Source organism: Leuciscus leuciscus, assembly GCF_965113295.1.
Source record: "Leuciscus leuciscus genome assembly, chromosome: 7".
In the NCBI taxonomy this organism is placed as follows: domain Eukaryota; kingdom Metazoa; phylum Chordata; class Actinopteri; order Cypriniformes; family Leuciscidae; genus Leuciscus; species Leuciscus leuciscus.
This window is the reverse complement of record NC_138731.1, coordinates 30,281,460-30,518,618: the sequence shown is the minus strand read 5'-3', so window position 1 is coordinate 30,518,618 and position 237,159 is coordinate 30,281,460. Positions and strand designations below refer to the sequence as shown.

General features: G+C 36.8%; 18 protein-coding genes and 2 long non-coding RNA genes across 31 annotated transcripts; 12 read left to right on the top strand and 8 right to left on the bottom strand.

Moving 5' to 3' along the window:
• Window positions 1-1,954: 1,954 nt before the first annotated feature.
• On the bottom strand, window positions 1,955-14,460 carry gja5a (gap junction protein, alpha 5a). Of its 2 annotated transcripts, none has more exons than XM_082176563.1 (2): window positions 14,178-14,460; window positions 1,955-3,886 (listed from the first exon to the last, which is right to left on the bottom strand). In XM_082176563.1, exon 2 carries the CDS (start codon window positions 3,866-3,868, stop codon window positions 2,663-2,665), a length of 1,206 nt encoding a protein of 401 aa, XP_082032689.1. In that variant the 5' UTR covers window positions 3,869-3,886; window positions 14,178-14,460; the 3' UTR covers window positions 1,955-2,662. The 2 variants fall into 2 exon arrangements, with proteins under 2 accessions (XP_082032689.1, XP_082032690.1); XM_082176564.1 differs by having other exon boundaries at window positions 1,955-3,883.
• A 15,829-nt stretch (window positions 14,461-30,289) lies between these two features.
• Window positions 30,290-35,382, top strand: gja8a (gap junction protein alpha 8 paralog a). Its single transcript, XM_082175925.1, has 2 exons — window positions 30,290-31,211; window positions 31,862-35,382. The coding sequence occupies exon 2, from the start codon at window positions 31,875-31,877 to the stop codon at window positions 34,038-34,040; it is 2,166 nt and encodes a 721-aa protein (XP_082032051.1). The 5' UTR covers window positions 30,290-31,211; window positions 31,862-31,874; the 3' UTR covers window positions 34,041-35,382.
• Window positions 35,383-35,445: 63 nt separating this feature from the next.
• On the bottom strand, window positions 35,446-40,439 carry LOC309503229 (uncharacterized protein). Its single transcript, XM_082175926.1, has 9 exons — window positions 40,310-40,439; window positions 40,002-40,099; window positions 39,838-39,885; window positions 39,604-39,681; window positions 39,115-39,243; window positions 38,218-38,346; window positions 37,979-38,107; window positions 36,093-36,144; window positions 35,446-35,882 (listed from the first exon to the last, which is right to left on the bottom strand). The coding sequence occupies exons 1-9, from the start codon at window positions 40,359-40,361 to the stop codon at window positions 35,815-35,817; spliced, it is 783 nt and encodes a 260-aa protein (XP_082032052.1). The 5' UTR covers window positions 40,362-40,439; the 3' UTR covers window positions 35,446-35,814.
• Window positions 40,440-41,248: 809 nt separating this feature from the next.
• LOC309502760 lies at window positions 41,249-42,471 on the top strand. Its single transcript, XR_014207391.1, has 2 exons — window positions 41,249-41,355; window positions 41,569-42,471. It is a non-coding gene; the product is annotated as an uncharacterized lncRNA (long non-coding RNA).
• LOC309502758 (uncharacterized protein) lies at window positions 42,455-46,037 on the bottom strand. Its single transcript, XM_082175267.1, has 11 exons — window positions 45,899-46,037; window positions 45,254-45,372; window positions 45,063-45,107; window positions 44,860-44,973; window positions 44,645-44,782; window positions 44,274-44,378; window positions 44,034-44,168; window positions 43,638-43,689; window positions 43,472-43,495; window positions 43,286-43,312; window positions 42,455-43,168 (listed from the first exon to the last, which is right to left on the bottom strand). Exons 1-11 carry the CDS (start codon window positions 45,915-45,917, stop codon window positions 42,642-42,644), a joined length of 1,305 nt encoding a protein of 434 aa, XP_082031393.1. The 5' UTR covers window positions 45,918-46,037; the 3' UTR covers window positions 42,455-42,641.
• A 12,094-nt stretch (window positions 46,038-58,131) lies between these two features.
• On the top strand, window positions 58,132-63,097 carry piga (phosphatidylinositol glycan anchor biosynthesis, class A). Its single transcript, XM_082175141.1, has 7 exons — window positions 58,132-58,530; window positions 58,780-59,084; window positions 59,945-60,377; window positions 60,787-60,919; window positions 61,012-61,144; window positions 61,444-61,650; window positions 62,096-63,097. Exons 2-7 carry the CDS (start codon window positions 58,803-58,805, stop codon window positions 62,351-62,353), a joined length of 1,446 nt encoding a protein of 481 aa, XP_082031267.1. The 5' UTR covers window positions 58,132-58,530; window positions 58,780-58,802; the 3' UTR covers window positions 62,354-63,097.
• A 788-nt stretch (window positions 63,098-63,885) lies between these two features.
• Window positions 63,886-67,483, top strand: asb11 (ankyrin repeat and SOCS box containing 11). Its single transcript, XM_082175143.1, has 7 exons — window positions 63,886-64,141; window positions 64,988-65,067; window positions 65,311-65,418; window positions 65,519-65,669; window positions 65,756-65,890; window positions 66,928-67,113; window positions 67,213-67,483. The coding sequence occupies exons 1-7, from the start codon at window positions 64,045-64,047 to the stop codon at window positions 67,335-67,337; spliced, it is 882 nt and encodes a 293-aa protein (XP_082031269.1). The 5' UTR covers window positions 63,886-64,044; the 3' UTR covers window positions 67,338-67,483.
• A 716-nt stretch (window positions 67,484-68,199) lies between these two features.
• sytl5 (synaptotagmin-like 5) lies at window positions 68,200-91,738 on the top strand. Of its 3 annotated transcripts, none has more exons than XM_082175106.1 (17): window positions 68,200-68,372; window positions 76,805-77,168; window positions 77,610-77,816; window positions 78,049-78,164; window positions 78,872-78,980; window positions 79,440-79,530; window positions 79,642-79,771; window positions 80,700-80,800; window positions 81,019-81,096; window positions 83,939-84,004; window positions 84,177-84,355; window positions 85,243-85,345; window positions 85,454-85,615; window positions 85,717-85,825; window positions 87,908-88,040; window positions 88,116-88,324; window positions 89,890-91,738. In XM_082175106.1, the coding sequence occupies exons 2-17, from the start codon at window positions 77,044-77,046 to the stop codon at window positions 90,030-90,032; spliced, it is 2,061 nt and encodes a 686-aa protein (XP_082031232.1). In that variant the 5' UTR covers window positions 68,200-68,372; window positions 76,805-77,043; the 3' UTR covers window positions 90,033-91,738. The 3 variants fall into 3 exon arrangements, with proteins under 3 accessions (XP_082031232.1, XP_082031231.1, XP_082031233.1); XM_082175105.1 differs by having other exon boundaries at window positions 68,203-68,372; window positions 79,440-79,542; XM_082175107.1 differs by lacking the exon at window positions 83,939-84,004 and having other exon boundaries at window positions 68,207-68,372; window positions 79,440-79,542.
• Window positions 91,739-92,470: 732 nt separating this feature from the next.
• srpx (sushi-repeat containing protein X-linked) lies at window positions 92,471-106,000 on the bottom strand. 2 transcript variants are annotated; one of them, XM_082175108.1, is made up of 10 exons: window positions 105,838-105,999; window positions 101,191-101,238; window positions 100,647-100,838; window positions 98,571-98,747; window positions 98,334-98,460; window positions 98,046-98,167; window positions 95,164-95,343; window positions 94,721-94,854; window positions 93,197-93,318; window positions 92,471-93,030 (listed from the first exon to the last, which is right to left on the bottom strand). In XM_082175108.1, exons 1-10 carry the CDS (start codon window positions 105,902-105,904, stop codon window positions 92,853-92,855), a joined length of 1,347 nt encoding a protein of 448 aa, XP_082031234.1. In that variant the 5' UTR covers window positions 105,905-105,999; the 3' UTR covers window positions 92,471-92,852. The 2 variants fall into 2 exon arrangements, with proteins under 2 accessions (XP_082031234.1, XP_082031235.1); XM_082175109.1 differs by lacking the exon at window positions 101,191-101,238 and having other exon boundaries at window positions 105,838-106,000.
• An 877-nt stretch (window positions 106,001-106,877) lies between these two features.
• rpgra (retinitis pigmentosa GTPase regulator a) lies at window positions 106,878-118,471 on the bottom strand (the record flags this gene model as incomplete). Its single annotated transcript, XM_082175776.1, has 13 exons — window positions 106,878-112,082; window positions 112,177-112,247; window positions 112,453-112,645; window positions 113,545-113,799; window positions 113,903-114,027; window positions 114,821-114,976; window positions 116,209-116,364; window positions 116,472-116,621; window positions 116,726-116,884; window positions 117,627-117,689; window positions 117,787-117,879; window positions 117,981-118,142; window positions 118,441-118,471. 13 exons carry the CDS (start codon window positions 118,469-118,471, stop codon window positions 107,268-107,270), a joined length of 6,429 nt encoding a protein of 2,142 aa, XP_082031902.1. The 3' UTR covers window positions 106,878-107,267.
• A 440-nt stretch (window positions 118,472-118,911) lies between these two features.
• Window positions 118,912-123,085, top strand: otc (ornithine transcarbamylase; the record flags this gene model as incomplete). The annotated part of the gene is made up of 10 exons (XM_082175528.1): window positions 118,912-118,982; window positions 119,595-119,733; window positions 119,825-119,906; window positions 120,039-120,126; window positions 120,213-120,366; window positions 120,436-120,558; window positions 121,788-121,841; window positions 122,094-122,243; window positions 122,424-122,561; window positions 122,645-123,085. The coding sequence occupies 10 exons, from the start codon at window positions 118,912-118,914 to the stop codon at window positions 122,702-122,704; spliced, it is 1,059 nt and encodes a 352-aa protein (XP_082031654.1). The 3' UTR covers window positions 122,705-123,085.
• A 2,838-nt stretch (window positions 123,086-125,923) lies between these two features.
• Window positions 125,924-127,144, top strand: mid1ip1a (MID1 interacting protein 1a). The gene has a single exon (XM_082175266.1). The coding sequence runs from the start codon at window positions 125,990-125,992 to the stop codon at window positions 126,446-126,448; it is 459 nt and encodes a 152-aa protein (XP_082031392.1). The 5' UTR covers window positions 125,924-125,989; the 3' UTR covers window positions 126,449-127,144.
• Window positions 127,145-128,027: 883 nt separating this feature from the next.
• Window positions 128,028-133,819, top strand: LOC309502745 (cyclic AMP receptor-like protein A). Its single transcript, XM_082175247.1, has 13 exons — window positions 128,028-128,186; window positions 129,008-129,060; window positions 129,147-129,201; window positions 130,062-130,118; window positions 130,235-130,295; window positions 130,988-131,075; window positions 131,167-131,256; window positions 131,348-131,386; window positions 132,059-132,137; window positions 132,513-132,560; window positions 132,652-132,734; window positions 132,915-133,056; window positions 133,235-133,819. The coding sequence occupies exons 1-13, from the start codon at window positions 128,112-128,114 to the stop codon at window positions 133,409-133,411; spliced, it is 1,047 nt and encodes a 348-aa protein (XP_082031373.1). The 5' UTR covers window positions 128,028-128,111; the 3' UTR covers window positions 133,412-133,819.
• A 510-nt stretch (window positions 133,820-134,329) lies between these two features.
• On the top strand, window positions 134,330-134,891 carry LOC309502759. The gene is made up of 2 exons (XR_014207390.1): window positions 134,330-134,571; window positions 134,797-134,891. It is a non-coding gene; the product is annotated as an uncharacterized lncRNA (long non-coding RNA).
• A 3,145-nt stretch (window positions 134,892-138,036) lies between these two features.
• On the top strand, window positions 138,037-152,151 carry LOC309502750 (sentrin-specific protease 7). Of its 2 annotated transcripts, none has more exons than XM_082175256.1 (21): window positions 138,037-138,190; window positions 138,589-138,700; window positions 139,512-139,610; window positions 140,784-140,887; window positions 141,984-142,539; window positions 142,968-143,262; window positions 145,072-145,250; window positions 145,406-145,483; window positions 145,652-145,685; window positions 145,881-146,078; window positions 146,175-146,422; window positions 146,669-146,805; window positions 147,400-147,516; window positions 149,463-149,582; window positions 149,710-149,802; window positions 150,076-150,221; window positions 150,320-150,357; window positions 150,489-150,532; window positions 151,389-151,457; window positions 151,570-151,720; window positions 151,825-152,151. In XM_082175256.1, the coding sequence occupies exons 2-21, from the start codon at window positions 138,590-138,592 to the stop codon at window positions 152,002-152,004; spliced, it is 2,997 nt and encodes a 998-aa protein (XP_082031382.1). In that variant the 5' UTR covers window positions 138,037-138,190; window position 138,589; the 3' UTR covers window positions 152,005-152,151. The 2 variants fall into 2 exon arrangements, with proteins under 2 accessions (XP_082031382.1, XP_082031383.1); XM_082175257.1 differs by having other exon boundaries at window positions 138,054-138,190; window positions 138,565-138,700.
• A 65-nt stretch (window positions 152,152-152,216) lies between these two features.
• On the top strand, window positions 152,217-170,018 carry impg2a (interphotoreceptor matrix proteoglycan 2a). The gene is made up of 21 exons (XM_082175255.1): window positions 152,217-154,667; window positions 154,758-154,961; window positions 157,426-157,592; window positions 157,744-157,769; window positions 157,929-157,955; window positions 158,108-158,148; window positions 158,702-158,832; window positions 159,012-159,176; window positions 159,290-159,348; window positions 160,504-160,524; window positions 160,988-161,178; window positions 161,263-161,321; window positions 161,848-162,034; window positions 162,266-163,197; window positions 165,032-165,251; window positions 165,378-165,588; window positions 166,034-166,222; window positions 168,026-168,227; window positions 168,336-168,415; window positions 168,505-168,586; window positions 168,755-170,018. The coding sequence occupies exons 1-20, from the start codon at window positions 154,589-154,591 to the stop codon at window positions 168,539-168,541; spliced, it is 3,228 nt and encodes a 1,075-aa protein (XP_082031381.1). The 5' UTR covers window positions 152,217-154,588; the 3' UTR covers window positions 168,542-168,586; window positions 168,755-170,018.
• A 12,975-nt stretch (window positions 170,019-182,993) lies between these two features.
• On the top strand, window positions 182,994-206,340 carry abi3bpa (ABI family, member 3 (NESH) binding protein a). 6 transcript variants are annotated; one of them, XM_082175251.1, is made up of 22 exons: window positions 182,994-183,274; window positions 188,962-189,141; window positions 189,215-189,283; window positions 190,373-190,505; window positions 191,392-191,573; window positions 192,410-192,456; window positions 192,545-192,590; window positions 192,677-192,754; window positions 193,927-195,546; window positions 196,025-196,099; window positions 196,578-196,733; window positions 197,413-197,481; window positions 198,719-198,760; window positions 198,874-198,999; window positions 199,167-199,256; window positions 199,351-199,560; window positions 201,977-202,082; window positions 202,968-203,047; window positions 204,410-204,439; window positions 204,537-204,695; window positions 204,766-204,888; window positions 204,974-206,340. In XM_082175251.1, the coding sequence occupies exons 1-22, from the start codon at window positions 183,202-183,204 to the stop codon at window positions 205,087-205,089; spliced, it is 3,810 nt and encodes a 1,269-aa protein (XP_082031377.1). In that variant the 5' UTR covers window positions 182,994-183,201; the 3' UTR covers window positions 205,090-206,340. The 6 variants fall into 6 exon arrangements, 4 of the variants coding, with proteins under 4 accessions (XP_082031377.1, XP_082031380.1, XP_082031378.1 ...); XM_082175254.1 differs by lacking the exon at window positions 196,025-196,099 and having other exon boundaries at window positions 193,927-194,488; window positions 196,582-196,733; XM_082175252.1 differs by lacking the exon at window positions 196,025-196,099.
• On the bottom strand, window positions 206,337-218,246 carry tfg (trafficking from ER to golgi regulator). Of its 2 annotated transcripts, none has more exons than XM_082175261.1 (8): window positions 218,129-218,246; window positions 216,362-216,549; window positions 213,906-213,989; window positions 210,938-211,084; window positions 210,388-210,537; window positions 209,838-209,993; window positions 207,766-207,849; window positions 206,337-207,199 (listed from the first exon to the last, which is right to left on the bottom strand). In XM_082175261.1, exons 2-8 carry the CDS (start codon window positions 216,543-216,545, stop codon window positions 206,814-206,816), a joined length of 1,191 nt encoding a protein of 396 aa, XP_082031387.1. In that variant the 5' UTR covers window positions 216,546-216,549; window positions 218,129-218,246; the 3' UTR covers window positions 206,337-206,813. The 2 variants fall into 2 exon arrangements, with proteins under 2 accessions (XP_082031387.1, XP_082031388.1); XM_082175262.1 differs by having other exon boundaries at window positions 216,362-216,546; window positions 218,129-218,240.
• A 330-nt stretch (window positions 218,247-218,576) lies between these two features.
• jagn1a (jagunal homolog 1a) lies at window positions 218,577-220,314 on the bottom strand. Its single transcript, XM_082175902.1, has 3 exons — window positions 220,073-220,314; window positions 219,367-219,472; window positions 218,577-219,266 (listed from the first exon to the last, which is right to left on the bottom strand). Exons 2-3 carry the CDS (start codon window positions 219,453-219,455, stop codon window positions 218,804-218,806), a joined length of 552 nt encoding a protein of 183 aa, XP_082032028.1. The 5' UTR covers window positions 219,456-219,472; window positions 220,073-220,314; the 3' UTR covers window positions 218,577-218,803.
• Window positions 220,315-222,409: 2,095 nt separating this feature from the next.
• Window positions 222,410-231,688, bottom strand: col8a1a (collagen, type VIII, alpha 1a). The gene is made up of 3 exons (XM_082175352.1): window positions 231,594-231,688; window positions 225,656-225,875; window positions 222,410-225,353 (listed from the first exon to the last, which is right to left on the bottom strand). The coding sequence occupies exons 2-3, from the start codon at window positions 225,870-225,872 to the stop codon at window positions 223,429-223,431; spliced, it is 2,142 nt and encodes a 713-aa protein (XP_082031478.1). The 5' UTR covers window positions 225,873-225,875; window positions 231,594-231,688; the 3' UTR covers window positions 222,410-223,428.
• Window positions 231,689-237,159: the final 5,471 nt, after the last annotated feature.

The window sequence follows — 237,159 nt, the reverse complement described above, 5'->3', positions numbered from 1 at the left end:
AAGTGATAAAAACAAACCCATTTGAAGAATAAAAATGATTGTCTGTGGGCTAGTAATGCCATTGCATATGCCAAATTAAAATGATTAATCTTTAAAGCTCTGTTTGCCCTATAGCCTTCTTTCTCTTTTCTTTTTGATCTAAAGATTTGATTTTCCAAGGCACTTTCATAGCAATCAATATTTGAGGATTTTGGCATTGAGGTTAATAAGGTTAATATATAATGCCTAACGTCAGTCACTAGTGTGCCTCTTGACATCAGGGGAGTGAGGTTTTACCTGCACAGCTCTCATTAGCTGGTCTCTGTTACACTCACCCCCTAAACCTCACTCCCATCTGGGTCATGGCACCAGTGTAATCCCTCCAATCCTACTTGCCCCCTCTCCGAGTAGGACTCGAACCAGCATCGAACTCGAGGCAGGCACACTAACAAGGACATTAAAGCATCTCCAGCATAGAGGGTGGGAGCGCAAGGACACTAAATACAGCAGTCTCTAACATCAGTTGCTAGTGTAGCTCTTGAGATCAGGAGGGTGAGGTTTTACCTTGAATAATAATAATTTACCTCTCACTAGCTGCCTCTGTTGCATATCCATATCCATTGCTATCTTGTAAATGTATATATATATATATTAACCTTAAAGGTAGGGTAGGTAGGATTTTTCTAAAAAAAACTTTTTTTCAAATTTGTTTAAACTGTCTTTATATACCAATACATAATTAAAATGTAAGTGCTCTTAAAAAGAGAGTATAAAAATCGAGTGACTGTAGACCTTTTAATCTGCAATAAACACAGCTCATTATTTCCATCCGGGACGAAACAATTGATTGGTTTGGGCGACTGTCACTCTCTCTCGCAACCATGGCTACCACCCCTGTTGCTACAAGATCTGCCCATATGCGCGCGCACCCGTTTGATTTGAGGAGTGCAAGAGAGGCCCAAAATTATTGCAGAGAAAGAGCATTCCAAATTCAAAGCACCTGCATATGCAGGCAGCGAAGGCAAACAAGGCAAAAAAAGAAAGACAGTTCTAGAAAAGGCAATGAACAAAACCCTGGTTGCCCGCACTCTTGAATGACTTCCTCTGCTTCGCCCTCGACCCCGGACCTGTCCTCGAACCGACGATGCGGTATTGTCTCCGGAGTGAAGTCCTCATCAGAGTCAACAATGTTTTCATCATGGAAACTCTTACATGCAAAACACAGTATATGTTATTAATCTTACACGAAATTCACCTTCATCACAGTGTAACTGATGGTAATGGAAAAACGTGTATCAATGCAACCTGTTTTTAGCTTTGCCTTATAAATATAGCTCGTTACCTATAAATATAGCTCGTTACCGAATCAAACAAAATATATTTTAAACTTTACCAGTATTGATATGCTAGCTTGATAGTGAGTACTAAAAGCCATCTTATTTGTTTATATTTATAGTGATAAAGTTAGGAATTTTATTACATGTGATTCTGACATGATGTCACTACATGCACTGCTCTCCTTCCTCTTCACTCGTCTCAGGTAAATAAATGCGTCTTCCAGCTGAGCCAGAGAGTTTGGCGTCGCACGTTCATGTGTTTTGGGGGCGTGGCTTTGGAAGGAGCTCAGAAGGGAGGGGGTGGAGTGAATGGAAATAATTAGCTGTGTTTACAACAGTCGTGAGAGGTCTACAGACACTCGATTTGTATACTCTCTTTTTCAGAGTACTTACATTTTAATTATGTATTGGTATATAAAGACAGTTTAAACAAATTTGGAATGTTTTTTTTTTTTTTTTTTAAATCCTACCTACCCTGCCTTTAATACCAAACTCCTAATCAAAATCATTGGAGAGTTATTTTGATATTAAATCTAAGTACAGCCTCATTACTATAACAAATAACTCATATGTTAATAATTCATACATATTTTCATCCCTGGTTGATTGCAATAAAATATATAAAATAAGACACTTCATACAATTCAGTGTTATTTATTTCACATATATTTCAGTAAATATGTAGCATACTCACATAATCTCTGTTCTGTAGTCATGTTATTGCTAATAAAATGTATAAACCTTAAAAAAAAATCACACAACATGTTTTTTATTCTTTAAAGTGGCCAGTACAAAGTGTTGTTTTTCTCCTTTTTTATTAAGATATGTTTTTAAGATATGTTTTTTTGGCTCAAAAACCATGCTTGATTGGAGTGTATTGAATTACAGACCACAAAAACATTAATCATAAAATATGAACCTTATCACTGTGCAAAACTATCCAGTGCTATCTTGTAAATGTCACCAATTTATTTCAGTAGTCCTCTCATCTTCCATTCATCCATCCATCCATTCATTCATCCGGTTATATCAACAGGCTTTCATTCAGGATCACTTGATCCCACCCTATAAAAATCTACATACATTTTAGCAATTACGACAACAGTTTCAATGAAACCATATTAAATTCTCTGATACAGATTCTCTCTCTGTCTTCCTCTCATTATCCATTATCCTCTTATTCATAGTGTTATTTAAGCCCAAATGAATGAAATATTCCATCTCATAGTACCAACACACAAGCATACTTATACGCACATAAACATACACACCCCTCACATCCATATCTCTCATCTTAAGGCTAGTTCACCCAGCTTCTCTTCCTCTGGGACATCCTGTAACCCAACCTACACGGCCAGATCACTTTGTTTGACCCGGTTACTACTAGTACCACTGGTCTTGCTAAACCGGCGCTTGTCTCTGGAGAATCCTGGTTGGGAGGATGGCGTGGAGGGGGCGCTAGGTGTCATCTCACCCGGGGCTCGAGCATCAGGGCTTCCGTAGCTCATCTGCAGGAAGTCCTCAGCAGGATCCAGGTCATCGTGGCTCTGATGATGCCGCTCGGTGGCCATGTTGACGGAGTTCTGCTGGTGGGCCAGGTGGTTTGTGAAAGGCTGGCAGGTTTGATGGATGTGATGAAGATGGTGAGAATGAAGATGTGGGGGTGATGTTGGACGTTGGCTTGATGCTAGGCACTGGTTGAAATCTGGGGGTGGGGTGCAGGTTTGGGAGGGACGTGGCTGAGCAGTCTCAGGCAGTTCCATCGGAATACTTGTCTTGCCAGGCTGGACAACAGAAACAACTTTGCTGTTTTTGCTTTTGACGTCATTAGCATGTTTGACAGCGTATTTTCTAAAACATTGCTTGCACTGTTTCCATCCGAGGTAATACAGCTCTAGCACACTGAGGAACAGTGAAACTGCTGCCACCACCAGCATGAACACAATGAAGACATTTTTCTCTGTTGGACGGGACATGTAACAGTTCACAGGGTTGGGGCAAGGTGACATGTTACAAGGATAAAGAGCATTCAGGAAGATGCCGTACATCATATACTGGATCACAATGAAGGTCACTTCCATGACCAAGCGTATTATAATACTTATGACGTATGTCTGCAGCAGCGCTCCCTTCAGGCGGAACATTGTCTTTGTATTTTCGACTTTCTCTTTGTGTTCCAAATACTCCTTCTCTCCTCTTCCCTCCTCACCCTTCTCCTCCATCTCCCTCTGCTTCCGCTTCTCCTCCATGCGAACGATGTGCATGGCATGGCCCATGTAGATGAGGGATGGTGTTGATACGAAGACAATCTGCAGCACCCAGTAGCGGATATGGGCAATAGGGAAAGCTCGGTCATAACAGACATTCGTGCAACCGGGTTGTAATGTGTCGCACATGAAGTCGGACTGCTCATCGCCCCATGATGACTCTGCGGCCGTGCCCAGAACAAGGATACGAAAGATGAACAGCACAGTTAACCAGACCTTCCCCACTGATGTGGAGTGCTCCTGCACCTCCTCCAGAAAATTACCCAAGAGACTCCAGTCCCCCATCACTCCACGGCAGCACTACTGAGGCAGAGAGAGAAAAGAGAGAGAGCAAATAAATACAAAAAATGAGATTGGCATTAAGATCAGTTTTAGCATGTTGTCAAAAGTCATGCATTTTCAGCTGTTTTGAAATGTATGGATGATTATTACTGCTGAATATAATGAAAGTGGAGACTGAAGCTGCGTCCCAATTCAGAGGCTGCATCCTTCAAAGGCCACGTTCGAAGGCCGATTGCGTCACAATGGTGCGACGAAAGCTGTCCAAATTTGAAGGCCTCCAAATGTGTCCTTCGTTTCCCGTGCAATGAAGGATACAACACCAACAGATGGATCCTTCCCCAGAATTCATTCAGGATTTTTTTAGAGAGAAATTTTCGAATTACACTTTTAAATGTATAAGTATTGGGTTTCCAGCTAAAATATCTAATGATACAAATGTAAAAAAAAAAAAAAAATTTTTTTTAAGCAGTTCAAATGTTGTCTTATATCTAACAAAGATGTATTATATAAAGTCTTTATTATATAAAGAAATGGACCATGGTGAACATATTTAGACTTTAGTTTGTGAACCCTGTTTTGTTTAATATAACTTTTTTAAAAGTCCAATACAAACGTTACTGCCACTCATCAACGGCAGCTGTCACAGTTGCTACTGGGTGACAAGAACAGTACTCTGTAGGCTAGACCGTCCCATTTAACAACGCTCGTTCCGACCTTCATAGCCTTCAGACACAGCCTCTGAATTGGGACACAGCTAATGTCTCCTCAAAATGCATTTAGAAGGGTCATAACAAGTTGATCAAGTTTACTTTTGTTTAAATCAATTTGCCAACTAATGTGCATAATTCAGATCCATATTGTAAAATATGTATTGTTGTTGTTGTTCACGCGGTAGCCCAGTCTAGTTTTAATCACTGTACAAATCACAACTGACATGAATTAGAAGAGGCTCACAGCATAAAGGCAGCAAAAGTACTAAACTGACCAATCAGAATGCATTTTCAAATGACGCAAGGTCGTTTACTTATTCTAAAATGATGAAGTCCAGCTTCCCATATCTGAATGTAATTTGGGCCTAATGGGTGGAGCTGGAATATCCCAGCACACCCTAACCCTGCCCATAACTCTATTCCTCCACCCATTAGACGTCTAGAGAGGTGGCGCTGGACGTCATTTGACTCTGCAGTGAGCACCACTTGGAAAAAGACACATACTTTTTAGTATTTAAAAATAAGTTTAATTATATTGAATCAGTCTTGCCCTCAAAAACACAATTTTATCATATTGTACAGCCAGTACAGGCATCTCATATAATGTTTTTGTGTAGGCGAATATAGTTTTTTTTCCGTTAGCAAAAGTATTTAGTTAGTTAGTTAGTTAGTTAGTTAGTTAGTTAGTTAGTTAGTTAGTTAGTTAAAAACGGTTTATACATGGTGATATATTGTTCATGTACATACTTGTTATTCAATAACTAAATAAATGTGTCTCGTGCATATAACCAATCATTGTGAGAGAGGTAACCACAAGCCAATCAGCTTTTAGAATCATCGTAGTCCGTCATCAAGCCTGCTTGTTGTTAACAAGATGAAGAGAAAAACTTTCGACTAGTCGATATATCGATGAAATCCAGATTATCGAAGAATCTCAGTACAAGTGAGAATGAACGACACATTTCCATGATTTCCAACAGTGAAGGAGTGGAGGGATGGAGGATGGACGCATGTGAGTAGATGATAGAATGTGGCTCTCGTCTGCAGATGGCGCTACTCTGTTGGTTATTCCCTGATCCAAAAATATTTTTTTTTATTAAAATAAACCGCTAATAAACAGATACTAGGCTACATTTGATCTTAATCAAGACTTTTTAATAGGCTATAGCAAGGGGATATCACTATTTGGGTGCATTATTATCAATAAATAGATCAAATCAAACTGGAGCTGCAATCTTATACTGTTTCGATCTTCACATGCCTCTCCATAAATTCCCTCACAGCTCTACAAGTGATCCCAACTAATTTCGAAACACAAAACTGACGTCTTTTTTTTTTTTTTTTTTGTGACGCACTTACATTTTTCCCAGAGGTTTCCCGTTCTGTGTGTCATGTTATATTGTATATTTACAGTAGGGCCTGAGAGGGGAGCACTATGAACTTAAACACAGGGGTGACAGTTCTAATTTTAGTCTGGCCTGTCCCATTTTTTGAGTGGGATGGGAACAGTGGTCTTGGCAGGGTATAGGGCAATGTGATGCCAAGGGCCCTGAGAACTGCCCCTTTGAATGACCCTGTAGATAGGGTGATAATTTTACCACTCTGCAGATGTCTCCCAACTACATCACATATGCCAGCCTTTGTGCTTCTGTTTTATCCCTGTGTGAGTGATGTGTCTTTCAGGACACTGCAGGGACTAACTGAACTTCTCATCACAGAGACAAATCAAACGAGATGACAGGGGTCACTGTTCCTCTATGTGTAGTTTGACAAATACTAAAGTCATTTAAAGTCGACATGACATCAAAATGGACCCTATTTACTTTGTTAGCGCATATTACTAGTCTTGTGGTGAACAATTAATCTGTGCAAGTTAATACACAGAAAAAAACAGTTTGCCGTGGTAATCTTTAATCAAAATCTGAAAAGTTACTTCCGGTCTGGAATGGCGTTCCTTTTCTGATGACGGCTTGGTTTGAAAACGCTTAACCACTCGCCTCAAACCGTTAGTCTGCTATGAGCAGAGATGGAGAGGAGGAGCGCTAAAGTAAAACACTGCCCTCTGTTCAATATTCCGTTTCACTTGGAAATACGTCACAACACTGGAGAAAAGTCGTTTGCAACTTCCAGTTCACGGGGACTTTAAACAACATAACAACAAGATATCCAGACAAATGCGACCAGCCGAGAAACCAGACTATTTTTTTATTTTTTTTATTTAGTACTTTTTAAAGGTGACATATTGTGCCCCTTTTCACAAGATGTGATATAAATCTATGGTGTCCCCAGAATGTGTCTGTGAAATTTCAGCTCAAAATACCCCCCAGACCATTTATTATAGCTTGTCAAATTTGCCCCTTTTTGGGTGTGAGCAAAAAACGCTCAGTTTTTGTGTGTCTCAGAAATAGTGGAGTGCAGCCTAACAGAGAGACTCAGGAAGAGGTTGCAACTTTTAGACTGCACCTGGACGTTTCTGAATGGTTAGTGGATACATTTATGTAGTTTCTGGGCGAATTCCGTTGAAAATAAAATGAATCCACTGCTCTATTGTCTCCTCTGAGGCTGGGACTCTAAATAGTGTTCTGTTCTCTTCTGTGCAGCCAACGACAAAATGGTTTGCATGCTTTGCTCAAACTTTTGCCATTGGGTTAGAACTGGTTACACTGTTGTTGCTTGCGAAAACCAAATGGCAGCATCCGTGAGTGGAAACGTGCAGATTAAGGGGCGGTAATATTATAATAAGATCCTCTTCCTACGTCAGAAGGGAAGACAAAGTTACTGGGTTGGTAGATGCACCGGGAACCCAATTATAGCACACGGAAAAAGTCTGATTTTCATGATATGTCCCCTTTAAGACTTTTTTCTTTATTTTTTATATTATTTAGGTACAAGGCCCGTTCACACCAAGGTCGATATCTATGACGATAAAGATTTTCTAAAAATCTTTTTAAATATAAAAGAATAGCAGAGTCCAAACCAGAACTATAATGATAACGGCACAGAGAAACGATATCGTTGGAATCACTTTCAGAACAGATTTTTCACAGATAATGAATGATAAGAATGTTGACACCCAATCAGATTCCTTCTTTCTTTAAAGAGCTCGAGCATTTAAAGCAGCAGACGACAAAACTGCAGTGCACGCCTAAAATAAACAGAACGATATCCTCCGCTGGTGTGAACGCTAATATAGTTATCAAAAGTATTTGGTATAAAAGCCACCATGTTATTGTTAGGGCCAAAAAGGGCTAAAAAAATGTTATCTAGAAAGCTAAAATCTTAATCAAAACAACTTCTTTGACCATTTATTTCCTCTTAAACTAAGTCGTTCCATCAGTTTTTAATGAAAATAATATTTATTTTAGATATTTTGAGAGCAAAAACAAACACTTTCAAGAGATGCTTTTTATACTGTAGCCTATATTCTATATTATTTAAATGAAGTAAATACTAGTAAAGAGTGAACTCCTTCAAAAGTTTCTTCCCTGTTCTTCTCAAAGGTGTCAAATATAAATTCAGGTATCAGGCAATATATGAATCTTAGACATTAACATTAACACTGTCCAGTGTTGCTCTGTTTCCCAAAATAACATCAGTGAGCGCTGCCTCATTTCCGTAAATGCCACTCCAGTCCAGCCGCGTCAATCCGCCCTTAAATAAATCACTCTTACATTCCAGTCATTCCGTAAAGCATCTTGTATGTCTCTAAATTGATTTTGATTGATCTTGTATGTCTGTCTCAGTCTAAATCCTAAATGAAATTCTAACAGCTTAAAAGTCGTTAAAGCAATGCAACAAGTGTGTTATTGTGTCTTTTGCTGTGACACACACATTGATCTTTTATCAGGTTCTCCACATGCCAGTTTTAGTTGTTTCTTTAGCGCCAGTTAAGGGTTCCTCTGAAAGGGGTTTCAGTTTAATGCTATTTACAGGATGTTGTCACTCGAATACCCATTAAACCTCAAATGTTTTATAAAGCACTATCTGCAGCCACACTAGAGAGTTACCTTTAAAGTTTATGTGTGTGTGGGTTAGTATCTGACTGCCCTCTCACACCCATCCTGTACCAAACCCTGGTACCGGTCCTGCTGATCGCCTGTAGAATGGCCAAATATGGACTGACAGTTTGAATGGAGGCCCTCCTACTTTTTTAGCAGATGTAAAATAATCAAAATGTCTGATCTCCCATTAATGTTTAGTGAAAGTTAATCCAGAAACAATAAATAGGGCACTAATAAAAACATAACAGGACTTTATATAAAGAAGCTTATTTAGTTGTACTCTCTTTTGTTGTATATTTATTGTATTAAATGGGCTTTATTATCATTCTTTATCTTTATGCATATTATTTATGCTATTTATTTTGTGAAATGTGAATCATGTAGTTCATATTCCCGAATATTTTTTTTGTGTGAGATTGACCTAAATGTACTTAAGACGATGAATTTTAACATCATTAATGTCCTGTGCCAGTCAGGTTCTGGTCTTTACTGAAGGGAAAGAGCAGTGGGAAGTTCACTGAACAATGAAACCTTAGTATATAGTGTCAAATCTAATAATGAAAATGCAATGATCTGTCTTAACTTTGTGCAGCAAGCACCGAGCTCTATCCAGTTTTTGCATTTATTCGTTTGTTTAAAAATCTAAAGTCTTTTCACATAAGATGCTTTGGAAATTACTGTCATTCAGTGACGTGTCGTGAACTCAGCAAACCCGTGTGCTATGTTGTGTTGGCGAAAGCCTTTCGGAATGGCATCGGTGGGAACGGAATCTTAGACATTAAAAAAAAAATGAAGAAAAAAACAGGAGGACGGAAATATCCATCTGATTCACACTGACTGGGCGATCTCTGTTGCCAGTGTGTGCTCTCTCTCCTTCTGTCTCTACATTTTCCTTTTTTTCCATCTTCCTTTTCTTCTTCTCTTAGGAAGCAATTTCAAACAATATGATTTCCTTTAGACTTGCTACTTTAAAGGAAACAAGTCTCTTAGGGTCTCCGAGTGCAAGGGTGTTTACTTTCCCAAAGAGAGCAAGAGAACGACACAAGATAAGAGTTCATTTGTGCTGATTATTTTTCATCTGGTTAATGCAAAAAATCGTAAAACCCCTAAAGCTCTTATCATGAGGTATTATGAGAGGTCAAAGACTGCTGTATTTCTTGAAGGTATAGCAAACAATGGGACTTCAGTCCACACACACAAATTGGTGAGATGAATGACAGACAGGAAGAACTTTCACCTGCTCTCATATGATTTTTTATTTGTAAAAGGAAAGACTTGACATTGGTCACTGACCTCAAAGGGCATATATATATATATACAGTGCCGGTCAAAAGTCTGGAAACATTACTATGTTTAATGCTTTTGAAAGAAGTCTCTTATTTGATCAAATGTATGTAATATTTTGAAATATTATTACAATTTAAAATAATGGTTTTCTATTTTAATATACTTTAAAATATGATTTATTTCTGTGATGCAAACCTGAATTTTCAGCATCATTACTCCAGTCCAGTGTCACATGATCCTTCAGAAATCATTCTAATATGCTGATTTGATACTCAGTTATTATCAGTGTTAGAAACAGTTGATGCTTAATATATTTTGGAACCTGAATACTTTTTTCAGGATTAATTTATTCAAAATAGAAATATTTTCTAACAATATAAATCTATTTTATATATCTATAAATTAATCAATTTAACACATTTTTGCTGTATGAAAGTATTAATTTCTTAAAATAAAAAAAAGAATGACAAAAATGACTGAACCCAAACTTTTGAACGATAGTGGATTTGGTTACAAAAGATTTCTATTTTAAATAAATGCTTTTCTTTTTTTTTAAACTTCTTATTCATCAAAGAATTGTGAAAAAAAGGTATCGCAGGTTATATAAAAAAACTGTTTCCAACATTGATAATAAATCAGCATATTACAGTAATTTCTGAAGGATCATGTGACACTGAAGACTGGAGTAATGATGCTGAAAATTCAGCTTTGCATCAAAGAAATAAATGATATTTTAAAGTATATTAAAATAGAAAACAATTGTGTTAAATTGTAACAATATTTCACAATATTACTGTTTTTCTGTATTTCTGATCAAATAAATAAAGGCTTGGTGAGCACAAGAGACTTCTTTCAAAAACATGAAAAATAAAAATAGTGTTTCCAAATGTATATACTGCATATATGTATAAACATTACATAAGTTATGACTTGCATTAAACATCCATTTTCTGGCATTTTTTAACTATTTGATTTGGGAAAGGTGCTAATGAATCAGGATCTGAGAAGCTTTTCAAAAGTATTCCTGAGAATTGTTTGTTAGGAATCATCAGAGCTTCCCTTAACCCTCAAGGATTCTTTTGCTGTTCTTTATGACTCTAAGGCAATGTCAAACATTCAATAACAAAAATAAACTTAGAATAACATGCAGCCGCGCGCTTCCATTTGCATCAGTTTAACAAGCTGGGAACATTGCCACGACACCTTTGAAACATTCTAGTAGCACTTCACAGAGGTGCCAGGCACTGTTGGCAAGTGATGGCATGCTGGTTTTTCTCACAGTGATCATGTCACTGCGGGCACACGGATACTCACACCATAAGAGGCTCTACAATGCCCACGCATGAGACCGACCCCTTAACTCGGAATAAATATTTATTCAAGCCCTTTCCCCTTAACCTGATGTTAGGGACTACCAGAATCAGCATGACACCACAGACTCTAGTCACATCTTTATCCCAATATAACCAGAGTTGTAAACTAGCCAAGACACAAAGACAAACACTGTGGCTTATATAGATCTGATTATAAGTTTGCATGATGTGTATCTTTTTCTTTCTTTTTTTTTATTAGATGGATCATAAAAATGGCTTTTGTGGATGAATAAATGCAGTTATTGCCACAGAAATGTACTGTTTAAAAGTTTGGGGTCAGTAACTTTTTGTTGTCGTTTTGTTTTTGAAAGTTTTATTTGGCAAGGAAACATTAAATAGATTTTTAACAAAGGGACAGTAAAAAACATTTATAATGTTAGATAAGATACAAGACCTTTCTGCTCATCAAAAGATCCTGAAAAAAGCAGCACAACTGTTTTAACGTTTCACAATAATAATAATAATATTTCTTGAGCACCAAATCAGAATATTAGAATGATTTCTGAAGGATCATGTGACACACTGAAGACTAATAACTGCTGAAAATTCAGCTTTGACAACACAGCTTTGGAATAAATTACATTTTAAAATATATTAAAATAGAAAATAGAACAGTTACTTTAAATTGTAATAACATTTCACAATATTGACAATATTATTAAAATGATTTACTGTTTTGTCATGATAAATATATGTAAACATCTGTTATGAAGCTTATTTGGCACAGTACTAAAATAATAATAACTAATATATATATATATATATATATATATATATATATATATATATATATATATATATATATATATATATACACATACAGTATTTACAATATATAATTCTTTTAAGCAAAAATGCTAAACCTTACAAATTATCTGAGGGGAATTTAAAGTAATGCGAGTAGAGGTGTATGTAAACTGGGCATACTTGTATATTATCTCAGTACAATCAATAAAACTTAATGCTTGAATGTCATAAACATCCATTTATATGAAAACTATTAAACACCATGGGGTAGTTGACTGCATATCTCTGTGAAAGAGAAGGGCTGTGACTGCAATTAACATCTTTTTAATCCCTGTTTAAGGGCCATTATTAACCATATAGTAAAACACTACTTTTGTAGTGTTACCTATAAAATTTGCAGTGTCAAATGAATACAATATGAATCAAGGTAGTGCTTGGATGGATCTTACAAAGAGCCAATCATAAGTTAAGTGTACTTGCTTAACTAATTAAATATTCATACACGTTGTAGAGTCACAGATACATATTTCACGCTGTTTAGTTCCAGTGTCCGAGGAAAGCAGTTAAAATGTCGAATGGAGACATTACATAAATATGCGTTAACCTGCAGTTTACATGTGTGGAGTGTGAAATTAAAAGGGCAATGGCACTTGCACAGAAGTACAGGGGAAAATACAGTGAAAGAAGAATTGTGTGAAGGAAATTGAATCAGTTATTAATGGAGGAAGCAAACTATCATCACTTCCAATTGAAGTCTAAACATGCATGCACTTGTGTTGCTGGACTTGAACTTGCATACCAATGCTAAACGTGTGCTTTTAAAAACAAAGGACAGAACTACTGTTTAAGCCAGACATTCCCGGACTGACACAGGCCGCTTTAATCAATGGAGAGTTCAAGGATGAGATGCTGATTTTATCCATGTGAAGTGAATCCCCCTCGCCCAACGCTGCCCACTGCAGAACCCCCATTATACACACACTGACACCTGCACATATCAACACGTCACTTGCCATCCAGTGGGATTCCTCATATGGACCATGAAGACAATCCTTCTCTGCTTGTCAGGTGCTAACTGGGTGATGTGTTTCCTTACATGGCAGTTTTGTTTTTCTCTTCACTGTCAAAGCAACTGTATTGATCAGCCAATGTCTTATTATTCAAGCCAGGCACCACTTGACATGTACAGGGCTTTTGCACTTTGTAAATATGACTTGTGAGTGGGATATGAGAGATATAATATATTTAACATATAGTGACCCTTAACATGTTTTTGGACACTTAAGCAGTGCATAAAAATGTGTTCGACAAGTTTAACACAGAAACATGGCTCACAAATGTAGAGTTGTCTCTGCAAAACGTTCTAACATAATTTAAATGCAGTTGCAACTTTTATATATTGGATACTTAATTAAATGACATTCTGTGTATAATTGGGACCACTGTATCTAATTATATAAGTATAAAACTGCTTATACATTAATCACAGGTCAGGTGATCTTAAGGCCAATTCACACTGAATGTTCAATCGATGAAAACAAGCTCCGACAGACCCCAACTGACCCCGACAGGGTAACACACTGATCCGACAAAACCCCACGAAGCGTCTGTGGCCGTCTGTCGGTGCCGTCTGAATTGACTTTAATTCACATTTCTACTTAAAATAGACCAGACAGACAGTTTGTCGCTAAAGTACAATCAAAATCACAATCCTTTATGATGACAAAAGCATCTGTTGGATAAGTGCTAATCAGAAATTATCATTCCATTAGAATGGCTGCAGATTCTCAAGCAACAATGATGTCATAATGTGCATTGTAATTATTGAGGACTTAATTTGAAACTCTTATGAATTATTTATGACCATGTAAAAAATGTATGTAGCAAAGTCTACAAGCAAAATCTTGTAAACAATTTACAAAAAAAAAGATTTATACTTAACAATATTTAATTAGTACATTAATAAAGTCAGCGGTATTTTAATATTTGTTATAAATCATTTAAAATATAAATATTTAAATATTAAAAAGATAATAAAAACCAATAATCTATTGTTTTAAAAAAAACAAAAATACAGCATTCTGCACAGTACCTCAAAATTATGACGCAAATAAAACCATAAAATAAAACAATAAAATCTTACTTGACCCATAGATCTCTTAAACAATTAATGTTATGTATAAAACTGAATTACCTGTCTGACTGCTGACTTATGAGATCGTCTTTGGTTGAGTGTGCTGTGGTCTTGTCCTCTTCAGATGAATGTGTGGGCTCTTATTCTGTGGCCCGGGGTCCTGTTGACGTAGCCCAGCTCTGATGTCTGTATGACAGTGGGGAAATACTGAGTGATGGAGAAAAATGGCAGTGTATCTCTATAGAAAACACTCCAGCAATACTGTAGTTCAAATACAGCACAGGCCCCCTCGTGCCTGTCCCACTGTGGGAATAAAGCACAAGTGTGGGACGCTGAGAATACTGGGCCATCTCAGGGAGTGTTTAAATCCCCCCCACACACACACAGTCTTCCTTTTCCTCCTCCCCCTCTCTTCCTCCTTCCCTCCCTCTCTCTTTCTAGTTGCCCCCACCCCAATCTACCCCCCCCCACACCACCACCACCACCACCTACAGAATGCACTTTGGTGTATAAGAATACCACCGTGTAAAGAGAGGAAGTGAGATTGTAATAGAACACAATGGTTGTTCTTCTCAGGCTGTTCACTTGTGCTATGATGCGTTGTGCTTGTCACTATATGTGATTGTTGAAGTTTTACCCCTACCCTGATCAATAAACCTTTTCATGCGATAACCACACAAACATGTCTTCACCATACATGCACTTCCACACGTACACACATGACCTCAATTTTAACTGCATTATGTATATATTTATATAATTGTACGATAAAATAGTGCAGATTTGTTTTGCACGCAAAGGCACACTGGTTTAAATCCTGATGTGATTTAACTAAAATTATTTCTTAATAAACCAAAAATGTTTAACTGAATGTGACAGCCAGTGATCACCGTGGAAGAGCAGCTTTAATATTTTGATCATTTATTTTTGCACTATTTAAATTGCCGTGAGGGTACGTAAGTAACGACTACTTTGCAAGATAAATGCAAATGATCGATTGGATGCACTAAAATCATTCATTTACATGGTTATTTGTAAATGGATCACAGCATGATAGATGCAAATACTTTTTCTAAACCAAAATAATTGTACAGGATACAACCCAGGCTCATTGGAAAAACTTTCCTATGCTGGCATTTCTGTAAAATGATATTACATTGCTTCTTGCATGTTTTGCAACCCTTTTAAAGTAAAATGTCCAGTGAGTGGCTGTAAAAGCATGAACAAATTGTGAAAAACACTTTATTTTATGAATTATCACTATTAACTAGTTGCTGAATAGCATGCATATTACTGGGATATTGGCTGTTTATTAGTACTTATAAAGCACATATTAATGCCTTATTCTGTATGACCATAATCTACAACCCAATACCTTAACAACTTAATAACTACCTTACAAACTATTAATAAGTAGTAATTAGGAGTTTATTGAGGCAAAAGTAATAATTAATAGTTAATAGTGAGAATTAGAACCTAAACTAAAGTGTGACCAATTATTCAAACTATCGAAAACATTTGAAAGAGAATCTGGCAACATTTTATTATGTTAGTAGTTTTACTGCCCCTGTAATCATAATTTGAGTGAAAAATAATAAAGTTGTTGGTGTTTTACGGCTACAAGTGCTCATTTCAGCAGGAAACTGGTATGTTTTCGGAGTTTTGCAAAAATGTAGGTAGAGGGACATTTTTCCAATATGGCTTGGTTGGCAAAGTTATAGCTAGCTAAAGCTAAAACTAATCCTTGAGACAAAACTCATATAGACTCATATTTCTTTATCAGCTGAACAATATGATGCATCAGTGTAGCAAAAATGGTTGTACCAGTGTTTATAGGATATTAAAATATTGTACCTGATCACATGATCCCTTTTTTCTTCTTTGTTCAGGTGTCCTTCTTTCTGTCCTTCATACAGTCTTGTTAGGCTACTGTATTCCAGTGAGGAAGCAACTGTAAGAAATTCAGCCAACTTCACAGAGACTAATTTAAACAGAAGCCTGAGCTGTAAGCCCTCTCTCTCGTCACATCTCTTTCATTGCTTATTCTGCTCATCAGAGCCGGAAGATATATGTCAGCTTTATATAATGGCAATATTTTAGGTTTCATTCCTCCTTGCTCAAGGGTCTGTGTGTGTTTGTGTGTGTGTGTGGTGGGAATTCTGTAGATTTGAGTACTGCTTGCTGCTGGGTCCATAGGATAATGTGCACAAAGCGACATGATGCTAATTTTGGTGTAAGGGACACCAGAGGTTACTAAGGGCTGTTAATGACATTGTGTTATAGTGCACTCGCTCATTTAGAGCCAAAGAGAAATGGAATGTAAGGAAATGGACATTTTGAGCCCTAAAAGAAACTTTAACCCCTGTTTTAAGAACCACTTACTTTAATCATGTGCTTCTACCAAGGTAACCATAGTTTAAATTAAAACTGAAAATGAATGAGAATTCCCATCAGCTATCTGTTTTAATATTGAATGTACCTATCATTTCTTATTTGGGCTCATCTAACACATCACAGGAAAGCCCTCAGTGAGTTATTCAGTTTGTTTCCCCGTCTCTTCACATGCATAAAAACGGGATAATTTTTTTTCTAATTTAGTCAAAAAGATAAAAGTCAAGAGATGAAAAATGGCTCTGGGATTTAAACATAGGGCATTGAAGGCATCCTTGGCTCTCTCTTTTCCTCAAAATTCTGTATGAACATGTTTCATTTTTGTTTCAAATTAAGGTGGCCATTTTCCCCCCAAACCTATAAAATAGTTTTTAGCTCCAAATCAAGTGGAAATGATAAAGGAAATATTTTAGTATCACAGAGTTTATAACGTTGATGCTGACATGGTCAGAAATACATGATGATTTGTTTTAGTATGAACTATTAGGTCAGAAATTTGAGTCTAAATAAAGATTTTGGACTCTGTTTGGAGTCTTTGCTAGTACGTCACTAAGCAAATCCTCATTGTCATTAACTGTTGAACATATCGTACTGTTGTCTGGAGAGTTTCTGTGAGCATTATTAAAATGGGTCACACGACTATATGACGTAGATTGTGCTTTGTTCCACTCGCCAGCACCCACCAATCATTTTTTCTACAAACAGGGTGACTGAGACAAATGTAATGAGCAGTATTTGGGTGTGTACTAACCGGTATAAAGTTGTTATAATTCACAAATATGCTGATTTATTATTTTTCGGAAGAACAAAGTATGTTCAATATGCATCTAATGCTTCTGTTTTATGAGTCTGTCCACATAACTTATGTACCCTTATAATAATTTAGTTAACTCTCACTCTTTCCTTTTGGAGTTGTTACTGTAAAGGGATAGTGAAAATATTAACCCTTTCGCACGTACGATCACACCGGTGTGATCAGTCTAAGCTGGTCCCTGGAGCGTACGATCACACCGGTGTGATTAGAACGGTCAGTGCATGACGTGATCAACTGCTAAATTCAAATGTGCTTTCGCGCGTTGGCTGGCGCTGAGCCAGAGACAGGCGCGCTCAGAGCTGTCATATATCACAACTTTTCAGTGTTTTCAACCACATAATGTTTATTTTAGGTTCCAGACATATAAGTACTTAAAAAACAATACATTACAGTTCGTAAAATACACACTGATGTCAAAGGAAGAGGCAATAATAATCCTTTCCATTATAATTCGTTTTATTCATATCAGATACACATTGTGTAAGTAACTTTAAAGTTTACTCTATTCTTCTCCCAGTTGATCTGCCACTTACTTGTATGTATTTCGGGAGAAGTGGATGAATTAACGTGTTGTAAATCCAACAGATCCGATTCTCTGAACTGCGCGTCTGCGGCACAAACTAAGATGGCGGCGCCCATCGCGAATACAGCTGAACTAACGCGATCGTTATAAATGTGTTTAAACAACAAAACACTTCCACTTGCATATATTTGACAACCGGAATATCAGATATTTCATGCCATATCTAACAAATTTGTGAATATTTTGAATAAAAAAGGAAAAATGACATAAAAGCAGATCATCATTCATTCAGCTCTGTTGTTGCTGCGGTGTGTCACGTGACAATCAATGACGCGTCACCACGGAAACCATAAAGTGACACATTCTAAAAAACGGTCGCCTTGAAAAACTCACGCTGGGGGGTCAGTCAGAATATTTTAAACTTACGTGTGAAAGGGTTAAATTCTGTCATAATTTACTCACCGTCATGTCTTTCCAAACCTGTATGTTTCTTCTTCTATGCAGAAAATATATTTAATATATTTTAAAAGGTTTTTTTTGGTCCATACAATAGAATTCTCCAAATCTATAATTTCTCCAATGTTGATTGGTTCATTACATTCTTGGGAACAAGAAAGAAGAAAGAATGTTCAGATTTAGAACGACATGAGGTGAGTAAATGATGACGAGAGTTTTCCTTTTGGGGTGAACTATCCCTTTAAGTTACATGTAATATCCAAACATAATATTTGCTATTAAAAAGGAATTCTTTTGCCCTTTTAAAAATGTTGATTTCGCCTTTGCGGTCTATTAGAGGGTTTAAAGCTTGAATGTTAAAAAAAAACATAAATTTTCACATATTTGACTTTTTAAAAAAATATTGCAGCACCTCTCTTCCCAGTCTGTCAGTAACGCTCTGTTTAGTTCCTGTCTCTATTAGGCCCTCCTTCCGAAAATCTCAATGTACTCTGATTGGCCAGCTGGACCAGTGTGTTGTGATTGGTCAATTGCTTCAAGCATGTTTTGGAAATGTCACCTCCCTACCATAACTGTAAGTTTCAACTTACTAACGCAACTCAACGAGGCCTCTGCCCCTTTTTTTTCCTTTTTCTTTTTTTGTGCGTATGCCTTGGGAAGGAATTATTAAATGAAGAATATTGTGACATATGATACCGGGAGAAAACTCAAGACTTCAATGGAGGCATTTCAGGGGGCATCCTTTGAAATGGACTTTGTGCTTTAACTTTGCAGACCTTTTTCATGCTCAAACAGCAACATTACACACTAAAGAAAGTTGAAAATGTAAAAAAAAAAAAAAAGCATAATAAGCCCTCTTTAAAGTAATTGATATTTTTATTGTTCAATTATTTTATGTGTATTCTATATTATTTGTCTGAAATAACTGAAAACTGCGCAACTACTGTGGAATTAGGTCTACAAAATTTCCAAAGTCAAGATATGCATCAAATAATTTTAGAACAATTTCCAATCATTTCAGTTTTTCTTTTTGACAGTTTTCATCACCCTTTACTATTCTGAATATGCTGTTATATGAGAAGGCAAAACAAGCAGAGATGTACAAAGCGTTTTTAAAAGCACACTCCACCCCTACAGAAACATAGCAATCAACACTTTCAAAACTGGCCCAGGAAAGAAGGAGACTGGCAGACGTTATTCTAAGAGAAAGGAGGAAGCAGGACGGGTAGATGTTCTGTTTTTCTGCACTGAAGCTGAAACATGGATTTCAGTGGTTGACACGACCACTCAGACAAACACAGGAAAAGGAGTCACCCTGAGACATCGATCCCAGACATGTATAAAATGTGTGTCTATGTATGCTGCTAATTTCATAATCAGTTCAGCTAATTTTATCAGATTCTCAACAACCAAAGGCTGTTACAAACAATGACAAGGTCATGAGTTCGATGCCTAGGGAGCAAACAAACAGACACAATGTATACCCAGAATGCACTGTAAGTCACATTGGATAAAAGCGTCTGCCAAATGCGTAAATGTCAAATGAACAGCCCATGCAGTCTAATTCATTCTAACAATATACACTTTCATTTACAAGCCAATTAAGTATACAGGGTTTTACCTGATAGAAAGTGTGGCATGGTAAATTACTGAAATTAATTTGTGAATTGTATTATTTATTTATTTTTTTATTGTATTATTTCTGTGAAACTGAGGCATGGTATAAACAAGTTGCAAAGACGAAGACGTACGATGAAAGACGTACAAGAATGACAGAGAGAGAATGAAAGGAAGATTGAGAAAAGACGTGTAGAGAGAGGGGGAGAGAGAGAGAGAGCGGGAAATTGAGAGAAAGATGGAGAGCGTTTCTCCTGCCGTTAGTTTGTCACATCCTCTGATAACATTGTTTTCTGCATTGGTCTAATGGTGGGATGAAAATAAATTTTGAAGATCAGCATCCAAATGGCAATCAGCCTGTTTTCCTTGTTACCAACTCCTCTACTTTAACCCTCCTCCATCCATCCTTTATTCTCTTTATTAATGTTGCATGCTGAGGCAGACATCACTATTATTATTATTATTATTAAGTCAAGTCAAGTCAAGTTTATTTGTATAGCGCTTTTCACAATACAGATTGTATCAAAGCAGCTTCACAGTATTAAATTTAAATAATACAACAAAGTTTGTTTCAAGAGGAATTTATTGATTGATAAAATTAAATTAAATATCCCCAAAATATCCCCAACTGAGCAAGCCAAAGGCAACAGTGGCAAGGAACCGAAAAACTCCATCAAGTGACCTAATGGTGTCCTAAAACTCCATCAGGTGACCTAATGGAGAAAAAAAAACCTTGGGAGAACCCAGGCTTAGTCGGGGGCCAGTTCTCCTCTGGCATTTATGAGCTAGAGGCCGGATTGTAGTTTGAACTGTGGGATTATATGAATGCCTGGCTGAAGAGATGCGACTTTAATCTAGTTTTAAACTGGGAGAGCGAGTCTGAGCAACGAACAGTATCAGGAAGACTATTCCAGAGTTTTGGAGCCAAATGTGAAAATGCTCTCCCTCCTTTGGTGGTTCTGAATATCCTAGGTATGACCAAAAGCCTTGAATTTAGTGATCTTAAAGAGCGCGATGGATTATAGGGCGATAGAAGATCCGTTAAATAGACTGGAGCTAAGCCGTTTAGGGCTTTATAAGTCAGTAGCAATACCTTGTAATTAATACGGAACTTTATAGGTAACCAATGCAGTGATGATAAAATCGGTGTTATATGATCATATTTTCTTGATCTCATAAGAACTCTAGCGGCGGCATTTTGGACTAACTGTAGCTTGTTTATTGAGGATGCAGGACAACCAGCTAATAAGGCATTACAGTAATCCAGTCTCGAGGTCATGAATGCATGAACTAACTTTTCTGCATCAGAAACTGATAGCATATTACGTAGCTTAGCAATGTTTCTAAGGTGGAAAAAGGCTGTTTTTGTAACATATGAAATATGATTTTCAAAAGACAGGTTGCAATCGAGTATAACACCCAGGTCTTTTACTGTAGCGGATAAAGTAACAGGAGATCCTATGATGTTAAAGTTGTATTGTGCGAGGTTTTGTGGGCGGTTTTTTGAACCGATAAGTATTACCTCTGTCTTGTCTGGATTTAATAAAAGAAAATTACGCGTCATCCAATCTTTTATATCTTTAACACACTCTGTCAATTTGGAAAATTTAGCGTTTTCATCCGGCCTTGATGAAATATATATTTGAGTGTCATCAGCATAACAATGGAAACTAATTCCATGTTTCCTTATAATATTTCCAAGTGGCATCATATATATTGAAAATAACAGAGGGCCTAACACAGATCCCTGCGGCACTCCATAGTTTACTGGAGTTATGATCGATATTTCTCCATTTAAATAGACAAAATGGTAGCGGTCAGATAGGTATGATTTGAACCAGCTTAGTGCTTGTCCTTGAACACCAGTATAATTTTGTAGTCGATCTAAGAGTATTGTGTGATCTATAGTATCGAACGCAGCACTAAGATCAAGTAAAACTAGTATTGAGATACAGCCTTGGTCAGAAGCTAAAAGTAAATCATTTGTGATTTTAACGAGCGCAGTTTCAGTGCTATGATGCGGTCTGAATCCAGACTGAAACTTTTCATAGATATCATTTTGTTGCAAGAAAGAGCCCAGTTGAGCGGACACCACTTTTTCTAATATTTTAGACATAAATGGAAGATTTGAAATGGGTCTATAATTTGCTAGATTATAATGATCTAATTGTGGTTTCTTAATGAGAGGTTTTATAACTGCCAGTTTAAATGTTCTTGGAACATGACCTAGAGATAAAGACGAGTTAATAATATTGAGGAGAGGCTCTTCCACTACAGGTAACACTTCTTTCAGTAGTTTAGTTGGTATAGGATCTAATAAACATGTTGTTGTTTTAGATGAAGTGATAAGTTTATTTAACTCTTTTTGTTCTATAGTTGTAAAGCACTGTAATTGTTCTTGCGGGGTGATAATTGAAGCTGAATTATAAGGCGCGATTGAAGATTGAACGTTTACAATTGTGGTTCTGATGCTTTCTATTTTCTCAGTGAAGAAGTTCATGAAATCATTACTACTGAACTGTAACGGGATATTTTGTTCGGGTGACGTCTGTTTATTTGTTAGTCTAGCCACGGTGTTAAATAAAAACCTTGGATTATTTTGGTTGTTTTCTATTAGTTTGCGGAGGTGCTCAGCCCTGGCCGCTTTTAGGGCCTTTTTATAACGTGACATACTGTCTTTCCACGCGATTCTAAAGACCTCTAAATTAGTTTGTTTCCATTTACGCTCTAAAATACGGGTTTCTCTCTTTAAAACATGCGTAGTATTGTTATACCATGGTGCTTTATTTTTCTCTCTGACCTTTTTTTATTTAATAGGTGCAACCACATCCAATGTTCTAGAGAGAATGGTGCTCATAGTGCTAGTTAGTTCTTCTAGTTCATCTGTTTGTTTGGGTTCAGGCAGCAGCTGAGACAAATTAGATAAGCAATTTGAGAAATTATCTATGGTGGATGGAAGGATTGTTCTGCCTGGTCGATAACGCGACGCCGCATGACATATTACAGCAGTACGTAATATGCAAGTTACCATGTAGTGATCAGTGACTTCATCACTTTGTGGAATGATATCTATATCGGTTGGATCGGTTTCATGTGATATAATTAAATCGAGTGTATGATTAAGACGATGTGTTGGTCCGATGACGTTTTGCTTGACCCCAAATGAATTTAATAAATCTGTAAACGCAGCTCCTAACGCATCATTTGGATTATATACGTGTATGTTAAAATCTCCAACAATTAATGCTTTATCGACATTGACTAATAGGTCTGAGAGAAAATCTGCAAACTCTTTTAGGAAATCAGCGTAAGGCCCTGGCGGTCTATATACGGTAGCCAAGGCTAGAGATAATAGTGATGTTTTTCTAACATCTAAGAGCGTAACATTTAGTACAAGTACTTCAAATGAAATAAACTTATAACCCGTTTTCTGAGTAACATTTAGAATATCTCTATAAATGGTTGCAACACCTCCGCCACGACCAATCAGACGGGGCTAATGCTTATAACAGTATCCAGGAGGAGTATTATTACTCATATGATTGGGAATTTGTTCTTAATGATAATACTTAATGATAATTCTTGCAAAAGCTGTATTTGTAGGCTATTTATGTTATAAGCTACTGAAAAAACTGTGTATCTTTACACGTTGAACAACCAGTCAGTAATTATTATGAATTAAATCTCACAGTCAGTTGAAGGTTGTATGTGTTTGAAACACTAAAATAAACCGACTCATAAGAGTCATTCGTTCGAGAGTCAAACTACATTAGATGCACTGTATGGTTTTGATTCTCTATAAAGAGCTGGTTCATTAATTCGTTCTATGGCATTATTCTAGTCGCTCACTCTGTTTTGCGCGGTAAATGCAGGGACGTTGCGGAAAAATTCATTCAAGAACTGGAAACTCTTAAAGGGCACATATTATGACTCTTTTCACATGATGTAACATAAGTCTCTGATGTCCCCAGAGTATGTATGTATGTGAAGTTTTAGCTCAAAATACCCAACAGATCATTTTTTACAGCATGTTTAAATTGTCATTTTTTGGGGCTCAGAAAAACGCGCTGTTTTAGTGTGTGCCCTTTAAATGCAAATGAACTGCTGCTGCCGGCCCAGGGGGCGGAGCCTCACGAGGACACCAGAACCAGGACAATCTCATCTGATAATATCAGAACAGAAACTCTAAGTTGCGGTGTTCATTTCGACTCGGAGTCAGACAATAATGCCCACAGAGCCAGAGAATATATGCTGTATGGAGATAGAACAGGTATAGTTTAGTTTACATTTACATTTATTCATTTAGCTGACGCTTTTATCCAAAGCGACTTACAATTGCTATATATGTCAGAGGTCGCACGCCTCTGGAGCAACTAGGGGTTAAGTGTCTTGCTCAGGGGACACATTGGTGTCTCACAATGGATTCGAACCCGGGTCTCTCACACCAAAGGCATGTGTCTTATCCATTGCGCCACTACCACTTAATTATGGTTATAATTTACTTGTCATCTGCTTTTATCCACTATTAATACAAGCCTGCTGTAGCAGACCCTGTCCGAATGATGACCAAAATATACTGATGAGTTCAGTGAAGTTTATTGTACATCACACAAAAGATGAAGCGTTAGTTTTACTCCAGAGAATCACAGTAAGAGCTGAACAAACAAAGAGTTTTTCCAACTCGTAACTGGGAGTACATCGTTCCAGGCAACCTGTAACCCGTGTTTTTCCAACCTTATACCCGTGAAAGTGCACTGGAACGGCAGTCAAACCCGTGACTTCCCACCCGTGAACTCGTACTAGATCGATGTACTCCCAGTCTATGACTCAGTGCTATACTAAAAAATATAGTTTTTGCTGCTGCTGCTTTGGTCTCATACATTCTGTGTCTAATGTGACTGACAGTCCACAGCCTTTTCCCACAAAGCCTGACTTATGCATTTCTTTCTCCTGTTTATTTGGTTCCTTTCCCATTTTCTCTAAAATTTTTTCCCTCCCTCATCTTCTGCATCATCCATTGTTTCAGCAGCATCTCAGCATTGGCCCCCTAGTGTGACCAGTGCTACGCTTACAGGAAGTCCACGGGCTGCTTCCTGTCAGGTTGAAGAGAACAATCAATCATTTCCTCCTTTGACCTTAACAAATATAGTTTGCCAGTTTATATGCTTGCTTGTTTATGGTAGGTTGTACATAACAGGGTTAGAGAACATTTACACGTGTGAACAAGACTTCTTAACCTTTTACAAATGACTCTTGATTCCTTTATTCTGTTGAACAGCAGTCAACACAGATTTGCAAGTGCACCTCAATAACTAACATATAGCTGGGTGATCTGTTATGTAATAATCTTTGATTTGAGGAAAAGCTAATCACTTGGTTTGCCAAGTTTGCAAGATTCGCTGGATTAAATCTTAAAATGATTTTTAGAGTTGTGTTTTAGGTATTATTATAATATAATTAAAATTAATATACTAAATATTATAATTTGTATTAATGAATGTATAAATATTTATTTATTTTTGTGTTTGTGAAGAAAAATGTGTACTTCAAAATCAGTAGCACCACAAACAATAAAAATGACATGAAGTTTCCTGAATTTCAGACAGAATTAAGAACAAATATGAGAGATGTCAGACTAACCAATCGCTTTCAAGGTTGACACCCATATAACTGCTAACAATAAATAATTCAAAAGCACCTCACAGACGTTTAATATTTAGATGACATATATTATTCGAAAATAGTTGAAAACATACTTTCATTGTATGAAAAGTGTGACTTAAGTGATTGTTTTATGATCTGTTGACATCAGATTTATTTTATTAAAATGGTTAAAGGAATAGTTTCACTTATAAATGAAAATGATGTCATCATTTACTCTTCCTCACCCTTTACTTGTTTCAAACCTGTATGAATTTCTTTCTTCTGCTGAACACAAAAGAAGATATTTTGAAGAATGTTGGTAACCAAACCGTCGATGTACCCCATTGACTTCCATAGTATTTTTTTCCTACAATGGATGTCAGCGTGGTACATCAACTAGGCCAAATAGCTGTTGAATATGAGAGGACATTTCTCTTTTTTTCTGAGTTTATATTATGTATGACATTTTGATTGCTTGACATTTTTTTGTAAAAGTTATAGTACAAAGACCAAATACAATAACCTAATAAGGAAAATGTCTGAATGCCCATTGTGTGTCTCGTTACTTATTGGTTATCCAAATCAAATTAACTAAAACAATGAAGTAAATACTTGGTGTTGTGAGTCATAACTTTCTCAAGAGAACTTTCAAAGAATGGTTTCTCTTGCCTTTAAAAAAAAAAACGGACTCATCTGCACTGGCCAATATAAATTAGTGATATTAATGAAACATGAATGACTCAAACAACAAAACTTTGAAGCACTGATTTTAAAATTCGGCTCCCACACTACTGGCAGTCCGTCCTTTTGAACCCTTTGTGGCGATAACTTCCACAGGAAATCACTTGTTCATTAGAAGTATTGAATTTGAGGAAAAGGAAGCTTGTATCTTCTGGTACGTATGCCTGCTGCCACTCTGGTTCCCTGTCTGTCATTCTTCTCATGCGTGGAGTCTGTTTCCCCAATGGAGGCTTATCACATGTTTATGAGATTTGTCTCTTGTACACAGAGTGAAATAATCAGTGATGGAGGGCTTTTTTATGTTTCAAAATTTTATTTTATTATTTTGATATGTTTTGTATTTATGTTACAATATTACACAATGTTGTTTCAAATATCAGCGAGCTGTGACCAACAATACCAACAGCACGATTGCAAGTGTCATATTGTTTTTATTCAACAGTAAAATCATTTTGTACGTTTTTGATCAGCCAGCAAAAATATTTCCCAAAAAAGTCAAAGCAGAATCGACCATTTCTGTAGTTCAGTGGTAAGGGCTTTGATCAGGGAGTCGGACATTTTAAGGGTTGTTTCAGTTGCAAAATGCTTTCAGTTCACTGAAATATTAGCTATTTAAAAAGTCTCACAATGCACCATGAAAACCAGGGAGCATGGATGCTCACTATGTTCCTAGTTCTCAAGAATGAAACATAAATTGTATTAGTAGATAATAAATAATAAAATATATAAACAGTTACTTGATTAGTTCCTCAAGAATCCTTTTTTGTTGTTGTAGAAAGAGACTGTTGAGTGAATGATTCAACGACAGTCACTTTTTTAGTTTCTGAATGAATTTTGATTTTGAGAAAATGTTAGTGCTTAGTTTGGTCATCATTTAATGTTCAATATAAGCAAAACCATTTGAGAACCACTGCATTATTTTTAGTGGACAGCTATATTATTGTCATGTTTCACATTCAGGTCAGTCAAGCACTCTGCAGACCTGATGATATCAACAGGTCAGTAGAGGTGAGGGTGTGTTTGGTCTGTCTAGAGGAACAACAGAGAAGGCCAGGTCTTTCACCTCTGTCCAAAATCAACATTTGTTCCTCTCGCAAACACAATTGCAGCGGGGCAGCGCCGGCCGTCGCACCCATCGAGGTGTTCTTTATGACCACAACCGGTCGACCGGCACAATGACCTCAGCACAGTTACCTGCTCCATACACCCATGAACACGGCCCACGTAATCGTTCAAACGCACACTCTAATCAAGAGTTTAGGTTGGCATGGGCTGATGTCCGCTTGGGGTGACTGAAAAACTCAGTGTGTATAAACTGTGCTCGGTGAGAATAGTTTTTGTGTACATGGGGGAAGTGAAGAGAATGCTTTTGTATATACTGTTAAATTAATTAAACAATCATTGGAAAGGTCTGAAAATATAGTTCCCACAGGAAGTGAGGCTCAGTTCAGGAAAAATGGGGAGAAATGAAGAGACACACTGGAGGTGTGAACAGGGTTGAGATTGAATGAAGGTGCATTATTTCACACCAACTTTAAAGGGATAGTTTACCCAAAATTGCTGTTATCATTTACTCTCCCTGAAGCTGTTCCAAACCTGTATGAATTTCTTCTGCTAAACACAAAAGAAGATATTTAGAAGAAATGCATTAATGGGCAGAAAATAATACTATGGAAGTCAATGACCCATCAACTGTTTGGTTACTGACATTCTTCAAAATATCTTCTTTTATGTTCAGCAGAAGAAAGAAATGTACACAGGTTTGGAACAACTTGAGGGTGAGTGAATGATGACAGAATTTTCATTTTTGGGTGAACTATCCCTTTAAGTTTAACAGTTTATAAAATGTTATAGGCACCCTTTTTCTGTCCAGACACATGCAGGACAAACATGACTCCTTATTTGAAGACTTAATATGTTTTTTTTTTACTTTCTTGGTCCTTTGATCCATCAGTGCCTTTTTTAAATGATGATTCTATTTGAATCAACCCTCCTTAGCATCTTCATCCTCTTTTCAGCAATGAAGAACTGCTGAAGTCTGCATTTATTCATCTATAGGAAATTTGTAATGTAGACACAGTGAGAAATTGCTTTGACTTGAATTTAAATGGTTGTATCTCTGAATGACGCATGAAGCTTGTTATAGAAATGTAAATTTCAAGGATACTTAATTTTCCTCAAGGCAGGACGGTGAATTACTGATATACACAAAGGTCATTGGTTTCGAAATACTTCAAAAAGCATTTAGCACCTAAGTCTCATTTGTCAAAAATGTATGAATGTATTAGATAAGACATCCAACAAAGTGAAAATTGCAAACAAATGATGCAAACATTTTTAATGAACGGATGTTAGGGTAATTTTAGTGAGCATGTAATACTAACTTCACTAAATGTCAGCGTTAAGAATTTATATAAAAGCTGATTTTAAAATAAATCAATAAATCAGATTTCATTATAGGAAATGTATTGTGAGCAGCATTTGATAGCTGTGCTATAGCTTCATGAGTGTCTGCTGCATTGGCACGATGTGGGCTCATGCCTGACTGCACATGCTCCATAGGCTCAATGCTCTAGAATGACATCATGTCTTTCTGTGTCATCCTATCACTATTCACTGGCAGTCCTGTGTGGCTTATCCTGCTAGTGTCCACTATATCAACACACAAACCCCTCTAGAGAACAATTACTAGGGTCTAAATTGCAGGGAATACCATGAAGTCATTACACAGCATTAACTATTAAATTTAGATTTTTTTTTCTTTACTGTTATTTACAATTTTTTACGCATTATTAATATTTCTGTATTGACATAATTCTAGTTCCAATTTTATTGTTTCCCTTTTATTGTTTCCCTATATCAGATATGATGTGCAACCTACTATATCAATGGCAGGTTTATGATTAATGGTGAGGGGGCAACATGTTATAGGACAAAAGTAAAAAGACACATTTGGCATCATAGTTTCATTAAATTATGACAAATGTAAAGTGTTTGTCCGCTATGTTTGTTTTCAATATAGCCTTTAGCACACACAGTTTAAGCAGTTAGTTAATTGTGCTCTTCTCTTTATCTTGATGTTTGGTCCTTATGTACACAACAACCAGTCAAATGTTATGAGAGATACTGTGCAGTATGGGGAAATGAATTGTGTATCTTGGAATAAACTCTCCGTCTATGTAGCATAAAACATTGCCCATTGACTGTCAGTCATGTTGTTTTCCCTCTGAAACTTGTAGCACAAACTGTTTCCCCTGACAACAATAATTCAACAGTTTAGATAAGTGCTAAACAATCCCAAACTTTAAATAAACCATTCCCAAGTATAGGATTTTGCCAACTGTTTCATGTGCTCTCTTGATCAGGACTGCCACAGTAAGAGAAACAGTCAAAACACATAAACCCAAAAATGCCAAAATATCTCAGACTATACACATTTCCCGACTTTTAAACATTGGTGCTTTGCGTACTGTTTAAAATCTTGGTGTGAACCAACACTGACAAGAATGTGTCTGGCCAATGATTCAGCTGCGCAGGAAGTTTTTTAACAGGGTATTGTTGAAGTTTATCCATGTGTGTATGTGTGCTTGAGCTTCCTGGCCGATATCATAAATTTGCCATTGCGCTTCACTGTTGCCCCGTTATCACAAAACCATTAAACCTTATACCTCCAACACCCAGCTTTCCTGCATGTGTGTGCCCAAATGCTTTATTATCACCATTTCCTAAGGCTGTCTGTTTGTGAAATATCTCTGTTGTCGTAAGGTCTTTTGGCTTAGAGTGCAGCAACATTTTGTTGAAGATTTGTGGGTGGATAATTTACTGTGTGTACCCCACTCATACAGTGAAATACAAACACTGTAATACCAAAATGCTGCTCCGCCTAACACGAGCAACCATGTCATGGAGTTTGTGGCACAGTTTCCCAGTTCTCATTGCTGTACATTCATCATAAAACAGATTAAATTTTTCACTTTCTCTGTTTTCTGCCAGCATTCAAAAACTGTTTTTAAAGAAATCTCTCCTTGGTCACCAAGGCTGCATTTATTTGGTCAAAAATACAGTAAAATAATAATAATAATAATAGTAATATTGTGAAATATTATTACAATTTAAAATAATTTTAATTAATTAATTAAAATGTATTCCTGTGATTGCAAAGCTGAATCTTTCAGCAGCTCTTACCTACTCCTGTCTTCAGTGTCACATGATCCTTCAGAAATTATTCTGATATGCTAATTTGGTAAGCAAGAAATGTTTCTTATTATTATCGATGTTGAAAGCAGTTCTACTGCTTAATATCTTTTTGTAAATTTTTCTGTGTAAATCAATCTCTGTGTTCTGAATTCTTTGAAATAGAAGGCTAAAAAACAGCATTTATTTGACAGCAAAATCTTTAGTAACAATGCTAATGTTTTTACTGGCACTTTTACTATGCATTTTATATTATTTAAAGTAAACGGAACAGGAAGTTTGAACACAGATTTTTCTGTTTTCAGTTTTCATCATCTGATACATCCTTACAGCATTTATATCATGATGAAGTTGGCCATTGCTGTGGACCTCATGCCCCAGTTTTATTTTATTTATTTTTTAGCGTGTGCTCTTGGTTTGGGCCTATGGATGGTGTTCTGTCCCTCTGGCCCCTCTGGCTGCGGGTCTGTTGATCCTATTGTCTTCTGCATCAACACTCGTGGTCTGGTGCATAAAGGGCATCTAGTTAGCAGCTTAAACTCTACGGCAGGCATGAAAAGCAGCCATCATAGCCCATTCACTCACATCTGCTCAGTGGTGCGACAAGGACGAGGACTGAGTTTGGGTGACTGGGGGACAGGAGTTCAATTCGCCCCGTAGGGCACCAGGAGCAACGGACAGAACTGAACTGCATTGAATCCACCACTGTGCAAAGGTGACCGTTTGAGCAAAGTTCACATTAGCTCTCCTTTTAATGCAATAGCTTGTATATGTATATTTTTTGTCTTTTAAAATTGTTTTCTTATATGTCTAAGATGTGCAGATGGCTTAGATTGTTGACTGTGAGCCCATTGGTGATGTGTTTTGGCAATGGCATATCTGAGTCTTACAGTTGTTTCCTGGTCCTGTTTTTAAATGGTCAGTTCAGTCTAGTTTTGTTTAAAAATAAGGTTTTCAGATTAGTGAGAAGGTATACTTGGAAAGTATTTTTTGTGATATCACTAACTATATTTTGAAAACGCTGTATAAAAAACAACAAGTGTTTATTATGTATGTATTATGTATGTGTCAGGCTTATTATGCATCACTGGATAATGTAAAAGACACTTGGGTTGCCCTTTATTTTAACAGTATGTGCACTCACGTGTACTTTCCTAGGAGAGTGCTGGGTAATATAAGGTTACTAGATGGGTTAAGGTTAGGTTTATGGGTAGGTTCAGGGTTAGCACTTAGTAATTACCCAGTTATTCCAATTACTATAATAAGTACATAGTATGTATGGGAACAAGACTGTAAAATAAAGTGCTACCGACACTTGTGTCATCTAGTTTCTCCCTAATTCCTATTTGTCTTTCTTGTACACAGCTAATATACAACCATGGGAGACTGGAGCTTCTTGGGTAATATTTTGGAGGAAGTAAACGAGCACTCCACTGTGATTGGCCGTGTTTGGCTCACGGTGCTGTTCATTTTCCGCATCTTAATTCTGGGCACGGCTGCCGAGTTTGTCTGGGGAGACGAGCAGTCTGATTACATATGTAACACTAAGCAGCCAGGTTGTGAGAACGTGTGTTACGACGAGGCCTTTCCGATCTCTCACATCCGTCTATGGGTGTTACAGATCATTTTTGTATCCACACCTTCGCTTGTATACGTCGGCCATGCTGTCCATTACATTCACATGGAGGAGAAGCGCAAGGAGCGTGAAGAAGCTGAGGTTAGCCACCAACAGGAAATAGGTGAGGAGCGTCTTCCCATAGCGACGGATCAGGGAAGTGTTCGCACCACCAAGGAGACCAGCACGAAGAGTAGCAAAAAGTTTAGACTCGAGGGAACCTTGCTTTGCACCTATATCTGCCATATCATCTTCAAAGCTCTGTTTGAAGTAGGCTTCGTGGTCGGACAATACTTCCTCTACGGGTTCCGCATCCTGCCACTGTACCAGTGCAGTCGTTGGCCGTGCCCCAACACGGTGGACTGCTACGTCTCCCGGCCCACCGAAAAGACTATCTTCATCATTTTCATGCTGGCAGTTGCTTGCGTTTCATTGTTCCTCAACTTTGTAGAGATCAGCCACCTTGGCTTGAAGAAGATCCGCTTTGTGTTTCATCGACCAGCTCCTGCACAGTTGGAACCTCTTGGACCACCGGAGAGAAGCTTACCGTTTCTCTTAAACACCCCTGTCCAAAAACGCAAAGGCTATAGGCACCTTGAAGAGGAGAAGATAGACGAGGTTGCACACATATATCCACTAGCTGAGGTCGGTATGGAAGAGGGACAGTTCTTCTCACCTCAACTGGAGAAGGAGCAGAAAAGGAGTCAGGAGGCGGTTATGCCAACAGCTCCACCTGTAGAGGAGACAATCATTTGCGATGAGACTCGACCCTCCTTCATTCAGGTCACAGAGACACTATCAGAGCTCCCACCAGAGCAGCTACTTCGGGAAGGAGATGAGGTAGACAGCTTAAAGACTCAGACAGCTTTACCAGAAGTACTGGAGGAGCGATCAGAGGGAGAAAGTGTGGAGGAAACATATTTAATATCACTTGAGGAGAGTCTGGAGTTAGATCTAAGAGAACTGGCCAGTAGAGAGGCAACTGAGGAAAAGTCAGTGAAAAAGAGTTTGGTAGATGCTGAGCCAACACAAGAGGAAAACTTTTCAGGAGCTGAAGAGAATGAAATCTCACAGGAATTTGGGGGAAAGGAGGACAACACCTATAAGGACAAGGGGTTAAGAGAAGAAGAGAGTTTACCTGATGTGGTAGAGGAAGGGACAGAAATTGGGGCGTCTGATGAAGAGAGAGAACTTTGTGAGATTGAGCCTTTTGTAAATGAGGACATTTTGGAGGAGGTAAAAACTTTAGATGATGAAAGGATCGCTGGAGATTTGGGGGAACAAAAGTCTGAGGCTTTAGGGGAGGTTGTAGGATCAAATGTATCTGACATAGAGCCCATTGGGGATGAAGTAGATTTGGGAAAGGACAAAGCACAGGGGGATGTAGAAGATACAGAAGGGGATGGAGTTCAAAGGGATGAAGTAGACACAGGGGTGGGTGGAACTTTAGAAGATGTAGATAATATAGGAAAGGGTGGCGCTCTAGAGGATTTAGTGGATGCAGGAAGAAGTTGTGCTCTAGAAGATGTAAGGATGGGTAAGGATGAAGTTTTAGAAAATCTAAATGAGAATAGACCTATTGAGACTGCATTCAATACAGGCGAGGAAGTTCTAGATAAAGCTCTAGGACTTTCAGTTGAGACTGTACAGGAGAAAACTTTGGGGAAGGATGGGGTATCATTAGAGATAGAGGATCCAGATGAGTTGAAAGGCTCTAGGGAGTGGGATGAGAAAGAAGAAGACTCTGTGGAAACTGGAGGCCCTGAGAAGGAGGAGTGTTCTGAAAAATCAAAAGCCTTGGAGGCCATAGAGGAGGTGATGGATGTTCCACTTATAGCTCTGGAACTAGAGAATACAGAGGAAACAAGATCATTAAGTCGTCTTAGCAAAGGGAGCAGCAGAGCCAGGTCAGATGATCTAACTATATGACTGACCAAACAGAAACTTAATCAAATTCTTTGATTTCAAATTTCTCTAGTGCCACATTATCAGGTGGACCAGCATACATGCATGTTTTCAAAAAAGTTTTCAAAATCGGATGCCAAATGATGCTCCCCTTTATACTGAAGTATAAAGGCAGCTATGTATTTTCATGTATAAGGATTTATAATAATTGAGAAAAATATTATTTCTCAAAATCTTAAAAATAGCACCTCTGTGGTACCCTAGGTGTCCCAGATCCAAGTTTGAAAAACTCCTGTTCTAGATGATACATTTTCACACAAGTTAATCTTACAAGCAATGCAAAAGAAACTGAAAAAAAAAATCATATGAATAGCTTATACAATAAAAGTATAAACATTAGCCACTTTCTAAAAAGTAGCTAATTTCTCGCTGTGAAAAGTATTAAAGACATATTTTCCGAACACATTTTTAATGCTTATTTTTTTCTAAATGTTACATTTGTTTTGAAGATAGAAAATTAAGGTTAAAGAGTACAAGCAAAAAACAAACAACAATAAAAAAAAAAATAGCAATTCTTGATTTTAGCCATTTTTTCCATAGCATTTATTACAAATCCACAGGGATAGTCACAGGGAGTAAATAATCTCACATTCTCAATTTATGCCTTAACTGTCAGTTGTGTTTAATAGTTATGTTTATCTATACATTTGCCATTTATTGTTACAATGCTGATCCTGGGCCATAGAAATAATTGTGTTATTGTTTATAAATCCATCAATTTGTGCATAACATTCACATCCATTTTTGAGTTGTTCTGAATTGCTACTACCAATGGTGTTCAAGTCAATTAAAAAGATTTTTTTTTATTTTTTTTTATGATAGTTCCATAATTTAGATCCATATTTAGATGGACTGTATCATTTAAAAACGATTTATAACAATAATTTTATGCTGTGTGCAATACCTCTCACCAGATACAATGATCCTTTAATGGTTTATATGTCACGATTTTATCTGATAATAAAGATACTACAACGAGTGATGACTAAAGAGCCCTGTGTTTGTCTGTTGTGCAGGATAAAGCTTTTCACCTAACCTGAGACATAATTTCTTTTAAAATGTAGAAAGACTCAATTATATCTGCAGAAAAGGTATGAAAGTTCACGTCACATGACAACACTGAGAAACGAACCTTCTATGACCTCTAGTGGCCAAATATATTATAACTCAAGGTTTTACTAACGTCTTAAAAATTTAAAATCAATTTTAATCAATGTTTTATTTTTATTTATTTAATTAAAACCTTCTGAAAATACACAGAAAACAATTAACAACCACAGTCCCAAAAAGAGAAACTGAAAGTACCTCATCATACACAACTAGGCCAATCTGGGAAGATTTAAAAAAACACATACATGAAGTAAACAAGTGTGTCAAAATATTTGCATTTATTAATATATCATGTGACTTTGCATTGACAATTAACCTTTTCACTATCAAAATCATTTTCTGACCTGTTTGATTTACTCTTGTCTAATTTGCCAAACTACTAACTGTAAACTGTTAAGACTACTCATCAAAGCCTAACCTCCAGTCAAGGAAATGTCCTTTGTTGTCTCTCTTGTCTCATTCCATTAGCTACACAGCAGCTGTATATAATAGTTCTTCCAAGCAGCTTGTAAAGGCTTTTTGTTCAAACTAAGCTTGTTACTATTGTTTGTGATGGTTCTTGGCTCATTCATGCTCCCATTCCTTGAGAGCTGTCATTCAGTTTGATCACAAAGGTGGTACATTAATGCTAAAGTGAGAATCTCATAATCAAGTCTTTAAGAAGATGTAGTTTAAATTCCAATGGTACATATGAACCTAAAATGGAGAGACAGAGAATTAGAAAAATAAAGTAATGGGAAACATGTTTTGGAATTTTACGGGAATGTAATATCATACAGAAAGTGAAATCTCTTTGCCTTTTCTTATAAATGCACAACTTACCATATGTGCTTACAAAAAACACCAGCTACTCCACATTCTAAGGTAAATTTTACATGTAATGTAATGTAAATACAAAACACCCACCTGTTTCCATCAATGCTGATCTATGTTGAAGCCTCTGTTTCAAAACGGAATCCTAAAGTCATAGAAACCAAGAGTTATTTACATAGATCACCTATGCATGCCACCATCTGCAACTCCAGATGTCAAGTCAAGTCAAGTTTATTTGTATAGCGCTTTTCACAATACAGATTGTATCAAAGCAGCTTCACAGTATTAAATTAAAATAATACAACAAAGTTTGTTTCAAGAGGAATTTATTGATTGATAAAATTAAATTAAATATCCCCAAAATATCCCCAACTGAGCAAGCCAAAGGCAACAGTGGCAAGGAACCGAAAAACTTCATCAAGTGACCTAATGGTGTCCTAAAACTCCATCAGGTGACCTAATGGAGAAAAAAAAACCTTGGGAGAACCCAGGCTCAGTCGGGGGCCAGTTCTCCTCTGGCATTTATGAGCTAGAGGCCGGATTGTAGTTTGAACTGTAGGATTATATGAATGCCTGGCTGAAGAGATGCGACTTTAATCTAGTTTTAAACTGGGAGAGCGAGTCTGAGCAACGAACAGTATCAGGAAGACTATTCCAGAGTTTTGGAGCCAAATGTGAGAATGCTCTCCCTCCTTTGGTGGTTCTGGATATCCTAGGTATGACCAAAAGCCTTGAATTTAGTGATCTTAAAGAGCGCGATGGATTATAGGGTGATAAAAGATCCGTTAAATAGACTGGAGCTAAGCCGTTTAGGGCTTTATAAGTCAGTAGCAATACCTTATAATTAATACGGAACTTTATAGGTAACCAATGCAGTGATGATAAAATCGGTGTTATATGATCATATTTTCTTGATCTAGTAAGAACTCTAGCGGCGGCATTTTGGACTAACTGCAGCTTGTTTATTGAGGATGCAGGACAACCAGCTAGTAAAGCATTACAGTAATCCAGTCTCGAGGTCATGAATGCATGAACTAACTTTTCTGCATCAGAAACTGATAGCATATTACGTAGCTTAGCAATGTTTCTAAGGTGGAAAAATGCTGTTTTTGTAACATATGAAATATGATTTTCAAAAGACAGGTTGCAATCGAGTATAACACCCAGGTCTTTTACTGTAGAGGATAAAGTAACAGGACATCCTATGATGTTAAAGTTGTATTGTGCGAGGTTTTGTGGGCGGTTTTTTGAACCGATAAGTATTACCTCTGTCTTGTCTGGATTTAATAAAAGAAAATTACGGGTCATCCAATCTTTTATATCTTTAACACACTCTGTCAATTTGGAAAATTTTGCGTTTTCATCCGGCCGTGATGAAATATATATTTGAGTGTCATCAGCATAACAATGGAAACTAATTCCATGTTTCCTTATAATATTTCCAAGTGGCATCATATATATTGAAAATAACAGAGGGCCTAATACAGATCCCTGCGGCACTCCATAGTTTACTGGAGTTATGATCGATTTTTCTCCATTTAAATAGACAAAATGGTAGCGGTCAGATAGGTATGATTTGAACCAGCTTAGTGCTTGTCCTTGAACACCAGTATAATTTTGTAGTCGATCTAAGAGTAATGTATGATCTATAATCATACATTACATCATACAGATGTGTTAGGGTCAGTTCTATATTTAAACTTGAAGTGGTTTTCAAACGCCAGTCAAATCTAATAGGAAGGACCCTAAGATCTAGTCACCCAATAAAAGCAGTTGCTTTTGATTTTAAGTTATATTTGAAATGGAAGAGTGAAACAAGGCTTATAAACAATTTTACAAATGTGGATGATTACAATGGTGGAGTAGCATATAAACAAGAAGACAAACAAAAGAGAAACATTATCTCAGCATATTACAATGGTGGAGTAGCATATAAACAAGAAGACAAACAAAAGAGAAACATTATCTCAGCATGATACCTTTTCCTTGAGTAGTGTCTTCATGATAAAGTCCATGATAGGAAGCATGCTGATCAGCTGCCCTTTCTTCCACAGTCTGTAAAGATTCAACAGCTCTACTAAAGCACATCCTTCTTGACACACTGAGGACTAAACCAAAAAAAAAGAGAATATTAACAAGGCAGATAAATCCACGTTCATATGCATGGGCTTCAAAAGACAGTATGATCAAGTGATAAAGCTTTTTTATCATGACTAACCTTTGGAAGTGACTTCAAAATATAAATAAACCAGTGAAAATCTGTATGAGCTTCTGTCCGTTTCTGAACTTGATGATCTCTGGTGTTTAGACCTTCCAGACTCCTTCTGGATTTCTTAACATAGGAAATCTGATGAAATAGAAATATTTAAACATTAACTACCTTTTAACAATCTTTTTGTTGTATCTGCAATACTTGCAATTTGCATAATGCATGTCTTATATCTCTACATCAGAGACTGATTGATTATTCAAGGCATTAGGTTTGAATTAATGTTTTCTCATGGTTCTGATAGCTTTCTGTATAGTCTCTCTTTATACTGTTGACGCAAGTACATGAAACACCACACTGCCCTTTGTGGAGTTCACCAGCAGCAGTAGACTGACACCAACATACCTATACATATCATAAACTATAAGCTGTTACCAACAGTATAATGAACCAAAGGGACTAGCCTAGTTATGGAAACACCCTAACCCTGACAACCTACCTGGTTTCCTTCTCATTCTCCTTTACGTCATGGAAAGAAATGTGCAAATAAAAGCACATATCTATATTTGCAATGCACATCAATGCAAATCATCAATTCAAATACATTCAAAATTATATGGAAATATAATGTAGGTAGGTGTGAAGTGTTGGTGTTTCTTCCATGGAATATGTATTGGAATGTAATGTGACCTTTTGCTGTTTCGCTGTAACATTTCGAGTTCTTTAGAAGCTAATCTTTGTGGGAGTCATGCAAGATTCAACAGACTGTAGCATTAGCTGATAAAGTAACAGGCCCATCAGCTTTTTATTTCCTGATCAAAATATTTTTTCTTGCATTTGGCAATTTCTAAGGCTTTAAATTTGGACCCTGTGTGTAGTTACAAACCGATATTGAGTCACTTTTACCTTGCCTAGGTGGCGTCTGTATTTTGCACGCAAACACTTCAGCTCCTCAGACCATCTGACAATGAAAACTTCACACTCCTCCAAACTCAAGTCATCCACCACATTGTAAGCTTGGAATTTTCCAAAAACCTATAAAAGAAATAGTAGCAAAACTTACTCAGTGTCTAGACATAAGAATGATGATGTAGACTATCTCTCACTTGCTCATCAATTAGCCGTCTCATTTCAAAGGTGCATTTCTCAGTCGTATATGTCATTAAGGTAGGATGTCTTATTTCACAAAAGTAGACTAACCATTATAAAATTGACCGTTATTCCTTGTGAAGTGTAAATTGTTATGATTTCATTATGACTTTATAATGTAATGGTTACTTTACTGAAATGAGGCATCATCATTGACTTATGCAGCCTTTGAGGCATGTCAAGAGTTGATCTGATTGGATAAAATGTCTAAAACAAATGTACCAACAGAAACAATTAGTAATGTACCTTTGTTGTGACTCTATCTAGCTGTGTTGCCAGGTCTGTTGTAATGTGTTTAAAGGTGTCCAAGGTTATTGTTTGTTTCTGTGTGGATACAAAGACAGAGACACAAATCATTAAGTGACAGGCTTGTCCATGTATGATTTGTCCTTCAAAACATAGCAGTCATGATAAAGATTGTATGTCTAGGCTAATTTAACAAAGTAACCTGAGTAGGTATTTTTAAAGATGAAATTTTACCTTTGATGATCCTATTCCTAATGTAAGCATCATCATCCTCTTGATTACCTGTTAGAAAATAACACATACAGTGTGACAGAAATATTCAGTAATAGCTTATATAAATATTGAACCCAGAAGTGCATTGTTGGTTTTATATACATTGTTTCGTGATGAAAACTTACCAGTGACAAGTGTGGTTTTGTGAACGGTTCAGACATACAATCATATTTTATCTCAACAATCTTCGAATGAATATTAGGTTCCCACATGACATCATGTCCTTTAAAAGAAGTCACACATATTATAGCATGTAAATAATCTGCAAGCTACAGCATACAACTAAAACGAACTGAATGACAGTTCGGCTTTAACTTTAAATTAAGATTCATATCTCCATCACTCAGGATCATTACATTACAAATACATTTTATATATTTTTTATCTGTACGTTTTAATTATTTGTAGGCTAGTCTATGCTTTATTCATTTACCGTTTCTAGGCGATTCCTGCAGGTTTCGAATGAGCTTTGATAAAGTCCTCATAGTTGTTCGGGTACTCCAAGGCAAACACTTCGGAACATAGGCTGAATCGGTTAGAACAGCGAGCTTTCAAAAGGCTTGGCGCAAACCTTTTAGGCACACCCCCCCCCCCCCCCCCCCCCCCCCACACACACGTCACGTGATTTCACGCAAATTACGTGACAGCAAAGAAGGCAAGCAACAGCGTGTTTATATTATTCAGTATGAGAGAAAATGGAATTTTTCGAACCTTCGTATCACCAAGCCTTTTGAAAGCTCGCTGTTCTAACCGATTCAGCCTATGTTCCGAAGTGTTTGCCTTTGATGAATTTATATAAATTGTCTCTGGTGTGCGTCTACACTGTACCAGAGCTGTACTGTCCCGGCAGCGATATTTTTTCCCCCAGGATAGTAGGGGAAGACTCATGAATATTTATTAGGGAAGTCATCCCTGATGTCACATAAGTTACAAATCAAATAAAAAAAATGAATAGCCCATAATTTTATTTTTACATTCACTCTAAACAATAATGATGTGGCTTAATAAATATCACAGTAATATTTAACTTTATTAACTTAATAAAATCTCTGAATATCATTTACTTGATTGTTTGAGTTAAACATACCAAAATAATAGACTAAAAATCCAACAGTTAATTTTATCTCAAATTTACAGTTTTATTTAAGTTTTTTTCTCTAAAAGAATTTAGTATTTGACTAACCAATTATTTATTTATAATATTCTTAAAATATTTGTGAAATTTCTATCAAAATATTTGAGAATGGAGAATTAAACTGATCTATTTCAAGAACCACAAATATTATTTAATTCAAATCAATATTATTAATATATTTAACACACTCTTAAGAAATTGAGTAGCCTTAAGTGTAGGCCTACTCAATTAAAACAATGCACCCCTCCCCCACCCTCTCAGCTCAACGGTGAACTCTCTCCAGTCTAGAACAGTTCTCTCTTCTCAGCGTCGCAGAATTGGTGCATTTCCTCTGTGAAATTCAGGTGTGTGTATGTTTTATTTTTATTTCAAAACAACATAGGCTACTGGGAGTGGGACACAAGAGTCATCTAAAGAAATGTCACATCTGTCTTTTCACTGATTGAAATGCGTGATGCCTTGCATAAAACACACAACTTTATTCCTAAAGATAATGAATATAACTAATTTGGATGATAAAATGTTCTCAGAACTGTGCTCTGTTTGTTTATTGGCAGGTTATGGAGTCAGTTGCTCGCAGTATCTTTCGGCTGTGAGTGAAACGCAGGACGGCGGTCTGAAGTTCGTCTCCGGCACGAGAACCAGCGCTGATCCGGTGGAAATTGGATAACAGACCGGTTGATTACACTTGCATTAGGCTACCTTTATGTTTTCATGTTTATTTTTTTACTTTTAAATGTTTGTTACAAATGTAGGCAATATTGTATAAATGTTAAAACAGTTTAAAATATGCTGTATTGATGTAGGCTATACTCATCGACAATAAAAGCCAACAATGTCATTTGTACCGGTGGTTGTATACAAAGGCTTGGGGAAAATAAAAAAAGTTAAAATTACTCATAAATAAAAACACTTAATATTACTCATAAATAAATTTTTTTTAATGTTTTTCCCCAATTCTTTCTACTCAATATTATTTGTTAATGTACCAGATGCAGTTACTCAGATCTACTTAATTTTTTTTTTCTTACATTTCATCCAGTTTATTGTAATTGATTTCACTGCTTTAAAATGTAATAAATCTTTGTAAGTGTAAAAATGTCTCACCAAATTTTTTTTTACAACTTTTTAGAGTGCATTTAATAGGCTACATTTACATTGGCCTAATCATGAAAAAAAATCCCCCATAATAATCTCAATTCTGATACAGTAGGTAATATAATATACAATGGTGGGAAGAGTTTTTGTAATGTGTTAACAATTACAGCAGCTGAAACATGGATGCAGAGGTTATACTCATGTAGGCTATATTTAATAGTAGAAGGTCTTCATTAGAAGGTCTTCATAATGACACAAGAAGTCATTGTGACTGGCTGTTTAATATAGACAGCAGACCTGTTGGTTGACTTTTAATAAGATAAAACACATGATAGAGCACGCGAGTAAGCCAAAAAACAGAACTTCTTAAATGAACAAACAGAAGAATAACATGACAGTGTGTACACAAAGCATACAACCAAGCAAATATACAACAAACAAGTATTTTTAAAACTCGACTTTAAACTTAATGCAAGAGAAGGAAGGACCATGAGGTTGGCTATGTATTAAGCTACATGTTGGGAAATACATTTTATGATGAAATCACCAATGCTCTGCCTGTCTCAATGGTGCCAAACATTGGGTAAATGTTTCCTGTCTCACTAAAGTCTGTGTTAAATGTGTAAATATGTCTTCTTTTCTCAGCATCATAGAAGGAGACGTGGCCCTCCTCTATATCCAGATAAACTCCTATCTTAGAGGGTGTTGGCAGGTTGAGGTTAGTGACTGGTTCAGTCAAAGCCATCAAAGTTCCCAGCTGTAGACGCAGATTCCAGTACCCTGTTTTTGTGTTCATGGTGACATAGCCATTACGAGGAGCTGATTCCTTCACGACTCCCACCCGCCACTCATGTTTCTTCTTCACATCTACCTCCCAGTAATGGCTACCTGTTTTATAACCCTCTTTAGCTTGGACACATGTCCAGTCATCGAATTTAGAACGCTTCCTTTGGAACCCTCTCCAGTTATTATGACCATATTCTTTTGCCCTCAAAGATTTTCCATCTTCAGAGACTAGTGAATCTGGGTTGGCTGTGTTTGGATCCAGAATTACAACAGCTTCAAGAACAAAATGAGAATATATTGAAGTTTTAAAATTAAACTCTATATAGTAATGTATAGTACATTTACATGTATATCTCTTGATTATAAAGCTATATATCAGTTGAGCTTTACCTGTTGATTTTGTTATCCAGTCCCAAACTGCAAAAATGAAAGTAACATTGGATTAAACCTGACAAATTGATGCCAAATTGAGCATCAACTCAAATGTTTTTTTTTCTTTCATTTTTCCAAAAAATGTAAATGCAATTAAAAGTAAAGCCATGATTTTATGAAAGTCAATGAGTCTACTGAAAATACCTGGTTTAGGAATGTGTAATCCAACTATGAAGAAAAAGACAAGGAAACACATTGACATAACCTTTTACACATATATTTGAATGCAATTTATCATTCTCTGAGACAAATTTTTACCAGTATGAAAACAGCATAAAAACACATTGTGAAAGACCAAAGTAATCTTCACCTGCATTTTTGGATCTCTGTTTACTCTTCACCCACTGTCTGGGGATTGAATCCTTCCATACAAAACAATAAAACCACAAATATAAGATGTTACATTCATTTTGATTAAAATGCGATTGAAGTGACAAATAGATTTTAAAAAAATATGATTAGAAAATGCCAAATTAAATAAACGTTTCTCTAAGTATAAACACAAGTCATAAAATGTACTATTCATGACATTTATTGAAAGTTTAGAACATCAGTTGAAATCTCATGCATTTAGATATATTCAGTTACAAACAAAATATTGAAAAGCCATGGACTGTCTGTCTACTGCACTATACTGTCTCAGTTATATAGCAATACTTGATTTCTTTACATGACCAATTTTCATTTTCATTATAATCAACTTTACCTCAGAGCTTTCTGACTGTAGTACAGTCCATATTATCCAGTCCATTACTGGGAGTATGCTGGACTCTCCCTGTTTCCATTCTTTGTGGAGATCCCTCAGTGTTTCTTCACATTCCCTCTTTGGAAATATTGAGTTCTATAGTCAGAAAGAGACAGAAAGATATTTGAGATATCTGATTTAATCTTGTGCGTGACAGAAGCGTCTTATCCCTCTGATCTCTGTAAACATGCAGGTACAAACCTGTTCCATGTCTTTCAGTTTCCAACACCAGTCAGACAAGATTTTTTTTGCTTTGTTAAATTTAATTTCACTGTTTGACAACTGCTCTGAACAGGTCTGGTGAATCTACAACAAACCAAAGAGAAGAAACGAAAGAGTAAACAAATAGCACTGACAACTAAAATAGGGTCTGATGTTAGTTAGGGTTAATTCATAATTTTCCCTGTTCCACTGTGTTATCTTGCCGTCACTTTACTCCAGGATGGTTAGAACACAAACTCTCAAAACAGGAAGAGGTATATTTTTATTGCTTATCACATATAAGTTTATGGCATCATGTCTGATTAGGACATAATCACATTTCTGTGAAACGAATCACTCTTAATCCAAACCTCTTCCTCGTCCAGTTGTTTTGTCTGTGTGTTCTCGAGATCTTCAGCCCATTGCAAAATATAATGTTGCTGTTCCTCCTGTTCTTCTTTAGTTCCTTTCTTTTTAAACTTTCGATTCATCAAGTAGAACATCTTTGACTGTGGGCATAATGCAGATCATTTGAAACTTCTGTTAAACTCATATGAAAATTCATATGATAATGTAAAATGTTTACCTGTACCACTCTGTCCAGTTCAGAAGCCAGGTCTCTGATAATGTCCTTTGACTCATCAAGAGAGATTTCTTTTTGCTGAATGTTTTTGGTGGCTGGTATTTTGAAGTTGAACCGCTACAGAGAGATTTTTACATATTAAGCAAATACCAGTGGCTTAAACTAAAGATAATTAATAATACTTTATATTACATGCATATATTTACCTGGTAACAGTTCTTCCCAAATTGTTTGAATATTTTAACAACATTCTATCAGGAAAAACAGGGACATGCCCAAAATATTAATTCACCATGCACCGTCAACAAATCAAGTTGAAACTAACTACAAGGTATTTGGGTATAATTTAAAATAAAAAAAGAAACTGTCTATGTAGAAGATGTTTGTGACATTATACCTCAGCAGCACTCAGATCTGGCTTGATAAGTGGGAATGATGCAGAAGCTCTTTTATTCTTCTTTATGTTTGGCTTCATGAGACTAACATCACTAAAGGTGACTCCAGTGCTTTTTTCTTCTGCAACATATATAGACAGCAAATGAATTTAGTAACTGCAACAGGAAATGAAACAGTAATGCTGTTGACACATTGTGGTAAAGCTATTAATTACAAACAACTCTTTATGTTATTAACATGTTGAAACATGCTGTAGGAGTGATGTTAACAAAGATGCAACACATCAATATGAATATTTGTTGCAGTGGTGCTTTTTGTCTTGTTTGGTGCATGGGGAGTTTCGATTTGAAAACATGTCAATTAATCAAAAGTGACAGGCATTTATAATGTTACAAAATATTTTATTTCAAATATATGCTGTTTATTGAACCTTCTATTCATCAAAGAATCCTGAAGAAAATGTATTATGGTTTTTACTAAAATATTAGCCAGCAAAAACTGTTTTCAACATTGATCATAATAACCATTATTAATAATTGAGCACCAAATTAGCACATTAGAGTGATTTTTGAAGGATTTTTATTTCTCTAGCACTATATACAATACAAGATATGAATTTTTTTTTTAAGAAAAAGAAAAAGCATACCAGCTGCTGCAAATGCCATATCTCATGTAAAGAGTAATCCAATAAGAACTCTTGTGAACACATCCTTGACTGTCACTGCAGTCGAAAGAAAGAGGGTTGTTGTTTTTGTACAGCATATTTATACTAGTCTAGATCCCGCCCGTCGAAACTAAAGTGAAACCAAAAACAGTTTGTTTTTGTGCAGTCAGTGACTTCCTCAATCCTCATTGAGTGGTCAGTTCAACCTCATAGTTCCAAACAAAAAAAAGAGACATTCTGTTTCAAGCAGAGAAGAAGATATGGCTTTAGACTGCTTTGAATGGACCATTTAGTGGTCAAAACATTAGGATTTGCAAAACATCAGGGGTTCTTAAAGGCACAATATGGGATTTTTTCTCCACTAGGGGTCGCTAACCTATTTACAATAACAAAGGCGTAGATTGTTGACGCAACATTTGCTATGAATTATGGATTTTGTCGTCAACGTCAAGCCGACCGATCTAATAATGTATATGGATGACTGAATACATCGATGCTTTTATCATGACTGTGATATGAAGCAGTTCGGGATTGCTAAGAGACAGCTATCAGCTCCAAACGCGACGCGAGTCCCGCGGATATAAAAAGAATATGGACATTTCATTCTACCGAACTACACGCAGAATTACTACTCACAGGTCAGTTTATTAGACAAATTAAACTTGAGAGGTAACCATAGACTGTAAAAAATATGGACAAAGCGTCTGTGACGTCACCCATAGACTTTCTGAAGAACGGGTTTGAAGCCGTTTATGGGGGGTATGGGCGGCGCCATCTTGGGAAACCCTAACCCCGCCCACCTTCTGACGCAGCGCGCGTCACTCAGCTCGCTCTGCTACTCCTGTTATCTCTGTGTATATTTTAGGCAACGAAATATGTTATAAAACACCATACTAACTCTTTTCGTTTTCATTTAAAGAAATCTTAAACATTATAGCCACACAAATGTGGTTCAGGCAACGCGTATTGATTATATTCACTGCACATAACGTTTGCCTATTTATAACAAAACGAAATATAAAACACAAACCTGCCTCTTTTCGTTTTAAATATAATATAAAAATATTAAACATTTTAATATGGTCCAGGCAATATGTGCATTTGTACTAAACAACAGATGTTGCAGTAAACAACATTACAGATCATCTTCGTTGTATTAAAATTTAAAATGACAAAACTCAACCCAGTCTCTTTTTGTTAAATTTCAGTTTTATCAATATTAGCTATTATAAAAGTATAAGTAAAAGGTAAAGTTACAATAAGCTATACAAATAAAGCAAACAATTCAGTCAAACATAAATGCGCTCGATCTAGTCTAACCATACAACGGTACAAGTTAAATATAGCTTATAAAGTTATGAAACTTCCCCTCAGCCAAAACGATTGCCCACGAGACCAAAAATCGCCCGTTAGATATAGACAAGACGAATTATATCTCATGTTTAACCACTACAGAGACGCCAGAGTCAGCGGCAAACCTCAAAACGTCTAGCCGATGAAAGGCTGCTCCAGGCGGGGTACATCGCGCCGAGCGCCCGGTAATCGCTGGATCTCACAACTGGATAAAATTTTCATAAATCTTTATAAATAAACCACAGATTTGAGCTTTAAACAACTACATTCTCGCCTGAAAAACTCTTAAAACTACATTTCATGATACAGAAACAGTAGTATTATATGTCAACTGTATTAAAAAATGGCGCTTCTTATGTTGTCATTCTGCCTTTCAGCTGTCAATCAAGCTGTCAATCAAAGTTAACCACGCCCTTATTGTCATACATTTTATATCTAAATACTATCTAAACTAACGAGTTAGAAAAAAATTCACTACCCTCGCCGTTGTCAGGCACTCGGAACCTATCGAAAAATCCAATAAAAGTCCATGGGACCAACCTGTAAAAACATGATTTTATGCTGTGAAAACGGACATTTTAACATGGGCATTTGCTCCCTTTTGGGACCTTCCCCTAGCGGATTTTCGATGTATTGCAGTTTTTCGCACTTCCGGGTAGGCTTCATTTTTCTACACAGTTGTCCGCGTCAGTTTGGTTACTATCAAGCGGGAGATTGCTCAAGATGGCGACAGGTCCACACGTACGTTAACGAGTCAGCCGATTTTTATAGGAATTACTGCACAAATTTTCTTTTGAACCTCTTTCATTGCCATCCAATGTGAGAGAATACTTCTGGAAGATAAATAGAACTGTCACAAAATACCTTATCTCTGTTTAAATCAGCAACTGAAGTATTACAGAGCAACGGGAATATAGCATTAGCTAACGTACAAGCTAACGATGGAAACTGATAAAACGGAACTGTGTCAGATGGAAACTACGAAGTGTGCTTCTATCACAGAAAAACGTAATATTCAAGAGATGCATTCTTATGCCTGCGTGAGCAATTCCGGGGAAGAATGTATTTCCTCTCCGAACACACCAGTGAAGCACACAGCTAAAAAAAGCAAAAACAGTAGATCTGACTCACAAGATCAACCGTCACTGTATGAGCTACAAAACACAATCATCTCAGCCGTCATAGAGAAGATAAATGAAAGGGCGGATAAAACCGATCAAGCCGTTCATTACAACACCGTCCAAATTGATGGTTTGAAAAAGTCTCTGGATTTCTGCCATCAAGAAGTCGTCGATTTAAAAAATCAACATGTCGCTCTTAAAAACAAGTGTGATCTGCTCCAGAAGAAAGTTAACGAGATGGAACAGAAGGTGAATGAGTCTGATCGTTACAGTCGACGACATAACCTCCGTCTGCACGGTGTTTCTGAAAAAGGGGACGCCCAAGTCAGATCGCAAGTTCGAGATATCTGTCGAGCAGTGTTACCTGCCGAGGAGGCTGAGATGGTTGTTGCAGCGGTGGATGTAGCTCACAGAATCGGGAGACCCAAGGAAGGAGGACAAGACCAGCCCCCGCGCCCAGTGATCATCAGGTTCATATCAAGAACGGCCAGGGATGTGCTGTGGAAAGGCTCCAAGGCAAACAACTACCTAAAGAACAACCGACTTCACTTCAAAGAGGATCTGACCGCGGCTGATCGAGCCACCCGCAGTCGTCTATGGCCAATGGTGGAAGCAGCTAGGAAGAAGGGTGACAAAGCCTACTTTGTTGGAGATAGGGCGTATGTGAATGGTAAAGAAATTAAATGATGTGACAGGTAAAGTGTAGTGTGGAAAGATGGTGTACTGATATATTAACAAGTTTATATTCTAAATGTATCAGTTTTACGAAGTACACAATATTCTGTTATGGCATGATATATACAAGTGCAGTAATTCTTGTAGTTTCAGTTAATACTCAAGCTCAGGAACTAAAAGTTTGTTCAGAGTTACTTTTTTTTGGGTTATTTTTGTTCTTAATGTCAATTTCTATTCTTACTGTAAATGCCAGGGGTATCAAAAACTTGTTAAAGAGGAAATGTTTATTTTTGTACTGTCAAAACAAAGGTGCTGACTTTTATTTTATACAGGAAACCCATGCTTCAGAAGATGACGTTTCATTTTGGAGGAGTCAGTGGGGGAAGAATGTTTGGTTTTCATTTGGTAGTAACAGATCGGCAGGAGTAGCTATATTACAGGGAAAATTTAAAGGTAACATTATCAAGTATCTCTCAGACAAAAATGGCAGGTGGATAATTCTTCTTGTGGATATTGATCACTTCCAGTTTGTCATTACTAATATATATGCATCCAACAATAAACAAACTAATAAAACTCTATTTTCTATGTTAGAAGACAAAATAAATCAGCTGCTATTATCATTCCCTAATGCCAAGGTTATCTGGGGTGGGGATTTTAATACTGTTTTGGATAATACTGTGGACAGATGGCCCCCAAAGAACAATTGTGCGTGTGAATTAAACAATATTCGTAATAGAATGGACCTTATTGATATATGGAGACACAGAAACCCAAATCAAAAGGCATATACCTGGTCAAACAAGGATAGATCTCAACAATCTCGTTTAGACTTCTGGTTGATTTCATCAGATATTGAAAATAGAGTAGATTCAGTTATAATAGAGCCTGCAGTTTTTACTGACCACCGTGCTGTTATTATCAAGGTCAACATGGCTGCATTTATAATTAACTCCAGTAGAGATTATTGGAAGTTAAATAAAACACTACTTCAAAATAAACAATTTAAGAAAGAAACACAGAACATTATTGATAAATACTGGAGACAAGCTAATACAATAAATAATTTTGGTAATTGTTGGGAATTAATGAAATTTGAAATTAGGAATTTAGCTATAATATCTGGAAAGAGAATTGCCAAAACCAAAAGAGAAAATGAAACACAAATAATTGCCAAAATTGTGAAATTATCTGAATTAATAGATCTTTCTGAAAGGGAACTTAGAGAATTGGCAGCATTGCAACTCGAATTAGACAAAATCTATGAAGATAAAGCCAGAGGGGCCTTTATCAGATCAAGGAAGAAATGGCTAGAGTTAGGGGAAAAGTGTACAAAATATTTTTTTAATCTGGAAAAAAGGAATTATGAATTATCCTCCCTCTCTAAACTTAAAATTAATGACCAGATGTGTGAAGACCAAAATCTTATATCGCGACATGTTGTTGACTTTTATCAAAAGTTATATGCTACTTCTAACACTGAAAGTGTAGATAACACTAACTTATTTTTCAAAGGTATTGAAAAAGACATTAGAGGTATTGATGAGGGATTTAAATCAATTTGTGACCAGAGGATCAGTTTAGCAGAGGTTCAAAGGTGTATTGGCTCCCTTAAAGATAATAAGTCTCCTGGTAGTGATGGCTTGATAAATGAATTTTACAAAATATTTGGTGAAAGTGTAGCCCCATTTTTAGTTGCAGTGTTTGAAGAAGCCATAGACAAAGGAGAATTACCACCCACCCTTCGTCAAGGCCTCATTAAATTAATTCCTAAACCTAAGAAAGATAAATTAAGTATCGAAAATTGGAGACCAATTAGTTTATTAAACAATGATGCAAAGATATTTGCAATGATCTTTGCCAAAAGATTAAAATTAGGATTAGATGATCTTATTGGGGAGGAACAATCTGGTTTTATGCCTGGGAGAAATATTTGTAATAACATCCGTTTAGTTTTGGACATGATTGACTATAATGATTATATTTCAGATGATAGTTTTGTTTTATTTGTCGATTTTTATAAAGCTTTTGACACGATTAGTCATCAGTTTATGTTTAAGGCTATACAGGTTTTTGGTTTTGGAGACAGATTTTTGAGAGCAGTCAATACACTTTATAAAGATTGTAATAGCTCTGTTGGACTGGCCCATGGCACAACCCCAAGATTTGACATCCATCGGGGTATAAGACAAGGGTGCCCTCTGAGTCCCTTTTTATTTCTTCTTGTTACTGAAATTATGTCTGTACACATTAAAAAAAGTTCATTCAAGGGCATCACGGCAGTAGATAGAGAATTTAAATTATCACAACTCGCAGATGATACAGCAATTTTTCTAGCTAATGAATATGAAGTTCCAAAAGTGGTTCAGTGTATAGAGACGTTTTCAAAAGTATCGGGACTTAAAATGAACTTAAGTAAGTCGGTGTTATTACCTTTAAAGGAATGCAATATGTTGTCGATAAATAATATCCCTGTGAAGAGTACCTTCACATATTTGGGCATTGTTATTGATAAAAATGAAAAATCCCGTAACAACTTAAACTTTGACCCAATAGTTGAGCAAATAACAAAAAAATTTAACATGTGGTTAATGAGGGATCTTTCTTTAAATGGCAGAGTTTTACTGTCCAAAGCTGAAGGAATATCACGAGCTGTTTATGTGTCTCTGGCTTTGGGAATGCCTACTACAGTCTTTAAAAAACTAGATAAAATTCTTTTCAATTTCATCTGGAGAAATAAATGTCATTATCTTAAAAAAGAGGTATTATGTAACACAAGACAAAATGGAGGTCTGGAGGTTCTTTGTTTTGAAACAGTAAATAACACATTTAAAATTAAATGGCTTACTAAGTTAATTCAAGAAGAAGATAATATTTGGAATGCTTTCCCTAAATTCATTTTTAATTCAATTGGAGGACTCAACTTCGTGTTGAAATGTGACTATAACCCTGATAAATTGCCTGTAAAATTAGCTAATTTCCACAAGCAAGCTCTGCTGTCATGGAAACTGGTGTACAAACATAATTTCTCACCTACAAATTATTACATTTGGAATAACAGGAGTATTCAGTATAAAAACAGATCTTTGTACAACAAAAACTGGGTTAGTAATGGTATTGTTTTGGTTTCACAACTTATGAATTCGGATGGTCAATTGTTATTGTTTGAAGAATTTATTTCTAAATTTGATATTGCAGTTACACCAAAAGAATATGACATTGTTTTTGCTGCTATTCCAAGGAATGTTGTGCAGCTTATGATTGGATCCAGAACAGAGCTTTTTGTGACAGCTCCTGTTAACAATATTTTTCTGGGAAGTGTAGACGTTACAAAAAACAAATGTTCAAGTAATTACATTAGAAATCTTTTGGTAAATGTTACGGTTCCTCCTGCTAAAAAATGTTGGACATCTCTTTATAAGGATATTAATTGGAAAAAAATGTGGTTGATGAGTAATAAATTCTGTCTTAACAATAAAATAAAAGAAGTATCTTTCAAAATTATACACAGAATATATCCGGCAAAAAAGACGTTAGAAAGATTTAAGATTGATATTGAGTATTCATGTAATTTCTGTGGCTCAAATGAAGAAACTATTGAACATCTGTTTTATCATTGTGTGTTTACTAAAATGTTCTGGATGAATGTACAAAATTTTATTGAAAGGAAAACAGGACAGTCATTATATTTGCAGGAGAAGGACGTTCTTCTTTACTTTGAGGACATTAATTTGGAAAAGGACTTGATTTTCTTTGTACAACTTGTTTTATTTTTAGGAAAATTTCACATTCATAAAAGAAAATGGACTGACAGCAAGCCATTATTTAACCTATTTCTACAAGAGCTATCTCATTACAGCACCACCATCAATGATCTTAAACAGTCAAAGGCTTTAAAAACAAATTCTATTCTAGAAAAATTTCTATGCAACTAATGTGTTTTTTGTATACTCTTTGTAACCTTATTTATTTTAATGTGTGTACCCCTGGCAAACAGTTTTGTTCTGTAGATATTTGAAAATAAAAAAAAAATAAAAAAAAATAAAAAATAAAAAAAAAGGTTACTATCAAGCGGGAAGGAAGTCGACCGGAAGTTGAAGCCGGCCGCGTGCCACCATCTTGTAGCAGAACTTCACCTGCTGTTAGCATCCCATTGACTCCCATTCATTTTGGCGTCGGTTTGACAGCGAATAACTTTACATCTGAGGCGTTTGAAGACTCCATTTGTCCATTATTTATTTCTAAAGAAACACGACAATGTATAAAATGCTCCATTACCTTGTAGCTTACGTTATGGCCCCGTAAAAACCGTTTTTGTAAAAGTAGGCTAACGATTGCGTCATAACCACACGACTCTCTGTCGCACAGTAGAGAGATTACCGTATTGACGGGAGGAGAAGCTCGCGGGCAATCGGGGGGACGTGGAGGCAAAATGACAAAATAATTAATCAGAATACCTAGCAAAAGTTTCTCCTGCTCCTAGCTCATGGACAGCTCCTACTCACACTCTCCGTCTCTGCAAGATTCGGAAGGGAATGATTCAGATTTCTCATGCCACAGCCACTAGAAGACAGACGGGTTGCTCACGTCACATCTACGTCGTCAAGCTCAGTTTGAAGTCTGCGCGTCAGGAACGGAAGTCCTAAAAAATCGCTGAAAATGGGCTTCACTTGCCTCAATTGAGTTCCAATGAGATGACTCTGTCCATTTCTTATACTGTCTATGGTTACTATCAGAGGGCTCTGGTTCATAGCTCTGGTTGCCATGGCAGCACGAGCGGAAACCAGATACAACACGGATATGACGCCATTGACGGCGACAAAACGGAAATAGAGGCCCTGTCCCAAATGGCACACTCCGGACTTGTGGACTTCCTCAGAGTCCACACTTTGGTGACGTCATGTAGTGCAGACCTATAGGGCCCTTGGCGCGAGTCCACGAGGGCGCATTGAGAGGTATTTTTGGGACAGACTCGATCGGCATGCCGGAAATAACGTTCTGGTTGTTGTTGGACAGGAGAAATCACATTTTTGCGCTCCGACGTCTTATCTCCATGTCAACTACACAGCCTAATTTTACAGTTCTATATTTTGATATTGTGCATATCACCTGGGCATTAGACAATAGATAAATCATGCTTATTTAAATTATGTATACAGTTGTACATAATAATACATAATGTTCCATTTGAAATAAGATTACAATTTTAAAACATCATTTAAACATAATTTTTTCAATTTACAGGTTTCAATATTCATACTATGTTTACATATGACTCAGTACAGGGTGGCCGCGGGTCCTTAAAAAGTCTTAAAATGTCTTAAATAAAGTTTTCCTAATAAAAGGCCTTAAAAAGTCTTAAAATGTCTTAAATTCAGATTCGATAGGTCTTAAATATTTCTGGTCACGTTACCGCTAAAATTTCTCCAGTCTGACGGACCTATCCGTCAAATAACCAGTGAAGCATCGAATCGCGAGAATGATTCAGATTTTATTACATAAACAGCTATTGATAATGATAATGTAGGCTTTTTCTGGTAACGCTGTTGAGGCTCGCGCTGCTTGTCTCTGTGATAGATTTTATGGCAAATGAGCATAACGGCAAACATAAAAATTAAAAAAACTCCCAGAAGAAACATACTGAGGTAAAAATTCAAAATGTTGAGTTTTTTTATTTATAACATGTGATATAGTTAAGTAACATAACATGACGGGAGCTATGTTGCTGAATATTCTCACGATTGCAAATGTTACACTGATTTTAGTTCAATAAACAAGTAGTGCAGAGCTCGAATTTCGGTCTTCTATCAGCTCGTTAAGAGCTCCAGGCGGCGATAATACACTCTCGGGTTTCGGGAGTCGGGATAGACGGAATTGTCACTTGCATAATCGGGCCAGCATTGCATCATGAGTAACTAAAGTTTATCATTTGCACGTCTTTTAAAGTTTTACCAGTTTAAACATTCACGCGATTTGAAACTATTCTGTACTTGCGCGCTGTCTGAGAGATGTTTTTTTTCACACATGTACATAGAGTAAAGCCGCCTCACAAACAGCTCGCGGGTAACAAAAGTTATTTTTCGTGGATTTGATCGCTTTAACAGTCAAAAACATGCGAAAATGATGTTAATTTCGGTCTTGGTGAGTATCCTCTAAACACAGTCGGTTATGTCTTAAATAAGCATAAATCGCACATGACCGTATAATGCAGTGGTTCCCAAACTTTTTGAAAGCATGGCACCCCTTTGTAGTGTTTTTTTTTTCCACGGCACCCTAACCCAATTAAACTAAACGAACATATGTGCATACATATATACAATTATATCCAGATGAGCAAACAACCAATGAAGCATAAACAGCAGCATGAATTTATTATGAATGCATTACAACAGACATAATATGAGGTGAAACAACCCCTTCAGATGAATCATCAGTCCATTAATAACTGGACACACGTCAACAGACTGATTTTAACCAATAAGGCTACTGTATGTGAGAATCATTGGAATAAAACAGATTTAAAGATACTTAACTCTTTAAATAATAATAAACAACTCCAAATATTTTTGCATATGTTGGTGTTTTGATATGATTTTAAAATATGCTGTAAACAGGGTTAGCCTATTATAGTTTTGCATTTTTTCATTAGTTTTTATTTTTATTTCGTTTTGACTTTTTGTTTTCAAATTCAGTTTAGTTTTAATTAGTTTTTAAAGTGGGTTTGCTAGTTTAGTTTATTTTTTATTTTTTGAAAATGCTTAGTTTTCGTTTAGTTTTTATTAGTTTTAGTGTTAGTTTTAGTCTTTTTTTTTGGTAATTTGGGTTATTTGTCAGGGGCAAGATTCAAAAAGACATAATGACATTACATTATTTAATATTTGAATCACAGCTTATATAGTGTTTTGACATCGACAACCACAACCAAAAAGTGAATTTTTCCTCAAACTTGCGACTAGTTAACTTTCTAAAGAAGGCGCAATCGCTTCTCGGGTCGACAATAACACACTGACAAATTTATATTCAGAATTAAAAATATTTTTATACCACTTTTTAATGTGTGATTGTGTAAAGGTGTTCACGAGATAGAGAGACCAACCTTTCGCGAACTTGCTTTCAACGTCGAACGAACACTCGTTCTCATGGAGACGCGGTGTGCACGGAGGGGAGGAGCTGTGTGTGTGCGTGTGTGTGTGTGTGTGTGTGTGTGTGTGTGTGTGTGTGTGCGTGCGCGCGTACGCATGTGAGAGACGCATGAGTGACAGAGAGAGCAGGGAAAGGAAATGCAGCTGAACGAATACGCTGCGTGTTTTAAATAGCGTTTTTTCCCACCTAGTTTTCGTTTTTTCGTTCGTTTTCGTTAACGATTATAACCTTGGCTGTAAAAGGTTATTATATGGTACGATAGTTATTTTAGGCTGTTTAAATTGGAAAATAAAGCTGAGATTCTGCGGCACCCCTAGCCAGTTGTCACGGCACCCCAGGGTGCCGCGGCACCCACTTTGGGAACCACTGGTATAATGAACACAGGATCCGTGCACTAGCTCTTAAAGGGACAGCAGACATATGTGTCTGTCATTCATTTGGTTGTCAAAACAACAAACCATAGCTTTCATTTTAAGGAATCAGGATTAATAGCCTATGTATTTAATTTAGTCAGGACAAAAATATAGTGTTATTTTACATTTGATTACTTTATTCAGTCTCTGTAGTATTTCTGAATACTAGTGTTAGACCTAAGCAAAAACTTTTCTCTTTATTTCTATTTATTGGTATCTTTATTCTATTGTATTTATTTGTGCTACTTTTTTCAATTTAATTCAAAGATTGAAATCAAGCTTCCTTGTGTTGTGTAAATTCTTAAGACCAAAATTACCCCATTGTAAAAATGCAATGAGTGAGCATACATTAGGCGAGATACATGTAATTAAAAAAAAAAGTCTAAACTCCCCCCTCAAATAACCCCCCCAGCCCCCCCCCCCCCCCCCCCCCCCCCCATAAGAATCACCTAAGGGGGGATTTCCCCCCCATTTTCCATAATGAAATTCAGGCCCTGAGTGAATATTAAATTATTTCAATTACTTAGGTTAAATATTACATATACGCATGTAATATAATGTGTATTTCCATCACAGGTTTGGTCTTAAATTTAATTCAAAGTGGCATTAAAAAGGTCTTAAAAAGTCTTACATTTAACTTGTTTATATCTGTAGACACCCTGCAGTAAAGCCCTGCCATTCGGTTCTATTTATTTAATGAATCATAATGCGATTGTATTATTAAACGTGCTATTATTATGTTTGAGACATCAACCACTGCTCGATGACCATAATGTCAGTATAAACTGTAGTTAACAACTGGTAAAATGTACATTTAGGTCATAAAAACCGTAATATTTTCTTCTCAGCCATGTCAACAATTATCCGTGAGTGAAATCTCCTCCCATCTGTTGTCTGATTGGCCTTTCGCAAGGATTCCTGGGTAGTTAAAGTGCGTGGAGCCTGCTTCTATGCGGGCTTCGTGGAAGACCGCTTCAAGGGTACAAAGGGGGCGCTGCTGAGCACACTTCAGAGCGGTAAAATGCTGAATGGGACAGCCTACGGACTCGTAGACTCAGCGAGCACGCGCAATTCAAGTCCACGAGACCGAAAGTCCGCATGAAGTGCGCCATTTGGGACAGGGCCAAAGACACGGTCCGTGTCTTCGAATTAAAATATTAAAGGTATAGCTGAGGATCTTTCCAAATTTTAGATAAGACCCGCCCTCTCCACTTTTTGAAAAGTTTGATTGATTCACCAGAATGATTGACAATTAGGAAGACCAATAGTTTAGACTACCCACCAGGAAGTAAAACATCCTCCGCTATACCTTTAATTTATCTGGATTTAGAAGTTAATTGGAACTGTCGGGATAATGTAAATACACAACTTTAAAAAATATATAACATAGATATAGTGATTTTTTATATTTAAAAAAAAATAAAATAACATATTGTGCCTTTAATTTGCAAGAACAAATGACAACATCTGCCATACAAACACTCTTACATTAATTTAATGTCACATGCCACTCACTGCTGTCCCAAAGCATTTTATGAAACTATTATAACTGGACCTTAAAGTTAACAGAAGTAATAAAGAAATGAATGGGAAAAAAATATTGTTTTGTCTTCCTGAAATCGAACTATTTCCTGTAAACGTACTGTGTCCTCCAGAGGGCAGCACCTACCATCGCATCATTTCATTTTACACCACGAAGAAAAGAATCCAAACAACACGGAAATAGACGTGATGGTTTACTGTTTTACTTGCATTTTATTCCAGGGAAACACAATTGAAACCTTACAATTTTGTATGAATTAACGATGGATTTAAAACGTGATAAAGATGTAACAAGAACGAGCACACATCTTAAATCAGTCTTTGTTCAGGATTCAGTTTCATTTTTTATCAGCCAGTGATTGACTGGGTGAGTGTTTCAGTATCTTTTTAGTTAATTTACATTTATGTAAATGTAACGTAACATTAATGTACATAAATTGTGTTAAATTCGTGTAACCCAAGACTCTTTAATTCATCTTATCTGTTTGGCTGTCTGTCTTGCAGTGTTGTTGTAGTGACGTTCAGCCACAATATAACGTTACTACAATATATAGCTTGTGTAACTGTGTTGTGCAGAACTACATGTAACTTGTACATCTCTACTTTTGTATGGCAGAGCACTGAGGATTTCACAACAACATGGGCAACAGGAGGAGAGGTCACACTCATGCATCTAAAACACCACATCTATCCCTGGACACACACTCCTCTGATCATGAGCAGGGTGTGAAGCACAGGATATGTATGGTGTCAGACTTCTTCTACCCAAACATGGGTGGTGTGGAGAGTCACATCTACCAGCTCTCACAGTGCCTCATAGAGAAGGGCCATAAGGTTGTGATAGCAACGCATGCGTATGGAGACCGCCGTGGGATTCGCTACCTGACCAATGGACTGAAGGTGTATTACCTACCACTCCAGGTTTGTGTTACAATATATTGCATTAGTTTTTAAAAAGTCATATCACACACTGCTGGCATAATTCAGATTTTTAAAAATGTTTGTGATAAGCATAAGTCTCTTATACTCACCAAGGCTCTGTTTATTTGACCAAAAATACAGTAAAATAAATAACTCTTTGAATATATATTAAAATAATTAATAATTCTAATAATTTATTCCTATGATGGATCCTTCAGAAATCATTCTTATATGCTGATTTGGTGCTCAAGAAACATTCATTATTATAAATAAGGCTGAAAACAATTGTGCTGCTTAGTGCTTAATATTTTTGTAAAAACCGTGATAAACTACCATTCAAAAGTTTAGTGTAAGTACAAACAAAAAGAAAGATTGAACTAATCAAAAGTGACAGGCATTTATAATGTTACAAAATATTTTATTTCAAATACATGCTGTGCCTTCTATTCATCAAAGAATCCTGAAAAAAATGTATTATGGTTTTTACAAAAATATTAGCCAGCAAAAAACTGTTTTCAACATTGATCATAATAACCATTATTAATAATTGAGCACCAATAATAATTAATAATAACTGAGCACCAAATTAGCACATTAGAGTGATTTTTGAAGGATCATGTGACACTGAAGACTAGTAATGCTGAATATTCCATCCCAGGAATACATTTTTAAATATATTAAAATAGAAAAGTTATATAAATTTCACAATATCACTGTTTTCACTGTATATTTGATCAAATGAATACAGCATTGGTGAGCATAAGAGACTTCTTTCAAAAACATAAAAAAATCTTAATTATTCCAAACTTTTGACCGGCATTGTACATATCAAACTTCTCACTCACATCCCTTCGTTTCAGGTCATGTATAATCAGTCCACAGCCACCACCTGCTTTCACAGTTTGCCGCTACTCCGATGCGTGTTTGTGCGTGAGCGCATCACAATCGTGCACGCCCACAGCTCTTTCTCCGCGATGGCCCATGATGCTCTGTTTCACGCAAAGACTATGGGGCTCAACACTGTATTCACAGACCACTCTCTCTTTGGATTCGCGGACCTGAGCTCTGTACTGACCAATAAGCTGCTGACTGTCTCTCTGTGTGACACGAATCACATTGTGTGTGTGTCGTACACTAGTAAAGAGAACACTGTACTGCGAGCCGCCCTCGACCCTGAGATCGTCTCTGTCATCCCTAATGCTGTTGACCCCACTGACTTCACCCCTGACCCCTGTCGTCGTGACAACAGCAAGATCACCATTGTGGTCATCAGTCGACTGGTTTACAGGAAAGGTGAGGAGAACATGATGTTTTTATTTGTATTGCAAAATAATGTAAAAACATTTTAATAGCATTCATAAAAAAGTGTTAATTTAATGACTCTAAAATCATTCAATCAGTATTTTTTATTTTATTTAATATAAATAAATGTGTTTTTTATTCATAATGTTGTTTTTTTCCATAATAATTTCACATTTTTTTATAATATAATATAAAATAATATAAAAATAAAATGTAAAGCTACTTAATTTTTATGTAAAGCTGCTTAATAAGATGTTATTTTCAAGAATTGTATTATATCAAAGAGACTTTTTATTCAGTGTGATATCAGGACCGTTTTGACTTTATGTCCCCTTAAAATATCTGAATGAATTTCAAATCAGAAATTAATATGCTCGTAACAGAATCTGTTGTTTTGCAGGGATTGATTTACTAAGTGGAATCATTCCTGAACTGTGTGGAAAGCATCCAGATCTCTGCTTTCTGATTGGTGGAGAAGGACCCAAAAGAATCGTATTGGAAGAGGTTCGAGAGAAATATCAGCTTCATGACAGGTAAGAAAGCCAGTGGGCCTGAGCAATGATCTCTAGATGTGAGTATGTGTATAATTTCTTTACTTACCATTATTTTTCATGTATATATTAAGGGTTCGTCTGCTGGGAGCTCTGGATCATAAGGATGTGAGGGATGTTCTTGTTCAGGGTCATGTCTTTCTCAATACTTCTCTCACTGAGGCCTTCTGTATGGCCATAGTGGAGGGAGCCAGCTGTGGACTGCACGTATGTGTTTAATGTTTTCTATGAATATGTATGAGTGAAGTAACATTATGCAAGTAAAATGGGTTGCAAATGACATTTCATGTTGACTCTTAAGTTGAACAAAAGTATATTGTGTGAGAGTATGTTTCATAGTATGGACAATATATGTTAGTGACATGACGTGAAGGCCAAGTATGGTAACCTATACTCGGTCCAGTCTGACTCTCTAACCATTAGGCCATAACTGCCCCACATATATGATGGATATATACAGTATACACTTTTTAATGCTATAATTAACTGGTTTATTGTGTGTGTAGGTGGTGAGCACTCGTGTTGGAGGTATACCTGAAGTCCTGCCTGATGAGTTGGTGACTCTGTGTGAACCATCAGTTCAGTCACTTTGCGATGGCTTGGAAACTGTAATTGCAAGAATACGCACAGGAAATGTGGCGTCTCCTGCCACCATCCACCGCAAGGTCCGAACCCTGTACACCTGGAGAAATGTTGCCGAGCGCACAGAAAAGGTGAGTTTTAAGAACATGCTTGAATTCAATACTTATTTATTGTGTATTATTGTTGTACACAACCATTCAAAAGTTTGGAGTCAGTAAGATCTTTTAATATTATTAAAGTATCTTATGCTCACCAAAGCTAATATTGTGAATTATGAATCAAATTTAAAATAGCTGTTTTCTATTTGATTGTATTTTAAAATGTCATTTAGTCCTATGGTGGTAATGCTGATTTTTTAGCAACCATTTACTCCAGTCTTCAATGTCACATGATCCTGATCACCCAGAAATCATTGTAATATTCGTGATGCTTTTTTTGTTCATTTTCAATAGCATTTATTTGAAAATCTTACGTAACATTATAAATGTCTGTCACTTTTTGATGAATAATGCCTCCTTGCTAAAAAAAAATTGTAGTCATTGTATAATTTGCCCACTCTTTCTGTGTTTGTTTCAGGTGTACAATCGGGTGTGCAGGGAGCCCGTTTTGCCATTGTCTGCGCGACTGCATAGACTGCGCTCTCACTGTGGTGCCGTGGCAGGCTCCATTTTCTCCTTTGTTGCTGTTATAACCTTCCTCTTCCTGCTTTTCCTGCAGTGGCTCCGCCCAGATCATCTGATAGATGTTGCTGTAGACTCATCAGGCCCCCACAGCCGCTGGGGGCAGCACGTTAGTAAGAAAACAAGTAAAACACCAAACCCGGCTGTGACCTGAGAGGAAGGATGTAGGTAATGAACTGAATTGTAGTACCAATGTACATCAAAACATGTACTGACTGTACCCGTTTACATTCCTGTGTAAAACAGTGACCTCAGGTGTAGAGAAAGCTTTTAAGAGCTATCCTCATCCACTCCCAGAGCCCAGCGCCTGCTTTTGCACGATGAAAAGCTGCCTTTATCAGATAATAATCTAAGCTTGCTGAAATTGTTGCACAAACACCTTTAAACATCTAGATTCAAGATAAATAAATGACAAACAGGGACAGCTTTTTCTGTATCACCTTTACATTGTTCATCTCACAGCATATCTGTATGCTTGAGATGTGATTTTCAAACTGGTATATATGAACTGAACTAAAATGTTTATTGAGAAACAGTTTTTGAGCTTTAGTGGAGCTGTGAATCATATCGCTTCTTTAATCTGACGGTACTTCTTTCTCTGTAAGCTGGTTTTGACTTCTATTGCTGCTTTTATTGGCTAACGTTGGATAGTAACATGAACGTATTTATTTTAAACCCAAACACCCCATTTTCTTTTGGCTTCACATGCAGCGCACTCATTTTAAGGCACTATACTTCACTTTTCATACTTGCTGTCTTTTATGTTACGCCTATTTTATATTGACCTTCTCTGTGAGTATGATGATCATGGTTATAATGCACAAACGTTTATACTACCTGAAAGTGGTGTTAACTTGAATTTTTTTTTTGACACAATCTACAATAAACTTTATTAACATGCAATAAGTATTGAATACATTCTTTTTTTTTACTGTTTCAGCTTTGACATGAGTGTTTGACGAGTATTTGTTGGTGCTTTTCGAATTTGTCCACACAATGACATAAAATAATTGGAAGAATTTACTTAAAATATCAGAAGTTGAATTTAAAATTCAAACTAAATAATATACATTAAAATAAGTCAATATGTGAAATTTTACTTTAAATGTGTGACTGTTGAGGATAAATGAGGCATGTTATGTTTACGTGAAGTTGTTTTTGTTGTAGATAACCGTCAGGTCACTCTCTGGATCAGGAATCTTATGCTAACACCCAAACAGGGCTGATAAAACACACCCTCAACCATTCAAGGCTAAATCCAGGAGTCGTTAACAAACACTTATCGCCCTTTCTGACTGCTTTCACACACATGCACATTCAATAGCCGCTCTATTCAGCTAGAACAATCCTGTTTCTGCATAACACTGGATGCAAATCATGTTTTGCTGGAGAGACAGTTACTGTATCACCAATTACATTGGCTTTGGTTAGCTATTTCTCTTGCTGTGTATACAAAATCATATCTAATTTGAGGTTGAAGATCAGCTTTACTTGGTTACTTTTTATAGGGACATATTGTCTTTACATACTGACTTTCATTTGTTCTCTGAAACTGGTTAAAGGTGCTTGCTGATGCATGTTTTTGCATCTAATGTTTTATCTCCTCTGGCCCTTCGATTAATTTTGAGGAGATTTGTTTATGTGGGGGATGCTCACCTCTGGAGTTTGGGGAGATGGGGGTGTAAGCACATATCACTGATAACGGTGGGAGGTGCATTCTTGCCAAGGGGGTTCTTGTTTCTCTGAAGGCCATATAAACTCCTCTGAAGAGTTTCTCTGTCCACCACTATCACAATTGTTCTCTTCCTGCGACGTCTCTGAGTTGTCTTCTTGTGAAGTTTGGAGATGGCTGTGGTTCATGCTGAAGTGAGCATCTGGAGTAAGCCATGGGATCACAGGTTTCACATATATGGAGGACAAGTGTGTAATACACTAATGGCAGGTGAGTTTTCCTCCTCTACCTCATATTCTCTCACTCTTCTTGAATGTTTTAAGTAGTCAAACACGTTTACAACAAGATCAAAGCTCGTTCTGTTTTCACAATTAAAAAAAAAAAGTACACTACCTAAAATACCTACATTTATATCAATCAATTTGTCACCATTGGACCATGAGACATTATGATAGTAACACTATAGCATCAAGCCAGCGTTCCAGACCATTCAATTTTACAATTATATGGACATAGAAAAAGGAAATTGACTTGGAATGACGGTCTAGAAGATAACTCAATCTGACTTTACAGCAGGACTGGTTTTGAATAGTTTGTTTAAATAGCTTTTAAGTGATAAACTTATTCAAAAAGAAGGGATTGAGTGTGGGTTTAATTGGCTATACTTGGAGGAAACTTTCCCTGGATATTTGCTAATTTGACCTCTTTGAAGTCAGAGTTGTGGCTCTGTGAGCTGTGCACATGCTCAAAACATCTATAAGAGATTGGCTTTCAAATTTTTGTATCTGGCCCTGGTTCATTTTTCTGTCTCTAAAAACAACTATGAGTTTGCATTTCACTGTTTTTGTTCATTTTGAGGAATACTGAATCTGTTTTTTGTGCAAGTGAGATGAGTAAATGTATGCTCACATTTAACTGCAATAACTACACCTCTGCATCTCATTCCTGATTTACTTTACTAATTACTTGAAAAAAGAAATCGGATTACATACCTTTAAGATTAAGTGTTTCTTGTAATGCATTAACCCGACACTGATTATTATTTAAATATCAAAACAACAAATGTGATATGGCACATCCTGATTTAAATATCTATGTATGTTTCTGCTTTGTTAGGTTCCTGGGATGACAGAACCCCTCTACACGATGCTGCTTTGCAAGGAAGATTGCTTCCACTGCGAAGACTCCTTTCACAGGTACTAATGGGAGGAACACTTACTCAAACTGGTTAGCTAAATAATTAGAGTTCACAAAAAGTATGTGGACACTTAATCCACACTGAAATAAGTATGAATGTCATTGGACTAGATAATATAAACCAGCCCGACTGGTCTGGGGCCACTATTAGATAATATTGAGGTTTAAGGACAGACTATGTATTAAAACAAACGGTTATTATGAATGAAGGAAATTAATTGTCCATGTTTGCATTTTTATAGGGATACAATGTGGGCATGGCTACATTAGATGGAATCACACCACTGCATGAAGCATGTGTTGGAGGCCATTTTACCTGTGCTAAACTTCTCCTGGAACATGGCGCTGATGTATGTATATAGGCCTAACTTTCTCTTTATTTGCAATATTTATGCCTTTATTTTTCTCTGCATAAACATGCATTAATGGCTACAATATGTATGCTTTCAGGCGAATGCTGTCTCCTTTGATGGAGTCACTCCTCTCTTCAATGCATGCTGGAGTGGAAACCCCGCTCTTGTCAGCCTCATTCTGATGTACAGCTCTGTCCACCATCCGGCTCATCTGCTGAGCTCACCTATTCATGAAGCAGCAAAGAGAGGTATATGTGATGATTCTTGTGAATTTACAGAGAACTGTAAACATTGGGATTTCAGTAAACCGGATGTCTGTGTGTACATGTTTTAGGTCACACAGCATGTGTTGAACTGCTTCTGTCTCATGGTGTGAATGTGGACATGGAGTTGCCCAGCATAGGAACACCGCTGTACTGTGCATGTGAATCCAAGAGCACAGACTGTGTTCAGAGCCTGCTGATCTCAGGTCAGAATCACACAAGCCACTCTTCATGGGTTAATAAATACATTTTTGTTTTATTATGTGTTATCTCAGAGGTGATTCTCACATGCACATTACTGTAGTACAGTAACAAAAATGTCTGGATCAAAATGCCTCTATCTGGATCATGTATTATTGTCTCTTTCTTTTTGTTTAGTTACAAACTAAATAGAGTAAATAAGTAATCAATTAGAGAGAATGTAAAATCTAATCCAAGCTAAATCATACATATATAAATACATACAGTTTAAATACAATTTAAATCATATATAATTATTTGTTCCCACTAATTAGCAGGGTTATTTTGGTTTTATACAGTTATAATATATTGTAATAAAATTATTTGTAATTTATATCTTAAGTGTTCACTTTAATTTTAGTTTAAGTTTTATAGCTTTTAACACACACACACACACAGTTTTTCTTTATTTTATTTCAGTTTTAGTAATTTTATTTTTTATTATTTTGTCTTATTTATTTCTAACTTTCATTTAAATTTTAGTTTTTAATCTAATATTGGTAACACTTTACAATAAGGTTCATTAGTTAACATTAGTTAATGTATTAACTAACATGAACTAAAAATGGGCAATACATTTGTTACAGTATTTATTAATGTTTGTTAATATTAGTTAATCAAAATCCAGCAGTTCATTGTTTGTTCATGTTAGTTCACAGTGCATTATTAATATGAACAAATAGGACCTTTGATTTTAATAATGATTTAATAATTTAGTAAATGTTGAAATTAATATTAACTAAGATTAATAAATACTGAAGTATTGTTCATTCTTATTTCATGTTAACTAAGGTAGTTAACTAATGTTAAGTAATGAACCTTATTGTAAAGTGTTACCCTAATATTTATATATAGTTATAATATAATATAATATAATATTAATACATTTTATTTGAGCTTTATTTCAATTAACAAAAATGATTTTAAGGAGCCTAGTTTTAGTCAACAATAGCAACACTGCTAATCACTGCATTACAGTAAATTGCTCCTTGTCTCTCTCCAGGCGCTGATGTGCAATGTGGGCGGGGTCTTGACACACCTTTACATGCTGCAGCCAGAGTGGGCGGGGCAAAAGAGGTGGAGCTACTGTTGGAGCATGGAGCCGATAGGACATCAAGGAACTCTGAGGGAAAGAAACCTCTGGAATTGACTACTGATCAGAGTATCAAACATCTATTGCAGACTGCAGGTAAATAAACACAAATTAAACACTCAGTATGCCCCTGTACTATTATGCTGTATTAATGCATGTTGCGATAATGATTCTGGCTTGTGATTGGTTCTGCAGGTCCTTGCTCTCTTTCTCAACTGTGCAGATGGGCTATTCGACGTTCGCTGGGACAAAAAGGACTAAACAAAACCAAGATGCTTTGCTTACCACATATCCTGCACAATTATCTTCTCTATCATTAAAACACACATGCATATTCTCCAAACACTCTTCCGTAATCTTGTTCTCTTTTAGTAACATTATGTGCACATTTTTATCTGTAAATAATCTTTGTATAAATGTAGCTACTTAATCTTTGCTTTATGTAATAAATATTTTTATACATTCACAGGCTATTAATTTCTTGAAATAACACACACACACACACACACACACACACACACACACACACACACACACACACACACACACACACACACACACACACACACAGTCTACAATTGCACATTCACACTCTTTACAAAATTGAGTATTAAATGTAGCTATTTTTAATTAACAGACGAGAATTACCTGAACTATCCAGTAGATGGCAGCTTTGTAACATAAGTAAGATAATATTATTTTCCCCTCATAATTTTATAGGGTAGATTGGGATAAATCGCATTCTACAAATGGCTTTAAGAAGCTACCTGTTTTTACGTAGCCTACCTATGATTGTCTTTTATACCATATAGCGTAAGTACAAAACAACAAATTGTGCCAAACATCTTGTAGGCTAATTACAAAATACGATCCATTAAAGTAAAACCCAGATAAAAAACATGAATGAACATTAGGCTATGATCTATCTATCTATCTATCTATCTATCTATCTATCTATCTATCTATCTATCTATCTATCTATCTATCTATCTATCTATCTATCTATCTATCTATATATCTATCTATCTATCTATCTATCTGACTCTTACTAACTCGTATGCTGACTAACATGTTGAGGATGTTCCCTCTCTAGTCTCAGTTGCACACCGTTTGAGAGAGTATTTGGCAGACACGTAAAAGACTGCGTGCGAGTGTGTGTGTGTGTACACGGTCACGGGGAATCCGTGGAAGCGCAAACTCCGCCCACGCTATGAACATCTCCAGCGGCGGGTGCGTGGGGGGGTTTGCCTCGCGCTAGAAGCTCGGGCAGCGATGAACACACCACTACAAAACTGCTCTTGACCATGTAACAGCACTGCAGTTCACGGGATATTCATGTGCGAAGGCTGCGGCAGGTAGGACAACAGTTTATATCCTGGTGTGTTTCATGTATGCGGGTTGAGGGAATAAACGCTGCTTTAAGGTGAGATGGACGCAGGAACTTCAATGTTCCCATTCTGTCTCATGTTTAACAGGCTATATCTTCTTCATATATCGGTTACATCATCTTAAAACATTCTAAACCCCGCAAAAGTCGTAATCAGAAGATATCCCATGACAAACAAGCCAGTTTTAACGCTGTTGTGTGGCATTAGCTACATATAATGTCGTCTCACCAGGTGTTTGAACAGGTGCAATGCACCACAGCGTTTTTCTAATTGTTTTTCGTGGCAGCCTGAAGTCGTTTTCAAATTTGTGTAGGATATTTTTTTGTTAAAGTTCAAAAGTGCCACTACAATCTAATCGGTGGTGTTCATTGTACGCTGAACATCACATCACATATCTGTCACATATTAAATTAGGCTAGTTGTCCTACTTTTTACCACAGTGAAAATTAATTGGGGTGTTTATTTTTGTAAGTGAATTTCTGTAGATGCATGCCTTATAAGTCCTAAGGACAAAATATCTTAATGTGTTCCATTGTGGCTCTAATGTGTCCATTTGACTATTTAAAAAAATATGATTGTATTTATATTTACGTAGGATATAATTTACAAAATGAAATGATCTAATTTACCTAATTTAGTTTTGAAGTATTTGTTTGAAGCCAATATACAAAACCAATGCTAGATCAAGCAATTATGCAATTTATGCATTAGAGAAATCAACTTGCCAACCTTTCCTCTATATTTCCTATAGCCTAGGCTGTATGAGAGAGAGAGAGGTAGGATATAATCTTGTTCAGTGACGATTTCTGTGAGGTGATCTATAAGATGCTCTTCCACATGATTACAGCTTTAAGCACGTGCCAGTGCACTGTGTTTATCCTTTAGTATGATACCAAGCGGAAAGCTGTCCAGGGCTATTATGACGTCATGAATGTCAAACTGGCCCACTAGTCAAACTGATTTGCTGTTCCTCAGCTGCCTTTTATCTTGATTATGCCTCACTCGGGTATAAATAGCTAAAGCTTCTGAAAACAGAAGTGATTTACTGTATGTTGTTGCTCATAGTACACAAAAGACGACATACCACACCTTAAACCATTACCTTCCCGGCATGTGACAAGAGGCTAACACGCTTAGAGGCATTTTATCCATCACTGCTTTTGTCACCTCCGTAAATAATTAGGGCTCAAATCTGCGTGTATAACTTGCACTATTCCACTCGTGTGAGTGGGCACTTAGTTCAGTACACCAGCAGGAAGTCTGTTCTGGTTCTCAGTGTGATTACCACTGTAACAGCATTAATAAAAGACAGATAATACTTAACGGGCAACAACATACTGTAGGCTACTAGGGCCAGGGGAACATTGTATTGCGAGAGAGAGAGAGAGAATCATTTTGCTAAATAAATACACTATATTACATATTCATTATATTTTCACTCTTTTATATAATTTATATCTAAATTATTATAACGTTTTTATTATAAAAACTTCCTTATATTAATTGTATACATAAGTTGTTAATTGTATGTACCAGCTGACAGGGTTCCCTGACCTGAATAGTTTACAGAATTAGTTGAGAATTTTCTTTTCCTTTTCCATGTACTGTAGCTGATATTTATCTAAATGAATCGATATTGATTTGAGATTCAAGTCGAATTGCAAGTTTATGAATCAAATCATGAAATTTGTGTCAAAACCCAGCCCTACTAAAAACACAGTACCAGTCATTCATTGTGTAACATGTTTTTGGTAAACTTAATGAAATTGTTCAGTTACCAAATGTTTTGACAATCACAATACACATCTTGTGATAAAAGTTTTTACATTTTTTAAAACACCCCCATCTCCCCTAAAAATTCATAATTCTCACTCTAAAGATGCCAGCCCTGGTTAAGTGCCTATGGAAGAGACATGTCTTCAGTTGTGATGTCTCAACAGATCAGGTGGAGGTGGGCAGCTCATTCCACCAGAGAGGAGTAGAGAAGGGTGAAGGTTTCAGAGAGTGTTAATATAGTCTAGAAGAAACAATGAAGATATTAAAGAATTTGCAGTTTTGAAAATGTGCATTTCTGTTTTTCTTTGGAAGTCCTTTCACAGGTGGCTCTTGCAACAAATTTCAACCATCACAACAAAACAAAAAACTAGACTTAACAAAGTTGGCTGGTTTGTGTATTTGAGGCACAATTTCACCCCTACAAAATCACTGTACGATCATAATATACAGTATGTAAAAGAGTGACATGCATACGGGTCACACAGAAAATGTATTATTATCTTCACTAAAAGATAGAAATATTAACATAATTAGCTTTATAGACAGGGACGTTAGTGACAGCAGGTTCATAAAAACGAAGTAAAATTCATAAAAAAAGACTGAAAGCAAACTCATTAAATTTTTAAGGCCTTTTTCTAATTTTAATGTGCACTGGTCTTGAAAAAAGAGAATGTGGGTTGACTTCCCAGATAGAAGGACCAAAATCTGTCATGTTCAGACAGTATACCTCAATATAATGTGCTCTCATATGATTGACTTAGATGTACTGAACATATCATTCTGCTGAAGGACTTTAACACTAACAATTGACTATCCATAACTGACATTTTGTATTGATTTTTGTGTATGTGTGTTTAAAGAAGAGGCATGCATTAAAGATTCAACGGGGCACAGCTGGAGAGAAGGACATCATTATATTTCATTGCATGTCATTAGTCCAGGGTATACTTCATACGCAATCTGAAAGTGTGTGGACGGCTGAAAACAACATTTCCTTTACATCTACTACTTACATGCCGTTAAAAGTTTGTGAACTATATATTTGCCATGTATGGTGATTTTGAGATGTACCATGTTAGTCTGGTGATAAACAGAAGTTCTTTACACAAAGCTCTTTGAGTAAAAATGGTGTTAAATAATGTAATTTCTGCCATTAAATTACAATAAACATGTGCATTGGCATTATGCTTACCATTAGCCACCCTGCTCTCTAGATTTTGATATTGCCATTGGCTACTGAAAATCTCTTATCGGTTGTCCACTACCATACTTACCCAAGTCTCCGATTTTTCTGGCTAATCTGCATTTCATAGCTCTGCGTCTCTTTTTTATTATGCTAATGCAGCCTCTCTGTAAGGAATAAAACATGCATGAAATGAATCTCCATTAAGCCAGGTGTTGTCGGTGAATGTGTCTCCATCATTAGAGGAGTAATTACTGTGAGCTGAGAGATGGACTGGCAGCTTGTTGACTTGTTCTTTTGAGATTTATGCACTAAACTATTTCCCATGGTTCTTGCAATACGTTGTCATCTTTCATGCTGCTTTCAGTTCATGTCAGGATGATCATATTTACACATGAACAGCACCACGGTGTCTTAATTACCAGTGGAAAATCAGGATTGTGAGGCATGTTACAATTAAAACATTGCTCAATATTGACTTCACTGTTTATTTTGCATGCATTCTGCGTACTGTTGATGCATAATACAAATAAGGTTTGTGCAACTGCATTTCAGCATGAGAAAGCTAAAATACACTGATAAATAACCAATTACACACCTAATGCGCATCCATTGCGCTTCATTATGTTGCACTAGGGCTGAAAAGCTTCCTGTCTTTTGTCAGTAACTAAAGAGATAAAGAAATATGAAATCTTATGCTTTGTCCCCACCGTAATCTTTTGAACTCATCACATCATAATAATGACTTCCGAGCAGTAAATATGAATTTCCCAGGAGAATTAGAAGGCAGCATTATTCCTGTATGGTGTCTTCATGTGCGCTAGAGCCTGAGGTTCATTAAAAGTGACATTATTGTTGTGTCTTAACTCTTTTCCCCTGCCAGCGTTTTCGAAAAAAGTTGCCAGCCAGCGCCAACATTTTTGATCATTTTCACAAAAGTTTCATGGCCCCCATGAATTATTGTTGTATGAATAGCCTATCTGAACATGCAATATATCAAAAGAAAGATCAGACCCTCTGCATTTAAAAAAAAAAAAAAAAAATTCTAGCTTCATACATTTTTTTTTATCAATTTTAATGTGGGTAAGTTTCATGATTTATATGCTGTTTAATGTTAATGATTGTGTTATTTTACATATGCATCTGCTTACACGCTGGTTTCTGCGTCTTCTTCACCTGTGTATTGTATGGAAGCTTGTTTCCTTGCAACTTTTTTTCTCACAATTGCGTGATATAAAGTTGCAATTGCATGTTATAAAGTAAGAATTGTGAGATATAAACTTGCAATTCTGAGGGAAAAAATCAGCCTTTTTTCCATTAAAATTGGACCTAATTCAGAATTGCGAGTTTATATCTCACAATTCGGAGAAATTATGTCAGAATTGCGAGATATAAACTTGCAATTGCATGTTATAAAGTCAGAATTGAGAGATATAAACGTGTTATAAAGTCAGAATTGCAAGATATAAACTCGCAATTGCAAGAAAACAAGAAAGTCACAATTTCGAGTTTATATCTTGCAATTCTGACTTTATAACACGTAATTGTGAGTTTATATCTCGCAATACTGACTTTATATCTCGCAATTGTGAGATAAAAAGTCGTAATTATCTTTTTTATTTGTATTATTCTGTGGCGGAAACGAGCTTCCATAGTATTGATCAGAATATTCAATAGGCTATTTCAGAAGATGTGTCATCATAGCGCCGCCTACCGTATAACAGTGTAAACACAGAAGTCCAGTCACACAGGTTTGGATAAAAAAAAAAAAAAATAAAAAAAAAAATTATTGTATTCAGAAATTAAATTGATCAAAAGTGACAATAGACTTTTACATTGTTACAAAAATCTATTTCAAATAAATTGTGTTCTTTTGAATATTCTATTCATCAAAGAATCCTGAAAAAAATCCATCACAATTTTCAGACAAAAAAAAAATAAAAATAAATAAATATATATATATATATATATATAAACCTTTATTTAACCAGGAGAATCCCATTGAGATTAAGAACCTCTTTTGCAAGGGTGACCTGGCCAAGACAGGCAGCAGCATATAACAAATAATACAAACACATAGGTACAGACAAATAACACAGAAAACTAAAACTAACACTTCATAAAATCATTTTAAATCATTTTTACAATCTAAAAACATTTACATATTAAGGCATCTGCCTCTACATCTTTCATTTTGGATTTAAATGCGTTTAGCGAGATTAATTCAGTGAGTTTCAAGTCCTTTTGCAAACATATTCCATGCTGAAGGTGCAGAATACAGAAATGCCTTCTTTCCCATTTCCGTACGAGTCTTTGGCACAGAGAGCATAGTCCTGAGAACGCAAAAAGTGTCGCCCATTGCTTTTCTGTATGATATGAACATATAGGTAGCTTGGCAGCAGACCAAGAATTACCTTATATATGAAAGTGTACCAATGACATAGCCTTCGGGTGGCTAGAGGAGGCCATCCAACCCGAGAGTATAGCTCACAGTGGCGAGTCAGTGCTTTGCAATATGTAATGAACCTCAACGAAGCATGGTAAGCTGTGTCAATCATATGAAAATTCTGTGCAGAAGTATTCATATATAAAAGATCACCATAGTCCAGAACAGATAAGAAAGTGGTGGCCACAAGTCGTTTTTTTACATTAAAAGAAAAACACAACTTATTTCGAAAATAAAAACCCAATTTTAGCCTCAGCTTTTTCACCAGGTATAGCACATAAGTCAGGGAGTCATCAATCAAAAGACCCAGGGTATTAATAGGAACTAACAACCTCCATTTCACTTCCCCCCATAGTGACGATCGGAGGGAGGCTTTGTGGCCTGGTCCTAGATTTAGTAAACAACATAAGTTTGGTTTTATCTCCATTTAAAACTAAACAAATATTAAGTAGCACAACTGTTTTTAACATAAAAAGAAATGTTTCTTGAGCACCAAATCAGCATATAATAATTATTTTTTAGGGATCATGTTACACTGAAGGCTGGAATAATGGCTTCTGAAAATTCAGCTTTGTCACCATTAAAATTTAAACAAAAACATTTATTTAAAAATTATTTTAAATTGTAATAAATACAGCCTTGGTGAGCATGAGACTTCTTTGTAAAACATTAAAAATATTACTGACCCTAAACGTTTGAACGCTTGTGTTTATTGCTTAACAACGTAAGAGAACTGTGTGTTGCTGTGTTTATACAGGACTTTGTGTACACTAATGTGTGTACTTAGGGTGGGATCTAGGGAGATACCACACCTTTTGTAACCCTGCAGTTTTTATTGAAGCATCTCAGCAGTACACCTTGCTCAGGAGTGTATAATGAGCACTCCAACATTCAGACTCAAACGCATATAACAACTGCCTGACGATGACGGCAGTAAGACGCAGAAGAGCTTCTTTTTTTTATTAGTAGTGCTGCTAAATATTGCTGGCACATGCTGTCCTTTACCTCAGCAGAGATACTGAAGTTACATTTTTAATCTGCGTGTATTTGTGTGTCCCTGTAAACAGTTCTTGAATGAGAAATTTTAATTAATTTTGCTCCATGTCTTCCTGGTGAGTCAGACACTTAATCGAACAACACACAAATGCACAAACATACACAGATGGAATTGTCTAAAGCAATTTTTGGCAGCGACATTACAAATAATTTGTCACCTGTTTGTGACACATAGATGTACGTATGTGGTTGTGTCACCAATGGCAGACGCTTTTCTAAGTGTAAATGATGGTGTGAAAAACAGCTTTTGAAGGTTCTGATTATGTAGGCTGGCCTGTTAGACATGGTGTATCAGATTCTGTCAGACAGACAACATAGAAGAAAGCAAGTCGTACACACACACACACACACACACACACTGGTGTACTGGTGTCCTACCTATTTGCCATTCAATATTAATTTCAAACAAACCTACAACAAAAATTAGATAACATACACACATGCAGTAAATGCTACATATTAACCTAGTTCATGCAAACAGACGAGTTGGATATGTCCCATAAATCAGTTCTTCAAACAGAAAATTAATAAGTCCTCCACAGATCCAGGCCAGTAAAATGCTTCAGTCTTGATTGGGCTTTCAGTAAAGACAACTGAACATGATTAAAATGATTAAAAAGCCACTTTCTAAGAAAGTTATTAAATAAATAAAAGCAGAATTTCCATGTCCTTTGGAGATATTTGGAGAGAGAACCAAAAGATATGCTAGAAAAAGCATTGTCTTAAAAACAACAACATGGATATGATATTATAATGTTATAGTAATAATCATCACAATATTATAATATCCATTATTAATAGTAGCATTGAATATTAGTTCAAAATAAATGAATAATTATAAAATGTATATACATTCTAGAATGGTTTGTGAATATCACAGCTTTAATGATTAACTTTTACCAAAAATGTAAGGCACAATTTAGACAACAGGCACACCTTTTATGGCATGATGTTCCCTCTATTGTATTTTAGTGGATTCCAAATAAAAAGAAAATTGACTGACAAGGATGTAGGATTTCATTATTGAATTAACTTTTCGTTCTCATCCATTTCAAGCCCTTTTATCGTGTGGAAAGTGGCAGCTATTAATGCAGAGGTTGTAGGTTCAGTCCCAAGTATGCATGATGTACAGTGATTACAGCCCTGTTCTATTACTCTTGTGCTCTCCAGCAAGCCACTTCACCTCAGATTGCCGCTGGCAGACTGCCACTGCAATTAGTGTATTGTCGCTTTAGATAAAAACCTAAATGGTGACTAGTAGCTGTAGCTGTAGCTGTATCGGATTGGCTGGGCTCTCATACTGACATCTGGACTGTCAGTCTATTAACAAAGCAGATAGAATAAAAAGTGCTTGATTTTGTCTCTAAATTATTGTTATATATAAGGATATACATGTATAATCCATATATAAATATATATGGATTGCTATACATATACTGTATGTAATGTGCTCTATTATATTTTATAATTTAGATACTGTTTTGTGTTTAATGTTTGTAATGAGAGGCATAATCATTATAGTTTTAAAGTGGTCATGTCAGACATTTGTAATTATTTTCCCTCTTGAGGATATTTGTGAGCCAAGGTGGATGTTTTTTTGTTTTTTTGCTTTGAAAAGAGTAATAATAGGTTTTTCATTACGATTTTCTACCCTCTCTTTCTTTGACCCTTGCAGGCAGACTGATGGAAACACAGAATCTTTTCTTTTTTTTTTTACTTACTTCCAATAGAAGTTTTTTTGTACTGGGCGCATCTTTTTTATTTCTGAACGTAACTATGTTTTATATTATATTAAACCAATTTTTTTTTAAAGATTGTGAACAATTAACTAGGTCAGAAGACATGAATCATAATTTACCTTGTTTATTGTAAGTATTACACATAAAATACCCGGATTGATCACTGATTTTTTTTTTTATATGGATGTTATTCTTGCAGGCATTCAGCAGGTGAAAGGGTTAATGCACTGACCAATAGGATCACAAGACCTGCCACAATTGCTGAGAGATTGTCTGAAGGAGCGGGCAGATGACCTTTGTGTCGACATGTAGATGTGCCAAAGCAATCCTTCATTAATTCATAAGGATTCAAGCTGCATTCATGAAGCTTAATTTTTATTGGTTTGTGGCCAGTTTTATTGGCTGAGTTGTCCTTGAGCTCTGTGAGCAGTTCTTTAAATGGTCATGGCGAAGACAACCGGGTCCCTTAATCTGTCCTTCCTTCTGGAGCACGAAAAGCAGACGATCCTCAGTGTTCTCCAGAAAGACGAGAAGGTCAGGAAACGAGAGGAGAAACGCATCAGGTAGAGTCTTCCACCTGCACATCATCACAAGCAGACATTTTCTTTCTTTCTTCTGCAAAAGTAGTTAGCTATTCTATAAACTTCTAAAAAAAAAAGTAGCTAACTACACTGAAGCTACTTAAAATAGGTATACAACTATCCAATTAGATCATTTTTAATTATATTGCAGCACAACAAAAGCAAACAGAACTCATTATAATCAGTGATGCTGTCTACAGTGACAGTTTCCCGACAGTAACTGATGCCCCATTCTGTTTCAAACGCATAATAATAAGCTAAATGTTCTGCTTAAAAAATACTTAAAATGTAGCGAACAAATTCAGCTTCTTTTTGGAATAGATAAACCGTGTTATAAGAAACAGACCTATTGTAGTTAATGTATAGGGTTGCTTGCTACGTTTAGTTACTCCCCCAACAGTGATGCCATTTGTGCCTCTACAGGAAGCTGAAAAATGAACTTCTGGAACTGAGGCGAGCCGGGCGGCGCAGTTCAGCTGATCAGCGTGAGTGTGCCGTATGTCTGCGTGCGCTGGGTCTCATCCTGCAGAGGGGTAATGTGTGTACCAACTGTCATCGGCGCATCTGCAACTTCTGCACTGCTACGCCTCCAGGCAGCAACTGCAAATGCACTGTGTGTGCAAAGTCTGCGTGAGTCACACAGAATATCCATACACACTCTGAAAAGATGAAAGACACCATGAAATACATTTTTTGGCTTTTAATCCATGTTCTGCACCAACTTATTTCAATAGGAAATGTGTCAACGCAATATGGAAAATTGCAGTTCATAGGCTCTTTAATAGGTGAACCAATTAAGCTATGCTTGTCACTTCTATAATTGTGGCTTATACAGTGTTGTCTGTGTGACTTGCTGTCATAGGGAACTGAAGGTGGTTACAGGAGAATGGTTTCTGGAAGAGAGATCCAAGAGGTTTCAACAGGTCGGTGTACCCATCACCGATGTAGTCAAACAGTCAATCCTCAGCAGTCCTCCAGGTGAGATCAACTCAGAGTTTGTGTCAACACAAACATCCATCAAACAATGCCTGGAAATATTGCCATACATTTTACACAATGTCAGCCCTGACATGATGGAAAGTTTTCCTCTCCAGGCTCTTTTTAATGATTTGAAAACTAGAATAGTTACATGTTTCAGTGTATACAAAATAAATATATTATCATTGTTTGTTCATGTTCAGGTGAACAGCAGCATTGACAAAAAAGTACAAGTCCGATCAGGTTTTGTGTTAATTAATAGCGATGCATGCACCTCATATTTCAACATCCAAAAACATTCACAAAATTGGTTGCAGCCAGAATAGTTTTGAAGGGCCGAAACCATTGACGGAACAGTGACCGTGTAAGCATCAGCATCTATTACATGCACCCAATGTGGATAAGCAACATCGGGTGAACATGTCAGTGTGGACGCACTTCACCATGACCAAAAAGGATGCTAAAGAAGCAATATGCAAATTTGTTCAGCTGACATATTGTTGCCAAAGAACTTTACTACAACTGGTTTAATTTATCATCTGATAACACAATACCCTGAGCAGAATACCGTGTTCAAATACCCTAATTTAATTACCTAAACTTTATTGGTCACTATTGAATAATACACAGATGGTCAAAGGACTGTGTATTTAGCTTAACGGCTTTGATTCGATTCTTATTATGAACATTTGTTTTTGTTTATGGAGATGGAGGCTCTTCTCCCAGACCATCAGAGAGGGAGAGATCATCCACACCACAGTACGAGAGATCGCCTACGTCCCAATTCCAGATAAGGACAGGGAAGAACAGGAAAGGGTGAGGGGCATCATTTACAGTCCACTGAGCTTGACTTTGCTATGCTTGGAATCACTTACTTTGATACAATTCCTGCAGTTAATAGTAATTATGCAGTGCAGAGTATGCCTTTTTCTTTATGCATGGAAAAACAGGAAGACCTACTACAGTTGCTTAAATGTAACACAGTAAACACTGTAGGCAACAATGCAATGCTCGACCATTTGACAAATGATCCAGGAGTAATATCATCAATGGTTTAAACATTAATTAACCATGCACTGCAATGAGGTCATGTGACAACAATGTAGCATATCGCTATTTGAAATGATTGCATATTGCATACTGTTTCACATATTATAAAAAAATAAAAAAATAATAGGCAGTATATACTTTAGTGCAATAAGCTAGCATTTCATTCTACTCAAGCCTGTGTCTTCTCAATAAGACTGTCAGTCTCATTAAGTGTCTGTGTTTTAGGAAGAGAGCGGTTGCAGTGGAGCCATCAGGGTTACCAGCGGTACCCAATAACATGAGAGCACAAATGGTCAAAACACCAACCCAGACAGAGGCAAGAAACAGGGTAACACATGAAAACACAATTGCATTCCTATATACAGACTTTGTGTGCATGACAAGAAAGCAGTGTTTACTGTCTGTGCGTGTCCGTGTGTTTGTTCAGCCGGATGGAGCAGAGAGCGTGTCTAGTATACAAAGCAGTGACAGCACTTCTGAAAAGATGGCGGATGGGCGGAGACAAAAAGATTCCAGCACACCCTCTATCGCCATATCCAGAGCCTCCCTCTCATCAGGTATCACCATGGCAACAACTTGACATATATACTATTGCTGCCAGTGACACCAGTAACAACATTTGCATGCGAAACTGTCCTTATATCAGTTCACTCTAATATAAAAAATTTACAGAGACCACTCTGAAAATCTAATTTAAACATGGAAATGAACAGTTACAAAATGTAAAATAAAAATATATGTAGAAGAAATGGAAATACTGTCATGTAAACAAACAATAATCAGTGTATTTGAATTTGTAAACCAATACTTACCTCAAAAACAGAATGTCTACCTCTTTGTCTAATGTTTTTTTTTCTTTGATATACTACGTAAAACATTTTCTTGAAAAAAAAAAAAAAAGTAAAACAAATCTATGTAGAAATATTCAAGATTCTGCACTATTTCTAGGACACTAATTAAAATAAGCATTTTTAGACCAGTGGTAATTTTAGGAAAGTGGTTTTTATGAAGCGGTGAATTAAAATATAATAAATATATTGATATTTTTTCCTTTACTTGCTTTAGCTTATTATGTTTGTTTAGTCTTATTTTAATAATTTTAAGTAATCTTAGAGGGCTCAACCCTGGTTGAGAACAACTGTTTTAGGTCATGTTAACATTGTTGTACAGACTGTCAGATGTTGCTTCCATTAAAGCACAAGATGCTTTTTGGATCTTTCTCAAATCAGGCTGGAGAACATGATCATCGGGGTTTACACAAACATGCCAAATACTAAAACATTCGGAAATTTTTGTTAGTGTTTCAGTTCAACCTTTTGCTTAAATAATGGGAATGATGTAATTTGTAATGAAAAAAGTAAGTATCATATTCCGAAAAAAGCTAAATAAATGCATTTTCACTTGTGGTCTTAGGCTCGGTCTATGTCCTTAGAAGTATTAGATCATATAAAATAGTCAGAACATCTCATTTTCTGTTCTTCACAGATCGCAGTCGCTCTGAGGTGGACCTCAGTAATCCTGGTGAGGGGTTCAGTGAAGATCCTCTGATTAGTCGATGCCACTCAGTTCCAGGACTGAACGATGGGGTAGATTTCAGCCACAGTCTCTTAAACCACTTCTCACTACCAATCTTGTTCCTATTTTTTTTTTTGCTGTGTGCAGGATATGAGATAGATTTCCGGATAGGGAGTTAAAATGATAAGAGACAGTCTTCTGTAATGTGATTTTTATGATATCATATCACTGAGTGAAGTGATTGCATAAAGAAAAGCAGTGCTGTTTCAAGGCAGTGTTTGTGCTCTAGGACTCGGATGAGGACATTGATGCGGTGTTATCAGCACACTATAAAACCAACCGGAGCGTCTGCAGTGCGCAATCAATGGTATAATGATTTGCACAGACACACACACACAAAAAACAACATAATCACAGGTGCTTTGCTGCAGTGTGTGTTTGCTGGCTTTGTGCAAATGTCTGACTGAAACAAAATATATTTGTTCCTTTTTCTCTGTTTTGCATGTGTGTACTGTATGTTTAGACTTATATTTGTGTGCCTTATAGAAGGAGAACCAGAAACCCATTGCTTTTACCCTCTTTTTTCAGATATTAAAGGCAGGGTAGGTAGGATTTTTCAAAAAAAAAAAAAACATTCCAAATTTGTTTAAACTGTCTTTATATACCAATACATAATTAAAATGTAAGTACTCTGAAAAAGAGAGTATAAAAATCGAGTGTCTGTAGACCTCTCACGACTGTTGTAAACACAGCTAATTATTTCCATTCACTCCACCCCCTCCCTTCTGAGCTCCTTCCAAAGCCACTCCCCCAAAACACATGAACGCGCGACGCCAAACTCTCAGGCTCAGCTGGAAGACGCATTTATTTACTTATTTATTTACCTGAGACGAGTGGAGAGGAAGGAGCGCGCAGTGACATCATGTCAGAATCACATGTAATAAAATACCTAACTTTATCACTGTAAATATAAACAAATAAGATGGATTTTAGTACTCACTATCAAGCTAGCATATCGATACTGGTAAAGTTTAAAATATATTTTGTTTGATTCGGTAACGAGCTATATTTATAGGTAACGAGCTATATTTATAAGGCAAAGCTAAAAACAGGTTGCATTGATACACGTTTTTCCATTACCATCAGTTACACTGTGATGAAGGTGAATTTCGTGTAAGATTCATAACATATACGTTACGGTGTTTTGCATGTAAGAGTTTCCATGATGAAAACAGTACCAGAGACAAGTAGCTGCTACCGCATCGTCGGTTCGAGGACAGGTCCGGGGTCGAGGGGGAAGCAGAGGAGGTCGTTCAAGATTCTTTCTTTGCCTTGTTTGCCTTCGCTGCCTGCATATGCAGGTGCTTTGAATTTTGAATGCTCTTTCTCTGCCATCATTTTACTCTTCGTAGGTTCCGCGCCTCTCTTGCACTCCTCAAATCAAACGGGTGCGCGCATATGGGCAGATCTTGTAGCAACAGGGGTGGTAGCCATGGTTGCGAGAGAGAGTGACAGTCGCCCAAACCAATCAATTGTTTCGTCCCGGATGGAAATAATGAGCTGTGTTTATCGCAGATTAAAAGGTCTACAGTCACTCGATTTTTATACTCTCTTTTTCAGAGCACATTTTAATTATGTATTGGTATATAAAGACAGTTTAAACAAATTTGTAAAAAAGTTTTTTAGAAAAATCCTACCTACCCTACCTTTAAGTATACCCTATTAAACTCGTTCCATATAAATATATATCCTTGTAAATATTAGCATTTCCTCCTCCTGGCAAAATATCCAGTTACATGAGATCACTTAATTTGTTGACTCACCTGGTAGACCCATGCATGCATTTTTTATCGCACAATCTCATATACACACAATTTAGTATTGATAAAACTCTCAATAACTACTGAAAGTGCATCATTGTCATAGTTCCCGGTTCTTGGCCACACATACAGACGCAGGTGGTGCATTAAGACACAACAAAGAGAAATAATTCAGGCAAACATGAAGACAAGTGGCCTCTTTCAAAACAGCTGACATAACTCATAGCTCACACGCAGTCTCTAATAGCTAGATGAGTCAGATGTGTTCCTCTTCATTTAGCACTCTTCACAAGAAAAGAGAGAAAAAAACTAGCGAAGACAGGCTTTTACTGACAACAAAACGAACTAAACAAAAGAATTAAAGTTGCCATCATTTACTCACCCTTATATCATTCAAAATCTAAATGATGTTCTTCTGTGGAACACAAAAGATGTTTTGAAGAATGTTCATGCTACTCTTTGACACACAGTGAAAGTGAATGACAAAAAGCACCCTTAAAGTGGTCCATTCAATTTGCGTGATAAAGTCCAAGTATAAAATATTCCAAAGAGTAGACCGAAATGATACAATATTTATTACTTGTTGAAAATCTTGCTTTTAGCACTTAGCTCTTAGCCATAGCTCTTAAATCGTATTAGTCTTCATGTAAATTCATATGCCCTGTGCTACATTTTACATAAAATATATGGCTTCAAAAAAACGACTATTTTTATTGGGTTTTTCTGTCATTTTTGGAGCCCAAAAGTCCCAGTTCCCATTCAATGTCATTATATGGAAAAGAGTAGCGATGCACTGAATGAATTTTATAACAAAACTAAACCGAAATTAAATTTTTCGCTCAGCCCAAAACCAAAACTAAATTGTATGTATGGGTAATTTAATTTTGTTCATTGAATTTGGTATGCTGTTTGGGGATTTATGTTCTCAGGTGAAAAATTAGACGTAGTCATAGTAAAGTTCTCAATATTTTAGTCACTCAATTCGGCTACTGAGAAATACTAATTAAATGGTGTTTTTTGGTCAATGGTTTCGTCCCCTCAAAACTACTACCGCCAATACCAAAAATTCAGCTGAATATTTTTGGTTGCTGAAATGTGCCTTACTAGAAAATTAAATCTCTTTTTATGGAGAAAGAAGTACAAATGGGTTTGAGTTGACATCAGGGTTAGTAAATAGGACACAATGTTAATGTTTAGGTGAACTGTCACTTTAAACAGCTAATAATCAATAATCAAATGTGAAAAAGTTCCTTCTTGGCTCTAGCAATCTGTGTTCTGTCACATTATATAGGTTTTCTTATTCTACTTCTCTGCTCTCTGTTTTTTTCCTGGCTTGCCTTCATACTGTCATTCTTCTCTGCTCTCTGTCTTTCTCCTGTCTTATTCTAGTCTTCCACACCTGCCTCGGAGAGAAAGTGGGGTTTCCTTAATGTACCTGACTCAGATGCTGACACTGTGAGTGTTCAGTGTGTGTGTTCGAGTACAGATGTGTGTCTGTCTGTCTGTTGCTGTGTTCGCTTCAGTTTCTCTCTCTTGCCTTTCTGTATTACACATACATACACATATACATTTAAACACAAGCTTGTAAAAGATGCACAGCCAAAAACTCTCCCTATATTCTCTCCAGACCAGCATTAACAGTATGATGAGCGTGTACAGTGAGACGGGGGACTATGGCAACGTGCGGGTTTCCGGGGAGATCCTGCTCAACATCTCTTACAGCTATAAAACAGGGGCACTCAACGTGCTCGTCCGCGAGTGCCGCTGCCTAGCAACCGGGGATGAGAGGAGACAGCGCACGGATGCGTAAGGCCACACACACACACACAGAGAGAGAGAGAGACAGCTATACACTTCACTTTGAGCCCTGGCAGAGCATCCCTGCACTGCATGTATTTGGGGTGTCCATATATTAACATTAGATTTACAATTAGTATTACATTTTTTTACTGTATTTAAAGGGATAGTTCCATGTGATAACGTTAAATGTAAATTCTATAATTATTTACATTAGTATTGTTGTTTATACACTTGTAAAATGTATTAAAATGTTCAATTAGCTATTATTTATTTTGTTTTCATTTTAGTTTGTTTTAATAGTTGTATGTGCTTTTGTATTTTTTTTACTAGTTTTATAAATATTTAGCTATCATTTATATTTGTTTTATTTCAGTTTAATTTTCTTTAAGTTTTTAAGTCTTTCATCATATTTATTTTAACTTTTATTTCAATTATCGGAAGCAATTGTTAATAGTTGATTTTCAGTAATTTAATGATTTAATTTTTAGTCTATGGCATGGCTTTAGAAAATGTGAATGGAAGTAAGGACTATTTTTTGTCATTTTTAGAGCTCGAAAGACTCTTTTTTTTTTTTTTTTCATTTCCCCAAAAATGGGTGACCTTTTCGTTTCATGGAGTCATTTTCAGTTTTGATTTAGCTGAAATTTTCCTGAAAATGTTCTGAAATATTTGCTGACATATTAATAATTAAATACAATATGTGTTGAAAGATACAGAAATCTAACTCTGTCCAGTATCCACATATATTCTCATTAATTGTATATTATCAACAAATTATTATTTGTTGTCTAAGATATCAATTTAATACTGATGCGTCAGAGACTGATATTGTACAGAAGCAACAAATTTGGTATTGTGTGTGTGTGTGTGTGTGTGTGTGTGTGTGTTTGCAGCTATATTAAAACATATCTCCTGCCCGACAAGTCCCGTCAAAGCAAGCGGAAAACCAGCATCAAAAGCAACACCACTAACCCAGTCTTCAACGAAAACCTGAGAGTAAGAGAGGGTTCAATCCTGCTTTACAGGGTTTTATATTGAGATTGATGAGATATCGTAAATGAGATATTGATTTAAAGGCTCTTATCTCTCTGTCCCTTTGAGTAGTATGTAGTCAGTCACTCTCAGCTGGAGACGCGCACACTGCAGGTTTCTGTGTGGCATCATGATCGTTTTGGACACAACAACTTCCTGGGGGAGACGGAGCTGACCTTTGACTCCTGGGAGTTTGACACGCAGATAGAGGAATGGTTCTCTCTACAGCCTAGGGTGAGCTGAACACACACACACAAACAGAAACAGCGAGAGATAAAAAGAAATGCGTTGACATGGATAAGTGTGATACTGAAATGTGTGTGTGTCTGTGTCAGAATGAGTCTTATGTGGACTCAGTGATGCACTATAAAGGGGAACTTACAGTGGTTTTGAAGTACATTCCTGCAGAGAGAAATGTCTCCCTGCCTCTGGATCAAGTGCAAGGTATGACTTAGAAATAATTTCTATTTAATTTCTTTCACCTTTTCATTGTTGATAAAACCTATGACCTACAGTAGTGGCAAAAAGTGGGATATTTTTTTTAATTAACCTAAAGTTCGATTAAACCATAAAAAAAATATTAAATAATATTTTAAATATGAGGGAGGAACAAAACACTAAACTTGGTTAAGGTATTTTTCTGACAAAAATGTTTTGGCTAAAAAAAGACAAACTACAGCTAGAGGTTTTATTTTACTGTGCAAAATAAAGTTTGTTGGCCTTCTCTGGTTCTTGCATGTGTTCATAATTTCTTATGAACAGCCTGGCCTAAAATTATGCAATGTTTGGCATGTTTCACTGCGTTTTCACAAATAAAGCAAATGACTCCAAGCACAACTACGTGATGGCTTACAAAATCTTTAACAACATTTTTATAGTATTTTAATAAAAGGTGAAGCCTTTCCTTGGCTGAACATCACTTACGAATTTAATATTAATGTGGCAATAATTTTTTTATGGATTTATCTTGAATTATGATGTTGCCTAGAAGCCATAAACAGCCTACAGTAAGGTTACAATTAACTATATTACTAAGTGGAAGAATTATTTATTGTGATTATTAGTAGTATTATATTTAATTATTTTTAATATCTAATATTATATATCATATCGCTTTGCTGCCTGTAAAACACTTTGTGTCATATTTTAAATACTATAAAAAGTAAATGATAATGATATCATATCATATAATAAAAGGATAAAAGGAGTTTAAAGTTACATTTATGCATAATGTAAATTTACAGACTAGGTACTTTTCATGCTAGGTTAATTTTGTGATGGGTACGTTAATCTAACATATCTAATAGTTTACACAGAAAAAAAAAAAAAAAAAAAAAAACTCTATTGCAGATGTTTTAAATAAGAAATGTTCAATAGAGGAATATGCAGTGGTGGTTAATACAAAGTGATACTTTGGATGGTATACCCAAAAAATGAAAATTCTGTCATCATTTGCTCATCCTCAAGTTGTTCCAAACCTGTATGAATCTTATATAGAATATTTTGAAGCATGTCGGTAATCAAACAGTTGATGGGACCCCATTGATTTCCATAGTTTTTAGTATATAGTATTTTTGCCATAATTTGAAAGTCAATGAGATCAATCAACTGGTACAGGTTTGGAGCAACTTGAGGGTGAATACATTTTCAATTTTTTCACATTTTCAAAAAAAGAATTTTCCTTTAAATATTAAACTAAAAACCACCAGTAGGTGTCTGTAAGTCACTGTCTTAAAGCTTGAGCCATCGGGTCATTCATTCATTAAGTTACAAAGCAAGTGACTGTATCTATGAATGAAACATTGACTCTCAGGATTCGTTTAAAGCCTCAGATTCATTCACAAAACAGTTGCAGTTCTGCTGTGGCTTTCGTTGGAACTATTATTTCGTTGCAAAATAGAGCAATCAATACTGACAATACTGTGTTTAAAATGAACATTACTTAATATTACCATTTTGTTTTGAACTTGTATAATATAATATTGATAATGATAATATTCAACATTAAAAACAAGACCTCACACAGGGTATGGTTTTGTTTTGAAGAGAGTTTGTGTCTTTAAAGGATCTCTCTGTGTCTATATTTGTTCTTCATGCTAGTAAGTGCTAAATTCCTACATTTACAAAGGTACAATGCCGAGAATGACAGTAATGTAGCTCGATTTGCTAAGGCAGCAGACTCAGCAGCACACAACCTCGACATGCACAGTGCTTGTGTGGGATGCAGTCAGGTAATTTGATTGGATCTCAAGTATTTGACCTTTTACGGCATTTTGCCTGTTAGAAATGCATGCTCGGTTTTAATGTAATTTTAAGGTGGGGTAGAATTAAATTAAACAGCGAAAACTCAGCATTTTGTTCGCATACAAAGTCGCCCCAGTTTAGGAACTACTGGTCTAATGATTTAAACATTGTAACGGGACACTATATGTTTAACGTGCCATCAACAAAGCTTATATTTGAGCTCCTAGAAGCTCCCTGTATATAATACTGAAGTGTGTAATCAAGCTCTCTTCTGTTTCTCAGTGAAAAGGGGATTTCTGAAGGGAAAGAAGAAGACCATCACACTTCCTAAAGGAGGAATGGTGGAGCTGCTGGTTAAAGAGGCAAAAAACCTAACGGCTGTTAAAGGAGGGTCCTCTGACCCATTCGTCAAAGGGTGAGCTGAATTCCTCTGATTTCATTCGTATACATTTCGCAAACTCACACTCCTGGTTTTCTGCTTGTGTATCAGATACCTACTGCCTGATGACAAGAAAAGCACAAAGCACAAGACCGCGGTGGTGAAGCGCACTGTAAACCCACGCTGGAATCACACCTTCACATACTGCGGCCTGCAGCACAGTGATCTGGACAGCGTGTGTCTGGAGCTGACAGTGTGGGACAGGGAACCGCTTGCCAGCAACGTCTTCCTGGGTGGCGTGCGGCTCGGGGGAGGGACAGGTCAGTCTTTCTTTAGCTTAGCCTTTTTAAATTCAATCTCTATTTTTGTATACATTTCAAGACCTGCATACATACTAAATTCAGCGTTTTACGCAAACAATGGGTATATTATAATATTTTGAATTCGTAATATTTTGAAATAGACTTTATTTTTAAATTTTCAACTTTCATTGTAATAAAAGTTTTAGTCATTTTGTTGTGCTTTTCTGTTTTAAGTTTAAAAATATATATATATTTCTATATAGCTTTAATTTATTTTTATTTACATTTTAGTTTTAGTAATTTTAATACTTCAACTTGTACATAGTTTTTCATCTAATATCTATGTTTATTGTACTTTAGCTTTTTCAAAAAAAAAAAAAAAATGTTTTTAATATAGTTTTAGTTAACAATAACAACACTTGAAAGTCAATCACAAAATACTCAAGTTCTGTCAGGAATAAGAGCTAAACTTTTCAAAGCACAACCTGAAACATAGTTTTCCATTCACTAATGGAAGTCCATTTCATTTAATTCCCCACATTAGTAGGACAGATTTGTTCAGATTTGATATTGTGCGTTACTGTGCAATGTTCTCTGACTCAAATTAAGATAATCATTCAGTCCCACATGTTCTTGAATATAATTTCCACTGTAATGTACTTTCTAATCGTCTCTTAAATCCATCATCAATGATGCATGAAGCATTAGTTTCTGCAACACATTTTGTATTCATGCTAAACTAATTTACTGTTACAAATATGTTTTATTAATATCTTCACTCACTCTTTGATGATTGTGTTAAAGGGGCCTTTTACAGTGTTTATAATTACAAATATTACTCAAAGTTTCTTGCACTAAAATCAGTTTTCATGACTAATTTCCACCCTCTCTACTATACCTTTAAGACTCCTATAAATAAAGGACCCCTATTAGGATTGGCTAACCTCTTCACATGTAAAATGAAATGACTATCACACCCCTATTAAATTGCTGACAAAGTAAATGTGGACAGTGATATATTTATGTGCTGATAGTTCAAACATAACCACGACATGTTCCTGACACTGAAGACTGGAGTAATGATGCTGAAAATTCTTCACAGAACAATTCTTCACACATTATTTTCACAGAAATACGTTTATTTTTGCAATATACAAAATATTTCACAATATTACTGTTTTCTACTGTATTTTTGTTGAAATAAATGCAGGCTTTGGTGAGCATAAGAGACAGATTTTCAAACACTAAAAAACTTACCATCTAGTGTAAATTCATTCATTTTGATTTTGACGAGATATTTTGTTTTATAAAATGTTTCAAAATAGCCTAATGACAAACCATTGTTGCAATTTTAATTTCTTTGTGATATACTAAATGGGCTTTTTGGTGTGAATTGCTTAATAAATGGTTGAACACTAACACTAAATTGTCACCTAGCTGGCTAACATAAGTATATTTTATTTCTTTAAACAACCTTTGAAATGATTCCACTGTGGGTGTCTGAGAGTTGAGCAGTACAGCTAAGATCTCTGTGTTTAGATCTTACATACAGAGCAATCATATGACCTGCTTGTGTCCTACAGGTCTGAGTTATGGGAAAGAAGTAGATTGGAACGATTCCTGCGGCGAGGAGCAGCGGCTATGGCAACGCATGATTGACAACCCTGAAGTCCCACAAGAGTGCACACTGATGCTGCGATCCAGCATGGCCAAGAGGAAGACATAGAGAGAAGAGGAGGGACAGTTTCCCTGGCAATACGTATCAAATCTGATCACCTCTAGACACTTTAAAGTGCTCTTTATGTTCTTTGGCAGTACTCACACTACCCAGATTCTCATTCTAACGTGCATATGCTCCCTAAATTCTCAAAACACATCTGTGGCATACACATATGGGCCTTTAAGGTCCCATGTACACCTGGTATTAACATGTCTCAGTTGTGACCACATGGAATTGGATTTCAATCATTATCATAGATCATCTATATATCATATAGATATCCATATATATATCATAGATATATCAGTGCGGTACTTGAGGTTGATAAAGCACACGGGAAGAGCAAAAAAATGGTACACAGTCTCTCCCAAATAAATTAAAATATTTAATATAAGCTTTTTTATTTTTTTATTTATGCATTCACATTAATTGAGTACCTGTATTAAGCAATCCTCAGAATAGTGTGCTTAAAATTTTGTTGATATCAGGCTTACTGAAGAAAGAATATTACATTGTACTTAAATGTATATTTAAATTGTTCTAATATATAAGGTTACACTTTATTTTAAAGTGTCCTTGTTACAATCACACACATTGGTCATAACTGTGAATAGCACATGAGTACTATTTAAAAAGAGCATAGTGAGCATTATCAACAATCAAAGGTCACAGTTGTCCAGAAAGAACAAAGCACAAAGCACTTCCTCCACACACACACACAAGATAATTTTTTTTAATCCAATTTGCACAAATACCACCTGCACATAACACTTGTACAAATGGCAGACTAACTGAGAACAATGTACTGTAGTTTCATAGCTAGTTTTACCACAGTTAGAATGTGAAAATAGGTGCGTGGCATAAAAAAGATTATCTGGGAACAATGTGGTTCATTACCTTTAACTAGATTTACAGGTCCTCGAAGAAAATCCATTGTTTTTGTTAAAATGATAGTTGTAACCCCAAATGTAAAGTAGATCAAGTATATTACATTTCTTTTAAGACATCTTTAAGCCTGTTTTCTAAAGACTAGTCACAATTCAGCATGCAAATATTACAATGACATGATTGTTGTCAGGTAGATCCCCCCCACCCCCACCACCACCACTGTTCTATCACACGGAAAGCCTCACCCCAAAGGAGAAAGTAGTTTAGTGTCGAAGAAAGCACACACTGCACAAATGCATGATGTTTACCATAACCGAAAATACAAAGAAAAATTCTATTTGGATATAAAAAGAAAAAAGAGGGATTGAAATACACAAATTGTCACAAAAAACACATACATATGCACACATATTATATTGTATAAGCACAATGCTTACAGCCCCTATATTGAGTTTTGAGGTTAGTTTAATAGTTAATTCCCCAGTTGATCCATTTGAGCCGTCATGTCACTGTGAGATCTCCATGAATAATGTGTGCACCCCCTTTTACACCTAATACTCTTGTTAGAATCAGTCAAGTGAATAGACCTTATATCACACCGTATAATAAATTGAGGGATTTTGTGGCATGTGTAAGGCTTTATCAATGTCGATGTTTGACATCCAAGGGTTCCCATGTCTGATATTGTCTAAAGCTGTTTGATTCACAGCATGTTCAGTGTATGTGTGCTGTTTCCACTCTCTCATCAGGTAGACAGTGTTTAGGACTGTTCTGAACTGTACTTTATCATCTTCAGAAAGAGAATAAACTATTATTTAACCACTCTTGCTGCTTCATTTCTCCTTTTTCCACATCTTAATTATTAATCTCAACCATTCTCTCTCTCTCTCTAAATACATACATAGCTGTATTGATATATTATCTGAAAGAAGTTTTCTGCTCACCAAGGCTGTATTTATTTCATCAAACATTCAGTAAAAACAGTAACATTGTGAGTTATTGCAATATAATATATTTTAAAATGTAATGTATTCCTGTGACGGCAAAGCTGCCATTACTCCAGTCTTCAGTGTCACATGATCCTTCAGAAATCATTCTAATATTCTGATTTGGTGCCAAATATTTCTTCTTGTTATCAATGTTGAAAACAGTTGTGCTACTTAAAATTTGTGGAAAAATGTTATAAATTTGTTCAGGATTCTTTGATGAATAGAAAGTTCAAAAGAACAGCATTTATTTTAAATAGAAATCTTTTGTAACAATGTCTTTCTCTTTACTCTCACATTTGGTGTTTTTTTAAATAATGTTTTAATAAATATTATTTTGTGATAAAGTGGCTAAACTAGCTGGTTAAAAAGATCACATTATTGCTCTCTTGATTTGTCACGAGTCTTTGTAATAATTTCTTTGTGATCATTTTTTTTTACATTGCAACAAAATGGCTTCCACTGACTCTTACAATAGCTTTTCAAACATTACATAATATACTTTATATATATATTTTAAAGCAAAGCTGATTCACTACTTGTAAGAAATCATAATATAACATGCCAAAATATATTTATTCCATATTTATTTGCCAAACCAAAGAACACAGATAAACCATAACAGCCTTTTAAAAAAGCAGAGTCTCATGCTCTCAAATTTCAATCATCAAACGGGCTTTTATTACATTAATATTGCTTTGGTAGTATTTCTTAAGAAAAGTAGACCGTCCACTCTGACATAAATAGAGACAACAGACAAATCAAATAGAGCAGAACATCATAAAAAGACAAACAACAAAGACTCACTCATGCATTCATATTGAGAGATGTGTGTGCATGTGTGTATGTTTACAATATATGATAAGATGTAGCAGCTCTATCCAGACTCTCTCTTGTAGTGTGGTTTGCTTTATACCCAGTAGAAAATGATGTGTGCACTGTATATATACATCTAGCAGCTCTGTCCAGCCTCTTTCTGTAGTATGGCCTCCTCAGTGCGGAGGGGAAACGTGTCAATGGTGGTAAAGATCTCTGCTGATGTGATGGGGAAAGTGTAGCGTTGCTTATCCACACCCTGTTTGTCCAGCAGAACCATGCTAAAGGAATTCTGAGACAGCTGCAGTAGCAACCTGCCCCACACAAACAAAACACACACACACATTTACTGGACATTCAGTAGAATGATGCGTATCAGGAGGTGCTTTCTAGTGGGAGCAATTCACAAGTTCTTATCTACCAAACATCGTTTAAAGAATGTTAATTTAGAGCTTTCTTTCAAGCACTGTAATCAAGTACCTGAGTTGTAGAGCCAGCCCTGGAGGGATGAGTCTGTGTCTGATGCGGCCGATCTGAGCTGGATACACCCCCACCAGCTCAATCACTGTCACATGCCTTAAGTCCAGACCACACTGAGCATGCTGCACAATACAAATCATCCAGTTTACTTTACATGTGTGTATGTATTTATTATTCCATCATTTTTACATTTACATTGTTGTTTATCTATCTTTGTGAGGACATTCATTGACACAATGCAATCTCTAACTCCTTACCCTAGGTAAGACACTAAGTGCCTAACCCCAACCCTTACTGTAAAACCAAGTCTTGACCCCCAAACAGGCCTTTAAATGGGTCTCAGAAAGTGAGGACCAGTCAAAATGTCCTCACTTTAATCTCTTTGTCCTCACTCCGATGGTCTAAAGCCCGGGACACACCAAGCCGAAGTCAAAGAACTAGTGGCGACAAAAGTTGACTGTGTTGCTGCGTCTCGGCCAAAAAGCTGCGCTTGAACACACCAAAAGGACTTAAAGGCGACTGTCAACTAGCACGTGTGTTCTGTGCCTGAGTATAAGTTAATAACTGTTTATATCAGCAGGCATCAATGGTATATTCTCATCATTCAAAAAGGAAAACCGAAACTAGGACTGCAGATATACAAACCGTAAATAAAGCCGCACTTGCTTACTGTTTTGAATATCAATCAAGCTAATCAGTTTTTCATTCCAGTCGCCTCATTTTATTATGGAAATATTAGTGCATTCGAATGCTCGGGTAAGATGACGTAAAATTATAACAGCCTTCTGTCTGTACTGTCTTGACTTTTTTGTTCGCTTTCGCTTTTATTCTGTTTACTAAGCTGAACAGCCAATCAGAGATCTCTCTCTCACCGGCGGCCCAACGCCAATTTCACATGCTGAATCAGCCCAAAAAACCCGGAAGGCATCCGACTAGAGCCAACGGTGCCAAACACAGCGATAAAACTATCCCGACCGACACTCAAAAACGGCCCAACATTGCCCGACGGCCGACCGTCGGCTTGGTGTGACCCAGCCCTAAAAATCAAACTGGTCATCACAAAGATAGTTGTGCCAACACACACGCTCAAACTGATCATCACAAAGATAGTTGTACAAGTACACACAGACACACACACACACACATTGAGCTAACTATTTTTGAACTACTTTAAACCAGAGGTGTATAGTCCAGGGGTCAGAAAGTAAAAGTCCTGCCATATGTTTATTCCACCCATGCACTAATTAGTTCTATGTCCTGGCTGAAAAACTGTGTTAATTAGCAAATCCAGGTGATTGGAACAAAATACTGAGGAGGACTTTTACTTTCTGAACCTGGACTTTGCACCTCTGCTTTAAACTTAAAACTTCGAGCTTTTAAAACTTTAAGCTTTTAAAACTTCTCCAAATTTAAAACAATTTAAAATGTCAAGCTTTTCAAACTACTTAAAACATTCCGACCAAGCTTTATATGCTTTATTTTTGTAGAATAAATAGAATAAAGAGGCAGATATTAATCTTGTACCTGTAAATTAGTCATTTGGAATCTGTAGTAGTGATTGGCAGCCGAGGGGGCTGAGATGATCAAAATGCGCCGTTTCTCATAGAACTGGTCCAACAATGCAGCAGCAGACCGCACACCGACATTAATATTCATGGCTTTTAATAAAACAAATCATTAGGATGTTATTCACCAGAGGGCAGGAAAGTAAGAGTAAGATCATGAATTTTACATGAACTGTGAGGTTTAATCGCATAAGAAGAATGTGAATAATTCTGTCATGAAAATTGTAATCGTTTCCTCTAGCATTTTGCCTCACAATATTAAATATAAATATTCTGCCAGAATAAGCAGCATCATTCTTATTTAGGAATGCTATGCAATCTTGCATTTAAGGGCGTATAATGTTTAATGCAAGGAATATCTCTGGCTAAGGTGTTTGTGAGATGTTAATGTGTGTTACGTACAGGCACAGGAAGTCTCCAGGCCAGACCATTCCATGTTAAACTGGCAGACTCTGGCAGCGCTGCCCTTTAGCTCGTAGCCTCCCAGACAGCGGAATTCACACGTGGCCCCGTAATTATCACCCGCACTGTCACATTTCATCCAGCCGTTGTCAGGGACAGAGAGAGGAGTACAGCGACGCACTACAATGTGTACATAACACACACTTATTACCTTACACACATTCATATATCACAATGCCAACACATTTTGCAATGCTCTGCAACTAAACAAAAGCAAGGATGCCACCAACTACAGTTTAGCTTTTCCAGTAACACACACACTGCCGTTCAAAAGTTTGCGGTCAGTTTTTGTTTTAAGGAATTAATACTTTTGTTTTTGTTTTTTAAGGAATTCATATTTTTATTCAGAAAGGATGCACTAAACTAATCAATACAATTTTACAAAAGGTTTATATTTCATATAAGTGCTGTTAATTTGATCTCTCTAAAGAATTCTGGGGGGGGGGAAATTATCAAGCTTTCTAGAAAAAATGTAATCAGTACAACTATTTTCAACAATGTTAAAAATAAGAAATGTTTTTTGAGCACCAAAACAGCATATTCGAATGATTTCTGAAGGATCATGGGACACTAAAGAGTAATAATTATGCTATAAGAATAATTACATTTTTAAATATATTAATGGAAAACATTTAACATTAATATTTCACAGTGCTTTATTATTGTGTTTTAGATCAAATTTATGCAGCCTTGTTGAGCATTAAACTTCTTTGAAAAACATCAAAAAAATCTTTCCAACCCCAAACTGTTACGGTACGTGGTGTAGTGAAAAGCACAGAGAAGAGGAATAACAGTATTTAATATAAAAACTCAGGAGACACTAACTTAAACAACATAACATTAACGTGAACGGACAACGACTGAGGGAGAACACAGGGTATAAATGCATGGGCAATCAAAGGGAGCTGATGAGTGAATGACAAGGAACAGGTGAATGAAATGACTAATCAAACAGACTGGGGAAAACTAGGTCACAGGACTAAACCAAAATGAAACATAATGAAGGGGGGAACACAGAACATACATGTTACACAAACATTTGAACAGTAATGTACAGTTGTGGTCAGAATTATTGGCACCCCTGGTAAATATGATCGAAGATGGCTGTAAAAATAAATCTGCATTGTTAATCCTTTTGATCTTTCATTAAAAAAATTCACAAAACTCTAACCTTTCATTGAAGTAAAAGAATTGAAAGTAGGGGGGAAATCACATTATGAAATAAATGTTTTTCTCCAAAACACGTTGGCCACAATTATTGGCACCCCTAGTATGTTTTATGAGTAAAATATCTCTGAAGTATGTTTTCATGAATATTTACATGTTTTATTACACCAGGTAGACTAAACATGAAATTGTCTAGCTATGGCTTGTTTGTTTCACAGGTGTATAAATATGAGGAAGGCCAAATTCCCTTAATCATCCATCACAGTGAGTAAAACCAAAGAATATAGTTCTGATGTGCAGCAAAAGATTGTTGAGCATCACAAAATAGAAAGTGGCTGTAAGAAAATAGCTAAAGCATTGAAAATCCACACTTCCACCATCAGGGCAAAAATTAAGAAGTTCCAATTAACTAAAGATGTTATGAATCTGCCTGGAAGAGGGAGGGCGTGTGTCTATATTGTCTTAATGCACGGTGAGGAGGAGAGTTTGAGTGGCCAAAGACTCTCCAAGGATCACAAATGGAGAATTGCAGAGATTCGTTGAGCCTTGAGGTCAAAAAGCCTTCAAATAAATCAAACAACCCCTACATCACCACATGTTGTTTGGGAGGGTTTCAAGAAAAATCCTCCTCGCTCCTCCAAAAACAAACTCCAGCATATTCAGTTGTCAGACACGACTGGAACTTTAAATGGGATGAGGTTCTATGGTCAGATTAAACTAAAAAAAGAGCTTTTTGGCAGAAAATCCACCAGATGGGTTTGGTGCACACAGGGATAAAAAGTACCCCATGCCCACGGTTAAATATACTGCTGGATCTTTAATGTTGTGGGCCTATTTTTTTGCTGGAGGTCCTGGACATCTTGTTCAGATACATGGTATCATGAATTCTAGCAAATACCAACAGATTAAAAATCAAAACCTGATGGCCTCTGCTAGAAATCTGATAATGGGCCGTGGCTGGATCTTCCATCAGGACAGTGGTCCAAAAACAAACATCACAATCAACACAAAAATGTGTCACTGAGCACAAAAGAAAGCTTCAGTCATGACCATCCCAGTCCCTGACCTGAACCCTATAGAGGATGAGTGGGTTGAACTGAAGAGAAGAAGCGCCAACATGGATCTGGGAATCTGAAGGATCTGGAGAGATTCTGTATGGAGGAATGCTCTCTGATTTCTAGTCAGGTGTTCTCCAAACTTATCAGGCATAGGAGAAAACTCAGAGCTGTTATCTTGGCAAAAGGAGGTTGCAAAAAGGCAGTAATTAATAAAAGGGTGCCAATAATTATGGCCAATGTGTTTTGGAGAAAAAAACGTTTATTTCATAATGTGATTTTCCCCCCACTTTCAATTCATTTACTTCAATAAAAGGTTGGAGTTTTGCAAATTTTTTGAATGAAAGATCAAAAGGATAAACAATGCAGATTTATTTTTACAGCCATCTTTGATCATATTCACCAGGGGTGCCAATAATTCTGACCACAGCTGTACATATTTAAATATGTTACCTTCTAAAAGAGCTTAAATGTATATTTTGTAGCTAACATTTTTAGTTGCTCTTTGTTTAGCTAAGCAATTTCAAAGAATAACTTGACTTAAATCACGAGTAAATGATTAAACATTTCAAACATTAAATATTTCACTAAAGAACTTACCTCTCACTCGAACATTGAACCTGCAGGTCGCCTTGTTCTCAGCACGGTCAAACACAGTGTATGATAATTTATGATTCCCTTCTGGGAATTGCGAGCCTGGTGGATTTCCTTTCAGTATAACACTACAACAACAACAACAATGGTTTCTCACAACAAGAATCTAGACAGTGATTAGATGTGAATTATTGTGAATTCAGTGATTCTCTTTGGTCAATCTTGGCATTGAGGGGTAAAACATTTTTGAATAAAGACCACTGAACTGAGTGAGCATAAAACTGATTCACTGACTCTGTTAGGATGCCGTCCGCTGTGTCTTTGCCCTCTGGCGTGTCCCATGTCAATTTGGCAGTGAGTTTTCCTGGTTCAGCTGTCTTCTCCTTTATATTAGGACACTTAATAACTGGGGGATCCACATCTGAGACAGAAAGCACCTTTACATGCCTTATCACCTAAATACTAGGCCTATGTCATCAATCCAAATCTGTAAATGAATATTAGTGAGTGCTCAATGACTGTTTCACTCACCCAGGCACACACAGTTGCCCCCGCTCCACGTTCTGCTGCTTTGGCAGGTGGCGCTGTGGTCTCCACGGAGTGTGTATCCTGGTGAGCAGAAAAACTGGCAGCGGGAGTTGAAGTAAGACCCGTCTGAACACTTAAAACCTCCGTTAGTTGGCATGGTCAGTTTAGGACAGCGGACTTCTGTAAACATAATGGACAATCACTGCTGTCAATCCAAATAAATTCACGTGTCATTCAGCTGCTGACTGACATGTGGCTGGTTGTGGCCAGTACTAAGCTGTGTCTTGAGATTTCTTCAGGAATCAGTCAGTTGAGAAACTGATCAATTGAATTATAAAAAGCAACAACTGGGAAATCAATAAATGAATTAAAATAGATACACTCAACAATCAAACTTTCAGCATGTGGCAAAAAAAGATTAATGAATTTAAAGTTTGGTCATTAAAAATAATCAATTAATAAAAACATAAAAAAGACACTACTATTCAAAATCAAGTTTGGGGTCAGTAAGATTTTTTAAAAGAAATTAATACTTTTATTCAGCAAGGATGCATTAAATTGATCAACAGTGAAAGTAAAGACATTTACAAAAGATTTCTATTTCAAATAAATGCTGTTCTTTTGCAATTTCTATTCATCAAAAAATCCACAAACAAAAAAATATATATATATACAGTACAGGTCAAAAGTTTGAAAACATTATTATTTTTAATGTTTTTGAAAGAAGTTTCTTCTGCTCATCAAGCCTGCATTTATTTGATCAAAAATACAGAATTTTTTTTTAATATTGTGATATATTATTACAATTGAAAATAATTGGTTTTCAATTTCTTATACTTTAAATGATCATTTATTTCTGTGATGCAAAGCTGAATTTTCAGGATCATTACTCCAGTCTATCACATGATCCTTTAGAAATCATTCTAATATGATGATTCATTATCAAAGTTGGAAACAGTTCTGCTGCTTAATATTTTTTCATAACCTGTTATACTTTTTTAGGATACTTTGATGAATAAAAAGTATAAAAAGAAAAAGAAATAAAAAGAAGCAAATTTTTAAAAAAATAGAAATCTTTTATAACAATATACACTACTGGTCAGTAATTTGGGGTCAGTAATTTTTTTTCTTTTTTTTTTTTAAATAAATCAATACTTTTATTCAGCAAGGATGTGTTAAATTGATAAAAAGTGATAATAAAGAAGATTTATATTATTAGAAAATATTTTTTATTTTGAATAAATGCAGTTCTTTTTAACCTTTTATTCATCAAATATATTAGGCAGCAGAACTGTTTCCAACACTCATAATAAATCAGAATATTAGAATGATTTCTAAAGGATCATGTGATAGACTGGATGTCACATGTGACACTGAAGACTGGAGTAATGATGCTGAAAATTCAGCTTTGCATCACAGGAATAAAATATTTTTAAAAGTATATTCAAATAGAAAACTTATTTTAAGTTGTAATATTTCTGTATTTTTGATCAAATAAATGCAGCCTTGATAAGCATTAGAGACTTCTTTCAAAAATATAAAAAAACGTAATGTTTCCAAACTTTTGACCTGTACTGTATATTAATCAGCACAACTGTTTTCAACATTGATAATAATAAGAAATGTTTCTTGAGCAGCAAATCAGCATTAGAATGATTTCTGAAGGATCATGTGACAGAGTAATAATGCTGAAAATTCAGCTTTGCCATCACTGGAATAAATTGTATTTTAAAATATATTCAAATAGAAAAAAGTTATTTTAAATTGTAATAATATTTCACAATATTGCTTTACCGTTTTATTGTTTTTTACTGTAGTTTTGATCATATAAATGCAGCCTTGGAGAGCATAGGAGACTTCCTAATTTTACTGACTCCAAACGTTTGAACGGTAGTGTAAATAAATGAAAAAAAGTAAACAAATAATTTGTGATTATGAATTGATTGATGAATGCATTAAAATCATTGTTAAAATATAGAATTGATTATGCCTTAATCCTTTCCTTAATCATTCAAGTGAGTTAACACGTCAGCATTAATAGGCAATATGATCTTATGATTGAGCTCAGTAAATGTTAACCTCTGCATGCGTAGTTTCCTGACCACTGTTTGCTGGCCATACAGAGAATCTCGCTGCTGCCGTGCATCTCGTAGCCCGTCTTACAGCGGATCTTGCACCGAGTTCCCAGAACGTTCTTATAACGCTCTCCGCGTGGTGTCTGGCAGCTGACGTGACCATGTTTGACTTTCACTGGGGCGCACCACGGCACACCTAGAGAGAGACATACGTTATCACACATGTACGCAAAGACACTGAGTCATAACAAAACACGGCCTTCAAAGCTTACCTTGACAACTGGCATAATCCAGACATGAATGGAGAAAACGTGAACAAAGATAAAGTAGCACAGCCACAGAAGAGGAAGCAATCAGAGGCCTGAAGCCTAAGCAGGCAGTCAGAGATGTAGTGTCTTCTGTGTTGTGAGTGTATGTGTTCTGACAGCAGCGCTTGTGTGTTAAGATGTGGTAAGAGTGTTTCACTGAGAGAAGGGTTTAAGTTCTGTGTAATGGGTTTTTGGGATCAACATGTGCATTTAATGTAGTATGTCCTTGCATGTTTTCACCTGTGTGTCGCACATCTTCATCGTCAGTGTATGGCCAGTATCCAGAGCCTGCAAAACAGTTTAGGACAGCACAAGCAAGAAGAGTTGGCATGACCGCAGAATTTCAGATTCAGTTCAACTAGAATCATTTGTATTCTGTGTGACTATATTAGAACAAAACAAACCACAGTTTGTTTTTTGTTGTAATATCTTGTAATAGTTGTATGTTCAGTCTGCTAACTATGGAAGCCTCAGAATAAAAAAGGTAATTGTGTACACTATCGTTCAAAAATCTGGGGTCAGTACGATTTTTTTTTAAGGGATTAATATTTTTATTCAGCATGGACTCATTAAATTGATAAAAAAAAAAAAAAAATTTCAGTAACAACATTTATAATGAAAAAAACATGCTGTCTTTTTGAACTTTCTATTCATCACAAAATCCTGGAAAAAAGAATTTCCGTTTCCAGAAAATTATTAAGCAGCTCAACTGTTTTCAACATTGATAATAAGTAATATTTTTTAGCACCAAATCAGCATATTAGAATGATTTCTGAAGGATCATGTGACACTGAAGACTAGAGTAATGATGCTGAAAATTCAGCTTTGCCATCACAGGAATACATTACATTTTAAAATAGAAGTTATTTTAAATTGTAATAACATTTCACAATATTACTGTTTTCATTTTTTTTTTTTTACTGTATCGAATAATTGCAGCCTTGGTGAGTATATGAGACAAAAACAGTATGTTAAAAGACAAAAACACAGCAAAAAAAAAACGATCTATCTATAAATACCTATCTATCTTGACCCCAAACGTTTGAATGGTAAGTACTGCATTTATTCACAATCTCACAATGTGACTTTCATATATATATATATACTTTATCTTTATCATATATATATATATTTTTTTATTCTTACATTTATATTTTTAAACAGGCTTTCATAGCTAGGCTTTCACTGAAATGGGTATGTTGTATTTATTGACATGGCATGAAATGCAACAATGACCCCTGCTGGTAATTAAGTGAATTACAGTGTGTCATGTTGCGATGCAGTGAAAATGGCAGCCACATAAAATAACATAGGACACTATATTAGGATAACATGCTTTACAGGGAACATGACTAGATGGAATAGATGTTGGCATGGCTTTATTCAGAGGTCAGACTAGTAGCTACCAATTTTTCTTGCTTATTTACATTCAGTGTCATAACAGAAGCTCCTTCACAACAGTCAACGTGTAATTTCATCCTCCACCATGCTGCAGGAAAAACAGTAATGTTCTCCAACAGAAACAGGTTTCAGTGTTCTATTCCATCTAATTCGGTGAGTTGTACTTACTGTATTATGAAAGTAAGTGATCCATACTCCAATGAAACTTAAAACAAGACCTGCTTCAATAAATCATGGAAAACTCCATTACCCACATTTTGCCCTCTTAGATTGGGATCAAACACAAAAAAAACTAGAGGCTGCATTCACGCGGATTCGCTTTTTTTATTCCCTCTAGTTCTGTTCTCTTGGCTCGTGTGTGTGTGTGTGTGTGTGTGTGTGTGTGTGTGTGTGTGTGTGTAAGTGAGTGGATGGCTGATCACACAGCAAGTTAGATCAAAGCTCCCTCTGATGGAGTAACAAGAACTTGAGAGAGACAGAGCAGCAAACACATATACATACACATACACACACAATGTTAATGCAGAGCTAGAGGTGAATCATGACAGGACCACAGTTTTCCAACTTCTATCATGGAAAACACTCCACAGGGATCATGTGTGTAGGTGTGTGTGTGCTCCATTTGGCAGATGAGTTTTCCTGTTCCATTCTGTTAAGCTCAGCAGAACGTTGTGTAACCCAGAATACTCACTGAGATTTGCTCTCTCTCTCTCTCTCTCTCTCTCTCTCTCTCTCTCTCTCTCTCTCTCACACACACACACACACACACACGTATACTTCAAACAGAGGGAGTTTCCACTTACAGAAAACTTTGTCAACTAAAACATATAGTTTCTGTTGAAAAGATTTCACAACTTCTACCATGTTTAACTTAAAACTGGATTTGGATGAACGTTTTGCAGACATTAGTCATAAGAAAGCAAGATCCCTCAGGCTCCCCATGTTCAGTGTCTGCAACAGTTCCAGCCTCATGGATTCACAGCTCTTATGTGTGTGGAGTTTAGTTAACCTTATTCTACAGACTGACGGGGAATTATAGACTAATTATGTTTATATCAATCCATCAGCCACCACACATTGACCAAACACCTTAGCAACCACTGAAAAAATGCTTGTAACCACACAAATAAACCTTAGCAACACCTTAGCAGCCACCCAGAGCACATTAACAACTGGCTAACAACCACTCAACACGCTTCAACCTTCAAATCTCTCTACAAATGTCAATATATTCAAACTACATAAGGCTTACTTACATATGTTTCAGAAACTGCCCACATATTCAAACTACACTCACTAAACAGCCTTTAGACTTTTAAAAATCTTTTATTGTCAAGGTTTGTCTTCATTTCTTTTTTACATTTTAGTTTGAAACTATTGTCCCCCCACATCAATGTGTTTTCTCTCTCTCATATATATGCAACAAGCTTTGCTCATCCAAAAGAGTTAATCTCTGAAAGCTACTGATTCACATTAGACAAATAATAGCTCAGAATGTTAAATTCATTCGAGTTTGGGCATGTGGCTGTTTTACAGCTACATGCATTCACTCATACTAGTTCGAGTCAGGACCGTGTTATGTGGACAGTCTGTGTCTGTTCAATCTTAATCTTGCAACATGTCTTCAAGTTTTAGCCAGCATGAGTCTGTGTTTGTGTTCACAAGGCCATAAAATACACAAACACAAATAGCCACCCAGTCTTTGTGAATAAACAATGTAAATCATTTGAGATAATTTACCAAAACGCATCATTTATTTTACTGGCGTTTACTTTACACATGCAAATAAAGCCAATATGTGAGTCTGATGGTCTGTTGTATTTTGTAAATTGGACCTCTCATGCATTTACAAACTGTAGCCTGGACCACAACCACAACCTAAAACCCAAAGACAGGACAACAACCTCACACAGTCACTCCGCATTGAATTACATTCCCAGCCGTGGTCTCACTCTAACAGTGCTTGAAATGGAGATTGGTAATTTAGAGTAATTAGTTCTACCACCACAACACATGCATCTCTTCAGCTTTTTCAATTGTGTGTTTCCAGAAGCACAGGAAATGTGCATGTCTAAGCAAGTCCAAGCAAGACTCCTTTTTCATTAATTTTCTAAACAAATAAAATCTTGGAGTGAGACACCATGAAGGTTTGAAGGGACCGAGGTGCACACGGTGAATGTAAGCAAGTGTGAACTGCTTCTGCTGGAATATAAACACATTACTTCATCACAATGTTTTCTGGAAGTAAAATGCATTTTTGCCCTCACTAATATACAGCAATACTTCAAAAGACCCTCCTTAGTCTGATACAAACAACAATACTGATGAAGCAAACATAAACCAAAGCACAAAGTAGATTAAAATGTTATATAGATTCCTAAAATTACCATTTACATTGGTTGATCAGGTACAGGCTTAGCAACCATAATCTAGTAATGGGAAAGTGGACAGTATCTAGATCTGGATACACAAAAATCCTAGATTTTTTAGTTAAAACAAATTTTTTTTCATAACATGTAAATAACTTATCAAAACATCAGACACATTTCTAAATAGCAGTCCCAGACTCCATAGCCCCGTTAGCATAGCCTGAGGGACAGTGAGTAGCACAACACCACCAGCATATTAATACACACCTCCAGTGATGCTTTATTGCTTGTTTCATATTTTGCATGTATAACTTCTTGTAAATTCAATGTCATTGTATCATATAATTACTATTTGATTCTATTGACTTGAGACTTAACCAAGGAAATGACTCATGATGAATAAGACAATCTTTAGATCTGCAAGACCCTATTGAGTAGGCACTTGAAAATCTGCCTAAAAATAACAGTAAATAGATAATGAAGAATAATGAACAAACTTAATATTAAAAGTGCATGGTATTAATATGAATTGTCCTGCTAGAAGTCCAAAAGGGATTTTGAGATCTTGAGACAAAAGACTGTTGAACATGTCTGCTCTATAGCCTATGCTTGGACATTTTGTAAATGTTCCCATTAAACCTTTGCTGACTCTTCGGGCACACTGTTGACCTACTGTCCAGAAGACATTATTACAGTATTACTGTGTGTCACTAATCACATATATTTTAAAGACGAAGCATTTAAAAGATATGTCCCATCAGTATTGAGCACTTCGACCGGGCGCGCAGTGTCCTACTGGTGACAAGTCATCAGTGCATTTTCATATGAAAGAGGTCAGTGTCTTTTTCCTGGATTTAAGAAACTTACCCCCTTCTTTCCCCCCAAACAGCCCCAAAAGCGTCCACGTAAACACTCTGAGCTCTGTTGAAATATACTGTGCCTAATACAGAAAATCAAGCAGAAACAGCACGGGGAAACTCTCAAATGCACAAATACTCTATTTCCTCAGATTTTTGCACAACTTTGCATTAGTTTGATAAGTATTGCTCAACACATTTTGATTGATTAAAGGTCAGAGCGCGAGACTCAACAGGATCCGTTTGGATGGCTCTCTTACCGTCATACGCAAAGCTTCCGGACAGCTGCAGTCCCACTATCATATACACACACATCCAGGTGTCCATCTTTAGGAAGTCCAGGAGCTGCTGGGAGACCTCGGGTACATTCCTACGATAGAACCAGAGCACAAGCCCGAGCCCGCCTCCTCAATAGAAATACGAGAGCTCTTCATCCAGCGCGAGCGCGCGCACAGAGCGGCGCGGGGACTTTTGGTGTATGTATAATTATGATAAAATGTGTACTGTTATTAGTGCTGCTTACAGTGACCCTAAAAAGTAGGCTATTGGGACACTTAAGTAACAGTTAAATGATTATTATTTGTATAATTTATTATTCGAGTCCTATTTAACTTTTTTTTAGAATACTTCTTGTATATTTAAGGGGGAAATTATGCACTGAACAGTTAAAGAAGTTGAAAAGATTTAGTTCAAATTATTTTTGGTCTACATAGACATTTCACCAATCACCATTAGTATTGTAGGATTTTAGACAGAATACCGGGACTACTGAAATACAGGGAATGTCCTCAAAAGTAAAAGTGGAGTTGTATACACTGTAAAAAAAAAAAAAAAAAATTTAATTAGTTGCTGCCTTATATTTTAAAGTACAATCACCTTGGTTAAGTCATTTCAACTTAAATTACATTAAACTGACTTAAAAATTTGTGAAATCTTGTATAACTTGTAAAACAAAGTTTTTTTGTTTTATTGCTTAACTTATTTTGATGAGTTAAAGCAATGTAAAACACATGTTGTCAACTTATTGATCATATTTATTTTACAGTGAACAGATAAATATCTCAAAATTTAGAGCGATAGAACATTGTATTTCATAATTTCTTAACAAAAAAACCCCCCAAAAACTAATTTCACACGTACTCACAGCAAAATCTTATCAACTTTACAGTCAAATCATAGTAGGTGCGTGACTGTTTGTTCTCTTGCACTTTTAAATTGCAGTTATCATTCACAGTCTGGTATGCTGCTAATAACAGACCAGGTCTTGAAAAAGGAATGTCAATAGAACAGAACATGAAAATATTCACTGTCTGGTTTATTTTTCTTTGTGTAAACAGAAATAAATACTTTACACATCGGTGCTTAAAAAATAACATTCATAAAAACTATTACAATATATACTGTAACTTAATATGTATGGAATAATTTAGTCAAGGCACTTGATAATCAAGAATCATCATATAGGAGTGAGAAACAACCAGCCCTTTTAGAGCCATACGTCATACTAAAGCAGAATACAAACCATAACACAAACCATATTTTGTGTTTATGTATCATGTTTAGCTCCATCGCCAACACCTTTAAGTTTCACCGTTTAAAGAACTGTGATTCACAGCACTTTTGAAATGTCCTGTGAACTGTAATTGCAGATGTTCAGGGTGTCTGTGCTTGTAGTGTGCAGGCTTTGGGGTCATTTAAGGTTCAGATACTGTGGTAGGACACTGTTCCAGAACTGAGGGTCCTGAGCACCATCTGTTTGCTTCTTCCCTTTAACATTCTGTTGATCTCTTTGTCTAGTCTTCTGTCTGTCTCTCTGTGCACTTGCCTGTCTGCGTGCAGGTAACACATTTGGTTTGTCTCTCTGTTTTGGTACTTTTTTGGTCTTTTCTTCTTCTTCCTCCTCTTCTTCTTCCTCCTCTTCCTCACCTTCTTCCTCTTCACCTTCTTCTTCTTCCTCTTCCTCTTCTTCTTCTGCTTCTTCAGTAGTTTCTGTCAGTCTCCTCCCAAATTTCTCAGTTTTTATATTCATTTCTTTCTGCTCTGCTATTTCCTCCTCCTCTTCCTCACTCTCTCCTTCGTGTTCTTCTTCCTCTTCACTGGTTTCTCTCTGTTTCCTCCTGTTTTTCTCAGTTTTTATATCCTTTTCTTTCTGCTTTGTTTCTTCCTCCTCCTTTTCATCCTCTTCCTCGCCCTCTTCCGCCTGTTCTTCTTCCTCATCAGTATTTCCTCTTTGCTTGTTCTCATGTTTATCTTTTTTTATATTTTTATCTTTCTTCTCTGTTTCTTCCTCCTCCTCTTCATCACCTTCTTCCCATTCTTCCTCTTCACTAGTTTCTCTCTGTTTCCTCCTGTTTTTCTCAGTTTTTATATTAATTTCTTTCCGTTCTGCTTCTTCCTCCTCTTCCTCACTCTCTTCTTCCTGTTCTTCTTCTTCTTTGCTAGTTTCTCTCCGTTTCATCCTGTTTCTCTCAGTTTTTATATTAATTGTTTCCCTCTCTGTTTCTTCTTCCTCGTCCTCCTCACTCTCTTCTTCCTGTTCTTCTTCTTCACTAGTTTCTATCTGTTTCCTCCTGTTTTTTTCAGTTTTTATTTTCATTTCTTTCTGCTCTGCTTCATCGTCCTCCTCTTCCTCACTCTCTTCTTCATGTTCTTCTTCCTCTTCAGTAGATTCTTTCTGTTTCCTCCTGTTTATCTCTGATTTTATAATATTTTCTTTCTGATCTGTTTCTTCCTCATTAGTTTCTGTCTGTTTCCTCCCACTTCTGTCTGTTTTTTTATTCTCTTCCTTCTTGTCTGTTTCTTTCTCCTCCTCTTCTGTTTCTTCCTCACTTCCTTTCTCGTCCTCATTATTTTCTTCCATCATTTCATTCAGCTTGTCTACCTCATCATCTTCATCTTCTCTGTCCACTTCCTGTGTCTCTGAGAGATCCAGATTCTCTTCTTCTCTAAATTTGACTTCACTTGTATCCATTTCCTCTTCTTTTTCTCCATCGTCTTCCTTAACCTGTTCACTCCCTTCCTGTCTTTCTTCATCTCCATCTTTCTCAGAAACCTTTTCTTCGTCTTTAGCTTCCACCTCATCCTGTCGTTCTTCTTTCTCTCTCGCACTCTCATCTCCCTCCTCTTCTTCACTGTTTGTTACTCCATCTTTTTTGTCTTTCAGTTCTTCATTATTTTCCATTTCATCATCTTCTTCATTTTCTTCACCCTCTTCCTCTTCACCATTCTCTTCTTCTTCCTCCTCTTTTGCCTGGTCTCCGTTTCCCTCCTCCTCTTCATGATCAGTCTCTTCTTCTTGATATTCCTCCTCATCTTCATTTCCTACCTCTTCTTCCTCACACTTTTCGTCTCCCTTTTCTCCCTCTCCTTCCTCTGTTTCATTCTCTTCCTCTTCACTCCCATCATTTTCTTCGCTCTCTCCTTCCTCTTCATCTGATCTCACATTTTTATTTTCATCCTCACTGTCAGATTTTTCACCTACTTCCGTTTTCTCCTCATTACTGTTCTCTCCTTCCTGCTCCTCCTCTGGATCGGTTTTCACCTCTCCCTCACTCCCTCCATCCCAGCTCTCCCTCTCTTCTTCCTCATCTTCACCACCACTCTCTTCATCTTTATTCTCTTCTTCTTCCATTTCTCCATCCTCCCCCTCATTCTCCTCTTCTTCTCTTTCAGTCACATCTTCACTTCCTCCTTCTTCACTCTTCTCTCCCTCACTTTTACTGCTCTGTCCACTATTGCTTTCATCCTCTTCCTCCCCTGCTGCCTCACTTTCCTCTTCTTCTCCCTCCTCTTCCTCACAGTCCTCCTCTCCCTTTTGAACACTTTCACTGACTTCATCATTATCGCTCTCTCTTTCTTCTTCATCTTCAACAACACTGTTCTCTTCTTTCTGCCCAACCCCCTCACTTTCATCTTCCTCTCCTTCCTCTTCCTCACTGTCCTCCTCTCCCTTTTGAGCACTTTCACTGTCTTCATCATTATCGCTCTCTCTCTCTTCTTCATCTTTAACAACACTGTCCTCTTCTTTCTGCCCAACCCCCTCACTTTCATCTTCCTCTCCCTCCTCTTCCTCACCATCCTCCTCTCCCTTTTGAGCACTTTCACTGTCTTCATCATTATCGCTCTCTCTCTCTTCTTCATCTTCAACACTGTTCTCTTCTTTCTGCCCAACCCCCTCACTTTCATCTTCCTCTCCTTCCTCTTCCTCACCGTCCTCCTCTCCCTTTTGAGCACTGTCACCATCATTATCGCTCTCTCTCTCTTCTTCATCTTCAACAACACTGTTCTCTTCTTTCTGCCCAACCCCCTCACTTTCATCTTCCTCTCTCTCCTCTTCCTCACTGTCCTCCTCTCCTTTTTGAGCACTGTCACTGTCTTCATCATTATTGCTTTCTCTTTCTTCTTCATCTTCAACAACACTGTTCTCTTCTTTCTGCCCAACCCCCTCACTTTCATCTTCTTCTCCCTCCTCTTCCTCACCATCCTCCTCACATTTTTGAGCAGTGTCACTGTCTTCATCATTATCGCTTTCTCTTTCTTCTTCATCTCCAACAACACTGTTCTCTTCTTTCTGCCCAACCCCCTCACTTTCACCTTCCTCTCCTTCCTCTTCCCCACTGTCCTCCTCTCCTTTTTGAGCACTGTCACTGTCTTCATCATTATCGCTTTCTCTTTCTTCTTTATCTCCAACAACACTGTTCGCTTCTTTCTGCCCAACCCCCTCACTTTCCTCTTCATCCACAGCGAGAGTCTCTTCTTCACCTCTCTCTTCCAATCTCTCTGTTTCGCTATCCTTCACATCTATTTCTTTGTCCATTTTTCTGTTTTCATCTGAAACAAGGTTGTTTTGTACATCTTGTGCACTCTGCTTTTTGGAGCTGCTGTCATCTATTTCCTCAATTGCTGATACATCCTGAACTGTGCTGTCCATGTCCACTCCGTGTTCTGGCAGGAAATTGTTTCCTGCTACTTCTTGGGACATTGATGCACACAAGGACATCATATTATTTTGTTCTGGTGAAGTTTCAGAAAGAACTTCAGCAGCTTTTATTAGTAGTGGTGCAGCACTAACTATAGCCATGGCTGCTAGTGGTGAAACTACACTACCCATAATGCTCCGCTCAGCCTGTGGCTTCCTGTCTGGCTCTTCAGGTTCAACTGATTTGCCATCTAATTTAATTTCATTTAGTGGTGACTGCCTGTATTGTGGTGATAGACTCAACAAATTACCAGATGATGATTCAGTTTCTTTTATGGTGGAAGATTTACTGGTTGCTGATTCGTTATTGGACCATAAACTGGAAAATGAGTGGCCTCTTTCTGGAGTTAAGCTTTTAATTGATGGAAATTCATATTTCTGTTCAGTAAGCAGTTTATCAGTGGGTGACTGGCTATTTTCAAGCTCAGACTGCAGGTTGGAAGTGGATTGGCTTATTTCAGCAGCTCCTCCTGATTTTCTGTTCTCTACAGGGGGAAAAGATATATTGGAGTTCTGAGGTGTTTTACTATCAGTTTCCCTTTTGACTTGTGCTTGTATCTCAGTTCTAAGCTGGACGTTTGAGTTTCCAGCCTCCACAGGTTTCCCCTTTTTTGCTTTAGACATTCGTGTGGGTATGGAAACTGATAGAGGGCTGGGTGTTTTGGGTGCTGTTTCTTTCATTGGGGCTCTTTCCACATCTGATCTCTTCTTCTTAGCTTTCTTTGGTGTAAGTTCACCAGGGTTTTCTTCTGTGTCAACATGATTTCCTTTTTGGGGGGTGTTTTGCAGGTTGGCTGGAATTTTGACTGATGGGTTTCCCTGTTCTTGTGTGTCGATCAGTGTTGATATGATCTTTTGAGCCTTTTCAAGGGATGGCTTGATGTCTTTTTGAGCAGGACCTGCCTGAAGTTTTGATTCGACCACACTAACTTCCACCCTGCCAGAGGGCACGTCTTGATCCTTGACTGGTGACTTGACCCTTTTTGTAGCTCTTACTGGAATACCCTCCTCTTTAATTTTATGTGACTTGACCTCTAAAACTCTCGTAGGCATTGTTCTAACTTCCTTGACTTCCTGAACTGGAGAACTTGTATTTTGAATTTTAAGTGAACTCGACTTGATCTCGTGCTCCATCTCAGCAAGAGTAGTAACCTCTTGATCTCTGGGATCTGCTTTTGAAACTTTGTGCCTTGAATCAATACTAATACTGCATGTTTCACTGCATCCTTCCCTTTCTTTAGCTGGCATTCTCTCTGGAGATGATCTGACCTCTACTGCTTGACCTTTCGATTTATTATTTGTACTCTGGATAGGTTTTTTGTATGTTTTGGATCGCATTTTGCTTTGTGATTCTGTAGCATAAAAACGTTCCTCCTGCGTAGCAGCGTTCTTTGGATCTCCAGACCTGGGCTTCTTGTGTTTAAGATTGCTTGGTGGTGGAGATTCTGTCATTGATGGATGAGAAACAGAGCCAGCCTGTACTTCAGTGGGCAGATCCTGCTGAGGAACATTCTCTTCTTTGTCTGTCTATCAAATCAAACATTACATTCTTCAGTTAAATAAACAGTTTTCTAATAAATAATTTCGTCATCTTGAACACAGTTATACAGCTTTTGCTCACCTTGTCTGACATGCTGTTTTCAGATGTTCCAACACTATGGCAGTCCTCTGTGCTCTTAGTGATGGGTGTGACTGTATTCACAAGAAAGCTGGTCAATACTGATAATCAAGTGTTTGGTTCTTGCTAGGGTTTTTTGATTAATTTAGAATGACTAGCCTATATTTAGTGATTATATAATTGTGGTAAGAGATATTAGCATCACAGTTGGATAGATGGCAGATTGATGGCTAGAAAGTGAGGTCTTGGGAGAACGTGGAACAATTTTAAAATATTTACGTGGAAGTGTCCTGACAGGCAGTGTGATTGAGGTAGAAGAAGATTCCACAGGGGCATCAGTTCTGAAGCGTTTAGGAGCGTCTGTTGGAGATCTGGGTTGTAGGATGTTGCCTGTTAGGGCTAGTGCAGTAAAGCCAGTTGTAATGGGAGGAAGATTGCAAAATTCTGGACCAAACTGTGCAGATGAGCTCTTCTGAAACACACATACACACAACCATGTTGGTGCACCTATTATTATGAAGACATTCCATAGGTGTAAGGGTTTTTATACTGAACAAACTGTATATTATATCCCCTAACCCTACCCATCACAGAAAACCTTCTGCATGTTTAATAAAACATTGTTTAGTATGTTTTTTATATTAATTAATATTTACATTTAAAAATGTTATATTAATAAACACCACGTTTTTGTTGTAATACCAGTGTAATACCCATGTCATTATACAAATTTGAGTCCTCATAAATCATATAAACAAGCACACGTACACAAAAATTTTCACACTCTCCCTATTTTATTTTTCCATTAAGAATGTCACACACAATTAAATAATATTTTGACACACATTTTTCTCACAGTTGAAAAATTCTGTAATATTTACCTTGATTTTTCTTTGTTTTCTTAACACATTACATGTCTCATATTGCATTTCAATTATGCTCCTTGGTAAGCAAGTACACTAACCTTTTGGAAAAAAAAATCACAATATTGTGTGGTGTGGTCAAAATATGGGACAGCTATAATTATATATTTGTTTGGATGCTCGTAGTTGTAAACATAATATTTTTATTATCGATTGTCTTATTTTAAGTTCGAAAATATAAGTCAGGGACAAGGGTAAAAAAAAAAAAGTATTCATTAAAGGCACAGAAACCGGTTTACACGTTTTAATGTGACCTTAATAAAAATAAATAAAAAAGAGTTAACTTTGTTAACTCAAATAAAAATCAACCCTTGGTTCATAAAGTGCTTAGCTGAAAAAACGCCTCCATACATCTCCTTTTTGCAGTGTAAAGATCAGCCATAGAACCTTCATAGAACACAAGGAGTCTAACACCAAATTGGTGTAACCCAAGAGATCAGTTTCTTACCCTCTGTCTCCGTCTGGCCCGTGTTGATAGGCTCCAGCGGTGAGAGGTTGGAAGAGATGAGGGGAGAAAGGTCAGTTGTGAGACGAGAGCAGGTGCTGGTTCTGGAATATGCTCTAATGGTTGCCCCTGTAACATTGAGGTATAACACCTGTCCAGGTAAGAGTAGGTAACATCTTCATCCTCTAAACAAACTTCTTCACTTTCCTGTTGCCGTGGCCGTGCGAACACCAGCATGTGACTGGAACCACATGCCACCTACAGCACATAAGCACAAATACAATGAACACATGTGATATTTCCTCAGTTATACATACATAAGAAAGCAAGAACATGTTAAGAAACTATCAAAAAAACTTACAGTCATGACAGAGTAATCAAAGAACCTCCGGCACACAGTTGGACTGAACTGATTGGTGAAGTTCTCGTCTCCAAGACCTAACTTCCCATGACGGCCATCTCCAAATGTGTACAGAAGACCACTATCTGAGAAATGAGTGCATTTAAATAAGATGTGTAACTAACTATATAAACCACAAATACATGTTTTTTGGAACTGGTAAATGTGAAGGCAAATGTTGAATGTATATGTAATTATTGCAGTCAACACATTTACACAACACAACTGTTTGATTCTGTTAAAGACTGATCAGAATAAGAGCTCGTCTGGTAAAGTATTAAAATGTAAGCTTAGCGTTAAGTTCTGCCAGGAAGACTCAATCAGCGCGTCATGAATTAACTCACTTCTAACCAATCATGTGTTAACACTCTCAGTATAAAAGAATGGTACTTATATCCGTCTGAGTTCGCAGATACTGACGGCGCCAATTACCTCCATCCTCCCCAACCACCTCCAAGATGGTCCTTTCCCTCCATCCTCCCCACCACCACCAGGATGGTCCCTTCCTTTGCCTCCAGGGGGTCGGCTGCGCCCCTGCCTTCATCTTCAGGCGGGATTTGCAGATTCCGTTACCCTCGCATTGCTTGCTAAGGACGGGGCCTACGCCAAAGACTATGCTTGCTGAGCTATTAATAAATTTACTCGTTATATCATTTTATCTCCCGAGTCTTTCTGGTAGAACTAGCAACACTAAGATAATGGGTTCGACTCCCAGTCGCTTTAGAAAAAAAATGTCTGCCAAATGTGTAAATGTAATGTTACCCATGTTGTTCAATAAATTTGTTAGTAAATGACAAAGGAATCATTTATTTTAATCATTTATTTAATAATTTATCTGAATCCTCTGACAGCTCTTATTTAACAGTGTGTATATCTTACCTGTTATAAGCGCAGTGTGGTTTTCGCCACATGTGACACGAGTGACCCTGCCTTTCCTGAAGTGGCCGACAGCAACAGGTGCGTCTGCTACAAACATCATCGTCCCCAACCCCAACTGCCCAAACTCCCCACGGCCAAAAGAATATAACTCATCCTCTACAGAAAAGGGAGAGATACAATTCATTTAAAAACATCATGAACATTCAATGTTTAAGACAAAAAATGAGAGAAAAGGGGAAAGAGAGGAATAATTGTATGTGTATAATTTCATATCAGGGTTCCCACACCTTGGTTAACTTCAAATTCCAAGACCTTTCAAGGACTTTCCAGGTCCAATACCCTCAAATTCAAGGACTTAATGTGGGGACACATTTCAAGTGAGAGCAAGGTTACATCGTGTTACCGGTTTCATGTGTCATTCTTTTTTTTTTGCATTTATTTTTGGCCATATGACAGAGATCTGATATTCTATTTGTCGCATTTCTGTTTTGCATAAAACTGAAGAATATTTGTAAAATGATCTGATATTAATTTATGAATGAAACGTTGAGGTATCATCGTAGTAGCTTCATGCGCACGTGAACGTCATGGCAACGTATTACACAAAGTACCTCACGTGGGAGGGAAACACTTAACGTAACGCCTAAACGCGCATAACTAACGTAAATCAAGCAAGCTAGAATGCATAGGCCACGAAGTGTTGGCGAAATAACACATTAGCGGACCGGACGGAATAATATGGAATTTTTTCCAGAAAACTTCTTGCACAAAATAAATTCAAGCACTTTCAAGGACCTGTATCTATATATGTTTATTTTCAAAAACCATCCAGGGCCTTGACTTCTTCTTTTTTTTTCAGATTCACAAACTTTCAAGGATTTCAAGGACCCGTGGGAACCCTGTCATATGGTGTGCGTTCAGGGAAATATCAAGTATTTGGACATGATTCCTGTCTTGTTTCCCCGGTTTTGTTTAGGACTTTTAAGTAGATTTTTTTTTCTGTTTCCATTGTTTCTGTGTTCTCTTCCTGTGTTGCTATGTCCCTTGTTACTTTCTATAGTGTGTCACCCTGATTAGTTTTCGCCTGTGGTCCCTTAACATGGGTTTAACATCCCGTGTAAGCTGTTGCATTCTGGTTTCCCTGTTTGGATTATGTTCTTTAACCTGCCTGCCTGAAAAAACGCTTGGATTCTTGCCTCTCCTCGTCCCTGCTGTCACATAACATTAAGCCACACTTAAAAAATGTATTAATGTCACTGCATTAGATAACAACATATCAAACCAAGTGGCATTTCAAATTTAAACCTAAATCTAATGGATAATAAAATATATTTAATATACATTCATTCAAATGTTTTTAAGGCACTGTATGTGTACATCTCCATCACCTGTGAGGGCGAGTGTGTGCTTGCCTCCGCATGCCACCTGCAGAACCCTGAGCAGAGATTCTACTCGCTGGGGATAACTGTGATTGGCCAGCTGATGAGCAGAAAGACCCAGTCGTCCATCTGCACTTTCCCCAAAAGTGAAAACATCCCCATTATCTGAAACATACCAAATTCCCAACAATTTATTCAGTGTACCCTCAAAAAATAAATAACAGCATGGTCTTGTTCATGCTTATGAATAGTGTTGATTGACAGGCGCTCACCTGTGACCAGAGCTGAGTGTTTGTATCCACATGAGACAGACTGAATGGGTTGTCCCAATTTCAGCTCTTTAGGCAACAAGGCATGACTGTCATTCCCCAAACCAAGCTGACCAACGGAGTTATCACCCCACAGAAACAGCCTGCCATCCTCTGAAATATGCAGATTTATTATTCAAATATATAAATGCATTGCATTTATAATAGTAGGTTTATATCTACTATGAAGGAGAATTTCTGTTGCATTTCAATGTTACCTGTAAGTGCAGCAGAGGTGTGGCCACCTGCAGAGAGCAATTTGATTGGAGAATAGTCACAAAAAGGGCGGAGGCGCTGGAAAGAGTCACTGGCATTACAGTGGCCCAGTCCCAACTGTCCATCACTGTTTCCTCCAGCCGCAAAAATCTCCCCTTGTGCTGGAAAAACGCACAGACACTTTCACTTACAATTCTCTTTTTAAAATATAAACTACTGTTTAAAAGTTTGGGGTCAGTAAGATAAAAAGAATAAAATAAATAAACGAATACTTTTATTCAGTAAGGGCACATTAAATTGATCGAAAGTGACAGTAAAGTCCAATAATTTTACAAGAGATTTTTATTTCAAATAAATGTGCTGTTCTTTTGAACATTTTGTTAATCAAAGAATCATGAATCATGGTTTTCACAAAAAATATTAAGCATAAGCATAGAGTGAAGGATCATGTGACACTGAAGACTGGAGTAATTGCCACTGTTCCTTGCCACTGTTGCCTTTGGCTTGCTCAGTTGGGGATATTTTGGGGATATTTAATTTAATTTTATCAATCAATAAATTCCACTAGAAACAAACCTTGTTGTATTATTTTAATTTAATACTGTGAAGCTGCTTTGATACAATCTGTATTGTGAAAAGCGCTGTACAAATATACTTGACTTGACTTGACTTAATGATGATGAAAATTCAGCTTTGCCAACACTACAATAAATTAAAACATATTAAAATAGAAAACAGCTATTTTACTTATTTGTATTATATTTCAAAATATTACCAGTATAAATTGAAATAATATTACACTTCTTTCAAAAACATCATCCATTTAAAGCATCTTACTGATGCCAATCTGTTTAACAATAGTGTATACCGTAATAGGAAACTACAGTAAAAGGCTTTGCTTACAGGTGCTTACGAGTGTGTGATCAGTCCCACAGGCAACCAGCTGAACTCTCTCCCCTTTAAGAACTGTGTGGACGAATAAGAAGATAAATAAGACAACACAGAGCTAGATCATTATAAAACATATACATAAATGTATATTGTATGCACCTTTATGTCTAACCTTTAACACAGACTGGTTTTTTAACTGGTCCTTTGGCTTGTAGACCAAGCTGACCGCTGTTATTACTTCCAAACACAAACAAACGGCCCTGCTCTGAAAAGAGATCAGTAAAGAGACAAACATATAGGCTAGTATATATTACAACATATAGCTATAGTTACAAAATTACAAGGAGAATATAGATAGATTACAACCTGTTACAAAGGCTGAGTGTGACTGTCCGCATGAGATGTGCACAGGTATATCATTCTTTAACCATAACCTGCTGGGCACATTGTTTGCTATTTTACTATTTCCAAAGGTAAATACAGCACCTGTATCTGCAATAAGGAAACATTTGTTCAGTACAACATCTCACAATTGTTCACATCCGGAGCAAAGAGCAAACCTCCCCATGCTCAGCAAGACTGTCCATTTAAATCCTTAAAAAGCTTCCAGCTTCCCAGAATAGCCTGTGTGGGTATAATGCTCTCTAGGAGATCAAAGGCATGATTATGGTGTCACTCAAAGAGAGTCTTACAAGCACATGCTAAAATACACATACACGTACACAGATAGACAGATAGACAGATATATAGATAAAAAGACAGACAGACAGACAGACAGACAGACAGACAGACAGACAGATAGATAGATAGATAGATAACATCTTACCTGGTATTTCTGTGTCTGTTTCTCCTGTCATTACCTTCTACACCTCTGTTCTTCAGATGACATTCCTGAACTTTCAGCTGTTCCCTGCTGAAGAGATAAAGTTGAACCGGAAGTATACGTTACCTTGACAATCGATGCAACAAAAAAAAATCGAATAAAATGTTCGCACTTTGTTGTAACTGTACAGTTTTTCTTTATTAAATTATATAATTATTTAATTAAGAGAAAATAAACATTATATTCATTGAGTATTTTAACTGAGAGAGAGAGAGAGAGAGAGAGAGAGAGAGAGAGAGAGATTTAGCATCCGATGTCAGGGATAAATGAGAACATGCACAAGAGCTGTCACTCACCACGCCCAGTTACATCCCATTAGCCACGCCCACAATGCTGTATGGCAGGGAGCACGTGGAAATGCATTAATTTGGTTGTGCCAGCTTTGAGCTTTATATGTTTTCATATGTTAGTAAAATGTTTGCTCTCAAAAACAGAATATATTGTAGTCTGAAATTTGCAAGATGTTGCCAGAGCAGGAATTTAAGGTGAGTCGCAAAGTTTGCCATAAACAAGAAAAATGGTTTGCTGCTGTTTAACAAATTAATAAATGATTGTATTCATCATTAATATTAACAAATATTATTAAATTTCATAATGCTTAACAGACAATTAATTTAAATATTAAGAAGTCATCATGAGTGTCGTGAAAGTTTGAATAATGTTCTCGTTTTAATGTATAGTAACACGCTTATATGTTAAGCAAAAAAAAAAAAATAATACCTATATTTTAATTAATACATTTAATTAATGAGTAATTGGCCAATAACACTGATATTTTAACAAAACATTAACATTTAAAATTTTTCCTGAATTTATATATTTTCATAAAGGAACATGTATTCTTTAGATTCTGATACTTTTGAAGTTTTTAACCATTTATATATATTTTATATATATTTATATAGAGAAATAACCTATACAATTTATTCTTTCAATTTATGACGTCATGAAATCTAAATAATAATTTGAAAATGTTATTTAAAATGTTGTTTTACATTAACTATTTTCATAAAGTGTGTTTGAGTTTTCTTTTCTCTTCTTTTTTTCTAATATTCAAGCAGTTTTCCGTCTGTATCATGCGTGTTTCATGTTCACAGAGTGGGAAAAGCAACGTTGAACAGCGTTAACTTGAAGGGCAGCAGCTTTCTAACACTAAAGGACTTTAATGCAGAGGAAATTAAACATATCCTGTGGGTTTCTGCTGACCTAAAGCATCGAATAAAGCACAGGGGCGAGGTACTGCAAAATATACTGAACTTACTGATTGGAAACCTCACCATTTCAGGACTGATAAACAACGTTCATTTATTCCTCTTTTTATGTACAGTATGTCCCATTACTTCAAGGCAAATCTATTGCCATGATATTTGAAAAGAGGAGCACTAGGACCCGCATGTCCACTGAAACAGGTGCCATTCAGTATTCAAGCTTGTGAAAGGGCTTATATTTATCAGTGCGGTCTCTGAACAAAATGAATGAATAGAATGATACAGAACAAAGGATTTGACACATAGACAGTTTCTCTCTCTCTTTTTCACTAGGCTTCTCTCTGTTGGGTGGCCATCCATGTTTTCTCACACCCCAAGATATTCATCTAGGCATCAATGAAAGCACCACAGACACGGCCAGGTCTGAATTTAAACACATTGTAAACATTGCTTAGACTCAATACTGTGAGGCCTTGACATGGTCTTAAATGTGGGTATGTATGGCAGGGTGCTTTCTGGTTTGGCTGATATCGTGTTAGCTCGGGTGTATAGTCACTCATCTCTGGAGCTCCTGGATAAAGACGCTTCTATACCAATCATCAATGGCCTGTCTGACCTCTACCACCCTGTACAGATTCTGGCTGACCTACTGACACTGCAGGTACGAAACACTTACACATACATAAACTGAAGTACATTCACTCATGTGTTTTTTTTTTCTCTCTTACAGGAGCACTACGGCTCATTAAAAGGCCTAACTCTGGCTTGGATAGGTGATGGAAACAACGTTCTTCACTCCTTCATGATGTCATTGGCTAAACTAGGTGTCAATCTAAAAGTGGCCACGCCCAAGGTTTGCGCCACTTTCAGAACTGTGTCATATACATGCATACTGTCACTATTCCTTTCTTGTGTTCAGAATTATAATAAATTGAAAAAAAGTTTTACTGAAGATAGTTTCATCAGCAGAAGTCAGCTTCAAGACTCACACAGGAGTTTGTAGGCCGCCCCGCTTACAGTTACAAAGATCACAGCAGTTATACCCTTCACCAAGGTGTAAGATACGTCTTCGCATCAGGTTCAACGATTCTCATTGGCTAAGAAAAATATAAACATAGTAATTTTCCACACATATACCTCGACTGAAGCATATCTCCATCGATTATGCAGCTGAAACTCGGACCCTGAAGTTAGGCACGTTGTGATCTTTCTGGTCGCAGATTTGGGTTGCTGGGCGGCAGCATGTCCAGAACAACATCTCCAATAATGCCAGTGGTTCCTTAACCTGTAACCGAAAAGACTAACACACACACCGACACACAGCTTTTCCAAGGTTGGATTTGGCCAGGCTCTAGCTATAAACAGGAGAGTCCTCTCAAAACATCAAGATAATAAGTTCTTTCTCTGAAGGAGAGCTACACTTTAGTCTAACTGGAAAGTAAGGCTTTAACAAAGAAATGGTCCCTTAAACTATTGGCTTCAATGACCCCTAAATGTTTTAACACGTTGAAGACCTTTCTCAAACACAAAACAAGTCCCTATTTCATTTCTGGAAGCCGGGCTAAATAAGCAAGCACTGTTACTGCATTCAGATATCAAACACAGACATTAAAGAATACATGAAAAGAACATTTCAGTAATCACACTGGTGACTTCTATAACAAAGTAAAATCTACAGAGAAGTCATTCAACTCATTTGATATTTAGAAGGAAAAAATATTGATTAATACCTTGATTATAATCACTCATTACATATACATTGAAGCAGCAGTGGATTCCAATCCACCCCCTTCAATAGAAAAGTGTTTATCTAAATTGTACTATTATTTCAAAGTATAACTGTTTTTACTGTATTGTTCATCAAATAAATGCAGCCTTGGTGAGCATAAGAGACTTCTTTCAAAAACATAAAAAATTGTACCTACTTTTGAACGGTTGTGTATATATATATATATATATATATGTGTGTGTGTGTGTGTGTGTGTGTGTGTGTGTGTGTGTGTGTGTGTGTGTATTGTATTTATTAATTTTAATTCGCACCATTCTGAAATGATTTTTCCTTAATTAACTTCTTATTTTTAGGGTTATGAGCCAGATGCTAACGTCACTCAAGAGGCTCAGCGTCTATCTAAGCAGGTATAGACTACCCTACAATACAATTGTCTCTTTATAATGTCTGCTTTATCTTTATAAGGAATGCTTTATACCATTCATTTGCATTATAGGCATTTGTGTTATGTATGTGAAATGATTCTTTAATAATTGCCTTTAACAACAAAATGAATCTGTGCAAAAGTGTTTTATAGATTTTTTTTGTTCACTAGCTTATGTATAGTATTTATGTATAGTAAATGCAATGTTTAGCTAATCATGATATCCATGCAATAGTTTGGTACCAAGTTGCAATTCCTGACGGATCCAGTGGAGGCCGCACGGGACAGTAATGTGCTGGTTACTGACACTTGGGTGAGCATGGGCCAAGAGGAGGAGAAGAAGAAGAGACTGAAAGATTTCCATGGTTACCAGATCACAATGCAGGTTGACAAACATCCATCAACTTTGTCTAGTTTGACTAGTCTAGACTTTTCATTCCATTATGTTAGTATGATTTCCTCTGAATTATAATGCATTTATATGCAGCCATGTTGTGGAAATTAAAAACTTGCTTCTGAATAGTGTAATGCAGTTTTTTTTATGTTTCTGTTGAATTGTTGACAGGCAGGAAGTGTGGCGGCACCAGACTGGACATTTCTACACTGTCTCCCACGTAAAGCAGAGGAAGTAGACGATGAAGTTTTCTACTCACCCCGTTCCCTCGTGTTTACAGAAGCTGAGAACCGCAAGTGGACCATTATGGTAAAGTTTACCTATATGTAAAGATGTGAGCATTAATAATGCCTTTATGTTTGTTCAGTAATGTTTCTATGTGTTTTCTTCAGGGTTTGATGGTGTGCATCCTGACAGACTATAGGCCGCAAATTCCCAAACTCAAATTTTAACAAATTAGAAAAACATAACAAAAAACCTAAACCAGCAGAATACTGTCATCATCTGCTTTTGTATCAATAATGTGTCTCAAAAATCTTTGAAAATGGGGGGTTTAATAGAGAAATAGTTAATGAATTAATTGATTAATTGTATAAAAAAAATACTTTTCACAACAAATTATTCAAGTATTTCAGTTGTGTAAATACCTTTATGACCTATAGAGGGTGCTGTGACATTGTGTGAAATGGTATGTGAATGGTATATTATAAAACATTTGATATGTTCTGATTTCTTTAAATTACAAGGGGTCAGATGGACACTGCAATTTTTTTACAACAGAAATGGGTTGCAAAGTGTACTAAGCAAAATTAATAAATAATGCTATTCATTTTCTTTTTGTATAATGGCCATTACTGTATCTCTTTGGGTTTATATGTAATTATGTGACCTTAAATTGCTTTTAAGAAACATATTACATAACAGATAGACTCTCTCGGGTCATCCCTGTATGTCTAACTCTGCACAGGACAGAAATACAAGTACACTACAATGAGTCCAGCAGTTTAACATGCTTCAGAGTGTGGGCATGCCACTGTGGTATTTTCATGTTATGCCTGATCTTATCATAAAAAGAAATGTGTGTGTTTTAGCATGAATGTGGAATGGTGTGCATGGTTTGGTTGTTGTAGTTTTTTTAGTTTCTGTATGACTTTTCACGGGCAGCTGCCCTGCAGTTTCAGATCAGACTGAGATCAGACTGATATGCACAGGGATGGGCAGTTTTTCAGATACATGTATTAAAAATACATATTTGAAATACAAAATCAACTATCAACTAGTTCAGGTAGTCAAGTCAGGTATCAAACCCACCCCCCCCCCCCCCCCCCCACCCCCCCGAGCGAATTTTCTGCATTAATAAGGAATAAGATAAGGTGAGGATGTCATGGTCGATCCTACTTGTTGATTAAGTTTAAATCTAAGCATTATTCAGATTTACCTTCAGTTAATATGAAGGAATAAAAGAGCACTGGCAAGGGCAAAAATAGTGTTAGCCAGTCAGTCTTGATAGTTAATTGGTTATTTGTTTTTATCAATCTACTAGTCAAATGTGTTCAAGCATTACTGTTTGCTAGGACTGAGCGATATGATGATATATACTGTATCATGTTGGTAATATATAGAGTGAATCAATTTAACTTGTTCTATATTGTTTATATATTGCGGTATACTAATATGTGCAGCTTTTAGTAGGCATGAGTTAATAGTGATAATTCACTGAATGCCAATTTCACATGTAGCCTATTTTGAAAATACAAAATATTGTATTGTATTTACATTCTTTTTTCCACGTAGTATTTTATTTTGATACATTTCAACTGAGGTATTTTGTATTTTTAATTTCAAATACATTTTCATTTATTCATGCCCATCTCTGAATATCCAAAATAGTCAAAAGATGTATAGGGGAGGTTTAGACTGAAACTAACAACAATGAAGTTAAGTGAAGACACATTGCTTGAAAAAGACACAATGTTATGGTACACTTTTGCAAATCATACATTTACAATGGTACAATTCTCTGATTCTTGAGGTGAGGCATAGATGGACCTAGAACAAGGGTGGAGGTGAGAGGCAGAGCAGAAGAACAGGTTTCTAAATCATCCGAGACATTCTAGTCATTGCAAAGGTTTCTCAGCTTCCCTTTTTATGACTTGGTATGCACAATTATTTTAACTGAAACCTTGATGTGATCTTATCTTTTATCATATCTGTTTGACCCTTTTGTGGCGACCTTATTAGGCCCGAGTGTGTGTTTTAGTTTTTGGATGTATGGGATATCGTACATTTAGTATATGATAGCTATTCCAAGAAAGCCAAATATCGAAATAAGACCTTGTGATTTCTTACAGATATATGTGTGAAAAGAGAAACCTTTTTAACTATAACATAAATAGTAGATTAGCATTCTAATCGTTTCATTTACACCTGAGTAATCCTCTTGTGTTAATTTGTTGAATTGGACAACAAACCAAATCCCTTCTGGGCATTCAGATTAATTTTACAGGCCAGAAGGGACAGTTTCAGGGCATTTTACACAAGTCCATAAAGTGGAAAGCAGAAACATGCCCCCAAAACCCATTTTAAGGACACAAATAATACATCTGGTCAACTTATAAAGACATTAATGAAATGTAATGTTTCAATAGTTTGACGAATAAATCAACCTCGCAGACCAATCAGTTTATAAAGGTTGTTTATTTGTTTTTTCAGAGAAAATCATTATAAGGTTGGTCTTTCTTAGCTCAGGAAACATGAATTGAGTTCTCAATTACTGTATGTTCCATTAGGATTAGCTTTCTCTCAGATGTTCATTTGGATAAATGGAAATCTGTTGAGAAATGTTTAAATAGTTTATACCAAAATCTTCTAATGTTGAGACTGCACATCAGTTATGGCAAAATCTTGGCAGTTTGAGACATTGTTGAGAACTCTTCTAATACTCAACAGAAGACTCTTCTTTAGGAGAAAACTGTAACAAAAGCAAAAGTTTCTTTCTCTCTATCTCAATTGCCATCTGGAAGACACAACTGAGATAGAATCAGTTATCTGTTATGTTATCTCATATGTTATTTGTGATTTTTCCTTCCGGTTGGTTTCATTCATTTTTGCTTATGTGGCATGATAATGACATCATACATTAATAGGCCTATTCATAACTTAAGCATTCATTTTGCTTTTGGCCTCAATATGTTACTAATCAGAAAAGAATTCTAAAGATTAGATTTTGTTATCAAGGGACATAGTAGGCCTATCCTATGTTACTTGTTTAAAAAAGGATATTTTAACCCTCATTAATGTTGTTAGCCTGCTATGACGGTTCATTTATAGCCTATAGAACTAGACCTATATTAACAGGCTATTTGCGTCATGTGTATAGGCTAAATCTTGAAAATCAAAGTCCAGTTTGGTGCAACAACATTTCACATGCCCTCACAGCAGAATTTAGTTTTTTATTAAGTATGTATGTAGCTTAAATAATTATGCAACAACTTGATCCATGCACTTTTGTGCCGCTCCCTGTGTATCTATGGGCCGTGAGGTGGTTTCTGTCTTGCTGTTCGGAATCTGGTTTGTGTCCGACCTGACATCCCAGACCAGATCAACAGGTTTCGGTCACGCCCAGGAGCTAGAAACGTCTGCTATATAAGGAATAAAAGAATGCAGATGTTCAGAACTAAGCTAAGCACACCAGAGAGAAACATACAGACTAAACTACTCTCGAATTAACCACCAAAATGCAGATGTCCGAACCCCTCAGCCAGAAGAACGCTCTCTTCACGGCGATGAACCGCTTCATCGGCGCCGTCAACAACATGGACCAGACGGTCATGGTGCCAAGCCTGCTGAGAGATGTGCCGCTGGACCAACAGAACGAGGAGCAGAAGCTAACCAATGTTATGGGTAGCTATCTGCGGGATGCTGAGGACGACATGTACAGCTATTACAGCCAGCTCAAGTCCATCCGGAACAACATCGAATGGGGTGTCTTGCGCGCAGAGGAGCAGAGGCGCAAGAAAGACTCTCCTGCGCCGGAGCCAGTGCGCACAGAACCGGACAGCGACACGGATCTGGAGCAGCTCCTGCAGTACCATCTGAAGGGCTTGCATGGGGTGCTGTCCAAACTTACAAGCCAAGCCAACAACCTGACCAACCGATACAAGCAGGAGATTGGCATTGCTGGCTGGGGACAGTGAACTGCATCATGAAGGATTCATGTCTTTGAATATGATGAACAATTCTGATCTAATATGATCTATTCTGCCTTTGTGGAAGAGACGAAAGGGACTGACCGAACAGATGTTAAACTGTCAAAAGTTAAAATGCAAGGCAAAGCGAGAGGGGGAACTGGGTTTTGTAGTATTGGTGTTGATCACTGACAAATTGTAAGGGCATGTTTCCTGTCTTCAGACGTTATATTTGCACTGGCAGTTTCCCTTTTTTACAAAACAAAACAAAATCTCCGTTCAAATGGCTGGCTGCCATGCCTTACCTTGATATTTAAATCTATTTATGGATTATGTATAATTGAAAGCTTTTATTTTTTCATTCTTCTTTAAAGTTGTTGTCCTATGATGTTACTGTGTGTTCCAGAGGACTGATGACTTTAAGAACTATATTATGTATGATAGTTTGTTTGTGAAAATTCAGATGAAGCAGAAACTCTGTAGAAAACTCCTGAGAACGTTTCCTGTTAATGACTTGAAACTATCTGTGAATCATCCTGTGAATCAATGACGTGGACAACTCTGAAAATCACTGCTTGTGTGTGTCATGATGAGTTCCATGAGATTCTGGGTTAAATTGTGCCTAAATGCCAGTATGATAAAAACATTGTCTGTGTTTTGTATTGAATTGGTTTTTTATAACAAAATAAACTTTTGTAATTTGAATATCTGTGGTTGTTTATTATTCATTCATGCTCAAATAACAGGCGTACACACACCCTGCACCATGTACATACTCCTCATTCCTTAGTTCTTACAAAAGCCTATAATTTAAATAACTTTCATTTCTGAGACTGATGGATTAGGGATAATGACATTAAATAATAATCAGTTCTAATTTAATCTATTCCCATTTACCATTTCAGTTTCTATTTAGTAGCCTATGTGTATGCGTGTACGTATATGTACGTTAAGTCAGACCTGTGCAATTAATCAGATTATTTCTCTTACAAAGATTATTTATGTTCATACTTTTTTTTGTTGTTGTTGTTTTTGTGCAAAAGGTCTATACATAAGCCTACACATATATTTTGAGGGTCTGTAGGACCTACAAATCTGTGGAAGGTACGGCTCAATTGGACTGACCAAATTTAATAATGTATTTAAATGTAAACAACTTAAGTTTTTATTGCACAATGACTTATTGTTCAAAGATACCAAAGATTCTTCTTTTTTGGACCTAAACCTAAACAAACATTTTTACAAAGTGAACTGCCACACTATGTTCATTTGATGAATCTAAATCACCTTGCTTTCACTCTACTAAATGTTTCATACCATGTTATGAAAACATAAGACACACACACACACACACACACACTATTCCACAAAATGAATAAATAGCCTATCAATATAACAGATACGCTGAATAATCTTATCCATTTATTTTAATTAAAATAATATTAATTAATCAATAACATGACTTCACTGTATAAACAACAGCTAAGTCTGTAGAAAATATAATGTTTATGAAAGCTACTGGCAGTAACTTAATCAACTTAACTTAATCGCGTTTCGTATATTGTTGTGTTTGTCCCAGTGTGCACGCCTTACGTGTCAATGGGGATGATGTGGTGTTCTCATCATGTGCGTTTCCACATCAAATATTAGTTAGTAAAAAGGAAGAGTAATTATGGGAGATGAGGTTAACAACACTAGCAGCTCCCGCTGTACTTTCTTTAACGAAGCGCCCGACGACTATCGATGTGTAAGTGTAAACTTGTTTTAAAAATTAATGTAATGCTAACTTTTTAGCCCTCATGCTAATCACAACATGACATCATCCTTTCCAGGCATGATGATTTTCACTAGTAGTTTACTCCTAGACGTGAAAGTAAGAAAAGTATGGTTATTGATAATCATTAATCTTAGTTAAACATTCTTGTGGAAAGTATATTAGATGGCTCATGGTGAGGTACATTAATTTGTAAATAAATTACTTATTGAGTTGTGATGGGACAAACCACCCAACACACGAGCAGGAAAATGGTTTACATTTCTTTGGTGAATGGTTGCAAAGTGTCTAAAAGAACTATATGTTGTTAAAAATGTAAAGAAATATAGGGGAATCAAGACGTCTATTTAAAATGAAAAGAAAAATACGTGAACGTGCTTTTGAAAGCGTTCTTCAGTAGCACTTCATGGAATTTCAATTAAAGGGATATTTCACCCCAAAAATGAGTCACCCCCTCAAGTTGTTACAAACCTGTATGAATTTATTTTTTCTGCTGAACACAAATTAAGATATTTGGAGGAATGTTTGTAACCACATGGTTGTGGGACACCATTGACTTCCATAGTATGTGCAAGTGCGTTCCAAGTCAATGGTGCAAAATAGAAAATACCTTCCTTTGCGTAAAAAATAAATAAGAAACTCAAACAGGTTTAAGATAACATGAGGGTGAGTAAATGATGAGATAATTAATTTTTGGGTGAACTATCCCTTAAATTTCATATAACTTTTCCTTCCTTATTGTCATTTTAGTTTTCATTATATTTTTATGTAACGTTATGTATTTTAATCCTCAGGATGTGATTCTTACAGTGAAAAGAGCCACAGGGACATTTTCATTAGTGGCATGGTGAGTCGATTTATATTGCACAGAACTTCTTTGCTGTAAAGTGACTTTTGAACATTCTTAACTAACTTAAAATTTCCTATCTGCAGCTTTTTCATGCTCTTTGTGATATGGCTGCTGCGCAGATATAACTCTTTGGCTCAGGTACAGTGTGTGTTTGATTTGAATTGCCAAGATATACACTACTGTTCAAATGTTTGGTGACAGTGAGATCTTTTTTATTTATTTATTTTTTTCTTCAAATTAATACTATTCAGCAAGGATGCATTATATTTAGCAAAAGTGACAGAAAAGATATTTTGTTACAAAAAAAAGCAGCACAACTGTTGAAGATAATAATAATAATAATCAAATGTTTCTTGTACAACAAATCAGAATATTGGAATTATTAGAACATATTGAAGACTGGAGTAAATTTAGTTTTGCCATCACAGGAATATACATCTTTTTAAAATGTATTAAAATAGTAAACCGGGTTTCACTTTATTATGATGGTCCATTTAACACGTTCTGTTGACTATAAGTAACATTGCACCTACAGGTCTGCTAACTCTCATTAGAGAGATAGTAGAGTATTAGTAGACTAGTTGGGTTAGAATAAGTTGACATGTAGTTGCAAAGTTACTTATAGTCAGTAGAATGTCTGTTGGAGGACCATCGCAATAAAGAGTTAGCAGATATTAAGCAGACAGTCTACTAATATTCTAATGAGAGTTAGTTGACATGTAGTTGCAAAGTTACTTATAGTCAACAGAATGTTCACAAGGGACCATCAAAATAAAGTGTGACTGTAAACTGTTATTTTAAATTGAAAAGTGCAGTCTGGTTGAAGAGTTCGTTCAAAAACATAAACATTGGAATGGTAGTGTAATTACCCAACATAATTTAAAATTCAGTAAAGTTCTAGTAATTGTCATATTCTGTCATATTGTTGATTATTTTAAATAACATTGTATCTCTTTTTATCTGTATGTTGTTATCTCTCTCCTTTCCTTTTTTTTCAGAAAATGGTAGTCAGTCTGACAGTAGCTGCATTTTTTGACAGTGTTGCATATGTTATGGTAAGTTATGTTGATTAATTTGTGTGTATGTTTGAGAGAGAGATACATATGTAGGCAGAGAGTAATTATTCAAACTAATGTATGTTGAAAACCTTTTCTTTTCCTCTCACCTGCAGGGAGAGTCTCATCCAGAGGGATCTCTGTGTAATTTTCAAGCATGGTGGCTCACATATTTTGGTAAATTTGGCAACTGATCAAAAGATGTTTGTTTATATGTGTACTGTCTTATTAAAGGGTCAGTTCACCAAAAAATGGGCAAGGCATTAATTACTCCCCTTCTTTCGTTCATCTTGTGAAAAAAAAAAAATATATATATTTTTTTTTTATGAAATTTGAGAGCTTTGTGAATAAAAGCCTAAATTCAATCTGTTCATCATATAAAGTGATCGAGTCTCTTCAGAAAATTTTGGCTACAACGCTTAATTCACATTGATTAGTTTTACGATCTTTTTATGAACTTTTTGAAGCGTCAAAGTGGTAGTTGCGTAGCTGTCAGTGGAGGGACAGAAAGCTCTCAGATTTCATCAATGATCTTAATTTGTTTTCCGAAATGAACGAAAGTCTTATGGATTCGGTACGACCTGAGGGGGATTGATTAATAACAGAATTTTCATTTTGGGGTGAACTATCCCTTTAATGTAAAGTAACAGATCATCAATTCTGACATGGTATAATAAGATTATTTAATTTAGTCATTGATGTAACTAGCAGAAGACATTTAAACCCAAAAATTCACACCACAAAAAACATGTACAGTATGATATTTGTGAATAAAATGTGAATTTGTAGACTGATGTCATGATAATTTGCTGTTGTTGTTGTTATAGTTTTTGACTTTAACAACTTTTGCAATGTGTATTTGACTTTAGACTGGACTGCACTGGTGTGGGTGTGTCTTATTACTTTCAATCTCTACCTGAACCTGGTGAGAGAAATCAGAACTGAACATTATGAGATGTGAGTCACTATACAATACACACAAAAAACTAATTTAGTTGTGTGTTATATATATATGTATGTATTCCTAAAATCTGCATATGCTTCTCAGACCGTACCATGTGGTGGCGTGGGGGGTTCCTCTGTTCATGTCCACTCTCCCACTGATGGCTGGATACTACGGTCCTGCTGGAGCCTGGTGGTATATGACCTTTGATTTTTGATATATTCTTAATTGCAGTTGTATCACTACAGTAGTCATCAGTCCTTTCTGTCTCATTCTCTTCCTGCAGTTGGATTACAGATAATCATGTTGGGTGGAGGTTTGGCATGTAAGTTTGTAATGTTTAGCATGTGTATGCGTGTTGTTTCTAGGGATGAATCTGGGTTGGAGTAATGTAACTATGTTATGAGTTTCATCACATTTCAGAGGTTCACGCAGCTCCTCATGCTATTTGAATCTCAGGAATTTCCGTTCTCAATCTGACAGGTTTTTGTGCATGCTGGAGCTGCTTAGAATATTTTTCACTCTAATTATGTAAAGTTTACTGTCGTGTTATTGAACACACTGGTAAACACTGGCCACAGATATATTTAGACACCTAAAATGCATGAATGCTTTTGCATTACGTAACTATATAATATATTTGTATGGATGCACAAGATATTGTTTCCATGTTAGTTACTAGCCAATATTTATATATTTATTTATATATATCGAATATATATATATATATATATATATATATATATATATTTTTTTTTTTTTTAATATATATATATATAAATATAAATCCTATATTTTAAATGTACTATGTTATGTAATTGTTACATTATATATTATGTATATAATGTAATATATACATAATATATAATGTAGTAAAGAAGGATAGTACAAGTGCACTTATCTAGGGAACGTAAATGTCCAAATACTTTTTGAGGCCTCTGTTTGTGTATTGTCTTGTTTGAGGTGTAAAATATTTCTTTGTTGTTGTTTTTTGCAGATGGTACATCCCTCTGTTTAGCCTGATTATCCTCATGATCTGCTGTTATGCGCGAATCATCTGTGTGGCCAATGAGAGGGTGAGTGAATGTGACTCACAAACATCAACTAAAAAATTGTCCCGCTACTTCCAAAATTTGCATGGCAATTTTAGGTCCAACTTGGGTGTGTAATTCAAATTCATTTTGAACAAAGCACTTTGTTTTTCTCTTCCCTGTTCTCTGTAATGCTGACGTGCCACGCTAAGGCTGAAAGTTAACTTTTTGCACGTCTGGCAGCTTCTTCCAGTCACTGACGTAATAAATCAGGCTATACAGGCTCATGTACGTGCAGACACCCATGTACTCTGCACAGGTCTTATGGGGGGGACATTCAGCATTGTACAGTACACACCACATTCTGATCCATGCGTTAGGAGTGTAAATGCATGTTTAAAGTTACTGTCTTTATTTCAGATGCGGTCCTGGTTAGGCACCTTTAATCCTGAAAGAGAGAGGAGGAAGGTAAGCGTGTGTATTAGTGCATGTGCAGATATTACAATCCTGCCATCCACTGGTTTATACATCAGTAATGTATCATTACTTCTTCCTGCAGATCTCTCTAGCTGAAGAGATCAGACCGTTGAAGTGGTATCCCTCTGTCTATCTGCTCGTCTCTATCTTCCCCCTCATAAATCGGTAACAGTGCGTTTATTTTGCCATATTTAACATACTGAACCTCATGGATGTGATCTGTATATTTATATGGATTTCCATATTTTCTGAAATGAAGTGTCCACATGTTAGCTGATCACATACCTTATAGTTGTGGATGCCTCTTTCTGCTTGTGTGCATGATCTGCATGTGTATTTCTGCAGACTTAATAATGCTGCTTACCCAGAGGACCCTGTGTTTTTTCTGACATTACTGCACGTGCTCAGTGCACCATTGCATGGACTTGCAAATGCTCTCGTCTTCGGTAAGGACACCTGGAGTCAACTGAGTTCAACAGGAATAAAGGTACAGTTCACACTCACTGGTCTCAGCCATGGATGGCTGTGATTGGTCTTATGTTAATCAGACAGTCCCTTCCTGTATCATTATGGTTACTAGGCAGCATAAGCAGCAATGCATACCAGACACATTTGTGCGGTTTGATTTCAATCTCTCATTCACGTAACGCATGCGTTTTCCACAGATGGCGATCCAGTCTCGACTGTGTGACAGCACAAGGATCGGAGAGTACCATGCCACGAATGTAAGATACACACATGACCTTGATACACACTCCGATTCTGATGATGAGGACAACAATGTCATCTTTTACAGTCCGAACATGATCTTAAAAGACAGGGGACCCTTGGAAAGTGTTTAAAAAAGAAGTGTGTATGTGTGTGCCTTTAAAGAGTTTCATTCAGTGTTTCTGTTGCAATTTTATTTCGACATTGTATTATGATATGTATTATGATTATTGGAAAACAGAAAAGAAAATGGTTGATAGAACGTCTTCCTTTGCCTTTAATGATGGGTTGTATCATAACATTTGTTTGTACTGTATTAATGTGGGAAAGCTTTCATTCAAGCTGTTTACCACCTGAAAGTAATATATTTTGTTGTAAATAATGGAATTAAAGACTGCATTTTCATTCATCTGAACATTTCAGACATTATATACTTTGAGAAAATTTGAGCATGTTGTACTATCATATTTATGAAAATGTATGATATATTTTTGTATTGTTTACATATGCAACACATTTTTGATAAAAATCTAATAACATTTCTCTCATGTTTGTGTCTTTTGCCTAGTAGAATGAGTTAGCACTCTAACTGTAGTTAATCAGCTAATTAACTGAGTTCTAGATATTAAATCAAAGCACTTAAATCAGGATGATTAATGAGAAAGCCCTGTGGAGTAAGACATGCTTCCCATGATAAGAGCGTTATAAAAGCTCCTTGATATAAACCAGTGATATAGTTTGTTTGTGTAACTTTGTTTTACGAAAGCTAATTTAAACGATACTGACACCGTGTGGACAGAAGTGTGAACACTATATTCTCATCAGAAATAGACAATATTTATCGCTCTATATCTTGCTTTATGAAATAAGAATCCAAAAAGTTGATTCTAAAAGTGTATTTAAATATAATTTAAAGTGTTCAATAAACTAAGCAAAAGGAGAGCTGTTATTTCGCTGTTCTGTTTTCCTGATTGGCTGTGTTGTGTTATATCATCTAAGCGCATTTAACAGCGATTGGTGAACAACTCCTCGTAAGTGACGAGGGAGCCAATCAGTGAAGAGTGCGTTGTACAATTGATGATAAATGCAACAGTAACCATACGTAACATATTTTCATAACATCAGCTGGCGAACATTACATACTAGGCAGGACACTCCCGGAAAGACAACAGTATCATCCATAACCTGTAAAGGCTTGTGTTTCAAGGCAAACTGCTGGGTAGGAAACGGAATACAGTAGAAACTGTAGCCACGTTACATTCTATCTAAACCATGGTATGACTTCTGATAAAAGGTAAGACTTATTAGTTATTTATAAGCCTTTAACATTTGTTTCCTGTATATGATATAAAAGCCTTTATATCGTTTTTTTTTATTAACAAAAAAGTATTACATTTCTTGACTGTTTCGTGTACATACAATTATATATGTGGTAATATGGAATTGTGCTTTATATGAGTACACAGTGTAGTGATTTGTGTTTTGTGTATTTGTATGACTTGCAACATTTCCTTTACAGCCAGCGTCTATGTGGTGCGCAAGATCAGGGCTTCCATTAAAGAGGGAGAGCAAACAGAACAACCTGTCCTCACACCATGTAGCCTGGCTAAAGGTGAGTTTACATTATAAATAAACATATATTTTTATTTTTAATGTCAATTCACAGGAATAACAAGTTATGAAACACATGATGAATGCAACAGTTCCCGCCCCTTTTTTCTGTGGCGTTGGTTCCGGAAGTTTAAAAAACGTTTTATTATTATTATTTTATTTTTTTATAAATGAACGATGAACCAAGCCAATCAGCTACAAGTTGAATCACAACACTACAAACTCTGATTAAAAGCAAAAACCTTTTTGAAAATCGGACAAAAGGAGAGAGGTACAAGACTGTGTAGGCTACTTAACGGTAGGGAGGGAAAGAACTACAATCCCATGAAGCATTGCGAACAGCATAATCGAATTAAAAACGATTACATTCACAGTGCTTAATGGATGTGGGCGGAGCTAAATAGCTATTTTGGAGTGTGTTGCTTTTTTCGACTCTGATTGGTTTAGTTTTCTGTACAGGATCTTCATGGGTAATGTAATTTTTCACCAGCAATTCCATTGTTTAACACAATTATTTTATGAATAAACTGACGGCTTCAGCAGAAGCATGGATTAGCAACCTCATAGCTCACAGTAAGGGCTGTCTTTTAAGGTTTTAAGTTATCATTCAAAAACTATTATCTTATGAAGAAAATTAATGAAGTTCTTACTTCCGGAACACACTTGTTGCACTCTATTAAAGGGATACTCCACTTTTTTTGGAAATAGGCTCATTTTACAACGCTCCCAGAGTTAAACAGTTGAGTCTTACCGTTTTCGAATCCATTCAGCCGAACTCCGGGTCTGGCGGTAACACTTTTAGCATAGCTTAGCATAGATCATTGAATCGGACAGGGCCATTAGCATCTCTCAAAAAAATGACCAAAGAGTTTCTATATTTTTCCTATTTAAAACTTGACTCTTCTGTAGTTACATCGTGTACTAAGACCGACAGAAAATGAAAAGTTGTGATTTTCTAGGCTGATATGGCTAGGAACTATACTCTCATTCCTGCATAATAATCAAGAAACTTTGCTGCCGTACCATGAGTCCAGCAGGCGTAATGATATGACGCAGCGCCTGAAAATAGTCCCCAGCTCAGTAACTTCCAACGTGACCGGGACTAAGTTTGTCTAACCTATTAGACCTATTTTCGGGCTCTGCGTCATATCATTACGCCTGCTGGACCCATGGTACGGCAGCAAAGTTTCTTGATTATTACGCAGGAATGAGAGTATAGTTCCTAGCCATATCAGCCTAGAAAATCGCAATTTTCCGTCGGTCTTAGTACACGGTGTAACTACAGAAGAGTCAAGTTTTAAATAGGAAAAATATTGAAACTCTTTGGTCATTTTTTGGAGAGAGATGCTAATGGTCCTGTCCGATTCAATGATCTATGCTAAAAGTGGTACCGCCAGACCCGAAGATCGGCTGGATGGATTCGATAACGGTAAGACTCAACTGTTTAACTCTGGGGGATTTGTAAAATGAGCCTATTTCCAAAAAAAAGTGGAGTATCCCTTTAAGAAAGTATATAGAGTGAAATAGTATCTCAGTGTTTTATTACTCTATAGCCTTATCTGAATGAGGCAAAGTACATCAGAGTGCATTAGTTCATTCCACATTGTACAGATCAGATGTGAATGTACAGAGGGTGTTTTCGAATGTCACTGAAGTTGCCGGACTTGTTTGTGTGTTTCCAGGTAAAAAGAAGAGCAATGCGTCAGACAGTGCATTAATGGCAGCTCCAGAGTCTGAGGGTGCTGTTGGGTCATCTGCACCTACAGAGACAGCTATACAGGCATGTGGTTCCTGAGGTTAAAGGTCACGCAGAAGCAAATCTGGAAAACACTGCCTCGCTGGACACCAGCATATGTTGTGTTTTGCATGCTGGTGTTCTGGTGTTCCAACAATGGCATCTAAGCCGGTCTTTTCAACAGAGACTTTACAGAAGCAGATGGCAGATTGTGACAAAGATCTGATATCAGACCAGTTTTGCTTTGCGTGACCTTTATTCTCAGTTGCCGACACTTGCTCTGTCTCCAATCTCTTTCTCTTTCTCTTTTCCCCTTCAGCTGTAGTTTATGAAGGTCTGTTCATCAACCTCTGCCTCTGGGGCGGTTCAGATCTGATGTTTACCTGCAGCTTTTGCACTTATACTCACTAACAAACTGAATGAACACGTATCACTGTAACTTTGACGATATTTATAAAATCATTTCATGTTTGTTATGATAAAAACAACTAATAAAATTGTGAAACTCAAATTTTTGTTTACTCGTGTTCTTCCTAAACTACTCAACATTTGTTTTGTAATAAACATTTCTTCTAACCTGTCCACTCTATGAGCCTCTATTCTTTGATAAGATAAACACACTTCTGTATTTAAATGATGACATCACAATGACATAATTCTTCCACAGGGTTAGAGATGATCTCCGTAATCAAAGGATTTATTTCAAACAACATGAAAGTTGAAAATATATGTATTGTTATTTAGATGTGTAATTATAAGTGTTATCTAGATAAATACTCATGGTCATGGTGTACAATATTGACAGGGAAAGGATATTGTGTCACACAGTGTAAACTATAAAAAGAAACATAAGCAAAACACAAAAGCAAATAAGATTTGCATTATATTATACATGTATTATATTATATTAGTTATATTATATTATAATCAGTTTGAGGACGGTTGTTTTCTGCTCCAGCATGACAATGTCCCTGTGCATAGACAAATGTTCTACTGACCCTGGTGTGATTAAACCTGAACAAAGTCTAGACCTGCACCCCATTTGAACACCTATAGGATGAATTGGATTGCTGACTGTGAGACTCCGTCAGTGCCTGAACACACTGGTGATCTTATGTCTGAATGGGACCAAATCCCTGCCATGTTCCAACATAATAAAAGCTTTTGAAGAGAGAGAATAGAGAAAGCGTTTTGAGAGAACCAGCTCCCTATAACATCAATGTTTTTTGTGTATTTTTAATAAATGCTCAACAAAAATATATTGTTTGAGTGTCCGAATACTTTTGTTTTGTCCATGCTTTGTAATTGCGTACAGTCTACGATTCAACCTCAGGGAAAAAAGGAGCTTACGCTAGTTTATATTTAACTTAACATTTCCTCCATGGCGCTAGATGGCGCACAATACCTTGTGGGGAGAAGAGAAGAAGAGAACCCGACTTCCTGTGAGTGGCGGAAGTTTTCAATCGAGGAATATAATCCTAATATTCATGTGCTCATTTCTGTTTAGCAACTGAATTATCTTCATTAAACATGTTCTACAGCTTGAACTGACTCCTGGACTTAAAAAGTAGGTGCAATATATAAACTTGAAACCAGATGAAGATATAATAGGACATTGTATTTAGCTACAGGCCAGTTAAGATCACTTTTAATTTGCATCAGTGTAAATTGCTGACTGTTTTACTGCACTGACAGAAGTGAAGAGTTACAATGTGCAGATTTTTGACTCGGTATATTAGTTAAAGTCATCTAATGATAAAATAATCTTGATTTAGCTCTTCTAGGACTGGCTGCAGCGGTACATTTAAATGCATTCATTTAGCAAACGCTTTTATCTAGAGCGACTTACAATTGTGGAAAACAATCTACAAAGTAGTATATTAAGGTTCTTATCCTGTCATGATTGTTGTTCTTCTCACTGCTTTATCTGTGATCTCAAAGAGGCCTTTAAACATCTGTTTGCAGAATGCCACATGAAAAAACCCGCAACAGCCCTCTTTCTGATCCGTGTAAATTTACTCTGGACCGGAGGAGAGCTCTGACTCTCTCACCTGGGCTCAAACGTGGCAACTGTCAGGTATGTCCATGACTTAAACAACACTGAGGAAGGATTGAGGTGTTTCAGTGCTTTTACAGTGTCCTTGTTACATAAGTTACATGTACTTATTGTAGTAATAACAGTAAATTATGTGTAATTACATGCAACTAACCCTAACCTAATCCTAACCTTATAGTAAGTACATGCTGTTAATTAACATTACTCATAACTTATTACTTAATGTATTATTACACTGTAACAAGGACACCTTAAAACAAAGTTAGTGTATGCAAAACTATTCATATTCAAATTTATTATTTTGATTAATATCTTTTATTAATTATTCCTTTTTATGAATCTTATGAATCTCTTGTCATTGATAGCTATGTATTCATTTAATTGTCATTGTTATATTCCTTGTTGCATTATTATTCTTTTACATGTTATTGATTTCTTTAATCATTTATATATTTTCTACTAAATGCGCTGATATGTTTGATTATTTACAAATGGTGTCTCTTTTCTTTTACATCTCCTTTCATTGTGCAAATGTCTTACTACTTTTCGGTCTTTTCCTCATACTCAGATCTTCAAAATCTTCATCAGTTAGATACAATACTTTGGATTTCATTATAAAGTATTTAATAAGAGAAACATTATTTTTGTTTAAACCTATTTGTTATTATAATTTTCATATTTACTTCATTTGTTGTCTTTATCATTTTACATGTTTACTTAATAAATTGGTTAGTCCTTATTCAAATTTGATCTGTGAGTCTGACATAATTATTGCTTGTATGCCTGGATCTCTCTGCATCAAAAGTTTAACCCATCTCTTCATGTGTCTCAGACTGAAAGTCCCCTTAAGATCCCCAGGAGAGTTTCTGCAGCTAAGGATGAGTGTGCAGATACGGAGATGTTTAAAGATCTGACAAAGAGCCAGTCCAAGGTGAATGAGAATGACAGGAAGTAATGCATTATGTGTTTGTGTATTTGTTGACATTTTTTAAATGATTTTTTAAAAGTTCTAGTAAAGAACTACATTTGGACCACTAAGACATTATGGACATTTGTGGTGGAAATTCACCAATAAAATTAAAGTCAGGCAACTCAATGGTAAAAATTAAATAAAATGTATTTATGTGAAATTGCGATTCAGATATGTTTCTCTTACTACCAAAACATATCTGAGAGACCTACAAAGTGAGCTCTGAGAAAAACAGAGTATTTATTCAGTAAGATCATACATATTCTTTTATCATTGAACAAAGACTTTCAAATTGATTGGATAAAAAAATGAGCAGATTATCATAAGGCCTCTTCTTCCTTTTATCATATAAGTACATTTTTCAGTTCTTGACATCCCATAATATTCATCGACATTCCATAATATGCATGCCCACCTGACGTGCGTAAATATTTTTAATGGGAAACATCTTATCTGACTTCCTAAACTCTCCTCGGCCTAACTTACCTTTACTGCAGAAAGAAATAATTATTCCCAAGTTGCTTCTCACAGCATTTGTTTATCAGCTTTGAAACATCAGAGAGAGAGAAAAACTCAAAAGACAATATATCCGAGTTTTTCACCAGGTGTATGACAGATGACACACAGTTGACACTCTTTTTAAACCATTACTTTTGTCCTCCTTCACTACTCCCTCTGTCAGAAACAACATACAACATATCTTTATATATATATATCATAATTGTGTAAGAAAATGTATGTAACTCATGTAAGGTTAACAAAATTGATGTATGCAGCAGCATTGACAGAATACATAGAAGCAAATAATATTTATCTTGCACATTTAGTCAAATAATTATAGTTCTTTTGTGTGTTATTGTTTTTATAAATCAGAAACTACAGCAATATGATAAAACACACAAGTGTTCAATGAATTATGCATGTTCACCATGTTATATAGTTAATATATAGTTATATATAAGCATACCTATATGGTTGCCAAGAACAGAATTCTTTTGGCAAATTAATATAGAATGTGTTTATCTGTTTTTAGATGTTTTCCTGATCCAGTAAACTACCTCTGTCAACAATTCAACCTGATATGTCCTAACGTTTGGCAGTTTCTGATTGGCTTTTTGTTTTTTTTACTGTTAGATCCACTGGACACAGCTGGCCTCAAATGGTACATCCTCCCAGTCAGATCCCAAATCACTAAAAAACAGCATTAAAGAACATACAGCATGGAAGGAAATCCAAAGGTAACGTGCTTTCCCCATTAACCTTCAGATCCCGAAGGCGAAGCCCGTTCTTCGTCACTCACTGTAAACGTTTAGTTATGTTGTGTGTATTTTTTACATTGCATTATCTGAATTATGTCGTTTTGAACCACACAAATGACAAAAGAATGACTTGCTGTCAATTACATGTGTGATCATTTGTGTGATAGACTCAATATTGCATGTATTTTGACAAGAATTCAAATTTCAGAGGTTTTAAACAGAATTTGTAACATTCTTGATTACCCAACACCTGTTTCCTGGCAGAGGAAGTGATGCATTTTGAGTGCAGTAGTGACTGTACTGCTAGAACTGAAGTGTCTCTTATCTGGCATTAACAAATTCCTATGAAAACTGGCTCTTGGCCAGATTTTGTATTATTTTCCCTGATGTCCACCTATAATTTTAATCAAGTAATTTTTTGTAATTTTCCACCCTCTTTCTGATCCTTGAAATAGGCTTGCTGGATAAAGTTTTGAAAAATACAAAAAATACTACATCGCTGTTTTTGTGTTGTTACACATACTTTTTTTAATGCTTACTTTCATTAAACCATCTGGGGAGGGAGAATTTATATAGAATATAGTATGTCAGACTCTTGTTTCAAATGAGCAGAGGGAAATCCTGTTTTGCATGATATGGTGCACATCTACACTCTCCTACTGACGTTTTTTTTTCTTATCATTTGTGCACCATCTGTGCATGTTGACCCGTTTCATTCCAAGTGCACACTGCTAATATGTTAAAATGGCTAATGTACAATTAGTTAAAGGGTCAATAAACAGCTGTGAAGCATGTACCAAATGTTTAAACTGTCTGTCTTGTAGTTAAGGAGCTACAGTGTTTTTATGCTGTATTTTGTTGAGGCAAATATAATTTATGATTTATAATTTTAAAATATTTTGTGATCTTTATTTGGCAGTCTTTTGTTTTATTATATTTGTCATTTACTTATATATATATATATATATATATATATATATATATATATATGTATATGTGTATGTATGTGTGTGTATGTTTGAGCAATATCAATTTGATTGTTGATTGTTTAATATTTATTATTCTTTTCCCACAGGCGTCAGGTTAAAGTTGTCTTAGAAGATGTTCTTCAGACAGAGATCGGACAGAATCTAAAATGTAGTGGGCAGACTTTCAAAAAGACAGACCAATCAGAGAGCAAAAGACGGAGTGATCACTCCTCAACAGCTACGCTTAAAGAAAAGAGGAGATCCAGTTTAACAAAAAGAGAAGGAACAGACTCTACTGAACCAAATGCCACTTCACCATCCCATAATCCGACTGAGTCTTCTACTGAAAATGAGTCATGTCTGCACAAGGAAATCAAAAATCTGCAATCCAAACAACTGAACTCATCACTGAAACTCACGGATTCATCTGAAGTATCAAGTAACTCTTGTTCACCCAGAGAAAGCGACTTGCCACAGGCTATTCAGATTAGTGAACAGTTTGCTAAACAGAACAAACCATTTATTTTTAAAGAGAATGACGCATCACTTGAAGGATCTCCACAGCATGAGGAAGCGCTTTCCTCTGGATTTGAAATTGTATGCAGTCCCTCGTCACCATTAGAAATGCAGGGTAGCCCGAGAGAAGAAATATCAGATAGCGAGGTAAGACCTGTACACCTTGGCAAAAGACATTGGAACATTTAATGTGCACTGCCATTCAAAAGTTTGGGGTCAGTCGGGTTTTTTTTTTTTTAAAGAAATGATTACTTTAAGCAAGGATGCAATAAATTGATGAAAAGTGACAGTAAAGACATTTATAATGTTACAAGAGGTTTCTATTCATCAAAGAATCCTGGAAAAAAATGAATTATGGCGGTTTCCATATAAATAACAAATAATGTAAAAAAAAAAAAATGAATTGCACTATCTTATCTCATAATTAGTAATCATGAGATTAATCGCAATTATAAGGTTTAGCAAAGAAAAATATAAGAATAATATATTCTTAAGTACATCCGTTTAGGATTCACTTAGAAACGTTACCATTTTATTGTAGATCATCCTTTTTGATTCTGCCTTCGATTTTACAGAATTTTGATCTACCCAATGAGCAAGAAATGAGAGAAACACAAGAGCCCCCAAAGGATTCTGCAGGAGATGAGGAAAATCAATTGTGCAAGAATGGAGAGGTGGTGCAGGAAGTGGAAGGGATGAGAGGAAGTGTGTTACGCCTCTCGGTTGGAGCTGAGGGGCAAATCCCAGTCAAAAGGTGTCGTATGGATAGCTTCTCAGGTGAACAGGGTCCCAACTCATACCCCGCCTCTGGGAGTACAGAGGGACGGAGCTTCATCACAGAATCCTTTAAGCTCGACCCATCTGAACCTAGTAAGTGATTAGTGCCCAATATTCAGCAATCATTTTCATTAACATGTACCAATTAGAGGCGTAACTATATATCATTATATCTATTTATTGCAATATAAAAATGTGACGATATAAATCGGTGATCACGATATAGAGTTTTTTCCATGACTCAGCTTACTCTATTTATAAGGTAGGCGATAATTCGCCTAAAAATGTAAATTCTGTCAGCATGTCGTTTCAAACCTATAAGATTTTCGTTTATCTTCCAAACACAAATGAAGATATTTAAGAAACCTGTGAGATTCCTGTTCCTTCATTTAAAGTCCATTCCTCTAAAAAAACAAAAAAACAACAAAGGCATCGTAAAATGAATCAATCGAGCGGTCTAATCCAAATTCATGTCTTATGAAGAGACACGATGGCTTTATATGATAAACAGATTTACAATGCACTTACTGTAGTAAACACGGATGTTCAAATGTGTGACGCTTGTGAACAACATGAGAGTGAGTAAATGGAGACAATTTTGATTAGAACTTTGATTGATTGCTTTGTGCTGGAGCGGCTCCTCAAAGTGAAAGTGGAAACATCATTTTAATCACCGTATCGCATTTAGTTGTAGTAGTATGATGATTTAAAGTGTTTTAGATGGATTTACCATGTAAGTGCATTAATAAAGTGAGAGACAGTACTTTGCTCCATGAGCACCAGGAGTGCTGTGTTCGATGCCTGCATTGAAGGCATGAGTGTACTGCGAGTGTACTAGTTTTAGTGACAGCAATACATTACATTAAACTACTATATATAGCTAATGTTTAATATAATGTATAATAATGCAATGGGGGAATATTTGTGGGTCTTAATAATGCCAAATGTCTCATTTTACCAGTGAAAAAAGGGCCTACATTATATTTATATGTAGTCAGTGACAGTGCAAGCATATGTTTCTAGCATAATTCTGCATTTTCAGCTTCAGAATCATGAATATTTTTTTTCTGGTGTCACCACTTCCCTGTGTATTGGAACCAGGACCAAGTTCAAGTCTATTCAAGTCCACTACCCCAGTTGATTTTTTTTGTTAACGTTTTACCACATGTCGTAGAAGTAATAATAATTTAAAAAAGAACGATTTTGGCTTAAAATATTGTTCAGTATCGTGATTTGTATTGAATCGTGACATCGCTCACACCCCTAATAACAGTACATAGTAATAAACGTTTAAAAAAAAAAATTTCTAAAGTTTATGTCAGTATGATTTTATTTCTTTGAAAGAAATTAGTTCATATATATCCAGTGAGGATTAAATAGATCAAAAGTGGCAGTAAAAAACTTTCATCAAACTTCCTTTTGAATTTTCTATTCATCATCAAGAATCCTGGAAAAAAAATGTATCACAGTTCCCTCAAAAGTATTAAGCAGCACAACTGTTTCCAACATTTATTATTATAAGAATTGTTTCTTAAGCACCAAATAAGCATATTAGAATGATTTCTGAAGGATCATGTGAACCTGAATTCTGGCTTAATGGCTGCCAAAAATTCAGTTTACCATTACAGAAAATGGTTATTTTAAATTGTAATGATATTTCACATTGTTTGATCAAATAAATGCAGCCTTGGTGAACATAAGAGACTTTCAAAAACATTTTAGAAAATCTAATCCACGCCAAACTTTTGAACAGTAGTGTATGTAATTGATAAATTACATTAATTTTCATAAAATATCAGATATAACAAATCATTTTTTCTAAAGTTGTCCACCTCATGTTTTATTTCTAAACTTTGTATGTTTATTATTTAAAAACAATAATTCTATCATTACCTTGCTTAGTTGTTCTCTCCAGTGAAGAGGATGATGAAGAAGTGGAAAGAGAAGAGGAAGCCTCTGCTTTAAACATCCAGCCACCGGAGTGTGCAAAGTTCATGAATAAAGTAGATGAATCAGCAAGAGTTTATGAGCAGAAAAACACACCTGAGTGTAACTCACAAACTACAGAGATATATGACCAGGTTTGTATGATAATCTAAATACTGGACTAAAATAATATAGTTAGTTTACTAAATATATAGCTCATCTATATGTAGTAAACCATCTAGCTTAACATAAGGGGTGTGTTGCAACTAGTCACTGGTACTGATGTGTGTTTGTATATTTTCATTGTCAGAATTCTGCTGTGATAGAGCTACCGCTGTCTTCCCTTCACATGGGTGGAGTTAATGTTACATCCAATGAGAGTATGATGGTGAGAACAATATGTTGATGTGATGGGTTGGAGTAATCAAATATGTCTGAATCATTTTAATCAAAGTTATAAAGATATGTTTTACGTAATATAACAGGGAGTGTATGAGGAAGGTTTCACTGGAAGGAATGAGGGAGTGTCACTGATTTTTAATATACTATTTTTCAGATTACTACAGACAAGATCACCTTTTCGGTGAAAGGTAAACCTGTTTTAAACAAAAATTTTGAAGTGTAAATTACTTATTTTTAAGCATTTACTGTTTTCTTTTTTAGATTTTCATAGTTTTTTATATTATAATATAGATTAGATATAGATCAAGGTAAGATATATGCAAGATATACCTTATGTTTAGATTTTTGTAAACATCTGTCTGTTTTGTTTTTTGTTTACTCAGATTCTTCAGTGAAAATTTCTATATCAGCTACTGGCGTGTGCAAATACAGTGTGTGGGAGGGGGCTACATTAAGGGGGTGTGGCCTGGTTAAGGATGATGAGGTCCCGCCCCCTTCTCTGCTCCTCTTTTGGCTGTCTGATGCTCAGGCACACCAACTACACAATGACCTGTCTGTCATCGAGTCAGGCACGCGTCCAGGTGAGATTACGGATTTGTTTTTTTGTTTTTTAAAGTAATGACAGTACTTTCTTTTATCCTCTCTCCTTTTACATATGTTTTCCTGTGTGTGTACAGCTGAAGGCAGTACATGTGTGTTGCTGTGTTTGGCTGAACCTGTTACTGGTATAATGAGTGCGCTCTTGGCCTCTTTAATGGACATGCTGGTTTTGAAGCAGAACGGCTCGGACCTCTCGTCCCCCCTCACACAGTCGGACAGCCTGAAACTGCTGCAGAGCTCCCAGGAAACACACCTGCTCCAGCTGCTGACGCCCAAAACTGATGCACAAACCAGCACTGCACATGCAGCTGTATCTGCTGTGAAGGTTCAGACAAAATATTGTATCTATGATTCTAGGTTGCGTGTTTGCTTTTTTTCTTCTTGTTTGCAAGTTCTTCCCTGAAGTTCACTTTTAATGTTAGTAATTTTGTTACCATCGTGGTTTTTGGATGATCTGTTTTCCAGCTTAGTTTGATGTGGGAAGCTTAGACAGAATTATTGATTATAGGAGGCTATATTAAATGTTTTCCTTTTTATATAGCCATTTCATGGATTGAATGTGTGTCTCCAGTGTCAGGATTCTGATGTTCAGTTGAAGCCAGTCTACACTCTGTGCCATAGAAAAGCTCAGGGTTCATACAGTGTTTCCTTGGCACCTACAATTGGAGAAGAATGGACACCGTACAGACACTCTGTCCCGGCACGCAGGTGAAAACTTGTGATTTTACCATGTTTAAGGGGGATTTACTATCTCATTCAAAAGTTTGGAGTCTGCAGTTTTTTTTAGTTTTTTTATTCTCATATGCTTACCAAGGCTGCATTTATTTTACCAAAACACAGTTAAAAAAGTAAAATAATGAAATATTACAATTTAAAATAACTGCTTTCTATTTGAATATGCTATTTGAATGTGCTGACAAAGCTGGATTTTCAGCAGCCTTTTTCCAATCTTCAGTGTCACATGATCCTTCAGAAATCATTCTATTATGCTGATTTAGTGCTCAAGAAAAAACTCTTATTATCAATGTTGAAAACAGCTGTGCTGTTAATATTTTTGCCAATACTGAGATACTTTTTTTCAAGATTCTTTGATGAATAGAAAGTTCAGAAGAACAGCATTTCTTTGAAACATAAAAAAATTCTTTGATCCAAAGTGACAAGAATTTAACAAGTATTCATTTCTTTAAAAAAAGACTGACTTTTGAACAGTTGCATACTCAGTCTTGAATAAAATTATAACCCTATATTTACACACATTCTCTGTACCCCAGTCCTAATTTACCACTATTCCTCCCTGTTTAGATTGATTCTGTTCCCTCCTCCGCCCTCGAAAGGAGCCCTCACCGTGACGACAGAGGACCTGGAATGTTTAGACAGCGGCGAGTTTCTTAATGATGTCATAATCGACTTCTACCTCAAGTAAGACTAAGACACAATATTTCAGTGGGAGGAGCTGAATTAGATCCAATCCTTCACAGTTATTCGGGGATGAAAGGGGTTAAGAACTGGGACTTTTGACTATAAGCATAAAAATTGGTCCAATTGGCATCTGGTTCTGCTCAAAACCTGCACATAGTTGCCTGTCTTAATGATGTGGAAAACAACCAACCATTTTATTTTTTTTAAATTTTTTTTACATACATTTTTTTAGGTGCTTAAATTTGAACTCAACATAACCCTGAAGATGTCTTATTTACTTGCTACCAGGCATGTCAACCAATACTCTTTTGAATATCGGCTACAAACTCGCAAACTGATGTATTTTCAGGGATTAAAGTTTGGATTTCTTAAATTCACTTTTCAAAATGTAAATTTCTCAAATAGTGTAATTAATGTCTTAAATTAAGGAAAGACACTCAGAGGTGTATTCACCCTGCTGAGGGGGATGTGATCAAAGTCTGGAGTGGAGCGAAAGCACGTTCCTCTCTCCACTCGCGGTTCACTCCGGGTTTTCCATTCCCGCTCATGGAAAAACTGCTCCGTGTTCACTCCATTTTAAAAGTTATTCTGATATGTTTATTTTTTTTATATCATGAACGTCTGAACACAACATTTATAATTCTATATGTAACGGTTTGGAAAGTATTCTACACGTTTAATAAATAGAATTACACAAAAATTTCCAAATGTAGGCTAGTGAACGCGTATATAGAGAGAAATACACATTTACAGATTACATATTTTGTAAATTGTGTTTTGTAAATAAGTGTTCAATAAAAATAAAAAAATATATATAAAAAAACGATTACATAAGAGAGTAGTCGGTTTCTTTTAGTTTGGAATTTTTTTATTATTAAAAGTAGACATTTCAAGCTTTCTTTAGATATATTTGCCGGTGTACTTAGCCTATACGCTGAGTTTCGGTTCATTTATGAGACGAGCTCCAGTTCACGAGCAATGCAATCGTGCTGGTGCCTCCTGATTATATTGTCTGCTATATTTGCTTTATTTATTAAATCTAGGCAATTGGTTGATGAAACATTGATTTAAAATGAAGATACAATTTATACAAAACAAAATTCACAAGTTTTGTTTTGTATAAAACCTTTCTTTAATGAAGTGGTCAAAATCATGCTGTTTACTTTTCATATAATCAACATAGGTGAAATTTAAAAATAACATTATATGATTTAAACATGCATATGAAACTAAATGCGTTTTATTTTAATGGCTACAACACGTATAGTAGGCCTACAGTGCAGAGAAATGTAATGTCGGTGCGGGATTTGAGCGAACGCCGTTTACGGTGAGCATGTGGGGGTAGGGGTGTGATTTTCAAATAATTATAATAATAGATAGAATAATTCTCAGCGATCATCAAAAATTATTTTTGCTTGAAATGCCCATCCCTACCATAAATGCACTTTTTGTTCTGATTCTGGTGCTGTTAGTTTCCCTCTTCTGTTCAGTGTTAACAGGTTGAGTTAGAACATGCGTTATAATTTCTTATAATGCTCAGGTTAAAATTTTTAATTCTTGAATTTAGCCAACTCTGTTGGCTTTTATAATTTGAGAAATAAAAACTTGTTAAAGTTATGCTAATGGTTAATTATTTGTATGACTACATCACAAAGAGTCAAGTCTTGTAAAAGCATTAGATTAAAAACATTGAAATTTCATAAAAGTGTGTAAATAATAGAAACCCAGTTCAAAATGGCCTTTCTTTAAATGCAAATGTTCTTTGAGTATTTCATTTGGCAAGGTAAAGCATGTACTTACTATACTCCTTATTACAATAAGAAAAAAACTGCTCTTAAACTGGATGTGTGACAGGCTGTGGAATGGGATTTGGCCGAGGAAACATTTTCAGTCACAATTTTTATTTTTTTGCTTTAACTCCTGTATTCTATGTGTGTGTGTTTCAGGTATCTTATGGTGCAAAAGGCCCCGCGGCCATCTGTACACAGATCTCATGTTTTCAGCAGTTTTTTCTATAAGCAGCTCACACGCAGAGACAATGCTAATGAGGACAGTACAAGCACACCGTGAGTATTTGTCACACAGCACACACACACAGAGTTGATATATACAGCTCACTTGCTTATTGTTACAAAAAGTTTTTGTTACACAACAATTCATTCATATATTTTTATGATGGATATGTGCCATCAGAGCTCAGGTCAGAAGACATCAGCGTGTGAGGACATGGACTCGTCATGTAGACATCTTTGACAAAGACTTCCTATTTGTGCCTGTAAATCAAGAGTGAGTATTAGCTATACAAATACATTGTTTTGATACTTAAGCCTGCCTTACTTTTAGGGGGCAGTGTTTTTATTTATATTTTTGTACTTTAAATCACTAGTTTCTGTTCATTAGTTTGCGTTCATATGGACATATATTATGGACTTTTGTTCACTCACTGGACTTTATGCGTATGTTGCAACTTGTGAGATTGAATGTGCCTGCCTTGAATGTACCTGCGTGAATCATGTTGTTTTTAAAAGTATTTTATATCAAGTCTGGTGTTTGTTCTAGAGCTCACTGGTACCTCGTGGTGATTTGTTTCCCCGGCTTAGAAGAGCCGCAGTATGTGAAGAGGGATGGAAGTGAAGGTTTGGGTGAGTCTGAGGGTGAGATACATGGAGAGAATAGATCCAACAGTGATGAGGACAATAATACAGGTAAAAATTGGATTTTAATGCTTTACTACTAAGCTACTTATGCTGACTAGTTTAAGAATTATTTCATGATTCTAGAAAAACTTTTGTTCTTAATCTAGATGACAGTCATATAAAGTCAAGCACGTCTCATCCTCTCGTAAGTCAAAATAAATGTTGATAACTGTCATAAATCTGCATTGGATTACATTTGATTTGGTATAATGGAATATGGATAGATGATGTGCACATGCACAGCAACAGCAGAATCTTGTGCTTCTCTTTCTGTAGAACTGTACGGAAAATACCTGCAAAAGACACACTGTGTGTAAAAGGTATGTGTGTGTTTTTAAAGGGGTCATGAATAGTTTTTTTTTTTAATAATGTTTCCTGAGGTGCACTTATAATATTAGTAGGATTTTTACATAAAAAATGATCATAATTTAGAAATAAAAGGCCATTTTCAACCCTGATTTTAGCAGTTCAAACATGCTGTAAATTAGACTGTAGACAGCATCATTTATTATAAAGGGAGTCACTGCACTGAGACATTCACATAATTGAAAATAAATAACCACTTTCCTAGCATAAGGATCCTTTGGAAGGTGATGTCAGTTTAGTCCAGTGATCCTGTATCTCTCTTCTCCTCATCTCATTATCGTGCCAGTGGGCGGGGCCAAAGACACGATGTAGAAGCAGGCATTGATTTGATTCTGCAGAGGCGGTCTTTCATCGCACTATTATGTCATAATATGACAAAATCCCAAATGAGTTGTTTTCTGAGCTGGGATTCAATAAAAGCTGTTTACGGATTAACGAGGAAGTTTTGAGTTCTGAAACGCACAGGATGTTTTTACATTATAATAGATTTTAGCTGTTATTTTTATTATTATTAGCTGACATTAAGCATACAGTCAACTAATACTCTGAGTGTTAGTTGACATGTAGTTGCAAAGTTACTTAGAGGTAACACTTCACTTCCATGGTCCACTTTAAACATTCTACTAACTATCATTTTTATTAGGCAGCCTTTCAGAAAATAAATTTCACTGCTAACGTGTTAAATTTTAAATTAACAAATTAATTGAAATGTTTAATTTAAGGGATTTTGCCATTTAATGGGCAGAACAGTCACAGAAAATTTTTAATGTTGAGAATTATTAAGAATTATTTTACTCTTTATTTTTTCAGACCATGTATTCTCATAATGGATTCCCTGAAGTTGTCGGTTCATGAACGCATCTTCAAACTCTTGCGCGAGTGAGTGTTTGCTCTCTGACAGCAGTCCAACTATCTCATATTTATTATCATAATTGTTATAAATATATATATTTTACATGAAGTGATTAATTTTGAGTTTTTTTTTTTTTAGATACCTTCAGGTGGAGTGGGTGGCAAAGAAAGGTGGTCACCGTGACTTTAGTGTTGACCACATGGTAGGTTCCCACTGTAAGGTCCCCCTACAAGACAACAGCAGTGACTGTGGCCTTTATCTGCTACAATATGCTGAAAGCTTTTTACAGGTAGACTTGCACCCGTTCTTTATTCCGGATTTTCAAATACAAAAATGTGTAAGAGTCTGTTTTGACCACAAAGGCGACTGCAATGCTGTTTGTGTATCTTTCAGGACCCTGTGTTACACTTTGACTTGCCATTGAGATTGGATCACTGGTTTCCACGGCAACAGGTGCGAGGGAAACGGGAGGAGATTCGAGACCTCATCCTAAACTTGTACAGATTTCAGAAAGGCTCTTTGGGAAATGAAGCTCTAGAAGATAGAATAGATTATGGAAATGTCATTCAGTGATGTAAAGCTTTTAGGTTCACGTGATTATTTTATCCTAGATGTATATATATTTTAGCTGATTTTTTAACTTTTGTATTATTTTATGCTTTTGTATACATTGTTGTAAAAACTGTAGAAATAAATAAATGTTGATGAAATTAAATAAAATAGTTTTGCCTTTTTAATCTCAGATTTTCTGTATAGCCTGTGTCTTTGAGGTAAGTAGCACAAGTAGCACTTGTAAACAAGAACCTTTTAAACAAGGATGTTTGTACTCTGTACATGTGATTGTGGTCTCTCTTAAAAGTGGCTTTGGTTGTGATGAATGAAGAGAAGCCAGCCATTAGCACATGATTGGTTGAGCAGTCGGGGAGGCTTGACTCAGTTTTCTGGCCAACTCATTTAGTTGTGCTCAAGTGGATTGTCAAAAGGGAGTGTGCGTGCAGGGATCTATGGTTGAATGCTAATCAGACAGAGATTAGACCGATTTATAGACCACCCACCACCTTCCAATAATCCCAGTGTTGCAATCTATGTATAATGTTTGTCTTTGTTTACTTAAAAGACAAACAATACAGTATAAAGTCAGTAAACCTTGTGATTTTGAATCTTTATTTATTTAATAGGTATTTAATACCATTATCATTTCCTTATAAACCTTGACCCCTTTAAGTCAGGCCACAAGAAGGCTATTTTTGAAATTGCATGATACCATACTATAACTTTTTTTGCTATATTTGCTGTAAAAAAAAAAAAAAAAACTGGCCCTTTTAAGTGTGAAAAATAATTTGGAATATATCAACAAGAACAATTGTTGTCAACACAATCTGTTTCTTTACTGACTATTTGATCAAACTACCAGAGGGACAGGGATTTTTTTTTTTTTACCAAAATGGAAAGTGCGCAGTATAAATACTATAGAAACAGCAAAGAACTGTATGCTATCTGGGGTGCTTAATTTCTAAGGACACGGACACTAAACCACCTGGACAGTAATTGTATTGTGGCTGATAAATTAGTGTGAGAGCACAGGGGGTTATTAAAACTACAAAATCCTGTCTTGGCCTTAGCCATGCAAGACACGCAAGGCCACATCTCCTCAAAAGACCCACATCTAAAACAATTTAGAATGAAATATTTCTCAAAACATTAGTCTCTATGACAGCCCTGTCAGTCAAGTCTTTTAGTGATATCAGGTCTTATTCCATTCCATTGCTCTCTATGACGTATCAATATCGTACATACAAATTTGGATACTAGCAAAGAGCCTTGAGCTGCTAAACGTTGGGACAGAATTACAAGGTTACGCAAAATGCAGAAGATCATTTTCACTAACATAGTTGTTATACATTCTAGTTATGCTTTTGGTTTTGTCTAGCGAGGTTTCTGAGAACTGGAAATGGCCGATCCCCTGATAAGTGTTGCTAACTAGGGAGCAGCTTGTGAGTCATGTTAGAAACATAGCTAACATGGCTATATATAGCACTTTTAAAGTAAGCATGACAATTCACTCTGCACATCTAGTTTCTTAATGCATGTTATTAAATCTATGTTTCACTTTCTAAGTTTTTTTTTTTTTTGGCCTCAAAATGTTTAATCAAAATGTCATATCTCAGTCTTCCAGTGAAACAATGAAGACTTCTCTCTGATGATGTATGCCCGACTTCACCAATCATTTAGTCTGCTTAAATGCCACTCCTATCTTACAATCAACTGCAAACACATGCTGCCTCGATCCAATCAACAACCGATGGATATAACTAAGTCCCCACCCTACTTTTTTTTTCTTTTTTGAGAATGTGTTTCACTCCTGTATGGCATACGGAATAAAAGATCTGATGCTAATTCCGTTACATCACAACTTTAAGTAGTTGGAACAAGCACACAATTTTTACTATTTCAATTTTATAATGTTGCATACTTTTGGTCATGTAGTTTACGTGTTTATTGCCTTGTACTTTATTGCTATATTGCAATATATTTGTTATTTTGACTTTCATCACACCAGCTCCCAGTGTTAACAATGTAACTTAAGCTTCTTGATTGCGGTTAATTTACAGTTGTTGTAGACTTTAAGGGTCATACCATTAATACCTGCCCTCAACCTTACAGGTGGTCAAGTGTTCAGCTGAGAAGTGATTATGTAATCGCCAAATCAGTTTGCCTCCATTCAGAACTCTTGGGATCCTATTGGGTTCAGGTTATTTTGGTTTATCTGGCATATCACATTTTCCTTGATTTCTCCTTCACTACCTATCACTGGTTCCCTGCACGTGTATTTTTTCTTAGCACTCTTGGTAAACTTCAGTTCCTCCAGTTACTTCTTGATGAGCTCCCCTACAGGATTACTTAACAAGATTAGAAGAAAAAAAAAAGAGAAAAATCCCTTTCCATCTGCCTACCTGCCACAGGATCGCCAGAGTTATTCACCTGCGCTTTGACGACCTAGATAGTACTTTCTAACAATAATAATATACTGTTATTACTATCAGTGGATACTGTGTAACAGGTATGCACAGGTGTTGGAAGCTTTGGTTACATTGTCCGAAGTAAATCAGCAACTATTGCACAACAGCATAATTTTTAAGCCACAGGAAGAGTCACTATGTGGAAGCTCATATGGACCTGCACCTTGTATTGTTTAAGCTGCATTTTTGCAATAGGCCAGCTGGATATTACTGCTGGTATGTATGTTTTGTGTATGTATGTTTTAGCTGGGAGTGTGATGAGAGGATGATGGCTATAATAAGTTTATGTGTATATTTATGTTTCAGAGGAGGCTAAACGGATTCCAACACTTATGAACACCGATAAGCGCTCACAAAGATTGTTTCAAATGTTTGTGGAAAAGCCTGGAGACCAAGAACGCTTGCTAAGACGTAAGCGTAATGTTTTTCTGTCCAGTGGAGTACGCATTTGCCATCAAGAAACAGTGCAGCAAGCCATCACTAACCACCTGAAATACTACCAGCTCAGAGGTGAGACACTATTGCAGTACTATTACTATTTATACTGGTAGTATTGCTTATATATTGAATAACTCTGAGTTAAATTAATTTATTATATATGTACAATTCAGTGTTGAAGTACTGAAAGTAACGTTTGTATCTGCTGCTCCCTTTTTGTAACATTCTAAAATTGTTTTTAAAAAAAGTCCTCTAAAAGTCCATTTGTAGTAAGAGTTTTTTTAACAATAAAACAAATTTTGTTGCACTGGGGTGAGTTTTAACTAATTTAACGACTCTGGTCATCCTGTTGGCCCTTAATGACAATATCCTACTGGAATTGACATCATTTTTGTTGGGAAAACAACAGCGCAAACATGAGAATTGTTGATTTGTCTCATGGTATCTCTGTCTTAAGTAATAATTTTAAGTAATACATTTAAATAATTTTTTTGTGCCTGAGGCCCTGAGTCTAACCAGATCATATTTATAAGATTCTGATATGCCCTTTTACATAAATTCTTCCTTAAATTACAACACAGCATGTTTATAAACAGTACTCAAAAGATATTGCATAAGAGGAATGGCCCAAGTACTCAAAGCCAAGAAGTGAATCTGGACTTACTGGTTGAAAAAGGTTTCTGACATCTATAAGGAATGCATGAGAAAAAAAAGGCTCACTATAAACTGACCATGAAATTACTAGTGCCCGAACAAGGAGATGGGTGAAGAAGGATTTTATGATTTTATTAATAGGTAAGAGCAAGCAGGTGGTAGACAGTCAAATAATTTGCCAGACATTAAAAAGTCAGGCGAATCATGAAGTTCTTGCAGAATTTCTGTAATGGTGAAACATGCAGAGTGCCGACCTGTGGTTAAGCCTGTGGTTACGGTAATTATCACCTTTAACACATCGTAAAAAGTCTACCTTATTGTCTGAGACCATAAGCTGAGACCCAGACCAAGACTTGACCCAAATAAGAAGACTCAAATCAAAGCCATATTTATGTTAAGAACACAAGATCAAGACTCCACAAAGGTTACCAATTAATTCATCAACTATAGTGCAAGCGGGTCTGTATAGCTGACTGCTAGAAATAACAATGGGATCTCATTAACGTTTGGCAGTTAGATCCACTCAGAGGTCTTGGGTTAGTGTTGAGAGACCTCAAGACAATCCTTCACAGTTCATGTGTGATTTCTTCCTAACCAAATTAGATGGCAGTATGGTGAGGCTAAAAGCCAGTTAACACATTGGAATGGGGCCAATAAGGTCAGAGCTTTTATATCCATTGCTGAGAATGAGGGTGTCAGCACAGCAGTCTTGTCTAAACACACATTGAGACACTACTTGCAAAGTAGCGCTTGAACCACAATGTCATCTGGACAGGTTATTGCTGTCGGTCAAAAAAATACACCATATGTCAAAAAGGTATACTTTTTAGAATACTGTTCCATCGTTAATGAATAACAACACAGGATGAGTAACGCAATATTAAAATTCTAGTAACTCTTAACTAACAAGAAACTCTGATTAACAAATTAATAAGTAATAGCAGTTGAATGGGGTAGTTCTCTATTATCAAGAACTAAAAAAATGTCATACCTCCCAGAGAACTACTAAGTACTATATATACAGGTTCATAATTAATGTGAATAATGCAGAATGTATAATTCATTCTAAAGTAAAGATTATGTTAACACCCAATGACTCAAGTATTACCAAATCAGAAGGAACTACTAATTATTTGGAACCTTATTCTAAAAAGCATGATAACTTAGTAATGACTGAAGTCATTGTAAGCTTTTGATGTCTATAAGGCTTTGGATAGCGGTTACTAATGTTAATATTGCGTTACTCATTTAGTTATTCATTAATGATGGAACAGTATTCTAAAGTATTACCATCAAAAATACTGTGATGCAGAAATCTAATTTCAATGTTTTTGACCTTAGAAAATAAAATTAAGGAAATACCTTAGCAGGTTATTTGGGCTAAATGCATGCATCACTGTGACTGGTAAGATGGTAAAATCGTGGTACTTTGATATATAGTCTGGTACTGATTAATTACCATTTTCACTTTAAGGACCATCACAGTGTTATTAATGCTCATGTCAAAAACATGGTAATTCCATGATACTATACATGTTATTCGATATAACAGCTGACTAAAGGATTATGTGAAGTGTTAGGCTAAATGTTAGCGTCATGAGTCGTATGTTTGTTGTGGTAATTTCCAACCTCCTGGCTGTAGTGCCCAATCCCCAAGTGGTCAATCCTGTGAAATCACTACATAAGACAGTACAAAATCTTGTATCATAATAAGTGCAAAAGAGTTGTATCTGTTGAGATTAAATACTTCCATTAAACTACGAGAAATGTTGCTCAATGTTACTCACGCATAAAAAGTGAGCAGTCTGATTGTATTTCCTACTGTTCTGATTGTGTTTAGTAGCACTAATACACTACTGTTATTGTTGTTGTTGTTTTGCAGTGTGTCAGGAAGTTGTGTGGGAGGCCTTTAAAATTTTCTTGGAGCGCCTCCCTCGTCAGGAAGAGTACCAGAGCTGGATGAGCCAATGCCAGATAGAGAGAGTCTCCATATGGGAGATTGGCACTTACTTTAGCCAAACAGAGGAACACTTAACACTTGTCCATAGAGTACGTAGCATAAGACAAGTATCATTAACTTTGTACTAACATTAATTATGTTAGTTGACTTTGATAAAAATAGACTATTATGGGTCAGTGGTGCATGTGCATATCATCAATGTCTTACTTCTGTCTTTTGAATCTTTATGGTCCATTGCAGAGACTTGCACAGACGGGACTGAAAAGGTGCATTAAAATTTTTTTTAAAACCTTTGTTTTCACCCTCAATCCATACTTTTTCAAATACCCCCTTTTCTCCCAGCCATTTATTCATTGTATTAGATGAGTTCTGTCTTACTGAGTCTGTTTTTCTCCTCACCTTTTGCCTTCCTCTTTTTTTCTCAGTAAGACACCTACATACTCAGTATGCAGGTATTACACCCTTTATACCCGTTCTTTATTTTTTTATTAAATGGACTGTACAGTTAGAGATCTTGTGTGTGTGGTTTTAACTCTTACATTTGAAGGTCTGTTTAATTTCTAACTGTCTTTTTTTTTTCTTCTCTCTCTTTTTTTTTTATCAGACCAGAGGATTCTTCCCAAGAGCAAGACAATGTGCCACCAGGTATGTCTGTAATGATTGTGTGTTACATACTGATACAGTATCTTATATAAACTGTATAAAACCCTTACCATGCATATTTGACAGTAATTTTGAAAATCAAAAGGAAAATTATATTTTACAACTATTTAGTTTTTTTGTATTGATCCATAATTTCAACATCAATTACAATTATTTGTGGATAACTTTGGTATGTTCTAGACAATATTTGTGGCACTGACCCTCCTGGTTTCAGTCCTGTATGGAGAGTACTTTGCCTCCAAACAATCAACAGCAATTTCTAGATGTTTAGCAACTAGCTTCTGTTGCAACGAGTTAGTGCTGATGCACATATTATGGCAGAATATAAAAAAAATCAAATGGCTTTAAAATGCCTTTTAGCTATTGGTTTGAATTTCAGATAATCCTTTTATGTTTTTCCAGGGCTATTTTGATGCAAACTTTGTTTGCAATTCAGATTGAGATGTAATTGGAAATGGCAAGAAATAAACTTAAAGAGATCTTATTACATGTGCCTGAACACCAAGATACAAAAATGATCTTCAAAACTTGGTAGGTGATGAGCTTCCAGCAGAGACCACTGTGTTGGTGACCACAATGGTTCCAGATGAGGTCATCTCTGAGAGTGTGAAGGAAGTTACTGCAGAAGCACCATCCGTTGCCATGACAATGGAGCTGGATACTGAGGTAGACAGCTGATGTAGGCTGAAATATACTGTTATTGATGAAGATATAATAAAAATGTAAGGATGAGGTCTAGTTCTAATTTTATGCACTCAAGAGTGATACATGCAAAAAATATACATATAAACACATTTTAAATATTGAACACCTGCTAAACAAAGTTTGTGTATTGTCTGTGGTAGATCACTAATGAGATTGAGCAGGAGGCAGCTGCTTTGCCTGCACATCCTCTGGTTGAGCAGAGGGTGGAGTTGGCTTTGTTACTGACTGGAGAACCATGGAGTGAAGAGCTATTCAACTCCACCAGCAGTGAGCATCACAGACTCACTCAGCAGATCACAGAGAGGGTACGACAACACACACATACTTACTTTAATTTTTACACTGATGTTATTTTTACGTTACTATATTGTTTTAGATTTGTAACAAAATGTGCTGCCTATATATGTCATTCTTCCAGATTTCCGCTGCTTTGGAGAAACTGACAGAATTCAAGAATGTGTCAGTATTGAATATCAGGTGTGTTGGTGCATGTTTCATTCTGCTAGTTACAATAAATTAGCTCCAAAAAGTATTTGGACACTTAGTTCACGCTTAAAAATGTATAAATATCATTGCATTAGATTAGAACATAATGGTATTTTAAGACAGATCAAGCACACTTTTCAAGCAAAAGGTTTTTTAACAAAAAGAATTGTAATAGATTTTAAATAAAACAATGGATACACTATATGAAATCCGTGCACCAATAATAGTTACGGTACACAATGCAGGTCAAAATAACCGATGAGAAGCGTTGTGGAAAATAATACTATCTATCTCTATCTATCTATCCATCCATCTATCCATCCATCCATCCATCCATCCATCCATCCATCCATCCATCCATCCATCCATCCATCCATCCATCCATCCATCCATCCATCCATCCATCCATCCATCCATCCATCCATCCATCCATCCATCCATCCATCCATCCATCTAATCTATATATATATATATTATATAAAACGAGATATCCAAGGACTGAGTCAGTGCAGTTGTGATCCTGAGTTATCAAGGTCCTGCCCATACTCCCACTCCCGCAGACTCAATCACAAGCACAACTGTCAATTATGAAGTTACACCCCATTTTTATAGCATCAAATAACTAACTAAAACCAAACTTATTGGAAAAATTAACATACATCTGAGAGATAAAAACTACCTAAAATGACAGAAACCATATTTGGAAAAATATTATTTAAATGTGTAATTGGATTTTTAGTTTGGCTCACATTCGATCAAATGGAGAGGGCAGGGTTTATGACCTATACTGCAGCTAGCCACCAGGGGGCGATCAAAATGATTTGGCTTCAGTTGTCAGGACTTGTATTTTCCACTTAGGAGTCAGGACAGACCCTCGAGCCAACAGCAACTGGCAGTGACACACCTAATTTATCCATAAGTGATCAAGGCCTTAGTGGGCACTCGTACAATGTAAGAAATTATGTACATCTGAGTGAACAAGACAGATGGAGGTTAGTGAGGGAAGGGAATAAAAAGTGGACTTAAATGCAGCCCTGGAACATGTCTATAGTTAATGTATGATTAGACAATATGCGTCATTAGTCTATCACCTGCTATAGTGGTTAGACTATTGTACTAAAAATATGACCTTTATCTTTTCTGTAGGCCACAGGTGGATTCCTCAAGGTAAATTACACTCGATTGTTTGCATGAATGCAGGTTAGTGAGTGAGAGAATGTATTTTTGCAGTCTTTCCTTGAGTTAGTATAAACAAGCAAGAATCATGTTTATAGTCATGCAATTACAATGGAAGTCTAAGGGGCAAGTCATTGTTTGTATATTAACATTAAAATAGTCAAGTCAAGTTTATTTGTATAGCGCTTTTCACAATACAGATTGTATCAAAGCAGCTTCACAGTATTAAATTAAAATAATACAACAAAGTTTTTTCAAGAGGAATTTATTGATTGATAAAATTAAATTAAATATCCCCAAAATATCCCCAAAATACCCAATGTTTTGAAAATATAGCCACAAAGGCTTACAACTGATGATGTGAGACTATTGCAAAGTTATCCAAACTTTCAGCTCATGTCATGATCATGTTCTGTCCCGTAGACTAAGTGCGGTTGTTGTTTTTTCTCTGCAGTGGTGATAAGACAGTACTGGTGGAATATGTTGTGTCCCTCCAGACCAACAGTGAAGTAATCAGCAGTCAGACGCTGGACTTCATTAATCTTCAATCCAACATGGTAGAGGGCACCTTTAGTTACTCAGAGGGGCCCACAGTCCAGCACACCATTATTGACCTCCACCCTGACATCACTGAGGCTCTGCAAGGTACTGCTTTACCTGCTTGTAGCTACTAGTCTTCTACGGTACATCTCAGCAGTCTGTAATGGTGTCATATTTTCTTGTTGTCAGTGGAAACATTTCCAGAGGAAACCCATCCTGCCGAGGAGTCACCAGACCCTGACCACAAGGTGATTAAGATTTCTGTCAAGAAGACAGTGAAGTTTTAAGTATACCATCTAGATATTTGCATATTCTTAAAATCTAAATTCTGATTCCTAGTATAGGAACACATTTCTAGGCTAGGTTACGGTGATCTGCATGGTTTCTAGGGTATTGTAAAGTGATTACCTAAAGTAGGTGTTCTGGGATGTTTACTAGCCCAAGCACACTAGTACAAGGGATAATAATTGTATTTTCAAGGGATAATAACGGCCAAGTATATGGGAAATTCTGGTCTGTAGATACGTATAATGTCCTTTAATGTAAGTCTATCATGCTAGACTTTACCTCTACTTAACAAGGCACACAATGAGGTATTATTCTTGTCGCATAGAACAAACAATTTGGTGTGAGTTACCTACCATAGTTTTAAAAAAAACTCCTAACTCTAAGAATGGAATAGCAGGAACAGTAATAGTAATGACAGCCTTAGCAAGCACCATCAATAACTTTCACAAAGACTGAGCCAGCTGTTTCATTTCATTTGTTGTCTAGGATGACATTTTAACTGTAGAAAAACCATCCGAGCTGCCTGGAGAAGTGGCAAAGGAGGTCTTTACAATTAGTGACCATTTGGATCCTACAATGTCAGAAGAGGAAGGTATGGGAGAGCAGGATGTCATACATTTAGATGAGACCACACAACCACTTATAGACTATCCCAGCGGCAGTTTCTCAGAGGGTAAGAACCAACATTCACATGTACAATGATTTACAGCTGGGATGTGAAATAATGCACTTGGAGGGTCAGTATCCTGCAGGGTTTAGCTTCAACCTGCCCAACACTCCTTCCTAGAATCTTTCTGAAATCTGCAGGACAGTGGCTCTTCAGGAGCAGGACTGACACCCCTGATATAAACCAATATGGTGGTGAAAGACTTGTGTCAAGATGCTTGTTTGTTCCTCTTTTCAGACCTTCAAGACAAGGACTTGGTGTTACCGTTTTCCCCTAGGCAGAGTCCTGCTGTGGAAGGTGAAGCGGTTGGTCCTGTTATCGATGCCAAGCAAGACAGTGACATCACAATGGATGACCTTGACCCAGCCTCTGGATTTGGTGTAATCGAAGAAAATTGGGTAACTGTCCTTCCTACTGAAACTCAAGAGCCAGTTGGAGATACAGAAGATGATGAAGAGTTTTTGGTTAATGTAGAAATGCCACAGAAAGAGGACTATGAATTCTCCACAATTACAACAGTGGTTGAAGAGGACCAGATCTTGCCTGAGGAAACCACAGAATTAATTACTGTTGAAGTGGTACGTGGTAGTGATGCCCCTGCAATGCCACCAGTCAAGGTGGCTGAGGCAGAATCTGCCCTACAACCTGAGGAAGACCTCATATTACCTGCAGAAGAAGAGAGGCAAGAGGATGGAGAAGAGGAAGAATATGTTGACAGTACCACAATGCCACATGAGAACAAAGATTTTGTACTAACGGATGTTTCAGCTATACAGTTTTCAAAGGAAGTTCTAAAAGAGGAAGAGCTCCTGTTGGTCACCACTGAACCAGCAAACCCAGTTTACTCAACACCGCTTTCACCTGAAATAGAACCACCCTTCTCCCTCTTGACCATGAAGACCCCAGAAGAGGTGGAGTTGGGGCATAACTTAAATTCAGAGGTCATGACTACATCTCTGGATGTGATCGATAACAGAGAGGAAGAGGGTAGTGGTGTCCCTAGTGTCATTCAGGGTGATGAAGTTTCCAGCATTGCCTTGCCAACTAACCCTGGGCGGTCTTTGATAGTGTTTTTCAGTCTTCGTGTGACTAACATGATTTTCTCTGAGGATTTGTTCAATAAGAGCTCTGCAGAGTACAAAGCCTTGGAGCAACGGTTCCTTGAACTGGTAGTGTACTTTCTCTAAAGTATATTTGTACATATTCATCCCTTTCCTTTTCCTACCATCACTTGTTCTTTCTCTTCGCCCACATTCCCTGTCAAATCCACTTATCAGTCCAAATCAAGAATGTCCAATCCTGCTCCTGGAGGGCCATCTTCCAGCAGAGTTTAGCTCCAGCCACAATTAAACAGACCTGGGGCCGGTTGCACACAAAAAAAAAGAAAAGAAAAGATGATTAACTTGTAAGACTAATCTTGGCAAGATTAGTCTTACAAGTTAATCATCTTTTCTTTTCTTTTTTTTTTGACTGTTCATAAAAACGTAGATTGATCTAATTTGATACCGAAAAGTAAGACTTATTACCCTTAAAGGTCCCATTGCATGAAAATTTCACTTTATGAGGTTTTCTAACCTTAATATGAGTTTCCCTAGCCTGCCTATGGTCCCCCAGTGGCTAGACGTTTTGATGGGTGTAAACCAAGCCCTGGGTATTTTTTGAGAAAAATGAAAGCTCAGACGGGCGAATCTAGAAATATTCCCCTTATGTCGTCATAAGGGGAAAGGTTACCTCCCCTTTCTCTTCTTTGCCCGCAAAAAGAATTTGGCCCGCTCATGAGAAAATGAGCTGCGCGAGCGCGATATTGTTATTTCCTCGAGAGACATCATGGCTTGCACACGAGCGAAGCATGGCAGTTGCTCAGTGTTTGGATGTACAAATGAACACAAAAGTATTTTTTTAGTTCCTTCATCCGAGCCTCTGAAGAACCAGAGGGTTATGTGAATTTCTGATGTGTAATTGTTCAAGTTCAGGCAGATAATCTTTCTCTCAAAGTCGTTCAATACTGTTTGTGCATCAGTAAATCAAGCCAGTGACTAAACGATCAACTTCACGTCGTTTCTCTTAGTAGGATGAAAATAATTGTACTTATACTGAGATTGATATATATACAGAAAGCGATCAAAGAACAATCCCTTTCCAATCACCCAAGCTGTCAATCACACAGCGCGAGTTTATCTGGACACTTGCCAAAACTCGTTATGAAATCAATGACGCTGTTACACTGCACAACGAAGCTCTTACTGTACTTACCTCATGTTTGCATTGGTGAAAGCATTAATGAGAGAACAGAAACTGCGTTGCAATGATAAGATCTTCATTCATGTGATCAACAGGCTGTCATCTGCTCAATGCTCATCACTGCAACCTTTTATGTGATGGGAATAGATCTAAGTACTTAAAAAACTTCTCACGATTCGTTAATCCCGATAGCTGTAATAGTAAAAACGTATAATAGCTGTAATAGTAAAAGTTTTCGAGAGAGTTCCACATGTAATGCGAGATATTTCATATGCAAGCATGTCAGCCAATCACAGCAGTGGGCGTTTACACTGAAGTCTCACAGCAGACACGCCCCTTCAAACAGAGCGTTCAAATCAGAGGCTAAAATCAGGCTAGGAAGTATGCCTTTTATTTCTAAATTATAACAACCTAAACCTTCCAGGTAGGTGTGTTGGAGTTAAACTCTGCAGGAAGGTGGCCCTCCAGGAGCAGGAATAGACATTCTTAATTCTGAATAGATTGTTCACTAATTTATATATACCAAGTCCTGGAGTGCCAGTTTTCTGCTGAGTTTTGCTTTAACACTAACCAAACACACCCAAACAAGGCTAATCAAGGTGTCCAGAATTGCTTGCAAATTACGGACAGGTGGGTTAGACTGCAGTTGGTACTAAAGTCTGCAGGACACTGACCCTCCAGGACTGGAGTTGAAAAGGCCTGTTTTATACATTTTATGTTTGTGAGTTTATGCACTTATTATTGGGATTTTATGTCCCTCAGTTGGTGCCATATCTGCAGTCAAACCTCAGTCACTTTGAGAACCTGGAGATCTTGAACTTCAGAAATGGAAGTATTGTGGTGAATAACCGTATGAAGTTTGGGAAGCCTGTTCCACGTGAAGTCAATGCTGCTGTTTACCTCATTCTTGAGGACTTCTGCAACACAGCTTACCAGACCATGAACCTCGCCATTGACAAATATTCTTTGGATGTTGAATCAGGTAAGACAAATTCAGAAAACTCTCACTCTGGAAATGCAGCCTGTGTATAATGTGTTCAGGTACCTCATCACATGCCACCTTTATGCAGCAGCTAATCAATGTGTGTGTATGGTTGTTTGTTTTTAGGGGAACTTGCAGACCCATGCAAGTTTCAGGCATGTAATGAGTTTGCAGAATGTTCAGTGAACCGCTGGTCAGGTGAGGCTGAATGTGTGTGTAATGCTGGTTACTTCAGTGTGGACGGACTACCCTGCCAGAGCATCTGTGACCTTCAGCATGACTTCTGCCTGAATGATGGGAAATGTGATGTCATTCCAGGCCAAGGAGCCATCTGCAGGTATGTTTATTTAGATTATATAATGCTCAAGAAATCTTTAATGAATTTGTGCAAATTTAAGAAAGCCTAAATACAGATCATATACTGTACAGCGAGGTCTATACTACCTGGAGAACAGCATTCTCATTCATCTTGAAGTACGTAGATGCTAGGCTGGCATTTTCTTAAGGTGCGTTTTTTTTAAGGTGGGCCAAACTTGCCCATTGGCCTCGGTCCATCATCATGGCCACCTAATCATCTCCATATACTGATTGGCTTAGTCACTATGTCTCCTCTTCACCAATAAGCTGGTGTGTGGTGGGCGTTCTGGCGCAATATGGCTGCCGTCGCATCATCCACGTGGATGCTGCACATTGGTGGTGGTTGAGGAGATTCCCCCTTCTATGTAAAGCACTTTGAGTACCCAGAAAAGCGCTATATAAATGTATGTGTGTCTGCTCTGTAGATGCCGTGTGGGAGAAAACTGGTGGTACAGAGGGGAACATTGTGAAGAATATGTTTCTGAGCCACTCGTGGTTGGCATTGCCATAGCATCTGTTGCTGGGTTCCTGATGGTGGCATCAGGAGTAATCTTCTTCTTAGCAAGAACTCTGAGAGACCAGTATGACAGGGATGAGACGGAGGACCAAGTACGGTAAGACACATTCTCTATCACAGTCAATCTGGGGTGCGTTTCCCGAACAACGACGTAACTCACTGCTTAACTAACCGTAGTACGATGCATCGTTGAAGAAACCAACTAGCTAGTAACGACTGTTTCCCGAAACCATATTGTCGCAAATTGGTCGTTCAACCACGATGTCACGCAGGTGGTGGAGTAATAACTTTTGAATGAATCTGTTTGAGATCTAATTGATGCTAGATGTTTTGCTATAAATTACAGACATGGCATCTGAGGACTATTTCAAATTGTTCTCAGTTATTTTGCTTTATTTCCAGATTCAATCATAGGCTCATTCTTACGTAGTAAAGCATGTTCACACATGCGCACTATTCAAAAACGATGCTTTAAATCTCGACAAATTAAAAGATGTAAATGATGTATTATAAATAAAAGATATAGATTGAACTGAATGTCAGCTTGTTTAGTTGACTTAAGATAAGGATTTATTGACTCCAGATGTCATGAAAACATGAAACTATGCTTCTAAGCACAGCTCGAGAGCTGTCATTCCAACCACACAACTCTGCGCGACAGTTAGCGAATGTTCGTTGGAACGATGTTTTCGGGCAACACAGACTCGTTGAACTATGCTGATAACAACGGAACTAGCGACCATAGTTGGCTAACGATGCTTTCGGGAAACGCACCCCTGGTAAATCGCGACTATTCTTTCTATTATAGACTTTGTCTATAAGTGAACTTCAGTACATGAAAGCTTTACCTTAGAAGTCTGAGCCTTCAGAGCCAATCACCTGACATGAACCCTTGATAAGAGTTTGACCTTGAGTAAAGTAGCATTGAGCCTCTAGAAAGGTCCTATGTCACACATAAAAAATCACAATGAAAGCATGATATTTTAATTTCAATAAAAGCTAAATGAAAATTGTAAGGGTGATGAATGCGAATGCGAAAGGTTTCTAATTATTACATTACACACTAAACCAAGTCAAATCTTGAAATCAATTATTTATTGAAATGATTATAAATGAGTCTGTTACATATACATTTAAAGTGCCCCATTATGCTTTTTCAAGTATGTATTACCTTCCATGCAGTGTGTAATATAGCTGTTTGTGAATGTTAAAGGTCTGCAAAGTTTTAAAGATCAAAGTGGATGACAAATAAATTTGTCTCTTAAAAGAAAGAATAGATTCTGAACTGCCTAAATGAGTTGTCAGCAATTCCAGTCTCATGTCCTGTTACATACCTAGTAGCAATGTACCCACATTCAAACACTAGCTGGGGCCTGGAAGAGTTTGGTTTGTGTTGTCGACATGTTAACAAGACGCTGTTTTCAGTGTTGCAAATCCACTTTGCATGCACTTCAAAAGGATGAGGACTCACACTGGAATTGATATGGGAAAAATTTAACAAACCATTTTGACAAATCTTTGACAAATGAGGTGATGTGCAATGTGTATTATGAGAATTGGAGGTTTTTTTTATTTATTTTTTTATCTTTGATGCATGTACATTTATTGTAGAAAAATTGGCAGTTTTAAAATGAGCATAATTTTAAACATTTCAAATGGCATAATAGGGGCACTTTAATGTTCTTTTTTCTCTCACTTAAATCTCTTTAATTACTGCAGGTGCTTTACCTAGGAAGAAGTTTACATCTCCAGTAATGCCATTATGAGATTTGCATTAATTCATCAACAAGGCTGATCTTTGATCCCTTGACCCTCTTTAGGCCATGACTTCTTACCCCTGTGGATTTAACAATGGATGTTGCAACTTTGTGTGTGTGTGTGTATACATGTTTGTATGAAGGGGAGAGGACAGGCCACCGTTTATAGACACAGCCACTAAGTATAACCCCATGTTCGAGAGTGATTTAACGACAGGCTACAGCCATTACTACCAGCGGTACCCAGAGCCCCCAGTCCACAGCAGCGCCAGTGCTGAAGCATCCACTGACTTCAGCAGTGAAGAGATACGCCATATTTATGAGAACAGCGAGCTCACCAAGGAGGTATGGGTCTGTGTGCATTACAAATTATTTTTAATTTTTTTTAACTGTAAGAAGCAAGTGTGTGATACGTGTTGTTTATGGAATTATCTCTTCCTGTCCATTCCGTAGGAGATTCAAGATCGCATACGCATCCTTGAACTCTACACGAGAGATCGTCAGTTTGCAGATTTTTTGCAACAGCATCAAATGTAAGTATGTCTTTTAAGATGTCTTATTCATAGAATATAGCTTTGCATATTTTCACCCCTCATGTTTGGTTTTTGTTTTATTTAATCAGAACAATGGATAATCGAAGAGAAAGTTCCTCAACATAGGACACATATGTCCAATATTCAGCTGGGTGCATGACATGATAGCAGGTGATAGCAATGTTATGAGAACAGCATGTTATACTTTAACAGTTTGTGTCTCCAATGTTGCATCTAGTGTAAACATAAGTGGAACTTTTGGGCTTTTCATCTCTTTAATCTATTATTTTATTCTAAAACATTGTTTGTATTGATTTGCTTGTTGTGTTCCTCTTCCAGAAACTTGCCTTGCATTTTGGGACATGACCTCTCAGTGATTCCTGAGCAAAATCCTCTCTTTTTCCTCTTAGAGACTTTTGCCATCACAAATAATAATGGTTAACTATAGATCTTTCTTAAAATAAGCTATTTTGTTGCTTTTATTATTATATTTTCCCTACTGTTAAAGACCATTTCATTTTTTTTTTTCTGTATTAGAACAAGATCGCAGTCACAGACAATGCCATTGGTTGAAATGTTTTGTTAGTGCCTTCTATTCTTATAGCTGTGGTCCGTCTCTCAGCCAGAGAAAAAGATCCCTGATGCATTATTCTTGAAAGTTACTTGAATCACAGACCATCAATGTTCTATTACTTTTAGGACATTACATTACATTTATTTTTTATTCTTTGGTACCTTTTATAGTTTCACTGCTTTTTTTAGAAATTTCAAGACAAAATAAACAGCTAATTTTAACGTTTATTTGACTGAATATTAAAAAAGTTAGAAAATTAACCGAAAACTTACAAAACAATAAAAAGTGGCCTCCAATAATGTGCCCATTTATGAAAGAAGAAAAAACGCTGCAAACTCCAAGATGTTATTTTGAAAAGTAGATTTGTATCTTTAAATTTTTGAATGAAGATTGTGAGTATTAACAGGGGTTATAGTTTTATTATGTAACAATAATGTATATTATCATTGTTTTAACTGCCCTTAACGGAGTGGCTGCTTTAAGCCAAAATCCCTTTAAGGCAAGTCACTTCACTTGGCAGCCATATAGCAAACATCTTCGGGCAGCTATTTCCTATGTACAGTGTGTAATAGTCATATAAGTACAGTTCCTATATACTTGAATGAAGAAAGACCAAAATCTTCAAACATTTGTTTCAGAAACATATTTCAAATCAGCAATAAAATACAGCAGTGCACAAATCTTGCTGCTTAAGCTCAAATCATGGCTCAATTGACAAAAAGGCTAGACTTTGATTCCTACTGCTATTTAGTGTGGCAATTTCTCCCATTCTTTTTTCAGTGAGTGGTGTGTCACCACCTCCTTGCAATAATGGCTGTTGCAATTATTGACATTTGAATGTATTGTTTTTTACATTATTTACTGTATTTAAAGTTGTATCAGTTGGGATAGTTCAGAAACAAAAGAAATTATTGTCATCTTTTAAATACATCATTACTCATGTGGGTAAATGATTTGACGGAAATTGTCATATTTGTGTGGATGATGCCTTTAAGAATTTTTGTGAGAATTAAATGTTGTTGAACTGAAGACTTTTATTTACAAGTTTTATTACAGATGCTAAGTCATTGTTTACAGTATATGGTTTATTGCCATTTTGTCTCTGTGTGTTAATTTAGTGTGCAGTGTGTGAACGATATGATGTGTGTTCCTGAGTTGGCCTGCTGGTCTTCCACGTATCACAGCTAATTTAGGAGTACAGAGAGCTCACTACAATTAGTCAAAGCTGAGATTACAGCCCAGATTACAGGGAATTACTGTACCTGCAGCCTATGCTGTAAACACGGAGATGTGACTGTTTGTTTGTCTATTATACCATGAAAATGCTTACATGTAAATGACTCTAATATATGTAGTACTACATAGTGAGGTCTAGTCTTAGACAGACTGCATATGTGCAATATAGGCTACATCATGTGTGTTTGGAATTGCATGAGATTTGATGTGAATCACATACTTCATTTTGTTGATTTTATGAGAAACAAATGGAGACCAATATGGTAATGTGTAACACATGAAAGGCATAATTATGCATAATTTATTTGTTAGTGTAAAGAGAGCTTGAGAAAGGGCTACAATCAGAACCAGACTGGGTGCTTGAGCCACAAAGAAATGGGCTTTTTTCCCCCTCTCTACAATATCAGTAGTGAAAGAGATCTGATGGTCCAGTGATTTTGTCAACATGTCAAGTTTAATTGAATATCTTGCAGTTACACTTCAGAATTTAATCTCTAGAGGGCGTTGTTTGGGTTTTACTATTTCAAAGTGCTCAATGGATCACACACTACATGATCAAGTGGCTGTTGTAAAATTCCTATGCTGCTCTATTTTAGGTTCTGCATTGGCTATGAGAGAGTGTTTACACTCTGTTGATGTTGCAAGTAGTGATGGGAGAAACTAAGCTTTTCGAATCTCTAATTCAATTGAAGCATCACCCTGGTTCCCTACACAAAAACCCGATAGGATTTTTTCATTGGCTTTTGGATTAGTGCACTAAATAAGGTCTGTGACTAACAAAAGCTTATGATTCTTATACTATTTGTTCATCTTTATAATCTTCACAAATGAACACAACTTTAATGAATTATGAAGCATAAATACAATCTGTATATCAAAAGCTAAACATAGGCTATATATGGTCGCGTGACTTCAACGTCACCATCAATAAGCTTCTGACAAATATTTTAGGTTTTGTTTAAAAACATTTTCCCTGAAAGTTCGAGTTATAATAATTTGCAAGAGCATAATTATAAACACAACGAGGCTGTGAAAGCGGACTAGTGAGTTAAGTTTACCTGTTTGGCTGATGACGATTAATGTCCTCGACAACCTCCGTAGTTCTATTTAGCCACTTGTTAGCAATCTTATAAGACAAGTTTTTTAAAAAAATCACAAGAGGGTATTACAGATATGTTTTCTATCGTAGAATGTGAAATGTGTAAATATCTTGAGCTTGTATTCACCACAGACTTTATTTCAAGCATTTAACCAAAACCCCATTCGAAAAACCAATTGACTTCAGGACAATACGCTGATTTCACGCAGCCGCCATTTTGAAATCGAAAGTGAGGCTCCGGTGGTAAGAACCCCGGAAGTAAAGATAAACAACAATGCCTTGGACTACCAACCTGAAGCTGCTGCCGTGATTTACACTATTGGATGTTAATATCCAATATAGGATATGTATATAGTTCATTCCTGCTTCTTTTTTTACTTTCTGAATTATATATAAAAAAAATATATTTATAAATGAATTTCACTGTATATAGTCTAAAGTATGAAAGAAATGTATGTACAGTTTTAGAATAACTCATTTTTATACATTAAACACAACAATACGCCATCGCATTCACGACTCTCATCCGGTTTTCTTCCCACCAGAGCCTCGCTTTCGATTTCAAAATAACAGCTGCGTGAAATCAGCGTATGGAACTGGAAGTGCTACCCTGGAAATCCCAGGGGGCAGGGTTTCATAAAATATTGAAGTTTCCCCGGGCGCCGCCATTGATTAGCGGACCATCACCTGCTGTTGGCATTCCATTGACTCCCATTCATTTTGGCGTCACTTTGACAGCGAATAACTTTACATCTGAGGCGTTTAAAGACTCCATTTGTCCATTATTTATTTCTAAAGAAACACGAAAATGTATAAAAGGCTCCATTACCTTGTATCTTACGTTATGGCCCCGTAGATGCAGTTTTTGTAAAAATAGGCTAATGATTGCGTCATAACCATGCGACTCTCTGTCGCACAGTAGAGAGATTACCGTATGGACAGGAGGAGAAGCTCGCGCGCAATCAGGGGGACGTGGAGGCAAGATGACAAAATAATTAATCAGAATACTTAGCGAAAGTTGCTCCTGCTCCTAGCTCATGGACACCTCCTACTCACACTCTCCGTCTCTGCAAGTTTCGGAAGGGAATGATTCAGATTTCTCTTGGTACAGCTACTAGAAGACAGACGGGTTTCTCACGTCACATCTACGTCGTCAAGCTCATTTTGAGTCTGCGCAGTACGCTCGACCATCAGGAAGTGAGAGCTGTCGGTACCGGGGGGCAGTGTTTCATAAAATATTGAAGCTTCCCCGGGCGCCGCCATTGATTAGCGGACCCCCACCTGCTGTTAGCATTCCATTGACTCCCATTCATTTTGGTGTCATTTTGACAGCGAATAACTTTACATCTGAAGCGTTTAAAGACTCCATTTGTCCATTATTTATTTCTAAAGAAACACGAAAATGTATAAAAGGCTCCATTACCTTGTGTCTTACGTTATGGCCCAGTAGATGCAGTTTTTGTAAAAATAGGCTAATGATTGCGTCATCACCACGCGACTCTCTGTCGCACAGTAGAGAAATTACCGTATGGACAGGAGGAGAAGCTCGCGCGCAATCGGGGGGACGTGGAGGCAAGATGACAAAATAATTAATCAGAATACCACAACTGGAATTTGCTCAGTGAGTCACTCTTGGTCACTGAATATATATATAGATTTATACCATGTGCTGTTTAAATACTCGATTCTGATTGGCTGGAAGGTGTGCAGTAAAACCCTTTAATGCACAGGTAGTTCCAGTCAGTTTGATTACAGTTACAGTTCGAAATTAATCCGCTACTATAAACATTGGTAACCATAGTAACGCAGTTACACTTGCAAGCAGAGTGAGAGACTCATATGAAAACGTTTATTTAGGTAGGCTAAATGGATGATTTTTGCATATCGTTTAATTTGTATGGTGAATGGCCATTTTGAGAAATGGGCCAAGGCACAAGACGAAAAAGAAGACTTGGAGAAGACGTTGAATGACAAAAAGCGGCACAAAGAATTAACAATAAATAAATGACATGATTAGTTCAAATAAAGATTGCCTTGTCAGTGTTGCCTGTCATTCATAAATAATTTTAATAAATCCATTAAAGAATCATTAAGTTAGCTATATGCTTAAGCAACGAGGGGACTGTAGCTGCTAGACTTTAAAGAAGAGACGCACACAGGTAACTCACGCATGCATCTCTCTCTCTCTCTCTCTCTCTGTTCCTTCTCTTTCAGTTCTCTGTCTCTCTCTTTTAATAATGAATTTAAATAAATGTGATAATTCATTCAAATAAAAGCAATCCGATGGCTCTACTTTATTTAAAGCGGACGGAGTGCTAGAACTAACGAGCCGTAACTTAAGAAAATAACCGTCATTTTTGCACGTCTGTTAAAAAAATTACACTGTAAACATCAGTTACAGCTTTAACTTGTTTTTAACTTGGCAAATAACCAAGGTATAAGCGGGATAATCCACAGCTAGCCATGCATTAAAGGATTTTAATGCACTTCGTAGAGGCAACCACCCTCCGCTTCGCGTCGGGCGGTTCTTCGCCTCTACGTCGTGCATTAAAATCCTTTAATGCATGGCTAGCTGTGGATTATCCCTTACATATACAATAGAAGTCGCCTTGGCTACGGCAGTTCATTGGAACGAAACCGTAGCCAAGGCGACATCTAGTGTATATATCTATACCCGCCCGCGCTCTCAGATCACTTGGACGTGGCTGTGTACAAGAGGTAAAAACGATATAAATACTGTTCGTTTTCTCACACAAACCGCTCGTTTCGTGTCTTAGGCCATCAATGTGTACTTACGATGGGGAATTGTTTAATTTGAACGATGGGGAATTGTTTTAATTTGGACTCTGTGCATGCTCTTTGAGGTGGTGACCATCGACCTGCATTATATGACTGACAGACAAGAACGGTTTGACCTAAAAATATCAAAATTGAAACTACTGCGGAAAAAAAGACACCTACATCTTGGATGCCCTTGAGGTAAGCTAAAACATACCAAAATTTAATTTCAAATTGAACTATCCCTTTAACTCAAGGTTCAGGCTTATTTGTTCAATAATGACTTCATCAGCGACTAGTCGACTCCGACTCGATTTTAATCACGTCAACTTAAAAAAATGTGTTCAACCTCTAGTAGTTATTGACCATCATGACCTTAAACACAGTTGTCTTTAATTTCTCATACAGATATGATAAGAATGTATAGCAGAATACAGTATACAGAATAAGAATAAAGTCAAATTATTTACAAAACAAGTACTACATATTCTCTGAAATGTGGGCTAAATGAGTGAACACTATTACTTCATTCGTGACACCGGTCAGACCCTCAGTCACCTCTCAGATACCAAATACTCACATTGCCTGTAACCAGAATAGCTATACTGGTTTTGAGAAAACTATCGCTGAATCCGAAATCGAATACTTCCCTACAATATGCTATGTGAAAAACTGTAGATGAATAGTCCCCAAATGACCTACTACTTCTGCCGAGATTCTGAAGTGTGCATTAGATGGACACTTTACTATCCTGAGAAGCCACTTGAGGGCATTTATGAATGGAAGTGAAGTGATGCAACTGACGCTTGGTAGGTCACATGACTAATAGCCTACTATAAAGTGCATAGTTTTTTTACGGTAGAGAAGTAAATTCTGATTTTGGACGCAACGTTTGATTTCTAATTCAGTATATAATTCAAAAAGAGGGAATGTAAATTCACCCCCTTCACTATACTTGAATGGATTTGTTTAATAAAATAACGACAACACATAATAAGAACACATTATGTCCTGGACCATGACAGAATGTGAAAGTAGGCTATGGTATGCTAAACTATGAGTCTTTGCCTGAGAGAGTGCCGGAGACAGTCGCAGAAAAAGATGCTTCCAGTAATTGGTGTGCATCTAGTGATACATTTGATAAACATCCTGCTGCAGGGCATGCTTGTTCAATATTTGTCAGTGTTACAGTCCAATTGATTCTGTGTGCTTAGACTTTTCTGGCATTGTTAATAATGAATTATCCTCCTGAGTAGAATTCATCAGTCCCCCAAATACACATATGCTGCCAACAGCTGCGTTTAGTCACTTTTTCTTCCTTTGAAAAAAACAAACACATAAAAATGTTCACAACATTTAACACCACTGATCGGTGATGTCAAGGGCCACCAATGACCAAACTTTATAGTCAAATTTGTCTTCTGTGTGGGCCGATAAGTGCTTGTAATTTTAGTGGTTTATGCAAACATATGTCCACACCTTAGTTTTTTCTACTTGTGTTTTTGTCTGTTTGTTGATTGGTATGCCATGTGTGTCTGTTTATATTTGTTGTTTTGTGTCTTGACCAAAATTTATTCTACAGGAACATGTGCGTGAAGTTCATTTGGTTCAGCACTACTCTCCCTTTGAGCCAATCACAGCTGCAGAGCAAAACACACACAATCATCTGCCAAACCATCACACTGGCAAGAGGCTTGATAATCCATTGTTTCCCAACTTGTTTTGTCTTTTGTACCACCGTAGTCCATTCAGTAGGTCTCTTAAGCACCTTCATTGACACTAAACTAGACATGTGTCATTTAATTCATATTATACTACATATTCTTTATAGTTATTCTGAAGATTATTTAAACATTTTGATATTCAGACCAACAGCACATTGTACATTTTAAACAAAATTGCATCTTAATCAATTTTTTTGCTCTGTTAACGAAAATATTGCAAATTAGATCAAAATCAATGATTCAAACACAGTTTCTGAATTAATTAGTGTTGTTTTTTTAATGAATTGTTTGAGTAAATGATTCAATGACTCACATTTGAAATTGCATACTTTCTGAGTAGGTATTTCTTTTGAATAATTACTTCCCACAGCCTCTATGTAAACCACAATGTTTTCTAAATTGAACCCAGCTTTTGAGGGAACTAGTGACTACTGGAGTATTTGAGACCCTGCTTAGAATTTAAGGAAGTTGAGAACAAACAATAGAGTAAAGAGTACTTTTCAAAAAAGTTTCTGTATGCACCCATGGTGGACGGTTGTCAGAGTAGCTATCCCTGTTTCAAAAGAGAAGTTTATTAAGGTTGCAGGCCCAGTAATATTGCTGGAAGTTGGGAAGTGTGAGGCCTCCCTTAGCCTTGGGAAGTTATAGGATTGATTTCTTAAGGCGAGCAGGTTTATTCCCCTATAGAAATGAGCGCAAAAGGCATCAAAGCCATTCAAGAAAAAATGTATTAATGAAAATCGTTATATGTGTAGAAAGAGGTAAAGAAATTTAGGCAGAATAATAATTTTGACCAAGTTAATGCGACCTACAAGAGAAAAAGGTAGAGAGGCCCACGTACACATATCCAGCTTGAATTTATCCATGAGTGGTTATTGTAAGAATTGATGGGTAGAAGTTTTTCACCAGCCCCACTCCGGACCACAGCCAGAGAGAAAGACTGAGCAGACTATTGCCCTGGAGCCCATGCCCAATGTCTGACCAGGTGCATTAGACGACAACACTGTGTGTTTCAGTGGACATGCTCATGGAGTACAAGGGGATGGATGGAAGCCCCACCCACACACCCTACGCTGAGGGTGAACTAGACCTGTCCTCTGTGAATTATTATTATTATTATGAGGATTTGGGAGAGGACATTCCCTTTAATATCCCATCTTCACTGGTCCCACTCAGCTCCAAGTGTCCTGCGTCTCTGCTGGTCCCACCCAGCTCCAAGTCTCCTGCGTCTCCAGTGATCCCACCCAGCCTCCCTCTCCCACCTCCTCTACCAAAGACTGCCACTCCTTCGACCCTGCCTCCACTGGTTCCCTTCAGTCCCTCTGCTCTCCCTCTGTTGACTCCACTCTGCTGCGTGGATCTGCCTCACATCCTCTGGTCTCCAGATTCGCCTTGGTAAGGGGATCCCCTGGCTTCACCTCCAGCTGCCAGCCACCTCGGCTTGTCAATCAGTTGGCTCCACTGTGGCTCCTCCCTCCCTTGTCTCCACCTGGGGCCGTCGTCCTTATGGCTCCACCATACTGCCTCGTCCCTCCAGCTTCGCCTTGGTCAGTCGCTCTACCTGTGCCAGGGACCTCTGGGCCTTCAGCTGCGCTTCGTCCCTCTACCCCTTCAGCTCCCTTGGGCTCTGCCATTCCTCCGGCTCCACCTTGGTCCTCAGTCCCATCGGCTTCACATCAGTATTCTGGCACCCTGGCTCCCCCAGGAAGCTTGTCTCCAGATCTATCTGTGTCGCCCAGTCTCATCGCCTGCACCTGGGTCTCCACCTCCATCAGCTCTGTCTCAGTCTGTGGGCCCCCTGTGTTCGTTTGTCATAACAAGACTTGACCATGGCTTCTCCCTCCCTTGCCGTGGGTCTTCGTTCTTGCTTTTCTCTAGGTTCCCACCAGGCTTTCCTGCTTTCGTCTCCTCCCTAGCTCATCCAACCATCATCGCCGCCCTGGTCTCTTCCAACCATCATCTTCTCCTGTTTCCTGCCCTTTGCTAACCCCTCGTCCACCTTCAGAGCCCCCACCCTCCCTCCTCATATGGACTTCTTGTGTAGTTATGGCATGAGGACGCTCTTCTTGGGATGTGGGTGTAATGTCAGGGTTATGTTTAGTGTCATTGTGTTTTAGTTTGGTTCTGTTCGTTCACGTTTGCCTGTGGTTCTTTGGTTGTTAATTTCTGTGGTTGCATTCTATGAGTTTCTCCTTTAATTTATTGTTAAATACTGTTTGTTTCTCTGAATCTCCTGCGTTGTGCGTGTTACTGCAGCCAAACATTACACCAGTTTACGATATTAAGCAGCATAACAGAGCATAAAATGAATACACCATTCTTTTTTTTCTTTCTTTTTTTTTTTTACTAATCTGAATGTCAAATTAAGACTGGTAAGACACACTTAACATTTTAATAAAAATCTGAATCTTTCCAAGAATCCCCAGGTTGGGAAATGGCCAAATCAGTATCTCATATGATAATGTCATTTCTGAGCTGCTAGAACTCAGATTTATAATGGCAGCGCAGTTTTATTTGCACAGAAATCCAGCTATACCTTGGAAATGTATGGAAGACTAATCTTAATTAATCCCTTAGACACCTCTTGGCACATTGCTTTATCAATGTGCCCAAGGTAAAACAGGCATCTGCAGAATAATCACCGGAAAGTTTTGTCCCACTGCCAGGGGTCCCATGATCAGATCCTCTCTGCCCAAAGTGGATGAATGCAATCAGTTTCCATCATGAATGCAACTTCCTCTTGATTGGAGTCTGAAAGATACAGTCCTGTACATCTGCCACTGGCACGTCAAACAAACAACGACAGAGAGCTGATGGAAAACAGACGGAGAATAGAAGAGAGGTGATCCCTGTTTCCCTGACATCTCAAAGCACGACTCTTAAACATGTGACTGCTGCCAACAGCAAAAACACGCCAGTCCTGAAAACAATGTGGAAAGATTGATCCGCTCATATTAAGCGATCTGTCACACATACGATTAAGCAAGTGAAAAGTCCCTGGCCCCCTGTTATTGTATAGTATAATTCATGATTATATCATTCATATTCATATTTAGATGACTGGTCCTCTGCTGCTGAAGGCTGGGTTTTGTGTGTCTGTTTGTGATGTAGTTGGCATTTTTATAATGAAACATCTGTGCTGAATTTTCAATTATTTATCCTGAAACACCTCCAAGAGTGAGGAGGGGTGAAAAAAGTGGAAAACTTCTGGTCACTATGACAAAAACAGCAGTAACTAAAATGCTGTCACGTAGTTCAATTAGCACTGTTTAAAATTGGCCTACCTGTTATAACATATGGTATAAATCTGTTATGAAACCCATAAAATCACTTTTAATGCAGCCAAATAAAGCTGTAGATTTGCTTTGCAATTTTATTTGACAATAATCTTGACAAATGTGACCAAAATCCTTGTATGTTTGACAACATTTAAATAAGACAAGATAAAGGCTGCTTCAGTAATTTAGCAAGTAAGCATTAAACTGATGAAGAACAACTAAATAATGTTTAATGTTAACATAATTAATGTTTTTTTTAATAGTGTGTCAGTTAATAGTGTGCCAGGCCCATAACCATACACTATAACAACATTTTGGGGTCAGTAGATTTTTTTTTTAAAGAAATTAATACTTTTATTCAGCAAGGATGTAGATTGATCCAAACTGACAAATATTTTTACATTGTTGCTAAAACAATATTTCAAATAAATGCTGATCTTTTTAACTTTATATTCTTCAAAGAATTATTTACAGCCAGCATATTATAATGTTTTCTTAAGGATCATGTTACACTGACTGAAGACTGAAGTAATGGCTGTTGAAAAATAAACTGTCGTCATCGTAGGAATTAATTGCATTATAAAATATATTAAAATACAAAGCAGTTATTTAAAATTATAATACTATTTCACAACATTTGTTACGGAACAGGGACTCGGAGACAGAAGAGCAGGTGAAAGAGTTTATTACAGTTTTTCTCAGTCGCTTTGGTGCATTTCTCACATCACTATTTACATTTGCACAACAGTTAATGCAGTTCTCAAAACAAATAGTACAAACTGCAAAACCTAGTTGATAACCTGCAAAAGCGTGTCACTTGCTCAAAATGGATAGCTCATTCCTCAAAAGCAAGTATTCATGTCAATGAAAGTGTCAGTGTCATCAAGATGAAAAGTCCTGACACCATTGTTTATGAACAAGATAGTCAAATGGCTTTGTCATGTTTTCATTATGACAGTTTACTCTGTAAATGTTTTCCAATGCAAAAAAGTCAGATCTTGTTGACACTACCTGAAAATGCTCAAGACAGCACTATATACTATTTGCACAGCCATTTGAAAAATACAGTAAAGTTACACATTACTGTATATTTAGTGAGGTAACTGAGTACAAGACACTGAATATGTATCTTTCACATTTTTACTGCATATGCTCTTTGCAATTCTAATTTGTTCACAGCATTGTGCAAAAGAATAAATACACCCTTATTTACAACAAACATAAACTCCCTTTGGGTAGAGCTGTGCACAACTGTACACAATATTGCAGTACATATTGGAACCGAACATACAACATACATAGTACTGTTATCATTCATGCACATCCAGACGTTCCTCATCAGTGAAAGCTGAGATTCACCTGAGAGAAATTGTTCAATTTAGGAGACATAAAAAAAAACTTAAAAAAAAAAATGTGTACAATTTGCTTGACAGATTATGACAACTAGTTCAACATTTTAGTATGTAATGACTCAAGCAATGAAATTAGGACTATTAGTTTTATGTGGAATGACTATTCAGCATTAACAAGTATAGTTAATTTTGACTGACATGACATAAGCAAATGATAATGTTATAAAACAGCAGAGAGTTGTATGAAAGCAATTGATGCATGTCCAAAAGCATTTGCAATTTGTTAGAAGGAATGAGAAACTGCTACTATAATGTGCTCAAATGACTAAATGTTGTGGAGGTTGAACTAACTGTTGTGCAAATGTAAATAGTGATGTGAGAAATGCACCAAAGCGACTGAGAAAAACTGTAAACAGCAGTGGGCAGACAAACAGGTAAATGGCAAACACAAGGTAGAGGAGAGCACAGGACACAGACGCTGGAGAGGTCACAGGTAAAGACACGGGAGGTATGGGTCCAAACGTTCCACACACTCGGGATAAACGAGACTGGACGATGAGGAAACACAAGGTGAGTGGTTTTATGGTGAAGTTAATGAGGGAGATCGCTGACAGGTGTAGGTGATTGTGAAGGCGGTTCAGGTGTGGGCCAAGGAGGATGCTGGGAAATATAGTGAAGGAGGTGGTGGTGACCGTGACAATATTACTGTTTTTACTGTATTTTCTTCTTTTTTTTTAACATTAAAACAAATCTTAACCCCTAACTTTTGAATGCTAGTGTAGACCAATATTAATACAATTCTTAAACTGTTAACTTAGGTAAATACGCTACTGAGCTTGAACTTATACCCTGGTTTCAACATCTCATTCTTTTGCCAACTGACCGCAAAGACATTAGCAGTAAAACTGTCAAATTTAACAAACTCCAGCAGATTATAATCATTTGTTTGGTCACAATGTACATTTTTAAAGATGACTTGCTGTTTGTTTGAATCATAATTAATTATTGGAGACAGATTGCTGAGAATGACATGTTCAAAAGTCTTCTAAACAGTTGACCGTACAAACAAATCGAATAATTTCCTGGAAACAATTATTGTTATATTGTGAATCATCAGAAGCCTGGAACACTGTTACATAGATGCTATAAATAACATTATTTTGTAAATTTTTAACATGTTCATTTTATTAATGAATGAATTCCAATCAGTCTTCAAACACTTCTTCATGTTTTTCTCCTTTAGCTGTGGTTAAATAGATTTAGTCAGAGTAATGGGTAACATATGGTATTACATTATATTTTGAACAGCCACGCTGAAAAAAAAAAAGATTTTCAGCAAATTGCCATTATTTCTTACATAGGGTTATGTGTTTCTAATAAGATACTCATATATTGTAAATATATAATTCACATTTCTTAGTATTTGAGACTGAGGAATTTCCTACTGAGAAAACCATGTATCGTTCTGTTAACAATTATGTTTAGTATCTTTGTTAAATCTTTACATCCGTATTATGTACGTATTTTTATTTTATTTTTTATTTTATTTATTTTTTTACTATGTCTAACAAGCGTTTACCTACTTAAAGTATGTTTTCCCTAAACTCTTAACACCTAACATCATACAATTAGCCAAATTGTTTATTTTCTGCCCCAAACCACATTTTGTTCATTAAATACAGTTCAAGAAAAATCCATGATTTTGGTATTGGTTAAGCAATAAAGATTTTTTTTTTTTTTTTTTTTTTTTTTTTACATGTGTTAATTAACTGCATTGTGTGAAAACAACATGAACATGAATGGTGCTAAATGTGCTAAATGTGTTGAGAGTTTTGAAAATGCTGGGTTTTGGGAATGCTGAAATGCTGACTATAGATTGGACAGAAGAATGTTAGCAATTGTAAAAAAAAAAAAAAAAAAAAAAAAAAAAAAAAAAAAAAGAATTATAATAATTATAAACTAATAAAACAATACCGTAAAGGTTTTTGAAAAATGCTAAATGTTATCAGAATGCATTTTTATTTAGTTTGGAATTTTGGAATTTAGTTGTAATAGATTTGTTTATCATGGATTTACTTGCTTTATTCTGTAAGCATATTTAATAAATGTAAATAATGCATAATTAATACAAACATTATACAAAATATTTGGGAATACCACAAATGCATTTATTTCTAACAAGGGTCCCAAATCCTGCTTGGTAATTTCTTACAGCAACTACTTAATGATTTTTAAATAAAGTTGTTCACACACACACACACACACACACACACACACACACACACACACAAGTGAGGCAGAGGAAAAGAAAGAAAGCTTAGAAAAACAGAGAGTGCCGAAATGGTGTGTGTATATATATATATATATATATATATATATATATATATATATATATATATAGAGAGAGAGAGAGAGAGAGAGAGAGAGAGAGAGAGAGAGAGAGAGAGAGATTGTCTAAAGGTTTACCAACAACAGTGTGACATCATAGGGTCCCTCCCTCTTGTTAATAATCCAGCATAGATGGTGCAGTCGTACAATCACACACACCCATTTCCAAACTCACAAAACCATACCACAGTTTCTCTCACAGAGAGTGTCCATTGACACCTGATCTGAGATCACTTTAAAAGACAAGGAGAAAACATATGATTCATGAAAGAACAACTGTAGAAGTTTAAAGATAAGAGGCTTGAGTGGACTATATGAGCTCTGTATTGTGTTTTCTCTGAGGAAAAAAACGACAACATGCAAGCCTTCCTCCTCCTCTTCCTCTGCGAGATCTTGCTGCTGAGACAGACCTCCGCAAGCACACTGAGAGGTACCTAAACAAACCTATTTCTAGACAAGTTCAATATTCATATTCAGACAATGGCATTTGATCAATATCAATTCAGTTCAAATAATCAAATTAATATTTATGAATCATTTGTTTATATAAAGTGTTACAGATTTATCTCTTTCTACCTGTAATGATAATAGGGGGAAAAATCTAAATGCTTAACCATGCAACCTTTAAAATGAATTGCATGCAGAGGGAAAAAGACTGCATATGCCTAATGTAATGTAATATTATGAAGTCGTAAGTCTGGTATGCTGTGGATGCATGGTGCTGGTTAAAGGATGCAAGCTCAGCTGTTGTCAATATATCTGAATGTTTTTTATTTGTGTTTAGGATAATGCAATAATTTGCTGCAATTGTGACTATTTTACACGAGCACATTGAAAGAATTCATTGATAATGTTTTTGTTTATTCAGTAAATAATACTAACAGTGAATATTATATTAACAGTGAATATTTTGAACGTTTGAAGGTCATTTGAATGAATTTTTATTGGCTGTCAGTAATGGATTCTACTGAAATTGCTAAACAAATATTGTGTGTGTTTATGTCTTTTATTGGCAGCAAATACAAGGTCATATCAGGAGGCCTTTTGTGTGTATATCTGTTTCCTGTTAACGCTTGAATCTGTGCAGTGGGGTTGTTTAAAAAAAATGTAGTTCATGAAAGCTGAGTGCATGGGCGTTGGTTGAATGTGGATTAATTTAGTTTACTTTTAGTTTCCTTTGTGCAATATCAAAAATTACTTGTATGTGCTTGTAAAAAGACCCTTGACTGTTGCAAGTTGTGCAGACAGACATAAAGCATAATATAATAAAAAAAAAGTAATGCCAGTAAGCATTGTTCTGCTCATCATATGGCGGTGTCTTATTGTAAAGCTGCGGTCATACTAGACTATAAGCACGCAAAATTTCTACAAAATGATGTCAGGTTCTGCAGCATCTTTTTTAAAAACATAATTCAACCGTCGGTATAATACATGAAAAATATGCAATCTACTTTACGGCAACACTGCAGATTTAAAGTTTGCATTCTTTTAATTCAGTTAAAAGGTCACTCTGCGGCGTATCAATATTCTATTGGTCACTTGTCTTCTCATGATATGAATTTGCTTGTCAGAGTTCACCAAACTTGAATTTTGGAACACAACGGAATGAGAAACTTCTTCGCTTGAATTTGTGTTTCCTGTCCCCGGCATTCAAATGTGTATGAATGGAAGCCAATGGAACGAAAAGTGTAGTGTGACCGCCCCTTAACACACCTCAACATTGACTAATTATCCCGTGGCCACCCATCTGTTTATAAGGTCAATGAGGTTCGCTAACCCAAAAAAGTACTATAATTGCTATTACTATAGTTGTCGTGTTGTACATACTTTTCCAAAGGATTTCTTTCTTTTGGCGACGTTGCTTCTTCATAGCTCAGGAAACTTAAAGGGGACCTATTATGAAAAATTCACTTTTACATGGTAAAAATCCACCCACTCCTCTTTTTTAATAATCATAAATCATATGCAGTGTCACAGAATAAGCCATTTGCAGTTTCTATGCAATGTGATGTCACATTGCACACGCCCCGCCCATGACTGCTGACAGACTCTGCCCTATTAGCATAGACTCCGCCCTGAGTGAGCTATACACACTCCGCCATGTTTATCTCCTCGCCAGAGCATTCAAAGAGTAACTCTTGCCCAAATTAAACCCAGAATCTTTTTATTAAACTACCCGAGTCAAACTTTCGTGTAAAAGCATAATTAGAATGGAAACGCCACTTCTAAGATTGACTGTATTTTCGTTTTAGGTCAAAATGCCTTTTGAATGGGAGTACATGGGGCACTTCTAGCACAAAAATTGCTATTTTTAAAACACTAAGAAGGCTCAACACAACATAAAACTTTGCTCGAAGTATCACCAGGGGCTCTACACATGAACTTGAGCACTGACTACATTGTTTTTGTACACAAAGTTTACCAAAAAGAAAGGTTTTGTACCACTCACTTTATCAGATAATGTTTCCAGTGGCTGGAATTTTGTCAGTCAAAAGTAGTCGATCTCCGAATGCAACGTAACATGAGGAGAGTAAAGATGGAAAGCTCCTAAAGCTTGTTTCCATATAAATTCACAGATAATTTTTTATCTAAGTTATCATGCTTTTCATTGAAATTACAAGTTCATGACATTTCCTCATATGGAGTCAGTTCATTACGTTGCATTCGGAGATCGACTACTTTTGACTGACAAAATTTCAGCCACCGGAAACACTGGTCGTACAAAACCTTTCTTTTTAGTTAACTTTGTACACAAACAATGTATGCTCAAGTTCATGTGTAGAGCCCCTGGTGATACTTCGAGCACAGTTTTATGTTGTGTCGACCCTCCTTAGTGTTTTAAAAATAGCGATTTTGATGACTTTAATCTGTTACACTATCATAGAAGTGCCCCATGCACTCCCATTCAGGCATTTTGACCTAAAACCAAAATACGGTCAATCTTAAAAGTGGTGTTTCCATTCTAATTATGCTTTTACATGAAAGTTTGACTCGGGTAGATTAACAAAAAGAGCCTAGGTTCAATTTTGGCGAGAGTTACCCTTTAACAGCAGCATTCAAGTAAGAAATGTATTCTTATTAAAGCTACTAAAGTTATTCAGTCAAGAGCAGCGAGTGACTTTCCCTGCTATTTAAGGTCACAGACACCTACTGTGTTTGTGAACTTTGTTTGTTTTTGAAAATAACCTTGTGTGTATTTGACAGTTTAAGCGCAATAAGACGTGAAAGAGAACTTAGTTTAATACTCATGGGACATGCTGTCTGACAGCCAGCTCTCTGTGTGAGTGCTTCAGGGGTAATTTAATGCCAGGGTAGGCTACTGTAAAACAATGTATAGTGTAATGTCAAAGGTCATCATGTGGGTCATTTTATTTACGGCTAAATTATTAATTAATTAATTAATTAATTTGACTAATAGTTAGATTGGGCAGGCCTTCACAAAAGGGCCTTTAATTAAAGAAAGAGGAAATTTTGCCTTAACAAAAGGTCACTTTGGGCATCAAGGGTGCACATGCACATGCCTGTGTTAGTTAATGCATTAACACATTAACAATGAGCAAGCTACATTTGTTAACTTACAGAAGTTATTATTCTTTGTTAAAATTAGTTAAATTATACAACCTTTGATGTTAATAAGGTGTTATTAAATGTTTACATTAAATGAACTAAGATTAATAAATGCTTTATTATTTTTCATTGTCAGTTTATGTTAACTAACGAATTAACTAGCCTAATGTTAAATAATGGAGCCTTATTGTAAAGTGTGTCTGACTTTGAACATTAAAGAATCAGAATATGCAACCAATATCTAGGGCATGTGTTCGCCTAGGCTAGTCCAGATTAAAATATAAAAATGTTTAAGTTTGAAAGTAAATATCCTTAAATCTTAAATCTTTACGGGGGTTACCGGCCGGGTAATCGCTGCATTATTGCTGTTCCATCAGCGCAATCTCCTGTCAGAGAGTGGATGTGCATTTTCATTCAGTGCATCTCCTTCACCGGGGTTCCGCCCATGGTTTCGCCATGCGCTTCTCGTGAGTGTTGGGTTGGGCTTGTTTATATGCACGTGGCTCTTTGACGCAGCATACAGCGATGTTGTGCATAAACGGTTGATGGGTAAAGTATTCTTAAAATGCACTATAAAAATCTGAACGATTCGTAATAAATAAATATTCGCGATATTTTGAAGTAGGCTACCCACGATAACAATATCGTGAATGTTCATAATCGCCATATCGTATTACCGAATACCGGCACATGACGGCTTTAAAACGCATGCAGATAATTTCATGATGAGGAAGAACTGTAATATCACGTGAGCGTAACCGCGATAGAGATAATAATCAAACCCAAACAGATTTAAGTTTTTGGACTTAAATCTTTTTAAAATCTTTTTAAGATTTTAACACTTTAAGTCTCCAAAAACATAATGTTTTTCCTTCCACTCAAAAATGAAGACACTCAAAAATGAAGACAAATGAAGATATATTTTTTAATAAAATCTGAGCCAGTTCTGTACTCTCCATTGACAGCTATAATGCAACTACCACTTTGATGCTTCAAAAAGTCGCAAAGAGATCATAAAACTAATCCATATGAATTGAGCCATTTAGTCAAAATTTTCTGAAGAGACACGAATGATGACATTGATCAGCGAACATAAATAGAAGCTCAACCGAACCTGCTTGACGCGTGAGAACAAACCTCTTGTAGCTCAAACGTGCTGCATAACACGAGAATGAACCTCATTGTTGGTTCTTGCACGTCAAGCGAACATGCTTGAGCTTCCATTTACCACAACTGATGAATGTTTATATGTGAATAAAAGCCTAAATTAAATCTGTTCAGTGTATAAAGCGATCGTGTCTCTTCATAAAATTTTGACTAAATCAGTCAATTCATATGGATTAGTTTTACAATCTTGAAGTGTCAAAGTGGTAGTTGCTTAGCTGTCAATTAGGGACAAAAGTTGTATATTATTAGATAACGCAATATTATTAGACGCATATTATTAGAATGATTTCTGAAGTAGCATGTTACACTAAAGACTGGACTAATGGTTGCTGGAAAGTTCAGCTTTATTCCTTTTTTTAAGTACATTTCTTATATAAAGTATAAACTACATTTTAAAACATTTAAAAATTAATTATGTAAAATTAATGGTAATAATATTTCACAATATTACTGTTTTTTTTTTTTTCTTCAAACAAATGCTCCCTTGGTAAGGCCTTTCAAAAACATGAAAAAATATGATCAACTCCAAACTTTTGAATGGTAGTGTAGCTCTGATAATTTGGTTTTGGAAGAATTATGATGAGAAATGTTTAAACTCATGATGAAATCTCAGACTTTTGATAGCAAAAAGTTTTTTCTTGACAAAAATCTTGGCAAATCTATGACAATGATGTGATCTCTTCTGAAACTCTAAAGGAGAAATATGCGAGAAGCAGTCTTAATTTGTTTTCCATTTATTCTCACTGCCGTCTAGGAGAAATCATTCTTCAGTTTCCTATTCTATGGATGCAACAAGTGTTTTCTCACGTTACACCCACACATGGTTTCTGACATTTCTCTGAAACGCAGCAGTTTATCTGCTGATTCCTCTGGGAGTGATACAGAAACCAGCTCTTATGTAATAAATGGGTTGTTTGTGTGATCTGGAGCTCTGTGCTCAATGCCAGGGGTTTCCCTCACAGCAGTAACCACTTTCTCTGGCATAGGACACTGTTTCATCATTCATTCTTCAGAAACGCACCACACATTTATGAGAAACAAACCACAGGGGTCCTGCACTGGGATTATTATACGTGTTTGTGTTTTGTTGTCATAGTTTGCAAAACTAGGTAATTTTAACGGCAGAACATGATGTTTGTGTGGGAGACATCGCTGCCGGCAAGTGCATGGGCGCATGACCAAAACACTTTCAGTTACACTGAAGAAGCATAGCTTTTGGAAAGAGGAAAATCTGACACTGGACTGATTGTTATTCCAAATCTCTTGGCAGAAACGTTGTAGATACAGTCACATGACTTCTAATATCCCTAGCTGAAGTTATTATGTAAATGTAAGAGACTGAACTGAATCTGACATCACTTTTCCTGTGTATTTGAATCCTAGAGCAAAGACAAAACATGAGGGTGCGTATCAGCGCTGTTGGAGACACCATTGTATTCAAGTTCATTCGGCCCCACGTGGACAGCAGACTGGAGGGATATATCCTGGGCTATGGCAGTAGCATGCTCTCCAAACAATTCATTAATCTGCCTGAGGATGGACAACCCTTTGAGACTGAGATAGGTACTGTCTTTCTCTTTAGCCCTCTTTCATAGAGTTTGTTGTTTATTTGAACTGATTCTCCTCTTTTTTCTAGATGCTGAGCCTAAATATCTGATTGCGGTACAATCAAAGAAACCTGAGGAACCTAAGAAACAATGCACAGGTAAGAAACACTGTTGGTCAGCCGATATGTTGCCAAAGCTGATCCCTGATTTTAAAATATGCTGTGCTATGTTGCCCACTATGTCATATTAATGCCATTTTCACTGTGTGCTGTATGTAAAATTAGTGTTACCTTGTCTTTATTGGAAAAAACATGATTACCAGAGCGCACAAATTTACTTGATTACTGAGTACCATTACAGTGTTTACTTCCTTTTTATTAATATATTAATATATTTTTAAACAATTACTTTATTTGTGAAAAAAGTACTGTAATAGGATTGCAGAATCAACTGCCATCTAAAATAGAAGCATGTTAATTATTTTTACATTTATTTTCATATTTATTTCTGATTGATTAAATATTAATTAAAATAAATATAAATGATATATCTGCATCGGCCATCAAAAAAAACAATTGTCGACCACACGGTACCACAAACTAAATTTGAGAACAATTTACAAACAACATCTGCGCATGCAGTGGCCCCAAAAACTATTTGTACACATAAACCACACTTAAAAAGAATGTCATTGCATTAGATTTGCTTTTATACAACAGTTTGAGAAGTCAATATTGAGTCAAAGTCAATAACTTAGTCTATTTTTGCTTCTCTGATGAAAATTGTTCGAAACAAAGTCAAAGCTGTTTTGTCTTTATTCTTTAAGGCATTTGAAGAATCGATATAGTAAATGACATTACTGCGTCCCAATTTCCATACTTATACTGTGACACTTTATAATAAGTGTACAGTAATAAAGTACTTACAAATCATTTGAAAACTATTCATTTATAGTTAATTCATAGTTAATCTATTGTAGTCTCTACATTGTTAGTATATTAATAGGCTGTATACAAATAATGAGTTCTTCATTCATTGTCACTGTAATTAACCAAATTATTATTGTTTAAGTGAATAAAAAAAGATGTTGATGCAGGAACATGTTGCACATGGTGAAATTACGTTCACCATTGGAATAAGAACTTCGCAACCATTAAAATACTACATTAAGTGTGACTTAAGTGTCCATATTTTTTGTCCATTAGTATGCAATAAATTTGAGCTGATTACTGTCTTGTGACCTCCAGGGAAAGTGGATCTAGAAAAACCATTAAACGTTGTGATCGGCTCGGTGACACAGTCGTCGGTGCTGGTGTCCTGGGGGACACTACTAACCACCTCATTCATGGATTCCATTCTAGAGGACTGTATTGATGAAGGGTATGTGTCCTAACGCGTCTGTGTGTATGTCCATGAACCGTGTCAGTGTTATCTGGATGACTGGATTTAATCAGATTTAATCAGATTTAATGTTGTTGACTGTCTTTCAAGCTGTGCAATTATTTTACTGACAGAAGACACAGAGCAGGTATAGGACCTTGTGTGCAGATGCCCATGTGGTCCACAAACAACCAGACACTCTGATCACACACATCAAGGGGCAAAACAACAGAACAACAGAAACAACAAAACAACTTTAATAAACTAAACAGAACCAAAAACAGTAAAAAAGAAAAGAAAAGGGGAAACAGTAAAATGGAGTAATAAAATTAACAGATGTTTGGGCAAAAAGAAAAAGAATTTGAGTGTGTATATATGTGCAGACAAATACACACATTTTATTTTTCTATCATGGTGGAGCCTTTCCATCTTTTGTATTTGTACTAAACTAATGATGTTTTCTATCTCCAGTTAGTATGTTTATTAAGTCATGTTGCTCATAGATACTGTTGGCTGATCGCTGCAGTGCAGCTGACTTCAGTTTGACTGTCCTTGTGAGGACATATGGTCTGCACAATGTAGGCAAAACCTGACCCACACACACTCTCCTTCCTTGGACAAGTTAGTGGAAAGGAAAGCTTGACTTCAGCCCTCTACAAAACAACCAATTTGTTCTCCAACTCCATAAAAACCTAGCAGAGAGAGAGAGAGAGAGAGAGAGAGAGAGAGAGAGAGAAATAACTAGGGAAAAAAGGGGCATACATTTTTTAAATCTGGGTTTTGCCAATTAGGTCCATATCAAAATTCTCATTTGCCTGTTAATACTGCCATTTTAAATTAAGTTATAGTTACTAGAGTCTGGTTTTCCTTTTTTGTCTCCTCTCAGACAGTTCACAGTGCGCTACAGAGAGAAAGAACCCAGCAATACCTGGAACTACCAGACCTGTCCATCCACCAGCACAGTCATCGACAACCTCAAACCAGATGCTCTTTATGAGTTTGCGGTCCGACCAGACACTGACAAAAACAGTGGAGCCTGGAGCCCACCAGTCACCCATAACACAGCTGGTGTGTCCCACTACAGATCATCATCCGTTTTGTCTCACTCTATATGGCTGTAAAAAAAAAAAACTCTTTACAATATTCACAATTTTATACTAAGAATACTTGAGGAAATGAGATAACTTCAATATCTCAGTTGTTTGCCCTAGATAGCAATCATATTAAATGGAGAGGCATGGAGACTTTTGTTTGAAGGGGTAGTTCACCCAAAAATGAAAATTCTGTCATTAATTACTCACCCTCATGTCGTTCCAAACCCGTAAGACTTTCGTTCATCTTCAGAACACAAATGAAGATCTTTTTGATGAAATCTGAGACAGTTCTGTGCTCTCCATTGACAGCTACGCAACGCAACTACCACTTTGATGCTTCAAAAAGTTCATAAAGAGATTTAAAAATAATCCATATAAATTGAGCGGTTTAGTCCAAATTTGGAGGGATCGAAAGAAAGCTCTCAGATTTCATCAAAAATATCTTTATTTGTGCTCCGAAGTTGAATGAAAGTCTTACGGCTTTGGAATGACATGGGGGTGAGTAATTAATGACAGAATTTTTGGGTGAACTAACCCTTTAAGTCTTGTGTTTCTCAGTATTTTTCTTCTGAGAAAAAGACTTTAGGAATCTCATGTGTTTCTTATGTGTCTCATGTGAGTCATAGATTTTAATATGCTATATTTTTCATCAGATTCTGAGCTGTGCTATCTACAACTACATCTACTATCTACTATCTATTTTATAGTTATAGACCCTTATTGAGTCAACAATATCTGACACAAAACTGATACTTAAATGAAATGTACTGCAGCTGAGAAGTAACTGTATTTTTTCCTCAAAAAATACAGATCAAATAATAGAGCCATTTAATGAACTGATCCAGGCGAAGGTTAAAGTAAGTATACAGCTGTGCTGTAGGGACAAACCTTTTATTCTCCTTTTCTGTCTCTTTTGTTAACCTTGAATGTTTTTTTTTTAAACAGAAGCCAGTCTTAGCAAGCCAACCATCATTGTTGCCTCAAGTGCCAGGTTAAAGACTTCTTTTTCCATCCTAAACACAGTCACTGATATGAGTAATGAATAAATACGTAATGAATTTTCCTGCCACTTTCTAGTCTCAAACATCATTACCCAGACAAGAGCAGCTCCTCTCCTCAAACACACTGGCCTTCCAAAGCCATGGAAAACTTCAGGTAAATGACACTCTTTCACCTTTGAAGCCAAGCATAATATTACATTAGCAGAATGGAATACAGGCATAATTCACACACACTATACTGCACAGTATTTACTGCACACTGCATACTATTTCTTATTGCTTGTAATCAGTATGCAACAATTGAAAAGGTTGTATGATGCCTTGTTGCCACATTACCTCACTACGTAGCATGTATATATAGACCTCCAGTTATCATCTTGGAAATAAATGGGACCATTGTGCATTCTTACCCAATTTTGTGTTAATATGTCTAAAATTTGCCAAAAAATGTGTCAAAAGGGAGATATACACAGTATACATATAAATTGCTCTACATTGTCTCTTGCTGTTTAAACTGTTTTAACAATTTTTTTGTCATATATTTTCAAAACTGTGTTTTCCATTGTCTTGTTTTCAATAGCTAAATTTTTTCCTCTATGATAAGTAATTATTTCTATAACTATCCTCTTCTTGCATGTGAAAAGGTCACATTTACCTCTCTTACAAAACAATGAATTGTTTTTGCAACTACACACCTGGTTTTCTTCATAAAACAACATTAGGCCTATAACTAAAATGACAAAAAAAATTATCTTACTGCTTTTCCAGCTTTAAATGTTTAGACAACTTTAAACGCTAAACAAATCAAGCACACCTGCGTTAACTCATATTAATTATCCATCTATGTAAAACAAACTAAACCAAATTCCTTTTATGTCTGTGACCTGAATTGTTTTAATTGGACCTCTTGGACTTCACATGTAGTGGGTCCCCTGTCACAGTTTTCAAGATAAATTCCAAATAAATGTCCTTCACGTTTATCAAAACTCTGTGTGCCAGATTAGACTTTCCTGAGAGAGGGACAAATTGAAGGAAATATTTTTTTAGCATTGTACTGCCCTTCTTTTTGGTAGCTGACTTGGCATTGGCCAGTTAAAAAAAACATGCATTTATTAAAACGAAATTCAACTAATGACTATAATTACTTTTCTTCTATACAAATTTATTTAAATTAAAACATAAAAATGTCCTTTTAACTTCTGTGATATGAGATCTACATCTCATTATCAACAAATGGACATCAGTGCCTTCTTATTTCTGTTTTTGTACTTGAACTGTGCCATTTTCTTTGCATGTTTGTCATACATATTGTGTCTGTTTCTACAGTTTCATTAATAGGGGTGGAAAATCCCACAACAGCTGCTGATGATCAACCTGCCTTGAATGAGGCCCTTAGTTCCACTGACACACCTATCTTCCTGGCCACGCCAAAAACCACAAGCACAGTTCGAACTCAACACCCCACCAGTCACCCTAGCACTACCCAAACAGATCCTCACACAGAGCAACATACTAGTTTAACCCCACATCAACCTACGACAACTCAGCCAGAACCTTCCACAACCAAACTACAAATCAGCACAACCCAACCACCACCCACTACAACCCAAAAATATACCATCAAAACACAGATCTCAGTTAAAGTTCAACCATATACAGCCAAACAGCTACTGAATACAGCCCAACAGTTTAGTGAAACAACACCTAGTTCATCTACAACCAAACCACCACTTCACCAAACCCAACAACACACCACAAGTACTGTCCAGGAACATCTCTACCCATCTAAGAAACAAGACACCATAACTCAAGAGAGTCTCCATACAAGGAAAATTCAGCCCAGTACCAAGCTGCAACGGTTGAGCTCAACCCAACGTACACAAGGCACGTCCAAACACCGAACCACTCACACTTTCTCAAAATCCACTTCCTATTACCAGTCCAGCACAATCACACATTCTGAACAGCCAAACAACAAACCAACAACAACACCAAATTGGTCTACAAATGTCCATTATCCAACAAACACAGCTTTGAATTCACCCACAACTTTAGCAAACATTCAGAATGGATTAGTGTCACGGCAGACTACTGATTTCATCAGGCAACCAGTATTTAGCACTAATCCATCTATACCTGAAGAACATTCTGCATCCCATATTACCACAACTGAAGATTTGCCTCTTAGATTTAGCACTGATCCATCGATCCCTGAAGAATATTCTGTATCCCAAATTACCACAACTGAAGATTTGCCTCTTAGATTTAGCACTGATCCATCTATCCCTGAAGAATATTCTGTATCCCAAATTACCACAACTGAAGATTTGCCTCTTAGATTTAGCACTGATCCATCTATCCCTGAAGAATATTCTGTATCCCAAATTACCACAACTGAAGATTTGCCTCTTAGATTTAGCACTGATCCATCTATCCCTGAAGAATATTCTGTATCCCAAATTACCACAACTGAAGATTTGCCTCTTAGATTTAGCACTGATCCATCTATCCCTGAAGAATATTCTGTATACCAAATTACCACAACTGAAGATTTGCCTCTTAGATTTAGCACTGATCCATCTATACCTGAAGAATATTCTGTATCCCAAATTACCACAACTGAAGATTTGCCTCTTACCGAAAACGTACAGGAACTGACTCCACACCCTATATATCCACTCACTTTTTGGTACCAGCCCCAACCCACCACCACAACACAACATTCCACAACTACAAAACAGCAAGCTAGCACTGCCAAATTCAACCCCAAAACATATTCCCAGGTTGAAAACCAACCACTTAACCCTGAAGAACAGTTGCCAGGTACCCAAAAACCCCCACTATACCTGACACCTAAAACTGCTTTCATCAAATCCAATGCTATTCAAAACTCACCCGTGGCGGAGAAGGTAACAGTGAGGACGAGTCAACCAGGTCCACCAGAGGGTAACTTCTCCCCTAGACATATAGTATAGAAAAATATTAGTTATAGTAAATTGAATTGTAGCAATCTGGCAAACTAAAATGTATTGTTTAAGACGATGGGGTGTCCAATCCTCCACCTGGAGGGCCACTATCCTACAGAGTTTAGCTCCTATCCTAAATAAAGTAAACACACCTGAATCAACTAATTAAGGTCTTCAGGATTACTAGAAACTTCCAGGCAAGTGTGTTGGGGTAGGACATTGGTGAAGGACATTGGCCTTCCAGGAGCAGGATTGGACACCTGTTGTTTAAGAAGTTCTTTGATGGTTTTCATTCAGTCTTATGCCTTCTTTTTAATTATTGGTGCCAGAAATTGCTTTAACAGCATGGATAACCTAGACAGGCTAAAAGCTATTGGTCAGGGATCTTCTGAGAACATTATCATTACAATATTTTTACCTTTGTATGAGACTTATGTCAGTCTGCCTCTGTATGTCAGCTAGTTCCCAGCCAAAGGACGAACAGCTACTATCACTGCCAACACTTACAAATGAGGTGGCTAATAGGAATGATGGTAATGATGTCAGCTCCAGTTTTACTCCTTCTAACTGTGCTGTTTGTCACCTGTCCGTATTAACCGCATATATCTTCATTGTACACAGTATCGTTGTGATTGTCACCACCACTTCCAAACGTCATCCTGCTGGGCAATGCTATTACCACCTCACTAGAGCTGAAACAACCCCACCACTTCCCCTCAATCGTCTTTAAACCATCACCTACGGCACCAACTCTCACATTACCATGCCATGCGTTCAACTCAAATGCCTGACTACTTCATCCACTCTTAAAAACACTGCCACTGTCATAATGCTGCGCACACCATTTCACACCATCTTCACTTCTAGATTTGTTGGCTTCTCTTTTTGGATAGCTGGTGCTCTTTTGTGAGCTTCCCAGACACATCCCTATTCAGTCAGTCAACAATTCTGTTGCCATAATCTTTAATCATGTTCTCTTTCCCGTCACTGACTGTGTTTGTGTTGATTTAGGCAGAGGTAACTTCCGTAACTCTTCGGTGCCCCGCCCCTTGGCACGAAATGTTACACAGAGACTGAGGCCTCGTGGTCGTGTCCCTCTGATTCCCCCTACAAAGACTTTCAGGCCACCCCCTGTGTTTCGTAACTCAACTCTCAACAGGAAAAGGGGTATAAAACATTGGCGGTCTTCACATTGACACAAACACAAAGCGAGTTTTTCTTTTAATTGGGGCCTTTAACTGTTCAGCTTTCCTTTCATGCTTCCAAATATCTATCCAGCCATCCTTACTTTCATTAATTCATTCATTCTGTCATTAATTTAGTTTTTTTAATATATATATATATATATATATATATATATATATATATATATATATATATATATATTATGGATGTTAAACTTTCTCAGTTGATTGAATTGGCTTTTGTATATATCTATACATTCTTTTTTGCATGTGGTTTCTCTGTTGGGTTTTAAATTCATTTATTTAAGGGACTCTTAGGACCTGTTGACAAGATTTGTGTAATCTAAAGGGAAACCACACTCACACACAGTCTCTTTCTGCCAGAAGTCTGTTTCTCATCCTATCCTCTTCACACTGCCATTTAATTCTGCACTACTGCTGATTACTCCGGTGACACCTGATATTACAGCTGAAACTAAACATTTCAACATTTTAGTCTTTTTTTCCCTTCACATCTGGTCTCTTACTCTTAATATTTAACAAAAACACTCCCGTACTCATATTATTGTTTTACAGTGTTTCTGTATGCTTTTAACACATTTCTTTGTCATATCCTTTGAATGAAATGGGTTTGATTATAACAGTCTTTTGTATCCTGACAGTGCCTCATGGTGAGGGCCATATAGGCCTTTCAGCGCCCAAAATTCAGAAGGGTCCCAGAAAGCAACCTGGTAAACTCCTTCATGGATTCTGAATGCTAATAGTTTTATCTTGTAAAGGGGGTTTCAATATATTTCCATTACAGTCCTTGTGATGTTACTGTAGTTTCAAAGCCTGTTGTGTTCTTCAGTTTTGAGTTATTTTGTAGCCCCTGTCCCAGAAAACTGTGAATCTAATTGTGCATAGTGCTAGACTGGATACAGTTTTAACATATTGTTTGAGATAGATGTCACTGTTTGGTAGAAAACATCTCTTGTGTAGAGAACGATTCCCTTGCAGCTGGATTTTATGACAATTCTAGGCCAAAGAAAATATTTATGCACTGTTCATGTCATAATGGATTTTCAGAGCTTATGGTTCTTTGGAAAAGCATGACAGATCATGAGCATGGACCCTCTCACACTTTCTCCATCACCTTCTCCCAACTAAAGATAACACTGAAACTACATTTTGGAGAATAAAGTCCCTCTGTCCTTACCCAATTGCTCATCCCATCCATCCAATCCGGCTTTTATTCGAAAGTCTACTGCCCTGAACACTTTTGGCAGATATATGATTACTTGAGGAAAACGTGAAACTGTTTTACATTCATTCATTTTTTTTCATCCTAAATTAGATTCCTGAAAATGATCTGGAGTGTTTTGCGAATCACATATTGGAGTACTGGACCGTTAAAGAGAGCTGTGGGAAATAATCATGTTTTGAGATTGATTAATTGACATTTTTCGGTCAATATTATCCTGGATTTCTATTTTGAGTGAATATCCAGAATTATAGCGGTGTAGTTCTGCTCTCCATCATAGCATTGGTCCCGTAGAGCTGTTCTTGGAGACGTTGCAGTCCTGAGAGTCTGGACAGCATTAAAGGATCCCATTTGGCTCTCACAATACCCTGACTGTGCGGACATTAGCCTGATGTCATGCAGTATTTTTTTTTTAAATTCCAACCATGTGAATGTTATTCGGAACATACTTTTCCTTCACTTCTAAATGATAGTCAGTGCAGTGTTTTCTGGCCTTGGACATTTATAATAATGTGAAATAGCTGTTCCTTTATGCTGATATTATTTTTAATTGAAAACAAAATGAAAAGGACCAACACAATGAAAAAAGACATAGCTCTCTTTTTTTGTTTAGACTAATCTCAGCCACAGCATGATTTTATGGGTTTTAATGTTTTTGCTGAACCCTTAATTAACCAAAAACTATTTCCCTATATCTCCTGCTAAACTTCTGTCTTCTTTTACAGTTAAGACAAAGCTGAACCAGGTTTCAGAGACTAAAGAAAAGGGTAAGAACACTGACAAATAAAGATATCAAAGTCGATATGGCGACAGTCGTTGCCAATTAATGAAACATTAATTCGTTGCCAATTAATGAAACATTTTCCATTTTAACTTTTAGAAAAGAATATTGATCTGAAGCAGATGTACCCAGTCCCAGATCGGAAACCTCTAGCTCCACCCACTACTGAAAAATCAACCAATAAAGAAACTTCACAAACAACAACACCACAATCTGCTTTTGAAGGTATGGTCTAATGCATGTTCTGCATTATGTGTTAAAATTCGAGTATTTGTGTGCCAGTTTCTATTATAAAATTGCAAAAAGATCTGCTGAGAATAATAGGTGTAATAAGTCTAACAGAGTTGGAGTCTTGATCTTTTGATTGTTTCATGTATGTCTTTGAATCTTAGGCAGTCGTTTTCACACCAGTGACAACTCCTCTGTATTCAGTCCTCATCCCGTATCTGAGGTGGATGCAACGGGGAAGAAACGTTTTGTAGGTAGGTATATGGGTCAAAATCATTTATTGAGGAATTGGAGGTCTATTTTACAATTCAATCTTTTGACAAGTCGTCGCCTGTCGTCTTTTTGCAGCGCCTCATGTGGTCTATAGAACTGACAAACGCCCGGAGGAGCCCTGCTCTGTCACTCAGTCTCTTAGCTTCTTTCCTGATGAGGAGGTGGTATACATGAATGTCACTGGCCCGCCCAAGACACCTCCATCCAACCTTACTGTAGTCACAGTAGAGGGATGCCCCTCTTTCGTCATCCTTGACTGGGACAAAACAGACAATGAGACCACAGGTAGACTTAAAGTCAACATGAAATAAAAATTGACCCTATTTACTTTGTTAGCGCATATTATTAGCCTTGTGGTGAAAAATTAATCTGTGCAAGTTAATACACAGAATAAAATGGTTTGCCGTGGTAATCTTTAATCAAAATCAAAAAGTTCCTTTTCTGATGATGTCAGTTTGACGGCTTGGGTTGAAAACGCTTCACCACTCGCCTCAAACCGTTAGTCTGCTATGAGCAGAGATGGAGAGGAGGAGCGCTAAAGTAAAACCCTGCCCTCTGTCAGAGAATGTCTAATAAGGGGAGAACTTCCACTCTCAGTAAACTTCCGGCTTCTGAACTGGTTGCAGTTCCACTCTGGTTCCATATGAGGGCGCTCACAGGACGAGTGCAGAATGAATGGAGGTCTATGGAGCTATACCCTATAATTTTTTGTCTAGTAATTTGAATGTTGTATTCGAAAGGAGATGCAAAGAAATTACACATTGCTGGGTGTTATATTTTTTAGAGTCACTTATTTGCTTTAAAAAGTCTTTTAAAATGTCAGTGACGTCATACACATCGTACGACCAGAGATACTGCTTTACGGCAATCCTTCAGTCACTTTGGTGCTTTCGCGCTCTGCACTTTCTTTTCTCTCGAGGCATCGACAACACAGGTAAATACACTTGCTAGAAGAGTTTTTGTTTTGTTGTTTTAAAAGACCACGCCGAAAACACACACACACACATGATGACATCAAGCGGTATCTCTGGTCGTAATCAGTCCTTCACTGACCAATCAGCGTTCATTAGCAGAATGCTAGCGTGTTATGGGCAACAACAACTCAACCTGTAAGAAATCGAAAGGACATAAGTACTCGTTCATTCAACTTTCGACCTATAACCCATGTCGAACTTGCAAAACCTACAATCAAATCTGAGATTTCTCAACGGCAATCGGGTGAAAGAGACAAATTTAGCCGTCTAGCTCCATAGACTCCCATTCATTTTGCACTCATGGGCGATCGCCCCCAGTGGAACTCTGGTGGAACTACAACCAAAATTCGGTACAATAGGACTTAATTCGGTTGTTAAGTCGTGACGTAACCAATACTCTTTCCGGGTCCAAAGTCCAGGTCCTCTCTACCTACCTACCGCTTTCGCTAGTGTTTTGGTTATTATTGAGTGTTTTTACAATGCCGCAGTGCTGTGTCCCGTGTCCCGAGCTAACTCACTTCAACCTCGTAAATCTTCTTTTTCATTGATGCCTGGACTCTACCCTTAATTATGCCACCTGAGTGATGAGCTACACTAACCACTCTGTTGGTGTTAAAGGAATTTAAACCCTTTTTGACCGCCAATGGTGCCTCACTAAGAAGGACGTGATCGTAAATAAATTTACAGGTTCCACCGTTGTTATTTCTGGACGAGAGGAGCGCTTGGACCCAAAACGTCACGCGTGACGTCAGACTTAACAATCGGATAGGGAGTGGCCAGGCTCTCCGTAGACAGGCTCTGCTTCTGTTCAATATTCGATTTCACTTGGAAATACTTCACAACAACACTAGAGAAAAGTCGTTTGCAACTTCCGGTTCACGGGGACTTTAAAATAGGGAACTAGACTTAAACTAGAGACAGTATTGAAGTTGGTGATGGAAAACTTGAGAAATTAAAGTAATAAATGACAGAATTTTCCTTTTTGGGTGAACTAACCCTTTAACTCTGAAATGTGCATTAGCTGGACAAGCCTGAAAAATGAAGCCTGGTTTGAGCTTAGGAAGTAAAATTTATGATACTATTGTTGTCAGATTATATTGCTGATTTGAAATATGTCTTTGAACAGTACCCTTGACAAATCTTGATAGATTTTTAGTCTTTTCTCCATTCCATCAGAAAGGAGCTGTAGTTTTATGCCCATTACCTACATAAAAAATAACTGCCCGAGAGAGGTGTTGCCAAGATGGCCGCCAAGTGAACTGGCTTTACTTGAGGCTTTGCTTAGACTTACAAATGAGTCATTATTTACTCATTTTAAAATAAGTTAATCCAAACCTTCCATGGAAGAAAGGATATACACTGCCATTCAAAATTTTGTCTGTAAAAAATCTGTAAGAATTTTTTTTTTTAAGATGGCTCTTACTGAGGCCAGATTTATTTGATAAAAAAAAAAAAAAAAATGTACAAGCTGAAAAGCTGCCATTATTCCAGTCGTTAATGTCACATAATCCTTCAGAAATTATTTTAACATGAAAACAGTTTTCCCCCCCTGAATTCTTTAATTAGAAAAAAAACAAAAACATTTATTTTAAAATAGAAATCTTTTGTAATTGTCTTTACTGTCACTTTTGATTAATTTAATGCATATTTGATGGTTAAAAGTGTTACTTTTAAAAAATCTTACTGACCCAAAACTTTTGACTAACGATTTTTTGTGGTCTCAATAGAATATGACGTAGTTTCCTCAACCAAGGGTCCGGATGGAGAAGAGGTGTCCATCCAGACAACAAATCAAACACATACCGCTGTGGAGAACCTGAAACCAGAGAGCAGGTATGAACACATACCATGTTCTGTGTCATGGACTTCCTAAATTAAGCTAATTGTAATTGCTACACAGTACACACTAACCCATAGCCCTATTTTAAAGAAGTCTTTAAGCAAATTGGAAATGAGGCAATCATTTAGTCCCTTCATGAAGCAGTTTTCACTGTGAGGTCTTCAAGGTCCCCATATTATTTGTTACAGTAACATACATCTAAATAATAATGTCTGGTTGTCTGAGCAATACTATTGGTTCAGAATGGTTAACCCTCTGGAGTCTGAGCGGTTTTCTGGGCCCTGGAGGTGTTCTGACATGCTCTGACATTTGTGCTTTTTTCAGTTATTTATAAACATGATAATGGCAAAGGTGTAAATTCACTCTATATAGCACAAACAGGGCTACCAAAATATGTGATCACCATGCATGTATATTTTTGAATTTTTAAGAGAATAATGTTTATGCGTGGTTATTGAAAAAAATAAAAATGAAAGTTGCTGAAATAAGACCACAAAACTCATAATAAATATGTGTCAATAAGACTTTTGACTAATGGATGTTGTCGCTTCGAGTTCTGGCTTCAAAATTATGTGAAAATAGTCTTGCTTTATCGTTCACATAAAACAATACATTGAATTAAATTGATGTAAAACAGGTTTTGCTTGGAAAGCCAATATGCGAGGGGGGCGTGAAGGAGGAGTGGTTTACACCTGAGAATACAATGTCCCACCCACTCTGCATAATTAGCCATTCATTCAGGTGTGACACTGACTGAGCCACAATGCAAGGACAAAAGCTATATTTAGAAGAAGACTTATATTGACCATTTAAGATTTTGCTTACATCTATCTTGTAAATATGTTTTGCTATTTTATTAACTCCATTTTCTCTTGCAGTTATGAATTCAAAGTTACACCCAAGAACGAGCTGGGTGCAGGCCCAACAAGTGATCCAGTCAGTTTTAGTACTGAGTCAGGTAAGCGGAAAGAGAAATGTTAAAGGCCTAAGACATTAATTCATTGTGAATAAATTGTGTGTGTAAGAATATCAGCGAAAAGCTCCAACCACAGTATGTTCTGAGATCATTGTGAAATCATCTGGCTCATCCAGTGAATCTGAGCTCTATTTATTCCAGAAGTGTCCCCAATTGGCCATTGTATCAACAAGAGAAGCATTAATGATTTTTACTTTCAGAGTCACTCTTTTCCATAACAAAATCAATGGCATGTGAAGTTCTAAAAAAGAAATCAAGCGCCAATAAAGCAGTCTGCACAACTTTTGTGCTGTTTCAAGATATTTGAAGCCATACGAGAGCTTTGTGTGAAAAACAGACCTTAATGTAAATCATTCAAAAACATTCGAAAGCATCGCAGTGAGTCATAAGTTGCGTGAGAGCGGGTTGTGTTTGATGTCATTCAACAATTTAAATAAACTGGCACTCATGGAATAATAGAGTCAGGCAGGCCAAGGTAACTTAAGAACAAAAGATCGATCTCACAGGTGTGTGAAACTGGCAATGAATCATTGCTGTAATGTATATGTATAGTTAGCATATAAGCATTACTGTCAGCAGTGAGAGTAATGTGGCTAATGTGCCTAATAGTTCCAATGTGTTCACTCTTCTGTGTCTATTGAAGTCATTTAGGTAAAAAAAATACAGTACTGGGGCCCTGATAAACTGCCAGAAAATAATAATAACCATGAGGATATCTGACACAAGCCCTGGAAAATTGTACATCATGAAGGACAACTCTGGGGAATTTCCTGGTGCTTTAGATTTTTTGTAACTTTGTTAGAAATAAGTCCAGAAACATGCTGTTTTGATATATTCAGACCTTGAGTGGAGTTATTTACCTGATGGCATATTGTCTGGCTTATGTTTAAGGAAGGAATTCTTACCTTTGACAATTACGTGTTTGGATCAACCTAATTCACATATGTATAGTTTCATAGTAGGTATGGGGGAAAATGGTGAATTTCATAAATTTTTGGACATACACTTGCATTTACAGTACACTACCATTCAAACCTTTGGGCTTTAAAAGAAATGAACAATTTTATTCAGGAAGAATGCGTTAAATTGATCAAAAGTGATAGTAAAGATATTTATACATTTAAAATAAATGTATGCTACAAAATATTTCTCATTAAAATAAATGATGTTTTTAAAGTTCTATTTCACAATATTCTTTTAAAAACAAACAAAAAAATCTAACTTTTGAACAGCAGTGTATGGTGCTCATGAAGCTAATAGACATTAATGAAAAATCACAAAATATAGATTATGCATTATGCATTATGCAAGTTGCTTTGACATCATGTTTCTTCTGTACTGCAGCTGATCCTCGCGTAAGTGAAACCCCCACTGGTAAGTGTTTCAATCCAAGTATACAATGTATATTTAAAACACAAACACGCAATGTCTATACAAAATGTACACATCTAAACTATTTGGGCTCTCATAGGTAAAAATGCCATCTGGTCATCGTTTCCATTCAAAGCCGACTCGTACTCAGAGTGCAACGGGCGGCAGTTCATAAAGCGGACCTGGTACCGCAAGTTTGTGGGTATCCAGCTGTGCAACTCTCTCAGATACAAGATCTACCTGAGCGACTCTCTTAAAGGTCAGTATCAACCATTTACAGACTCGCCAAATATTTCTGCTAAAAGTAACTTTTTTTTTTCTTTCTTCAGGGAAGTTCTACAGCATAGGAGATCAAACAGGGTATGGGGAGGACCACTGCCAATTTGTTGACTCGTTCCTGGACGGACGAACCGGTGGTCCTCTTCCGCCAAACCAATTACCACCCAGACAAGGTTTCTTATAAAAAAAACATGTTTTTTAAACAAAAACACAATAATCTAAGACAAAAGATATGATGATTTCTCCTCTCTTATCAAGGCTTTTTCCGGGCCATGCGTCAAGAGCCTGTCAATTTTGGGGAGATCGGAGGAAATTCCATGATTAACTATGTGGCCTGGTACGAGTGCGGGATACCCATTCCTGGGAAGTGGTAGGACCTCGAGGAGCAGATGGAAGACATGACGGATAAGAAACAGCAGTTCCCATGGAAGAACCGGTCTTTTTTGATTGTCTACAGAGTATGTATCTCTGTTTTTTGGTTATCGAGCACATATAGAATTATTTATAGCTCAAACAATTCAGCAAACGCACAGAGCTGAATAAATGTTACCATTGAGATTAAGAAGTTAAACTTTCGATAATATAGGGAAGCAGGCTCCCTTAAAGGCTAAATAAAGGTGTATATTATTTATCAAAATGTTGAATATGTCACTTAAAAAAATGCAGTAGTCACATATTTAAGTGAAGTTTTTAAAGCTCTTATGTTCTATTCTTCCATACAATTTTTGTTATAGCTCAATTATTTAGTGGTGGGACTGTTTTGGGATGATGAACTTCTGCTTAGGAGTTGCCAAAGTAATTCCTAAAGGTGGATTTTTCTCCCAGTAAACAGACCTTTTTTGGACATTGCAAGTGTTGTGCTAAAGGTACCAGGTTTACTGGCTTTATATGGTCATGGCAGGAGTTGAAAAATTGGACATATCTGTAGTGTTTCAGTTACACTGGTCTCATGTGAATAGTCTCATTAAGTCTTTTGGCTTTGCTTATAAAATACTGTGTATTTTAACATTTATCTGGGTGCAATGCTTTGCCCCTAGACTTTCATTATAAGTGCTTTGACCATGTTTTTAGTTTTTTTTAAATAGAGTTGAGTTTTTTTCTGTTATTGAAACGCGCTGTTAATAACGTACTGAACGTACTGAACCCAGAATATTTCTTTAACAGCTCAAGTTCAACATTAAACAAGGAATTTAAAGAGTAGGCCACATAATCCAAGCCATGCAGCTTTTCAATTAGTTGTTGTAATTATCCTGTTTTTTACCGTTATACTGTTTTTAATGTCATGCAATATCACTTTAACAAGGAAGTCTATTGTTTTGTACAGAAGTTCAGTGACTCATGATTTCCAGAGAAAGCTTTTAAATGCCAGATTATATGAAAAATGATTTTATAGATGTTTATCTGCTTTACTAATAAAAGCACAAGCAATTTATTTAATTTTATGATCTCTTTTTTTTTGTGGCTGTAATTTTTTAAAAGAAAATACAGTTGTTTCTGAATCTGATATAAAAAAGATGTCCTGTTTTCATATTGTTTTAGAAGAAATCTTCAAATCGGTTAGCGAAAGACCTGAATCGCAGATATGTTTATTCCATAAACAAATGAATAAAGCTCCCATTACTTCAGTCTCAAAGTCTTTATTCACCTCCTGAAAACAGTTACAGTTTATACAGAAATGATAGGCTTCACTGCAGAGGGCCAGCCAGGGGTTAGTAAAAACCAGGACATTTGAAAAAGTAAAGAAAACAAGTAAAGAAAACTAAACAAATATCACTTACTTTGATTATGATCATTTTCTAGTGTTTAAACAGACTCATTGTTTATGACAAAATAACACCAATGAGGAGACCGGTGATAAAATAAACCACACACACACACACACACACACAGCTGTCCACTCCCACACCGTTTGGTCTCCCATGTGTGCAAACACACACACACAACCTTCACTAGCTCACTGTCACATGCATTCATACATGCACCCAAAGCACAAACAAACACAAACACAATATTAGGATGTCAAACATAGATTTCGGGGCTGATGTGTTGGAGACAGAGAAAACTTGTAGCGAGGTGCTATGGGGACATTAAAGGGCTTTTACCGATACCCAGGGCCCGGCTGGGTGTAGCCCTGGCCATAAGGGGGGCGGTTTCGGGCATAGGGGTTGGCACCCCCTGGGGGAGGGGTGGTGCCAGGCGGCGGGGTGTATCCAGGACGGGGCTGATACCCCCCTGTGGCCTGGGAGGTTGGAGGCAGGCTGTAGTTAGCTGGCTGCTGAGAGGCCTGGGATGTGTAATTTTGAGCAGGAAATGCTCCAGGTGGGTACTGGGTGGGTCCTTGGGGAGCAGGAGCCTGTGACTGGTTGGAAAACCCAGGAGCTGAGCCAGGGGCACCAGCTGCCTGAGAGGTAGTGGTGGGGTAATTCTGAAACTGCTGTTGAGCAGGCGGAGCCTGAGGAACACCAGACTGAGGAGTATAACCAGCTGAAAAAGAAAGTTAAATTAATCATTTAAAATAAACAACATTAAGGCTTGGTAATATATATGCTTTGGAGTAAACAGAAAAATGATTTCAACAAGCCACTATTGATTGCATTTCTTATATATATTTTACATATTTGATTATTTACTTTTTAGTAATTGTACATGTTCTTATTCTTTCATTTTAATTACAGGTTATTAGCATATTTGTTTGTCTAAAGAGACAGATTTTGTCTAAGTAGCTAGACTGCTTAAAAGTGCAAATCAGAAAGAGCAGTTAACAACTTTATGTACAAAAGAAAATATAAAATAAAATAATATTTTTTATAAATATATATATATATACAGTATGTGTATATATATATTCATATTCATTCACAGGCAAGGCTAGTTTTTAAATTATTTGCCATCCAATTTTGTCCAAACTTATCAGAGAAAATTAAGCATCAGACTAACAAAATAGTGTATGAATAATTGTTTGCAAAAGACTATCAGTTTTGTTATGAACCAGGCTTAAAGCTCAGCTGTAATTTAAGGAGAAATCATCAGTATGCATTTTAAAGAATTACCAGGGTATTGCATCCCGTACTGCTGCTGGGGTGCCGCTGGCGGAGGATATCCACCTGGAGCCTGATACTGCTGATACATCTGACCTGTTCAATCACAGAAAACAAGTTTTTTTTTAAGGATTAAGATTCACAGTGTTAAGGGAGGGAATTCCCATAAAAATCAGAAAGCAGCATGTTGGATCCTAGCGTGGATATCCCGCTGTTACTTGGTTTCACCAACAAAAGTTTGAGAAAAATCTGGAACACCAGAGGGCCATAAATATTAGGAACTGATCTCTCAGTCTGTGTTGGAATATAATTTAATGTAAGATATCTGGCATGTTACTTTGGAATATCAACAAATAAAGTGCTAATACAGAGGAGCTGATTGGAAACATGCAAATAAGAAAGCCATTTAACATTGAGCCGTCAATGGTTCGATTAAACGCTGGCGGTCGGTGACAGTCTGTATAAGGCACAGTTCCTGATCATGACCAACACATTTTAAACACTTTTATACCTAGTTCAGACAACACGACTTTAAATGTCGGCAGATCGCTGTGCTGTTCAGACTACATGACTTGCTGTCTGTAATCTGGAGTCTACAAGTCGTTGTGGTGTTCACACTACGTAAATGATTTGCAACAGGGGGTCAACACACTACGAGCTGACAACAACTGTCAGCCAACGACTCTATCCGGTCCCCAAACCACATTTTGACACAAACACATCTGGAACAGGAAATGATGTGAAACAGGAGTAAACAACAACAACAACAACAACGGCATTCGTTCTCCTGCACAGTTCAATAAAATTTTGCTCCATTTCTAGTATCCACACTTTTCTTGAAGCCATGTTGCGGCTGCAGTTTTTCTTCCGGGGACCTCAACCCATGCCTTGGTCTCTCATTGGCTGTAGCTCGGCGCGACAGCTCCAGATAATTATCATGCTAGATATTTGTCTGGCGTTGGAGAGGCGTCAGCAAGCCTCTTTGATGTCGTTGAGTTGTTGAGTAGTTCACACACAAAGATTGGCGAGTGCAGATCACCCGCTGATTTGCCCCTGCCGGCGAGCTAGTTGACTTGAAAATCGTTCTTAAAATTCAATAGCCTGAACTTGGCATTAGTTGGATTCCAAATGAAAAAAAAAAATTCTTACAATTATCCTAATATTTTTAAAGACCTTAAACAGCAATATAATCTTGCACATCAACAGACCTCACATATCTCAATGGGTAGAGGTAACAGCGGCTTCGCTGAGACAAAGCACGCAGACAGATTATCCAAAGTTCATAAATGTTTGTGTGCATCGCACCAAGATACTAATGAGAAAAGGCTGTGTGTGTGTGTGTCCCAGTGCAGCATGCGATGGGAACAATAAAGCAGAGAAAAGCATCACAACTCCATAGCTCCATGCAACCATGGCAACCATCCGCACAATATGCCAAATCTAGAACAGCTCTGCACAATTTATCATGTGCACTGCGTCTATCTGGAAGAACTTTGGAAGAGGAGGGGGTGGGATCAAACCCAATGGACGGGCGGAGAATAACATTATGCTCTTGACGCGAAGGCCATTTGATTTGTGGTTTGTTTTTCTTCCGCTGGACAGATTCCCAAGGGCCTCAGTTAGAAGACAACATCTGTAAGGTGCTTTTATGCTGCAAACAAATAAGTTGTGTGTGCATTGTTTGTATGAGTGTGAGAGAACATGTGTAAGTACAGGTGTGTGACCCTCCTGCCAAATCGAGATTCGGCCTGCATTTCTCAAGTGCACTGGACTGATGTGGAAGTTTTTTGGATAAAGAAAGAGGGGAGATATTCCAATGGCCAAGTGGAGAATAACATCATGCTCTGAATCCACTACAAAGACTTTGTTGCCATATGATTCTTTGTTCATTTTTCTTTCACTGGACTCTTTCCCATAAGCATCAGAAGAAAAACATCTGTAATAGGGATGTGCAAAACTACATTCTCAAAATCGACTGGCCAGACTTAAGGAAACCCTGAACAATTAGACTGATTTCTACTTTACACTTTTTTACAACTTTCTACAAGTGTACTGGAGTACAATTTGTAAAAGTGGCGATTTACCATCCATAGTACTAGAGGGAGGTTGTTGGACCCCTGAGTAAGGTGGGGGAGCCTGGGAAGCCACAGCAGAAGGGGGCGCTGCAGAGGATGAAGAGGCAATACTGTCTGGAGTAGCAGAGCGCTCCTCTGCAGCAGCGGTGGCGGCTACAGCTGGAACTGGAAAACAAGGAACAGATAAGGAAAATGTCCATCCATCCATCTTCTTCCACTTATCCGGGAAGGAAAATGTGATTCATTATAAATCAGGTGGTTCCAGCAGACAAACACACCTGTGCCAGCTCATCAACTGAAACTTACATTAATGCAGCAAGTGGCTATAATAAACCATTGAAAAGTACGAACTATGAATGTATATAAAGTGCTATAGTTAAAAAAAAAAAAAAAAAATGATACAATTACTTAATGAACATTAAGTGTATTTTTAAATATCATTTTAGGTTGTTTTTTTTAACACAGGGGAAAAGAACTCTGATTACAACAAGCAATTGATAAATTTCACAATTAATAAGTCACAAATAAGTTCTATGAAATCTGTACATGTATAAGGTACCTTGGGCATGTTCCTCAGACAGGCCAAATGCAGAAATGACATTCTTGTTGACCTCTTCCTGGTTCTTCAGGGGGTCAAACGCAGACATGCTAGCAGCACTAACCGGCGGGGCATACTTCATTGTTGAATCTACTGCATCATTCACACATTCTGTCACACAGAGACATCAAAACAAGACAGCTCAAGTACTGCCTTTCTGTTCCTCTAGGTCATTTATGAGGTTCAATTTAAAAGAGAAAGTTCACCCAAAAAGTTTAATTCTGTCATCCTCCTCATTCTGTTCCAAACCCATATGATAAACGTGTTTGAATACATTCAAATGAGACACATCAAGACATAACTTATTATTTATGAGTTGCTATGTTTCACGGTAGCAAAGCCTTATGGGTTGGGAATGACACAAGGGTGTGTAAATTATGTTTTCACTGAAAACCCTTTATGTTCTCCAATTTATACAATCTAAGTGAGCTTCTAGAGTGATTTTACATGTTTCAAATGCTTTAGTTACAGTATTGGATATGAAGAACAAAAGAATAACTCATGTGTGTACCGGTTTCTGGGTTGGTACTCTCTGGGACAGACTCTGAGGGGGGCTCCAGGCTGTCCAGCAAGCTGTTGACTTTATTCCTCAAATGGATCAGTTCTCTACGCAGGTGCTTCACCTGAGATGACTCCAGTGGCCGAGGCTGCCCATTCACTGCGAAAAACACGAGCATTATTTTTGAAAGCAGTGTCTAAATATTTCCATAAAACTATTGTTCTAATCCATGTTAGTATGGGTTCTACTTCTAACCAGCTGCCAGACATTTCATCAACCACTTCATTTCTATTTTTGTCATGCCTTTCTTTCATCCAAATTCCTGTCCTAACATTTTAAACATCAAAAATGTTCTGATTCGCTAGGATTTTGTCATTTCATGCAGCTTTTCGCTTTCAGTTAGGACGGAAAAATGACTTAACACTGAAAACTCGTCCCAATTCGCCTGGATAGGATGTCAAAGTCAACAAGTGATCAACAAAATTAGATCATTTAGATAGCCAGACTATATGATGAGGTAATCCAGAGTTTTGCCGTTTTGTGTGAGCTAGGAATGCTCTTTCCTAAGTCCATATGTGTGAGACCGCCTGCCACTTGAACCATTCCAGACTCTTCAGAGTTCACACAAGCTCTAGCAGGCGTCCAACCCAGCCCCTGGGCGCCAGTCACACGTTTGGGATGCATACATACACGTGACGTTATACAACTATGAACCAGCACATTTGAACTCTTAAAATCTTAATTCTTTACTTCAACCATCCAACAAAGGGCAGGGCTACATTTGCTAATACAAGGTCAAGACATGACTTCATCTGGCTGGAGCACAGATGCTTTGGACAGTGCACAGCGCAAATTTGACCAAAAGTTATTCATTTTTATTAGGAAGAGAAACTAAAATTGAGTTGGTACTAAAATCGGTTCTCTCAGATCACATGGTCTACACAATTTGAGCATAAATACTGGCTTTTGTTACACCCACGCAGATTGCAACCTTTGATTTTGGCTAGACTTGCCAAATAAATCAGTGTAAAATAGTGTATGAATCAAGCAGACCAAATCTACAGCTTCGGCAGCGTTTATGATGACACATTTGAAGAATAGTCGGCACATGCTGAGAACTGGCACTGACACTGCAGTGCAGATGTACCTGTGAGAGAGCATGACGTTATTGGGCAAGTAACCGGGTCTGATTTTCCTCTCTTAAGAATATTTGTTTGTGCCACAGACCAGTTAAAAAGAAGAATTGCTTTTCAGCACAGCTCACGAAATTGAGAGCAGATTTAGAGCCTATAAAATGACCCTGACCCTTTAAATTGATGACATGTATAGAGGAGCTTGTTAGCTGCAGAGATTTCACTCTTTTTAACCAATGAATTTACATGACTCTTCGGGTCATCATACATCATGTACAGGGCGTGAATTTTTTAAATTATTTTAAACTCACAATTTCTACCTGATTAAATATTTTAGAGCTTGGTATAACTAGAAAAATGTATGTTCTTTATAAAACAAGTGCTCATGGCATTTTAAGATTTTATTAATTTTAATGACTTTTCTAGGTCTAGAAATCACATTTTAAAAATTAGGCTTCCACATATATCAAGGTTTTCCAAGACCAAGGGAATCCTGGCTCTTCAAATAAAACACAGTTGTTGAGGAGGTGAATTAAAATACAAAATGTTTTATTTTAATGTTTGTTTTATCTTAACTGAAATCATTTTACGTGATCCTGAGGTATCCCGGCCCCCTGGTTGAGAACCAGTGCTTTGTGTTAATCAAAAGAAGCCACTGGTCACAATGCATGTATCAGAAATAATCAAGTCACACTTAAAGGGGTTACCAACAGATTTTAAGGTTCCATTGCACACAAAATCCCAAATGAACACCCCACTGATAACCTCACACGGTCATTTTCAGTTCAAATCTTGTTCTATTGCACCCTCTGCTGGACACTAAAAGCTCCAGCTGTGTTATCATTGAAAGAAAAAAAACGATGACATCTGGTTGGATGAAATATGACCACGTTCAGCATTTTTAAGATTAAAAGAGCTTAACTCCGCAATAATACACCATCCATGCTGATGTGGGATTATGTGCTTAACAGAAGAGTCAATTTTAACCCAAAGGTTAAAGGACACAGCTCCGTATAACACTGTTCCGAGTCACAAAGACACAATGTGGAATCAAAAATCTTTAACTTGATATATGCTTCTTTTTTTTTATGTAAAAAAACACCATCCAAAAAGCATAAAAACAACTATGGGCAGCATTTAAGCTGCTTGGTTCTTATAGTGCTATACACCTATTCTGTCAAGGGACACCATGACCACTGGAGCGTTTTTGGAATATGATCTTCCTGCAGGTAAGATAAACCTACACAAGCTCACTGACCTTAACTCTGAGCATGATTAGCACTGATGCGAACAGTGTTGTTGTGCCTGTATCTGTGGCCTAAAGTTGTTATAAGAATATAACTTGCCCCTCAGTTTGTAAAATGAACTAAAAACACATTTACAGATATAAACGACATAAACTTACAATGGAAGCCTAGCAGGCAGGTGGGCTGGAGGACTGAATAAAAATTCAAGCTTCAAGCTTCAGATTTTAAAGCAAATAAAAAAAATCCCCATTAGAACAATAAAGTTGTTTTACATAGTTATTTTAAGTTGCGACTACTTTTTATACCAATTAACTTCTGGTTGTGCATTACATAATTTATTGTTTTAATTCTGCTATATGTAAACAATGCTTTACAAAAAGTAACATCACATTCCTTTCATGCTCCTTCATGGTGCAGATACCGAGTGAAAGTAACAGAGTTTATACATGAGTTGGTAATTCCAATATACACATCACCAGTTTCATACGGACACCCTGGGCTTCCACTGTAAGTGTATTACTGTAAACATTTTTCATTGACTCTAGAATATTCCTTTATGTCAGGTTGAGCAAAAAACCCTAAGCATTGCTGGTTTCTTACCAAAAAGAGTGAGCTTCAATATTCTACTGCACTGGATCGCAAAGGACAAATCAGAACTGTCAAAGATGGTGATAAGGTCATCATCTGAAAGAGAACAGACAAATGAATGATAAAAAGATACATGATAAAAAAACAGAACAGAGTTTGAGATCTAGACCAAAGTCTGTAATGAAAAACTACTGAGAGATTTGATTAAGAACATATATAGGTTTATTTATCTTATAGTATTATACAACATGACTGATAAGCAAATGGATAAATACTAGTGCTGCCAATCCAAAAAAAAAAAAACTTAAATCGCACATTTTTCTGTAATTAATTGCGATTAATTGCACCTAACATTAACGGTTTTTAAATACATTTTTATATTGTAATACTTTCACATGATTCTCCAAAATAATGTACAAACAAAGACTTTTATTTATTTATATTTAATGGCATCGTTTTGCTAATCACTATGAACGAAGGCCAGTATCACTGATAGCAGAACTGATACTGATGTCACAATTACATGGATTTTTTTCTCAGTTTTAGCCATTAATTATAGCCATTTAACATTACACTATAATTAAAAGCTATCATCTTTAACATTAAATAGGCTTTTAAATTTTTATTTTTTTAAACGTTTAATATAAGTGAACTTAAAACAATTTTCACATCAACCCATTGAAATAAATGTCACATTTAGCTGTGCCTTATGCTGAGGGCTCAACACTAAGGTTTTTTTCTACTGGCCCAGGCAGACCGGTTCAGATTTTTACCTGCCCTGCTAAAATGCATAAAAAAGTAATTGTTTTCATTACATGGGTTATGACCCATATAACCTTGTAAACAGTGATTTAAGATTTTTAGGTACGTCTAACAGGTAAATATACAGAAATTGAATAATACAGCAATGATTTCTGCATCTGCGCAGACAGCGCAGTTAATAAACACTGCACAGTCTTCTCTGCATAAATTATAAATTGAATATAGATTAATCCTTAAGTTACAAAGTTATTCAGTCAAGGGCAGTGAATGATTTTCTCTTTGTTCTTTGATTAACATTAATGACAGACAGCAGCAGGTTTATTAGGCTGCTGTCACTTTAAAACCAGACGCAGACGATGCGGATCTGACACGCATCCTATTTTCTCATAACTCTTTACATTAATTTAATACTTTTTAACTTATTTAAGACTCTGCTGATGAGGATACTGGACAAAAACGGTGTGTTTTTTAGCGTTTAAGTGCGGGGGGAAAATTCAATGCGGCTCTGGCGCGCTGTCTGAAGTGGTATTCTGTGTGCTCGTTTCGGGTGTTTGTTGACAGAGTCGCTTCACAGACAGTGCATCAGTACATATTTGAGTTCTTTTTTTTGCATCTTATACTTGAATGGTTTAACAGCACTTGAATGAATGATAGGGTGATCATATACTGTAGCGTAGCCAAAGGACGACACTCACGTGACATTTTGCCGTTATTCACAATCACGAAAGTTTATTATTTGCATGCGTATTAAACCTTGGCGGTTAAACATTTTATTTGCACGCTGTTCTGACAGGCACACCCAAAGCAGCACACACTAAAAGCCTGTCAAACAGCGCGTGAGTACTAAACTAAGGTACATTTAGCGTCTCTTTGCGCTTCAACTGTCAAATACACACAAGGTTTACAAAAACAGCAAGTTATGTCTTAAGTGAATGTAAACAGTGGGGAGAAAACCCGGATGCGTGTCTGTATATTAGATCAGTGCATGAGGTATTAAAGTGACAGCGGCCTACTAGACCTACTGCCGCTTATCATTAATGTTAATAAAAACAAAGAGAAAATCACTTACTGCTCTTCACTGAATAACTTCAGTAGCTTTAATAATAATCAATGTAAATATCATTTATACAGTGAAGTCTACGTCGTGTTTTATTTTTACATATATTTATTCAATTTCTTACTAGAGCTGAATACTAACTGTTAAATACAGCTACTGTGAAAAAATAAAGCACTGTTTATTACATTTGTATATTATATTGCATTTGTAATGTGTATCTTTGTTCTTATTTATAATAACAAAGATAAAATAAGGAAAAATACTTTCATCTTTGCCAACCCCTCCTTTGGCCTAAATGGTCTGTCATTCTGTTATCTTTATTTATATATTTTGTTACCTTGTAAGGCTACATTTTTAAAATCGGGAAATGAATTTGGCTATACTGCTCAGCCTCTTGGAAAATAGTAAATTGTGATTTTCCTGATATGATATTTTTGCCATTTTACCCAGCCCTACATTGAGGGGGAGAGGAGGTTAATGTTTCAGATTAAAGATTACGAGGGCATATGAATTAAAAAAAACAAAAATAAGGGCAGAATAAAAAAAAAAGGATATGCACGGATAAGTCATTTATTATAAGCACAGCAACATTCTCTAAAAAATAAGTAGGCTATATTCCAAATTCATTTTTGATTTCATGGTGACAAACCTTCATCCTTATATTTGATGGCGACTTCATCGCTGCTCTGTAGCTGCCCACGAAAGACTCGCTGCATCATCAGCAGGAGCTCGTCGTAGGTGATGTCTTCATTGTGGATGGGGATACGACGAATATCATCCCCCAGCTGAGCTTTAATGATCAGCTTTCCACTCAGGTCCAGCTGGCCATTCATACTGCTGGAAAAAAATGTTTTACTGTAAATACTGTATTTAAAATGTTTATATATATTTCAAAAAATGGGTTACACTGACCAATGCCTACCGAGCATGGTATCCAATTTAATACAATCGCAATCGAAATTATATGAATCCACTGCAGAATGAATACAAATTGTCAAAATGGCCACTTATGCCAGCCAATATGACACTCTTACTATTACTGCACTATTAGCTTTAGAAGCAGCCCTTTTATAACTAATGCATCACATGCACATCTGATAGTACAACAACAACAAGCTGAAACGAAACACACTATAAGAGCTTCAGCAGAGCTCTGCCTACATGAAATGTACGCATATACAGACTTATATAGCTAATAGCCCAGAGTAAAACCTCTGGCACGATCTGTGATCTCACAATCATTATGTTCTTCTATCAGAAGCACATAATTCCACTCGCAACACAACAGTTAACTATGAAATGTGATAGTTGTAACTCAATGAGTGTCTTCACCCACCACTAACTTTCCTGCTTTTGTTATGGATATTAACGTCAGGGAATCACTTATGTCTTACTCAAACCCATACTCTATGACTCATCTATGAGGTTTTATCTGAACAAGTGCTACTGTCCATTGCTGGGACATACTATAAGTTCATGAAAGTCTAAGGGTCAGGAGATCTAAGATGATTTGGCACATGTAGATGGCTCGCAATCTTTCCCGGTACAGACTTTGGCCTCAGACAAAATGATAGGGAGACACATTTTGGGTTTTATATCACAATACAAACGGTTTGAGTGTGCGCGTTCAATCAAGAACGATCTCATCCGTATGTAACATGTAGACAGACCTGTATTTGACTCATATTGAATTCAACGACAAACACGATTAAAACTCTGTCAATTCTTGCCCGCTGGATCAAGAAAATGACTAAACCCAAGTGGCAAACTGGCAATCAAATCCTGATTTACTTCGCTCTTACATTACTATTTTAACACGTTGTATGAATTTGTCGAGCATATGAAGGTTTTCTCTGGTTGGACGTGTTAAATAGGGTAGATGACAGTTTCCAATAACAACAGCCCATCAGCTATCTAAGCTAAGCTAACTGACGATCGTTTAGACGAGAAGATGATGTGGTTTATGGGGTTTTAGGGCAACACCACACATCAGGCCTTTTAAAAGTCAAGCAAAACAATGATTCGTTGAAAACATCTCATCAGGCCTCATTCACCTGATGATGCAGCAACTTCCTGCCAAAAAAAGGTCTGAGCGTGACAATTCTCCCGGCGTAAAGAAAAAAGAATAATTACTGTTAACAAATCTCACATAAGTTATTACAACAATCATTCCCGTGTTTTAAATATTGCTATTTAACTACCCCATACCGTTTTTTAAAACACTGCCTTTTATACAAAACGTCTCTGTTTTTTTAGCTTGCCCTAGTTTCACACAGGCTAAGCTATGCTAATGCTAGTTTGCTTGATAACCGGCTAACTGCTAATGGTTATTATCCAGGATATTTTGCCCTACAAACCTGTAAAGTAACCATATAAACATATGTACATGTTTGTACGAGAAGCCCCGAGTCTCTACCTGGTGGTTTGGACGTGTCAATCCCAGCAGCAGCCTGTGTGTCCTGGACTTCAGCTGAACGACGTCTGACTGACTGATGATCGGAAACGCCTCACAGCGACCTGTACGTGGCAAAACCACAAACGCGCATGCGCGCTATCCGGACACTTGTAAATTTAATTACTAGGCCTACTGATGAGGTGGCCTATATGGCGTCTGAATTTTGTTACTAAACCAAAAACATATACATACATTCTATATTAAATTTATCAGTTCATTTAAATAAATTAAACTGACTGGAGTTTAACTGATTTATATTTAAAGCTGGCAGAAATACATGCCTTATATGAGTCATAGTTGACTTTTATGATGTTATAGGCTATATGACTATACTATGTTAGACCTTGTTAGATAAAAAAAAATCAGGCTTAGATTGAAATCATCAGTATAAAATACATTACAATTAAATATCTAAAGAAATATTTTATTTATAACGTATTAGAAATTATGTGAATTGCTCTGTTTTCTTGGACATGTACCAGACCTTCTGAAGAAACAAATTAAAATTAAACAGAATTCTTTTGTGTGAATAAATGTAAGATTTGTTGGCTTGCAAATATACATATTATAACATAAAAAATAATTGCATGCATTGTACAGCAACAAATGAGCATGGTCAAGTAAACAATAGTGTTTTTATTTTTTCTTCTTCTCTTGTGTTGAGTTGAACCAGGCATCTAGAAGCTTCTTGCTGTAGTAGATTTGCCATGCGTGCACCTGAACAGCAATCACCATGAGTAGATACATCACAGAGACAGCCGAGAAGCCAAATATAAACCGGTAGGCCTTCCCGTGTCGGTACAGCTGCTGGGCCAGTGGAAACATTTCCATTGCCCCAAAAATCAAGGGTGCCACAGAGAACAAACCAGCACTGATCATGGAGATCACAAGGTAGCTGATGTTGTTCTTCGGCATGGCCAGGGCTCCAATAAACGAGGGCAGGAGACTCAAAAGGTAGGGATACTCCCACTGATAGGGCATGGCCACCAAGTCATGCGACACCAGATTGAGGTGACTAACAGCCACCTGAGCCGCCACCAGTATCCATATGAGGAAATGCACTACGGTGAGCTTCTTTATCTCTGATTTCAATGAAGCACTGAAAGACATTTTCAAAATTCAAACACATATTCTGATGTAAACAATTTCATTGGCAATCCTGTAGCATATTGCTGTGACAGTTTGAAGGTTATAGTTACCTCATCTGATAGTGAGATGCCACTTTCTCTCTGTGTTTAAAATCACTCCCATCAGTCCCTGCAGCTCTGGGGCCAGCACGCGATGCCATGGCCAATTTCAAGATAACTGTAACACCATACAAATATGTTATGGCCTGACATATCAGTTTAGCAATTTGAGATTATTATACAGACAGAGCATATTTGAATTGAAATAGAAATATCCCTGAAATTAATTATTCAGAATGTAATAGCCTATTATAATATCAAGACACATCATAGCTACTGAAAAGGACAATATTACATTAACATTTCAGGGGTCTGAATAGAAATAGTCCTGTATATTTTTTTATTCCTGAAGTTTCTGTAATATCTCAACATCTGATCAATCTAACGGACAATTTACATTAAAGCACCCCAGCACATAAATGATAGGGGGGGAAACTACATTAACCCAATAGCATATAAGCTATACTTTTATGAATTTCACATGATTAGGCCTATATATAAGCATGCAAGATGAAGCATAACAAATATAGGCCTATGTCTGGTACAGAAATTAAATAAAGGCATTAACAGTAGATGAACTGATATATTGAAGAATATATAGACACATATTGCCGGCCGGCTTCCGGATGAAGGATACATTTACCGTTTCAACTGCGCGGATCACTGTAAATAGAAAGCGGTTATTTCATGTGATGCGCCTTTTAATAAAATAACTTACCGTATGGATGGGTGAAATGCGACCGAAAGCAACAGTGACAGGATTAGATGAGGAAATGTTCACACAAAGGATTTTTATCAATGAAGGAAATGTTGCTCATGCGCACAAAAGAATCTCTCTGCCCCTCCGAGCGATGTGATTTGACAGCGCAGTATCACAGTCTGCGCATCCTCAGCATCACCGAGTAGGCCTATACTGAGCCGGTTGCTTGGCTCATGAATATTTATTAGGTTCATTGAGGTCCATTCTGATTTAAAGAAAGCGGAAGTAACAGCTGGCTGCTGCTGCTACTATGCCGTTGTTGTGTAATATTCAGTTCCTTTGAAAAACGGTTGTGGGTGGAGTGTATAGGCTACATGAATATTCATGATATTTCCGTGTTGTGTTTTTACTCTTTGATGTCTTTAGTTTTATTGATTTAATTTGTGAGGCCTTGAATTTAATTTGAATAGTAAAAAAAAAATTGTTTTAAACATTTTTACCTTCCAACAATGTTTACCTTGTTGGCATTCGGTGACTACAGTATAGCCTATAGCAGAGTGTTGACAACAATACCTAAATTAAACCTCTACAAATGTATCTGTGCCCTAATAAAATGTATATAAGCTAGGCTGATGTGAGTATTTGTGTCATTCTTAATTTTTTATTTTATTTTGTAGGCTATGGCTATAGCCAGTGTTTCCCAGCCTCCACAGTCGCTCAAGGCTCAAGTTTCCTTTATCAACACCAAAATACTCATTTTCCTTCCATTGTATATTAAAAACAAAACGCTGAGACGTTTTTCAAAATATGTCCAACTAAAGAAGTCATACAACTTTGAAACATCAAGTACATCAAGCTTCTCTTTAACAGTCAAATTAAGCTGAGAGAATCTACGATAAAATAACTGCTTCTAATAATAAATATTAAATGATTAAATATTTCACACACACACACACACACACACACACACACACACACACACACACACACACACACACACACACACACACACACACACACACACACACACACACACACACACACACACACAATTATGTTTATATAATTATAAAGCATACATCATGTCTGTTATTTGACCATGTGTTGCACTGAAAAAAACCCTACTTTCATGTAATGTGTTTTATAATGGTGTGTGAAATCATCCAAAATTATATCATCCATAATGTTGTGTTAGTCGTGTTTAACATTTGAAAATCTTATTCAAACGTATTTTTCCATTTTACAGGTGTACTGTAGTACAATGACTATTTCTGACCTTCAACATAGGGCAGGGATTCCCAAACGGTTTTGTCAGCCAAACTCTGTTGACTTAAAACATTTACTTGAAGTTCTCCTGAGATTAATATAGTTATTATTTAAATAATTTAACCATACACTTTCATGTTCAGTTCTCTGATGTTGGTTAATGATGACATGACGTGCATGTAAACAACAACAACAACAACAAAAAACATATTTTTTTTTGTATTTTATTATTTTTTTTTTTTTTTTTTTTTTTTTTACAGTTTTATGTTTTTCATCAATTCATGCAATGCAAAATGATGTGAATGTCTGAGATAATTATTAAAACAGGGCCTTGGCACTCAATGGGAAAAGCCTCCATGTGTGTCCAGATCACACTGCCAGCTACCAGTGACTTCAGCTCTTCAGCTCTAATGATTATTAATTAGTTCATGTGACTAGCCATGTCCAGGGGAGGTTATCATGGAACGTGAGCACGATAAAATGAATGTTCATGACTTTGAGCCAAGCTTTCGCCATAACCATAATCGTTATTTATCTTTTTTATTAATTTTTTAGGCACAAACATCAAATCATTTAGGCATTTCATTATACCGTGAATACAGTTAGGCCTACAACGTAAAAGAATAATAATTTAATTTAGGATATCTTTCACATCAAGAATATTTTATGATATTTGTTTTGTTTTCTCCTTGTATAATCTTTTTAATGAAACTCGGGACTAAGACCAAGTAGTTGTTCTTTATAGAATAGGCTACTGCGTTAATAATGGCTAGATTGAATAGAATCATTGACAATCACTAGTTCTGTGCCATTTTGGTGTAACTGTTAAAATGTTTTTTAATGGCTATTCTTAACAATAAATGAGCAGTATAGCATTTAGGTTCAAGATTAATTGCAACAGATCACATTAGAACTATAATTTTTATAGTATGTAAAAATGTATACTAAATTTGATGCTTTAAATTTAAGATATTTTAGATTAAAGTATTGGCATGGTTTGTAAATTCCCCACATGATCATAATTAGGTGATGGTTTTTAGAAGAGATATATTAATACATTTCTGGTACAGTAAATTGATTGACATACAATTATGAATGTAAATCATCTTTATTACAAAATTCAAAGAAAAAGTCACCAATAAGTAGGGAGGGGGAGTCATTGGATTAGACAATTTTAGCACCGTTGTTCAAAGTGACCAACATATAAAAACAAAGGTTATTACACAATCGAAAAAAATTATATTTCAGGTGAAGATTTAATTCAGAGTTGGGTGGAAACAAGGGAATTGATATAAAATATGATTTGTGATAGTGAGATTTAAATTATTGTGAGAAAAACTCATCTGTATGACAGTTAACTTTAGGAACAGAAGTGGTTTTCAGACAAGTTAGTATTTATAGTTTAAAAATAATCTTTTTTGGGGTAGTGGGATAAAATACAAATCTAGCACACATGCTCTCTCTCTCTCTCTCTCTCTCTCTCTCTCTCTCTCTCTCACACACACACACACACACACAAACTCATACAAACAAATTTGTAATTTGGTTGCAGTTCACACAGCGCATGTGTTACAATATTAGAAGTGTGCAAAAACCTTAACATTTTTTAAAATCATTGATAAAGATAGACAAATATGATGTGATATTTTTGAAAAATTGAACGGCTTTTCTCATCTCATTTAAAGCAAATACATTATTTATCATGCAAATGTCACAATGACATTACAAATAGAGTTCTAAACATTTTAAAGCATGTATACTCATGTTGGATACCATCAATTAAGCAAATACATAAATACATTACAAAAACAATCTTCTCAAAAAGCTGTTTAAATGTGGTGTTGAATTGAAGTTTCTTACTACAATCTGTGAGAGTCTTTGTGCAGGTTGTATCTTTATATACAATGTACTCTGTAATTTAACATTGCATATACTTATACAGTCTGTAGATTGATATTGTTGGGTTGAGTTTAAAAGGGCTGTCTCAGAGTCTTCTTTATTCCCTGTGAGAATGTACTTAAAAATACTGACATTTTTAAGTCAAACATTTTAATGTCAGTTCTTTCTTCCCTCTCTCTCCTTCAAATTCTCTCACTTATTCTTGCAATCTACATTGGGTACAGTAAAAAGCCGGAGAAGGAGGAATGGACATACTGTCCTGCATAAAATCCAGCTGCCTGGTCAGATGGTAATTGTAAATAAACTGTGTCTCCTGGTTGTAATGGAATCACAGCACTCCCAGATGCTTGATCCAGGAAACCCTTCTTGTACTCATCATATGTATACATAAGTGGCTCCCCATTCCTGTAGAGCCCAACCCATACATTGGCACCCTTGCAGTGCAAATGATAGGCGAAGTAGTAGATGCCTGGTAGGTCACAGGTGAACACACCGGTCTGAGGGTTGTAATTCTGACGCCCATTATACAGTAGTTTGTCAAGCACTATTGGTGTGCCAACTGGAGGGAATGGTGTGGTCAGCTGGGCAGTAAAAGCAGGCATCTCCAGACCATTGGCACCCATCATATCACCCCCACCGGCGTACTTCCCTTTCTTGTATCCACCAGTTTTCATACCATCAAGGGCAGGGCCCATCTCAGGAAGAACACTCATCAGGTCAGGGGAAGGAGGGGGGCCTGGGGGTCCAGGAGGTCCCGGTGGACCTGGCATTCCTGGCTGACCTGGGTTTCCATTTTGGCCAGATGGACCTGTGGGACCAAGAGAACCAGGGATTCCGGGGCTGCCTTCACCGGGTGGACCAGGCTGACCCGATGGACCAACTTCTCCCTTTCCCCCGGGTGGTCCAGGAGGCCCAATTACTCCTCCAGGCCCTGCAAGACCTGGAATGCCTTTAGGACCCTGTGGTCCTTCTGGGCCGGGCTGACCAAGTTCTCCTTTAAGACCTGGCAGGCCAGATCGACCTGGGGAACCAGGTAGACCATTGCTTCCTGCTTCTCCTTTGGGACCTATGGGTCCTGGTGGTCCTCTTGCTCCAGGTTCTCCATTTTCACCTTGGAGGCCCGGTTGACCAGGAAATCCTGGAGGACCTGGTTGCCCCATAGGCCCCGGATCTCCCTTGTCTCCTTCTAGACCTCCCTCTCCTTTTAGCCCTGGGGAACCAATTCCACCTGGTGCCCCCATTGGTCCAGGAGGGCCTGTAGGACCAGTTTGACCAGGTGGTCCAGTCATGCCTGGTTGACCACCATAACCTTTGTCTCCTTTTGGTCCTTGAGCACCAGGAAGCCCTCCCACCCCTTTATCACCCTTTGGGCCAGGGTATCCAGGTTTGCCAAATCCAGGTAATCCAGGTTTCCCAGGTAACCCTGATGGTCCTTGTAATCCTTTGTGGCCAGGTGACCCTGGCTGGCCTGGTAATCCACTTTCTCCTGGACTTCCAATACCAGGGGGCCCTTGTGGTCCTTGTGGGCCCAGTCCACCAGGTGGACCCTCTGGACCTAGCTCTCCAGGCTGTCCAGGTTTCCCTGGCACACCAGGTGGACCTGGTACACCAGGAAGACCAGGCTTACCCACACCTGGTAATCCTGCCTTCCCTGGGAGCCCAGGTGGCCCAGCTGGCCCTTTGGGCCCTAGTGGGCCTGGTTGTCCAATTCCTCTGTCTCCTTTAGGCCCAGGTAACCCTGGGAGACCAGGAAAACCTTTATGTCCTGGATCTCCTTTACCCCCTGGCTGTCCTGGTAATCCTTGTCCACCAGGCTTTCCTATTGCTGGCAGGCCTGGGGGTCCAGGAGGGCCGTGTGGCCCAGTCATGCCTGGTGGTCCCTCTTCACCTCTGGGTCCCTGTTCACCTTGCTGTCCAGGCTGCCCAATACCTCCTGGCTTCCCGGGCATACCTGGCATTCCTGGCTTACCAACTCCAGGGAATCCTGGAGGACCAGGAGGTCCTAACCTTCCAGGAGGGCCTGGCATTCCATTACCTTGAGGCCCAGAAGGTCCTTGGGGCCCAGGTGGACCAGAGGGCCCTTGAGGTCCAGTCTCTCCCTGAACACCCTGCTCACCTCTGGGAATGGTCTCACCTTTGTAAAGGAAAAGCAGGGACGGGATTAGGTATCAGTGACCATAAGAAGGTGTGTCAGCATAAGTAAAAAATAAAAATAAAAAAAGTAACCACATTTAAAAAAAAACCCGAATCAACCAGTGAATAAAGGTACTTTATAAGTCATGTAAAATGTATATTATGTACTGTATAAACTAATTATAAATCACTACAAACCCTATTGTTTAATTTGAAATAAGAACAAACAGTAATAATGTAGGCTATACCATGCATATCATGTACAGTGTGACCATACGTTCTAAGATAAAGAAGTGTTCATACCTTTGGTATCTTTGCCTTTGTTTAGGTGCATTGGTAGGTCTTTTCTGTAGTGTGGATATGGCATGTGTGGCATATCCTTTCCCATGCCCATATGAGGCATCTGTGGTAAGGGTTGGTGCTGTTGAGGATGTGGCTTGTGTCCATAATATGCACCCCCCAAAACTGATGGCAGTAGAGCCAAATCCACGAAAACTACCAGGAAAGCAGCCATGGCCATGGCCTGTGGGGGAAAATGAAATAACCATAAACAAGTCTGTAAAATGACCTAATAATATAAATGTTCATATATTTCTAACAGTATCAACTAATTATATAATATCTGCTGTCTGAGGAGAGCACAATAATAGGCTTTTTCCTTCACAAAGGAAGATTATGAAATATTCTTTATAATCAATTTCATAGTCTTTCAGCTAAAAACAAAAGAACCAGTCCATTTAGTTTATAATGTTAAGAGCAAATTCTCCGAACATAAAATACTTCTTTCAAAAACATTAAAAATCGTACCAACCCAGAACCTTTGAACGATATATATTAATTAATAATATAATCAATTTTAATGTTAACATCACCCTCCATAATTATATCTCCTCATACCTTCTTCTAACTTGATTTGAGATTAGACAACATTACATTCTCAGGCATCTAAATTTAGCCTATACTCTTAAACGTGACCTTAAAGCTTACTTTTTAACTGTAAAGGCAAAGGACAGGAAGCAAACCCTTTATTGGAATTTCTCACTTCTAAGAATCTCTGGGGAAGTTCTCAGTAACTAGAAAGAAATTTCCAGCAATTCACCTTTCACACTGCAGGAATCCCAGACAGTAAACAGAATAGATGTTCATTTATGTGTACACCGCTTTACATTTTTGCTTGTCTCTTGTTAAATGAACAAATAAGTTTTCATAACACATTACTGTGATGCTTTAAATTTAATGGGAAAACAATAACAACTTAGATGTGAATGAAACAAAGATTGCATCAAGATGATGGGAGAGACAGAGTTGACCTTTTGGCTTTTTCTCAGGCTGCTGAGAATCACACAGATATGCCATAGGTTTAATGCTTTTTGAGAGAGATATAGTTTTGGGCCAAAGACCTAAAGACCAATTCGAATGTGCCGTACACTACCATAAAACATTGTTCGGTTGATTTAGTTGCATGTAATGCTGATAATAATGTCCACTACAAAAGTTGTTAGAAAAGCATTATCATGCATTACCCTTATTTAATTGCACATATAAATGTTATCATAAGATTTGACAGTGTTTATCAAATGTTTTGGCATAAGACATATAGTTTCATCCAGCCATACTAATTTATTGTTGGCTACAAAATGGTTTAGAGCAAAGTAATCAAATCCCACATTCTAAAATGGGTGTTTGCACACGTGACATTATGTGAAATTATGAATGTATGTTTCTAGATCAGGTCTGCAGGGATGTCATTTTGTGATGAGGAATGCTAATTCCAGTGATCATGCCAATTGCATAAGAATTATCTGAAAGACTAATATATCTAACCTACTTTTCCATGACCAGGTAAAAGAAAGAGAGAGAGAGAGAGAGAGAGAGAGAGAGAGAGAGAGAGAGAGAGTGCAGAAGAGAAGAAAAAGGAGGAATGTAAGCTCAGCTGATGAAAAAGAATAGAGCAAAGTCTACAGCTGGAGACAGGTAAACACTGATGTAAACCTTTTCACCCTATCAGCAGTCCCCCTTTCCCTCCTTTCTATGGATTTTTTTTTTTTTTTTACAAAGGTCAGAAACAGTCACATTAACCCACTAAAAATAGAGCAATCCAATCAGTAAACAAGTACAATGTTACAAGGAGAAAAGCCATTAACACTCATTAGCACTAACATTAGCAATGTGATTAGTTAGGCATCACTACAATGACTATAACAATATACAGTGAACATAAAAGTGATCGTTATAACAACATATTAACAATATTGTCATAACTATATTGGAAAACATAATTGGAAAGAAATAAACAATTTATGTTTACACTATGGCCCCAATCCTGCCAATAAGTGAAAATATGAGTTGTTTTTTTATGTTATGAATTTTAGAGATGTATATGTCAATGTCTATATTTATTTAAATTATCAGAAAAAGATATAGATATTTCAGTGATAGTCACCATGAAATCAAAAGTGACAATTCTATTTATTTTTTAAATGGAATACTGCAGAATTTATTATAAATTATTTATCCATGCACATCATTACTATCAAATTAAAATTCATGCCCTCGTAATCTTTTATGCCCATCTCTCTTGCATCAACATCTCTTCTCTGATGACGTGTTTACTGGCGCAAGGGTGTAACAACCTACCTGTCACTCACATGAGATCACAGCAATAGCAAACCACAACCATCAAATCAATTCTCGATGGGCATAATCACATCACGTCCCGCCATACATTTTTTTCCTGTTCAAGAAGCTGTTTCACTCTGATATACATCACAATGGAGAATAAATGACTGTAGCAACTTAATTCACTTATGGCATATCATCTGTGAATATCATAACTCTTGATTTTGCAATGCACTGCTTTTTAAAGGTTAGGGTTTTTTTTATAAATTTTTTTTATTCAGCAAGGGCACATTAAATTGATCAAAAGTGACATGTTTATAAAGACATTTATAATGTTACAAAAGATGTCTACTTAAAAAAAAAACTTTTATTCATCAAAGAATTCAGGGGGGGGGGGGGGGGGATCACGGTTTTCTCAAAAATATTAAGCAGCACAACTGTTTTCAACATTGATAACAATAGGAAATGTTTCTTGATCAGCAAATCAGCATTTTAAAATGATTTCTGAAGGATCATGAGATAGCCTACTGAAGACTGGAGTAATGATGCTGATAATTCAGCTTTACCATCACATAAATAAACAGCCTTTTATGCTGTTATATATAATAGAAAACATTTATTTTAAATTGTGATATTTTACAATATTACTGTTTTTACTGTATTTTTATTTAAAAAACGCAGCCTTTGTGAGTTATGAGGGACTTCGTATAAAAACATAAAAAAATCATGTCAAATTTTAAATGGTGGATTACAATGTAAATATCACCTTCCATAATTATGAAGTCTTTTCAAACCTTTTTTCAAACCTTTGATCTCAGGCAGCTACATTTAGCCTATACACTTAAAAATGACCTTTGACCCTAGTAAAAATGAAAGTCCTCCATGCTATTTGTGAAATGTTCTTCAAGAATCTCATTGCTTTAGTAACTGAACGTATGAACAACACGGCAAATAAGTCTAGTTAAATGCTCACATTCGGCCTCTCACTGAGACACAGATGGCCAACAGTGTTTACAGAAATCCCTTCCCTGCTCTTGTCTGCCTAGTACCTCATTCTTCCATTCTGTCTTTTATTTCATTCAGTCTCTCACACCCTTTTTTCCCATCTTTACAGAGCAGTGTGTTCACAAAGAAACACATAAATCATCAATGACAACACTTTTATTCTGGCTTTCTATGGGAAAAAAGGAGGGGGGTGATTCTTTCAGCAAACCAAGGGAGGACTTTAAGAGGCTGTGATCCAGTAAGACAATATATTCTAGATTATGATTTTAACTAGTTTGTTAATATCTAAAACATTTCGATTTTTCTTGAATAGAAATGTTCATTTAATTATTTTAACATGTGAGAGGAATAATACTGTGGAATAAGTACTGTAGCTAAATATTTGAGTTAATTAATTTTCAATGTCCATGTTGAATTACCTGATGTTCCGGGACAACTGAATTTTGGGAAACCAGAAAGAGTGATTGTACTAACATGCATGTGTTGCAGCAGACCAATCAGAGGGTGCTCAAATAATTCATATGCCAGTCAACCTACAGAATATTGTGATGTGACACACATATCTCCTTTTGTACAATGTAGCAGACAGACTATATTGACTATATACCAGCTGTAGGAAAAAAACAGGCATTTTGAGGTACAACAAGGTCCTCATTCTCTTTGAGCATCTGTTGGGTTACTTAGAAGCATTTTAACAGCTGAGCGTTAATAAGAGTGAGAAACACGGCAAGGGTCTGCTAGCCTCAAAGTGCATGTGTGGGGAGAGAGGATGTGAAGAATGTATGTCTGAAAGAATCTATCTATCTATCTATCTATCTATCTATCTATCTATCTATCTATCTATCTATCTATCTATCTATCTATCTATCTATCTATCTATCTATCTGTCTGTCTGTCTATCTATCTATCTATCTATCTATCTATCTAGTAGCCTATTTAGATCTGTTTTATCTATTTACTGATAATAAAGATACTGCACTGATACATACACATTTTCTATATAATTAATGATTAGTTATGATCTATTATAATAACCAAAGCAACACTTGTTATTTTAGTAAATCAATGGAACAAATCACCAGTTACAGACAATGATCGTTAGAAACATTTATGATTGAATGGAGAGCTCCATTCCATCTATCATCCAAATAATTAATTTATGGCTCTGTTTTTCAGTTTCACTTGTTATGAGATCCTTCATTAATCTGGATTGTATCGATAATTAGATACATTTGAAAGTTTCTTTTCACCTGTTGTCTCATGAGCAGGTTTGATGACCCACTAAAATGATACTGAAAGCTGATTGGCTTGAATGCTTACCTCTGACAATGATTGGTTATATTGGCAGAAAGAGGCTAATTTCTTTTTTATTACTATTTGCAAGTGTTAAACTCCAACAATAATATAATATATTTAATATATTATATTATTGTTAGAGCTTAACAAATATAAGATTTTTTTTTTTATTGGAGAATATTTTTTGAAGTGATGTTAATAGTAAATCCAAAGCAAGTACTTTGCAATTAGTTTGTATAAGGAGGCGAAATTCATTTCACAACGTTTTGTTATTTGAATGAACATTCTGATCTGTCTGTTCACTAATGAGAAGAGACTTTATGCAACTCAAAAGTCTCACTATAGAAATTTCTAGAAGTGGCATTAATCACTCACTACACTGTAAATTATTATATGATCAATAAGCTATGACACAGCAACGTTTTTTACAGTGTATGTGCTGAAACTGCTAGATTGACAATCACACAATTTATTTCTGCAATAAATGTAGAATGTATTGAAACATTCTTTCAATGTATGAATTGTTGAAACAATGACACAAGTCACATCCAATCCCATTGTGCCATTAATGGATGTCTGCTTTGTATTCGTCTCCCAGCTGAGAGTTCATCTAACAGTCCACTATCAGGTACACACTATCACAATCACACATGCATGCAAAGACACCATATGGCTGCCACCAGGAGGGGGAGCTAACACATTAACTGCACACCAAACTTGTTAAAGCAACATGTTTCTGCTCAGTATTTCTGTAATAAAATTGAACAGAAAATAAAATTTGCATATCAAGTAGACTGTACAGTACAACTGTATACGCATCTATGAGTGGTTTATACACTTTATAAACCACCCATAAATGATTAAACATGCTAAAAGTGAGTTTGCTTTAAATTAATCACATTTCTGCAGTAAAATTCATCAGCTTCATTTGTCAGACAGATGAGAGATGAGATAAGAGCCCAAAGATAAACAGTGTTTTACAATCTAGAATGAAACGCAAATGCACATCTTTGCCTGTTACAATCAGTGCTGCAGGGTAGCTTCTAATAAGGTTTCATTTTAGTTTTCAACACGCACTACCTCAAACAATGACACAGAATTATGCTACAAATGGGGGAAACTATTTACCTTATATCTATGCTCAACCATTTCCTTTTTCATTACTTCTCTATTTGATCATAATTAGTTAAAACTATTTTGAAATTACAAATTAGATCACATTTTTCCATTAGTTTTCACAGTGTACATCAATGAGAATCAAGACAAGCCGTTAATAAGCAGACTATTAAAACAATGAATATATTTAAGTGTATTTTCTTACCTTTCCTTTGAACGGCTGTAGAAGGAGATAATCTCAAGGATTCTCAGGCTCACACTCAGAAAGACCCTGAAACACACCTTGACCAACTGACCAATGCAAACTGGACTTAAACAAGTAACAGTCTGCAGACGACCACCTTTTATTCACAGCAGGGTGGAGTCAGAGAGCAGGGGAGGGAGAAGAGAGCCAGATTGAACAGAGAAAGGTTGCTACAGTATGGATGAACATGTGACAGTATAAAGGTGCAGTGTTTTCTGGATAGACATTGAGATTTGTTTGATTTTCCAAAATCGCTGTCTACTGATGGCAGCTACACCCTTACTGTGGTGCATGATGTCTATAGCCTTTCCTGTTCACTGATTAGTCATCACATTCTCAGTTGAGGTAGAGCTGCACAGTTAGGGTTATAATCCTAAACTTTTAAGATTCCTCTTAAGGTAGGATGAGTTCAATATTGAGTTTACTGTATCGGTATTAGTAATCCATATATTTAAGTTATAATTAAACTTATTGAATATTTTAAATATACAAACATTTTAATATAATATAATATAATATAATATAATATAATATAATATAATATAATATAATATAATATAATATAATATAATATAGTATAATATAATATAATATAATATAATATAATATAATATAATATAATATAATCAAGTGTGTGTAGATAAGGGTTGGTAATTTTTTTTTTTAAGTATGCTCACCAAGGCTGCATTTTTCAAAAATACAGTAAAAGCGGCAATATTGTGAAATACTCCTACAATTTATTAATTTGATGGAAAAACTGAAATTTCAGTTTTATTATTCCAGTCTTCAGAGTCACATGATCCTTCAGAACTGTATATGCTGATTTGGTGCTTAAGAAACATTTCTTGTTTTTATCAATGTTGAAAACAGTTGTGCTGCTTTACATTTTTTTAATGAAATATATATTTTTTATAATATAATTTACGGATACTGTAACTGTTGTTACTGACACTACTAATATGTCCTTGCTGAATAATAGCATACATTTTTTTTTTTTATATGTTCTGACCCAAAACTTTTTTATTCTGAACAACATGTAAATGGCTGAACAGCATATGATTTTGTGTATTGTAATGTGCTGTAAAAAAATTTAATATTTTTGCGATTCATTATTAAAATGACTATTGGACTTAAGCTGTATGCAAGCTCAAATGAACAGAGCTCATTAGTGGAGATATGAGATCTGAAAGTTTGGGACATAACACCACAAGCATATTAGTTGTAGAAGAGGAGCATAGGGTCGTCATGGGGACAGGTGCAATCAGTGTACTTAGCCTTTGGTAATCATTGTGGGAAACAGGCTGATATTGCCCTCGGCCCTGTGTTAATGAACAGTCAATTATGGTGCTGTGAGGATTGAAGTGGGGGTGGAGTGTGTCCACTGTGACGCCACCATGTGAACCTAAATGCTTTTCAAACCTTCGCCTGTTGCACCAAAATCAACTGTAATTACTCACTCAGTATTTCGTTCATGCCTGCTTTTTGAATGTTCCTAGAATGTGTTTGACCAACACGTCATTAACCTTTGCAATAACAGCTGTTATGAAGCAAGCCCACAGGGAGATGCGTTATGAAGTGCAGAATTTGTGCACGTGCAATAAATCAGAAACATTCATACAGATCCATTAGAACATCAGAAATGGTGCGTTCTGTTCAAGTGGATGACTTTGAAATTCATGACAAATCTTGTGTTAACCCCTAGCTAATGATCTTAGGCCTGGTGTCACAGACAGGGCTCAGATAAAGCCAGGATTAGGCCTTAGTTAAACTAGGACATTTAAGTAGATTATATAAACATGCCTTAGAAAACATCATTACAGGTGTGCATCTTGAGACAAAACAATGGCACTGATATATTTCAAGATATTAAGCAAGTTGCTTTCAGTTAAGACAGCTCAAACAGCTCAAACTCATTCATTCATTCAAACATGCACTTTAGCCTGGGACTATAGGCTTAAGCCTCGTCTGTGAAACCGGGAATTCAAATTTTTACACAATCACTTAATAAATAGCACCCTAAGGATAGGACTCTCCCCAGTACTGCACATTCACACACTTTTTCACAAAGGCACAAAACTCAATTAGCTGTAAGCATGTTTGCTAATCACAAACACTGTCCTGGCATCTGTTTCACGGTTTGCCCACAGGAAAGAAAAAGGTTTGAGAAATAGAAGCAAGGGAATGAATATTGACATGAACAAGATTAAAAGTCTCTCAGATGTGAAGTCTTTAAATTAGCTTGTTAGCACTCTCTTATTGATATCACTACTGTAGCCTCTCAATGCATCATAATTCAATTAAGTACATCGTTTTCTGGCAAGAGTACAGGTTATCTGTCACATCTCTCATGTAATGTCCTAAGTCAGATGCCTGTTCTATACCCATTATATAGTGCTATGTTTACTTGTTTTGCATCATGTTTTGTTTATATTGTATTCTGCATCATGTACTGTATATCTGCAGCAGGGTTATTGTAAACTGAAAACATTGAAAACGTCTAGGTTACGACTGTAACCTCTGTTCCCTGAGAACAGGGAACGAGACACTGCGTCGATGACGCTATGGGGAATGCCCTCCATGTGAACCGGTGTCTGTCTGAAAAGCTATCCAATCACAGCAATCGATATTGACCGGCGACAGCCTATGATGTCACTACTAGTGCGACCCGGAAGTATAAAAGGGGCGCCTAGAGAACATGTCATCCAGTTATCGTCTGAAGGGACTGTTCAACAGGCATCTGAACGCAGGCATCAGAAGGCATAGCGAACTCAGGGAACAGAGGTTACAGTCGTAACCTAGACATTCCCTTTCGAAAGGGAACTCGCACTGCGTCGATGACGCTATGGGGAACGATATACAATCCCACCATGCTGAGGGGCCTAACAAGGCCGCTCAAAGGCTTGGAACCAACAGCTTCCATGGAAGGGGTTCCTTTAAGGGAATATGGCCAGGGGGTCCGAAAGGAGTCCCGTCCAGTCACTTTCTGAACCCCACATGCCACCAGGGAGGCTGACCTGGTCATATTTACTGACCTAGTCTTGCCAACAACCTGTATGTTTCCTAAACAGAGTCTCTCACAAAATCCAATAGGGAATTAATGGCAGTAGTTCACTCACAAACCAGATCATAGAGATGGGCATCCTGGAGAGTAGACCTCAGCATAGCGCTTTATAACCCTTGCAAACGAGGGGAGTAACTCTACTCGATCCTGGATCTACACAGAGCTTCAAAGCCCTGTGGAGGCTGGGCACTCTAAAGGGACCCTAATAAGGGGGGCACCTCCAGCTCTTGGGCTGATCTAACAGGGAGGCCTCGTGAGAGTGACCTGCCGACCAGACTTAGGGAGTTAAGTATTCAAACAGAGCGATCCTCAGATAGATTCTGGAACACCATGCTCAACCTGATAAGTACTGACCAGGCTCTGGGCTAAAATCAGGGAGGCTCCATGGGGCCTGCAACGTGATACTTAATGCCTTTGCAATGCTAAGCATCCAACTCGTTGGGGAGCCTGTTAAGGCCTAACTACTTGATAGCGAGGATGTTAGCAGAGCCAGCCTTCAGAAGCCTAGGTGCTCTCACAGACATTTCTGTGGGCCTGGTTATACTTATTTAACATTGCCAACCGGCAGTGTACTCAGCAGCAGTGCTATCGATCCTTTGAAGCAAGGAGAGTACAATCTTACGCTACCAGAGTATTGAGGAGGCCTACTGTAAGGCCTACAGCTTTGAATGTCACAGGCGTCAGCCCGAGCAGTGCTTTGGCTCTAAGGGAGCATACTCAACCATCCCAAGTGGGAGGGAGTAACTAATCTGTCTCTACCTGAGCTTGGGTGGTGAAAGGTGATAACATAAGAGTGTTACTATGGGTAGCAAAGTACTCTAATTAATGACCCTAACAAGGGGAGCACTATCAGCATGACCCTGAAGGATGTATCAGGGTCGAGGCCTATTATCTTGTAATTTTACAAGACAGATTTTATATTCTCTACTAAACCCAAGGGAATGGAGGCCTCAGTAAGTGGTCAATGGCATGCAACCTTTTGACTTGAATTCTTATATTTCAAGGGGCTCAGAAGAAAAATCCTTTTTAACTTAAGGCCTTGCTGCCAGCTACTACACTCGATGCTGTAAAGGGCCTGAGCACACTGCTTCTTACTCTCTAGAGAAAAAGACCTGACAACGCACATATATATCTGCATCGGAGGCTTTTCGAAGGTAGCCTGCTACCTATGCTGCTATCTACCCTGTTACACCACTAGCATTTACACCTAATGCAAAAGGCGGGCCTTGGCCAGACGACTCTTGAGTAAGAGGAGTAGTGACGTCATAAGCTGTCGCTGGTCAATATCGATTGCCGTGATTGGATAGCTTTTCAGACATCGGTTCACGTGGAGGGCGTTCCCCATAGCGTCATCAATGCAGTGCGAGCGTCCAGTATTTTTTAACTGGAACAAAGCTGAGATAAAATATTGCATAAAAAACTTAAACTAAACGTAAATTAGAAATGTTGTCTTGGCAAAGTTTAAGTCTTTTTAAGCACTAAAATAAATAAATACAAATAAATCTGAACTAAAACTGAAACAAGTTTATAAATAGTAATACTAAAACTATACTATACTAAAATAGCACTTCTCTGCAATGACAAATAATGAAATGAGATATATTTATAAATAGATTAGGAAAAGTATGCCTTATATGCAAACAGCATATCATTTCAAACGTTAAAACGTCTTTAGCTAATCCATCTAAAATAATCTTTGACTTTCTTAAAAAGTGTAGCTTGCCAATGCTCATACTTCTGTAAATATTTGTACTGTTTACGATTAGCTATATGTTAAATGTATTGTAAGCCAGGTTGCTAGGTGACAGGGTCTTCGTAGATTGTATAGTGAACAATGGCAGTAAAATATCTACATTCCCACAGCTGCTGTTGTTCTGTATTAAGGCCTCGGAATGCAGAAAGCATGCAATCATTACCACGGAAACCTATCATGGGACTCCAACCCACAGAGGGCAAATCAAAAGTAGCTCAAATCATTCTTGTAAACACCACACCACACACATCATCAAAATCACTCCAGCACAGGTGGTTCAGGCCCTTTTTTACTGGACAAAAATGTAATGAACTACTAATCATGCATCAGCACATTCTCATTGTGTGCATGGAATCGGGTGTTTGAATGAGTGTGTGTGAGGTCTGAACCCCCCTTGGTTCTAAGATGCTGACCTGACCGGAATCTGTTCTTGTTGTGGAGACCTGCGGCTGATTGGCTGCTTCCTCTGGGACTTGTAAAGCCATCGCCATAGAGACCTAAACCTGTCACCGGTAAGATTTAGGGGTCCCAGTGCTGGTTTTAAAAGTTTCAGTCTGACAGCAGGCAGCAAAAGTTTGTTTCTCTGAAATAACACACAACTGTATATGTCAGACTACATTGAGATGAAGGTACTATTGTTCATGGGTACAGCTACAAAATCAATGCATTTTATGCTTTTGAGGATCCACTTACAGACTGTCAAAATGAGAATC

Bases quoted from the DNA above. Each gene is read 5' to 3' on its own strand.
- asb11 (XM_082175143.1), top strand. From the start codon at position 64,045: ATGGCTGTGGTTCATGCTGAAGTGAGCATCTGGAGTAAGCCATGGGAT. The intron at 64,142-64,987 runs GTGAGTTTTCCT...CTGCTTTGTTAG, and splicing joins GTGTAATACACTAATGGCAG to GTTCCTGGGATGACAGAACC. The intron at 67,114-67,212 runs GTAAATAAACAC...TTGGTTCTGCAG, and splicing joins ACATCTATTGCAGACTGCAG to GTCCTTGCTCTCTTTCTCAA.
- piga (XM_082175141.1), top strand. From the start codon at position 58,803: ATGGGCAACAGGAGGAGAGGTCACACTCATGCATCTAAAACACCACAT. The intron at 59,085-59,944 runs GTTTGTGTTACA...CCTTCGTTTCAG, and splicing joins TGTATTACCTACCACTCCAG to GTCATGTATAATCAGTCCAC. The intron at 61,145-61,443 runs GTATGTGTTTAA...TTGTGTGTGTAG, and splicing joins GAGCCAGCTGTGGACTGCAC to GTGGTGAGCACTCGTGTTGG.
- LOC309502745 (XM_082175247.1), top strand. From the start codon at position 128,112: ATGGGAGATGAGGTTAACAACACTAGCAGCTCCCGCTGTACTTTCTTT. The intron at 130,296-130,987 runs GTAAATTTGGCA...ATTTGACTTTAG, and splicing joins ATGGTGGCTCACATATTTTG to ACTGGACTGCACTGGTGTGG. The intron at 131,076-131,166 runs GTGAGTCACTAT...TATGCTTCTCAG, and splicing joins AGAACTGAACATTATGAGAT to ACCGTACCATGTGGTGGCGT.
- tfg (XM_082175261.1), bottom strand. From the start codon at position 216,545: ATGAATGGCCAGCTGGACCTGAGTGGAAAGCTGATCATTAAAGCTCAG. The intron at 209,994-210,387 runs GTACCTTATACA...CTTGTTTTCCAG, and splicing joins GTCTGAGGAACATGCCCAAG to TTCCAGCTGTAGCCGCCACC. The intron at 207,200-207,765 runs GTAATTCTTTAA...TTTCTTTTTCAG, and splicing joins GTACGGGATGCAATACCCTG to CTGGTTATACTCCTCAGTCT.
- LOC309502758 (XM_082175267.1), bottom strand. The intron at 45,108-45,253 runs GTATAATGTCAC...TTTTCCTGATAG, and splicing joins CAGATCTGAGTGCTGCTGAG to AATGTTGTTAAAATATTCAA. The intron at 43,169-43,285 runs GTAAAGCTCAAC...TTGTTCTTGAAG, and splicing joins CTGGATAACAAAATCAACAG to CTGTTGTAATTCTGGATCCA.
- abi3bpa (XM_082175251.1), top strand. From the start codon at position 183,202: ATGCAAGCCTTCCTCCTCCTCTTCCTCTGCGAGATCTTGCTGCTGAGA. The intron at 198,761-198,873 runs GTAAGAACACTG...TTTAACTTTTAG, and splicing joins TTCAGAGACTAAAGAAAAGG to AAAAGAATATTGATCTGAAG. The intron at 202,083-202,967 runs GTATGAACACAT...TTTCTCTTGCAG, and splicing joins AACCTGAAACCAGAGAGCAG to TTATGAATTCAAAGTTACAC.
- mid1ip1a (XM_082175266.1), top strand. From the start codon at position 125,990: ATGCAGATGTCCGAACCCCTCAGCCAGAAGAACGCTCTCTTCACGGCG.
- col8a1a (XM_082175352.1), bottom strand. From the start codon at position 225,872: ATGGCCATGGCTGCTTTCCTGGTAGTTTTCGTGGATTTGGCTCTACTG. The intron at 225,354-225,655 runs GTATGAACACTT...TCCTTTACAAAG, and splicing joins CAAAGGCAAAGATACCAAAG to GTGAGACCATTCCCAGAGGT.
- LOC309502750 (XM_082175256.1), top strand. From the start codon at position 138,590: ATGCCACATGAAAAAACCCGCAACAGCCCTCTTTCTGATCCGTGTAAA. The intron at 145,484-145,651 runs GTGAGAACAATA...ACTATTTTTCAG, and splicing joins CATCCAATGAGAGTATGATG to ATTACTACAGACAAGATCAC. The intron at 147,517-149,462 runs GTAAGACTAAGA...TGTGTGTTTCAG, and splicing joins ATAATCGACTTCTACCTCAA to GTATCTTATGGTGCAAAAGG.
- LOC309503229 (XM_082175926.1), bottom strand. From the start codon at position 40,361: ATGAGGACTTTATCAAAGCTCATTCGAAACCTGCAGGAATCGCCTAGA. The intron at 40,100-40,309 runs GTAAATGAATAA...CTTCTTTTAAAG, and splicing joins GCAGGAATCGCCTAGAAACG to GACATGATGTCATGTGGGAA. The intron at 39,682-39,837 runs GTAAAATTTCAT...GTATCCACACAG, and splicing joins TAGGAATAGGATCATCAAAG to AAACAAACAATAACCTTGGA.
- jagn1a (XM_082175902.1), bottom strand. From the start codon at position 219,455: ATGGCATCGCGTGCTGGCCCCAGAGCTGCAGGGACTGATGGGAGTGAT. The intron at 219,267-219,366 runs GTAACTATAACC...AATGTCTTTCAG, and splicing joins GCATCTCACTATCAGATGAG to TGCTTCATTGAAATCAGAGA.
- sytl5 (XM_082175105.1), top strand. From the start codon at position 77,044: ATGGTCATGGCGAAGACAACCGGGTCCCTTAATCTGTCCTTCCTTCTG. The intron at 77,169-77,609 runs GTAGAGTCTTCC...GTGCCTCTACAG, and splicing joins CGAGAGGAGAAACGCATCAG to GAAGCTGAAAAATGAACTTC. The intron at 78,981-79,439 runs GTGAGGGGCATC...TCTGTGTTTTAG, and splicing joins ACAGGGAAGAACAGGAAAGG to GAAGAGAGCGGTTGCAGTGG.
- gja5a (XM_082176563.1), bottom strand. From the start codon at position 3,868: ATGGGGGACTGGAGTCTCTTGGGTAATTTTCTGGAGGAGGTGCAGGAG.
- gja8a (XM_082175925.1), top strand. From the start codon at position 31,875: ATGGGAGACTGGAGCTTCTTGGGTAATATTTTGGAGGAAGTAAACGAG.
- srpx (XM_082175108.1), bottom strand. From the start codon at position 105,904: ATGGACACCTGGATGTGTGTGTATATGATAGTGGGACTGCAGCTGTCC. The intron at 98,461-98,570 runs GTGAGTGAAACA...TTTCTGTCTCAG, and splicing joins GGGCAACTGTGTGTGCCTGG to ATGTGGATCCCCCAGTTATT. The intron at 94,855-95,163 runs GTACGTAACACA...TTTTATTAAAAG, and splicing joins CCTGGAGACTTCCTGTGCCT to CCATGAATATTAATGTCGGT.
- impg2a (XM_082175255.1), top strand. From the start codon at position 154,589: ATGTGGAAGCTCATATGGACCTGCACCTTGTATTGTTTAAGCTGCATT. The intron at 157,956-158,107 runs GTATTACACCCT...TTTTTTTATCAG, and splicing joins CCTACATACTCAGTATGCAG to ACCAGAGGATTCTTCCCAAG. The intron at 161,179-161,262 runs GTACTGCTTTAC...TCTTGTTGTCAG, and splicing joins CATCACTGAGGCTCTGCAAG to TGGAAACATTTCCAGAGGAA.